Consider the following 288358-nt stretch of genomic DNA (forward strand, 5'->3'; position numbering starts at 1 on the left):
CTTGAGAAAATTTTATACTAGCCACAAGGGACACAAATACTTGCCCTTTAGGGAATACACCAATCATTATTTATGGATAAAAGTGGCATGCAGTGGTAAAGAATCCACCACACTGACCTGCTACCCTGCTCCAAAGATGCCTTTCTTACACTCCCTCCAACTTGCATTTGATTTTGTAGAATCAAAATCCTGCCAGACTCCAGTTTTCTTTGCCCTTCCCCCCAGTTTTTTTGGAGAGAATTACAAAATGATGGGGTTAATTGCAGAGCAGCTGCAATCCATTTGGATTTCACTGAAGGACTTGATACTGTCTCCTGAAATCTTATGCTCCAAATTAATTCAAGTTGGGTCAGGCAGGAAAACACTGTCATGCCGATTGAAAGCTGCCTGAGAAGACTGTAAACACAGGGAAATGACACGCGACAATTCTCTCGCTGTGGGCACCATGGGGCCGGAGAGCTGCCTGCTACGGTTTAACCTCATCGGCCATCCAGGGAAAAAAAGAAAGGGAATTCAAGGAACACTGACAAGAAGTCCCAGATGCAGTTGAAATTAAAGGGGGTTGCATCCATTTGAGCAGAGGGATAAAACCCAAGAGGTCGAGTGTGTTAATGAATGTTGATAAAACAAAACTTTTCGGAGGGAAGGGAAGGGAAGGGAAGGGAAGGGAAGGGAAGGGAAGGGAAGGGAAGGGAAGGGAAGGGAAGGGAAGGGAAGGGAAGGGAAGGGAAGGGAAGGGAAGGGAAGGGAAGGGAAGGGAAGGGAAGGGAAGGGAAGGGAAGGGAAGGGAAGGGGAGAGCAACCTGCGTAGCTGTGCAGAGATAAATGAGTGCATAACGTTTAACAGAAGGGAAAAATTCAGGAGACAGTGGTGTTAATAGAGATCTTTCTTTCTCAAAGGCAAGCATGATAATAACATTATTGGATTCATCATCTCGGAGCCACACAGCCATCCATAAAGCCAGAGGCTGCGTGTGCTGGGCGTGTTCCCACCCGTGCTGCAGCAGGGATTCACGCCTTGCCCACACCAGGAACTTGACCAGAATATCTATTGCAGAATAATCTATTCCACAGTCACCGTTCTGGAACAGCTCCCTGCTCAGACCACTGTCTTCCACAATAAGAATCATTTTAGGGTGGGATAATTAATGCTCTCTTCCAGAGCAAAATAACTTCTCTGGAATACCCTCCCTCAACAGGTTTCAGATGAGTAGCAGCTCCAGAGCAGCTCTTACAAAGTATGTCATTCTGGACAATTTTTCCTGGTAGTCAAGGCCCAAAATCTAAATATTCTTGATCCATAGGCAGAAAATCCATGCAGTGACCAGGGAAAAGAGTTTTGTAGCCAATGCAATCAGGAGTCTGTTACCCTTGTCGGCATCAAAATCTTGAGTGCCCATCACACTGCTCCTGAAATCCAGGAGAATTTCGCTGCTTTGATAGGAGAGGATTTGATTGCACCCATGATTTTCAAGGGGAAAAAATGGCTTTTTGCATTAAAATTTTTTAATTGCTTTCAGGTTTAGTTGGGGATTTATTTTTCCATTTAATTTCAATACAATGAAGGTGTTTCAGCTTTGGAAGGGAAGGAAATTTGGTTAAAAAGATAACTGAGAAGAGTGTGGGAAAATTTAGGGGAGGGGGACACATTTAAAGAAATACAGCCAGGGAAAGATAGCTTCCATTTTCCCAAACACTGTTGATCATTGGGGTCTTTTTGACAACCCTGCTTCTTCACATGCAGAGTTTCCCAATTCTCCAGCCAAAAAAAAAACCTGCAAGCCTGGCTTCTCCTGCCCAGCACTTTCCAGGCTGTGTACAAGGAGCTCACCTTTGGACTTTGTGGTATTTCAGTTTTACAGCATCCCATGTGAAACTCTTCATCTTCTTCCTCTCTGTCTTCTAGGAGAAAACCACTGCTGCTTTAGAGGAGCTGGTACCTTTTCCTGCTCCTGCTTTAAAATATTCACCCAATGCAGTGATGGGCATTTCCTGAAGCACCCAGGAGGCCGGGGAAGCTGATTGTTCAAAGTGCTTTAAAAACTGGTCTGGTTGTTCAGCTGTTGGTGTTATTCCAGTAATTCAGATTTTCCACCCAGAGCTTACAAGAGCAAACTAACTCTCAGCTCCATCACCTTCCTGGAGTGGGCTGCGTGTCCTGGGAGGGGTTTTGGGTACCTGGTACAGGAGACGGCTCTCATTGGTCCCTCAAAGCCTGGGCTCTAGCCTGATGTATTCACTGGAGGGGTGATTCCAGTTTTTCCTTCCAAATCCAGAAGGCTTCTTCGTGTTTCCGCCAATACCAAGGTTAGGAATTTGGACAAGGCACAGCAGGATTCAGGACAGGGTGGATCATCCCTGCACGCAACAGAATAGGGATCCTTCACAGGCAAGCTCCCTGTGCTGCACAATGCCCTGTCTCATCATTGGTATTCACCATCACTCAGCCCTCAATATATGGACATCTCCATGCTGAAAAAAAAAAACAAAAACAAAAAACCCAAAAAAAACCCAGAACCCCAAAACTTCAAAAAAAGCCTGATTTGTAGCTTAATGTAAACTCCATAAACAAGCAGTTGCTGGGGACATGAGATTCAGCCTTCTTCATCTCTCCATGCCTAATGTGAAGCCAATGTCTTCTATTAATGAACTAATGGCTAATTAGTAAGCACTTCATTTCGCTTCCGTCAGTTTTCTTCTCTAGCTCAGGCACAGAGAGGCCGCGCTGTGTAAATAAACCAGTCCCCATAGGAGTGTATTGCACACAGAGCAATTCAAAGACAGCAAAGGTAGAAGTCGAGAAAGACAGTGCCTCTTACCAGATGGGACACTTGACAGGGATGTGGGGACACTTCATTTGCCACTTCGCACGTCTGTTGACTTGCCAAGTTGCTTAACCCTCCTGTGTTTTGGTCTCAAACCCTTGTTCCTGCCTTTTCTATTCATATCATAAACACTAAACACAGGGCATGTCTCCGATTTCTGTGCTTAGCAGAAAGGGGATGTGGTATTTCCTACCACCCTGGGAGACTGTAACAGGGCAAAATTTTATAACAGTTTATTTTTGCTTGCTTGCAGTGGAGCAGACCTGAGTGATGTTAAGTCACAGTCAAATTCCCATCCCTAGCACAGATTCATACAAAGATGATGTGAACAGGCTTTGAAATGACAAGGGCAAAGCCAGACCTTGTGCTCTAAGCTACGAGGGCATGTGGGTTAAGCTGACATGGCATAAAACACTAGAACCTTTGTTAGCATAATTTTATCACAAAAATCATAATTGCATGTCTCCTTGGAGCCAGGTTCACAAAACTTCAAAAATATAGACCACCGAGGCCTTACTCCATCATCCCTATAGGACAGTGCATAGGGTATCATGACAGTAATACACGACTGACTTGGACAGCACAGTGACTGAGCACCATGTAAGTGTTCCAGACAGAGCGGCATCACTCCTGAAAGTGTGTCCTATCCCACGGATAGGACATGACCTCTGTTCTTTGTTCACCCTGAATTCCCACAGGAGACTCCAGTATTTAACCCAAAAGCTTTCCGTTAGAATTGCATCACCCTGAGCTGACACAGATACAATTCTGTAACTTCAGAACTACATGGTAAATACTCCATTCATGGTCCAGAGATGAAAAATTATTCACGGTAAACATCCTATTTTCCTGGTGGAGGTTGCAGTGCGTCTGCTACAACCATCAAAGCAAGAGGCTGCAGCTCTCTGACCTGCTTCTGGTGCAGCAGCCTCATCCCTTTGCTCCAGAGATGCTTGAGCAGAAGAGGTGAGCACCCAGCAGCTGGGACACACCACCTGGGACCTCTGAACTTGGGACCTCCGAATTCCAGTCCAGAATGTTACATCCTGGTTCAATCAAGAGAGATTATTTCCCTCTGGACTCTGTATTCAAAAATATAATATGATGAATCTTATGCATTATTTATAGAAAAGGGAAGACATTCAAACACTGCCTGGGTCCCAGCCACCACATTGCATCTAATGGTTTCCCAATAGAGACAGATTCCTGTTCTGGCTGCCTGACTCTCCTTTCCCCTTTCCCCCTGATACTAAGGGATCTTAAAAGCTTAGAAAGCTATAGCCATGCTAATTTTGTAATACACTGGAACTCTCCTTTTGCATTGTCCTAAGGGGGACTTACTCTAACTTGATTCTTGGAAATAATTTCTCCCCTCATAAACCACCCCAAACTGTAAACCTTCCAATGAACTCCTTCCATTAAGGCATTTTAAAGTTTTATTTTAGGAATCATCATAATAAACAACTCCAGTCTTTACAGAGATTTTCATCCCCAAGGATCCCAGAGCGCTTTCATCCATGGTGCACTGACTACAGACAGGGATGAATTCATTGCCCTGCAAAAAAGTCCAAACCCCTGTTCCCAGGGGCGGAGCTGGCTGTGCCGAGCAGGGTTCTGAGGGAGAGGCACTGGTGCAAGTGGAAAACAGCACCTCTGCAGCTCAGCCGGTACAGTCACACTATTATGATGCTCAAACCTGGCCAAAGCAGGAACGGTGCGTGTCCTCCACTTCTGCAGCATCACAAATTTATAGCACAGTAAGTTACCAAGAAACATGCTATTAACTGAGAGATTTATTAAGTCATAACTAACATAATTGATTGCATCACGATAGCAGAGAGGCACAAGTTGCAATACAGGAAGTTATAATTAAATATAAAGGAAAAAAATCACTATGAAGGTGCTCAAATATCACAAATAGGTTGTCCAGAGGGGTTGTGGCATCTCCATGAAGGGACTGAGTCCTTGAATTCAGCTGGACAAAGCCCTGAGCAACCTAGTCTGGTTGGGACCTGCTTTGTGCAGGACATTGGATGAGAGATGTACTGTGGTCCCATCCCAAATTCTTCTATGCCATAGTCTGGTGCAATAACTTAAAGCATGAGTGGTGTTGGTTTAAATTAACACATCAATTGCTGAGTTGCAGCAGCTGTCACAGCTGTTAGCTACGGGCCTAGCAACCTCCAGCCGACACCAGAAACTGCAATGCCTCAAGTTGCGCTAGTGAGAGTCTGCAGAAACCCCACTGTTCCGGTAATTTCACTGAAAATTAAGTTGATTGCTCTCGTCTCACCCCAGCAGCTGCAGAGAACAGAGCACTGGGCCCATGCAGGAAATGTTTCTGAACTTGGGTGTTCCCTGCCTTCAGTCCCGTGTTTTCTAGATTAAAGCCATGCAGTGCTGTTAACTGTTCCTCACAGCAACCAACTGCTTGTTATTCTCATTAATCTGGACCCACTCCAGTTCATCAGTATTAGTGGTGAAGAGCAATAACCAAACCTGGCTTCAATATACAGCGCTTCAGATCTCATTGACACCCGGTGTAGCCACCTCCCTTATCTCATATACAGCTTTCCTATGAAGCTGGCCCAGAAAGCTCTTACGAGGCAGACAAACGGCGTCACGCTGTCCCACTTGGATTAGAGTCTCCCATAGCTTCCAGATGTTTCTCCGTCGTGCTGCAGCCTCACCAGCTGTTGTCTACTCTTTAAGAATTTGTGCACTGAATCACACCTTCTTGCTTACGTCTCTGCTGAAATTTATCTTGCTGACAGCAGGTTTGTGGTTAACTCCTTCTGAAAAGTAGTTTTTCCCTTCCAAGGAGTGGTGCATCCTATGCAAAGAATGACAACTAGACCTTGGTTGGAAGACAGCAAGGCAGGGAGACTTCACCACTGCCTGGGGGTTTATCTCAATAGTTAACTTCCAGCTAACCACTTTTCAGCTCACACTCAGGAGGTTTCTATGCGGGCAAGGCTACAGCGTGATGTAAAAACTTGGTAGCTAGACAGCAGCTATAGGCAAAGACATTGCATAAACCAAGTCTTCTGGGGCTGGGAGCCAGAGAGTGTGAAACTCAATATGGAAGATATCACTGTATTTTTTGTTGATATCATTATATTTTACATTCTGTTTCATTGCACTCTGAGATTACTTTTTAACCCACTGCTTTCACAGCGATCTGCAGTCACCTGATTGCCCTGTGATGCTGATCCCAAAGGAATCCTCGCCTGGATTCAGGCTCTGCCTGGACTTAGAAACAGACAGTTCAGGGTTTTAATCTGTTTTTTTTATAACCCTTAGATACCATAGGGAAACAAACAACTGAACAGTCCCTATGTCTATGGAGCACTTTTTAGCAAACAGTAGCTCTGAACTATCGAGGCAGCATTTTAATCACTGCTGTAGGGCAGGGAGACCTGGGGCAAACAGCACAGATATCTATAGATCAAACAAAAACCCCGTAACCCATTGATTTTGGACAAAGGTCTAGTGAGTTCCAGCTCTGCTGCACAGCAGCTTCTAAACTGCCGTTACCAGCACTGTTAAATAAGTTGAAAAAAATCTTTACTGCTATAGTTCACATCTAGAAAACATGTAGGGCAGTAAACATGCAATTCAAAGGGGAATTGAAGAACAATTTTTTGTTTAAAGTTTTACCCCACATAGCATAAATAATGAACGGATCATTTACAAGTTGTAAGCCCAGTACATAGAAAAATCACATAAATTTTCAACTTACAACGTTTCACAGTGATAGGAATGCCATTATTCTCGTCATCGTAGCAACTGAACACACACCACTGCTTAACAGAAATGGGGAGAAGAAAAAACCAAAACTTCCCACCAGAAGTAATGAAAAGAAAGTTAATTACAGGACTTTAAAAAAATAGTAGTTGGACATCAGCCAGAAAGTTTTCTGTTTAGACCTGGTTAAGTCTTCCTAAGGGAAGCATTATTTTTTTTGATGCAGAGGCTCAAGTTTATTTTTAGAGCACATCATAGTCAATGAGTTTAGCACTTTCACGTTTGAAGCAACAGTCTATTAATATTTGTTTTCAGACCATCTATAACACCAGATAGTAGTTTGCTCACTTAATAATAATTGTGTAAATTGTCATAAATTCCATGTTTGGCATTAAAGTGGTTTTACTCCGAATAGCCTCTTGGATTTGTCAGGTGAGACTCAACTATTCCACACTGTGCCTTAATTGTGTGACCTCCTTGTTACCATTTCAACCCTTGTTGCTCATCATTGTGTTCATAGTGGTCCTTACACGGGAGGGGAGGGCTGCGTGCAGAGCTCAACAGGCTGGAGAAACTGACTGATGGGAATGTCATGAAGTGGTACAAAGGCAAATGCAAAGCCCTGCTCCCAGGAGGAATAACCCAATGCAGCAGTACAGGATGGTCATTGAGCAGCTGGACACCATCTCTGCAGAAAAGATCCTGGTGGAGAAGTTGACCATGAGCCCTGGCAGCAACGAAGAGCAAGAGCATCCTGGGCTGCATTAGGAAGGACATTGCCTGCAAGCCACGGGAGATGGTCCTTTCCCTCTGCTCAGCACTGGGTTCAGTTCTGGGCTGCTCAGCGCAAGACAGACACGAACATACTGGAATGGATCCATCAGAGGCCACCAGGATGGCCAGAGACAGGAGCACAAAGCGTAAGAGGAGAGGCTGAGCCAGCTGGGCCTGCTGAGACGGGAGAAGAGAAGGCTTCAGGGGGACCTTATTGCAATCTGCCACTACTTAATGGGAAGGTGTGGAGAAGATGGAGCCAAACTCTTCCTGGGGGTGCATAGCAATAGGGCAAGAGGCAGCAGACACTGGCTGCAACATAAGACGTACCCACCAGATTTTAGGAAAAAATCATCACCCATGAAGGGCCCAGGGATTTCTGTAATCTCCATCCCTCAAGACAAGCAAAACATGACTGGACAAGGCCAGGAGCAACCTGATCTAAATTTGGCCCAGCTTTGAGCAGAAGGTTGGATGACCCTGGGGGTCCCTTCCAGCCTGAATTATTCTGACTCTCTGATTCATACCTTTTCACCAAGCTACATTTTTTTGTAACGTGCCTGAGTCATTTGAAGCATTGCATCCAAACCGCTGAATCACATGTGCGTAACCCACTCTAACCTGACCTAGCATTTGATCCTCAAATTGCCTCATACTAAAGAAATGAGAGTGGACTTTCAGTTTTTGTTAACTATGTGTTTATAGCACTGAGTAATACATTTGTTGAGCCCTTGAGATGAGCCAAATCTGCCTTTCTTTGCACAGGAAAGCACAGCAGCACCACCGCTTTTATAGCAATGAGAAAGTGCTGGCCTCCATGGAAAGATGCAAGCCCAGATTAGTAATTTAAACCATCACAAAAGGACCATACCTTCAGGGGTGTTTGGATGTCACCTCTAAATGCAGAGTCAGACTGAATGCTCTGCAGTCCAGCTAGGCACAAAACCCACAAGGCACATTTGAATATCTTGATCACAGTGTCAATACTGAAGATTTAATAAGCAAATGCTACACGTCACCAGCCCGGAGAGAAGAGCTCTGGGTACGGCAGCACACAAGTCACTAACGAAAGAGTCAGGAAACTTCTGAAGGAGCTGTGCAGCTCCAGAGTTACCCATGTTTATCCAACCCGTAAGCAGCCCCACAAAGAAAACATTGTCGGGGGCTTCTCCACCGAGCCAACTGAAGTCAGATGAATAAAACCCAGCATTAGACAAATTCACTAGAGACAGTTTGGCTTTTTGTTGCTTGGTTTTCCAAGAGTGGGGAGTTACTTTATTTCTCTGTTTTTAAAGACTTTTTCCTCTCTCCCTTCCTCCGCAAGAAAACCCCCACAAACCACAGAGTGATAGCAATAAATGAGTACAAGAGCTCACCAAAGGATTGTGGTGGATTCTCTTTCACTGTCAACTCTTAAATCGTGATCAAAGAACTTCCTAGAAATGATGCTGTATTTTAGAGGGATTAATTTTGGGAAGTCCAGTGGCTGATTGAGCGGATAGCAGAGGTATATTCTGGTTTGCAAGCATTATTGCGTTGATAAGGAGGGAGGAGATGAAACATGGGAAGAGGGAGTATGCGGGGAGGGAGCCCTGAGCAGGGGGTGCACAAACACGACCTTGCTTTAACAGCATCTCAGTGGAAGAAAATCAAAATTTGAGCAGCAACAAGCTGGGAGAAAGCCCTTGCGAGTGCAAAGCAAGAAACAGGACATAAAGACAAGTTGGGGAAAACCAGGACCAGGATGAAATAAGGGAAGTGATGCGCTTTGCACCCGCTTGGGCCGGCGAGCGGTGGGCGGGGAGGGCACGCCATCTAGTGAGGGGCCACCGGGCAGGAGCCCTCCCGGGAGGGACCTGCGGCGGCGCGTTTAGATCCGCTGCCGGCACATGTTTGCGTGTTCAGGTGGTTTGGTTTGGGGTTGGGGATCTTTTTTTTTTTTTTTTTTTTTTGGGTGTGTGTGTGGCGCGGGGAGTGTCTTGTTTTGCAGCGTGGATGTCGTTCCTGGGGTGGAAACCACGGGGTGATGCTGGTCTCTGTGCTGGGACAGGGAAATTTACTTTCCCTCTAGTCTTCTGCAAAACGCAGGTGACCGTATCGGTTTTATCAGCTATTGGGTTATTGCTTAATTAAAACAAAACAAAAAACAACAGGTTTTAAAGGCTGTACCCCACTCCCTTGAAGTGCCCAAGTGCCAAGGACTTCAGTAAGAGTATCAAGCTTGGTGGTACAATATACTATATATCTCTTGACTGAGAGTATGTTCATATTCACAAAATTAAAATAAATACTATAGTACCCTGCTTACTCAAGGGAAATTACAGGGAAGAAAGCACAACCGAAATGCTAACATGATCAGATCTCCCCCCTCTATTTATTTCCATTCACTGCTACAGATCCTGTACGAGCCTGGCTAGTTGAGCTATTTTCAACATCAGATTTCTGTTGACCATAAATGTGTTAGGAGGTACAAATAAGGTTCTTCTGTTAATGCTTCCTCCCCCGTAATTTATTTTAATAGATTTTTTTGGGTTGACATCAGTCAATCCTTGAATTTGCAAGTCCAAAACCTAGATACCCAAAAGGATCTTATTTTCGGAGTGGGTACAAAGGATTTTCTGGGGAAAGAGATGACCCAAGCGGTTTAGGTACACCTCAAATTAAATCATAGTGAGTCACTAAGGAACCACAGTGTTATTTTAATCACAGAATTTGGATGGGTAACTCTGGTTGCAGAAGGTAAATCTAAAAATAGGGATGTGTGTGCTTTCCCCACAATGTCACTCTTGATTTTGAAGACTCACCCTAAGAACATGTTTTCTGCTGAAATGTGTCTTACAAAAGTGCATATGCAGTTCCCTGTGATAAGAGCACACAGGATTCAAAGGAGAGGATAAAAGTATTCTGCTTTTACAAGCATTGCATGCAGAGACTGTACAAGGACCATGGTGGAGCTGGTGTAATTATGACAGAGGAAGGTGAGAGCAGACCTTCATGAAGGCTACTAATGACTGAGTTTACGTAGCCTAAGCACAAAAAACCATCTAGTGAGGCGACGTTCATTGGAAAGATTAATGGTCGCTGTATTTCAACTCTACTTCCAGCAGTGCAAAGCAAGATACTGAAAAACTGGAGTGCAACAAGGACCCCATAAATCTTTCCTGTTTAGTCCTGCATATTAAGTAAGGGCTAGAGAAATGGGAAAGGTTGGGAGATAGGAAGGATGGAGAAGAAAAACCTGCTGATTTGCTTACTTCTTTGGGATATATTACCTGATTAAATCTGGGGAAAAAAAATCTTACAAGTCTGGAGTAGGCTGTAGAGGGATCCATGGGTTTTCTGCATAACAGGTTGTTAATTCCCATCTTAATTTAGCAAGACTCTTAAGACTTTTTTTAAAGAAAATTATTATTTTTGTTGCTCATCTCCCAGTTGTCCTTCAGCTCCTTGCAGAAGCTCTCCTTTGGATGGAGTGTGAAGGTCTCGCTTAACCAAGGATCTGAAAATGTGGTTAGAAAATACTAGGAAGGAACTTGGATGGCTCTCGGGCTGGAGCCAAGACAAAAGGAGGGGGAGGGAGAATCCGCAGCCACTCCCAACATGCACGGGAGACCTGACATCTTGAACTGCTGGCTGCAGCATTCACTGAGACATAAATCAGGCCATTCATGAAGGGGGCTGCTCTGCCAATATACATAAAGAGAAATACTAGACGGAAAGAGGCAAATCTGAATTAGATCCATCTCTTGCATAGCAGAAATCCTTTACGCCAGTTAGATGAGAGAAACTGATGTTTGAAAACCACAGAAGGTTTGGCAAGGGTAAAATTTTACATGCTAATGAGCCCCCAAAGAATTTTGACCTGTGAAGGATATTTAACTACTGAGAAAGATTTATATCCAATAATACACAAAAATGGAAGTCAGCACAGAATTCGGGGAATTAGAAACACACTACAAACATCCTCCTGCTCACATCAGAGTTGAGGAATAATTCAAGAAAATACCAGGAACGCTTTTCAATATATAAGCAGTGAGAAAAGCAAGATTCCTTAGCCAGGGAATCTGTACGGTATGATCTATCACTGTCTGCATTCAGTATGTATTTAAAAGCCTTATCACTACAGAATACTGTAATAGGTCCTTGCACAGAGAGACTGCTCTGGAGAACTTGTCATCTGCCCAGACACTGTCAAGTGTTTATGTGAGAGTGGCACAAGAGCCAAGCAATGCATTATTGAACGAGCACAGATTTCCAAAGCCTCAGGTTGATGAAACCACAAGATTATCCATCTGTTGCCCTACCGCTTTGCATATGTATTCACCCTTTAAATGACATTTCACCAAAATAGTTTGCAACAAAACTCCTATATTAATAATTTTAAGACCATGATTTCATTAAGTCAGAGGTTTTTCCAACCAGCTTTCTGCACACCTGTATTATCAGCTGATGTAAAAGAAGCTGAAGTTGTACCAATACATGTTGCCTATTATTTCTAATTAGTGAAGTCAGTTACCATTCCATCTGTGTATATTTGTGGACAATGCATACATTCACATCTGCAATAACAAATTATCACTACCTGTCACAAGGGAAACATAAGAAAAAAAACTTGAGAGTGAGAAAATGCTAGCAGAGATCACATAGAGATGCATCCAGAGAGGATGCAGAGGTGGAGGAGTCTCCATCCTTGGAGAAACTCCAACCCCGATGGGACATGGCCCTGGGAAAGTGATGCGGAGCAGGGGGCTGGACTACACGAGCTCCACAGGTACCTTTTCTGAAGTTTGAATTTGGCCTGTCCCTATGCCCTACACACCCACCAGACCGGCCAGGCACTCTGCTTGGTCATGGGCACCACTGTTTTGTTTCCCCTCTACATCAAGGCAAGAGAGTCCAAAAACCCCCATTTTTGTCTTTAGACTGTAAAAATAACTAGACATAATTAATCTAAATGTGTAATAAATATTTTTTAAAAGAGTGTCATTCCTGTTACATAACCAATTTATCTCAGCAGAACCAACACTGGATCCAGAAGTCAGTCCTTTGGGCAACCAGGACACGGGTAACTATGACCAAGTGCGCTTGCCAGCATCCACATTTAACATGCAAACTCAATGCCACAATTTTTCTGCTAGTTTGTTTTACCCCACTGCTGCACAACAGCCCTACTCACCCTAAATAAATCTATCTTTAAAGAAAATTTTTAAGGTAAAAGCTTAAAAGGAACAAGTTTGCTACATTTTAAGCCATTTATTTGATATTTGGCTTTAAGCAAAAAAAGGCAAAAGCTGCAACCCAACCTAGCTTATCTATTATTTTAAAAGCATCTCAAGGCAGGAGGTCGTTTCCAGCCATCTGTTGAAATACTTTGACACCAGAAAGTAGATCCAGTGTTTGCACATTCCCAAATCCTGTTTGAAAGCAGCCAGGAGACTACTTTAGTCAAGAGGCCGGTGCAACAGGACCTCCACATCTATTGGGTCTGGATCTTCTTTGCTATGCATTTCTGTAAGCGCCAGCCACAGCTGGGCCAAAACAAGCGCTGAAGCTTTCGAAAGAGCAGCAATACAAATTATGTTTGAGCTACACTGGTTATTTCCAAGGGACCAGACACGCACGGGACACCTTGCTGGTTCAGGCTCTGTCTGCCTTCCCACCTAGGCTGCCAAGGCTTCAGGAGGAGAGGTAACAATAAATCATTTAACAGCTTTTAATTGAAAAAGCATATTGTTGGGAAATGCCCAAGACTTAGAAGTCTGCTGTACGCTGAGACGGACTTTGTGAAGTATATCTGGATTGAAGAGGAATACGTACAGTTTTGCAAAATCAGGGGTGAAGGGCACAGCATGGCATAAAATAATCTCTGGAACCATTTCAGATGGATTTTCTTCCCTGACTTGGACAAAGCCCAAACACGGATCCTTCCTAAGGAGACTTATTTCTGATAGATGTCAACCTTTCCATTAGCTCCTTGTAGTAAGAGTACACTGTTCCCCACTTTCATACCTAATAGTTAGAAGGAATGGTTGAGCAGTTCATTGCACCAGGCAAGCAGTCAAGAGAATTTCTGCAAGAAAGAACATCTCTGAAACACCAGCCCCCAGTTTAAAGATTTGTCTGTCATTTGCCCTCTTCCACCCCAAACATTTCAGAACAGAACAGAATCATCTAGGTTGGAAAGGACCCTGGAGATCATCTAGTCCAACCGTTCTCCTAGTACAGTTCCTACCTACAGCATATCCTTAAGCTCCAAATCGACCCTACCCTTGAACCCCTCCAGGGATGGGGACTCCACCACCTCCCTGGGCAGCCCATTCCAATGCCCAACAGCCCCTTCTGGAAAGAAATGCTTCCTAATATCTAGTCTGAACTTTCCCTGGTGCAACTTGAGGCTGTTCCCTCTTGTCCTGTTGCTTTCTACTAGGCTAAAGAGACTCAAACCCAGCTCTCTGCAGCTTCCTTTCAGGCAGTTGTAGAGGGTGATGAGGTCTCCCCTCAGCCTCCTCTTCTCCAGACTAAACAATCCCAGTTCCCTTAGCCGCTCCTCATAGGACATGTGTTCCAGACCCTGCACCAGCTCCGTTGCCCTTCTCTGGACATGTTCGAGTAACTCAATGGCCTTTTTGTAGTGATGGGTCCAAAACCGAACACGGGAATCGAGGTGCGGCCTCACCAGCGCCAAGTACAGGGGCAAGATCCCTTCCCTGTCCCTGCTGGCCACACTGTTCCTGATACAAGCCAGGATGCCATGGGCCTTCTTGGCCACCTGAGTACACTGCTGGCTCCTGTTCAGTTACAATACTCAGCCTATCAGTGTCCAGCTCTGTGACTGGCATCTCATCTGAACAGTGACAAATTAACACTAAATAATCAAAAGCAACAGAAAAATAATGGGAGATATTAGATTTCAAAATGATACATTTATTTTAACTAAACGAAGGACACAAGCTCCAATTAACTTAAAACTTTATATGGCATTATGGCAAACACAGGACCAGTATGCTCAGAGCACAGACAAATATTTTTAGACTTAAATTTATAACAACACGGGCTGAAATTCTTCAACCGAAAAGCAGAACTTGGAATACATACAAAAACCAGAATATGGGATTCCTCTTAATGAAATATACCCAATAATTTGATATAAACAATTTAAAAATATTTAAATACATGCTGAAGTAGCTAAAGTTTAAATTATTAGCAAGGTACATAGATATAAAGTTACAAGAATTATTTTGGAGTTGTATAAAAGATGTTACTTTTTCTCCCAGACAAAGCCTACATAAGTGTAAGGTGTCATCCTGTCAAGAGAATATTCTCTACCTGCATGCAGTCCTGCTGACAAACTACCTCTTAAATCAGCATTCTGGTACATAAAACTTGCAAGCAGATTTATTCTCACAGCATGCAGTCAGTGATGAAAACCTCAGTAAAAACCATCTTTTGAGCTAATGTGAAATGGAAACAAATTTTTCAATAAAATAGCTCTTTTAACCTGCTTGTTTAGAAGGGGAAAAATGACATCCTGCTTTACTTCTCAACCCTACTGCTAAACTGTTTTTTTTAAAAGACTTTTTATATGTTTTACACTTTTTCCTCTGAATAGTTTATAATCAAAACCTGATCTTATTTGAATCTGAAACAACCGTAACGGTCTCACTGATTACCTAACTCTGAGCTTAAAGGCTTTGCCTGTGTAAGTCACAAGGTTACCAAGATCTCACACATCCTTTAATTATTTAAACAAATATTTTACATTTCCCGATTAAATATTCATTCAGGAATAAGTCTGACTGTACACTTGAAAGTCATCCTTTCTCTGAAAGTACTGCAGCTTCTGGGTTTTTTTGGTCAACATGGAAGACAACAAAGCATGTTATCTGAAGCTAGTCTGCAAGTCACCGAGGTGCTGGAGTTGTCTGTAGTGCCTGGACAGATCTGCTCAGGAAGGCTCAAACATGAGTAAATGTGAATCACCGAGGGCTTCCTTATCTTTTTAACCTTGCAGAACATGTGTTGTTCAAGTCCAGCTTCCTGGGTTTGCTTACTTTCAACATCAGAAGGAAGATATTACCCATTAAAATGCTTTGCTATGGTTGATGTGTACGTCCTTGAAACGCTTTACATGACAGGGGAAAAACTGACATTTGTGATTGCCATTTAAATGTATTTTATGGAATCTGTTAAAATTTCACAATATGCCAAATTTTAAACAAATCCAAGAGCTAAAAATGTTCAATAAATCTATTGATTATTTTAATCAGGACATTCTTCATTTAAAAAAATTAGCTTTTTTTGGCTCCCTTATTTAATCGACAGAAAATTTAAGTGAACAGTAAACACAGAAAAAGAACAGCAAAGTGTCTTAAACTCCCCAATAGTACAATCAGATAATTTACTGTAAGGACAGTTAAAGCTCTGTAAAACTTTAATCTTTGAAAATAAGCTTTTTCTGCTACTTCCATTTTAAAAATCACATGCATTCAAGTTTTCATATTCCATGGAAGGTGGCAGACAATTTTAGAGTATCTTTATCATGTTTCAGGAATGTCAAATAAGACACTCCTTTCAATCTGAAGAAATGCAATTGTAAAACATTATCATACTTCAAAGCCCATTAATTCTAATTGTAAATTACATAATGTAAAACAAGTTTTTAAATAGTTTTTTTTTAAAATTAGTTTCGCTGTTGCATTCTCATCCAAGATAAGTTTTGGACTAAAGAAGGACCTAGTGAAGTCCTGTCTTCAAAATCTACAAACTGACTTTCATGCTGAAATCTCCAAGTTAATTTCAATCTACAAGGAAGAGAACAGCCCCTTTGTTTAGGGACATATTAACTACAAAGATCATACTGATTTCAAATTTCAGCTTTGTCATAGCAATTTTACACTTCAGATACAATTACCGTAATTCTCAGGAGGATCTTACTGTAAGCAGCTTTCTTTGCAAACTGTACAGAATATGAACTCAATACTTGAATTACACACTGACCCTTTTTCTAGAATTGTACTGTACATCTTACTGTACATCTTGCTTTGGAAACAACTAAATACAATGGTCCATCATGCAAGCCATGAGATTGTCAAAACTTCTTTTGTTCCACTAACTTCAAATAAGTTTTTACAAATAATTTAGTCAATCTAGATAAATACTGAACATGGAATTATGTTGAAATATGCTTGGGAGTCAACATTTTCTACAAAAAATATGCAACTATGACTAAAAGCATTAAGTACTAACTGCCCACCTCTATCACTGTGTACAGCACCACTGTAAGATGTGCTCCCTATAGTGTACATAAGATCAAGAACGTTCATGTATTTTAGAATACTAGGTGCAAAATAAAATTAAAATAGAAAAACAAACCACAACCCTGCTGGTTCAAGTCACACTGTGTATTTCATAACAGATTTTAAGAGTGGAAAAGAGTGGAAAATTCAGGCTACCAGGAATTATGGAACATCCCAGTGTTGGCATTTTAATTTTTAAACTTAAAAAAATTACTATTGAGGACAGACGCTAATGAGTAAACCTTGGCCTACTGTCAGTATTTAATTACACAGTTAAAGACAGCAACTATAAGCAATTAATTAGAAAGCCACTGATGTAATCAAAGCACTGGCAATACCAGACATGACTTGCTGACTGCACAGTAAGCAAGGCTACGAGATGAAAGTATTTATGTACTTTGACTATACCTGGTTAGTGATTTTATACCTGAGATGAAAATTGAGAGGTAAGAGAACTAGTTATGGTGTAAATAATTACCAGATGAAACAAACATGCAAAAATAATTGCATTTGTAAAAAATATATGCAAAAAGATCACTCCCCTTACAGTTATTTTCATTTTGCTATTTAGACGAACACTTTAACTCACTTTACTGTGTGACAGATTGTGTTCTGAAACTGTTTTAAAGGCTCCTGTGATTCCAATGCTTTAGTAATTCATGGAATTTTGAGTAGAAGCAACATCATCTACTCCCTAGTCTTAAGAAATTTAAGGCACCCATAAGAAGCAAACTTCATGGCAAGTTTCCATTCTAGGGAAAAATAAACCTGATTCTCCCTTCAAAAGAAAAAAAAAAAATAATGAATTCATAAAAGTAATTAGAATGCCACATTCTCTGTCAGTGAGGCAACAGCTTAGTGATACTTAGGTTAAATAAAACTCAATTTAAGGAGCTACTACAGAAGCCACAGAATCTTCACTAACAGGTTACAAAATGTGTAATATTGTGACAGAAGGGAAAATTTGTATTAAATTCTGAAGAAGCTAAAAGGTAGAGGCAGAGCAAGGCTGGGCCTCACATAATGATGAAAGAAAATAAATGAGAAACATTTTTCCATGATAGATACACTTAATTTATACAGCAAACTTGCAGGTTTAATGGATCACTGTACCACAACAATGAGTGCAAATACATGATTTTGTGGGCAGAAGCACTGCTAAAGAAGCATATTTTGTTTTCATCTGTATGGAATGAGAGTAAATTACTTCTCTGATGAACGGAAATTTCATTCCATATTGTCAGAAAACATATCTACGATTTATTACTAGAATCAGCTCAAAACACTTCCCATAATCACAAAGCTCAAGTAATATGTAGCTATTAGACACAGAGAGATATACAAGGTTTTGGTTACAGTTAGAATTAGCTTCAGATTCTGAAGCTTAATTCTTTACTTCCACAGCTTCTTTATCATGCTTTTCCTTTGCTTTCTCTTTTTCTTCCAGTTTTTCTTCTTTTTGAAGCAGTGCCATAATCTCAGCAACCTGACTGGTGCCAATATCAACATCTTCTTTGTCAATCAGTTCTACTACCTACATAAAATGAAATTGAGACAGCATTTACTTTTTACACGATTCAGGCACTTTCATATAATAAATTTTGTTAAGACAAAAAAAAAAAGTTCTCACGTTTAAGAAAAACAGCATTTTTTCTTATACGAAACACAAATTCAAAGCACAATCAGTGCCTCAAACATATCCAGAGTATTAAAAAAAAGCTAAAACTTATGATCTACAACTTTTGACCTCAGAACAAAGATTCACATTTTAAAACATAAGTAAAACACACCCATTTATTATCTGTTCCAATGGAAAGCTCAGATTCGGTACTTGCTGAAATGGTATTTAAGACAATACTTAATTTATAGGCTTAATTTTATCAAAAAGACCTACTGTACTAAATAGGCACAAATTTACAAAAACTTCTAAATAGAGGGGAGGAAGCCTTTCAGAAAACAAAATAAAAAAATATTTTAGCAGGTGATTCCAAATTCCTTTATATAGCTTTTTGTACAAATGTATTCTTGGCATAGCTCCTCAAGTTTCTAGAATTATTCTGCATTATATGCAGAATTCAGAGGTACATTTTACCTGTGTTGCTAAATGTACAATGTCTGTTTAGAGCAACAGGGAAGGTAATCACCACTGGGACAACATCAGTAGAGAGGAAAAATGTGTTTCAAAAGGCTGATACCGTATTTTCAGCCATAGTTTAAGTGCTATTTCTGTACTAAGTAGGAAAATTACTTGCAAGGAAGTAAGTTTCAGGACATCTCTAAATTTACCAAGTAAAAAAGAAATAAGAAAATCAAGGAGCAATGCAGGGAAAACCTGAGAATGTTCTGCAAAATGAGAAAACAGGCCAAACTGGGCCAAGAACATAGGTCATTTACAATGGACCTAAGGGACAACTGATGGTCTGATGTCTTTCAAGCACAGGAAATACAGGTCTCAGTTAAATATCTAATGTATACAAGTAGACAAGAGAAGCCATTATCTTGTGTTAACATAAAGTGTATCTATACACATTATGTCAAGACTTTGGCTAATAATAATATTTCTAAAGTAGTTGTTCTAACGCTCCTTCCCATCCTCCCTCCCATTCATAAGCAGCACAACAAAATTACCATATTTTACAAAACTTGACATAGGCATACAGGAAAACCTACAACTCTAAAAGTCAACATGAGTAACAGACACAGGATAAAGACTTTTTCCCCCCCTCTGACAAAAACACCATACAAATTTTGAAGATGCTAATATGTATTATAAGATCTATTTGCAACACATTATCAAAAACCTCACTGGCTTCAAGTAAAGACTCTTGCAAAAGACAGAAATATGAATTTAACCTGAAACAGGTCTAACATTTGAAGGATGCCTAGCCTTATTTTCTTTAAGTAGTCTATAGACTTACCTTAACAACATTATCTATATCAATTTTGCCATCCTTGTTTTCATCTAGTGCCTCTGCAATCCTAGTTAGCTTCTCCTCTGGAATCTTCTGAATTTGTTTCATTGCATTAATTAGCTCAGCAATACTGATGAGATTCTCCCTGAAGAGGAAGCACAATCTGTGCATGGCAAGCAGTTACTCCAAAGGAGTACAGTTGACAAAATATAGTACTGAAAGTCACTACATTGCAGGTCATTTGTAAAAGCATTAAAAACTATTTATTTATAATCCTGAACAGAATGCAAAAAGCAGAAATGAGTTGTTGATCAGCAAGCAGATTTCAAATTAATATCTTACCATTGATTATCAAGCTTTTGGTTTTCATGTGCTTTATTTCACGAATACAGGTATCCAGTAGCATTTGAAATAAATTTTAACACAGTTTTTGTGCTTCCCAAACTGTGTATCTAATGCCCTTGGCCCCCCGGCCCAATTTGCCAAAGATGCAGTGCCATGCACCTGTCATCCTTTCAGATTTAGAGAGGCTGGCCTACACAAAATTAATAAAAGTCACAGGAAAACAAAAGCTGGGAACTAATTGCTTTAGCAATTTAGCTGTTTTGTTAAAACAGGCTTCACTGCAGATATCAAGGAAGAGGCTTTGTAGAAGTAAGGACTAAACTTGGCATTGTGACTAGCAGATTTCAGATGTTTCCACTGTCTGCTTACTGATCTCAAAGCTGAAGTTGTCTGTCTTTTGCAGCCTAAAGCCTCTGCTTGCCTATGTAGTTTTGTTAGTTTGAAGAACCATCTTCCAGCACAGGTCAAGCTGAAATGCAGGAGACAGTGAATCCAACAAATACTAAACAGAAGGGCTTTACCAGTGTAGTCCCAGCTCCACATCTGGCCCTAACCTCTGGGCAGACTGACTTTTATTCAAGGAGCATTTCTCAAGCTGCCACTACATGTCCTGGACTTGTGTTATTTCTATAACTCTTGATGCACCAACTTGAAAGTTAAAAAACAAGCCTTTGACAATTAAGCAATATTTAAACTAGTAACTTTCAGCCATACGTAATCACCCACAAAATTATCCACAAAACCATCCATTGCATAAAGCATAATTACATTCAGTACAAGCAGATTCTATATTGTATTTTTAATTTAGAAATCCGGATGGCTTTGATCAACAATTCTCTATAGCACCATTTGTATGGCCACCTTAATCTTATTACACAAAATTTGAAACAAATGACTGTTTGCCCTGGGGGCTGGAAAAACGAAGTTCAGAAGCAACAAAAGCAGAATCTTTATTTCTGTTTAGGTTATGCTCTATGGGAGCTGGGAAGTTCTCTTAATGAATCACACAAAATGGTGCAATCATAAACTACATTAATACAGCATTCATAACCAGAAACTGTGAGAATTACAGCCACAGTTTTTAGGTATTTCAGTGCCTGTAATATGCAACATATGGCAGTTCAACATACAATTGCCTGAAAGACTCTCCAGCAACATTAAGAGCTGGAGAAGCATTGATAAATTAATTTGCAAGGAAACTATCACGGAAGATCTTTTTTTTTAAAAAAATCTGCAATTGTCTTACAGTTGAAAAAAAGCAAATTTTCTGCAAGGGACCAGGTAAAATTATCTCCTTACTTCCATTAGACCATTTCTCTCCAGAGACAGAATAGACGTTATTGCAATTTTTTTCCTCACTGACACCTTCAGTACTAAAGAACAAGCACGAATATGCTTACCATGCTGTTGCACACCTTTTCAATCGATGACACAGGGTGAACCTACTGCGTGAGGAGCATGAGTAAAGGCCACAATTTCACCTGCACCATCGTTAGTGCTACAGGCTTGAATAAGATGGTAAGATACTGCTTTGACTTTCAGAACCCTACCAGGACTCCTCAGCATGTGGGAAATTATATAGGCTTTTCTCCTTCCTCATTTCAACCATATTTAACACACCTTAGAAGGAGAAAGTCTACAGACAATTCTGACAATTTTAAAAATAAATTATCTTAACATGCTAAACAACAATTTATTTGCTAAATCTTTTCTAATCACACATCAGACAAAACAAGACTGATGATGAACAGTTAGAGACACATTCAGTGCTCTCAAGTCACTTACCCAGCAGGACTATCACCACCATCCAGCTTTATATCCACTGCCTTTTGATTTGTCTCCAATTCATTAATAATTTTGTCTATCCGACCAATCATTCGGTTCACCCTCTTGGTCAACCGCTTGCTTGCCTTTGACTCTTCCACTGACTCTTCCTGGCCGGTTTTAGAGAGCTCTTTTATCTCTTGCAAATCCTAAAAGAAAAGGTCAAGAGAGAGAAAAGCTTTTGTCGGTGTGAATGCTCAACAACAGACAGTACTGATTTCAACTAGCATTTCAAGACAGGAGCATTAGCAAACAAAATTCAAATGTATAAACTTAAAAAGGCAAACTGGAATATAGAACAATAAATATTAACACTTCTGCCTTTTTCATGCACCCCTTAAATGTGATTTTCGACATCTTTCATAACATTGGTAAGATTCATTTGACTCAACTTGGAAGTATTTGCAACACTGACATCTATGCTTGGTAAGAATGAACTGCAGCATGGAGCAGTTAACACCTGTTAGTCTAGTCACCCTGGGAATAAGACCAGGATCAGGATTCACATCTGGTGGGAACTACTCCAATGATTTTAACTAGGCTTTATAGACACGTTACACAAATGAGGCTCTGCATTGTCCCATACAAAGTTGATTCACCCAACTACCAACTACAGGCTAACAGACATGCAAGCAAGATAATATTTAAATTTGTGGAACATCTGCTAAAATGAAACATGAACAGAAATAAAAAAAGAACTTCCATGCCCCATTCTTCACCTCACTATACTCCTGGATATCACCCTTCAACTCCTCGAGCTCCTCCTTCTCCTTTGTTAGTGATTTTTTCTGTTCCTGCAGCTTGGTGCAAGCATCACTCAGCATGTCAATCTCCTCCTTAGTGATTTCCTCGCCCTGTAACAGAAAATATATACAAATTAGTAAGACACATTTGTGATTTTCCTCAACAATTTTGTGTCTTTTACCAGACAAGACAGTTATTATTTTTCCACGTTCAGAGTTAATAATTGTCATAGCCATTTTGAGTCTAATGCAAAGATCTGAAATGCTAAGGCAATTAATTAGTCTGCTATGGTACGTATTTTTTAAGTCCACTAGTAAAGCTAAGATGATTCATTATACAGATTTTGGCTATTTGAAATTCTGTACTTAATTGTCTCATTGAATAATGTTTTACTTCCTTCTTTCCTGGGTGAAAAATCCAAACAACTGAGAAACACTATGTACAGGAAAGATAAAAATGCAGAGCAAATTTCAGGAAGTTGAGCTGGAGCAAAGTTATCTTCAACAACCTTGATGAGAATGAAGACGAACATCCACAGTTTGTGAAGTTTACCTGTCTCTTGAAAAGCTGAGCCTAAAAATCTAACTTCCAACTGAATACTTAAAGACTTCAAGATGGTTCACTAAAAATTCTGAAATCCCTTAATACTAGCTACAGTTAGTATATTAATCTTACCCAGACACCAGCTTTTATTTTTAATGGCTAAACTCTGAACAGCCACGTAAGTATAGTAGAGAAAGACATGTGCTGCAAACAAGGCTGCCAGAAACACAGAGCAGAACGATGATATACTTCCAAGAAACGACTACAGAGCAGTTCACCAACTAGGCATCGAGCCCCTTCACCGACTCTGAAAGAGTTTCAGAGTACTGTTAAAACATAGGTATCAACCTCACTTCTGATTTTAATACAGTATCTATAGTTCACCTTGGGGGAAAAAAAAAAAAAAGCAACTCAGTTTGAAAATAAATTCTTCTGCATCAAATAAAATCAGTCTTCTTCAAGAAACTGGCAGTCTTACATTTCTCCTCTAAGGGGCAAGAATGTTTTCCATGGTGTTTAAAATCTTTGGAAGCATCTTTAGTGGACAGGCCAGACTGTAACCTCAGTTAAGAAATGTCACGTTATTTTTACAACCTGTTTTCTCCTATCAGTTAGGGCTGTTGAAGAAGCAGCCTGTGGCACGGTGTCATACATTCTAGCGGTGCTGGTGGCATGGCAGGCCACAATGCAAATGCTGCGCCACATGTGGCCCTGTAGGCTAGCTGCAACATCACACATCCTTGGTGTTGCCAAAGGAGATCACCCCAGCCTTGCCTGCCTCCCTCCCACAGCATTCCTCACGGCTGCACTACCATGCACCCAGCTACGCAGTCAGCCGAGTCAGGTAGCTCATCACACAACAATGCATGATTTCAACGTGGATTAGTTCCATTTTGTTATTACCACTAAAACCTTCTTGGCAGCATTCTAAAGTAAACAATGTTATAATAATGGCAGGTAGATAATGATGCTGTCCAGGAAAATTTTTTCTACTTAAAACAGCCATTTTAAATTATTGTTGTTATTCTGCAAAGTAACACTGGGACTGAGAAAAATCCTGACATCAAATTTCAGGAATAAAGTGCTCAACTACAAAAAACCCCTCAAGGTACAACTGACACATGAAAAAGCAGCACACGAGAGATGAAAGCAGGGACAGGTGACCCAGGAGGAATACAGAGACACTGTCTCAGCAGACATGGATGTGTTCAGGATAGCCAAAGCCCACCTGGAGTTAAATCTGGTAAAGGGTGTGAAGGGCAGCAAGAAGGGCTTCTACAAGTACACCAGGAGCAAAAGGACAAGAGAAAATGTGGGTCTGCTGCTGAATGGGACAAGGAATCTGCTGGAAAAGGACATGGAAAAGGCAGAGGTGGTCAATGTCTTCCTCAGTCTTTACTGATAAGACTGACCTTCAGGAATCCCAGGTCTTTGAGACCAAGGGGGAAGTCTGGAGTAAGGAAGATCTCCCATGAATGGAGGAGGATCAGGTTAGAGAACACAAACAAACTGAACACACACAGTCCATGAGACTTAATGGGATACAACCACAAGTGCTGAGGTGATATCATTGAGAGGCCACTCTCCATTATCTTTGGAAGGACATGGTCATCAGGGAAGATTCTCGAGGACTGGAAAAAAGCAGATATCACTCCTATCTTCAATAAGGGCAAGGAAGAGAATCTAGAAGCTACAGGCCAGCCAGCTAGCAAATGATTAAAACCAGCACACTCTGACTGTAACAAAGCATGCTAATCCTAGAAATTAACCTATTACTTTAACGGTGGTATAAATTACATTCAACAACATACTGGAGAAATAGTGAAAGATGCTACAAAGTTTTTATAGTACATAAACTGCCCATATCAGTTTAGAAGAGGAAGTCAATACAAATCTAGTACAATCTAGTCCAAAGCCAGTTCCTTACTTAAGCCTTTGGTCTCCGCTACACCCCTCAAAAGAAGGGAACACTCATCTTTACCTACTTGTGCCTTCTCCCTCCCCATGTGTTAGTTATACACAGATTAACTAACACAGATCCATTATGACTACAGCCAGTGCAAATGCCTACTCAAAAATAGGCATATTAGTTTCAGTAACACAGATAGCTGAAGGTGATACTCACAGATGTTTTGTGTTGATTTCGATTTCTTCATTGGTGCTTAAGAATGTGCAATCTACTAATTAGCTGGTTTTAGTTTACAGAATGTGGTGAGAGGGTTAAAACTGAAGGACAGCCAGGCAACTTACCACCCTTACATGAACATTTTGAATCTTTACATTAAGAATTATAAAAATGTACAGTTATGCAGATTACCTTAATGCCTTCCAATACTGGTGCTGTATCTTTCAGTGTCTCTGAGTGAACAGCGATATCTGCCCTTGCCAGTTCTTGTTCAGTATCCATAGCCGCCTGACTTTTTTTAACTTGCAGAGCAGCTGCTTCAAGATCTACTGTTGATTCCACCTCCTAGATTTGAAGACCGATAAAGTTTTAATTAGAACAAAGATAACATTATCTGTATTAGCATTAGTAAAGAATGGCAACTGTTTCTATTTTGAGAAGTCAAAGTTGACACAGACATTTTTATGAGAAGATAATGTTAAAACACTGCAACATAATGAGTGGTTTCACATAAAAAGCCCACTTGCACTTAATGAACTATGCCCATGAGCTCCTGTGGCTTAATTCACCAGTAAAGCATGTCAGCAGCTTTTGATCAGCAGCTTTTATAGTCAAGTACTATACAGTGACATTATCAGGTTAATGACAAATAGAAAGAGCCAAAGATAAGAACATTTAAAGTACAGGGTTGGGAAAATCAAAAACCAATTAAAACCACCACCTTTGCTAGAGGAATAAAAGGCTTCTCTTATTGCTCTAATTAAGAGGAAAAAGAAATCAAAGATATGTAAGACTGAGACCATCTTTTTTGTTTCACACTTGAACCCTTCTGTGTTGCAGTCTATTTTAATATTCTCCCACATCTTCCACGTGTGGATTTAAAGTCAGTTTCTTACAGGCAACACTCAGAGCAGAGGCAGTAACCCATAACATGCTAATTTTTATATCACTGACATTTATTTCTCAGTAGTTGAGAGCAGAATTTACCGTGGCTGCAACTTGAAGGGTTTCTTTGGCTTTCTCTGCAGCTTCAGACAATCTTTCCATCTCTTTTTCTTCATTTTCTTTTCTGATGGCTTCCTCTTCCTGAAGTGTTGCTTCCAGTCGTGCTTTGTTATCTACTTTTTCACCTTCAACTTCAGCCACTTTGACTTGAGCCTCTTTGGCCTAAAAATAACGTAAGAAGTCTATTAAGGTCTACATATGTGCGTGCATATGTATGTCCACATAATGTAAGAAGTTTATATATCCTTATTGAGGTAGGTAGTACAGGTATGCTAATTAATATAGTTAAACCCCTATTTTTGCATTTCTCAGAAAGAGATGATAGTCTTTTTTTTGAAAGTGAGAACTTTGCACCCTGAAGTCATACTTTCTTCATGCTCTTTCTCTCAAGACCACCGATAATCTACTCATATTATTTCTCTCTCTACAACATCAACATTATCATGTATTAATGTTTTTATATTGCCCAGAGCATAGATTGTTTATATAAGTAAAAAGTGTTTTCCAAGTCTTCTTATGCTATTACTGTCTACCATCATACAATGAAATATTGCCTTTTTATTTGCTTTATTCTCAGACACCTCCACATATTAGCCAACTTCTGTGTTTGAAGGTCACTTAAATAAACCTATCCCTGGTTTAGCTTTTCAAGGAAAGAAAGGAACCATGAAGAACATCTACTTCTCTGAACTGATTTTCAGTGAAACTGAAAGCTGGTTACAGACTATGGATATCAATACTTACAACACTCTCTGGTAGTGTCTGAAGTGTTGTTTTGAGTTGATCAGCTGGAGAAAGGGTATCTGGAAGGTACATGGCTCTGGATAAAATAAGCAATGAAGTAGGGATTTCCTGGTTCAGGTGCAGATCTAACCACTATAAAATGCAATACATAAAACAAATTTTCAACTTTTGGATTTTTTTCTTTTTACAGATCAAGTCAAGCATAAACAGAAAAGTACATATTAATTTTTTTACCACTACTTATCAGTCAATATTGTAGCATAGGAACTACAAGCTATAAGCAGCTAAGAATTACAGCAGTTGCACTGAAATATATGAAGTAGTACTTTGTTTGAAGAAGTATTTCAAGAAGTAATTGAATGGGTATTTGCAAAAGTGTGTTTCACATGCACCTTCCTCTAAACTAGGCAACATCAAAAGATAAACTGACCTACTTGCAGAAAAGTTCTTTTCAGAGTAATACATATAATTAACAAGACGAACTGCCAAAATCACAAACATATTCTGGATATGTTTAAGTCTAAGTATCTATTTGCATCATCAGAACATCATGCTCAGTCAAAAGCAGGAAACCCACTGCTACTACATATTTTAAAAAGCTTGTTAAGAAGACTGCTTTAGCCAAGCCTTTAATGAGAACAGAAGCAAAATGACTTATCAGAATCATACAAAAATCAGAGCTAGCAACTGAAGTTAGGTTTGTGTATTCAGTCTTGCAAAAACATACCTGTTTAAGCTGTTCCTTGAGACGCTCTTCTGTCACACCAAGAGCTCTCATACCTCTGGCACGACAAGCTGCCTGCAGTTCTTTAACAGTCAGGCTATCAACTCCTTCTTCAGCGATCAGCTGCACAAAGCACAAAATAAACTTTAATATGCAACAGCTCAAAACTGAAGAAGCATCATCAATGCATACCCAAAGTCCTTATTTTTACAACAGCCACTAGAGGCTGCTGTGATAACACAAAACAGACTTTGCTTTTTAAACAGTGAACATCATACTGTAGTCTGAACAGTTTCATAATGGCAATGTCAATCTCTCTCTAAATTAATATTTCTATCGCCTCCCTTACAAATTACAGTTTCATAGAAATGCTTTTCTTTGCAACATAATTACTTTCATTGCAATTAACGGTAGATGAAAAAAGGTCAGCTTTTCTTTACAAATAAGGACATTTCTGATTCTAAGCTCTTCAAGCCTCTTCTAAGTTAGCTTAAAAATAATTTAAAAAATTGTAAACAAAATAATTTAAAAAATTGTAAACAAAATAATTTAAAAAATTGTAAACAAAATAATTTAAAAAATTGTAAACAAAATAATTTAAAAAATTGTAAACAAAATAATTTAAAAAATTGTAAACAAAATAATTTTAAAAATTGTAAACAAAATAATTTTAAAAATTGTAAACAAAATAATTTTAAAAATTGTAAACAAAATAATTTTAAAAATTGTAAACAAAATAATTTTAAAAATTGTAAACAAAATAATTTTAAAAATTGTAAACAAAATAATTTTAAAAATTGTAAACAAAATAATTTTAAAAATTGTAAACAAAATAATTTTAAAAATTGTAAACAAAATAATTTTAAAAATTTAAACAAAATAATTTTAAAAATTTAAACAAAATAATTTTAAAAATTTAAACAAAATAATTTTAAAAATTTAAACAAAATAGGAAGATGCCTGGAAAGACGCATATATATCCACACAGACTCATTACTCTTACATGTCAGAATTATTAACCTGTGTATATTTAGAATGACTCACTTTGTCATCTGCTTTTATGCTTCTCAACCTCATAGTCAGCTGGAAGCGGAGAAAGTTATTTGTCCCAATTGACTGAAGTTCCAATAATTTACAAAGTGCCACCAACTGAGGTCTGGTTAGATTGTCCAGAGTCAACTCATCTTCAAACAGTTTAGAGAACCTTAAGATCTCCTCATTACTAGGTCTTTCACCAGTTTCCCTTATCTGTAAGAAAAAACAAACACACATAAAGCTTTGCAAGGCAAATGTTATGGTGGGGCATTATTCTGAAGAAAAATATTCTTCTGATTTATCAAGTACTTTGCATCAATTCTGGGATAGGAACTAGGCCAAAAGGAAGATATGAAAGAAATTTAATAAAAAACAAGTTATTCACTATAAAAGGCAAGTGAATTGATGGTGTTGATAGTTTAATCTTAAGTATATTATGCAATGTTGTTGGAAACTAACAAAACTGGAACTTAGACCTGCTCATTAGTGTACAGATGCATCTGAGTTGGCACTGCCATGAGACACCTCAAAAAAACCAAACAACAGAGCAAATAAATAGTCGCTACAGAAGTCACACTGGCAAGTATTCTTTCTGGTACCACACTTACTAAACATAAAATCACATCAAAAGCATCACCCTGTGAAGATAAAGTGAGAAGTATGTCCAGTAACAAAAATCTTACAACAGTGGTGTCACTATGAAACACAGATTTGGACATTTACCTACCTACATGCTTTCTACAACTACATTTGTCACAATGATGTTTTGCTTCCAGTTCCTAGCTGTTCTGTGGCATCTCAATGCAAATGCACTTAAACTTGAAGCTATTACAAAGTATAAACCACTATTTGGGAAAGGACTCTGCATGCTCCTTGATGGAAGGTTTTATGTAACTGCTTTTACAAATGCAAAGCTAAGCTTTTAAGTTATGTGTTGCCAAATGGCACTTTATAGTAATTAAATCCAAATACTGGAAGCAGAATTAGCAGTTCAAAGTAGAAAAAAAATCACTCAGTCTCATCAGGTCATAGTAAAACATCACCTGTATAAATGTTGATTTTTCTATTTTAAGTGTATCATCAAGGGCTTATTAGTGATATTACTGAATCCAAACCCTACAGAATTTAACAATGAAGTACTCTCAGTCACTTGACACCTTCAGTCTAAACAGTAAGTACATAGATATCCAAAAAACACTTTTCCTAACCCCTCTACATGTTTTTAAGCCTTGTAAAGGAAACAAAGTGACATCAAGTACAGTCTGAAAACCTAACATTACCTATACAGCCTGATTTATTATGCCTACCTGTTTTACTTGTCAACTCAAACCTTTTAGTGAACAGTTACTGCATAGAGGAAAAGATAAAAATTTGGAATACAAGATGGTCTTGAGCCCATTAACCTCCAGGATACTTGGTTTCTTTGCAACATAACCCAGAGAAATAAAGTTCAAAGGCCTTACTGTTCCACTTCACCACCTCCTTCATTACAGGAGACAAACCAGAACTTTAAACAATCCAGAAAGTATTTTCTTCCTTGTTTCAAGTTGAATTTTGGCAGAGCCAAACATATGTTTCTTGAGTACAAGCTGAAACTTTCTAGTACATCACTAACTACAAAGCGACACAGATAAACTCTGTAATTTTGCAGCAAACATCTTAAGCCTATCATCAATGGTTCTTGCCGAATCACACTTCACTGCAGAAGCAGCTATAAAAGAACAGCAAAAAGGTGGGAAATATTTAAGCTGCTTCTTCCTCTGTTATTTATTATCTAGTACAGTGTCTCCATGGCACAAATGAGAAATATATAGCTGTAAAAAGCACACCCACACATAAGAAATGTCGGGCTTGAAACTTTTTAGTCATCAAAAGAACTTGGGACTTCCTCCAGCAAATGTGGAGTGATACGTCATTTGTTTCCACAGAAATTAACTGCCAATTGTAAATTCTCAGCAGCAGTTCTTTCAGAAGAAAATTAAATGTTCCAAGCATGAAGCATAGCAGTGGCATGCTCCCAGAGTCTGCAGCAATAGTGCTTCCGCTACTAACTGCTGTAACTAACCATTGAAAATATTCTGCAGATGAAAAAGAACAGAAACAGATGATTGCATATAAGCTTCAAAGTACACGGACTTTGCAAGCAGATACCAACTGGCAAAACTTGCCAGTCTCATTATCTGAGGTAACCTATGCAGCACTATCAACATGATCTTATTACCCCACCCTTTAAAACTTTATTCTCAGCTCTGACAAGCAGAAAACAGTCAAACTAGCTGACAGGACTTGTAGAGCCCAGGTCTGAAATCCCCAGGATTATGAGCCTTTTTCTGTGCAAATACATACTCTCACCAAAGGAGTGTACTACATGCTTACTTTCAACAAAGCACCTGGGGCTGGCTGATAGCTCAATCTCTTATTCAACAGTCCCACAATTAAAAGAAATCACAAATGTGAGCAGCCTGAGATAAATCCTATCCTGAGAAGATTTAAGAAGATATTTTCCATCCCTCCAGGGAATATCTTACAGCTTTACCTAGAACTTGGTGAAAGGAAACACCCTCAAACCTAAAGGCCATCAACATAGGAGGCAGATATTTGACACTTAGTCTCTATGTCAGCAATTGTTTGTGAATAGAAAAATTTTGCACCAAACACAGAACTCCCAAAGCCCCAGATTATACCACATTCTAGTCAGCATCCAAAAGGATTTCACCAGTATACCAACTGTGCATTTAAAAACTGTTTTTATAAGCAGGATTAAATTTGACAAAAAAAATTTTACTTTTCCCCCATGTTAGTCAATTAGGACAGAACTCTTTTCACCCATTTTTTATACCTGATGTTCAAAAGAAAGAGTTTGAAAACTACATGAATAATCGCTGAACACATAATTTGTTAGAATTAACTTATTAACAAAATCAGAGAACAAGAAGTGAATGAGCAGAAATATACTGCTTCTAGAATATGAGTGAAAGTACCAGCTAGAATACCAAAGCTAAGAACATTAAAACTTCAGCACACTTAAGTATTACTCACAAAAAATAAATTTATCCTAAAAAAACTATTACATCCTGCTTCTTCAAATCTAACAGAAAAGGTATCTGATCATTACCATAAACCAAACAAAATAAGCTATTTTTTCGGTTGAAAGAGAAAATTTTCTTTTTTTATTTTTTACCTTTTGAAAGAATGTTGAAAAATCTTTTGTAACATTTCCTTTGGCTGCTTTATTTTTTAAGGCCATCTCCTCAATTGTGTCTTGAAGGAATTTAGCCAATTCAAGCTTTACTCTCAATTCTTTCTTCAATCTTTCCTCCTGTTAAAAAAACACATTTGGTTTTAAAAGTTCTTTCCAGGAATATGCATGCTAAACACCACTGCTGCCCTCAGTCAAGTTATGTGGAGTACTTCTGAACTTATGCTGTAACACGCACATCGCAAGAGACATTCACTCTTACCAAAGATCCCTGAATCACACTGAAAAATAGGTTGATGGTCTCAAAGCTCCATGAAGCATGAGATGCAATGGCAACAGTGAAGTGGCCTCACCTGCCAAAACTAACATGCACCCCCTGAATTAGTAACAAAAAAAAAAACAAAAACAAACACCACCACGAAACCAGCTGGTTTGGGTAATGCCTAACTCCTGTATCCAGCACAGAAACCTTTACACTACATCTCATCCAAACAAAGAGGAATTTATCACGGAACTGGAAATTAATGGTTACTTAGATCCAAGTATACAGTCGTGATTGATTATATCTGTAACTGACTGGGAGCTCACCTCATGTAAATCTTTTGTGCTCTAAAAGTGAAAACTTGGGGGGCTTTTTGTTGTGTCTTTATAAAGCTCTAAACAATTCCAAGAAAATTTAACTAAAAGCTTTAAACAAAACAATGCATAAGAAGCTATTTTAAATATTAAGTATACATACAAAAAACCTTGCATCATGAGTAAGAACTACAAATGTTAAAACAAAGTGTGCCTATTTTAACAAACTAGAAAAATAAAGTTTCATTGCTTTAATTTTTGCTTTGTACAAGTCATGCAAATGAGATGAGAATAGCAAAAAAGACAAGAGAAGCTTGCAGCCCTCATAGCTAAGCACCTCAACATATAAAAAGGAAACCAGGATGGCACTGGTTCATTATTATATGTTAACAGTAAGATCATCAAAACAACACAAAGAAAGTAAAAGCATTCCCTTAATACTAAAAAAAAAGAAATCTGATTCTTTTTTCCAATTTCTTTCTTTACCAAGGAAAGTTCTAATTTTTTCAAAGCATATTATTGGATTATAAGTTCAGATCTGCTTACCTTTTTAGACTTTGTCTCAAATGTAGAGGGAAGCATATTAGGGAACAACTTAAGAGCTACTGGAAGCAAAAATTCCATAAATGGGACAACAAGAAAAACTAGGAAAGGGACCAAGCGGAAAAGATCGGCACATATTCGAAGAAACTGGAAAGAAAAAAATATTGATAAGCAAATTTTTTATTTACTTTAAAAAATACTTGCTATGATCATCCACATTATCACTTAAGCTCACATATATATATATATTTGCTACAAAGGAAATTTAAAATAACACAGAAAAGGATGTGACAAAGTCAGGTTTTAGTATCTTTTTCTTCAAGTTGCTATATACTAGAGTGCCAGAGTTTCACCAGTTTTCAACACTATAGAAAGTATTTCAAAAGCCTCACTGTGTCTCAATAGGATTATTCAACAAGTATCTCATTTAAACCTCTTAAAAGCACCTGAAAACAGGAGGTGGTCATTTGTTGTCGTTAAAGCTGCTTAACTTCTTTTATTCATCTTTATTTGTGCTCCACCACTTCTTACATGCATGAGCTCCTATGGACTAAGTAATCAAGAATAAAATGGAAGATCCCTCCCCCTCTGCCTTATAACAATTGTAATGTACATTTAAATCCAGGGTAATGAGCCCAGCTTGGTAGATTCTCTTTTTTTAAATCACTGCTTTTCTAGAAAAGTAATCCTCTGAAGCAGGCCGATGCATCAGTTACCAAATTTTGAACTGCATAAAATAAATAGTCCTTCTGATTTCTGCACACCCACAAATGTATATACTAGGCTGTACAGTCTACAATCAAATCCTTCAGTACTTGTAGGAAGCTTAATAATTTGGTTTATATTGGGGAGTGCAGATCTTGCTTGACTCTACTTCATTTTACAAAGCAAATAACCAGTTACCGGGAATACTGTCAGTTCCTAAACCAGGACTGAAGGTCAGATGTACACTAGGACTGCTTTGCTAGAATATAAAATGAGTAAAACTTCAACCATAATTTTCTTAGCATAAAATGAGCCAAAATCTTAAATACTGTTTGAGGAATGCACAAACTACACAAATCCAGAGTTTGACATTTTTCTTTGTATATAAAAAACTCAGTTTCTCAGAAGGTATGCTTTGGTCCATTGTTTACAGACTCAAAGATATTTCCATTCATTCCAACAATAGAAGATAAACGACTACCAGGGAGTTCAAAAAGATGTAAGAAAGTTTGAAAGAAAATTTTAAAAATCAGAAGAACATTTTCCCTAAAAAAACCCTCAAGAATTTCTATGGAGTGCAGTACAGAGTTCCTAGCCAAGGTCTATTTTTAGACAGCACATGCAAATATTTGTACAAGGCAGAATCCATATCTAAGGAAGCAGTTTTACAACTGGATTAAGCTAACCTAATGCTAACCTGAGATAATGTATAAAAAGTCATGAACATGCACCAGCAGTCACAATGGGAAAGTATGCCACTGATTCAGCTAAAACTAACCCATGAATACACGTATAGATGAGCAAAAAAGGCTCAATAACAAACCAAACAGGCGGGGGGAGGTGTTGGAAAACTTGATTTAAGCACCAAGCAGGACTGGCCTTTTCTGCAGCAGCACTGTCCTGAATCAGTTTACATAAATCACAAAACTGCACCCTCCACTAACTCGAGGAAAACAACTTTGCACAGGAACCTAATACAATGGTGCATGATTACACACGCATTATTTGGCAGCACAGCATGAAAAACTTGTGACTACTCCATATCTGCTGCTGCAGTTTAGGTATCCCGCTTATCCCTCCTCTGCGGGGCTGAAGAGTTCCCAAAGCTGATACACTTGCCACAAGCTCCATAGTGTTTGCCATCTCACTTTCATGTACCAGCAATTGTACAAGCAGAATTTCGGAAATGACTTTTGGTTTACATAAGCAATAGCTCCCTAGCATTAGCCGTGCTGCAATTGCTTGTTAATGTGGTTAGATTGCTTGGATATCTTTCCATTATTGCCTCCAAAGAGGAAGGAAAGGGCAGGCAGAAATAACTCATTTGTCAGCCTGCATGAAGATAAAATTTCTCTAGGACTGTCAGTTCATATGCACTTTAATACATCTAAAGCAGTATGTACTGTAATTTGATTTTTTTTTTTTAAAGTTCAGGAGTAATTTTTGCAAAACTGTAGTTAATCTGGCATCAAAGTTGTAAGACTTCTTTAAATCAGTCAGTATACTAGAATTTAAGGCTGAACTGATAAAAAGTTAACCATGCTGAAACAAATTTAAAGTAAGGTTTAAAAAAAAAAAGCACATGTAAAGGGTTTTGTCCAGCTGTAGGCTGGTTTGCTTTCCACTGACCCTGGGTTCCAAACCTACCATGACTCCATTCAAGAGACAGGACATCCCCTACTTCCATATAAAGAAAACACAAAACCTAGATTGAGAAAATAACATTAAATAGTTCTTAAAACTATTTTCTCTACATCTTCTACATGCATACAGACACACACCCTTCCATTAGGTAAGAGACAGGCTATTTCAATGTAAACGCTAATTTATACCTGCACAATAAATTTCTATTTTATTTTAAATAAAGGAATGGATACTGAAATCACACATCTGCACCAAAAAAAAAAAAAGGATTCAGGAAAGCCAAATGCCAGACCACTAAGTAAATATGAGAAAGACATCTCTGTCATCACTAGATGACGAAACTAAAGAGCAATCAAATGAATAAATCCATCTATTGATGAAGTAACGCATGTGTGTCCAAAGAACATACTATTTCTAAAGGTTCATGCCTTCTAGAATAGAGTCCTGATCTTTCAGCAGAAATATTTCCACACTATCCATATTTTCCTGTTGTTTGTAATTTCTCAGAAGTATGGCTCAGAGAACACAAAACAGGCAGGAAAACCAATGGTTCCAATCTTGCCCTCTGGAGAATTTCTGATTCTGTTTTAAACCATGAATTAATTTGTCTCACTTGGTTTTTCCAAGTTTCCCAAAGCTCTCAATAAACTAGCCCAAGCCAGAACTGCTACTTCAAGAAGTCCTGTCGTCCTCATTCCCCCCTATCCTCAGTTACTCTTTCTTGGCACTACATAATCCCCTCTCTTGCGTCAGCACGGGCTGTTATATTTATTGCTGAGCAATGTCTCAGCTGGATCAGCTGCCAAACGTACTCTTGTACCAGCATTAGGAAAAGGGCAAAGAAGTAGTGAAGATGCTGAGACCAAATATCATCCAATATCATCTGTTGTAGAAAGATACTAAACGTAATTGCTGACCAAAACTACTACATGTGCCTTTAACAATTTTATTTGTCTAACCTTACATATACAGGAAAAATACTTGCATACTGCATTAAGATGTTTTTTAGTTACACATGAATATGTTCAACTATGTACCTAATTGTATCAGGAAATGATTAAAGCAATGAGCAAATATTCATATTTTTCATCATTTAACACAATTTTTGAAGGCAGAGATGTGAACCTAACAAGCTGTGTGTACAGTGTACAAACTGCAGAGAACTGGACCATGATCACAAGCAGCACTATTCACTCCTGCTGCCATACTACATACACTTACTCTCCAACATTTCTTCCAGCACATTTTTTTCAGCAACAGCTGAAATGCCATTTTTTAAAAAAGAGAGACTTGAATATTTTATCTGTATAAACTGCTTAAATATCTTGTCTTTAGAAACAGTAAAATCAGAACTATTAAATCAGCATGTTTGATATATTGCTAATGAACTGAAGTTGAATACCAACGCATTCTTTCAAAATAAATTTTTTTAAACTACGCCAGTTTTAAACAACTTATTATTCTGCAGTCTTTCCATATATAAAAGCTCACATCAAAAGCTTTTAAATATCTGTATCTTTTAATTCCACTTGAAGGAGCATATTTACTTCATCCACAAACAAATTACTTCTGAATGCATTATCCTAATTTAAAAGCACTCTCATTTTGCACTCCAGATTTCATCTCCATCCTCTATTCCCTTTTCTTTAAAATTATCAGTTGCATTTTTACAGTTTCACAAATGTAAGCTACACACCATAAAGAAAAACAAAAGTATAAAGCAAAAACTTCCCTTGAATTAATCTTCTTTGGACTGAAGTTATCAAACAAATATATTTATAACTGAGATAGTACTAATATGGGACTATCAATCATGCTTTTCAGCCTGCAGCTTTTCTTCTGTTTAAAAAAAAAAAACAAAATCAACACAACAGAACTGGCACAAATCCAACCTTTACTAGAAGTGTTTTTCTTCTATTTATCCGGCTGGAATGAAAAAGCAGAGAAAGTGACCACGTACACACATGTGGCACATGGATTTGAACTTCAGAACAAACCAAAACTGCTGTCCTCGTGACAAAACAGAAGAATCCTCTGCTGCTCCAACTACAAAATATGAAATTTATCTTCAGTTATGGGGAACAACACTAAAATGTTTTGGAGTCATATCCAAAATGTTTAGTGTCCACATAGGGAGGAAGAGGGAAATATACCTAGCAATTTTAATTCTAGAACAGAAGACAACAGAAAGAACTAACTCAGTTCAAATAAAATGGAGCAATTGCTAAGGATACTCAAACAAAATTGGTATTTACTCAGTACCTGTCTCCGTTCTCGACGAGACAAAGTGTTTCCATTAAGTATTCGCCAGAGCATCCTTGCAGCTATTTTGGTGTCAATCCATAGTAATCGAAAACCATGGTAATAGTGCTTCAGTTCATCCACAATTCTCTGTCCAATAGATTTTTTCACAACTTCCACTTCTGTTGGACTATATACAGGACCTCCTTCTTCCAACTTCTTGTTTTTGTCCTTTAAGGACTTCAGTGACTTCTCAACTATGGAGTCATCTCGAAGGGGACGTGAAGAATGCCACCATCTAACCTGAAGATACGTGGGACCTAAAACACCCATGGTTGCTAGTGGAGTCCATGAGCCAGAAGTGAAGTGTATTTGTTCAGATCCTTTAGTCCAACAACAGTAGCGATCCTTTTTGGAGTATGCGTAAACAGGAGGGACACTAGTGCAATATCTAAAGCATACAGTCCTTCAAAAGAAAACGGCATTCAAGAATTAGCAATAGATCATAAGCTATTTATGTATTTATATAATATATATTTGTATACTTATATGATTTTATGTATTTATAAAATGCATTATTTGATAAATATTTACCACATATTTAAGAAAAAAAAAAAAATCAAACTTGTGACTCTCAAGATTGATGTCTATACCTGAAAAGAATGCTTGGCTTTACCTCATGACAAAGAAAAAACCCGCAGGGAATTTTCCATTAAACAGCTTTGAAAAGTAGCTTATTTCACTCCAGTTAAATAAAGAGTAGCAACCAGAAGTATTTTCCATTTAGAAAGCTACATTTGAAAAAAATAAATCTACAAATCCTAAGTCGGAAAGCCCTTTCTATTACTTCTCCTGTTTGAACAAAACACCTGAGGAAAAAAATAGAAGTTGTGGACTTGGGTTAGGCACTGAGTTAGAGGAAGAGAAATTAGTATCAGAGAAATCCAATTTCATTACAGTCCCTCTTTTCCCATCTCTAGTTTTCCTTTTTCAGCAGACGCTTTTGCACAAAATTCCATCATGATACTGACTTGGGAGACACAGAACCAACACTCCTCTACGTTATTCAGAATTTTTTTCTTTTCTTTAATTAAATGTAAACTGAAGTTATAAGGAAAACATTGCTCAAACACCCCAAAGTTTCATTATACACATAGAAGAACTACTCATTATATGCAAGTGGGATTGTACACACTTCTATAAAAGGATATGAGAAAGTTAAAATAGTAGATAAAATATATTTTATATAAATGAGCTCCATCAGGTGTCCCTCAAACTGAAATGCCAGCATAAAGTTGGCTACAAGACAAAAGTGACTGGGATGCTTCTTCACCAAGCCTTTGCACTACCAAAACAAAAACCAGAATGTGTATTTGTATTCAGTCAATGGACAGAAAATAGATGCAAGTGGATCTACAGTTCTGAGTAATGCTTTAAGGAGGAAAGTTTATTGAACACATAAAGCATTAGCCTCACTCAATTTTCAGCCAGAAGTACTTTTTAAAATTAAATCACATGTATCCTAGGAATTTTAAACTACTTTAATGGTTTTATCTATTTAATGTTATTCAAATAGAGCTCTGTACCAAAAAAAAAAACCAAACTGAATTATTACTTTTTAAAGACACATTATTATTTTCTAGCTTAAACCAAAATTATGGTTTAATGGTCAGACAACTGCTGAAACACACACACAGCTACACAAAACATTTCTTTTATTAGCTAGAAAACTACACACTTGCAGAGATATAAACTAATGAAAAATACTGTTCTTTTAAGAAAATAAAGCTCATATTCAAAACCGAATTAAAACGCTTGCCATAAATCAGTCCATCCTAAGCAGAGCTCCAGGCCTAGAGACCAAGTTCCACCTACATACATCTACATCCTTCTGCATGCAGAGAAGGGAGCGCTGCCTACAGAACTGGTTCTGACTCTTCAGGGAAAAAAAAAAATTCCCAAGAAATGTGCTTCTGATCACACCTTCACTAGCAGTATGTCAGACACGTAACTTCTATCCCAAGCTGTCCTCAGTACTTGTATCACTAGAATCCCTTGCTTTTGGATCTAGGTCATGTGGACACTAATTTGTTTTATTTTAAGCAGCAACATTACATTAGCAGAAGCTTTTGGTGAAAAAAAAATATTCTCAAAATAATAACAAGAATTTCTGTCCCAATATTCTGCTGCTCATATAACAGAATTAACACTGAAAATTTCCAATTTTCAAGAGAGGTCCCATATAACAATCTACTAAAAAGTAAACAGAGATTTGAAAATGCTTTATATATTAAAAAACCCTCTCATAACTAATACAGTAAGTGACATAGAACTAACACGACTAAAAGAAAGGAATTACTTTGTTTTGTATTAGAGGGTTACATCTAGAGACACATGCTTATGTTAAAATGGAACCTTAGGATATGGAAGAATAGTCACTCTTTCCGGAGCAGTTAGACTGTAAATAAACTAGAGAATATGTATTTTAACATTCCAAGGAAAGGCGTTAGGAAACTCATATCCACAAGTACGCCTTGTGAGCCAAGTCAGGAACAGCAAACGGATTCCAGCAACATCCGACTCACTAAGTGCTGTAAGAGCACACAGCAGCTGGATACGTTATTAGAAGAGGACATCTCCTTGGAGAGTCTCACCCAAGTGAAATTTGTACTGTAACATACAGTAAACTACTTTGGTTTAATAAAGATACAACTCAAATGATCTACATTCCTAACTGTCTACTATGTTTTCCAAACGAGTTGTGACTGAATGTTTATTCTATGGAATTCCACAGAGAAAGTATGCAAGAAGCCCATAATATCCCGTGAAGTCACCTGGAATCACTCAAGAACAAGATTAATACTTTATTGCTTTCACATCTCAAGTGAAACTAAAAGGGAGGAAGTGGGCAAAAAATAGATGATCTCACTTTCTTTCTCCCACACACAACCAAGCAGGTGAAGAGAGTAATACTCAGACCTCCTTTAATCTGTCAGTAACATAAACTGAAGCTAATATTTTCACACTTTGCCTAGAGGATTTAAACCTACATTCTATGACAGTATACTAACTGATGGTTTTGCACAATTTTGAGCTTAGGAAAAAAGTACATATTTACTCACATTTTGTTTGCCAGCCTCAAGGATGTACAGCTAAGACATGCTCGATCTCCCAAGTTACCTAAAAAAATACCAGTAATTAACACTAATTCTGAAATTCAGGAAGACATTTATCCATATAGTGAATTGTACATAAATACATGATTTAAAAGACCAACCTTTACTTAGGAATCACTATTACTAAAAGAACAAAAAAAGATGCTGCTTAACAGCAACTTCCTTACGGTGCACTGTTTTTAAGCACATTCACACTTTGGATGATTGTGCACCATAAACAGACAAGACTGAAATTTTTTTTTTTCTTTAACAATAATCATGTGAAGTACTGAAGCCCAAATACCTTATCCTATTCCAACACAAATCAAAGCACATGCCTTGATGCTCTTCTTTCTCTCAATCTGTAATCCCAATTTATAGGACAAAAAAAGAGAAAACAGGTGGGAAGCAATTCTGTAACACAGCTGACAACGCCGTAAGCATTCAAAGCAAACTGTCCACGTATACAGTCGAACTCTGTGGATGTGACAGGTGCTGCTTGCACTTGTTCAACTGCCGGAGGACAGGTTTCCAAGTCCTGAGACAAGCAACTATATTGCAGAAAAACTTCACTGAAAGCAAATGTCATTTTTGAATGGCTCCATGACAACGCAGTATTAGATGATCCAAATGGAGCACTTGCCAAGTGTCTGGGATGAAAATGTTTTTCTTGTTTTAAGCAGGACAACAAATAAAACGTGAACCTAAACATACTTCACTGGAGAGGTGGAACCACAATACCATTTCATTATGTTGCTGTCCATTTTGATTAGCACCTGGTAAAAATAGCTCTACCCCTGGATCTCTCTGCAAAGGATATAAATTGTCTTGAAGGGCAAGAGGCTGATCCAAAGAATATGAAAGGTTAGCTTTCCAGTAAATGCTGTGTCCCGCAAAATGAAAGCCTTATTTGAAAGGCTAAGTCAGAATTAGTCCTGATAATAACTAAAGTCCACAAGAAGGACTGACACCTATATGCGGGCATCCTCTATCCAGGTACAGAGACAAGCAGCATCCATTCTGGAAATAAACTGAGGAGACCATCAAATGATAAATTATCTAAGTCAGTTCATATGCTTCAACAAAGGGCCATGCCTGAAAGTCTTGCAACCATCCAACACCACAGAAGCACCATCAGCTACATAAAATGCTACCTAGTGGCTGTATGCAGTCTGCAGTCATTGAAAATCATCCCTGAGCCCACTAAAAAATGATCGATCTCCCTAAAGCAACTTTAAAAATATTCTAAAAAAATCTTGCCTCAATACTTAGCTGCGATCATGCAATAGCTAGCCAATACCCAGTGCAAAAAGACTCCTGGACAGAACAAAGGAAGATCACATAAGCAAGACTCCAAATGCCTTGACCCTCTTGGCCAATCTTTTCAGAATTACTTTAACCAAAACTAAAATGGAAGGTTAGATGGAGTAGGCATGCTGTGGTTTGTTTCTCCCATCTAGAACCTACTATTGCTGGCAGTAGGATAGAGCAGTCATTTTAGAGGTTAGCGGTCAACTTTTCCAGCATCAAAGCTAAGATACAACCTATGACAGAATCTGAAGTAGACAACTGTATCTGAGAAAACACAGGACCCAACACTGATCACCAAAAGTCTTCTCCAACAAAATATCCTAATTATTAGAGGAAAAGAGATAGCTCCACATTCAAGTGGGGCTATAAGAAGGTATGGAAAGGGGGAAGGGGGAGGGGGGGGCAATAAGTTAACTTATCAAAAAAAATCTCAATAATCAAGGCACATCGCATGCTAAGTGGGCTTTGATGTCATTACAGATAAAGCTGTGGCATTCTCAAGTCAAAGGAACAGGATTTACCCGTCTCAAGTTATATCAAACTCTAACAGGTACTCACTGCCACTGTAAATAGAGCCAGGGGAAAAAACTGTCTCTTTCGGGCTCCAAAATCAAGCCCTGAGAATCTGGGAAGGCATTCTGATAGTCTCCAATATTTACAGAAACATCAGTAGCTGAATTTCTTGACCCAAGAGGCTAGCCATCTCAGAAGGATGTCCCCGACTTGAAGAAACAGCTGAGCAAATCAGAGAAGTACTCAAAGTCTTAAGAAATAAGTCACAGCACAGTAGTCTGCTTCTCTCACCTGAGTGCCAGGAAGTACACAAAACCTTTGTGACAAAAATGAGAATCCTACTAGTAGAGGACATTACAATCTACAGACAGGTGTCCCTAGAACAAAGGGGGATGATCTGGAGATCAAAACTGGCTTGAAGTTTCTTAGATAAAACTTCATAACAGCAAGACACTTTCACTTTGTCATCTTTGTTTCTTTTTCAAACAGACTCATTAATGCTAAGGAAGGGGCCAAAGAACAAAATTCCAAGGTTACCGTAAGAAAACATGCCGACTCAAACACTTATTGCCATACAGCCATTTGGACTTGTGAATAGGTACACAGAAACATCACTTAACCAAAAGATTCTGCAGAATAACTTAATTTCAACTCTGCCAGTTCCAACAAGAGCTCTTTATGTTTTGCAGTGTCTGTTGTAACCATGTACCTAAGAGCAAGCTAGCCTTGAAATAAAATACATACTTTCTTCAAAAGGAGCAAAGACCATACTCCTTGCTTCTAGCATAATAGTGACATCCAGAAGCATCTGAACAAGGTGAATGTGGCTTACTGTACTCAACACTTAATTTAAGAAACATGCATTCAGATTACTTGGTTTGAAAGTAACAAAGGCGTAGTGCCAGGAAAACTGTATGTTAACATATTCCTCATGGAAAAGAAGTCATGAGAACTTTTATTTTTAAATTTAATGAACCATCAAACCCAAAGTTTTAAATTAGGACAGCCATGTACGGTTAATATGGTTAGTTTTTAAAAAGAAAAAGATAACTTCGTGAAGTAAGTCCCTATAGAAGCTTGCAGTACTTAACAAGCTGATCTTTATGGGAAGAACATTTAGGATTCTTAGAAGCACTTAGCTCTAACTTAATCTTAGACTACTTACACGAGCTAAGTAAAGCAAAACACTATACAAGATTACACCATACAATAATGTGTTAATATTAGATTAACACTCCAAATAAAAGCACTGGTTGCATAGTAAGCACAGTGCATCACAGTACAGAAGTGATCTGATTCTACCACAGTATTTCAACAAATGAGAATTTTCACATGGGTAAGATCTATAACATGCAAAACCGTAGCGATCATTAGCATTTCTTTTTGTGCTATGCTATGCCATAAGAGGAATCAAAACTCCTATTTAATTTGAAGGTACATGGATATATTTCTTCCCTGATTTAAATAAACTGGTTGGCTACGATATGCCAGGTTTTTGTTCAAGTCACTGTACAAGTTCAAACTAAATAAACGTCTGTTACAACAGTAACTAAAAAACCATCAACTAGAAGAAGCGACCATACTTGAGCAGTTACTAGTAATCAAGACACCTCGTTTATCAAAATGAACAAGCATCCATATGGTTGACCAGGTTTGCCAGAACCTGAACGTGCAGATACCCTATTCTCACTGCCAGCGCTTCAGTGACAAGTCAAGGCTCAAACGGCTGCCTGTTAAGCTTTCACTCATTCCTCACTAAACCCCTGCCATTCCAACTCATGGGATGTAAAAAGCAACTACAGGCCTCACGTACGTCACAAGTTATCAGCTGTTTCATGTCATTAAACTTCACCGCCCAAAGATACTTAAACTGCCAAATTATCCTGATTATTAATGGAAACAGTATCATGCACTGCCTTTCCTTTTTGTTTTCCCAAGCTTTCAAAGCCACTTGGAAAAAGGCAAATTCAGGTTTCCTTCCTAATATAGGCTAAGAAAACGACCTCTTGTACTTTCTGAAAGGGTACTGAGAAGCGTAGAACTATTGACAATACCACTTCACAGCCAAGCTATACCGAGATCAAGGCAGGCAGGACTGAAACGTAGTAACGTACTCCTGTACCTTAATAAAAAACACATGGGTTTTCCTTTCTCAGCCAGCTGGCGCTTCAGAGAGCATGTGTCCTAACTGCCGTTATGGGAAAGCATCCCCTCAAACCACCCTGGCCGGGAAGCAGAGGCGAGGAGACGAGCTGCCCATACCCGGCCAGAGCTGCCAGGGAGCGAGGGCAACACTGCCGAGCCGACAGCAGCTCCCCGCCGGGCGGGGCGGCGGCCGAGGGCGGCAGGAGAGAAGAGCCGTGCCCAGCCCCGGCTCACTGACGCCGGCTGCGGAGGACGGAGCGGTGGGGATTCTCCTTCCCTCTCGCAAAGACCTCTCCGCCCACACCGGGAGCCCCCAGACGTCGTCGCCGCCTCCGCCCGCCCTCCCTTCCCCCTCGCCCCCCCCCCGCCCCGGGCCTTCAGCGCCGCCGACAGCACAGGCCTCGTGGGCCGGGCGGCAGCGCGGCCGCACCGCACGCCAAGGGCCGGGCCGGCCTGGGCCGGGCAACGGGGCGGCTGCGTTTCCCTCCCCGCCGCCGGAGCCGCCTGACGGCCCGCGGGGAGCCTCACCCAGCTGGGGCCGGCGGCGCAGCGCTCGGGGCAGGCGGCAGGCCCGCCGGCCGCAGGTCTGTAGCAGCATGGACGCCATCTTGGCGCTCGCGCGCGGCTGGGCGGTGGCAGCGGGCTAACGGCGACGGCGGGCTGCCGGCCTGCTCATGTCCCGCCGCCCGGGCCCCGCGCCGCGATCGCCACCCGCCCAGGAGCGCCGAGCCGCGACCGCCGGCCGCATTTGCATCGCGCCGCCCCGCCGAGCGGGGCACGCCGGGAAGTGTAGTCCGCGGAGGCGCAGGGTAAGCCGCCCGCGGGCGCGGGGCGCGCGGCATGCCGGGAGATGTAGTCCGAGGCGGCGTAGCGTGACGCCGGCCGCGGTGCGGCGCGGTGCATGCCGGGAGCTGTAGTCCTCACGGCGCCCGCGGGGGCCGCTGCCGCCTCCGGTAGCTGAAGGAGGAGAGCGGCGGGCGGGCGAGCTGTCCCCCACCCGGCACCAGCGGCTGGGGCTGTACAAGGCCGTGTGAGCCGCCCCGCGGGCAGCGCCGGGGTTGTTTACCCGAGGGGACGGTGGAAGCGGCGTGCGGCGGGGCCGTGGCCGCGGCGCTCCATCAGGCCGTGTGCGCTGAGGGGCGGCCGCCCGGGGGGAGGGCGCTGCTGCCTCTCGAAGCCGTCCTGAGGCCCTGAGGCCAGTGTGGCCAACGAGCACTATGCCGTAGCCCTAAGTACAGTGCAGCGATGCCACAGGGTGTGTGCAACGACGGTCCCTCGCGTTTGGGGCCAAAAATCTGGCATTTGTGCTGGTGTTAAGTACTGATCAGCAGCAGCTGTTTCACCGCGTGCACGTGTATTGCTTGTGGATCTCAGGATGTGACAGAAAAAAATACCTTTCTTGTGGAGTTTAGATACTTCTGGTATAAAATAGTACATAAATTAATCAACAGATGTGCTTCGGTAGTGCTGGTTAATAGTTTGGCTACATGTAGCCCGTTATTCTTCAAATACCAGTCTACTGACCAGCATTAGAATAATGTATCAAATACTACATTGCTCAGTTAATACGGTATCAAATAGTACCATTAATTTTACTTAAGTTTTGAACTGTGTAGACAGATGCACGGAACAACCAGAAGCAAACTGCAGAAATTCTAATTTAAGAATAGTGAAATTTTAAAAGCTACGTATGTGAGGTTTGGGTGTTAATGCCTGCCTTGTTCTAAAAACTGGGAAAAGCTGCTGGAACTGTTTTTCAACAAGATGGCTGACACACCCTGTCAACAAGATGGCTGCCTCAAGGACAGGGCTCAAAAGTGACAAGGATACTGTGGTTTCAGACCTCTTATATTTCACAAGTTATTCATAATGCCAGGCATTTGTTCATCTGTACAACCACCTAAGCCCCAAAGAAAATAGGTGCCTTTTACCTATACGTAAAGGGTGGCAGAAGCTTCAGGTTTGACCCAAAACATGATTGAAACAGCATCTCATAGCAGCAAAAAGCAAATGTTTCTGCAGTCATCCTTTCATGCTTGAGACTTGGCAAATGCAGGAAATTAATTAGTAATATTTTAAAGATTTTTATGTATTTAAATCCCGAGGGTTTCTCCTAAGTATGAAAAATGTCGATTAAATTAATACTTATATTTTTAATTCAAAAGAATATGTGAAGACAGAATATTCAGTTGATGAAATCTTTAAAGAAATATCGAGACACCCTTTTCTCACATCTTTTGACTGTGTTGACTACGGAGACAGTAGTGTTGTTTAAATTTAGTGATTATTAAAATATTCATATTATTATTAATGTACTTATTATTAGAGCTACTTTTAAAATGTTAGGCTCCCAAATGCATTGCAAGATTTTTAGCCAGCTGTGTTTGCTTTATGACTATTTAAATATGTAGTGCATTTAAATGGTTAAAATTATTTAAAATGTGCAACTTAACAACAGTGCTTTATATCAAAAAAACCCCAAACAACAACAGAAACCCCCATCTTCCCAATCTACACATTTTTCTCACTAGACTGGGTTTATAGCCTTCTCTTGTTATTCTTTTTTCTTTCTGGTTGGCTGATGACAAAACCAAATGAAATGGGGCAACTAATGGCAGTTCCTCTAACAAAGCTGCTTAATTATGTAGAAACATTATATGAAGCCTATACAAGAAGAATAATATGCTCTGAAGTCATTAAACTATTGACAAGAGATTTCAGACAGCAAACAGATGATTACAGAGGTCTCAATACATTTATGTAGACAAGTAACCAGTCTTTCAATAGTTTCATTAAATTCATTAGTATTCAGGGTGGCAGACAATGTAGATGCATGAGCCTTTTCAGAGCTGAATCCGTTATGTTTTTGTACAGTCTTTTGTCCCAGATTTGTTTATACCTGGAAGTTACATGGTTTTCTACTGTATATGAAAAGGAATGATAATACACTCTCTGAAAATTTTCAAAACCGATAGTTTCAAAATACTAATTGATTTTGTGCATTTACCAAGCATTGTGAAATAACACTTAAGAAAAGGCAAAGTATTAGTAATTTTCAAGTAGTTGTATGAATTGCTCCCACATGAAAAGGCCTAGTGCCTGTAGGTGATACATGGGTCTACTGTACAAGCCAGTTTTTGTTTTAAAGAAAACCATCTTTTACTCCATCCAGACCAACAGGCTATGAGTTCACAAAGAAAACACCCATCCCCAGAATAAAACACGATACACGTAGTTACTAGGGGCTTATTTTTAAAAAAACTTAAGCTGCTGCGGCCATTTTAGACCTGGTTCTTAAAGCAACCATGTTGTTTGAAAAAGTTGTCAGCCATCTTGTTGAAAAATGTGTTTTCTAGCAGGAATAGAGTGAGAGCCTGAAAGGAAGAAATAACCCCCCCTTCTTTCTAGATGAATTTAATAAGGATCTGAGAATGATTAAAATAAGTGCAATATTTAAACAAAATTAAAATTATTATTTAATATTAAACATAAAAAAATTTTCCCCTGTTAAATAGAAGCACAAGCAACGTGAGAGTTGTCTAAACATTTAAAAAACAAACTCCAAATAACAGGAACTTGTGATGCCTGTTATAGGCTGTGGGAGTATCAAAACATGTATTTTACTGATACATGAGCACAGCTCAGTGATACGAAAAAAGCAAGAGTGTTTTACTTGTCTAAAAGACATATGTGTGTAAGACCTATAAAAGCACAAGAATATGCCTGCGCATCTGTGCCTTACTTGCACAGACATGAAAAAGGATTGGATGAACCTATAATTCTTGTTGAGGAAGTTTAGAGATCTGTCTAGAAATTTGGGGGGCAAATGTCAATATGAACAGGGAGTAAAACTGTAGAGTAACTAGCTATGTATGCAGTATTCTCTTTCAGAAAATCTTACTTCACAGCGCAACAGATTTCCCATAGTAAATCGATATATTCTTATCTGCTCTTGTCCCTTACTCCTTCCCTCTTCACCATCTAACGGGCTCTCATGAGTGGTGGGCGAATAGGGAGCAGGATTCCTTTGTGGCCTGCCAAAAATACCTGGGCAGTTGGAAGTAGCACCCCTCCATGCCCACCACAGTTGTCACCCCTTCCCTGAGGACGTGGCCCCGGAAGCACCTCCTAGATCCTGTTCCTTCTTTGGGAGGATGGATAACGAGACCCCCCACTTCCAACTTCAGACACGTGGTCTTTTGCCCTATAGCTTGTGAAACCAGCTGTGTGTAACAGCACCAAGTCTACGACACTCCTGCCAGAACCACTGCGTTCGTTACACAGGCACGGCCTGGGCTCCCCGTTACACCCAGAGGACAAGCTGAGCCGGCAGCAGAGGCAGCGAGGGACTGCGGAGATAAAATGCAGTGGGTGGAGGGGAAGGAGGTGCTGTGCTTGATGCTCTGGGCTGTAAATGAGAGGAGGTGGGAGCATAATTAGCATTTGATAAGACTGGAGACAGGTTTGCCATTTCTCTGCTGCAACATCATGTTTCTGTTCACAGTGTGATTCTGTAAGCTATGTAGTGGTACAGGTCCATATACAGTACTTAATAGTAGGATTACGCTTTTAGTCTGTAGAATCTGTTTCCATGGCAATCCCCAGGTTGTCTCCTTGAATAGGTTTAACAATATGGGATTAACCTCATCTTTATTCACCACTGTTCAGCATAAATCTGAAGAAAGGAAAAAAAAAAAAAAAAAAAAGACATTACTGTGTAGCCAGTTGCATTAAATTTCCACGTGAGGGAGAAAACCAACAGATTATTAGTAGTTTTTTAAAAAATACTCCCATTCATCGTCAGATTTTTAGGAGAGACTTGCAGGATACTGAAGCTTGTTGCTCTGTAAATGTTAGAGCCCAGAGGTAAAAGTTCAAGTGGTCTGTGGATTACAGACTTCTCTGTATGTACGTCCAGGTCACAAGTTCACTCCTGTCTGTCATGTGCCAAAAGCAAGCGGCAGTGGCTGCACATTAGCAGCAGCAGAGAAACAATCTGCCTTGGGTGCCTTTTCAAACAATACAGTGAAAAACTACTCAGAGATTTCCTTGACAGTAATAACGTGCTGTAAACAGTCACTCCAGATCCAAGGATAATTACCTGCTCAAATCCTAGTCAAAAAGTGGTATTTTAAAAGATTGCATAGGCTTGACCCAAATTAGCAATACAAAATAACATATTAGGTTGTCATTAATTAAATTTGACATGCAGGCAGACGAGGAGAACACAGCTGGGAGAGTACAAACATAATTTTGAAAACCTTTTCACGCTGAGGAAGAGGTAGCATTTCCAGTTCATAGTGAAAATAAAACAAATTCTAGTTTTAACCAGCAGATGGAGCTTATGTGAAACAAACAAAGCGGAAAGGATGCCTAATCGTTGCACAAAGCAGTGTTTTGGGGCGCTGCTGTCTACAGGACTGGAGGAGGACATAGGGGAAAAAGCTAGAAGGTTCTGGCCAAGGCAGGATCAAGCAGAGGCAGGAAGGCTGGCAGTGTTCAGGCTATACGTGTGGCAAAAAGGGAGGAACGTAGCTATAATGAGAAAACTGATTTAGACCTTGAGAAATACGGAGGGGGGAAAAAAAGGACAAAAGGAGTCTCCAGTGTTAAGAATGCACCTGTTAGTTCCAGCTGATATGAGAAGGTCTGAGATTTTGCTGCAAATTTACCAATCCTGTATTTAAGATAGCCTGCTATGCCTCTAAATGTGTCAGTTTGATTTTATGAATGACAAACTTTAAAAATATGCATTTAGAGTTTTTCTTTGCCTCCAGATTTTTTTTTTCCAGTCTGTAAGATTTGCAAGTTCCTATCTGCAATTAGAAACACAGAAAGATGACAATCTTATGCCATCATTTGCCTCTCAGACTTAGGCCTTTAAGGAAATACCAAATGTTGTGTTACTGTCAATAAAAGCTCTCAATCTGCCACCTCAGCTTTTATAAACCCATCAAGAAGCAAGACAAGAAGCACATGTGACCAGGGAAGCCCTCCCCCATCCTGGATTTTGTAGACCTGATCCTGCACTCCTGATATATCTCCAAATTCCTGGTGAAGTCAGCCAGTATTATAGGAGTGCTGGAAAAATAGGAGGTCCCTGCAAACCTTTCAGTTTGTGTCCATTAAAGAAACAGCAGAAGGTCAGCACACCATTTTAGGAGAATTTTTACCTTTGTATTCTAAAAAGGAGAAAAATGAGGTACATCCAAGGCAGTTTTGGTGGCAGTAACATAACTTTCTTCAGCAGTTTGGCAATGCTGATGCTGCTTGTGCTAAGTGTGGGTTTAGGGGGGGAGAGGATTACAGCCGGCACATGCACACAGCTGTATGATTTGGTAGCAGGCAAAATGCTATGTAGTTCCATTGTCCCTCAGGCATATTCGGGCTTTGTCTGCCTCTAAGGAGGGAAGCAGAACTGAGCATTTCTGTTAAAAGAACAAGTAAGAAAGATACTGAGGACGGATAGGTTGATTTGCTGAAGCCTGATGTTTAAAATTCCTTGTGCAGAATTTAGCCCTCTTGGGCCTCAGCTGTTGTTACCTCTTTCTTGCTGGTTTTGCTGATGATCTTATCAGTCCTGGCCCATATTTTTCCCTAACAATCAGCCTGAATGACCCTACCAGAATATGTCTTTCCAACCCCTGAATCGCTCTCTCTTGTTTACCTTTCAGCTTTAAACTTTCTACCTTACATAATCCAGACCAACCCTGTAACACAGATCTCACACTTTTTTATCCTGTTCTTCTTGACCTGACTAACACTCCCATCTTCCGAGCTGCCGTACAATGACCTCCCCATTCCAGCATGCAAGCCCACAGCCCCTCCTTTATTCAAGTCAAAGAGCTGCTTTTCTCAAGAGGCCTCCCCACAGAGATAATGAAAAGCAGATTAAGAGATTTAAAAAAGGAGTTGGTTCCTTTGGAATGGTCAGTGCTTTCCCTTTCTACAACCATCCTCTCTACTGTAAATTTTCTAAATCAGTGTTTGTCTGGATGTCTGTGCCTTGACCTCAGCAGGACCTAAGCTGTTGGGCCCCAATCCTACACATGCATATGCATGCCATGCCCCTTTGCTATCAGTGACATACACAGAGTGGTAAAGGAACAAGCACAGTTATGTATTTGTAAAATCAAATCCTGGTGCTTGCCAGATAGTATCATAAAAGTGTTGGAAAGGGCTAAAATTTAACGGTTTTATCTTTGTTATTGTGACACAGAAAGAATGGCAACCTCCAAGGCAAGTGAAGCAGCAGCTCTTGTTGACAACCCTTGGTTTGGACTGATTTGTAGGTATATGAGAATCTTGAGGAGAAAGACCTGGTAAAATGTGACGTGAAGCTATAGAAAAATAACAAAGAGCCATCAGCACTAGTACATCCCAGTGGTGCTTTGCCAGTATCCTGTCTTTTTCTTATGCGGCTGAATTTCAGGCATCAGAAACAGAAGACGCTTTGTCTGGGCTTTCCCATGTAATCAGCAACCTCGCTCCTGCCTGTCTTAGGCCGCTATTCACTTTATTACTATCATAGTATCCCCTAGAGACAGATGCAGGAGGCATTCACCCCCAAACGTCCTGTTACCTTAAAATGATCAGTTATTTTCCCAGTAATGCATTACATGCTTTAATCTTGCTTACATGAGTGTATGAAGTGTGGCTAGCAAGTTATATTCAGATAAAGCGAGAGGAACTTGTTGGGACTAATCTGAGCAACAGGTCAAAGTAAGCCATCCAGACTCCTCATCAGTCAGGGTGACAAGACTCACACTCATTCCAGTATAACATATATTGATGATTTTCTTTTTTACTCACTAATCCAACAGCTGAAAGAGGAAATACACCCAACATATCTCAACAAAAAGACTCCATTCCCCTTTGGCTCAGCCAGCAGTGCTTTCCTGTCGTGCCAAGGGAACAACCTCCTCCCCTTTCTGAGGCCTCTCCTCCCAAGGAACAGACATCTAACTCTCCCTGAGCGGGAAGCCTCTTTCAGCGTGCCAGCTGGGAATCAGGGCCCTGGGCTCAATCCCAGCACCTGTGCCTAGTTTTCTTAAAGAGCGCAGCCAGCTGCTCTTCCAGGTCTGCAAATGTCCTGTATACCCTCTTTCTTTTCCTTTCTGTGTATTGCTTTGGATAGGCAATGCAAATGTGTTGCTTATATTTGGATTTTTGCAAATACACTGTTTTACATTTACCTTTACCTGGTTTGTGTTAAGGATAATAGCAGGGTACTGACAAACGGAGCCATGCCATGTTTTCGGTAATCCTTAAACCAGGGTTGTTGAACCAGTAGTGCGCAGAACCCCAGTACTGTTTTTGAGGAAATTTGAAGGTGAGCAGGATATAACTGCAAGCCACTTTCAAAACTGGTGACATGGAGGGGAGGAAAAGCATTTTTGATGGCTGGTGTTTGTTAGTGAACTTTTCTGGCATTACACATGGTAGCAGAGAGTACAATTGACCCTGAGGATTCACAGTCATTAGATAATTGCTTTGGCTCTGACTTAGTTCACAGCACGTTAGACTAGTCATTTCTATCTGTGACACCGAACTATCAACTGCAAACTTCCTGTGTGGAAATAATTATGCATCTTTTCTGAGTTTGCATTATGTTCTTATTTATCCAACAGTTCTTAGGCAAAGAGGCAAGGTTAGAGTTAAGAGAAGACTGTTGTCACTGTTAATAGCTTGTCTCTGAAAAGCCTTCATATTCAAAAATCCTAGTATAAACAGGAGCCAGACTGGGGCTTGCATTCTGTACTGCAACAGGAAGGGGATACATAGAGATCTGGAAAATAATGAAGGTGGGAGGAAGGTGAATAGAAAATTGTTATTATCACTGCTCATAATACCATATTAATTCAACCAGTTTATCTGGGAGCAGGGTTTTAAAAAGAACAGAAGGAAATACATTTTCATATGAACTGGTTGCCACAGGATGTTCTAAACCCCCAAAATATAAATAAATAGGTTCAAAAAGAAAATAGACAGATTCAAGGGAGGTAGACTTAACGAAGTCTCTGACACATGCTCATGTAGATGCAATGTCTTGTTCAGAAGTTAGGAAGTCCCTAAACTACTGAATTTCAGAAGTAGGAATGACACAAGCGGGTAAGAACTAATTTTCCTATGCCCTGTTTCCAAATCTAAGCATCCATCACTACTTCCCTTCCTGGTTTCCTTTGAGGAAAGGACATGCCAGAGCCTGCTTTGAATTTTAAAAGCCTTCTCCATTCTGCACAAATAGAGGTGAGAATAAGAGACCATGAATGATTACCCATGGGCAGCTAATGAAAACCACAGGATGCAACTCCTAAATCGGAACCAAGGTGGTGTCTGAGGTAGACTGAAGGGTCACTGTAGGTGGGTCTCAAGGCAAGTGCCTCGAGGCATGCATGACTTGCCCCATGCTGGGAGGCTATGGCCCTTCAGTTAGTCCTAGACAAGCACGACACTCTTCCTGCCATCCTTACAACTCTGTCACCAACAGAACAACAAACAGGTTAATACAAGTGAGGATTTTTTGAATAGAAGTGTAATGAAAGCCAGGTCAGAAAGGGAAAGGATTTCAGTCCAGCTGGTAACTTACACAGAACTTTGCAGCACAAAACTCTACCAGGGTAGGGAACTCACACCTTCTCTGGCTTTCTTACCACATTCCTCTTTGGATTTTACAGTAAAGTCCAACTTCTGCCATAATCCACCTGGCAACAAGTTACAGTCTATCTCCCTCTAGTGGGTAATTATCCATGAAAGCCACGAGGAAACACAAATTAAAAATTTGCCTTGCACTTGCTTTCCATTTTCCTCTTTCTTCAGTTTGCTTTCTTCTTCTTTCCTCTGTGATCTTTCTCACAGATACATTCAACGTTTTCCTGATACCCTCTAAACATCATGTCTTCTCTTCCTTCATTCTTGTGCTGTGTGAGGAGCTGGGCTGTTTTAGGGTTTTCTGTTTGACTCTGATGTAAGTGGAAATGAAAGTGAAGAAGCTGCCCAAGAATGACTTTAAAATTAAATACTCTAGAGATTGCACAGAGGCACATGTGCAACCCCCAGTACGCTGGAGACTTAGAAATCTGGGAAAAAGAAAACATCAAGGCCTACCTTAAATGGGTTCCTCAGGTCTGTAATATATTTTTTCTATCTGGAGTTGGTCAAAAGAAATTTACAGTTGGGTTTTCTTATCCTTAAAGTTGATTTATTTGGGTGGAAAATTTTCTGCATTCTGCTTAGTAACTTGTTTGCTTTGCATTTGTTGTTCCATTAACAAAAATATTAACAGCAAAATACATAAGCCAGCTGTGTTACATCTAAAGTTAACTCTCCTAACAGCAACAGTTAACTACCAAAGAGTATTCCCAGAGCAGAGCTGACATTAATTGAGAAAGATAGTGCTCTCAAATATGTCAAGACAAGATGCTATAGAAATTGATTTAACCAGACCATGCCTTTTGTCTGTGGAACTGCGTTTCTCTCCTTTGCAAAGCATATAGGCTAGATACTATTGCTGTTAGTCCATTGAGATTAATGGAGATGTATCTGGGATGAATCTCAAAGGTGTTTCCTTTCTCTGACTACTCTGATTTTTTTGTCTGGTTAAGCACATTTCAAAAAAACAAGATGAACAAGCCAATATTGTCCAGAGGAAAAAATGACAGGTCTGGTTGAAAGAAATATTTAGGTCAGGCTTTGGTAATACTACATTTCTTGAGGGATAGATAGTAGGCTTTGTATTAATCATTATCTGTTATCTTTCTGTTTAAAACTTGGAATTATCTGAATAAACCAACAGCAAAGACATTTTGTTCCAGTCCAAGTATTTTCCAGGTTCCTTGAGGCACTGACCTTTTTCTCAATTCACTGTGGTAATGGTGTTCCTCAAAGTCACTAATTAGAATCCCAACAGAGTCTTTATTATGGCAAACCAGTGTCACAAGGAGAATGAATGAAATGAAGATAAACTGGAATGTAACTGAAACAAAGTAAGATCGTGGATTATTTGTTCTGACCAATTTCTGTTCCTACTAACACCTATGCAATACATACATTTACATTATTTTGTGAAACAGCATCATACAAAAATAATTTTGCTATATAGCATATTGGGATTATCAACAGAGTTATTTTACTTACATGGGTAAAAAATATTGTAGCTTTCGCTCCCTTTATAACTGAGATGTCAACATAACTAATTTCATTTCACTGTAATAAAGACAAAATGAATTCCAATCCTTCTCCTACATCAGTAACAACATATTTTTATTCAGCTGAGACATTGCATAAACCTGCTGAAGGTAAGAATTGCAGACGGTGCTGAGACAGGATGTGGAGGCAGGGAGAAGGTACTGCAGAAGAAATTTACAGATTTTTTTCTCGAGGGCTTTACTTGCATTGATGTACAGGACAAAAAGGATCCAGTGACTATCAGCTTTCAAGACCAGCTTGTAGAGCTGACAGTAAGAAAATGTTCTTCTGCTTCCAAATTGAGTACATTTGTTCTAGAATTTATTAAGACTCTGTAAACAAAGAAACTTACAGTGCCACATCCTGTTCTTTATTTAGGTTGGATGAGGGCTTCATTTGGCACTACGGAAACTAGAACGACTGCACTAAGCTAAACCAAAGGCCTGTTAGTTCCTTTATCCAATCTCTGGTCATAGTCAGAAACGAGTGCTTAGGGAAAGAGTATGAGAAATAGGGCATGCATAGAGTGTTGCTGCCATTAGCCTACTCTGCCTGCAGCAGTGACTGTTGTATTTCATTGCTGCTGATAAGGAAACACAGAAGGTAGTCTAGTGGTCTGAGCACAGAGCTGGGAGCGATGAATCTGCGTGTTTCAGTCTTGCCTCTGTCACCAAGGTTACTTGTATATTGCTGTGTCCCAGCTCATGTGCATGTGTGCTTGTGGCAAACCTGTCTTCAAGCCTCTGCACTGCAGAGGCACACACAACCCACGCTTCTGTACCCACACTCCTGCTCACGCTGTAGTTGGCCAGGTCTGCTGTTATGGTTTGAAGAGATTTGTTCCTCCCTAATGAGTTGCTTAACATCTGTGATTGTTTCCTGAAGAGCTGCATAATATCCTGGTGCACTTCTTATTGTGCCCCTTTATCTCTCCCACATTCCTTCTGGTTCCTCTATTTTTCACATGGTTATCATCACCTGTCTTTGTGGTCCTTGTGCTTTGTCTTACGCCTGTCATCTCTCAGTTCTTACACTCCAGAACAGCAGGCTCAGTGCAGTGTAAAAGCTCTGCAAATGTTTTCCCCGACTGCATAGCCTGAGTCAAGGTCAATCTATCAGGTAGCACAGAGAGGCTGACTCTTTCAGATGTCCCAACTGAAGCTGCCAATAGAAAGGTGATGCTGTTAGATTTCCAGTACGACCAAAAAGATGATGTTTAAGTCACCTCCTTAAAAATTTTGGTTAAAAACTATGCTTCACCTTGTTTCAGGACTACCCTGCAATTCCCAGCACCATAAGATCACTCCTGAATGGACCCTCAAAAACTGAATCCATCAGCTGCAGGCCCACTTCTAGTGAGCTCACAACTTCACCGTTACTCCTGAAAGATTGCCACCTCCTCCTCATCTGTCTCCTCCAGTGCAGCCGTTGTTCCTGCCTCCATTGGCCTACTGTTCTTCCAGAAACACGACATGGAGGACTGCAAGCTCCCTACTCAGGGCACTACTCAGAACATCACAATCCAGGCAAGTAGATGGGGAGTTGCCAGAACTCCTGTTTCCATCATTAACCTTGTAATGGAGAGCCTTTACCAGTTTGATGCATACTTGCCCTCTACAGCCGTTGGGCATGTCCTCATTTCTGCAAGCTGATTCAAGCTGCCTGGATCAAAGGGCAGATTTGAGGTATTTCTCCCCCAATCCTTGCACCTCAGGTTGAGCAGAACCCTGGAGAGCTCCTCCTCCTCCTCCTCCTCCTCCTCCTCCTCCTCCTCCCTGCGGCCTCTGCGCAGGGCAGGGGTGCGCAGAAACAGGAGTAAGCCACATGCAAATCAGGGCTGAGTGGTAACCAAATATGTCTGACCCAGGGGGAAACTGGTGGGAAGAGCAGAGTCAGTGAGAGGGAGGTAATCGAGCAAACAGGCAGGAATATACAGGCCCTGGTATATTGGCATGTCAGTGGAAGGCTGCATATAGTAAATAAATAAATACAGGTACACATGCTTTAGCTATTTCCCCAGGGTAAAGGGAGTAGCAGTGTGTTCTAAGAGTAATATTTGCTATACTATCCTGCGAGTGCAGGTTCAAAACATACATTGGGAAGTATTTATAGGTTGTACATGTGAATGATAAAGGATTTTAAACAACCTGAATAATCAACAGCATACACCAAATCCCATCAGTCTGATCCCAATCCCAAATTCCTTACTTCTCAGTGTTACAATTTCACAGACAATGAAAATGGCTACTTAGCTACATTATGTTATTATGAGCAACATCACTTGTCAAGTATTTTAAGTAAGAAAAGTGATGTTAATTGTTAGGCATTACTACCCAGGTAAAAATTACACCCCAGTGTTAAGAATGCACAACAGTATACCATTAACTTGTTTAATATGATAGCTTTGAAAGAGTGATATGTTTTGCTTTTACATTTCTACTACAAGACCTTTGCTATTACTTTGTTCATTAAAATTCCTTCTGCAATAAAGATGATTCAATGATTTTTCAAACCAACCTCATCCCTAGAATGTTATAATTTGACAATTTCAAGGCTTTTCAACACAGACCCTTGCATATATGTCATATATCGCATTGCAGATTTCATCCAATAGTGGAAAATGTACTCTGAATGTAATATCATCTTATCAGTATTCTAGCACCATAAGCTTTCTCACTGCGAGCAGGGTACTGTTCATTACAATGAAACTGAAAATGGAATAACTGAAGGATTGATTTATATGACCTTCACTCAGGAATGTTCTAATTCTGACATAATCTCTCCGACTGAAATCCTAAACACTGTATAATTTTGATTTATTACTCTTAAAAGAAGGAGCTTAGATCTATAGATCAACAGAATACCTAGCATGAAAAAGAGTGGTGCAACAGCTCAGGAAGATTGCAAGAAAATGCAGATTGATCATGTGACTCTACTCCAAACATTGTCTCAGCCAGCAAATCCAAGAACAGGGCTGAAAGCAAGTGGAAAAACATCATGCGGATGTTTTCACAAATCCACTCCATCACTCAGAAATCTCTCTTGATTATCTATATTTTTATAGCAAAGATAAGACCATATTAATAAGTTAAAGCATGAACCAATCTGTTTACTAAAAGTTGCGGGAAATGTTTATTAAAACAGCTAGTTTATGGCAAAACAGGGCCAGAGCTTGGTTCCCAATGTACTACAGCTCTGTTTTCCTCCCGCACCAGCAGTATAATCTATTCTGTGCTATTCTGTCCTAACATCCACTTGTCATGGGGGCCAGGAAAAGGCTTATCTATGGTGTGAGTGTGTGTTGGCCCTGTCTCTGACTGCTAGCAGGTGAAAGCTAGAGCCACCCTACAGTGCGCTGCTTAAAAATAATAGCTGGTATATTTAAAGCAAAGTAGCTGGATCTAAATCAATTGGAACCTTACTGAATTGAAAGGTGATTCAGATTGGTTGTCACTTCTTGGATTTTTTGGCGAGGTAAAGAGAGCAATTAGAAGAAAGGACAGATACAAACTATTCACAACAAACTGGTTGATAAATGTACATTAAAAGCCCAATGAACACAGTTTTAATACCTTTGAGAACTGAAAGCAACAGATCATTTAATTTTAAGCAGAATAAGAAACAGAAATCTGCCCCCCACCTGCACCTTTTTTCTGTTCTTAGTGTTGAATGAAATGAATGCTTGCCTCCTTCCCTCCCACACACTCAGCTCACAGTTCCCACTTAGCCACTTCCCAGTCTTATTTTGGACAAATCTTTATCTTATCACCCTTCTCTTGCAAATCCTTCTTCTCCAGAGCACTCAACATCCTCCTCTTTTGCAAAATCCACCTTTTACAAGCGGTACCTAATCAATCGTACTTTATCCTAGCTGGAAAATGGGGGGCTTATTTTATAAAAAATTCTTTTTATTCGGTGCATTTTGTGGCTGGTATGAATACTTTGTTTAATTCTAGCAGATGGTAGTCTCCTCTATGCAGGAACATTTGTCTGCTACACTGTATTGCACAATGCTAGTCCAAGCATATTATTCTCACCTATGAATAGGACTGTTCCTTATTACTCCCAAAGATCAAACATTACACAATTCCTCCAGTATTTTTCACTCACAGGCAGTCTGAGCTACAGCTACTGCAGCCACTGTAAAAGCACTACAGCCTCAGAGAGATTATTCCTTCCTTCCTGAATACATTAGATATACCAGGAACTAAGTCTGTGCTTAGGGATAGCAGGAAGTGCCTGATTCTTTTTATGTATCTGTAGAAAGGAAAAAAAACCAACAAACAAACCTAACTTGGGTGGAATAAAATTTAGGACATTTATTCCCTCAGCTATATGGACAGACTTTTCAAGAATAATAAATTATTTATATCAAAAACTGTTTTCTAGTAGAGTGACAAAGGCCTTTAACTGATGGACAAAAGAGAAAAGAAACAGTCCATATTATTTCTACAATCAGTTAGCACTGTAATCATATATGATTCATATCAACATACAAGACAGACAATATTGAATTATTTGGACTAGAAAACTTAATGTAAATCCCAGTTCTGCAAACCTATCCTGGCATGCTTGATTTTCAGCATGAGCTGTTTATTGAATTCTCAAATGGATGTATTTATCGGTAGGAAAATCAGAACAGCAGAGGAAGTAATATAGTCTTAGATTTCCCAATGGTGAATTCATTAGCAGAGTCAATTCTGGACTCAGCCTGATATCTCATCCACCAGACAACACTCTCTTCCCAATGTTAACGACAGATGATCATAAAAGCTTAACAGTGTTTTGCTATGCTGGTAAAGCAGATAGGGATGGGAGTGAAGAGCAGCATGGTATCTTCTTCGACCAATGACAAACCATTAAGTATGAGAGATTAAGAACTAGACTTTATTAGGATGATTATCATTACCATCAACAACAACTATAAAAAGCTCTAAGTCAAATGGTTCTGACTCACTTGTTGAAGGGTACTAGCATCTGTGGAGGAAATTCTGGGTATGGGCTGTCACCGGTGGCTAATCCCTCCAGAACAGGTGCACAGCAGTTTGCCAGCCCCACATCACAGCAGGGCTGGGAGCCAGAGGATCCAGCTCATAAAAGAGATGCCCATTTGGAAAAGAGGTGGAACAAAACAAGAAAGAGCACTGCCTGTCTTGGCATGTCTCCTGAGGGGCTTCCACTTGTAAAGTTTTGGTGCCTGGTAGAATTTGGAAGCCTTTCTCCAGGCAGTGCACATCAGTGGTAATATCCTACTTGTCCTTCCCCAAGATCAAGTTCTCCCAGGCCACAGCAGCAACTCTCAGGTGAAGTATTTCTGCAGCCAGTATGTTTGTAATTGTAAATTCAACAGATTCTCTACAAACTGGTGACTGTTAATATTTTAAAATATCACAATTAGAATGCATAAGTAGCAGATCAGTCTAACCTGACTAAGGTCAAAGAACATTTATTGAGCCCTTTCAGGACAGAGGGCAGAGATATTGCAAAATTGACTTTCAAATGAATGAGCAAGGAACACAGACTCAAAATCTCAACTCTGGCAGATGCTGAACCCAGTGTCATTTGATCTGCAGTAGCACTTGGGTGTCTGAGTAGGAAGGAAACCTTTCTCAGAGACTATTGCTCTTGTTCAACTAGTCCAAACTGGTGGCTTCCGAAGAAAAGCATTTTCTTACGTTGTAGGTAATATAAATAAAATAATATAAAGTATTTTCACTAATTCAGATACAGCTATTAAAAATTACATGTTATAGAGTTAGAGACCCTATTGTCAGATCTGCACTAGACAGACAGAAAGACTTCTTGAAGGGATTTTTAAAAAATCTGAACTACAACATAACTTTCAATATAATATTTCTGCCTGATTAAAGTAATTCCGTTGATAGTCTATCATAGTTTGGTTATGATTACAATTTATTGTAAACTTATTGTATTCAATATTAACCTGAGCTGTAAAAATATTAATACTAGTAATTATTAAACTTGAGAACAATGCAAAAAAAGATAAAGAAAAAAAAGGGAAATGAAGCTGATTAATTAATGTCTGGCTCCCATTGATTGCGAATAGCTGCTACTGTTAAATTAAGAGGTTATTTTATTGTCTGCAGCCAAGTTCAGTCATACTCCATTCAATAACCAATAATTTAGGTCTTTCATTTAAAAATAATTACAATAAAAGTATTCCCAACTTTCTGGCATGCTGTGTTTATTTTAGGATATTAACACAGCAATCCAAACACAACACGTAAGACTCCCTCAGGGCTTTCTGTCTCACATCCCAGACCTTCTGTTTCTTTATAAGCTTTAACAGCCACAGTTATAAGAGATATAAATAGTCCGAAGCACAAGAGAATCTCTCTTCCCTGACAGAATCTTTATTTACAAGCTGTACAAACCTAAGCAGGTCAAATAGTCCCTTGCTGGCAGGCTAATAAGGCCCACCTGCCAAATAAACCCACCAGTGAACTCCACAGGGCCCACATAAATCCAAAAAGCTTGGACAAGAGAAGATTTTCTCCCTAGGAATCATACTGAGATGCGATGCGTATAGTTCAAAAGGGGTTCATCTTTCAAACTCCAGAGTGCTTGTCTACCTGGCACATACTCATGAGTGTGCAAAAAGCTTGCAAAAAAACCATGGTTCTTACCTTCAGAAGACACCATTATTTAACATTCATATGTCGATATTGCGTATAGGACACCTGCATGCCAAGGGCTCCTATACTGGTGCCGTACAAACATGTAAGACTTTTTTAAGTCTCTGCCCTTGAAAGTTTTTAAAAGGCAAGTATAGTTGGGTCATAAATCAATTCTTTAAAATTATTTAAGACTTAACATACAATTAATTTGCCTACAATGCCATGAAAAGGAAACGGAAGAGTAGGATAACTGATTATTTAAGCCGACCTAGAAATTAATTCTCAGAAGCCACAGTGAATTTTTACATGAATATTGACTGCTGTCAAAGTGGAATTCTGTTCTGAGACCCGAACTGCTCAAACACTACTCTTGGGTAAATGTTTCCCACTGAATCAATGACTTCTTTATGTTCTTTCCTGAATCAGCTAGGCCCAGCAACTGTCCCGATGTGGGCATATCCATAGACCTTTCAAGAGGCCTAGTCACTATTTACATTGCATTGTAAAAAACATCTCCAAAGCATCCTTCAGATTTCGATTTGCTGTTCATATAGTCAGTAAACTGGTAAATTCTGAGAGCATGCCTCCTAATTTATTACACTTTAGGATGGCATCAGGCAGGTGAAGGCAGATGGCCATGCAGCCATGGTTGCAGCTGGGCAGCAGCAGCTCTCTGGCCCTGGACTCTGAAGCAGGAGCTAGCGATCCATTCATGAAGGGAGTTAGTTTGCCTTTGCACACCAGGCTGAGAACTGCAGCACTGCCTGAGCTGATTCACCAGCATCACACAATCAGATGTCCCAGCGTCAGAGGTGGCAAGAGTAATCAGGAGGGGTGATGTGTGGCTGGAGAGCTGGTGTGTGTATAGGGGGCAGGGATCACAGGTCCAATTTTAATGAGCCGGTGAAAGTCTGATGAAGTTCTCTAATGTATTGTGAGGGACATGTCCATACCAGGCCTACAGGCTGTCTGCTGCCTGCCTGTAAAAATCCAGGTTACAGGCCAATCATGGAGGACATAAAAAGGCTTGCAGCTATTCCTTCCTGCAGGTCTAGAGTGGGCTAGGCCAGACTCCCCACAGGCGGTGGGGATTACGGCTGTATTAAAACATACAGGACTGAGGCTGCAAAGAGACAACTCACATACCTAACGCTAAGTACATATATTTGCCAGAGTGTCTCTAAATAGAAGTCAACTGTAACAGTCTTACAAGTCAACTGTAACAGTTTTACAAGTCTACATGAAATAAGGAACACATGTAGAATGTGCATTTAAGATGGTATGCTGTGGCAAAGCATTTAGTCACACTTCGAAGGCCTCTACTTCTTCAGATCACCGTAGGGAATGCTGGGTTTTGGGATTCTGGTATTTTAGATGAGCTGCATGCTGGGAGTGGTGTACTTCTAGTCAGATGCAAAAGCATCTCTTCTAGCCCCTAGAAAGGACTTGTGGAGTGAGACAGAAGTTGAGGCTTTGAATCACAGGTTTGACTCCTGAACTCTGAGTGCTTGTCTCCTCCTTTGGACCACTGCAAACAGTTTATTCCTGCCTTGAAGAACCAGCTCAAACCCAGAAGATGCATGTAACCTCAGCCCTTCAGCAAATACCACATGCCCAGTTGCTGTAGCAATTGCAAAAGGAGGAGCGTCCAACGCATGGTGGCTTGTGTCCATGGGAATGATGCTATTATTAGCGCAATGGTACTACAACCATGCCCAGCTTCAGTGTGAGACAACGTAGAGTGGGTGAATCTTCATATAGGCTGTCTCCTACACGCTGGCAAAGCCCAACACCTCTTCTCTGCTGAGCACATTCTTCATTTGAATCACAGTTTAGTTCAGCTGCTGTAAATGCAGCTGAGACAGTCCAATGTTTTTCTACTGTACATAAAGTGGATGCAGATTTGGCGCTGGAGCCAGAACTGCTACAGTGGGATGACTCTTGCATATAGGGTCGAGCTGCTGACAGTGAACCACAGTGTAACTCCTGCAGGCAGCTCAGCAGCCACCTTCCACTCCCTGCTAGGGCTTGTTCACCAAGCCAGGGTGTCTCATAAAATGCCTGCACTGATTTGCAAAGTGTAAGCTCTGGCTCATTAACAATAACTGAAGCGAACAAATATAGCTTAGAGGAACAAGCATATCAAGCTCAAGAAGAGTGTAAGAACATGGTAAAATGTGCAAGAAACACGTCCTACTCTTTTCAGTTTTCACAGCACAAACAGCACAGGTGATAATTTAGCAGTTAGGCCTGCATTTGCAAACCTGCTCATCCTGTGCCTCAAATCCAGTTGTTTCAGCCCTCATTTGCCAAGTACATTGGCACATACTCAACACCAATATAAAACAAGTGCTAGGCATCTTATATAAAGTCTCCAAACAGTTCTCAAAATTAGTGGATATTTCTGAAAATGTCTGTCCATGAGCATTTTTCTCAAGGCATATATATTGAGTAAATGGGATATGATCACAGCTACAATTTTTCAGTACAGGAAATTGCCAGCCACCAACATAATTAGAAACAGTTCATATGATCAAATTAATCATTCAAAAAAGAGCAATTACTGTTAACAGAATAATGGCATGCCTTAAAAAAGAATGAAATTAACCTTTAGGACTGACATAGTTACCCTCACCATTCTGTACTGAGGCAGCAAAGATTAATATATGTGCAAAATAAAACACTGCATTAGCGTCTGCTGAAAACAGAAGTAGCATTATCTATCTGGCCTATTCAACCCTTAACAAACTTTATTCTTTGGCACTGGCATAGAGTGGAAATATCAATAGTCACTTCTCTGCCAAAATGAAAAAAACCCCTCAAACTTCAAGATTTCCATTGCTATATAACTTACCACATTGTGTTTGTCACTGAACAATAATTACATGAAGATTAAGCATAAATCAGTAAGTTGAAATGCAGTAGAATTAACATTCAAACCTACATTATGACTCCTCAAAAGCTAAGAGTTGTAGAGTTAAGCTTTAGCCTTTACGAGCTAAGATCTAGACATGCATACCAAACATATTGCAAAAAAACTGTAGTTTTGGTCCGTAGTGCTAAACATTAATTCTGATTATGAATGTATTTCAGTATTTGTACTTCTAAATTAAATTAATGTTTATAAACAGAGTAACATACTATGCTATCAATAGAAGAGTTAATGTGTTTTGAATCCTCAAGCTGTGCGTTTCTACATGGATTAGATTTATTTTATTCTGAATGTCAGCAATGTTTAAATGAAGTCATACTGATGTTGAAGATAATTAGAGACATATAACTTCTATAGATAAATTTATTAGTGCACTGAAGTTACTTATACCAGGCTGGAGCATGTTAGCTGCTTAGAACTGGTATACAGCTGGTTTCTATCATCCCAACACTGGGTAACAGCAGGGATATGCTCCTCAGTTTTCCTTTCTCCTGGCCTCTGCCTTCCCCAAAGCTGTATCCCACTCCCTCATGTCTTCAACTTTCGTCTTCCTTTTGCTCCTCAATGACACTTCCCCTTCTTCTGCTCAGCATAAATGATGCAAACAGAAATAGGTATTTGGGAGAAAAGTGACATTTACTCCATTCTTTTCCTAACTGAAAATGTATCTGGTAAACAGACTGGTGTACAACTCATAATATGAAGAAGATTCACATTTAACTGTATATTTTTATCAAGGTTATAATTTCTTACTCCGAACAGTACTTAAGCTATAAGCTATAGTTGCACTTAAGATGTCTCTCATTTGGACAGAGACTAATTGTGTTTGAAATTCTCTACACAGGTTATTTTCTTTTTCCCAAAGAATCAACTTGCAATTAAAAAATACCATGACTCCATTTTTATATGAGATTACACAAAAACATATGTAAAGTCTGAAAAGCCTGTACCTTTTCATTTCCAAGCTAATTTAAGAGTAAAAACAATTCTAATACACAATGCTGAAATTTTTAAATAGTCATTTTCAATGAACTTTCTTTCAAATTAATTAGCAAACGTATGTGTAGGTTCTCAAGAATGCATTTATTACTATGATTTCAGGACGACTATGCTACATTTAATATAAAGAAATGCTGATTTAAGTTTTATACTTCATTCTTTCTTAATTCTACATCAGCAGCTTGCTGTCTCTATATTAAACAGCATGCAGTATGTTGCATGGCCAAAGACATAAATGCATACACGCCAATAAAGATTTTTTTTAACAGTCATGATGACCCATGGACTGACATGCTGAAGGATCAGTGGCTCTGTCTAAGTTATGCCTAACATAGCTAAGGATAGGTTCAGGCAGGTGGGAAACAACGATTACTCACTGTTAATCTGAAGAAAAACCATGGACTGCTGGCCAAAGTCAGCGCTAAGGTGATGGGTTGCCAGCTGACAGCATGAAAGAGAGTAATGGTGATACAAGGGACAACGCTGGGAAGATACCTCTGCATCAGCACTACAACAAAACAGGAAATGGGCAGCATTAACTTTTCCAGTGTATTCACATTTTGAAGTAGGACTACGATGTCTTCAGTGTTTGGCCCTAATAGGTGGGAAGGTTTGTGAAACTCTAAGAAAAACCTCCACTTGTAGATTCTATAAGGCCTAGTACAATCCTTACCTCATTAAACACCTGTAGTACAATAAACACTGTGGACATGCTGTGCTGCTGTACAAACTAATTTGGGAATATCTGATTAACTCATCAACTGCTCTCACATAACTTCAGTTTACTGGTAGTTATGTTTACATTGCCGCCAAGATGATCTGCATTCAGGAAAATATTGACTAACCAGATGATTATATAAAATCCTGCAACAAAATTTAAAAAAAGATACGAGAAAGGAATTCAGAAAGAAGCAATCAGTCCTTAGGATCTGTACAGGAGAGAAATGTAAACACGAAGCTCCTGCCACAAAGATCTACAATGAGATTAAACTTGTTAACTACACCATCACTACGATTGGCCTTTGCCAGGAGAAAGGCAAAGCTTTAGCACAGGGACTGCTCATCTCCATTATTTCTAATAGCAAGAAGTACCCCAAAATGTGCCCCATGCCCTTGTTAACAGGGCTGACCAGACGCTCAGGGCAGAGACTTTTGTACTGTTGCATGGAGTAGTGTCACACACATAGAATTTGTTTCTGAGCTCTGCCTAACACAGTGAAACTACAGCAACTGCAACGTAGGCTTTAGGTTTTTTGGCACTGTCTGTCCCTGTGGTGGCAACAAAAACTATCTTCCTTCAGCTTCAGAATTTCAGCATATCCTAACATATGCCTAAGGTCAGAAGCACTGGCTATCATTATTGCTGAATAAATGATCTTGAAAAAGTGTTGTACGTTGTCTTTCAGCCTGATAACTAATTGATAATCTAAAATGTTTATTTCTAGAACAATATGCAACTGCTATATTTATTTAAATTCCTTTATTGAGTTGAACAGAGGGATATTGGTCTTGATACTATTTCTTAACACAATTATATCCATAAAAGTTGAACTATAAAATTTTAGATACCAAATGAAACAGGATTCATTAATAAATTAATAAATGCTCTAGTTGTACATCTTTTGGTTTCAATGACCTGCTTGGCTATCCAAGAAATATAAAAAGTTAAAGAAATACTGGCTAATTCAAAATCATAAGAAAATGTAATGAAAGAGAATGCAACCTCCAAGAGGTTCAGTCTGGACATTTGCAACTACTAGAAACAGATTACAGGACATTTACTTAAACTCTTTCAAAGCCATCACTCAGGTATAAGCCAGTGTGCCCGTTACTTGTTAGCACAAGTGCATTCTTGTTAAAACTTTTTTGAACCCAGTTTTCAGAAGTGTAATATAACTATATCCACTTTCAAAGAATCAACCTTTTTCTGTACTGCACTGGAAAAAATGACAGATTTTTATTATCATGATATGAGCTCAAGGAAGCAGACAGTTGGTTTTGAAATTAAAAAAAAACCTGCATGCACAGTTTCTGTTTAAAAGGGTTATCACATTGGAGAAGTTTGCACCAGTGTCTAGGTAGAGTATAAACTGGTGCTATTCTAGTTAAAGGTGTTAACTCCCAGCATAAGCTTTCCTGGAAATCTGCATGGTGGGTCTATCAGGTGGTAATTACATGGTTGCAAATCTTTGTAGCATAGACAAGGCCAGTGATCTACAGGAGTTGAAAGGACTGAGGAAGATTTGTTGTCACCTTGACTGTGATAGCAAAATCCTTCCATTTAAATCTTAAACAACAGACACAGAAGGCAAACATGAGAACTGCATTATCTGGAGGATCTTATATATTAGTAATAAGTGCAGAGTAAAAATCTTCTTCTCTTATTTAATCATACATAGAAATGGATTTACACCATTGAGCCTGAACACAGAATTTATTCTCAAGAGAAAATAGGTAACACATTTGTAGCATTTGATAACTAACCTGGTTTCTTACATAAGGTTTGGTGGTTTGTTTGGGGGTTTTTTTTTTGGGGGGGGGGAACGGGACGGGACACGACACACACAACACACCACACACAACAGCAAGCATCCCTGCAAACATGTCATGCTTTGTACTTTTTATACATTAGCATTATCGTTCTACTGTGGAAGAAAAGCACACCTCCTGTATACGCTGTTACGTAGCAAAACAACAGGATTAACATATTTGAACTTCTATTTATACTAGTGCCTCAATTTTTAATTAGAGAACATCTTTTTTTCTTCTGTAAATGCATATAACCGAACTTTAGAAAGGAAGTTGGAAGATAAAACTGTCATGACTCAATTCAAATGAGTGATTTGAAAATGTGATAGCAGTCTCTCTTTAATACTGTAAATACTGACATTCAGAAGCTCAATCTTTTGTCTAACACCTTAAAGGTAGTGTATTTTTTTTACAGAAGTGCTGTAAGACAAGGTACCTTTATCATACAGACAGATTTCCTTCAGCCACATTTAAAGTTTTAATCAGCCGATGATTTTTGTCATTACTATGTAACACTAAGTTGCCGCATCCACCATTAAACGCGCGTGCGAAAACATCCACAAACTTTTCTATGTAAAAGTAAATTAAGGATTACATTAAAAAAAATAATAGCCTCTTAACAGATGACGTAATTTCACCATTATCCAGAAAGTATGATGCTGGTGTGTTCCCCTCCTCCATTATCGTCTGTTTACCTTTCACGGGAGGTGCGTGAGGCCCTTAGCTACCAGGTTAATACAGCGTCTGTAGCACCGAAGAACTACGTTCTCCGCCCTGTACAGAAAACGCGGGTTCTCAGTGCTCCACAAATCCTTTATCAAGCCATCAAAAGCTTGGAAAAGCTGGCCTTTACCTGCTTTGCATTACCTGGTGCGACAGTTCATGAGAATATTTGTTCCTATTGTAACATGACAGATATTTAACAATCGGGCCTAAAAAAAATAGCTGTGCTTTCAATTGGCAAATTGCAAGCACATGTACTTATTTTGATGCAAGCTTTTAAAAAAAATAAACCAGGCTCTACTTCCAGAAAAGACAGCCCGGGTAATTCGCAGCCAGGCGCATTTGGGTTCTTACAACTATCTGACAGCCTCAAAATTGTGTGCAGTTGTACAGAAAGTCAAAACATTTGGCTTAAATCAGGATTTTCAGAGAGCGCACGTGTACGGTTGCCGAGGCCAGCGGGTGAGGAGGGCACGTTCACCAGGCGGTGCGGCCCATGGCAAGTGCCCAAGGGAGGGGAATTAATAATAGTAAAAAAAAAAAAAAAAAAAAAAAGCCCAACAACAAACAGTTTAGAAAAAAATTAAGCGTTTTCTACCGACCTCTGCGGGGTCTCGACGCGCTCTCGCCCACCTGGGGACGCCGCCGCGGCGAGCCAGCCCACGCCCCCCCCCCCGCCTTGAGCGGGCCGGGCCCCACACAGCTCCCGCCTTCGGCCCCACCTCGCCCCGTGGCCTTCCCTCCCCTGGCACCCGGCCCGCCCTCCTCTTCCTCCCCGCCGGCCCCGCCAGGGCGGGGGGCGGCCCCCGGCGCGCGCCGGGCGGCCCCGCGGGCGGCCCCGCTCCCGCCGTCCCCGCGCGCTCGCCGCGGCTGGCGCCGCTCCCGGCCGCCGCCGGGCCGCTGGGCCGCGCGTGCGGGCGGCTCCGTGCGGGGGGATTTGAAACAGCCGCTCCAGGGGCAGCGCAGCGGCGGCGCCCAATCAGCGGCCCGGATTTTTCGCGCTGGTTCTGGCCGGAGGAGGGGGCGGGGCCGCCGCGCAGGATCGCCGGAGCCGCCGCCGTTGCCGCCGCTGTTGCCGTGTCGCCTCGGCTCGCGCCGCTGCCGCTTCCCCGGCACCGAGCTACCGTCGCCGCCTCCGCCCGGCTCTCGGGGGAGAAGGATGCGCTAGGGCACAGGTCAGTAGGCCGGGAGCGCGGCTGGCTCTGCTTCCCCCCAACCCCCCCTCGCCCGCCTCCCTGGGGAAGGGAGGAGGCACCCGGGGCACGTTCCCGCAGGCCCCGGGCGGGAGGCGGGAGCGGCGGCGGCGAGGCTCCCTCGCTCGCGGGGATGCTGCCGCCCGGTCCCGCTCCTCGCCGCGCTCACCGGGAGCCCCCCCGCCCCCTTTCTCTGGGCTGGGACCGCGGGCTCTGCCCGGTGAAGCGCTGTGGGGGTCGAGGGTCCCGTCGCGGGGCATCCGCTCGCCCCCCGGCCCTTCCCCCGGGGACTCCTCATCCGCCGAGGCTCCGGCCCCCTCAAACTTACCGCCGGCGCCCCGCCGTCTCCATCGCCCGCCCCTGCCCGGGCAGCCCGTAGCTCCCGTTTCCCCCTTCCCTGGAGGAGGGTTTTTTTGTTCGCTCCCCCCCCCCCCCCTTCCTTCCCTCCCCCCCCCCCCCCCCCCCCCCCGCTACCTGGCCCTGGCTGAGGGGCCGCGGGCCCCCCCGCTGCTCCCGCCCGCCCCTGCTCGTCGTCCCCCGTTCCCCCCCCCCGAGGCTGCCGCAGGATTTCTGCTGCTGGCTGGGCCTGACTCTTGGGTGGCGGAGGAGCGGAAAGGAGCGATGCCGAGCCGGAGTCCCGGCTGTTGCAGCTTCATCCTTTTCCCCCCTGCCCTCCTCCTCCTCCTCGGCTCTGCGGGAGGTCGGGGGCAACATAAAGGGGTGTGTGAGAGGTGCCCACCCGTCCCACCTCCCTCCCTCGGGGCGGGGGGGCCGGGGGGGGAATCAATCAGTGCAAATCAGAAAGAAGACCGAAGGGGGGGGGGGTGGAGATGGGAAGAAAAAAAAAAAGCTTTCTCCAGGGTTTAAACCGCCTCCTTAAGGGGTGGAGTGGCTGCAAATGTACCCCGGTGGCGGTGAGGGTGTGGGGAGGTGGAGGCTGCTCCTGTCCCTTCCCTCTGGGTAGGACTGGGATTGTACGGCTGCAGGAGTGAATGTAACTCTGGAAATGTATGGAGGGGGAAGCCATGTTTGATTTATTCCTCCACTAAACACTGGTGTGATGATCCTTCTACTTACACCCTTCTGCAGTCCATCCTGGACCTGTATGGGAGGAGAGCCTTGTTAGGAAAACGGAAAGAAAACATTCCTGCGAAGGCATACGGGCTCGTTGGCTCAATCTTCATTAAGTATAAGAGGATAGGGCTCTTGTAACTTGAATTGATATTTGTGTGGTAAAAGAGCCTGGGGAACTTGTATTCCCAAGGCCATAGTTACAGCTCATCCGCTGTGGCTGTACCGCTCTGGGGGTGGAGAAGGGAATTTGCCACACTTCTTGAACATATTTATACTTGCATTTTGGTTTTGTTTTTTTTAAATATGTCGGCTGAAAGGAGGAGTAAATACTAGTAGAAGTACAGAGACAGTAAACACCGTATTTAAACAGATTTCAGAGAAAATGGGCCTCTTGCTAACAGGCATTAAAACAGGAGAGAGGCTGGTATCAGTCATTGCCCGTGTATTTTGTGTGCGTGAATAGTTTCCTTATTGGCATTTGCATTAAAATTGGTTTATAATGATTCTTAAATTTAGGAGCTAGTGCTGCCGGCACTGAGTAAGCGAAAGGAGGTCTGCTTTAAAAGAAAATAAAAAAAAAAAAACCCGCAAGGAAAATATGTTTGGTGTTTAGCCTTTTCAGACATCTAAGGAAGGTAACTGTAAACACTGTAGGGTGGCAATGAAGTTTGTAATAGATTTTGCAAAGAGTCCTTGCTGGTGGTTTATGCGGATGTATATGCTCACTAAAATTCTTTAAACATGGAATGTGTGGCTTCAGCTGCAGGAACAAATTGGTTCTTCACCAAAATGTTCGTATGTTAGTAGAATCTCTGTAAATTTGTTGCTGAAGCTATTATTTGATTGTTTTGCAGTGGGAATTTTGCTTAGGAAATGCAGTATATGAACCTTAATAAACTCCTCAATTTCACAGTGTGGTATTATTTGACTGTTGAATATAATCATTGAATAAAACCACTGTTTTGCAGGACGACTTGGGGCTCAGTACTTGCAGTATATGCAATTTTTGGTAGTTTCAGTAAGCATCTATATCCCATATATTAGAACATGCTGGGTTTTTCATCTAGTATGCGGCCATCAGAAAATATGACAGTTTTTTTCAGTATCTGAATATAAAAGCTCTGGATGTTCCTGGAGACTATATGGCTAATTCTTGTGAAGGTTATAGGAGTATTTACCCTCATACATATTCGGAAAAATTCAGATATTAAAAGTACAGTAAAACCTACTGATTTATCAAATATTATTTGAAAATGTCAGAAGAAACTAGGTCATTATACTTTAAGGGTGTAGATTTAAAGTAGCTTAGAAAATGGAAATTAAATGAAAAATATGTTTCTTTTTAGTCCTATACCAATCCAACAAATGGCTAGTAAGAATAAAAGAAATTGTGTTTTAATATCTGTAGGGCTGCGTGCTTTTTCTGAAGTCAGTGGTTGCTTTGCAGATGAGACTATTGCATTTAAATTACTGCCTGCATGCAATAGACTGGATATTGCCACAAAAACAACCCCACTTTGTTTTAGATTGGAAGAAAACATTATTATTGAGGGTGTTTTTTTCTAATATTTGGGCAGTGAAATTGATGGGTATGGGTGTATACATATATATGTGTGTGTGCGTTTATGTATATTTTATATATATATATATATGTTTGTGTCCAAAATATTGTGCTAACGATATAGCAAAGGAATGGCAAGAAGGGATTGTTTTTCAGTGTCCTATTGTTTGTGGCCCATTCACCTCTCACTTTTGCACCGAGCTTGCTTTTTGTTCCACCGGTGTCACGATGTTTCCCAAGCGAGGCCTTATTCCTACGGACTGATAAATGCGTGTCTTTCCTTGTGGTCGATCAAAGCCTATTGACTGCATTGGGACCCCATGTGTTTATAAAGGTTCACCTGCTCTGGTCAGATTACTGGATTAAGGATATAGTTTATGGTGAGGAGAAGATACAAGAACAGTTCTTGAAGTATTTTGGTCACCTCTGGTCGTTCCTGCTTACATAACTACAAGGCATCTCTTAGGTTTTAAGCATAGAAGATGGTTGAATGCATGAAAATTACAAGTTATTTTCTGTGTAGAACAAGGTAAAGCGCCTAGCCTTTTCTGGGAAGGAAATTTTCACCTCTCCTTGAGAGCACTGTGCTGCACAGGGGGAAGCATCCACTAAGTGGTATTGCTGAAAACAACAGATACCCTAACATTCAGGATACATTGACATCAATAAAGAAATGCTTGGTGCAACTAATAATAATGCAGGAGATGGTGATGACTCTGTGTTTTGATACTATGCTTGTGACTCTACTGTATGAGCCCTTTCATTACTTTTCTGCAAAGACAAATGGCCTTATGGTTGAGTAAATATGATAGATCTGGTATAATTCTTGAATCTAGCCTTTGGATGAAGGAAGAATGGAGATACTGAAGTGGGTCTAAGTGGATGAGTAAGTCCATGTTTCTAGGAAGCATCACTTTCCAGTTAGGGATGTAGCTTTGAGAAATGTTTTTGTCAGGGATGTGCTAGAATCTCCTCTGATGTAAATGAGAAGGTGGAGATGGAATATGGCCCCAGGATAAGCGGTCAGGTGATAAAGTGGACAGAGAAAATAGTTTCCCATCAGAGCTTGGCATGGGAGACCAAATTTCCTTTGGTGCATAATTGTGGAGGACTTTGGAGAAAGGGGATGGGTGAGGAGACCCTTGTTGACATGTCGGTAGTCACCCTGCAGCTTATAAATTCATGTAGCTGGTTGAATGGGTCAGTTACCTGTTTGATAAAATTAATGGTTACTTGGAAGGCTTTGGTTCTGAGTACAGTTTTGAAGGAAAACAGAGAAACTACTTAAATTCCCCCTTCACTGCACCTTCAAATTAGTTTCTCTATGACCTGCAGCCATTGGAGGTAGTAAGACAGCTGTATAAATGTATTGGCTTTTTTTCTTTTCACTTTACACTGATAGAAATTACAAAAGTGATATATCAAGTACTGGTTTTAATGTTTTTATCAAGTTGGTGGTGTCTAGCATAGTTATTTTATATCTTTCAGCATCAGCAGGAAGGGAAGTTCTTGGAATGTGTTCTAAAGGAAATTTAGACCATACTCTATTCTGCTGCCCTTCTGGTGAATAGCAAGCTACAAAAATATGCAAGATTTCTGGAGAACAGATCGTATATACTAATACCTTGTGTATGGTGATGATAGGTTAATGCATAGTCCATCATGCATTACTTTGCTCGCAAGCAACTCTAAACTTTAGCACCAGATAATCTATTGACTGTCTGGTACATTTGAAAAGCTGCTTCTGTCTGAAGCATAATAGGTTATACCATAACCTGAATTTTTTAAAACACATTTTGTGTGCAGTAAACAAATACCTGTTAATCATGGTTGAACCAAAAGCAAGGTTTCTACTATCCTTCTTGCTAATGTTAAGAAATAATACCATTACGTGGAAATTGTTCTGATAGTACATGTGTGATGGGCTACATGTGGAAAGTAGATGTTTGAAAATTTTTTTGAATGTTTCATAGCAATCAAATTAAATTTACTAAGTATGGAAAAGCGAAGTGCTAGCCTGTAGTACTTAAGAGTATTCTTATGTTGGGCTAAATTACTTTGCCCTGGGGCACCACTGGTGTAGGTTCTCGTATTTGACATAATTTGAAAGAATAAAAAAATAGAAGTGACTTAAAGCATGTGTTAAATTGCAAGGGCTACTCAACAGGTGATAGCTCAGTTTCTAGTTTTGTCCCCATCCTTTTAACCTGTCCTATTTTTATCTTAGTGCAAGATAGCAATTTGATCTTGTTTTGAACTTTGGTATTCAGCTCCCCAGCACAAATTGGAGCTATTTTATATTCATCCATATTTGGGTTAAGGATACATATGTGGCAAATGACTGGAAAACTATAGCTTGATGTGCTACTGAACTAGACTTTCATTGAAGCTTTCTTCTGCTGTCTGTGAGGAATACTGTCAGTGTTCCATGGGGCTCTTTGGAGAAGCACAGAGCGGTCTTGTTCAGTTGACTGACGGAGATGGCCATTTAACTGCCTTTGTGAAACCTATTCTGGCCTGTGCCTTGTATCAAAATACTAAAATAGTGACATCTCACATCTGTGCTAAAACATAACACATTAAAAAAAAAAAAACCAAAACTGTGTTTTAAAATAATAATAAACTTTAAAAATATTTGTCCTTGAGGGCTAATATCAGAATTCCACATTTTCTTCTCCATAGTCAAAAACATAATAGAGAGTGAATGTTGGCCTACTCTCTGAGTTCTGCCTTACTAAATAAGAGATAGACCAAGGAGCAGAACATGAAATATTCAGTGATAAAAAATATTTTCAAGAAAGAAGTCTGAGGTTAGGGAAGATTTTATTAGAGATGTGATCTAAATAAATGCCATTTGAAATAATTTGAAATGATACTGATAAAAGAAGCAGTGGGAAGGAAATGCAGTAATGCAGCCTCCTGTCATAATGTTTGGGACCCATTTCATTTATTTGTTCATTATAATAAGTTGAAGTGTAAATGTTCCTGCTATGGCATGGATTAGTCTGTGGAGGAGAGGTTCCCAAGATCGTGTATCAGATAAATCAATTGTGGAACTTGCCAGCCTTGGTGGGATGCCATCGGAGCAAAGAACCTGACTGCACTGGCACTCAGAAACATCTAAATTGGGGAGTTATCTCTGTAGTAAAGAATGCCCAGATTCTAGTCTGATAATAAAGCCAGAGGGATTAAAGCCAGCATATGAAGCTTGGAGAGCAGTGTAGGATGAAAGATATGAATATGGATCATCTTGCTATATGGAGGAGTTGCCCAGAACTTTCAATCAGATACTTCAGAATGAAATTAATGTTGTGATGTTTCTGTGGATGCAAAATGCAGACCATGAGAAGCTGTTCTATAGTAGCACTCCTGAACAAACTGGAAACAAATGCTGTGATTAAATGTGGAACATGACTGAAATTCAGCAATAGTGGGGAAAAAAAAAAAAAAAAAAAAAGTCGTAGTCTTAAAATGTAGTAGAAAGTGTATGTGCAGTATCTGTTCATCAGGTGAATGCTTGACTCAAAAGTAGTAGTGATAGTTCAGTCAGTCTTCAGAAACTCTGCAGGTAAGGACAGAACTACAGTTGCTTAACATGACTTATTTCTACAGTCAAGTCTTTTTTGATTTTTCTGATAAGAACTAGGTACAACAGAATTTGTCTAAAGAACTAAATTTGAAAAGGCAGTGAAGTAATCCACAAAATAGTGCTGCACTGAGAGAAAGGACAGCAAAAATGGCAAGAGATACCCATTGCAAACTGCTCAACACAGAAGTTTTGGAAAGTGGACAAGAAGGAATTGGTTTGTTGGACAAGAAAGTGTTTTATCATTCTGTCTCCAAGTTAAATGGGTAAGCTACACTATGTCTGCAGAAACCTAAAAACTTGGCCACAAATTCCAGACCTTTTACCTGTAACAGTTATGCCAATAGCTGTTTTGGAGAGATTCTTGATGTAGAAGTGGCAAAAGAAGTAGAGAAGGAATTAAGAACCATGCAAATGGTGGTAATGCATTTTGGCAAGAACATGTTAAAGCCTCAGCACAGAAAAATACAAGTAATGTCCGAACCAGAAAGGCCACTTAATAGCACGTATTTGGATTTGTTTGCAGAGTGTCTAGTGTTGCAAGTCTTGGGTATTGTTTGACTGTTCCTGGCATACATCTGCCAGTTGTCCGTGCGTGTTTTGCTTTGACGTAATACACTGATAGAATAATTAACAGTTGCATGTATATAGTTTCAGTCTATGTGTAAAGTAGACCAGAATTAGCACACTATGGCCAGGATTACATTGTAGACATAGTTATGTTGACCAGATATGGATATATACAGTTCTCGATGAAAGGTGCATGTTTTAAAGTAAAATTCCACAGTGCCATTGAGTTAGTATTAACTACCCCTGAACTCTACCTTCCAGTTCTTTACTTAAATGTTTTGGGATGTGAAGTTGAATGTACTGGATGAAAGAAATTGCATGTATTTTTACATGTTACCTGTCCACATTAGAGAGGTGCACTATCAGTGCAACATGTTACTGGTTTTATAAACAACAGAAGACATGGCCAAATGCTGCTCTGTGAGAAAGATTATGAGTCTCTCCTATGTGTACATATAGCTAGGCTTTTGGATTATTGGCAAGGCTTCATATATCACCACTTTCACAGTGTTGCTTTTTAGAATAATTCCAATAGACCAAGCATGCTTCTGGCATCTAAATCCACCCAATTAGGTGAACATGTTTTAACGCCATGATAGGCAAAGATAGCAGAGTTTTAAGGGTCTAGGCAAGATGGTTATATCCTCTGTATTAAAATTAGTTACTGTCTGGTCTCATCTGAGCAACATTGCTTATTTCTGTTAGAGGTGCAGTGGACAATGTTTTGTTAATACTACGATTTGTTTCATTGCTTATATTGATAACTTTGTGGTGTCATCCCAGATTTGATCTTCCCTTCTCAGAATTTGCACGATCAGAAATTTTCATGATGCTCTCAGTGAAGCTTCAGGCAATTGCTGTGCTGTCATGACTACGTGTGGGAATAAGGGCATAATTATTGGCCACGCTGAAGAGGAAGCAAACAGATAGTGTGTTTATCTACTGCAGTGAATATTATGTAGAACCAGAGGATCTGGGTCCTGAAGGTATGGTGCAAGGAGCAGAGGTAGGTTGCTGAAAAGAAAAAGGATTGGGATTAAAGAAGGGATTGGAAATGAAAGTAGGCTTGGACCAGGTGAAAAAGCAGTGTAAATAAGGAAGGAACTCAGTGCCTAAGTGCTGAGCTATTTGAGATTGCGTTTGGTTCTTTGTTCCCAAGCTAAGTAGAATCCAGATGCACAACTCTGGCCCATTGAGAGACATCATTTCATTGGTGAGGAAAGACCTAGACTGAATGAGTATTCTGTCTGTACTGAATTGTCGAGTGCTGGTTTGCTAGAGGTGCCATTCCTTTCAGCTGGACCATTTGGAACTCTCCAGGAGACAGAAAAGTCTCAAGCTTGCATTTGAAAACAAATTTTTTTTTTTTTAATACTTTTAACAATTTGTTAAGCAACTGTTGAGGGCTACCTTTTAGTATTTATTAAATGCTGGTGGTAAGTCTACTGTTCCAGGTACCAGAGTTCCTCTCTGCTTATCTGCAGAGGAGAAGGGGTTCTTTTCTGTTGGATTGTGGTTCCACCACAGTAGTATCTGTATTCTCTCTTCAGACAGAAATACAACATTTTGCAAGAACTTGAATTTACTCAAATCTGTCTTCTTCCTTCACCACCCAACTTCAGTGGTTGGAGTGGAACTGACTAAGTCTCTGCAGCAGTGGAAAAAGAATATTTCTTCTGATTTTTAAGAAAACTAATTAATGGGGAGGAGTCCTGTTACGGAATCTTCTAGCCTTATCCTCAGCAGCAAGGGTTGGTTGCAAAACATTTTCCTGAGGAACAAAAAGTCAAGTCCATCAGTTTTGTAAGCTTGCTTTCTGCACTGACAAGTAATATTTAAAGTGAAGAAATTCTTTGCTTGCCGTTCTACAGTTCTTAACTGTACAAGCTAACATTGCCTATTGCCTTTATGAGAAGGCAAGAAATACTTGTTTCAGTTGATGAAAATAGACTTAACAATTAAGTTCTAAAATTTTATCCATTAGGGGGGAAAAAAAAGGAACCCAAAACAAATTAGAAAAGATCAATAGTTTTGGGGTTTTTTTTAAAAAAAGATAGCAAATAGGTGTGAGTACTTTAACTTTTTTCACACAGTTTTTAAAATATGCTAAGATCTTTTTGTGCAATTGTATGTTATGTCTCTATATAAACATTATTATGTACTATAAGGAAATTTTCATGTAATCATTTAAAAATACTTTGTAGGTCAGCCTTGCCAGCTGGCTGGTTAACTGAAATCATTGTGTATCTACTGCAGGATTAATGCAGTCTTTACTTCAGGTGCTTTTAAACTCAAAATTGGCTCCTTTCGACTAAATTTACCTTTTTTTTTCTTTTTTTTTCCCCCCCTCCAAGTCTCTTCTAAGTAGTAGTAAATTTTTAGAAAGTTTTCGTATAATTATTTTCAGTTCTCTGTCAGCTACTACAGTAATGTCTTTATTTTTAATGACAGGTAATGCTTTAAATTTGCTGGATAGAGTTGGTTTGTAACAATTTTTGGCAAACCTACAATAAAATTTTTAGTTACTCATTTTCTTCTAAAAGTAAATTCTGTTTAGATCCTGTAGTAATTTTTCATTATTTTAACACATTGAAGAACCGTCGCAGTGTACTGCATGATAGTAAATATGTCTCTACTCCTATTTGATATTTTAAGGTTTTTTATACAAGATATTATCAAGAATGTGTTGCAACTTTACTAATCTCTTTTAAGTATTTTGTCTCATTCTGATCTGAAAATAGGAATAACCATGGGTCTTAAAATTGATGAGAGAATGGAGAAGACTTACCAGAAAGCTCTCTTTAAGAAAAAAGCAGCAGCTATCTATTAGCTTTTTCAGTGCTAGCCAAAAGCCTGATTTGTAGGTAATAAAATTAGCTTTTGTGGATAAAGTTCTCTTACTCTGAATATGTATTTAGGTGTGTCATCTTCCCCCTCTTCCCCCCTTGCCTGAGTAATTCACCTGAGAAATAGCTTTAAGAAAAGCCTTAGACAAAACAAAAGTGGTATTGATGTTGATTACTTACACTGTTCACTCCCTTTGGCAGAATTGAAAGGAATGGACTACTCCATTATTTCTGACACACAAGAAAAGCATCTCTGAAATTGCAGCAGATGTGGAAGAAATGAATAATAAATATCACATAAATGATAGTGGCCTGGACAGTGAAGGAGGAATCTGACATGCAGACTAACTGTATTTGGCTCATGACTCCTGTCAGATGATGGACCTTCAAGTAATTAATAACATTACTTAAAATGTCTGCAAAATAATTTGTCTTATGTAGAACCTGCTTTTTTAATATGAAAATGTGTACAAAGCTGTTACAAGGAGTGCCTGATGGTCATCGTCCGATTAAAATATCTAAAGACCTTTCCGATGATAAGTCAGATTTGCTTACTGAAAGCTAAAGTACCATGTTTATTCAGCAGATTCCTTGGCTATCATGTTTTTTCCTTTGTTAGTGAAAATGGTACTTAGTGGGTCACCAGACAGTCATTATGGGAGGATGCTAGCTTAAGCTTATTAGCTGATACTAGTGTGTGGTGCTTTTGTCTCCTTCCTTTCCCTATGCTCCCTCCAGTTTCCTTTCCTAAAGGTAGAGTCATCTAGAAAAAGATAAGGGATTGCTTTTGCTTCTGTGTGATATGGTGGTCCGGCATGAGTACACTTAATTTAACTACCAAATCTAATCATACACTCAGCTGCTTCAGGACCTTGCTCTTACAACTCTGATCAGCCAGATCTTGTCTGTGATTGATCTCACTTCATTCTTTCATGTCCTCTCTTCTAGATCTCCTTGTATTAATTCTAAACTCAGGTACTGCTTGGTTATCTATTGCTGATCATTTTTCTTCCTTGCCTCTTTTCTTCTTTTCTGATCTATTGTCCCCTTCTCATAAATAAACTAGTTTTTCTTGCTTATGTTATTGGGCTACCATGTATTTTAGATAGCAAAGGTTGTGCAGGATTTAATTAGCTTTATTTTTGCCCTTGTTTCTTGAAATCCTTTGTTATTCCCATCTGTAGATTTGCTAGCTTCTTCATTTTAATCAGACCCCACAACCTAGCTTATTTTTTACGAGGAGGACTGAGATGCTTATCTATGTTTTCCCTCCATTGCTTGTCCTGGAGATGGTAACTAACCTGCAGGTTGGTTTCTACAAGTCTCATCTCCTCAGTGAGACTATATTTGCTTATAGATACTCACATCTATTATCTTTGCGGGTTATTCTGCCTCTTACTTTAAGCCTCTTTTCATTCGGCTCCATTAAATCTTTGTATAAACATGGTCTATTTTCCATATTCTATAATCTGCATCTACTGGTTCAGATAATCTTACTGTCTCAAATTACTGCCTTTGTCTTACATCTTCCCATTTACTATTGGCCTGGTACAGCTGACTTCCTTTTACTGGTTACACTCCTGGATTTGTTGTCTCTCTAGGCTTCAGTGATTTGAGGGGCCTTTTCCAGGGCCTTTTTCACCTGTTTTTAGTGACCTGTATTAGTGAGAACCATTAACTGAACCTTTACTCACTGAAGTTCTAAAATCTGCATGTGGTGTATCTTCAGATGTATTAGGTAAATCTAGGTACCTCCTAAAATTTCAGGGTCTTTCATTGCGTGGCCTTACTGGTCTTAATATTTTTGCGATAGGTAATTACTACCCTTAGGTTTATTAGGTGGAAAGAGAGTAAAACTTCTGGATTTCTTTAAGCCATGTCTTTTCACTTAGTTGTTTGCTGGTTGTTGTCCAGACAAGGTCCTGAGCAGCTTGTTCTGTGTTGGCCCTGATTTAAGCAGGGGGTTGGAATAGATGATCTGAGGAAATCCCTCACAACCCAAATTATTCTTTGATTCTGTGATGATTTTTATATTTTGAAATTCTTAAGCTACTGCTTTTTTTTAATACATCCAGTGTTTTGAGATTGAATACACCGATAATGTAGTCTAATTTGATTATTTATGGCTTTTTTTGAGTTGTCCTGGTCTGCCTCAAGCTTGATGGCTTTTTAGCTTACAGAAATGTGATGAGAGTAAGAGTTATTCTTAAGCAGGACAAAAAAATACTTGTAGAATTATGGATTAAAACAGTTACAAAATGCAGATGTCTCAGTCCAGAAATCCAGACCCTGATAAGCAACTAATGGAGCCATATTAAAAAATGTTTTTCAATTTAACCATGTAGTTAATGGACAGGGGGAAGTCGCACGAGGCATTTTTGGTGCTGGTCCTCTTATGCAAAGCTGTGATGAGCAGCTGTCTGTCAGGCAGGGAGGTGGGGAGCTGCAGCGTTTGCTGCTCTGGCTGGTTCAGGCAACCACTGGAGGGCGTCTGCAGCTGCAGAAAAGCTGCTCACTTGCAGGCCTAGTTTTTTTTAGACAAGGAATTTAGATGCCCAAATCAAATCTCTGGTTTGCATTCTGGTTTACTCTGTTAAGAATCTGTGGGAAGGAAGTACAGATTTTGCAACAGTTCGGTGTTTTGTTTATTTTTAAGGAATTTTGCTGTCATCTCTGTAACCATAAGCGTCACATGTTCTGTAATGGGTTTGCCTTTTGCCTAGAGATTTATAGAATTTGTCATCAGTTGTTTCTTAAAATAAATATGATTTCAGTTAAATCTGCTGAATAACAGCTTGAAACATTGTCATATTATTAATTGAGTTCAGAGTCTGTCTCATGTTCCTGTTTTCAGAGAAGATCTTGTGAAAGTACGTGAGTTCTCCTTTGGTTTGAGTTCTTTGTTCTGTTCTGGTGGAGTTTTGAGTTTCCTTTTAACTCTGACTTCTCTTCAAAAGGGTTAATACAGATGGCTGGTTTCCACTCATTTTATCAGAGATTTTATTGGTAATTCAGACCTCATCTGGCTAAAGAAAGATTAGAACCTTTCCTGTCACAGATGTACTTAGAGTTCAAGTATACTTGTTTGTCTTGCCTTGTTTAATGCCAGCTTTTCAGGCTGCTCTTTGTCCCTGGAGAATGATTTTCATCTCTCAAATGAGCCTGTATAGCTTGTGTGGAGACATACCCTTTTATCTTGTAGGTACCTTAGGGCAGCATGGCAGGGAGATGGGAGCATTTGCTAAGGAGTGATGGAGTTATGATTTTTAGATTATTTTTTTTTTTCTGCATCTTTGTGAAAAGGTTTCATGTTGGCCAATTGCTTTGAGTTCAGGCCTGCCACTCATAAGAAGCTTTGCCAGACTAGAGTAATGCTCAGTTATATGCATGCTGCTGCTCCTGATGGAGAGGTAGCAAGTATGCAAGTTTCAGAAATATGCCAGTTGTAAGCATTATAACTGTATATTAATAAACAAAGTGGTGAGATTCAGAAGATATTTCTTCCACAGCAACTGACAATTCAGTAGTTATTCATCATGGTTTTTACTGCACTTTTTTGGAAGCATGTGAGACTAGATTTGATGAATTTTTGATTTGATGTGACAGCTCTTGGACTTAATCATATATCAAATTGCTTACCTTGAGCATGGATATGATGTTTATTGTGCTGAGCTTTCATAATATTTATGATGGTGTATTTCTTTATATCGTGTATACATTGGACCTGGTAATATGAAGCGACTATGCATATGTATTTTAAAAATGAAAATGATCATCTTGCCTGGTCTAGGAGCACAAAGGAGTCATTTTTCCAGATTAATTTGTCTGCTATGATAGTGTAATATTGAAATGGGCGGGGTAGCTTTTAGAACCGCAGAAAACCTCTGTAGGGCAGATAATAGTGCAGTTTTAGCTTGTTGGATGTTTTCAAACTTCTGTATGAAAAATGAGTGTTAGATGATGTTGTAATTAAAAAGATGAAACTCCAGCAGTTGCTCTGATCCTTTAAATTTTGTGGTGTGACCACTGGGCTTAAGGATCATCAGTTTCCCAGTGGGCTGGTGTTCATGATACAAAATGCTCCTCTTTTATTCATTCTCACAACCAGAACACTTTGGGATACATGTGAAGGCCGAGCTGTGTTGTTTCCTCCGGAGGTGTGCTCTGATGGAAAATTGAGGGCTTGTTTGTGGAGTGAGGAAGAGAAGCTTGTGATGCTGCTGTCCATGGTGTAGGTGCTACAGCAACACAGCCTGTGGGGTTTTTATGCTGGCACGACCTCTTAGAAATAAACTCATCTGTTGTTATTAATGATATTATCTTATGTCTAACTCTTACTTGTTTTAAACAGTGCAATACCTTTGAGTAATTAGTATGGGTAAGACTCATGCCATGGATTGTTAACAGATTGGTAAAAGGAAAGCTGTGATTTTGCTCTCTGCTTTTGCTTTAATAAAATTGATGATTCATCAGTCTTTTTTTTTAAGTTTTTCGTAATGCATGTTAAAAAATATTGAAGTATTTTGGTTATGAAGATTGTAAGCAACACTGATTAGTAAAACTTGAATGAAGTACATAGGGTGTTTATATTAGTGGGGATGTATTTATCTGAATACTTGGTAGGTTTTGACATTTCTGTATTAAAAATATTCTCTGTCTTTTTGTCTCAATATAGCAGTGTAAGACTGGAAACATCTGGGCTGAATGGACTTTAGCATCAAAAGAAGTTCTCAACTGTTAACTCGAAAAATTAACTACATCAGAATGAAGCAGGTACCAGAGATCCTTGGAAATACCAATGGGAAAACTCAGAATTGTGAAGTGAATCGTGAGTGTTCTGTCTACTTGGGCAAAGCACAACTTTCTGCCACTCTACAAGAAGGTGTCATGCAAAAATATAATGGTCATGAGGCTCTTCCATTTATTCCAGCTGATAAATTGAAAGATCTAACCTCACGTGTGTTTAATGGCGAGTCTGGGGCCCAGGATGCCAAGTTGCGCTTTGAACCCCAGGAAATAAAGGGAGTTGGAACACCACCCAACACTACTCCTATCAAGAACGGCTCTCCAGAAATTAAGCTGAAAATCACAAAAACCTACATGAATGGAAAGCCTCTTTTTGAATCTTCCATTTGTGGAGACAATGGTGCAGATGTGTCTCAGTCAGAGGAAAATGAACAAAAGCCAGCAAACAAGGAGAGGAGAAACAGAAAAAGAAGCATAAAATATGACTCCTTACTTGAGCAGGGTCTTGTTGAAGCAGCATTAGTATCAAAGACTTCAAGCCCCACTGAAAAGAAGGTAGTACTTTTTTTTACATTCTTTCTTTTGTTAGGTTTGTTAATCATACTGAGATTTCATTTGTTATATTCTAATCTTCATTTCAAGTATTTCAGCAGGTGCTTCCCACAAACAGGTCACTTTCTACAATACTCTCTCTTTGTCTCAAGGAAGGACAGATGCACTCTAGTTCTGGTCTGTGTGCTTGCCTAGGCTAGGACTACCCATAAATTCTGTTTCTATAAGTAAAATAAGACTCCAAAGCAAATCAGGGCATGTGTTAGTATGGGATGTATGAAACAGAAACTTCATCCAGACATGCAGCTAAGACCTAGCCAGGATGTGCACCTGGGCAAGGGAGCTGGGGAGGCCTCTAAATTTAGAGATTTTAACTGTTGGAGTATGAGATATTCTGGCTTCCTAATAATCAGATGTTTCAGGGAAGAAAAATAATTATTTCTATATTCCTGTTTCTGAATTAAAGAAAAATTTATTCAGCTGTCAGTTGGCTGATAAGATAGGTTCTTTACCTTCAGATTTTGGCAGCTGTAATATAGTCCCTACCCTTATTTGTCATCTGAAAAGAGCTGCTTTTTCTTGTTATAACCTAATGAATTGTATTCATTGAAAAGGTCTAGATACTTGTATTAATCAGTTAACTTTTGTGGTCAAGCTCATCTGGTTTTTGCTGCCTTTAAACATGGGCAGAAATGGAAGTTTCCTTTTTTTTTTTAATTTGCTTTACCAAGTTGTAAATAAGAATGCTACTGGGAGCCCTTTTACCCCTTTATTTAGTTTTTGTTGCTCGACTCCATTTAAAGGGATGTGGTTTGCAATCATTTTATTCGGAGGAAAAAACCTGCATAGCAGGGATACTTCCACGTGTATCACGTTTCTCAATGAGTAATTCAGAATAGTGTTGTATAACAATGGTAAACATTAATGAATGCTTTGGCTAGTGAACAGGTCCTGTTTTTACGAACCTTAAATGCAAAATGTATGGTACAGATTTCTGTTAACTGAAGGTTTACTAGGTAATGTTGGTTCTTATTTTCTCCCAAGGTCACACACGCAGAGAAGAACCACACACATAGATGCTGTATTTCTGATTTTATTTACCCTTATTTTTACTAAAACTTCTTAAAATGAGTTTACAGAACCGTGTAAACATTCTTCTCAGTATCAGAAATATTTATAATTTATTTATGATTTGAATATATTATCCTAAAATGATCAATACTGATGTTTTCAGGAATTTCATTAAAGAGTTTGTTTTCTTTAAGGAGACTGTTTTAACATTGGTTCAGGCTTTTCTGAGTCACCGCTCAGAGGTAAAAAGTATAGACACAGTCAGTAGCTGGAATAATTCTCTATCCTGTTCATTGTTAACAAGGATAAATTGGACTAAAAGCTGGTATATTTATTAGCGTCAACAGCTACCATATTTGTGTAGCTTTCTTTTTGTTGTTTTTAGAAAGAGGAGGCAATATTTAATATGTCCATCGACAGAGTTTACTCTGAGGCCTTTCACATTGGTTGTTGATTAAGGGTGACAATTTTTCCTGGTGAGCAGTTCATTTAAGATTAAAGGAAAGGTTGTTCTGGCTTCCCTTGAATTGTTTTTTTGGTGAGAAGTGGTCAGGAGAAAAGCATGTTACCACTGTTTCCCAGAGTGCTTGAGACTTGATGGCTGGAGAGTGATAGGGTTATTTGCTACTGTGGCAAACCAGTGAGCTACCAAACTACCAAATCAGGACAACCACCTGCTTGATCTCAGACTTCGCAGTATTAAAACCCTATTCTTCTCAGAGCACTTGAAAGAGAGGGTCGTGTTTCTGACTTTTTTTTTTTTTTTTTTTTTTCTTCTTGCGTAGTGCACTTTAAAGCTCAAAGGGCAAAAGGAAAAGCATTTGAAGGTCACGAGGTGTTGTTTTATGATATAAATCCTTGATGGTGAAAAGTCTGGGGCTTTTTTTTTTTCACAGGGAGGGTTTGCAACTGTGCAGGTTTAAAATAAAGGAAGAGGAATGTAATACTAGGCGACATGCTGAAATAGACTTCAAATGTTTGTCCACATGTAGACTAGTGATATACATGTGTTCTCCATGATCACAACTGTCATATCTTAATATCAGTGTTCTTTGGTTTCAGGACCCTGCTCTAGCTGTTATTTCATCACCAACATCCAAAGCCTTAATGTTAGTGCATCATACTGTGGTTTTCTGTAGCTGATTGTGGCTGCAAGGTGGAAGTCAGAGAAATATCCTTGGAGTAAAAGCTGATTAATTTTGCACTTAGGTATCTGTTTGTTGTAAGTTACAAGTTAATGTAAAACCTGTTTGTCTGGTTTTATTTCTGGGCTGGTTTCTCGCTCAATTTCTTGTTCAAGCTCTTACTCCTTTGATTTAGCAACAACCACCATGGTTCAAATACTACCTTTTGTGAAAGGTAATTATATCTCTGTTTGATGGACATAGCAGATTACTGTCTTGCTGAGGTGAGAGGCATATCATTTAACAAATGTTCTAGTGCTCTGTTGTTGCGTTTTCTTCTTGTTTGGGCATTTCTTGTTAACATAAAGGAAAGCTGCTTAAAACTTTATCTGCAAGTCAGTTTTCAGTTGGGAGTAAATGTGATCTGCCCAGTTCTGGCATGAATTAGATTTCTGTTGATAACTACTACCTTTTCCAGGCTTTCAAGAAACAGCTGTACTGCTTTCACTTTCCCAAGGTAAAGGAGAGGAAGTGGGATAAGCTGTGGCTCTTTCCACCCTCCCCTCCTGCCTTTCACCTTTCCTCACCCCACTCCTGATATCTCTCCACCTGAGTTTACTTTAAAATCCAGGCCTCTTCTGTTAAGGCCTGGTTTAGCAATTTTTATGCCAGGGCACTACACTGATAAGTGATCTGACATCACCTCTAAATGTTCTGTGTTACTGGTGATAGATAGCACATTAGATGTTTGAATCAACACCAAACCCATGGACTCTGATAGTTGCCCACTTGATAGTGCTGCTCATGAGAGTAGCAGTATGCTTCAGTACTAGGTTTTATGGTGGCTGCATTTTTAGTCATTGTTTTTGTTGGTTCTTGCAATGCTACCACATAGCAATGAGGACTTGTCTACATTTTTCTCACTTCACTGATTTTTGTTAGAAGTGAAGCAGTGCTGTTTGGAGGAGAATGGCAGAGTTTTAAGTCATATATTAATATGAAGTAATCCAAGTTTGATCCCTAGAGCAATCCAGAGTTTCTGTATGGGAAATAGAGCACATACATCTGCAGCTCTCATGCTGGTAGTCCCGAAGTAGGTCTGTGCTATCTAACCCTAAGAAGAACTCAGTATGTTATAGAGGCACATTTGAGCTTGTTCTGCATAAGCTGGTTTGGGCCTACAAGTGGCAGTTTGCCCTCTTGGCATGCCTCCCTGGCATGAGTCCGTAACACGGGTGCAGTAGCTCAGAAAAGCAGCAGCGCTGTGTCCAGAACAAACCTGGAAGTCCACACAGTGCTATACTTGCTAGTTTAGGGATTACAGCTGTGCAAGATACATAGGATCCAAAAGCTGGATCCACATAGCTTCCTATCCAGTTTTCTTGTAGCCCTCTTTTAGTATTATATCACAAACTTGGCAGTTTGTTATGCTTTCTGCTCAGTACAGTCTGTAATGACTTTGCAGCAGCTACATGGCAGGCAACTGCAAGTTCCTGGAGAAATTCCACTAGTCCTTGTCATGTGTTTATGTTGCCATTTCATCTTCACAGAGAAAAACTGTTCCAGCCAACTCTGTTGTATCTGATATCTACATAATGTTATAGTGCCTTTCCCAGTGAATGGCAAAGATTTAGAAACCCAGTAAGGGTAGAACAGAAGCAGTCTGAGGATTAGCTGCTGCTTTTTATGCTTCTGTGCTAACTAAATACAGGAGGATGGGGACCACTGAAGGTGGTGGTGTTTGCCTTGATGCCTGCATCAGTAGAGATGAGCAGAAACCAACAAGTTCCCTCTGTAAGATTGGAGAGCTGTGCTCATCAGCTGTTTGGTTATCCTGTAATAGCTGTTACAGCCAGATCCTGACATGACTTGTTTTAATTTCAAAAAAAGTAAAAAGAAAAAATAGTCAAATACGTATGTCTCTTTCTGAAGGACTCGCTTCACTCTTTTTCATCATCACTTATTAGGAATTCCTGGTCAAGTATCATTACTGAACGGTCATAAAATGTGCAGCTAAACTACCATGGGAGTCAGGGTCTGTAGTTGCAGGGTAAAATGAACACAACAACTTTATCTTTTTTTAATAGGCTGTTCCTGAGGTATCAGATTCTGTCTTCAGTCAAGTGGTAACACAGGCTGTCTGCTGATGTCATCAGAAACCCAAAGGAGTAGAAGTAACCCTAAAAAATCTCTTCTGGCTGATCCCTTCAGGAACAAAGAGGAATAATTTCTTCTTTTTGGAAGGGTTCCTGAGCTACTGTTTTGCGTTAGCCATTAGTAAAGGATTATGTTTAGCTAGGCCTTGAAAACTTGGTTGTGGTAAGCAGCTCACAATGTGCAGCAGTAATTGTTACTTAGGAACTTTAAATTGTTTGTTCTTAATGCCTCATTGGAAAAGTATCTTAAAGAACTACTTCTAGGTTAAGAAGCACCAAAAAGCATGCAATGTCAAGAGTATGCTGGTTTGGGGGGAGATTAGAAGCTATGAGTATTCTCAGAGTGGCTACAAAATTAATTACAGAAAACTTAAGTAATTATTCAAGGCTCTCCATACCAGACTTCCTGTTCTTCTATGTAAAAGTGGCTGAATTAAGTACACTTTCTGCGTAAAACTGTCATCTCAGTATGTAATATGTAAATATTTTTTTTTCTCGCTCAACACACTGGTGGAAGAATCCAAATCAAATATGAAATATCTTGAAGTGATGACCAAAATACTGTATAAGAATAGCTCTGCCAAATTGGATCAAGAAGCCATTTAATTCAGCACCTCAGCCTGGGGGTGAGGTTCAGTGGAGGATGCATAATGGAAAGTACAGACCTGGAAAATCATGGAGTGATGCTCTCCTTGAATATATTCAGCCTCCAGCAGTTTGTGACTCAGAGGTTTCATATCTAATAGCTGTAGATGGCTAAATTTGTGGAAGAAGACCTCAGTTTCTTTTTGAGCCAGTATGAATTTTTTGCATCCATGACATTAAGTAATAGAGCAGCTCTCTTTCCTTTTCCATTTGCTTGATTCTGTCATAGTACTAGAATTAGGGGTCATGGACAAACTTTTATCTATCTATTACTGATAGTTTTACAGGTTTCTCACAAACTGGCTCAGTTTTTAATTTCATCTTGAGCCCTAGTGTGTTGTTCCTCATACAGGAGCCATTCCAGAATGTTACTTCTTGTTACCATCCTTTTTCTGAACTGCAATGCCTGTTGGCTGCTTCTGGGTTGGTTTTTTTTTTTTTGTGAATGAGGGACCAGAACAGTGTCAGCAACTGTTGCATTGTTTCATATTCATCTTTAGTTTGTGCGTTACAGGACTTTATTTCATTTGGGTCTTTTAGGCACTGTGGTGAACATGATGGATCAAATAAAGTGGTGAGCCGTTCATCTTCTGGAAGAACTAACTTCCCTTTATGTTTCAACAGCAGATTTTGTGCTGTAACAGTTGAGAGGTTAATGACACATTTTGGTTTAATTGTTTACCAGACTTATTTTCAGTTGTTGCACTGGTAATGTCATGATTTAAATGAATACTGTCATCTCAGCATTTCCTCTTTACATTGTACTGACCATTATCAGTTTGTGTAGCAGGGAATTCACTTGTTTTCACTCCTTTTCTGTCCAAGATACGGTGAATCCTTTCTGTTGCTCTGCTCAGTGTTCGGCTTAACCAAAATAATGCATGTCTAACTTTGGTGTTTAGCTGAGAGTTAGATCTACGGTTCAGGGTTATGTTATTTGGATGGATTTACAGGCAGATCTTGGGAAACTTCAGTGATCTGTACCAGATGTCATTTCAGGCCCTTAAAGTCCCCTTTGGACAAGAAAGAAAGATACTTTGTAGTAACCCTTAGGCAAAGTAGCAAAAGCAAAATATTTTGTTCTGTCTTGGAACAGTGATATTAGCCTCCTTTACAAGTGTCCTTGTTCTGGAGTGGATTTCAGGGCACACAAACTTTAGGACCTTCAAAAGAGGTCTTTGTTCACAGACACTAGTTTTATGTTTGTATATTACCACGTTTTGTTATTTTCCTATTATAAATAGCTCCAACTGTGCTAACATTTATATTTCATTTTTTTGCAAATACCTGGTACCTACAGGAGTTGTTCTCTTACGCATCATAAAATGGGCAGTAGCTAAAAGTGTAAGTTGTCAGTAATAGGGAATTAATTTCCTTCTCGGAAAGACTGTTCATAAAAATGCTTTACTTTGTAAGCCGGGTACAAGAGGGAAAACTGAGGCTTGCACAGACCATTGTTAAACAAGCTGTGCTGCACTTGTATGAAGAAGCAAAATTAATCTGTAGCCTCAGAGCAGCAACTAGTGCTAGTAAAATGGTTTTGTTTATTTGTTGTTGGGTTTTTTTTGGTAAATAAACGTCAACTCTAGTGTATTTTGAGGATGCTTGTGATGTAAAATAATTTGTGATCTTAGTTCTTGTGGAACTGGTAGGACTTTGATCATGTCCTTCATGATGTTTTACTGCAGTGATTACCCTGTTTTAATATTCATATGGGGTCGGGGCATTTCTGGTTGGGGTTTCCCAGATTTTCTGTAGAACTTTATTGTGAAAATAGGAACGTGCTTCAGCATTGTTAAATCAAGGTAATGTCTGTTTGTTTAGTTTTTTGTTTTTTGTTTTTAACCCCCACTTGCCTTTAGGCTGGTTAACCACTGATACTGTTTCTTGCATTTCATCTCTAGAAGAGGAGGACCTACTAGGTACATGTAACACAACAACCTGGATAGAAACCTCTTGTGCCTACTTTTAGGTATAGGGATTCATTTTAAAGGTCTTATCTCAAAGGCAAAGTAGTACTTGGACTATGTCAGATTATTAGTTAACTAACAGAGCCCCTTTGTGCCAAATCAGCATTTGTTCTATTTAAGCCTAGACAGCTTCTTTCAGAAGTGTTCTTGTTGCAAAGAAGTGTAGAGATAAGTATCTGCTTTCACCAGAAAATGGTGTTCTGTAAATCTAGTTGCCTGTTGGCAGTATTATACGGGCTTGAGTTTCTTTGTTTTCTACCAATAATATTAGGATTCAGAATATCTGCCCATACTACCTTGGATGTTTGTGAGCTACCAAGAGGAGGATATCTGTTAAAAAAGTAGGAAAACTCCTTCCTGCTGAACTCTGTAAGGGCGTAGCAGAATGCTACGAGTAGGGTCCTGGTACAGATTCTGATTTTGAAAGTATGTGAAACCATTGTACATGCAGATAACAGAATACACATGGGTATGGCATTCTGAAAATCTATAGGTATGCTGAGATTATTTAGTTTTCATTCTGTTATCCTGTGTGAAATTCATATGGAAATTATTCAGAAATAACTGTCTCCCATGCCAAACTTCCTCATTGCTCTACGGTTAGGCGTTTCTAGACTTCTGTAACATCTCATACCCACTCTGTGTTATATACCCAGATACCGCATCAAAAGTTTAAACTTTTTAAGGTCAGTGGAGGTTAGAGAAGTTGGATGTAGGCAGAAATATTTTTCTATTACTCTGTATAAAAGAAGGTTTCGTTCATTCTGATCAAGCCTTATCTAATTTAAATTTCTGAAACATGGAACCTTTCAATAATAAACCAGTAACTTACAATTTAAGAGGTCATCTAAATGTAAATGCAGAAATTCAGTAGAACAGCTGAAAGAAACTGCTCTCCACATTTTTAAGAAAGATGGAGTGTTGGGAAGTGTTCCAGAGCTTGCATCTTACTGGATCTATTTGTGAATAATTGAATCTGTTTCTCTTCAGCTCTTTACTCTGAAAAAAGGGTTATATCCTAGTTATTAAAATACCGTGTTAAGTTTATTTCTGAAATACTTGCTCATATAGTGTTTGTGTAAAGGAAGAATGCTGATTTGGATAGACAGATTTGTTTTTAAATGTAAAAACATCTTTTAAAAAATCTCTCATCTGCTGGAGACTTGCTAATTAGGGAACCAAAGAACCAGGAAAAAGAATTGAGATGAAACCAGGAATTTAGTGGTTGATTTGAAATATAAATTTGAGCTTTTATCTTGTCCATAATGTACATTATTTATCCATGTCTAAACTTCAATGGGTTTTTATTGTCTTCTGCTTGCTTTCCCTCTTGGAGGGGAGGATCCTGCATGGTGATAATTCAACATGCTGTCTACAAACTGATTTAGATGAGTTAGTGGAAAGCAATGGAGGAAACAAACCTATTGCACAAAACTTCTATTTGTTTAAAGAGCCTCAGCCAGCACAGAAAAGTTTTCAGGGGATCTGAAAAGTTGAGCAGTGATTTTCTTCATCCTTTTTGTCCTGTTGTTTTGTAGCTTTACTGTCTAAGTACATTGAAGAAAAATAAGTCCTGATTGTGACAGGAAGATTCAAACTTTTGTCTTCTGCAAATGTAGTTCTTCACACTGCCAAATTTGACCCTCGGTTAGTAATAGAAGAAAAGATAACTTGAAGAAATAGATTTTATGTAATTGCTCTTGAAATTGAACTTGGATGGTTTTAGTTAAATCTCTGGCTTGTTTTTCAAATTTCTAATTGTTTTGTACCTAACAAACCAACGTCCAGTGTAGTTTATTCCTTTTTTTTGTTTGTTTTGATCTGGACTTTTCATGTCCTCTTCCCCCTTAGTCACTACACAATATAATGCATGTTTTTCAAGGCTGTTGCAGATTTAATTGTGCAGAGGTTGATGCATTGGCCTTTTGAGGGCTGCAGTCTTTGCTCTACTGAAGTGTCTCTTTCTGTTTTACTGAAGATGGAATACAAAACTTTTCCAACTCAGTGCTTCTTTCTTTGTTTCCTCATCCTTCTACATTTTCTAGGAATAATTCAGCATTTTCTCTTAATCTTCTTGCAAGGGTCTAGTTTACTCTTTAGTCTTCTGCATGAAACATTCTCTCTGTAGGCAGTAGGTTGCTGAATATGTAATTACACGGCATTCTTGCATTAGGTAATAAACAGAATATAAAAAGACAAAGTGGAAATACTTTTAATACATTCAGTTACTTGTGGTTTATTATCTATATTGCCCTACATCCCAGAAGGTGGAGCTATTTGGATAAACGTAGGACCTTTAAGGACTTGTCCTCAGGGATAAACAGATTTACTACTATGTGTGAATTATAATTAAAAAAAAAAAAAAAAAAAAGACAAAAACAAAAAACCCCAAACCCACAAAAAAACCTCCAAAACACAACTAAAGGCTAAGGCAGTTATGATTGAGGACACTGTATTTTTATAGACAGAATCATTTAGAATGAGCACTGGCCATTTCTTAACAGACTTAAATTGTCATCCTTTTCATTTGAAGCAATAGGGTATATTGAGGATTTTGCATAGATTTTAATGAGCTGTGGTTGTAATTTTTTGGTTTGAAGTGAGTTGACTTTGTGAGGTACCGTGAGAAGAAACCATTTCTCTGTCCTGAATGACGGGACATCACTCATTAGGAAAGTAGCTGCATCCCTCCATTCCTTTGCCTGAAGACTGAATGTTGTTTTGTCTTTTGTCAAATGAAATTCTGGAATTTTTCAGGAAGCAAGAGCTTTCCTCAGAACATAATTGTGATGGTGGTTTTTCAAGAAAGAAACATTTGGAATGGTTCTCCTATTATGTAGTTTGGTTTTTTGCTTTTTTGTAGTGTCCTTAATCATTGGTGAATTCAAGTGACACATTACAAAAATATTTTTTATTCTGTTGCATCCTTTTTTCCCCAGACAAACCTACCACCTCTCCTGAACCTCTGAAAGGAATGAAGTTTGTTCTACAGCCACTTCCTTAGTTCAGTATCTTTCCTGATAGCGAGGCAAGAAAAGACAAAACATTTTTACTTTCATATTTATTACACAAGTCCATGTAGAAAATCAGGAGTATTAGTGGATGAAACACATACAAATAGATAGCAGGACCAGAAAAATAAGTGATTTTGGTCAGCAAGCAATGTTATTTCTTCCATAGTAAAGAAACGCGTTTGACATAGAACAGACAAATTTTTTCTTTACTAACTTTGATTCAAAGTACATTTTAATTGCGTATATTCTGTTTAGGGATCTTGATTATTTTCTTTTCATTGCTTTGTAATGCTGGTAGATTGGTTTTTATTCTGGAGTGCAAGAGGACCTCCAGTAATCTGTGTTTGTAGTATAGCTTTCTATTATAGTGCAGTCCAGTGGAAGTTCTTTGATACAGGCTGGAACTGAATTGAGAATGAAAAACAGAAAGGGAGATACCAGATATCTGCACGTTGTCCAATATGTACTTCCCTGTTATGTTACACGGAGGAGAGCATTTACTGTCTTCACTTGTCTTAGTTGTTTTTTGGGTGTTTTTTGTCCTGTGCTAAGTTCTGTTGGTGTATTCTTCACCAATTCTCAAGGTTGTTCTTTGTCGAATCCCTTTTTGACAATTTACAGTTAGATGACGTTTTTAATGTTTTCTGTAGCTTTCCAAGTTTGCATAGTGAAATAGTAGCTTTTTGATGGTTAATTTGCAATAAATTTCAGGGGCTCTAATTCCTTGCACATGTATGCACACATGCATATATACACAAAATAAATAATAAAATAAATAATATTAGTATCTCTACCACTGATCACTTTAAAAGGAATAAATCTCAATCTGACACCACCTAGTAAGCCTTCTGGGTGTGTTGTTTTGTTGTTTGGTTTTTTTTAAGTTACCTTTGTCCATTGTTTGCTAAACATTCACAGTGGTGTTTTCATAACACAGTCTACAAACAAACCCAAAGCTCTCAGTACACTGAAGATGCATTTCAATGCATTTTTCTTTCATCTTTTTAAGATAGTTTTAGGCTTTGAAATTACCCATCATTCGTGGTATGTTCTTGCCTCATCATATTCATTAGTCAGACCAGAACAAAATGGAAGCTGATATGGATTCTTTTGATCAGATGTAGGCAAAGTTGTTAACTAAATAACAATGTTTTCTAGGGCCAAGGCATTTCTTTGGGCTGGTAGAATGCTGACAGCAGTGTCTTAAATTCTTTGTCAATCTGCCTGTCACTCATCACTGAGTGCTGAGAGAAATGACAAACAAATCTTTGAAATGTTAACGGAGAAGGAAACGCAAGTTAAATTTTATTTTCTTTTTAGGTTCTACTCACCCTATTGCAGCTGCTGGCTCAGATGAGTTTTCAAGGATGCTGGTACTCTTCAAGGCATAATTTCTCACAGAAAAGATCAGTTGCAATAAGGGAATTACTCCATTCCACACTCCATGCCCCCTAGACAAAATAAACATAACATCCATCTAGCTGCCTCTCAGACCATGTTTTAGGTATACTAATCCAGAAAGTCAGGAATTTCGATGTCTGCCATACTGAGTAGTGCAGAGCCTGTCAAATGGCCTGGGTATTCAGTGTTAGGACTGATACGTGTGGGAGTCATCACCTGCTCACCCAGGCTTTGACTGCCTATTTAAGTAACTTCTCTGCAGTCTTGTTTTTGAAAGGGGAAAAAAACCCTCTGGAATTACTTCCCAAAGTAGAAAAGAAATATGTTCACAAGCTGTTTCCTTCTGTTTAGCATAACTGTTTTAAAGTTTCAGGCTAAGGTGATTGAGGTGGTAGTTATCTCAGAGGCTGCAGTTTGCCTATAATTAAAGAAGGAGAGGGAGGGGAAATTCTGTGACTAAATGTGTATGTGTTTACCTCTGTCAAAACTGCAGGAAAAGGTAATGGGAGGGGACATACACAGAGCAGTCCAGACTTCCTTAGCAATGATGGCAAGCAAGGACTGTTCTGTGCTCTTCTGCAGCACAGAAAGCCTCACAGGCTTGACTTTGTTGACATTTATGGATAGGAGATCTAATTAGAAATGAGAACAATGTCAAGAAATGAAAAGTTGTCAAAAAGGCACAAAGAGTGAAAAACTGAGGGGGAAGGTATTTTAGAATAGTTTGATTTTTGTGTGACCTTCCCTTGCGTTAAGTATCATCACAGAAAGAATTGAATCAGCTATTGCAGGAGGAGATGTTCCCTGTCTTCTGTGCATTCACCCAGACCACCAAAAATGCACTTCCAGTCCTGCCTCTCCATCTTCCACAACAATGTTCTGTCTGACTAAATACCTGTTATTAGGAATCAAAATTTGCCTAAACAATTTCTGTTTTATTCTGGAGGGAAAAAACCCTGTAAGCCAAATTACTTTTTTCTATACCACTTTGCAATTTGAATGGTGATTTCCTGTTCTTAAAAATTGCAGTGTATCAGTGTCTTATAAAGAAGCTCCTGCTCTAAGCATATGAGAACACAGTTGCCATCAGGGGACTGTGTGGCAAATTTGCTTAGAAATGCTCTCTTCCTCCTATCCCATCTTATCCCATCAATAATTAAAAAACCCCAAGCTGGATCCTGAAGTAAAATTATGCATGACTGCCTTCTAGTATCTAGCATTTTCTGATGTTTTAAAACGATTTAAATACTTAAGCATTCAGTACCATGGTGGCAGTTTGCAAAAATATTTTTGAGAGCAAGTATTGAAGAGACTCTTGATGTCCTACAGCTGCTTGTCTCAGAAGTACGTGCCAGGAATTTCACCTCACTGTTTACTGTTGATATACCTGTTGAATAGATATGGGTTAATTCCCCAAATGAGAAAATCAAACTAAACCAGAATGATGTGGGAAAGTGAGATGGAAGTGAGCGAGTTCATGGTGGTATTTTCTATAGGTTTGTAAATAACATCCTATGAGAGCTGTTAAAAGAATTATGTATACAGAATTCTGTGCTGTATTTTGCTGTTCTTTTAAAGTGTGCACATTTTATCAATAAAAGAAGACATAAAGACAGCAAACATGGTATAGATAAACCTTGCAGGTTTTATCAGAGCCTGTGATTTTCAAGTTTATCATAATCCAGTATAGTAAAAGAATTCAGGGTATTTTTAAAATTTGTGAAGTGCTTGTGGGTATATTGAAATGTGATATTCACCCTGTACTGCCACCCCTTTTAGATTATTCTGCAACAAGAAGCACTGCTAGAGCCTTTTCATTATTCCAGCCAGCGCCCTCAGACTGTAGTCGTAAATCTTTGCAGTCTAGTTGCACTTTCTGAAAAATACAGGGACTTGTAAATTAAAAATGAGATTCAGGATCCTGAATAACTTTTAAATTTCTGAAAAGTTAACTCCTTGAAAAATATTTTCATCCCACCTATTTAAGTTAAATGCTGGAGTCGGTTTTTGTGTGTTAGAATTAATGTTTTTCCAGATCTGTTCTTAGCATAGTATTTCTTAATTTGTAGCTTTTAAGCATAACTTTTCATGTCATGTTTAACTGCTAGAAGGAGCATTTGATTTTTCACATCTGCTTGGAATATTTTAGGTCTATTGAGAGTGCTGGACTTGAGGCAAACTCAGCGGGAGGGGTTTTCTGAGAGTCTTACGGAATCCTTAGAGAGCCAAAAACCTTGAGACATGGGAACATGTAGCTGGAGGCACATGAACCAAGTCTGAATTCATCAGAAAAGCTGAATCACTGGATGAGTAACTGTCCCTAACAATCAGATGACATAGCATCATGTGTGTTTACTAGGCTTAGCTTTAAAAGCTTTGAGGAAAGGAATTTCTGAGTACATCAAGCTTTAGATTTTTTTGATTGGATGTACCTCTACATTTCAGTTGCAAAAAAAAATATATGCTGTGGCAGCACATCAAAGATTTTTGTTTGTGTTTGGAAAATAACGTGTAAATAGTTATGGTAGTATGGTCTGGATCTGTACAAGGTAACCTGATCTACGCCGATTTCAACATAATGCCCCAAATACTTGTTTCGACATCATAGATTTCTGGTTTCTTAACAGTGTTCTTTCTTTCCTCTTGCCACTTCTAATTAAAACAGAATTTTGCTCCAGCTCTAACATTAAATCCACTGAAAGCCTGAAGCTCCTGTCTGCTTTCTGTATGTTGAGCTGGTATTATGCAAGATGAACAATATATACGTGTTGTACATATAGTACTAGAAAAATGAAGAAGCAAATTAAAAATGTGTATTTTTTTACAGATAAGTGTAGCGAGATGTTCTGTGCTTTCTTACATGCAGAGTTAGTGCTTACCTAGATAAAGGTGTTCATTATTTATGTCAAATAGAACAGATGAGGCCAGAAAGTCAAAATGTAACTAACTTTGTTCAGTGTTTTTAGTTGGTGAATAAATGTCTCTGTTGCCGAACTTCGTTACAATGCAGTAAAAATGTGTGTCTATCACAGGGGAACACAAAACTCCCTTGTAGTTAAATCTATCCCTTGAAGTAGAAATAGTTCTGTAATTGTTTTCCAATAGCTAAAATAGCTTCAGAGCACCAGCTGAGCACTCACAAACTTTTACTGCTAAAACTGGAAGGGGGGGGGGGGGGGGGGGCGGGGGGAAGGGGAAAAAAAAAAAATCTTGCGAAAGGGTGTGGGCAAAGGTTCATGTCACAAATCTCAGTATGTAGAAAGACAGCTGAAAGATGCCGAGTTTGGGTTTTTTTATGTAGTTATGTATTTTCTATTCAGACAGAAAGAGAGTATTTCAGTTTATTCTAGTATGGGATTTTAAAAAATCTTAGACATTTGTGTGTCTAGCAGTTAACTTGGTTAAAAATATTCAATGCAGAAGGAGGTTGGCTCTTCTACATACAGGGCTCAGTTAATGTGTTTGAAATTAAAGTAAGCCTTCCTGATGGTCTCTCAGCAGTTACTTGAAAAGATAAAGGCAAACCACAGATTACTTGCCAATACTTCTAACTAAAAACAAAACCATAAATGGAACTTGGAACTTTTTTGCTGTGAGAGAACAAAAAGTTATCTTAAAGTTTTTATTACACATGAAATATAATTGTTGTTTGTTAGCAAACATGATAGCTCTTTATTCTGGTGAACTATTTATTTCCCTCCTTCCGTTACTACTCTTTTTTTACATATAAAGAGAATGTTTAAAGAGAATGCAAACTGTAGTTTGATATTTATTTTTGTGTGCTATTTAGTAATTGTAGTGCATATCTGAAGAAATATGGTAATAGGTGGTTTTTTTTTCTTACGTTTTAAGGCTCCTGCTAAGAGAGATCCAACTCAAAGTACCATCAAAGAAGACAAAGTCCATGTGTTGAAGTATAATATAGGAGATCTAGTGTGGTCAAAAGTGTCTGGTTTTCCATGGTGGCCGTGTATGGTTTCTGCTGATCCTGTTCTCCATTCCTACACTAAACTAAAAGGTATGTCAGTGATGCTACAAACATCCAGATTTATTCATGTATATATAAACATTATTTGAGGAACATTCTATTCTTCATTGTATCTACTTCAGTTACATTGTATCTATCAGTAACTGAATCATCTCCTTGTTGCAAGAGGAATGTTAAAATCATGTAAACACTATTCTTGAGCATATAGCAGATGGAGGTTTTTTTCCCACCATGTCTTTTTAACTCTGAACATTCTCCAAAAGACATCACAATTGTGCTGTATGAAACTGTGGAGTCTTACTAAAAAAATTATCTGATGATACTTTCCATTGTTTTTATGGAGATGCTTGGAGAAGTGTTATAGGCTAAAAACTTTATTGAAAGCTAATGGTAATTAAATACTCTTGTTTGTTATGCTTTACTAAAAGCAATCTGTAATTCAGGCAGCTAAATTTTCTGTGATTCATAGAATCAATACTGTTATCTACAAACGACATCAGTTAATTTGAAGTGCAGGAACTACCAAGTGTTAATGAAATTTTAAAGTATGAATCCTGTACGATCTCTTATCTAATTTGCAGCTTTGTTTTCTGTTCTGATACCTGAAACTTTTGAGGCTTATCTGTGCTGGCTGTGGAATGATAAAGTAATATAGGTTGAAAAGGAACTCTACAAGTTAGAGCAGGTTGCTTGGGGCCTTGTCCAGTCAAATATTTAATGTCTTCAGGGATGGAGACTTTACAGTTTTCCTGGGCAACTTGTTCCAGTGACTGGCAGCCATTATGGCAATAAGATTTATCCCTTTATCTAGTTGAAATTTCCTTTATTTCAACCTGTGTCCGTGGCCTTTTATATTAGCACTGTGTGAATCACATTGATTAGGCACAGTTTGTCCTGGGTGAGTCTGTGCTGGCTATTTCCAGACACCTTCTTGTTGTTCATGTGCTTGGACATGTCTTAGGAGAATTTCCCCCATAATCTTGTAGTCATTGAGAGCAAACTCATCATCTTAGCTTGTAGTTCCCCATATTGTTCTTGTTTTTCCTGAAGATAGGTGTGATGTTTGCTTTATTCCAGTCATTGGGTATCTCCCCTGATGGTTGTGACCTTTCAAAAATTAAAGAGATCACCCTCGTAATCACGTTGGCCAACACCTTCAGCTCCTTCTGAGGCATCTCATCTGGTCCATAATCTCATAGGAGTCCAATTTGATGAAGTGCTCCCTGACTTTTTCTTAATACTTTGTGGGTAGTGCCTCAAGTCTTGCAGCCTTTATCACTAGCCTAAGGGACCTGAAGGCTTGGGGGCAGGTGTTATGTTTAAAAAAACAACCAACCAACCAAAGCTCTGAGACAGATAAGGTATAGAGTAAGCCAGGCTATGTCCTTTGTCACTCAGTCTCCTGCCCCATTGAGCATTCCTTAGCCTTCTGTTTGCTACTGTTGTATTTACAGAAAATCATCTTGCTGCACATTGCATCCCTCATTAGTTTTAACTCCAGCTGAGCACTATAAACTATTTTTTTGCTATGTTTATGACAAACTGTACTGAAAGTTTAGAAAACCTGAAAACAGAATTCAGAAATCTTGCAGATTGAGGAGAAAAGCAAGATGTTTACAGGAATATCAAACCAAAGTAGGAGCACATAACTTTATTTTGATATTTATGCTTCTAAGTACTTTAATGTATTCTATTAGATCAAGCAAAAGTATTGGCTTCCGTTGTTATGAACAGAGTAGGGCACTATTTGTCACTAGAGGTTTCAGTGACTTTGAATCTATTTCCAAGACTGGGAAAGGGGTGTTTCTGTGGTTTTGATTTTGTGTAGTTTTCGAGGGTCGCATTGAGAACTTGGAAAATGGATTAGAACATACATCTAAAATTTGCATTGGAATTACACAAATTTCCAATGTGGAGGGACTGTTAACATGTAGGATTGGAAATCAGAATAATCTTGACACTTGTGAGGTGTGATCTGAAAAAAAATGCAGTTCAGTAGGAGTAAGTGTTGGATTATTACAGTGGTAGGTGATCAAACTGGGAAATGAGTGGAAGGCTGCATTTTTGCAGAAAGGAATCTGATAGTCATAATAACCCATTGTGGTTTTCTCTACAGAAAGACTGAAATCACACTGACGTAAATTAATAGTGCTGTTTATAAAAAGCATGAAGTAGATCCTTTGCTTTTCTGATGGTAGCATGACCTCAGCAGGAGTACTTTGTTCATTTTATCCTGTTTGGACCATCTAATTTCAAGAATCAGACCAAACAGAGAAGGTTCTGAGGACAGCATGAACAGAAATCTAGGAGTCTACCTACATGGGCAGACTGAAAGAACTGGGGCTGTTTAATCTAGCAAGGGGTAGCTAATGGAGAACCCAGTAACTCACCTTAAATTAATTTACATACAAAGAAGAAAAGGTGCAAACTCTTCTTACTCTGGAAAGGAGAGCTTACTAGCAATGAATATTTACACTACATATTAAGAAGAACTTGGAAGGGATAAAGATAGTGAAGCATTGAGATGGATTGCCTGGGGCGAAGGTGTGATCTCATTCATAGGGGGTTTTTAAGAATGAATTGAACGAGGATCTCTAGGATTATACCTAGACAGTGTTGGTAGTAAACTAAATGGCTTCTTAAGAACTCTTTTAGCATTCATACAATTGCTAGAATGATTATATTATAGACAAATTTTTCTTGTAGCAGTCTTCCAGAGTTTTGATCAGGCAGTCCTTGTGATTTTAGTCTTTGGATTATTAGGTCTGTTATGAGACTAAGAGCTGGATTTTGAGAGAAACAAAGTTGGGGTTTTGTCCCTAACTGAATTACTCTGTTTCTTGATAGACGCAAGGTCTATGCTTCATTATCAAGAATCTCTGTGCTAGTTTTTTATAGGAAACTATAGAAATAGGTATAGCAAAAACTAATGTCATATGTCTGAATACAACCTGTGAAGTACTAACAGAAAGAAGGGCCCACATACTTTGAGATGTTAATTTCCATCTCTTTGAGGTAATATGGATGATCAGAAATATAATTTCTGGTATTTGTTCTGGAGTTGGCTTGGGGCCTGCCTTTTCCTTCAGGAGATTTGACTAGGTCTGAGCAGCCATCATAACTGATAAATGCACACTGATGTGCGTATTGCTATCAGCATGTATTTCCAGTCTTGTATTATGTTCCACCTACTGTTTACTATTGAGGCACTACCCAAAGTTAGCCTGTTCCAAACAATAGAGTTCTTTTATCTGGGAGTTGTAGAAATACTCAGTTAGGTCTCTCATTTTTAGGATTAGGGTGTGTTTATAACAATCTGAATTTCTGCATGCTAATACTCGATTTCATCATTCCAGCTGGTTAGGCTTGAAAAAGGCTTATAACTTGCAGGACGTACAGTTTCTTATAATAAGGCCCATACTGAGTCAAAATAAAGCTTCATCTCATTCACTATACTGTCTGTAACTGTGGTCAACCACAGATGCTAGGATACAGAAAAACACAAGTACTAGCAGTGAGTCCCCAGAACACTCTCGCAAGCCTTCAATAACTAGTGATTCCAGGATTGTGTGAGCCAAAAATTATGTCTTTATATATAATAACCTTTAATTAATTCCATTATTTTATCCAAGAGCATTGATATAAATTTAGCCCACAAAAGATATCTGAAGATTCACAAATAGGTTCAATGATTCTAGTGGTAGGCACTATTATCTAGACTCCTTAATTATGCAGTTACAGCTGTCCAGCATTATATTGTAAAAGGAATAGAGTGCCTGTGTCTACTTAGAACTGGGCTGTTAGCTGCTCTGAGGCAGATCTTTGCAGGTGGTTGTAAATGTAGTCCGTGCCAGCTCTCAGTCTGCAGCTAGGACATCCTGCTAAAATACAAAAATTATCCTTTATTTCATCATAGACAGATTAAGTCGACAGAGCTCAGTAGTCCCTAGTTAAACAACATTTTCTTGATGAGTACAAAATAATTACTGTGCAAGAAAATTGTTCCTGACTGTGCATTATGGGAACATGTATTAAGACTACCAGATTGGATGTTTGATACGTACAGTCTCAAGACCTTTCCTGATGCCAGTCCTCTAGATTCGTATAATTGATCTCAAATGAGTCGTTACTGTTCTTGTAGCTCTCATGTGGTTTTTACATATATATATATATATATATATATATAGTATGCACATCCATTAATTAGGGTGATATCATATTATCATTCCAGATGCCCCATCTTGAGATCAAGCCCCTTTAAAAAGTAACTTTTGACTAAGTAATTACAAGTTCTTTCTGAGCCTGGAAATCCCGGTAATAATAGTGCATGAAGCAAACTAGATGTGTTTGCTGATTAAGGTAGAAGACATGCAGTGTATGAATAACCCAGCAAAATCTAGACTTAGTTTGAAGGCATCTGTAATGGAGGACTGTGGCTGTTATTTGTTCTTAGTGCGTAGAAATCCCTACTTGGTTTCCTCTTCCTCCCAGACTATGTTAGACGTAATAGTGTGGTGACACCTGGAAGAACCATAGATACTGTAGCAGGGGTAACTGATACTTTTCTAGCAGGTTTGAATTTACAAACACAAAAGTGTAGGTCATCACAGTTAAAATATTTTCTATTTGTAAATGTGAACCTAATTTGAACTTCAGCTTGGACAAGAGATCATCAGGTTTTAATGAAGGAGATGCTAGAGAATGTCTTAAGTCTGATTCTCTTACCTCTGCCTTTTAGAAGTTCATTGTTAACTGTGAACTGTGGTAAATTCTTAGGATGGTGTCTTCCCCATTCACTGTAGAATTGTTGAGATCTTTAGGAGGGGAAGGTTGTATGCCTACATGTTGTTACAGTGATACGGTATTCCTCTTCACAATCTTAGAAGAATGAATGCTTCTTCTCAAGGCTTCAGAATTGTTCTCTTATCTCTCTCCCACCACCCAAATCCTTTTCATTTCTTGCTTTGATTCATTAAAAGCTTGGTTAAGATGAAGTTTTGATTGCAAACCAGCTGAAGTATGTGTTTCTGTTCAAGAATATTGAAACTTTAGGCCAATCAGAGATGAGGCTGAGTGTGTGGGCTATCCAAGCTTTGGAAACTTTTTCAAATGTAGTATTTTCCAAAACTAGACATGTTAATATAGGTGGAAAGCACTGACAGATGATCGTAACCTTAAGTTAATTAAGCAAAGCATATTCTTGTTTAGAATTAAACAACTGGGCTTTTGTGTTAGACTTCATAGATTATAGCTCAGACACTTTCAAGCCAGTTAAGTGGGTTTTTGAAAGGTTAACCAGTTGTACTGTGCTTTTGTCATGGTAACTATAATAACAGCTTACAAAAGACTTCAAGTCTGAAAGTGCTGAGAAGAAACTAAGTTGTATATTAAATACATTCATTTTTAATTTTCAGGACAGAAAAAGAGTTTTCGTCAATATCATGTTCAGTTTTTTGGAGATGCCCCAGAGCGAGCCTGGATATTTGAGAAGAGCCTTGTGCCCTTCAAAGAAAAAGACCAGTTTGAACAATTATGCCAGGAAAGTGCAAAACAGGCCCTCACTAAAGCAGACAAAATAAAGGTAAGAGGCTACCGAGTCAGACAAGATTTGCAGCTTTTTATTTTACTGTGACAGGTATGTACAGATATAAACAGATATTCTGGAAGGCTTTAAAGACAGCTTGTTTTACAGAGACTTGTAGTCTTTTATTTCACTTGCCAGATGCGAAGACTGGGATGATTTGCCAGTTTGTTACCTATTAAAAATACTCTTCTGCTTTTGTCATTGATTCATGCATGGTATCAGTACTATCAAATACAATTCCATTTGAATGTCTGAATTATAATCATACATTACGCTTAGTCTCTTGGAATTGTTTTGTGTTAATGTTGGCATTTTTGAAATCAGAAGTGGGCAAATTTCTCACACTGTCATTTTCTCTTGCAGATGTTAAAGCCTGTTTCAGGGAAGCTGCGGCCACAGTGGGAGATGGGTGTTAAGCAAGCAAGTGAAGCAGTAGGCATGACAGTGGAAGAACGGAAGGCCAAGTACACCTTCATCTATGTTAGGGACAGACCTCATCTTAATCCTCGAGTGGCAAAGGAAGTTGGCATTGCTGTGGAACCGGTAGAGGAGATAGATGAGTCATCTTACTCAAACGAAGAAACCACTCAAAATCTGAAATTGATGAAAGAGTCTGGCATTCCTAACAAGAGGAGGAGAAGGACATCAAAACTGTCTGCCACTGATGATACGCAAGAATGCAGTCAGTCGGGGACTAAGAATACTACTCCTCAAAAGTCATCTGAACAGGCAGAATCCAAAAGAGGGATAGGCTCCCCTCTCAATAGAAAGAAAACTCCAGCATCTACTCCACGAAGCAGAAAGGGCGATGCAGTATCTCAGTTTTTGGTCTTTTGTCAGAAGCACAGAGATGAGGTTAGTCTCTTTTAGCTGTTACTGTTGCTGAGTGCCTCTTCTCATTTCTGTACTGAAAGAACTTCTTTACTTTAGTTGACAAAAACTAGTTGTTACTGTAGAACCCGTAATACTCTGGGCTTGATAAGGTATGCCTGCATCAAATTTTGGTCTAGACAGGAATGGAGAAAGAAGGGCATGTAGATGAGCAGTAGAAACATGATAGTGATAATGCTATCGTACTTCAAGCATAAGTTGTGTTAATATCTTCCTACATAATCCAGTAATCTTTTGTATTAGCCATAATTTTTTAAATTGATATAAAATATAGTAGATATGCATACATATGCTCAGGCAAATATAACAAAGGTTATGCTGTTTATGGCAATTTACTTGTAGTTAGCATGTACATTCTTCCTGAAGATGTGGCTCAATTCATTTAGTGTGTTCCCTTTTCTTTGAACTGCTCAGAGAAACTCCATTTACCTACCTAGAATCTTCTGTTGAGTTTCAAAAGAAACTTCTTACCAAAGCTTGTGAAAATCACTGTCACGGTGCAATCTGCTGGGACAGAAACTTGGTCCTCTTGAGAGGATTATGCTTCAGTACAAGATAGAATAAATAAACACCTTAATATCAATATTTCTTAGGAAGACTGTTAGAAGTCTAAAAACACTACTGCTGTTCTAGCTCATTACTTTAAAATAATGACCATCATTTTTCTTCCTTACAACCCTCTGCTCCATTTGCAGTACAGTTTCATGCACTGAAAGAAGCCTGAGTTCTCATATTTTACTGTAGTTGTACTATTCCATAATACCCACAGAAGGACCAGAAAGTTAGTGGTGACTTTGTCACACTCTTTAACTAGAGTGATTGACTTTGTTACAGGATATTTGTGTTAGAAAACTTTTAATAGGTATGAACTTTATAAAGAAAAATTGGAAAACAGATTCTGTTGTATGGAAGTCAATTAGTTGTGATCCAACTTAGGATCTTTTTAGTTCCATTGCAACTTAAGCTAATATTAAGAATTAAAATGAACTCACCATTACATATACCTTTTAGTGTCTGGTTAAATCGAGAAAAGCGTTGGGAGTTCAGTTTGGCTCCAGAAAGGAAAGGGTTTTGCAGTCAGACTACTAAATACAGATTTTTTACATACTCATTATGAAAACTGTATGGGTAAATAATCTGTCTCATGTTTGAGACACCAGAGTTCTATTTCCAGTTCTTCTGTAAGTAACCTTGTGTCACATGCAGGCAAGGGGGAACTTCCTTGGCCTTTAACATAGGTAGCAAGAAGTGTTGTGCAATATTGAAGGACATGAAATTACTTCTCTGAAAGAAATGAGATGATTATGACTGGTTTTATGGACTCTTAGCCAAACATATCTTACCACAGAAGAGACATGCTGAGTCTCTGATGTTACATTTCTATTTTCTGTGCCAGTTATCAAGCTTCATTCCCTACTGTGGTTATACTGTAATTCTCAAATTAATAGATGAAAAATATGAAGACCATTACAATATTTGACACTGAGGAATTGCTTTGTCTTCAGTGTCATTTCGGGAAACTGAAGAATGTGAATAAACTGAAAAGCACACTGATGATGGTGACTAATGTGGAGTTTTTAGATAGAGGGCCTCCTACTACTTCTGCCTAGAATACATTTTAATAAGATCAGTCATGAAAGCCTAAATCCACCTGATTGTGTGACCCATTCTGATAGGTACAGAAGCACTTCTGTGCATAAAACAGAACTAGGTTATGAAAACTGCAGATACCAGTCCCTCTAACCAATCAGGGCAGTAAAACCTCTCTTTTCCTTTCTCTTGGTTCAAAGATAACTGGCAAAGTGGGGAAGTACTATTTTAGATATTCATGCTTCTTGCACAGAACCAAAGTTACCTGAGTTTAGTTAACCTTCCAGACTGTCATGTTGCCTTTAAAATGGCAGTTTTGTGCCTTCAGTGGAAGGTGGAGATTGTATCCGTCCAAACGAGTATTCAGAGTTTCCCCATCATTAGGCTTATCTGGTTCAACTTGCATGGTTTGCTTTCCATCCAAGAGTTTGTTTTGTTGCTGTTGTAGATGTTCTCACGCTTTAGGAGTGATAACGTAGGCTAAAAAACAGACCTGATTTTGAGCTACTTGTATTGGTGGCATCTGAAGGTTTAGTGTATGGCTAATTTAGTATTTGCATGTAGAAACTTAGAAGAAAGGTAAGCTATGGATCCAGAAGAGGCTTCCTGGACCTTAGACTTGGAAAGGGATGGAAGTGAATGGGAAGGACTGACTGAACACTTGTCTTTTGGGGCCTTCAGTAATCACAAACTCTCTTAGAAGTAGAGCCGTTTCTGCTGTGTCTTGCTTGGACTTCAGTTTTCTACACTAGTAGGATTCATATATCGGTTTTGTTTTATTAATTACTACTTTTTGTGTTATTTTTTTCTGGGAATGGGAGGGTGAGCAATAGTTGAGATTTTTAGAAATGAATGATGGCTGCTGGAAGACTGGATGAAGTGCTGGAAAATGTGTCTAATAATTTAAGAGGCATGCTTCCCTGAGGGAAGTGTTGAAAGCTTGGAGCACTTTCATGGCTGCAGTGACGCATTATTTTGTGCTGTTACCAAAGGAGCAAAGATATATTTTGTACTGCTGGCATTCTGACGTGCTTCCTCTGTGAAATATAACCATAGTAATCGTTAGAAGGGAGTGTCTGACTTAAGATAAAGGCATCGTTCAGTGAGAGACAAACAGCTATACTGTTATATATGAATTCATTGATTTGGGCCTTGAGTCTGTTTTGAGGTAAATTAAGAATTTATTTTACTAATAGGGTTTACAATTGAAGATTTCTGCATGTGTAAAAAGTTGTTGAATATCGAGACAAATAAGAGCGAAGGTAATATGCTTTGCTTGGATGAGCTAGGACGTGCTTGCTCTAATTACCATGTTTTCCACACCTATAGTGATATTAATTGCCAGCTCCAAGGAAAGACCTTCTATGTGTTCTGTAGCATAGTTAGAATAAGTACTGGGGAGAAGTGCATGGTTTTCATGTACATCAAGATACTCAACACATCACTCCCAGTATGTATGCTGGGATTGATTAATACAGTGTGAAGACTTTGGAGAAGACTGCTGGGTGGCCTTGGAGACTCCTTGGAGGCCTTCTTTGCAAGGATCCCTTAATCATTAAGGACTGTGAATATCTTTTGCTTGTTACTTCAGAGCATTCCTAGTCAGCTGAAAGGTATTTTAATTCATATTTTGGTGGGACTGGAGGTGATGTCCAACTATCTCATTGTGCAAACAAAGCTAGTTATTTCTTAGAGGATTAAATAACTGTGCCCTAGTCAAGCACAATGGTCAAAATAGATGTTAGTTTCTTTTCGTAAAGAAGTGAGATTTGTGGGATGGATATATTGTGGGTCTGTGTTCTCCCCTCTCAATAACTCTCTTGACAATCAAACTTTGAGTAGAGGCCTCCAAAGGTGGTTGTATTCTCCAGGCTTTATGCAGATGACTTATGCCAGATAGAAGCAAGAGAACTCTTAGTACTCCACTAGGGGAAAAATTAGAGCATGAATTTCCCTACTAGACTGAATAATCCCAGTGGAAGGAAGGTACTACAACTATTCTAACCCCTGGAGATGCTTCAGTCACACTTGTATCCTGACAACAGGAAATACTATTCTAAGATACTCAGTTCTCCGAAATCAGGTTTAATCGTTTCCACTTATCACAGAAGAATTGTATTTCTGTTCTGTTGGATGGTGTTATTGTTTGAACGCTTGGCTTTGTTGGCCTAGTTTTTATTTTGCTCCATGATTTTGGGGTATTGGTTACATCACTCCAGTAGTAGGATTTTGGAGAATGCTGGGTAGTGAGATGAGAGGGGTTGTTTTTAAAGCTACTGTTTAATTTCTGTGGATCATATACAATCTTAGAGCTTTCTGACTTCTCTGTTAATCAAATCTGTTTTTACTTAAGTAGAGATATAGGAATACTGAATGAGTTTGGGAGGATTTTTTCATTAATACTGGATTTTCTGTTTGTGTTGAATAAACTTCTAGAAACTCTCTTAAATTCCATGTTGATGGCTATTATGTGTCATGCTCATATTATTAAGAAAAGATGCACAGCTTTTCAAGTTCCTAATATTCATATACATAGTGTAAAATGATGAATTAATGCAGGAAAATGTTGTATCAGATGCTAGTTTGTGTAAATCTCTGCTAAGATAGGTGCAATGAGTTCTATGTTCAATGAGTTCTCCTGTGAATTGATGGATGTCTATGTAGGCAAGCATATATTCCAATATTCTTGTCTGTCTTTTGTTACACAGATTTAAACTTCATCAAGGAATAATACAAATTTTTTGAATGACCACAAGATTTACTCTTAATCCTTTTTTTGAATATTAAAAGGCAAATAGAGATTTCCAAAATGATTCTTGATATTTCTACGTATGCTAATAGAGATATGTTTTTTAGAGAAACAGAGAGAAAGGTGGTTGTTCAAAGAAACAATGGATACAGAAGGGTTTGGATGAGTTGTTCGTATCCAATTTTCCAAAGCAATAGAAGTGTATACGCCATTCTTTTCAATAGTCACCTTTTTTTTAATACAACCCTATTTCTGCGTGTATAGGTGGTTGCTGAACATCCAGATGCTTCAAGTGAGGAGATTGAAGAATTGCTTGAATCGCAGTGGAACATGCTTAGTGAAAAACAGAAAGCTCGCTATAACACAAAGTTTGCCATAGTGACCTCTCCCAAATCTGAAGAAGACTCTGGTAAACGTAAAACTGTGCTAGTGTACTCTAACTAAATTTGATATACATAGTGGTGTTAAACTAAGCACATATTTGAGACCTGTAGGGAAAACAGCTTTCACTGTTTTCCAGTTTTAATTCTTGGTGTTTGTGCCAATAGCAAAGGAATGCCAATGGTTACAATAAACGCAACCCATGAAGTCTACATTTCTTGCTCATTGTTCTGAAAAGTTGTTATATGTAAACCTTTTACTGTTTAGAGATTGCCGATTTCTCATTCTTCTTCTGCCCATAAGCAGCTGCCATTGCATCCACTGCCTGTTATGAGTGGATGGTGGGAAGGGAAGACAAAAGTGTTACTACTAGTAAAATTTGAGTTGTTTTTCTATGGAATAGTTAGGAAATGCTTTAAAAACTTTAATCAGTGCTACACCTTTTCTTCATATATACCTAAAGTCTATTACCTCATATCATCATCAACTCAGGAAGAAGTATTCCAATCTTTATTCTGAAATTCTCATCTGTTTGGCATTTTATTATGCTACTCAAAGTTTTTAGGACATTGTACAAGATTGCAAATAGGGTTTTTTTTCTCATTTTATTTTTTGTTGCTGTTGTCTAGTGTTTGGTTTTGATGAACAGTCTCAAGTATTTTGCAAAATATTTGAGGGGTTTTGGAGTCACTTGAGAAAGAAGGAGGAAGATAGTTTGGCATTTGCATGAACTTTATCAAATTTAACTCGCTATCATTTTTCAAATTTAAATAGCTTTACAGCACTGTAAGAAGACTTACGGAAGTATTAGAAGCCATCAGGTGCTGCTTTGGGCAATGACAAGAATGAGAGGGAGTGTTTGAAAGTTTGTGAGACTTGGAAAAACTTGTATAAACATGGCAGTCAGTTTTGTTAACTATCTGTGTGTGTGTGAAATAACATCATTTTGTGGAAAATTGAAAAGTTTTTAACTTTAAATTTTAAGTGTCAAATATTTGGATATCAGTTTAAAAAAAAACCACATTCTGTATCTCTCAAGGTTCATCATTGAAGAATATTGGAGAGGCCAAACGTAAAGTGTTTCAAGACTCACCTAAAAGGAGATCAAGATCCAGAAGTAATTGAAATTTGTGTTGTGTGCAAATAGTTCATCATTATAAGTAGCTATTGAGTGTATTTTTTTATGTAATCGCCCACATATCATAATATCTTCATTTTATCTCAGATGTTGTCTTCCTTGACGTTAGAATTTTAATGGATCCCAAATTAAATATCTAAACACTGTAGTACTGAATTTTGTTCACCTTCCTCAGTGTCATATTGCAAGAAATGTAATTGAAATTGTACCTGTACCAGGTGTTTCTAGTACATATATTGTGTACATTTATAGTTATCTACAGATGAAATCATGTCAGTTGAATCCTTCCCCTACCCAAATCCTCTTATCTTAAACTTGGAAGAATATTGTGGGATTTCTTTTGCTGGCTTTTTATAAGTGGCAGGTTCTCCTGGAGCCATTTCAGTCTGCTTTGTGGTTTCAGAGTCTGATAATAGAATATGTCCTAGATTGTTTAGATAAGAACATTAATTTGAAAATTATCCATATTTTCAAGTTGCTTTATTTTTTAATATTTACAACTATTTGTTCCCACTGGAATAGAGTGCTTGTAGCTGTAGGGCAATTTTCAGTTAACATATTTGTGCCCCTGGAGCTTGCAATCTTCATACTAATAATACTCTGTAGCTTCATGAACTAGAGAGTACTGGAGAGTGTAATAATGTTGTCATTTCATCCTGAAGAAACAGACCACTTCTTAAAACCTTCATCTATCTTTTTGAGGTAGAGTGAGTGCGAACAGTAGCTGAACCTGTGGAAGGAGTATGTAGCTTAGTCGCTGACCTTTTGTAATTTAGCAGCTGCTTGAACTTTATAATGAACAGTCATCTAAATATATAAGTCCCTTGGTTTAAAATGACCAATGTGATTCTGTTCTTAGGATTCTGTTCTTAGGATTTTGGTTCACAAAGGAAGGGGATCTTACGGTCTCCTGTAAAATATAAGTAAGCTTGTTAGAGTCTGGAACTGCCATACCAGAAAGAGAGAATTAATCTCTGCAGTTGGTGATATCTTGTCTTTTCCAGAGGCGCCTTAATAGATGTCACCAGTATCTTCATCTGTATCGTTTGGAGAACTTAAAGGAGACTTAAAAATTCAGTTCAGTGATAAGACACTGTTAAAGTGACAGGAGACGAGTTAAAAGCTGTATAGATCAGTCATACAGTCTGACGATATGAAACAAGTGTTGGGCAGTAATATTCAGATCTTAAACCAGTGCATATACAGGTAGAATCATCATTCTAAAATAACTTAAGTGTGAAGCAGTTGATTTGGATGTGTTCTAGAGTTAGTCTTCAGCACCAGAAACCAGACCTTAAGCATTAAGAGGTCATCAAACTGTGTTAATGTTTAACCATGTTTTAAAAATAATGACTGAAAGAAAAGTAACTTAAATAACTAGATCAGTTCAAAATAATTTGAAAGTGGGTTTTAGATTATTTTTCATGTAAGTTTCCCCCATCCCCCATCCCAAGGTAACTTACATGGAAATAAAAGAAACCAAAAAAAGAGGACAAAGGAACCTACAGAAGATTTTGAAGTTCAGGAAGCACCTAGGAAAAGACTCAGGATGGATAAACAGAATAATCGGAAGGTAATTATGTCATTGGTTTGTTTGGGTTGATTTATAGCAGCACCAATCACATTGCTGTAGTTAAGTTTGTCAGCATTTCCATTTTCAGGATTAAAAAAATAACATCTGTATGTCAAACCAAACTGTTGTAAATATTCAGAGATACATGTGAGCTTATCACTGTGGGGTTTTTTTTTCCTTTGGTTTCGAGGATGGAGGTATGACAAGTAGCACTTAAACTGTGGCAAAAATGTATGTTGAGAAAATCTGTTTCCCAAAGGAATGTGCAGAGGCATGACCTTTCCGTGTTGTCATGCTTTATAGTTCATTTTCTTTCCTCCTGAATTGGAGTTCGGAGATGTATAAAAGAATGAAAAAAGAAATAATCTTTATAGTTAATACTTAATTTAGACAAAAGTCAGGGTAGAGAGGAAAGCAAGTAAAGCAAACCAGAAAAGCTACTTTTCAAGAACTGGAAGCCTATAGAACACTTCAGTGGCATGCTGACCCATTTCTTAAGTTAGGAAACTGCAGTAAATACTACAATATATTTATTGCACAAATCACAGGCTCCTTTTCAGTTTAGCTTGCTTGTGAGAATGAGTTTCAGTGACCTACATAAAGAAAATTCTATGTTGGATACAGCCCAAATCCTGTAGAGATTTAAGCGTAGGTTTATTTAGTAATGCTTGTAGACCAGGGAACTTAATGGGTTTTACTTGTGTGAAAAGCTTAGTTCACAAGTGTTTTCAGATACGTTATTACAGTATTATACTGTAGTATATTGCAGAACTCATCTCAGGACTTTAATGGTACAGTGATTAAGTGAAACAACCTAATACAAGGAAAGGCAGTGGATTTATTTTTTAAATTAATTGTGGAGGTATCATTTGTAGATTATCTGTTTGGTAGGCTGGTTATATTACTACCTCTGTATATATTGTGGATATTCAAACAACTTGTCTAGAATTCAATATAAAAAATAAATGGAATTTCAGATAGCCAGACTTAACAAGCTTATTAGCAAGAGACAAAGATAATTCATATAGAAATGTTACCTTTGCAGGAAGAAGGGCAAAAACTGGTTTTTGCACTTTTTGCTCTAATGGGTTAGTCATTGAATATTTGTCTTACATTCTAGGAAAAGTTTTTGGACCCTTTTCAGGTTTGTCTAAATCCATAGAATGGGCATGTCTAGATCTATCAAATAATTAAGTTTACTTACTGTAATTAATTCCTGCTATGAAATCCGTGTTTTGACTGTCCCTGAAGTTACTTCTTTACTTCCCCACCAGCATTCATACACTACAGTTAGCCTACATTATCACAAGCAGAATGAAAGGTAGTTGCAGTATAGTTCATGCAAAGGAGGTTCTGCTATCTTTGATGCTGTGATACAGATGTGAATATTAACAGGAAAATAAATAAATAAGAATTATTCCTATGAGATACATACCACTAATAACACTGACTTTGTAATATGCATTTAGGAAGTGTCCTCTATCTGATTCATTTATCAGAACTAGTTAAGAGAATCTGGGGGGTGTAAACATTAGGTAATTTGGAAGCTCTAAACACATATAGCAGTGTTTGTGCTTCTATCCACAGAAGGGTCAGATATCATAGAATGGTTGCTTTGCAGTTTCTTTTATGAATTATCTCTTAGTCTTTTTCCTGCTTTCACCAGCCCAAGAGCACTTCTAGCTGTATGTGCTGCTGCTTAGTAAAACATCTAGTGAATGACAGTGAAAACATCTATGTAGCGATACAAAAAAGCAAACATTAACCATACACCTTCCTCGTGCTATTCCAAGTTTACCTGCAGGCTTTTGTTACAGTTGTCTTGGATAGGAGGAGTTTTAATGACTTTTTTAAAATAACGTTTTACTTATTGCATGAGAGTTGTGCATTATCCTCTCCTTTTTGTCTTTAATTTTTATTTACAATTCTGAATGTTTTCACACAAAGTAACTAAGTTACCTATGTGGAAGTTTTGAAAAACTGATTTATTCATTGGTGCTTTCATGATGTATATAAAATGCACATTAACAAAATGAGGGTTTTGTAAAGTATGCTTTAAATATGAGTGAACTATACTGTACATTTTCTTTCATTGTAACAGTAATCTTACAAAACTGATATTGGGCGCCTCTGGTGGTATCAGTCATAGGGTGTCTTAGTCTCCTGAGAAGTCAGTAAAAACACAGTGTAGCACATCTGTAGTACAGTAGCTATTTGTATATATTTTTACAAAGGAAACCAGTTCTCTGGCCTTTGAGGTGTTCACCCGTACATCTTTTGTAAAACTGAATGTCAGGTGAAAAATGAAAAAAAAGTATGTAAAACCTTCTGTTCAGTAGAATTGTTCTTACTGATTAGGTGAGCATTAGTCAGAGTTAAGCATTCTTGGCTACAATTTTAGTGACTTATTACTTGTATGAATTTGTAACATACAAAAAGAAGAAAAATGGTGTCTTGCGTAAGGAACAGTGTCTAATTTTGACAAAGCTTTGATAAAAACTTCCCTGGTTTTTGGCCTAAACTTTTAACAATAAATTCTCAATCTGGAGCAAGTTTGTTGTTTATGCTCCCCTGAAAATAGAGTTTTTATTTTGGAAATGCTGAAACAATCTTAACGATAGTAATTTTAAAAATGGCACTGCTATAAGTTGTGGAGTTGAAAGCAAGCCTCTCTAAGACTTAAAATTCTGCACAGGGTTTATTCTCAAATTTATATACTAATTCTGCAGTTTACCTTTAATAATGAAAGGTTTCAATTTGACCAGTTTAGACAAAGAGTAGTAAGGATAATTTACATGTTTTATGTTCATTTAGAGCTCCCCTTTTTGATATGCTGAATTTGGGATGGATAAGTGGGATGCTGGAATACTGTGTTCTTTAATTTTTCTCATTTGTTTATGGGTTTGTACCCTGTGCTGTAGATGAGTTTTTAAAATCACTTAAATGGGGCTAGCTTAACTACATTACCATTCAGATATTTGTAAAGACACTTTCTTTTTAATAACATAAATCCAGAAGTAATTGCCAGTTTTATCCAACCACTCATAAATTAGGAGTTTTTTTATTTTTTCATATTTTTTTTTGTGACAGAGGGAGACAAGCAATGACAAAACAGCAAAAACAAACTCTTCTAAGGTCACAGAAACCTCCTCTTCACAAAAGAACCAGTCAGGTAATGTGGTCAGAATAAGTTTTAATGTAACTTTTTCAATTAAATAATTTTAAAATAAACAGGTTGTCTGAGGCAGCCGGCTAAATTTTGCTGATGCAATAACCAGTTACAGCCACTATGCCACAGATGGGGGGGGGAGCATGCCCTCTTCCTTCACTACCACCATTTTGCAACATTATACTTGACTGAAATTGTGTATTGCTGATTTAGAGCAGCAGTTCGCAAGTTCACCATTTGATGGCACCAAATTAAAGCTATTGCCCTGTGATCTTGGCAAGCAGTGATACAAAACCTACTGCTCCAATTTGTCATTGTGCATTAGCCCCATAAAACAAGTGCAGTGACCGTCAATGTAATCAGTTACTATGTGATTTTAGCCCTTTCAAATGATGCTTGATGGGAGGCAGTGTGGAGTGGGAGAGGGAATTCTAAATAACCTTGGACCAAAATCCAAAAGTCAGACTTGTTAATGATGCTCAAGTTTAAGGTAAATTCTGTAACAGCATGTCTCTAGGTGTTATAATGATTTGCCAAAGATGAGTAAGCTTCAGCAAGTTCTGCGCAACGTAGAAGTGGTGATGTGCCATAGATAATGTCTGGTACCTGGCTCCTGTATATAAACTTTCTTTTAACAAAGTGTTAGTGGTACTCAGTGATGAAATCACGTAGGCCTTCTAATGTTTATCTGAGGAGATAACTGTTAACCTCTGCTTTAAAGAGGTCCTAAATCACAAGATATTTTAATAGAAATGAGCCAAAAAAAAAATAATTGGGAAAACATTTTCTAGCCATTTGTAGTACATATTTGATTAACAGAAACCTCTTGATTTTTAAAATCAAGCCAAAACACATGGTTTCAGAAACTTACTTCATGTTCTCTCAGCCCTATATAGGTGCCCAGAAGACCTACCTAAATCATTCCTTCCTTTGTCTGAAGGAATATTTTAAATGGCTTCAGGGAGATAACGTTTTAAAGTTCCAAACTTCACTTTGTAAACCAAAATTATTTTACAGCAACGAAAAATCTGTCTGATGCATGTAAACCTCTGAAGAAGCGAAATCGGGCTTCAGCAGCAGAATCTTCAACTCTTGCTTTTAACAAGAGTTCATCTCCTTCAGCTTCCTTAACTGAGAATGAGGTAAAAAAAAAGTGGTGTTTGCACACAGCCATTTAATTACAGAAATTTTCAGGTGTGAATCTTGTTTAAAAACAAAAATCAAAGGCGAATCCTCTAACGTTGGTGCTCTAGACAAGTTACAGTTTTGGCCTCTGTGAAACCTGTTAATGTGTGCATTGCAAATTCATTTATTGTAATACGAACGTCTGATTTGGGGACGTCGAGATATTATTGTGGTTTTTAATGTATTTACCAACGAAGTTTTAGAATTGTAACCTTCTATTAGAGGCAAAGTAAAATGCCAGTGTGTTCTGTATTTTCTTCTACAGACTTTATGTAAGTGTACTACATTAGTTACATAATGTAACTCAATATTGTCATGTTGCCATAGCTTTTATATTGAAGCAAGTTTCCTAATCCTCTCTTTGATCTAGAACTGGACAGTTTTCTGAGCAGAGCCCCTTTAAGCTCAAATTAGTTTTCAGGCTGTTTAAGTGCTATTTCTCTGTGATGCAAATAGCTTCATCCCCAGTAGAGTTAAACAGGCAGCAAAGGATGTATCTTTTTGATACTTACTAATCATAGTCGTAGCTCTGCATATTTGGAACTGTAATTCTTCTCGATTGACATACAATAAATTAAATGTATGTACTAAAAGTGTATTCATACAATCCATTAAACCATCCCCAAGTAATCTACACTATTAAAACCAATCAGCCAAAGAGTGGCAGCATGAGGGTGAAGTATGCATGCTGTTTTGCAGGTGGATTCAGAAATGTAGCTGGTAGGATTTAGTAAAATATCCATAGACAAACAGCTTCAAGCAGTTTGTATTACAAAAGCTGTAGAGAAAATACTTGCCTGCTAACAAGGGAGTAGGGCTTCCAGCTATCCTAGAGGACTCTCTCATCTCCCCTAACAAACGCATGAGGTGCTTAGACAGTGAATGCAGTTAAAATATCTAGACAGTGTTCATTAAATGGTTTACCTTTGGGTGGGGAAAAAAGATTGCATGTTAATGGCTGTATATCTTACTGTAAGTGGAAAAATATATTAACAAAAAAAAACCCAACCAAAATTCTCTCTCCTGTACCCCAATAAAACAAGCAAAGGAAGTCCCACAGGAAATAATGTCCATAGCAGCAGTCAAGTAAAGTAATACTTGTTCCCATTTTGTTCTCTCAATTGAGAGACTCCCATCTATTGGTTTAACAGCTTGTGCTGTTTTGGGTTTACTGCTGGGACTTGCTGTATAATGGTTGGTTGTATTTGGGACCATCTATTCAGTGAGACCATTTTAAGGAGCATACTGTCTGTTTGGCTCTAAATATGCATCTCTAAATACTGTCATTTCAGGAGAAAGAATCCTCTATTTCTAGATACTGTGTTTATAAAATGAAATCTCCAGAAATCTTTCCCAACAAAAGGCTCATTTTTGCAGGTTTTTTGGGTTGTGACTCAGCAGTTCACATGTAAAGAAGGATATGGTTATATATAGGTTGAGATGGAAATTTTAAAACTTAGCTCTTATTTACTCAGCTACTGCTAAACAGCAAAAGATGTGAGAAAAATTGACATCATGCACTGCTCACAGAACACAGATACACAAACTAGAAAGTTAATTAATTGTTTTTGAGGGTTAAAAGGTTTTAAAATACGAAAACAATCCCAGTCAACATAACAGAAAATACACCCTGTCAAATAAGAGATTTTGAGGGGCTGGGTGCAGGGGGGAGTAGGTTGGTGGGCTAGATCCTTAGATGGTTTAAAGCTACACTGACTTGGACTTGTACCAACTAAGGATTGGACCCAGTTTGTTTTCTATGATACTAGATATATTTTGCCTTTAAATAAAACAAAGATGTCAGTCATGTGTTTCTGAACTTACTATTGATCTATTCTACAAAACAAGGAAAGATACACATTTTGGATTGTGGGTGGCTTCTTTCCCTTTTGTATTATTATTTAGCACTTGTCTAAATGGCTAAATATGTGTGTGCCCTGAGAGCATTCATCCAGAGAGAAACCCTCTTCAGAGTATTAAGGGAAAGAGTTTAAAAAAAACCCCAAACAATCATGTTTGAAAAATAAAAACAATCAAAGCAATGATGAAAGCCTTGCACAGCTAGTTGAATAGGATGTAATTCTTCTCAACATTAAATACATTTCCTGATTAACTTTTCTATTTCTGTGTTCACTATAGTACTTCTAAACGTTGGCTTACATGCTCTCTTAACAAAGATAGAAAAAATTCTGCTTACTCCACAAGCACATACACCTCTGCAAGCAATACTAAGTGGATTCTAGTCTTTTTTTCTCCTTTCTTTTGCCCCCACACTATTTGTGGACAGCTGGTTCTAGATTGGAACCTGGATACGACTGTTATTTGTCAAGTACTGTTGCTAGCTGCACACCTCTTAAATGTCAGTCCATTGCAACTAAGTTATAGGATGGGTGTGCTCAGTTTTTTCTTGTTTGAAAGTTGCATCTTATTTGACATTTTAAAAAAATATTTTGGATGCTTTTTGTTGTTACTGGGGGTATTTTTTTTAATGGGGTTTTCTTGAAATATTAACTATTTAGTTGAGGCCAAATTTTCAATTGATAAGTTATTTTGGGTATGTAATTTACAGGGAGAGAGACAGGGGTGGGGGTGTGGACTTCTGCCTTAAGAACAAACAGTAGACCTGACCTGTCAGAGATTAAAAGGTAGGCTTTCACTCCCTTCAAAAAATTGGGCTTTGAAGTTGTTTAAAGGTGAATGGACAGAAGCAGTAAGGTGTTCATACATGAATAAATAAATTTCATACCTGCATTTAATCTTGAAACAAAATACTTAACTTTACTTCTAGGCACTTGACATCAGTAGTCATTTCCTCCAGTACTTCATGTGAAATATGATTTTGTTTAAAATCAAATTCTTAATGAGCAACTGATAGACCAGATGTGAGAAACATACTCAACACTTCAGAGACTGCAAAAGCTCGTGGTAGTTTTTTACTGCCTATGTAAGACTTGGTGTAACAATCCAAAAGCTCATGATATTTGCACAAAAAGACACAGGTGGTGTATTCTCATTTCCTTTTTTACCTTGGCCCTCCACCCCCAATAATGTAGTAGGTGCCAGTAGAGTGTAATCAGTATGTTTTTTAATAAATAAAAAAGGCTTTACGTTACCATTACTGCTGGATTGTTGGCACACTTTGTGTGTTTGCGTGAAACATAGCTTTTCAATTTCTGTGGTTATTGGCTGGCTTCATTAAATTGGATGGATTTATTGACAGCAGATAAGTGTCATAGTATCTTGCAGAGTCTAGATACTACTTCTGAACTTTGTCAAAGAAACTGTAATTTTTTTTTTTCTAAGAGAGGACAAAATAAAGACCATGTAATACTCTAGATTCGTAGCTAGCCAGTCATTCGTCCTATCCTCATGAAGTATGAGCTGACCAGCAGATGGCAGTTTAAAGAAGCCTGTGAAGGATTTTGAAGGTGTTGCTTTTATCGTAAGTTCCTTGTATCTTCCCTAGAGGGAATTCTTTCTTCTTTCTGTAACATCCAGTGTCAAAACAAGTTCAGTTGCTGGTTATAACTACAACTTCTTGTGTTTATAAGGCATAATAATGCAAGCCTTAAGCTTTGCTCTTTTTCTGCATATTAAACAGTATGGTTTTTTTCCTCATTTCCAATTTGACGCAGATTTTTTACCTGCATTTTTTAATGGGTATTAGCATGTATACACAATGGAGAAAACACATACCGTTCTTAAAAGGTAAGGTATTTGATTGAGAAGGCAGTCATGAGACATGTACAACTTGGAACTAAAAAAGTACATCAGCTCCATTTATCGACCCTGGAGTTTAGTTGTCCTACAGTCTACAACTAAAATATTCTAGGCACACTTACTGCAGGTAAAAATAACTGTCTTTGAGATCCTAAGAACAGGAAGGAAGAAAGGGATTCATGTTATGTTTAAAATAACAAAGTACTGCCCTAAAACAAAAAACAAATAAACAAACCAACTCCCAAACAAACAAAACAGTTGAAGCTAACCTTGCAGGTTGTTAAAGAAAATCAGTGTGCTTCTAGCATTTCATTCTAGCTTCTTTCAAAGATAATTTTCAAAACAATACTTAAGGATAATTTAATATATAGTGCCACTTGAAATCCTCTTCCTTAGCAGACAGTTGTTTCCTGTGTTTGTTTCTGTATGCCTATAGACTATTTTTTTTCTTGTTTCAAAGCACCAGTAAGCAGTCAGGGGTACGTTTTTGTGGAACACGCAAGTAATTGGACTTTTTTCTTGCTAAACCTCTGCTAAAGCCTCTAACAATTGAAATGACCTGCATCACCCACCAGATCTTACAGTTTTGTTATGATGCTTCTATTTTCACACGAAAAAAAGTTCTAGGCTTGACTCTTGTTCTTTGGCAGCACATTCTGTGTAGAAAATTTAAGTTTCTTATGTAATATTCTCATCTTGTGTATTACTTAGGCTTCAGAGTGCAGAGAATCTGTTTACTGAATGTTTACATGATGTAGATTTTTATTCCACATCCCCTACCAAAGTATCATGAGTATCTGTAGGCAATTTTATAATGTTTTAAAATGTTCTCACAGAGTTTTAATTAACTTTCAAGGCAAATTCAGAAATGCGTAATATCCTTATCTGAAACGTCTAACTCCTGCTAATAATAAAAATGAAACTTGTCCCAGGCCGTCTTTTTTGCTATTATAGTACTGTGTACACTTGTGGCACCGCATACTTAAAGAATTTATCTAGTCTAGCAGTATGGGCCAAAATATCATTCTTCATTCAGTTCAGGAATTCTTATACTGAAATAAAGGAAATGTTAACTGTAACTCAATTGGCTCTGTCAGTTTTTCTGTCTCCGTGTGGGTGCACGATAGATTGTCTTTTGAATACAATCTGATCTGTTGTTTGTATGTTGCTTATTGACTTACTCTTGTATGAGTTGTGCTTAGATTAAAAAAAACCCAACCCTCTAGCCGCTGAGGTTTTGTTAATAAGAAACAAAAACAAAAAAAAAAGTAGTTGGGGGTTGTCTGTGGAAAGATGAAAAGAGTTTTCTTATCAGAACATGCATACTCCAAGCTTTCTAGAGAAAGATCTTAAGAGCCAGACCAGACCACTTCCTCCTGGATGACTGTGGTATAGCAATCACTGAATCGAAAGTCATGTCAGGAAGTCTGAGCTTGTAGCAGTGTCCTTAGTTTTAAGTGAAGTGGAACTGAATAGCCATCAGCATTTAGAAGTCATGGAAACATGCTTCTACAATGCAATGTATCTGTTAAAGATAGCAGGTGACCTGAGAGGATGCCACTTAAGCCCGCGAGTGTCTTAAGACAACTCTGAAAGAGTGGTAGGTCACTCTTTGTGGGGGCCCTTTCTTTTATGGATCCTGCTGTGGAGGTGACTTGCCTGCCAAACAAAAAAGCAGAAGGAAATAATTTTCTGCCATGCTTTGTTTTCCTTTTATATACCCCTAGCTTTAAAATAAGTATACATAGTGGATTTTTCCATTTGATGTTCTGTAGCCAGAATTACAAAACAAGAGATGCTTAAGGAAAACAAGGGGAAGCAGGAGGGTTAACTTTTTTGGCTCTGGAAAAATTTGCCCTTTAGTTGCTTTTATAACCGCTTAAGCACAACATGACAGAAGAACACCATTGTCTTGAATGTGACTAAGACCAAAGCTTGTATTGTTAATGTGTCAGAAGTGCTGTTAAGCAAGTATATATGAGTAATATAAGAAGTGTTTTTTATAAGACTGAGTTGTTGAGTTTTCTGAGGAAGAAATTTTTTTCATTAAAATTGCACTTTGTTAGCTAGAAAAGCCTGAAAAGTTGTGCGAATGGTGGAGTAGTAACTGTTGGAGATCATTCCAGCGTGGGCACCATAGATGCATAAATGTTAGCAACTTTTTTACTCAGTATTTCCAAATTTGTTTTGAAACTTCAAACACTGAGCAGGGAAAGCTTGTCTGAATTGGACCTAGGAGGGGAGAAGTCCTAGTGAAGCTGATAAGCACAGAACTGTGAGTGTTCTTCACTTTGCAATTGCTAACACACAGTGAATAGTGTTTGAAATTTGCTTCTGCTCCATGAGGCATAAGTTTTTGCCTTAACAAATTCTGATGCTCTAGTCCTTTAGGACATCCTTTAGCCAGGAGGGAAAAAAACAAGACACCCACCCACCCCCGATAACATTGAGCCAGCAAAGATGCTTTTAGAGATCATCTCTTAAAAATGAAGACTTAATCCTAAGCCTAAAACAAAAAGCACATTTAATAGCCAGGCCAACAGCTGATCGATGGCCATTCTTGACAAGGAGTACAGTTGCATTTTTATGTTCTTACTGTGGTAACTTCTTAAATTCTCAGGCTGCAGATTGGATGAGTACAGCCATTTATTTTCAGACCTAGATTTTCTGAACCTCTTTTTCCTTGGAATTACGATGTAATGGTTTTACTGGCTCTGATATTTACTGTTTGATTTTGGAGCTGTCTGAAAGGAAGTAGGAAATTTTAAATGGAAAAAACCCTGTTTTCCTCGAGTGGGTGAATGGATGGAGCGAATGTCCACATAAGTATCTCACTTCCTCCTCACCAGCTTCTCTGAAACACAACATCATTAGAATTTTTAAATTCCAGGCTATCCTTTCTTGTATCATGTATCAGTATGATTGGGTGCCAACTGAGAATATGCCAGTACCTATCTTTTTTGGTTTGGTTTGGTTTGGTTTTTTTAATGAGTGAATTTTGAACCATCCAGATGTGGAACTGATACCTTTTGTAAAGTTCATCCACGTGATTCTAGAAATATGCAAGCTGAGTGCATACGAGCTTACATCCAACTTTTTTTTTTTTTTTCCTTAAAAAAATGCCAGAGGGAATGAAGAATTGGCTCGCATTTCTGCTGAGGTGCGTGGCTGAGACTGGAATCAGGTACCTGGTTGCAAAAACTGCTTAAAAAGTTGTCGTAGAATTTAATTCAACGTGTAGATGTACTGAATGGTGAGAAATGTTTCTGTATGCTAGTGCTTATCCTTTCACCTTTGAATGCTATAATTGATGGTGCGGTGAACTGTGCAGTTAACTGAAACCCAGTGTTGCAGCTGAGGAAAATATTGCAGTAGGAAAAACATTTGAGAAATTATTTTTGTACGCAATGCTTCTGTCAAATCATCTTCCTGCCCCCCCTTAATCTTTTTAGAGAGTTCCAGTCAAAAGGCAAAATCAAGAATGTAAACATGTAAACTCACAGAATGAACATAACTGAGTCGATCTAATTTGATTTAATACTCTGGTGTCTTAAGTCTTATTTTAAATGTACGAAGTTGCACACATTTCCTCCTCTTTTCTTAGCCGGCCTAGCAGTCTCCATCAAAAATAAGTTCTTATTTACTCGATGTAATCATGAGAGGGAAACTCCATTATTCCACAAACTGTCCTTGCATCTGTATGCACATTGTATATCCCTTTTGCACAGAACCAGGAAAAGTAGTTCAGGAAGAAGTTAAAAAAAATAATTCTCATCCTTATATTTAGCAATTAAAGAATTACCCAGTATTCAGTGGTAGTTGCTGCTGTAATCTGGCTTTATACATCAAATATTGCAGTATGCAAAGCATCTTCATTCAGTTAAGAATTAATGCTGAACATTGCTTTTTATGAGCATTCTTATATAGTCATTCTAAAAATAGGTTAGTATTTGTCTGAAAGAATCCATTAAATACTTCTTTTGGTTATTATGAACAGGAAATTCTAGCATATTACAAAAGGCTCAGTTCAAAAGACAATTAAAAATTCTTTGACGATACAAGGTCTTGATATGCTGATTCCTGTACCGTTGTGGGTCTGAGTAACTATTGCCAAAAAAAGCTAAAGTAGTATAAAATGCATGATCAAAATACCTTGAGATGAGTAGATCCAATTCTTAAACTAATGACACGTTGCCACAATTTGTATTTTGTCACAGGTAAAAATGAAATAGAAAGTCCAAAGAATTTGTAGAGATGCCAAAATTTTGTCCGAGTTTGACTCAGTAACAAGTATTTTTTCCAATAACAAAGCTGTAGAGAACTTGGAAAAATGCAGTCACGTGTCCTTACATGCTGCCTTCGAGTCTTGCATGTGTGAGTACTGAATAATAACTGATAACATGTGGGAAAGGAAGGATTGTCTTGGGAATCTGACTGTGTGTCGCTTCTGGCCCAGCCCAAATGAAGAGCAAAGCTCCTTGTGATTTGTTTTTTAGGCCATTTTTTTCCACTTTTCACTTATGTACACAGTTTCCAGTAAAAAGAGCTGATTTTGACTTCTGAAATACCATCTGATTGCTCAGTGTTCAGGCAGTGCAGAGTGAAGGCCTCTACAGGCAAGTCCTTGCAAAACAATGTTGACATTCAATAATTGAAGGAAATAGGAAGGAAAGCCTGACTGATGTGCAAAATGTAAAGTTTGATGGTACTTGTGATGATACTGACTTCAGCAGAAGGGTATCTTCTGTGTTGCAGCACTGGTAATTGCTAATGAAAAGTGGAGGTGATTATAGAGTTTGGGTATAATTTCATTGCAGAAGTTTGTCACTTGCTATACATCTGAAGTGAACAGCCTTGCCTTTTTTTCCCCCTAAATTTGCACTCTTAAAAATAGTACTTTGTCTTTACAAGAAAGAATTTACTCAAGATGTAAAACAGAATAAAATAGCAAACCAACAATCACTACAAATTGCAGATTAGTTTTGCCACCAATCTAAATGTTGATTGCTTTGAACCTTGGCCTGAATATCAGAAGAGTTAATTACATGCAATTTAGTTTGCTAAGGAGATTATATTACAAAATTAAGGACAAGACAAGCTCTGGCATGATCACAAGGGAAAGATTATGTTTGTAATAACAATTAAAGAAAAAAGCCCCCCAAAACCTATGCTGATTTTTATTGAGTGCTGTGATTTGGGCACTTGTATGTGAACTATTAGACCTTCCATTATGGAAAGTTGTGGTTACAAACCACAGAAGCATTATGTTTAATTTTAGAGGTGGCTGTGTTTGACGTCAGCACAAACTGATTTCCAGCAATCATCTCGTAAATCATCTTTAGTTAGTGACTGTTTCAATCTAAAGGTATTTTTATTGTGAAACTGTCCCTCTGATGAATCAGAACCCGTTAGTGCTGCTGCAGCTTGCTTGGGGTACAAATATAGTTTTCTCAACCATCTCGTGCTTGACTTGTCGTTAGGTTGTAAGCCCTCTCTGAGAAATGTTATACAAAGGTTGTCTCAGCTGCTTCTACACAGGCCTGAAGGGACAGACTCATTTTACTTCCCTGATAGTTCCATTGGCTATTCTGGGATAACTTCAGGAGCTGAGGTGTTGAATTCTTTCTCTCTTTATAGAAAGAGCTTTCCTAAAAGATCGTTATATAGAACAGGGATTATTTGCAAAGGGAGATGGCTGGTAGAGAGTATTTCACCGTGTGCAAGATACAAATAAAATTAGATTATGTGAAACTCTTGAATTATCCTGAAGAAATGCTTCCCTCTCTTATAAGAGGCAATCTGCTAGTCTCCCCCTAAATTAGCCAATATGAAAACTCAAGATGATGGCAGAGTGGATGCAAGCTGTGCATGAGTTACATGTAACGTGGCTGTTGGATGTGATGGCTAAACCTTTGGTCGTGCTAGCAGGGATCAAGAGATGCGTTCTGCAGCAGCAGCCTGCATCAGGCAATAATAGTATATCGCTGAGCTGCTTGTGAACGTGTTGATTCTTAGGAGTTGCAACAGCCATGAGCAGGTATCCAGGCCTGTCTGTGTAGTGCAAATCTGATTGCTAATAGGGCATTTGATTTGTGAAGTGTGTAAGGCTCCTGACAGCCATGAAGGAGAGATCTTGAAAGATACTCTCAGTCTGGTAGCCATATTTTTCAAGGTATTTTGTTCATGCTATGTGTATTGGTATTCATGCTTGAAATCCAGCATTAATCTATAGGCGGGTGTAAATTGCCAAGTTTGATCTTGAATGAGCTGATAGAATTTGGGTTTTGTGGTTGCATTTCTGATGCAGAATTTGATTCTTGCCAGCTCTGCTCCTTTTTGGCTCAGTAACTGCTTAATTTAAACGAAGGGCTGGTGCATTAATTCTGAGGCAGTAAAATCTCTGTGCTGTTGGAAAATGGCTGTCAGCCTGTGGTTCCCAAGTGGCTGGGATTTTGTGACCTATATCTCGGGGATTTCTGAAAAACTGTCATCTGGCAATAGGGTTACCTTTCTGTATAGAGGTCTACATCCTTCCTTTGAACGTTTTACAAGTACATAAGCCAAAGAGAAGCTCGGAAACCGTTGCTTTGAAACAAATCTTATTCTCTTGTGACTGAATATAATTGTCACTGGATGTGTTCTGTTTCTCTGCTCTGCCTTCAAAAGTGGTGAGCTGGGGGAAGAGGAGTGCTTTCCTCATGGGCAAGACTGTATAGCTTTTGCCACTGGAAAGAAGACTATCTTAACTCTTAAGGTGTGCTGCACAAATGTTTTTTCTCAGGGTTTAGGTGTATTTTATGGTGTGGGGAGAAGATGGGGGACAATTGTAGTGTCAAGTTAACATAAGACTGCTTGTTTTGTTTACAACTTAAAAGAAATACAGATCTAAGATCTTCCAGCTTGTTTTTTTCTTTTTTTTTTTTTTCTTTTCTAAATGTGACTAATTTTGGCTAGTTGAAACAGGAACATAATGAGGTACTAAAAATGTTAGAGTGGTGCACTGTTTATACTAATTAATGTTTCTGTGGGAATAGTTTAAACAGGAATAAGCATGAGTGTAAGTTTATTTAAACTGTAAGAGAAAATGGTTTTGTGTTTTTGCTGGACTCCCATGCTACCTTTATCTGCCCCTTCTCAGCAAGAACTGGCTGCTTCTGGCCGTGCACTCAGGTTGCGTTTGCAGTTTACTATTTCACAGCTCCTTCCAGGGGACAGAGATCCTGGTGCCTGAACAAAGCAATGATTTTACACACAGTGTCTTCTAACCACTTCTAAATTGGTTGGGCAGAATGTCCAAATCACTCCAGTTGTAGAAATATTCATAGGTGAAGTGTAGGTACCAATCACCTTGATAGTATGCATTTGCACAGAGGAAATGTATTTATACCCTTGCAAGTAATCTGGGGAGAAAAAAACCAAAAACAAAAACAAAAACAACCAACCAGCAACTGTCAATCTGATCCAATTTAAAAAATATTTTTAGACACGGTCAAGGAAAGCAAATGTTAAATGAAGGAATGCAAGTTAGCTGGCAACAGTGGTAAGAAGTAATAGCTCTAAAACAGTGTTTCTAAAGGGATTTTATAAAGATAAACGCTAGGCCTGGTTTGGCTTTACATTTTTCTGATTTCAAAATAAATCACTTCTAATAAATTTGCACATTACAAGAAGATTAGCTGATAGGGAGGTTGCAGGTAGCTGTCTCCATTACTTGATAAGCGGGGCCATTTTTAATAAATTGTGTTTTATTATAGAAAAATACATGATCGTGTGTCTGAAAACAGAAGGCAAATCCTTCATGTAAAGCGGGGTATCTTCATCCTGGCAAATGGCTCTTGGCAAAATGATCCCTTGAGTACTGACCGCAGCAATTTACAGTGACTGTCAGCACTGTATTGAAAAGACTTAGGGAGATCCTTACACAGCAGAACAGAAGTGGTGAAGAAGAGTAGCATGTTGGTTTGCTTTGGATATTGTACTTATGAGACTTGTAATGCGCTGTTGTCTCCAGTTCTCACACCCGATTTTTCAACAGCCTTTTTAAAATACAGATACGGTTTAGAGAAAACCCACCAAAATTCTATAGATAGAGGAAAAAGTTCCTTAGGGAGAAAACTAGAGAGCATTCTGCCTTACCAAAAAGGATTGAAACAGGCTTAATTGTAGCATGCCTCCGCAGAAGGAAAGTGTCTAGTTCCAGAGAACTCCTAATATAGCTGAAATATCTGGAGAAAGCATCATCAACTGTGAGTTACAGTTAGACAACTCAAAAGGGCCACGAGGCAGTATTTTTAATGGTATGTGTGAGTAACCATTAGAACAAGCTTGAAGAGAAGTGTTAGGTTTCTTTTACAGTTCCAAATTGTGATGCTCTCCTGGAGAATGTACTTAGTGAAATACATGCCACTGAGTACCATGTTGGGGTAACAGTATGAAATTTGCATCTTCTGGTAGAACGTGAGATAAGAGAAATGACTCAGTTGTCCATTCCCTCCCTAAATTCTATTGAACTGAAAACTGCCCTATGTTTTCTTTTAGATGTGTTACTTGGGTTGGGTTTCTTTAAAGTAAATTACAAATATTTTTTTAAATCCTCCATCTTTAATACATCTAGATATAAGATTTATTCATAACAGGTCTATCTTTTGAAGTATTTTGAATTTATTGTTGGCTATAACATTCCTTAAGCATATTCAGAGAGCCACTTTTTTCTTTCTCCTTCTCTTGTACATACTGTTCCCACTTTCTTGGAGAATATTTGGGTCAGCTTGAAGTTTACTAAGTTTCTCTCTAAAATTAACTTGTTACTCGCTCATAAAACACATATTCAAACTTTAAACAAGGGAATTGTGTTAATGTCTAGGTGCTTCTATCTAACTGTATTACAGAACTGAGTATAAATAAAATAAATAAAATAACTGAGTATAAATAAAATGCCATATTACAAAGTTTTGGTGTTTTGTTTTGGCTGCTGTTGAGTTGTCAAGGATGATTGTTATATAGTCCTTCTGATGAGACTTCCACAAATGTGGTTCTAATCAAGTTTTTTTTTTAAAGGTGGGGGAAACAAAACCGAAAGAGTGTGCCTAAATCTGCTAGTCTGAATTGCAGTCTGTTTGCTTCCTTCAGTTGATATTCTATACAAAATTGACCATACATGACTGCTTTCTCTAACATGTATGTTTAATCTTCAGATCTTCGATGGCCAAGGAGATGAGCGGTCAGAATCTCCCTATGAAAGTGCTGATGAAACTCAGACTGAAGTGTCTATATCATCAAAAAAATCTGAGCGAGGAACAGGAACAAAAAAAGAATATGTGTGTCAGGTGAGAGATGTTAGCTGGGGCAGCAAGCCGTGTTTTCTGAGGTTTCCTAGAAGAATTTTTTTTCAGTATGAAAATTACAGTATTAGACCAGAAACAGGTTTATCATGTGTCTGAGATGTCTGTTAGTGATGAGGGTGCCGTGCCAGTAAATTTCTTTTTTTTTTTTTCTTGACCTCCAATAAGTGACTTAGCCTTTCAGCTTGAGTTTCCAGATTGCTAAGATAAGCATAATTTGTACTTCAGAATAAGTGCATAAATGTTGCCAGGTAACTAGTTAAATGATTGAGAAGAGCTGCTCGCTTATCTGTTAATAAAGAGGAGAAAGTAAAACCCGGTGGGTTTTGCGCTTCTGTGTGCAGCAGAGATTGTAGTGACATGGTGTGTGCGTGTGTGGCATGTGAATTGAAAGCAAAAAGCTTTCTCAAACTATTCTAGAAGACTTCTTAGATGATGAAATGGTAACACAATACAAATGGACAGATCAAATTTGTTTCCACAAGACTGGGCAAGCAGTTATATTACCATTTCTTGTACACAGTGATGATGAGGTTATACCTATCTTTAAATGTTGGCTAATCCCTTAAATTCTGCCAGGTTATTGTTCAGTTCATTTTTAGTTATGCATGTGTCATTGCTAACCACTTGGACGTAGAAGTATTGTTGTGCCACCTAAATTAATTTCCTTTTGCCAAGAAGAAGGAGAATAAGGATGCTTTTTAACCCTACTCAGATGCATCAGTGTGCTCAGGGAAAATTTCTTAAAGCTTTTTTTCTTCTCCTTTTTTCTATCAAATTGTATTTGCTCAAGAACCATGGCTCTATGAGTGATATTTCTAATGGTTTAATGACTCTATTATCTGTTTTGACTGGAAGCCAGGGCATGTGATGATGCTTGTAAAATTATCTTTCACTTGTTAAATGTTATTTCAACAATGTGAAAAGAGGATCAATATATGAAAAGGAATAAAGAAAAAACTTTTTTCCACATATGAACTTTTCTTTAACATTCAATGCCTTTGTGTTGTAAAAGCTGTGTGAAAAAACAGGTGATCTCCTACTGTGCGAAGGACTTTGCTATCGAGCTTTTCATGTAAGCTGCCTTGGGCTCTCTGGAAGACCAGCAGGAAAATTCATTTGTAGTGAATGTACATCAGGCAAGTTTGTCCCTTTCTATTAATAAAAAAAAAAAAAAGTAGTTTTCCCATACATTGTTCTAGAAAATCCTCCTGGACAAAGTATATATCTTTGGAGAAACCATATTTATCCTTTGGTGCTTGACTGGGTGGTAGTTCATATAGTACCATTAAGTGTGCCATGTTTTAGAAAGCTCACTCTATTTTCAGTGAGAACTCTCTTGCATCTTGGCTGAATTCCTTTGCCTTAGTAATTGCAGAGTATTTGCTCTCTGAGTACAATTACAGATTAGATTTAAAGTCTGTCACAAAGTCTTAAGAAATCCTAGGAAAAAAAGCAAGTGAAACGTTTTTAAGTCCTTTTTCAGTCATTAGTGTGTCTATATCAGTCTTGCTTTTCCTATTAAAAGACTACCTTACTGCTATTAATTTCATTTGCTTTTAATCCTATAATAACTGCTTGGAAGTTCTTAATCTTAAAACTTTACATAAAAGATTTGCGTTCTTGCTTGTAAGTTCAGTTCAGTACACGTGGTAAACCTTGTTGGAACAAGGCTGCTTCAAAATAAACCAATTTCAGGCCATCCAGAGAGAAGACTTGAGGATGCTTGTCTCTGGTTTGTGGACCTACTTCAAATTTCACAGGGCCACAGACAACCCATCATCCTATTTCACTGCTTTGAAAATAAAAAATCCACAGTCATCCTGGCATACTGAGGTTTATAAGTAAGAACGTAAAAGCAGATTGGTGAGGCTTTGGGTGTTATTGTGTACACTTTAATTGCAGTGGTGTTGCATTGTAACTTTATTTTATCTGTATCTGAGCAGATTAGTATTTAACACTAAAAACTTAAATAAAGCGCTTCATCAAATAATAGAATGCTGTTTAAGGAAAAAAAAAACAACGTAACAAAAGCAACTCCCCCATGCATAACAGAAACTCAGAGCAAAAGCATTTTAAATTCCCGTGTATGGATGAAAAATTAGTTACGTTATTTTTATTACTTTTGCACTAGGTGTGCATACCTGTTTTGTATGTAAAGAGAGGAAGGCAGATGTGAAACGCTGTGTCGTATCCCACTGCGGAAAATTCTACCATGAAGCTTGTGTGAAAAAATTTCATCTTACGGTGTTTGAGAACAGGGGGTTTCGATGTCCTCTCCACAGCTGCCTAAGCTGTCATGTTAGTAACCCTTCACATCCACGAATTTCAAAAGGTAGTTTCATTTTACGTTTTTATGACTGGTGAATTAAGTCTATTTATGGTATGTTAATATAAGGAATCTGCCCATTTAATAGCTGCTAACTGCAGTTTTTCAGGTGTTCATGGACTGTTGATTGATACCAAATTTTTTTAAAATAATAATTGAATAATTTTTAGTGAACGTTAATATTTAACTTGTTTATGTTCCATTTTTTTAACTAACTTTCAATTACCTATAGTTAACAATGCTTTCAAGAGAGAATGAAATCTAGAGGGCATATATGATGAGGAGAGGCAGGCTGAGTAGAGTGAGGGCAAGACCCGTGACTGCACAAATACAGCAGCAAGGCTTGCTGAACGTGGGGACATTTGATTCTGTGAATATTTTTAGCTTTGAGCAGCATCTGTAGACAAAATTGCATGACTGAGGAAAGCTTGTCTGCCCTGGTGTGCACAGTTAAAACATTCACATTTAAATATTGTAGTGCTTTAAACTCAGTGTAGGGCTCTTTAAAAACCTTGGTTAATTCAGTATTGTTGCTAAATGCAAATATGCTGACTTTAAAAATATAAATGATGTATGTGTATAGGCTAGCTCAGGCAGTACTACAATTTCTTAGCTCAAATAATAAATCCGTTTTGTTCAAAAATAATATGGCAGTATTCTGCTTTGCTAGGAAAGATGATGCGTTGTGTTCGCTGTCCTGTTGCATACCATGCTGGAGACGTTTGCATTGCTGCGGGATGTGCAGTCATCGCTTCCAACAGCATTGTTTGTACGAATCATTTCACTGCCATGAAAGGAAAAAGTCATCATGCGCATGTCAATGTGAGCTGGTGCTTTGTGTGTTCAAAAGGTAAACTGCTGTAAAACTCTTTCATAAATGCAGCATCAAAACATTTTATTCTTCAATTTAATTTTACTAATCTGTTTATAGAAAATTATTAGAAATGCAGCATATTAAGTTAGGCTCTGTTAGGTATTGAAATAACTTCAGGCTGTCTTGTGCTTCTTCAAGTTTTTGAGTATCCTTTTTTTGCAGATATAATTTATTAAGGAATGTTTTTATTTGGAGTTCGTCCAGCAACCAGAAGCCTGATTTAATTCTCTACCAGAGACACATAATGAGAAGTATTTCTCTGTTCTTTCCCCTGTGTTCAATGTACTGAAGCTTTTTGTGTTTCTTTATTGGTAATACAAAAGATTAAAACATAAATATTTTAAGAGTTTCTTTTAGTTTAGCAGCAGACAGCAAATTGAATCAGTATTATTTGTTGCTGGGAGTGCCACTAATTAAGGGTGTTTTGGTTTATGCTGTACAATAAATTTATTTCTCATTGAGAACTACAAAATGCATAGTGCTGTTTAAACCGTAGGAGTGAAAGTTTACCTGATTTGTTAACAAATTAAGATGCAGCATAGCAGCTTTTAAGCTGCAGCTAACTCTCCGCTTGATAGTTCATGAAACAAACAAGCAACTTCATTCCCTCTCCCCCTCAGGGGAAAAAAAAAAAAAAAAGATAGAAATATGTTGTTGAAATTTTTCATAAAGTGAAATATTAATATATATTAAACTGTGTTAAATATATTGTAGTCATTAAGGTAAAGTAATTATAATTTGCACTGCATTATTCTGGCTTTTTTATCACTAGCTTGCTTGTTATTTTGTATGTATTACTAATCCTAGTCTGCCAGGCATTCAAATTAGTAAGGACCTTTTGGCTTTGTACACAACTGAATGATATGTATTTGTTGCAGGCCAGCATGTTTCAACCATTTATTTTCTGACTGAACGTACCACATGTGTATCACCCCGCTTTGAACCTGGTTGGAATGCAAAATTTTATTTTTGTCTTGATGTTTTTCAACCTTTTTTTTCTTTTTCTCTGAAGGAGGAAGCTTGTTGTGCTGCGAGTCATGTCCTGCAGCCTTTCACCCAGACTGTTTAAACATTGAAATGCCAGATGGGAGCTGGTACTGCAATGACTGCAGGGCGGGGAAGAAGCTCCATTTCCAGGATATTATTTGGGTTAAACTGGGAAATTACAGGTCTGATGAACGGATTTATTTTGTCTTACAGTACTGGCATGTTTAATGAAGGATCATACAGGTTGCTTCTGTAGGCCAGCCTTGCTGCACACAGATTTCACATTCCCCTGTGAGCTCGGGACCCCATCTCCTTGTAAACTTCAAGTTCAGAGACCTGTAGCTTGGCTGTTGCTCTCAGCCAAGACATATGCATACAGGACTTGTAGTATTCTGACATCTGCTTCTACTGTATAGCTTTCCACCCCTTTTGTTTAAGAGATCTCTTCAAATAATTAAGCTGGTATAACTTGTAATTGGCTAAATTGCTACCTTGCAGGATGGGACATAAGTCACTCAGGTTGTCAGTGGTTTACACCTCATTGAGATTTGAGTAAGATAGAGGTGGGTGGGGTTTATCCTATGAAGTGTTAATAGCTATTATCAGATCTCTCTTGATCTTTGACAATTACAGTGATTTGTAGGCCTTGTTAAAGATTATGTTTTTGCTAACCAGATGCAAGGAGCTTTATGTGTTTGCTTATCTTGCAGGTGAGCAAAAGTTCCACAGATATGAGTGTCAGGCTTTCCTTGTCTAGTCCTATCTTCTCTGATTGCCTGCTGAGTGGGGGGAGGAAAGGATTTTAAATCCACTTGGTTCTTGGAAATAACAATCCATTACTTCTGTTCAGGGTGATTTTGTGAAACTATTTCTTGCAGAAAGAGCTTGACTAAAATGCTGTATTTTTTTATTTGTACTTCTGTGCTAGATGGTGGCCTGCAGAAGTTTGCCATCCGAAAAATGTTCCCCCAAATATCCAGAAAATGAAGCATGAAATTGGAGAATTTCCTGTGTTTTTCTTTGGTTCTAAGGATTACTATTGGACGCACCAAGCACGGGTGTTCCCTTATATGGAGGGAGACAGAGGGAGTAGATACCAGGGAATCAAAGGAATTGGAAAAGTCTTCAAAAATGGTACATAGCTAAAAGTAACAGAAATAACCTTGTGATATGCATGCTTTACTTTCTTCACACATAGCCTTGGGTCTGGTTTTGTACATTTGTTTTACAATATTGAATTTTAAAAATTTTATTGGTGTCTTGGGCAGCAGTCATTATTACTATGAATGAAAGCATTATTTTCATGGCCTGTAAAAGACTAGCATCTACTTGGACCAATTTCTGATGATTTTTACTTTCCGGAAAGGAAATGATCAGTGTAACCAGGAGACAGAAAGAGTAGAATTAATACATCTGTTAAGAGCATTAACACTCCAGAAGTATTGTTTGCAAGAGAATTGAATGATGAGACTAGGAAGTGAAGATGATTCTTTGTTTAACACACATGGGAATGAGCAAGTCAACTTGGGAGGAGTAATCCTCTTTCTAGCATTTCTGTTGATACAACAATCTTTTTTAGCTTTGCGAGAAGCTGAAGCTCGATTTCGAGAAATAAAGCTACAGCGAGAAGCCAAAGAAACCCAAGAAAGTGAACGTAAACCTCCACCATACAAGCATATTAAGGTAAACTTTGAGGAAATTACACTGAATACTCAAAGGTCTAAGCCAGCATTGGAGAGAAAGAGCCGAGTGGTGAGATGGGGAGGAGAGGTTGCGATGATGTGCTGGCATTTGTCATGAGATTATGAAATTTTGCTTCCGTTGAACATCTAGTGTTGCAAAACCAAATTAGTAACCACTGTAATAAGTCTTACAATAGATTCAAATGTTTTAAAGTGATGTTTGAACTATTTTAATGTATTATTCAGGTGAATAAACCTTGTGGTAAAGTGCAGATATATACTGCTGACATTTCTGAGATTCCCAAGTGCAACTGCAAACCCACAGATGAAAACCCTTGTGGCTTTGATTCTGAGTGCCTAAATCGGATGCTGATGTATGAATGCCATCCACAAGTTTGTCCAGCGGGAGAACGGTGCCAAAACCAGTGCTTTACAAAACGTCAATACCCTGAGACAGAGATCATCAAAACCGATGGGAAAGGGTGGGGTCTGGTCGCTAAGAGAGACATTAAAAAGGTATGAATCGTTCTTGCCTAGCAAAGAATTGGTGACTTGTGATGTTGTTTGTGAGTTTGGTATATACTTTACTAGTGATACTTGGTATCTTTCAGGGAGAGTTTGTGAATGAGTATGTTGGTGAGCTGATTGACGAAGAGGAATGTATGGCAAGAATCAAATATGCACATGAAAATGACATTACCCACTTCTATATGCTTACTATTGATAAGGTAGAGTATTTTACATTTTTTCCTGTTATTTAATTATAACATTATTTTGATCTGTTTTCCTCCTGTTGATTACCTTGGTAGGGCACTCTGCTACCTCTGATGTTCTACAGTTTCATATATGTGCAATATTATTTCTTCTGTTCCTGTGCCCTGGTTTAACCCCAGCTGGCAACTAAGACCCACACAGCTGCTCGCTCACTCCCCCTGGGTGAGATGGGGGAGAGAATGAGAGGGGTAAAAGTGAGAAAACTCATAGGTTGAGTTAAAGGCGGTTTAATAGGTAAAGCAAAAGTGTGTGCAAGCAAAGCAAGGAATTCATTCACCATTTCCCATCGGCCCGCAGGGGTTCAGCCATCTGCAGGCGTGCTGGGCTCCATCCCATGTAACGGTGACTTGGGAATACAAACACCATTGCTCCAAATGTCCCCCCCTTCCTCCAGGTTTATATGCTGAGCATGATGTCATGGGGTGTGGGATACCCCTTGGGTCAGTTGGGGTCAGCTGTCCCAGCTTGTCCCCTCCCAGCTCCCTCTGCACCCCCAGCCCACTCGAGGTGAGAGGCAGAAAAGGCCTTGACTCTGTGTCAGCACTACTCAACAGTAACTAAAACATCCCTGTGTTATCAACACTGCTTCCAGCACAAATCCAAACCATAGCCCCATACCAACTACTATGAAGAAAATTAACTCTATCCCAACCAAAACCAGCACAGCCTCCTTGCTCCATTCTATATATATAATACATCTCATTAGTTCTAACTGCTTAGTGTGATAAAGTATATATTAAGGTCTATAAATTATACTTTGTTGCTTGAAATAAAGTGCAGCAAAAGTATTTTATCTGCCTAGTCTTAAAAAGAAGTATGAAGTTTTGGAAAATAGTAATGATACAGTTGAAAGAACTACTGTTAGAAGTCCTTATACTAAAATTTCAACAGCAACAAAGAAAAACATTCTCACTTGAAAGGAGTGTGGAATATAATTGTGAGCCTGTGTCCTATATTGGGCATTTATTTTTTTTTACAACTATCTGTCCCTTTCTTTGTTTATAGCAAAACTAGGCTTGTGCTTTTGTGGAAACTTCTCTGAAAGTATTATCTACATTAGTAGCCAGCCAGCACTTGATAAATTGATTCTGCAGCAAAGTAATCTAGCAGATTAATTAGCAAAGCAAATTCATCCAGCATCTGTGGTTCTCTGTGCACATCTCTGAGTATTTTGTTCCTGAGAAGGGAAAGAAAGTGGAGAACCCGGATAGCAGGGGGTATTGGTTATATATATTCAGTCTCAAAGCAGCTGCTTAAGAGGAAAACAAGAGTTGGCTGTCAATCCTGCATGTTTTTTCAGTCCTAATCACCTTTCTTTTGCCTGAGACTATTCTGCTCTGTATTACCAGAGCCACTGTTTTCATTAGTCCTGTAACTGAGGAGCTGGAGTTATCACTGAAGAATAATGAAACCATGTTTCCCTGAACACTTAAGTTTCTCACTGCTCTACTAAACTGATGTACAACGTCAGTGTGTTAAACTGAACTGAACGTGTGTTTGACTCTTGCTGTAGTTGAATAAATCCTCACTGTGGTTCTGTCCTGCAAAAATGCCCCTTCCATTATAAGACTGAGCTGCACATGCAGTTGGAGTGGCTGCATGTACGTGCATATAGTCATGGCAGTCATATGTGTGCAGAAGGAAGCTATAATAATATTTCATAAATAAGCAAAACTTTCTTAAGCAGCTCTTCAAAGAAACACAGTTCTGGCTATTTCAAGACTTTATTTTGTTAATGTCTGGTATGTTTGGTGCGGATGGAAATTAAAAGGCATGTAGGAGTGGGATTTTTTTGTTTATCAAGAGCTAATTTTTGTTTAAACCAAGCTGATTAAGCTAAAGAAAGATGGTGAGAAACTGATAATCACTGCAAGTAATCATGCAGTGACTTGATAAATACCATAAGGCACAGTATTTGTAAATGCATCACAGCTTTGTGAATGCAAAGTAAAAGGTAAGTGGGCTGATTTTGAGTACTGAGGCTTTCTGGAGGGAGGGGTTTCTTTAACATGACCACTACAGTGCTCACAAGAACACTTGTCCTGCCATGTGGCTGTGATGGGTTCTGGGAAGATGTGAGCTAGAGCATGAGTATTGCTTTGGGAGTGTCACATTCCAGCCACATGAGACACTACAGTTTTCAATACAACACGTACCATCATTTTGCTTGTGTGCTTCTGGCTAGCAACCATGTCCGTTTTGAATGCAACTACTGAAATAATTTACAGATTTGATTTTATTTGGGGTGGGAGAGTAAAAGCATTAATTCTGTTGCTGATTTGATCTCCAGGACCGTATTATTGATGCTGGCCCCAAAGGAAACTATTCTCGGTTTATGAATCACAGCTGCCAACCAAATTGTGAAACTCTAAAATGGACAGTAAATGGAGACACTCGTGTCGGCCTGTTTGCTGTGTGTGATATTCCTGCAGGTATATCAGCTTCTGTTGGTTTTGGTTTAATTTCCTAAGTTAAATCTTTTGTGCAATTATGAATGGATGGTCATGGTTTAACTGATTCAGTGCAAATATTTTTGTAGAGAACTCCTCACACAGAAGAGATGCTTTGTGATCTGCCTTTTCCTTTAATGTTTTTTAATAGTGAGTCCCATCGTTGCTTTTTGTTGCTTGCTTCTAAGGGAACATCAAAGAGCCCCTAGTTAGTATCCTTGCATTCACTTTCTGTTGTAGAGCACATTGTTTTAGAAATCTCAGAGTACTTCTGCAGCTTTTCAAGTGAAGATAAGCTTAAGCAGTGGATGCAGGAGTGTGTTTAAAAGTGTGTATGTTCTGGTTTGTGTTACACACATGCACTTACACACATCTATCTATAGCTGTACCTAGCTGTATGGATATATAGATCTATATAATTGTGTGTGTAGACCAGACTCATGCACAATTTTGTGAAGTCAAACTGTTTTGTTTTAAAAAGTAATTGCATAAGACATCTAGTTAATCATTGTCAGTGCTTATGAACAGTAAAGAGGGGGGAAATCCTACAGTGATAGATCAGCAAGAAAGTACAAAACCAGAAGAGAGATAATGAAACCTTTATTTGTTTGTAACAGTTTTGGTAGACTTAGTTACTTCGTCCTTCATAATGAAAGATTATGTCTTATCTCACTCAGGAACAGAGCTGACTTTTAATTACAACCTTGACTGTCTGGGCAATGAAAAAACAGTCTGCAAATGTGGTGCCCCAAACTGCAGTGGTTTTCTTGGGGACAGACCAAAGGCAAGTAATAGATCAAAAGATTTTGATGGTATCTTGTCTACCAGCCATGTTTTTTCTTTTGGGGTATGCATTGCTGGACAAGTTTTATGTTATGATAAGGGTTAATACCGCTTGAACAGATGTTAGCTGTTCTTTGAGGAAAAAGCTTACTGTTTCCATAGCTGGGAAGATGGAAATATTATTTTGCTAAACATAACTTTGGTGTTAAAGAATACATTTTTATGCTGTGATAGTACAATAGGCAATACCGCTTTTGGGAACACCCTAAATATTTTCTCCCCCTTTCTCCTATGAGAAATTAATTACTTTGTGTCCTGAATAAGAAATATTGCTACCTACTGGCACTAGCTTCTGGAATCAAAAGCATATGAAAAAGGGGTTCTAGAAGGAATAACCTTCTGAGTCCTGTTTGAAGTATGGAGAGGAGAAGGGTTTTAGGAGCTAGGAACCGACTAAGAATGAGCCTCACTACAATCAGTGAGATGATTATTCTGACATTGCAGTTTATATTGCCCCATCTAAACCTTACAATATGATTATTTTGTTAAGATTTGTTAAAAAAAAAATAGTTGAACTGAAGAATAAAAAAATGTCACTTTTGAATGAGAAAAAAATGATACCATATTACATTAAGAAATGACCTGTATGATTTGTGTCAGGTTAATTTAAAACCTGTAATCCAGCAGAAGTTGATGGGGCTTCCTGAAGGGCTGTCATAGGAGTGCGAGGGAAGGCACAAGTACATTCCCAAGGGAAAAAAAATCTCACCTGTGGATGTGGAAAGTCTGCACGCACCTTCGTGTGGTCCTTCACACTGCTCAGTATCAGGCACTTCAGAGGGCGGACTTAAAATCTCCAGAATTCACATAGCTGATTTTTTGTTAAGGGATAGGCTTAAGCGAGGTTGCACGTAAGCTTGTGATCAATTTACACAGACAGCTATGAAAAAATGAAATGTTACATTTTGGTTTTGCAGGGCTGTCTGCATTGATAAAATGGGCTAGTTTTAAAGAAAGTAGGTAATGATTACTGGGGTGAGGGGGAGGGAATGATGGTAGAGATGTTGCAAAACCATCCAGAATGAATTTTCTATGATTTGGTGAAGGAGAATTGAAGTGCAAGCAGCAGAATGTCAGCTTGAAACAGGGATAAGTTTTAGTGTATTCTTTCTAGCATTATGGACACAGCTACAGCTCCTGAGATTCTGCTGTCCATTCCATGCAGGGTCTAGTAATTCCAGCATGAGTTTACACAACTGGAAGAGAAAAATGGATATTGAGGTGAAGTGATTGGTGATACAAGAACAAAATGGGGGTAAATTAGCCACAAGTAGATGAGACTGGAAATTGGAATACCTTTTTTCAGTGATAAGAAAGTGGAAGAGCTTTCTAGTAGGAAGGGATTGTAGGGACAAGATCTGGTTTCAAGATGACTTTTCACAAGGGTCAGTGTGGGTTTTTTTGTCAACACAGATAGGTACAGTGGGGCACTGGACAGGTCTGCACCAAGTCAAATTTTTGCCTGTGTGCTCAGTCTGCCAGGCATGCCAACAGTTTTGCTAGGCTGTGTAATATTTTTCCTTTGCAAAACTGGCATCTACTGATTTGCATCTTACTCTTTTAGAATTCTTCCACTAATGCCTCAGAAGAGAAAGGCAAAAAGACCAAAAAGAGAACACGGAGACGCAGAACGAAAAATGAAGGGAAGAAAGAATCTGAAGATGATTGTTTCCGTTGTGGTGATGGAGGCCAGCTGGTATTGTGCGACAGGAAATCTTGTACTAAAGCTTATCATCTCTCCTGCCTTGGTTTGGTGAAACGTCCTTTTGGTGAGTCAGCTTGTCTCTTATGTAAATAAATAAATTGTGCCGGTACCTCATTTATTGCACTGAAACCTTGGCAAGAGTGTCATCTTGAAAACATTTTCTCATAGTGAGAACTTGGTGCATCATGCAGGAACTCTTCTTGAGTATGGAGACAAAATGATAGCCTTCCTCCTACCTCTTTGGCAAAATGAGCCTTTTGTTATGAACGTAGGTAGAGTACATCATTCTGTAGGAGCACTGTGGCACTGTCACAGGAAAGTTTATTATATCTAAGAAATGCATGAAGCCAGCTGAGTTCAAGCCAAAAGAATAGCAACAGCATCTGGAACGAGGCAAGTAGGAAAATGTTAAGGGCAGCAGACATCAGGTTGCAGTTCCAGATACCACAGGAGTTACCTGATTCCAGTCAGCCATGTCAGGTGGGATATGAAGAAATGAAGCTATTATCCCAGAAACAAGTAAAACAATGACTGGTAAAATATGCTGGGACAGAAGAGCATCTGTAGGTCAAGCACACCAGCTGTCCTGAGCAAAACTTGAAACAAGTGAGAATTGTAATGGTAAGCAGCAGTTGACTGGATGTTTGGATACTCTACCAGGCTGTAGAACTACTACCTGCAAGTTCTGTAGAATGCTATTGAGTAAATCCTGAATAATTTCTTCTAGCTGGAGTTGACTGCTGTATTTAAATGAGAGGATGTCACGTCTGCTACTTACTGCTGTCAGCTGAGCTTTAGAAGTAATATTTTGATTTTTGAGATGGGCCGTGGTAGTTGCTGTCTTACCTTGTTTTGTCAGGAAAGTCGTGTGTTCAGCTGCTAAAACACAAAACTTCTTTAAAAGATGATGACGCGTTTTACTTTCCGCTTACACACTATTTGGTTTTGATCACAGGAAAGTGGGAGTGTCCTTGGCACCACTGTGATGTTTGTGGCAAACCTTCTGTTTCTTTCTGCCACTTCTGCCCAAATTCTTTCTGCAAGGAACATCAAGATGGGACAGTACTAAATTCTATGTTGAATGGACAGTTATGCTGCTCTGAACATGTTCTTGGGGTGGATTCTGTTGAAACTCAGAAGACTGAGAAACCCCGCAAAAAACTGAACAAGTTGAAGCCTAAGAGAAAGCAGAGGAACAACAGATGGATGAGAGCTGAATGCAAATAGTCATGGACTGCAGTTTCTACTGCCAACACTATCTTGTAGATAAGTTGTGAATATGACCAGGGAAGGACACAATTTTACATATATTCTGTAAAGGTTACATGGGGGGGGGGAATTTTTGTTTTGTTTTGTTTTTATAAATCCACTGAGCCAACCACAGCAGTCTTCTGCTGCTTCTGCACTGATAACGAACTGCATAGTTCAGAAAATTTCAGGACAAACCAAACTTATTACTCAGCATTACAGTTACACTTGAATTGTTACGAATGTAAAAGGTTCCCTCCAAAATACTTTCAGATTGGAGGTAGGTTAAAATCAAACCATGTAGGCGTAAACATAGGTTTTTGAGATAGTATTTGTCAACCAACAGATGTTTAAAATAGTATATCCTTGAAAGAAGTTATTAGCTCTCAAGTCCTTTTAAGTAAGAAATGGCTTGGTCTGTGGTCCCAATGAGATTTGCTTGCCTTGTGTGTTTTTGAGCAAGTGCTTGAATGCCATTCATGATCCAGGTGCGTATCTCACTACAACCACACACATCATTTGTTTGTGCTCTTATAAAGTAGCTCTCCAGTGATTCTTAAACAAAAGTGTTTTTAAATATCCTTCCACCAAGAAATACAGTGTGTGGTGGGAAAGGCATACCCTGTACCAGTGAGGGGAAATCTTACACTGTAAGAGATTTTTTTCTATACTGTTTTTTCCTGTATTTTATTCCAGTGAATTAGAAGTGACTTGATCTTGCAGAGCTGTACAAGTCTGGATTTAAAGGGATATTGTCTTGCAATCTAGGCCCAATACTCTAGGATTTTTATGTCTTAATAAAAATAAATCTTACAAAACCTATTATGTGAAAAAATTACTCAATTTTTTTTTTTTTTTTTTTAATGTCAAGTAAAACGCAGAGGCAAACATTTCTTTGGAATGCTTGGAGTTCAAGCATTACAACTTTGTGATAATGCAAAAAATGCCCAACAAAGAACAAAAAAACCCCCCTGAATTAAACAGAAGGTGAAACTTGACTAAAGTGCAAAAATTAAATTCAAAACAATAAGTTTAAAAAATTATAGATTTTTGAAGAAGCACCTAAGGAACAATTTTAATATGAAATTTAGTCTGACTGTTCCTTTTGATAAAGTTTTTATAAAACTGGCTACTTGACTTGGCAGACTGAAATTATTCTTTGCATTTTTAGGAGCTCTGCTCTTGACTATCTTATCGCCACTTTGTTGTGTCAGCAAAGCTGTTTTGAATTCTTTGCTCCCATTAGGTTCTCACACTTGCAGTGAGATAAATATACAAGATTTAGTATTGATGGAAATAATATTAGAACTAGGAAAAAACGGTAAAGAAAAATGTCTTTACCTGTTTTCTTCCCAGTGCATGTCATTGGTGTGTGATTAGGCAGTGTTACAAGTAAGTTTTGACTTGTGCCAGTTACCTAGCCTATGTAAACACAATGTGCACCTCCATGTCCATTTAGTAATTTGTGTACATTCTAGCTTAGTTTGCCTTTAATAGTGCAGAAACTCTGTGTAGCCCTTTTGAAAACGAAGCCTTGCTATTTCATGAAAGTGTATGTTTTTTTTCCCAAAGTATTTCCCGAGGATTTGATTGCAGATTTAGTTTTTGGAGTTATCAAAATCCTCATTTGTTCCCAGCACATCAAAACTTTGGTTTTATTAGAAGATATTAATTGAAAGAGGTTTAAAATGTAGCATTGTTCTATCCTGAACTCTTTCATTTCTATTTTGTGACCAAACTGTTTTGTTCTTTTAATCAATTTTTATAAACACTCTTGTAAGATGAATTTTTTTCAAATAATTTTGAAAAAGTAGCACAGTTCAAAACACAGGGAAGTGTTACATGTTTGCATTTTTTAAAGTGGTACGCCAAGCCTTGCACTCAAGCTAAAAATCAAGATTTTTTTCTTAATTGACTTTGAGGGAAACTTTCCCTCTGCTATAGATATTTGTTATACCAGGACTGAAGCATAGGCCTGTGCCTAAAAGCAAAACCAAAAAATGGTATTATGTATGTTTCTCTAATATTGGTTTTCAAGGAAAGTGAGATCAGGTAGTAAAGCAGAAAGATTTTCCTCACTGCTTTTAGACAAAATGAAGGAATTTGATGTCATTGGGACCATTCTTTGAATACTATACCATGTAAGGAAGGCTTTATAAGAATACCTTTAAATAAGTTATTATAAAATTTTACCTTTACATTCCATTGCTTTTATAATTTGTTATTTTTTTAGTTGTTTCGTTGCTTTTTCCTCTTCATATATAGGTGTAACAGCTCTGGCACCTGGAATGGTTATGCCCCAGGTCCTAAGAGGCAGATACCTACTTCCAGAAGCCACCATCTCAAATAGTTACTGTTTGGCACTGCTGCAGTAACACCATCTGTTTTAAGATCGGTCATGGAGCCTACAACTCCCTGCCTGCCTCTCAGGTGGGCTCACAAGCACATTTAGTATGGCAGGATGCAGGACAGCCACCCATTTTGTATCTGTCTGTGGGTAAATAAAGACTTTGGCATTCAAAGCAATCCCTCTCAGCGCTCTTTTCGTAACGTTAAATTTACTCAAACAGATCTTAGCAAGTGGCTGTTTGACTTTCTGCTTCCTTCTACCTCTTCTCGGCTCTTTACTAGTCAACTCTGGGCCAACGAAGGCTTGCGTCACTGAGACTGCAAACTAGGAGTTTGCTTTTGAGTTGCTAGGAATTCATTCCTTCTGCTGATCACATACTTTGGAGATTGATCTTTAAAATAAATGTGGATCATGTTCTCCCTTAATGTGTACTGACCATGTAACCCCATGAGCTCAGCTAAGTCACTCAGGTGGTGATCTGGTAGAATTTTAGTTTCTGAATCAGGAAAGGTGGTTTTTAGGTGTCTTTTAATGAAGGCTTCTGTACCTTACTCTGCAGCACTGGGAAAATAGACTGAAGTTTTGTTAAAAAAATAAGACAAAAGAAAAGTTGTTTCACTCTTTTCCTCCTCCCACTGTTCAAATACAAGGGAAAACAATCTTGAAAAATTAAGCTTTCTCATGATGCAACTCAATACATTTTAGCATTCAGCAACTTAAAATATTTTTTATTATAAATTAATCTAAATAACATCTAAGTATGGTATATTACATGGCATTAAATTATGTACTTAGTGTCTTGCCCATCAAAAGTAGAAAGATGTCTTTCCTTTTCCAGCAGACTCTTCAAAGCTGGTACATGATAGCCAAATTCAGAATTTGTTGTTCTTTTATCACATGAGCAAGCATGGAAACAATTTTCAGTTGAATATGTTAGATGTATTTTCATACAATCTAGGAAGAATAATCAAATTAAATGTCTGTTTTGTTCAATAGTTTGTGTTCATGGTCAGTTTTTAGGATTTTTATTTTAATTACTTGGAAAAACAAAATATCTTGAAAGACGTATTAATGGGATTTTTTCCACATTGTTGAGTCACATTATTCCATGTCTGACTGCTTGAGAAACTTCAGTGTCTTATTAAATATTAAAATTTATTCCTAGTTATTTAAGAAGTTGCTAATTCTTTTTTTTTCGTAAAACAGCTCTGTATAGAAGAAAAAAATTGTTTTAGAAGAAAAATAGTTTGTTCTTTAAAGAAAAAAAGTGAGATGATACATACTAAGCAAGCATGGTTTTCACAGTGAGGGAAGTGAATGTTCTTTCATAGTGAAACCTTACACTCCAAGACTTTCTAAGAGACTCCATGGTAATAATGTTTTAAGCTTATATGGAGGTGATAATGATTGTGTTTTGGCTTGTTTTCACAGTGTTGCTTATCACATAAATATCGACCTTTTTTTCAGTGCACATTTTCCTGTTACAGTGCTGTTTTCTGTTGGTTATAATTTTACAGACTTTAATGACTTTGAGCTGGAGTCATGCAGTCCTACCAGTTCTGTTCCCTTGAGTTTGTTTAGCTGTCACTGGTGCTTTTCCTGCTTGGTCAGGTCTGAAGTTGACTGTGATTTGCTTTTCCAGCTGGGTTTTTCTTTGGGTCTGATTTGACTTCATGGGTGGAATCTCCCATGTCTAACAGCAGCTACTTTTTTTTTTTTTAAGAGTGTTTCAGAAAATTGCTTTGATAGTAATGAATTACTGTTCTACTGAGACCCTCTGGTGCTGTGCATCAGGATTGTGTCCTTTTGCTGCTCCTGTGAAAAGCCAGGTTTTTGCCTGTTGAGAAAACTTAATGTCTGCTAAATCAACAGCATGATGGACACTGTTGGGGGGGATGAGGGGAGCTCTGCCCATGCTGTGCAGTGGAGTTTGAGGAATGGTGCTATCCCCACGTTGCTGCTGCTCCCCGTTAAAATCACAGAATGGTTTGGGTTGGAAGGGACCTTAAACATCATCCAGTTCCAGCCCCCTGCCCTGGGCAGGGACACCTTCCACTAGACCAGGTTGCTCAAAGCCCCGTCCAACCTGGCCTTGAGCACTGCCAGGGAGGGGGCAGCCACAGCTTCTCTGGGCAACTTGACTGACCGCAAATGATGATGTATCTCTCTTCCCATCCATTTTTTCATCTGAGATAAATCAGTTCTCTGATCTCTCTCATCTTTTTTTTTTTTTTTATTAAACATTAACACCTCCCCTGGGGAGAAGAGAATGAGCATCTGAGGGCAGTAACCACTTAACCCCCCCACCAGCTGGGTTACTTCAGCTGAGTCTGCTGCTGCACTAGCCCAGTGAAGAGATGAATATGAAAAGTAACACCTGCTTCCACCTCAGTGCACATTCATTTAAAAGCACAAATCTTTTAATAGTAGATAACTGGTTTTACTAGTGCTTGTAGATGTGGTGAAGCACAGGTGCTGTGACAAAGGGTAACAGCTGGCTCATCTGTCTGGGGTTATGCAGCACACGTACTATGTGTATGAATTTTGCTTGTTAGGAGACTGGAGGCAACAAGGTGGGAAGGTTAAGAGACTCCAGGCACTGATTTCATGGAGCAGTTGAAGCTGGGTCTGTTACAGTCAGTGGGCATTTCTGAGTGCCTGCTATGCTGGTGAGACCTCAAATGGCCATGAGGAACAGGTGCAGAAAGCTAAACATCACCAAGAAAAAGCCTGCTAGGGAAAATGTAGCAAACAACAATTTTAAAAAGAGAAGAGGTAACCAGCCACACAAACAACTAGACAATTTGAAATCAGCCCTGTAAAACATTAATTGCATCAGTTTAACCAGATTGTTGAACTGGGCCAACTGCAGAGAAGAAAGCTTGGAGTGCCACAGCTCCATGCAGAGAGAACAGGTACAAATCACACATCCTGCTCTCGTGGGTGGGGGACAAATCAAGTGTCAGGGATTAGGGCAAGAACTCTGCACAGGAATTCAAGCAATGGGTCTAGTACTGGCACATCTAGGCATGCAAAAATGGGCAAGCTGTCTTCTGTGGCTGCAGCATGCTGCTCTGTTTGGGTCCAAAGTTTCACTGGCACAGTTTCATGCCTTACCAGTGTGGTGTGGTAAAGAAAGAAACAATTCCTGTGAAGTGTGGCGGAAGTTCTGAGTTGCTTTTGTAGCTCTAGTATGAAGGACATCATACAGCAGGAAACAAAAGGGATATATTTGTCCAGAAATCAACCACTGTTTTAGTAGCACCTGTTTTCCCACAGCTGAGAGGAAGAGGAGGGCTTTGGCCTCCCTTTCCTTGACTTGCTCTTGTTTAGACTAATAGTAAAGTTTTGAGAATGAAAAAAAAATTTGCATATTCCTTGAAGCATATTCATGTTAGTTCCTGCTCAGGTGGAAGTGATTATTGTATCACAGGAACCTTAATAACTGGAGCAGTTGATTCCTACTCAGTTTGTTCAGCTAGCTGGAGAGAGACAGACACGCAATTGGTTTTTTTTCACTGAGGAAAGCAGAAAAGTATTTACTTCTGAATGAAGCCAGGACTTGCAGGGGTAGACTTTTCCCCTCAATCCATTTCAGTACAGCAGCACAGCTGGGTTGATCAGCACAAGTAGCCACAACTCAAAAATTGAGGTTTAATTTCTCTGCACTTATTTTAGCTCTACAGAAACAGGTTGCTCATAGTTAACCATTTTCCCCATATGCACCATCTGTATTGCCGCATGGAAAAAAGAGGTTGCTTGCTGATAGCGTGTCCTAGGCTACCAGCCAGCGTAGACTGGTTCTGTGTGCTCAGTCCCCCCGTAAGTTGTGTGTTGTCCTGAGCCTTGGGGTAGCAACAGAGACTTTAACGATTTCTTGCTATATTGTTGCCTTCTTCTCAGAATTATTAGAAAGACAGCAAGGATTCCACCTGGAAGGTAAGGAATGGCAGTTATTTTCAGATGGAAAGTATCAGGTGACATTTGCTCTAGGGCTTCTCAGGTATTCTTTTCTGGTAAATTGAGGGGTTTTTTTCTCCTACATTCGGCTAACTCTAATAATAAATACTCAACCATGGCATTTCAGATATACTCTGGAAGCTGCAGAGAATAACAGCAGGTTTTAATGAAATAATTCAGTAACTTTCTTTCCTACTCTCATTTGCTCTCTACTCTGTGGCTCTATTGTTTTCCACTTGATGTCTTACCCATTGCTGATCCCACCAAAGGATCTTGTTGAGAAATGTTTGCTCTGTGCAACGTTTACACTAAAGCACAAGAAGGAACTGACCTAGTTAACTTTGAGTCTAGACTGAGATCAGGGCTGTCAGGAAAAATTACTTTTAGATTGGGCATAGACATGGAAATAATTGGCAAATATCAAGTACTGTGACATTCTGTTTGTTTGTTTCTGGCAGAAGCATAATCAGGGAAAATTGATCTTAACAGAAGAGCACAAATCTGTCACTGTGATGCAATATGGCCAGACAAATATGTCCAAATTTAGGTTGTGTGAGCAGACAGTCTCACGGTAAACAATTGATCTGTTAGACTGGCCATGAAATACTCACAGGTTCCTGTGTGGGCTGTTTCCTTTATCCCTCTTCATAGCAAGCTCTCTGACAGGACTTCAGTGAGGAAAGCTGTTTGGTGACCCTCAGACTTGTTTATCAGAAAAGCTAGTTAATGGGCTGTTGTCCCTGTGTGGGCAGGCTTTTCATACACTTCAATTTAATCTACTTTTTCTAATTAATACTTCATATGGCATCTGTTTTGGCAGATTTTTGGACTACAGCCTGGCACAAGGGGATATGGGCCAGTGGAGGAGCTTTCACGCAGTTCCAAGCCACAGCTTGTGAGAACAACCCTTGTCAGCTCCCACCAGGACACTGCAGCCCTCTGGAGATGAGCAGTCAGTCAGGCAGTGCTGCTAGAGCTATAGCTTTCTCCAGACCCTGCTGCACCTTTCTCCTCCCGTGCATCCAGGCAGTCCTCTCCTCAGGTACCAAGAGAGGAGTTTGATGAGAACAACTAGTACTGCTTTGTCGTTGAAGAAGCAGATTTGCTCTCTGTTGTTCATTGTGGTAATAACACTTCTATTTTATCTCCCCCCTGCCTTTTAGCAACAATGAGCTGGAGTAGAGAATGGGTCTTCAGGAGACACATAACTGTTGTGCTTGGAACACAAAAAACCATGGATATGAGGCTGTAATTCTTTATCCACTGATGGCTTAGTCATCTCTATGATTTGAGATGAAAATTTTGTGTCAAGAGAGCTGGTAGCATTAGTGGCACTTACAGTGGGGTTTCTGTTCATCTGCCTGTGCACAGGAGACAAGTCCCTCTTTCCAGCTTGTTTGTCTGCCCTTTTTTCAATCCACAGCAGTAACAGTTGCTCACCTGCATCATAACTTGTCTTTGATTAAACCTCCCCCAAAACTTGATTAAAACCTACAGAACCCTTATTTTTCCCCTTTGCTAAGACTACAACTACTACTACTATTCTTTGTTTTGGAAGGAGTATTCATAGTGTAGCTTCAGGGTGAAAAAGCTAATCCCCCTGTTGGCTTGCCCTAATGAGCTAGTTACAGCAGGTGGCAGGAGGGGTGCTTCACACACTCGGTGGGTGCTGGTTGTCTTTCATTCTGTTGGTTACAAGGCACACAACAGCACAGATACAACCACCACTGCAGCAGGTGACTGCACCTTGTCCTGCTGGCTGCTGCAGCAAGAGTTATAGGGGCAGGGAATGCTTTTAGGAAACCAAGTCTCATACCAAAAGTAAATTGTCCTTTTTCCTACTTTTGGGGCAGCTGAGAAACTCCTGGTTTGGAGTCCATACACACCTTCTTCCCAAGGACAAACAACAAACAGCATTATGCTGGCCTTCCTTCAGAGCAAATACAGCAATATCCCTACTTACAAATGGGGAAAGGATTATCATTTGCATTTAAAACAGACAGAAAGACCTTTATTAGAAATCCAGGTTTCCAGAAATGTAAAACTACACCATCCAGAGAACACTGTTGGTATAACATGAAGGCACCCAGCTGCAGAGGAGTGTCTAATTTTACCAGAGACAGAGAAGACCAACACTTACCTGCTGAGAAGATGGCCAGGAGAATGACCATCAGTGGGGTCAGCTGGCAGGAGTCCCCTGCCTTGTAAAGGAAGAGCTCCATGCAGTACGCTGGCTCAGCGCTGCCTGCGGGGCAGAAGGCGTCGGGAGGACACTTCACTGGGTTCACGTCTGGGCTCTGCCCAAGAGAAAAAGTAACTCAGCACCAGCAAACAGGGAAAACTGCAGAACGTTAACTAATGTGAAGGGAGGTGACACTTCATCATTGGAAAAGAAAAATAACCAAGAAATGAACGTGCTATCATTAAATGCCCCTGTGGTGGTACTCAGAGTAGTGTAAAGAGCTGACGGTGTCATTATACAGCATGTCCATACATCATCCCCCCTCGTTAATGGGCATACTATCCTCTGAGGTTCCCCTGTGAGACTGGGCAGCGCCAAGGGTGGCACAAAGCCAGACTCCTGGTGTTGTAACTAACCATCTCTGTCAGAGCTCTATGTTTAAAAAAAAATGGCATTAATTGAAGTGTATTTAGCTTGTCACAGGACAGCTGTATTTGTTAATCCAGACTCTCAAACCAGCTGATGGGGACTCACAGGGCAGTAGTGATTTTCTGGGCACAGGTCACAGCTCTCCTTGCCCCACTGTAATTGGTATTCTCCTGTCCTGCAGAGCTTGCATTTGTTGTCGCTGGGACCTTTGAATGTACCTGAAATGCCAAATAAGCACAAAATTAAGATCTGGGACTAGACCCCGGGGCCTTTGCAATTACATATGGATGATTCAGCTTTCAAAGCCATAAGGAGAAAGACCATTAAATACTTCATGTGCATAACAAAAGCTGAGCCTGGACTTCCGTACTTGCTTGGTGGCAAAGGGCCAGGACAGACAAAAAACACAGGGACAGAGGAACTAAAGGATATCTGGGGTCAGATCTTGGCAAACAGTGAGTCAGAGTACGGTGGGAGATGGGTTTAGTAGTGAGCTTTGGCTTTAAAGGAAAGGAAGGTTGGACCTGGAGGTCAGCAGTGTTTCATCCTCTCTAATTCTGAATTCAAACACCTTTTCCAGCTGTTTGAAACTTGCTGTGCAAAGTTTAAAAGCATGTCTCAGTTTCTTAGGCTTTGTAGGAATGAGGGGTCACAGAAGTCCTGGATCTCAAAGTGCTAGACATTCTTCTGTGTGTTTAAAATGCGACCACTACGAGAAATCCCTGGTGCTGTCTCCAGAGCAGAGGCTGGCCCTCGGTGGCTGCAGAGGCAGCTGGACCGTGCTGCCTGCTCACCCGCCTCACCCGCTGCGGTTTGATGTTATTTAAGATGGTGATGCAAGGAGCAGAGTCATCGCCTCACTTCCCCTCATCGACTGCCTCAGGCTAATTCTTGCTGGGTGCAGAGCATCCCCCCACCCCACTACCAAGTCTGTGTTTTCATCAGCAAAGCAACCACCACTGATGAAGATCCTTCTTTGCTAGAACCATATCTAGCTGCTGCTCTCGGCAGCCCGGGAGTGCAGGTGACCAGCCTTCCTCTGAGCCACTAGCCATGCTGGCAGGGAGGTGTGGCATAGGCACAGCCTCCAACAGCAAGTTCTAGGCAAACTAGGAAGGGCCAAAAACCCCCAGCACCTTCCCCTCCCTCTTAGGGCAACGGTTTGGTCAGCTGAGGCATTCGTGATGGCAGGGGCCGTGTCCTCTGGGTCAGATGAGATGAGTCTCGGGAATGAATCGCTCCTGGTGCAGAGGCCGTGTGTTCCCAGCTGGGCTAGCGCAGCCCCCCCCCTCCTGCTGCAGAAGTTACCTGGTGAGCAAGGCATGCAGTCCCCCGCCGCAGCCTGAAGAGCCTCTTGCCCACCGGGACAAGGCGGACACACCGTGCAGCTGGTGGTGCTGGGGAGGAGAGAGGAGGCAGACAGTGCTGGAGGACAAGCACTTCCAAGCCCACACCACCAAAGCCAGTTCTCTTATTTATGCCCAGACTGAAGTCTCCAGGGTCTATCAGGAACTAAGCTTTTGTCATTCTGTAAGTATTCACAGTGTCTCTCTCCAGTGTGGTTTCTCACATGTCTTAATTACAGTTGTGCACATGATGGCACTTCTGCTCTCTCTGTCATCGCTTATTGACATGAAACTTGTAGGAAGTTGCTATCCCAGAAGGTTGCTATTCCTTAGCAAACTTGTCTAGGACTGGTCATTGGGTACCAAAGGGCATTGGAGACGGACCTGAGATACAGCCAGGTAAGCCCTGGGTCCAGTCTTGTGGCAATTTAATCAAGGTTCAGCAGAGATCTGCTGCATAACATGAGACAAGCAAGCTCAAGGTGAGGTCAGAAGGAAGGTAAGTATTCATGTGCCAATTCACCTGCTTTGGATATAAACCCCCCCAACCTCCATGCAGGCATTCCTACACGGCAGGGTGCGGAGCCCATCACAAGGTACCCCACCAGCACCTCTCCCCCACCCCGGAGGTAACAGCTCAGCAGGGTAGTTTAGCTACTGCCGTCTGCACATCTCGACTCAGGATAAACAAACCATCAGATCAGCTTAAATCTGCAAAATTCAGAGCGATGCTCAGCTCGATCCCTGTGCCAGCATGTGTTTGTTTATCAGTGGTGTGCAATGCCCACGCAATGCAGCCGTGTTGGCAAGAGGGGATGGCAGAGGTGGGCTGCAAGCTGATGCTCTACCACCTCATTCCAGGGTACCGCCACACCCAGCTGAGACCCTCCCCTCCACTGTACCATCCCTCTCTCACCAGGGCTCAGCACCAGTGTCCCTACAGCTGAAGTGACAGGTGACTTCAGCCACTACACTGGGTCTTCAAGCCCAGTGGCTAGAAGAAAACCACCCCTCCCTGTCCACCTGACAGCCAGCATCACAAACAGACTTCTTACTTGCAAAATGATCCAGGCAGACAAGGCAGACAAAAAGCTGCATTTTCCTTGGAGCTAAAATAGCCTGAAAGAGAGAAGAGTAAGGCTTCAGGATATTTCCTCACCCATCACTGCCCCAACACTGTTGTACCTTTGCTCGTCTCCATTTTACAAGCAACCAAATCAACCCCCCACAACACACTTCCAGTGGCATTTCATGGGCTAATTCAGGATGTTTGGTGTTCGATCTGTCAAAAGCCCTGAGAGAGCGATAAGTTTCCTAATGACCTCTGCCATGCTGAAGGAAGCATGGGGGGCTCAGGCAGATTTCCATGGTGTCACTCTGGCACCTGAAACCCCACCAGAGACACCCATCGACCTTCCCAGCGTGACAGGTTGAACTGGAATGAAGCTGAAATAGGCGATCCCAGTCCTGACTCCTGCGTTATTCAGCTGGAGCAGGTCTTTGGCCATGGGAAACCCTTCCAGTCACCCCAGCCCCTCCACAGGTTCCCCCACCCTGGGAAGTCTGGGGGTGCATCTCCTTCCCCCCTGAAGGGAAGGACACAAGACTCACTGACCAGGACGGCTCTGCTCAACACAGCAATCTGCTGTTCGCTCTCCCTCCCTGCACCACCAGGACCACCAAGGGCAGGAGGACATGTCCTGCACTTGGGCCACTACCACTCCATGCATCGCTACAAGCTCGGGGAGGTGTGGCTGGAGAGCTGGGTGGAAGAGAAGGATCTGGGGGTTCTAACTGACAAACAGCTGAATATGAGCTGCCAGTGTGCCCAGGTGGCCAAGAAAGCCAACAGCATCCTGGCTTGTATTAGAAATAGTGTGACCAGCAGAAGTAGGGAGGTGACAGTCCCCCTGTGCTCTGCTCTGGTGAGGCCACATCTGGAGTGTTGTGTCCAGCTTTGGGCACTTCAATACAAGAGAGATATCGAGGTGTTGGAGCGAGTGCAGAGGAGGGCAACGAAGCTGGTGAAGGGCCTGGAGAACAGATCCTGTGAGGAGTGACTGAAGGAGCTGGGAGTGTTTAGTTTGAGGAGGAGAAGGCTGAGGGGAGCCCTCATCACTCTCTGCAGCTCCCTGAAAGGACGTTGTAGAGAGGTTAGTGCTGGTCTCTTCTCACGGGTGATTAGTGATAGAACAGGAGGGGATGGCTTTAAACTCCAACAGGGGAGGTTCAAACTGGACATTAGGAAAAAATTTTTCACAGAAAGAGTGGTCAGAGTGGAATAGGCTGCCCAGGGAGGGGGTGGAGTCACCATCCCTGGATGTGGTTAAGGGTCGTTTAGATGAGATGTTGGGGGTTATGGTGTAGGGGAGAACTTTGTAGAGTCAGGCTGATGGTTGGACTCGATGATCCCAAGGGTCTTTTCCAGCCTGTATAATTCTGTGATTCTGATTCTGTGCAGACCCTGCCCCAGAGCACAACAAGGAGTGAAATGCCCTGAAACGCCCATGGCCTGGGCACGTCTGTGAGTCCCTGCCACACCAACAGGAACCTCTAAAGGCAGGAGAGCAACACTTGAGAGTTCAGGTGGTTTTGGAAAGATGCCTGATGATGCACAACACTGATCACTGCCATGGGTCCACAGGGGACAGAATTAAGGTGCCTGTGTTCAGAGAGGAACACAGATGTGCCTTACACCCTTCAAACCCACCCAGGTTTGCAACAAGCAGCAGAGGCTGCGGCAGAGCACGCTGAAAACAAAACAACCTCCCTCTCCCTGCACGAAAAAAGGAACTTTTAAAATTTATAATTTAATGATTTATGGACCACCCCCCCCAAACTCCTCTGTGGTCTAACACAGCATTCAAATTCCCTGCGTAAAGGGCGTGACGTACTGCAGCGCTGTCACCCGTCAGACTTTTTTCCTCCCAGATTTAGCAAGTGATAGCCAAGGTTTAGGTACCAGCCAAACAGCTTGGTGGGCAGATTTTCAAAAGAACAGTTGTGCATATATGAGGAGCACTTAATTTGTGTACAGAATAGCTGCTGCATTGCATGTGTTGATTAGGCTTTTACATAAGTGAATGCTAGTCTGTTTTGAACATGTTGTTACACTGTCTGTGAACACATTGTACCAGGCTCGGATTGCAGGTACAGAGTAGGTCACTGAAAACCCTGGGTTTAATGTCTGGGGAATAAGGAGAGTATTACACTTAATATTCAGACTGCAGAAGATTGCCTAACTGAAAACAAAGCCAGTTTAGACTAATTTTTGCCATTAAAAATAGGGGAATACTTTGTTTTCCTGTCACCCTCCACCCCCTTGTGTTATAACCGAATTTCATAATCTTCTTTCCTGACTTTCTGGAAAAGGCTTTCATTGCAGTGTTAGTATTAGCTTGTTGCAAACAAAAGCATGACTCTCGAGATCTGTTCTTTTCATTTTAATAAAAATGTCAATAACAGAATGGGAAGAGAACTGCTATTCTATTTTTAGCCTGAACAAAATAACCTATTTACTCTTCAGTGCTTTTAAGTTACCTGGTAATTGCATCTGGCCACGGGAAAAAGCATTGCATAGCCTGATGAAAATGCATTTGGGTTGAATACAAATCCAAGCGTACCTTTCTCACATGCTCTGCAGGCTGCAGCCCCAGACTCATTAGCGTAATGGCCAGGCGGGCAGGGAAGGCATGTGGTGCTCCTTGTGAAGCTAGGAGAGAAGGGAGCAGAGGTGAGTGCTACTTTAGTCACCCGAGCCTCTACCCACTTTTAAGAGGAGAGAGCAGAGCACAACTCTTTGTTTCTCTGACAAGTCTAGAAATAGGGTAATTATAATGAAGGCGTTCAGGCAGAAAAACAACAACTTGAACTCGCCTGAATGTTAAAGGTTTGGTGAAATTTCTGTATTATTAGAGAAGTCTGGTGGGCTTGGCAGCGTTAGGCTTATGGTTGGACTCCATGATCTTAAAGGTCTTTTCCAACCTAAATGATTCTGTGATTAACCCTAAAGACATCCTCTGCCTGTGGACTATATGGAAAAGGACAGAGTCTGAAATCTGGGTCTTGAAAAATGTGTTGTAGCCAGGCTTAAAAACCCTGGTTTAAAGTCAGGCTCTTAAATCCACGCTTGGCAATTGAATTGAATTGGAAAGATACTTGATGTTCAGCATCCATCAGCAATTTTAAAAGAAGCTGCTCCATTGTTGAAAGTCAGGTCACTTAGGAGTTGAAAAAAAAAAAGAGCTAAACCATAGGCAGTGATGTGTGAGAGTCCTGACCTTAAATAACAGGGACTGTGGGAAAGGGGATGTAATATGTTAGACCTCCGGGAGGAGGGGGGAGGAAAAGAGGGAAAGGCAGAGAAAGAAAAGCTATTGCATTCATCGCCGACAGAGCCAAATCCCCAACAACAAGCATGTGGGCATAAGAATTTGTTAACATACTCGGGAATGCTTTGGAGTAAAACAAGGACACTAATTCCTTCAGAAACCCCAGGGCTGAGCAAGATTTGTGGAAAAAAATTAAAATCAATTGGAAAAGTAGCAAATGCGTTGCTTAAAACAAAGCAATACAGGGCCTGCGCCAGCCAGAGCTGCTCAAAGCGCAGGGGATGTTGGATTCTCCAAATACCACAAAAATGTTAAACGATCCCATCGGAGCCCTGAGGCCTGGGCAGCTGCCATGGAAATGGCCCTCTGCCCACTGGGTGCCCTCCCCTCCGCATCCCCTCCCCCCCCTTCTGCTGGTCCCCCCTCCAGCGGGCGTAAGCTGTTTGCTGACCCTTTCTGGTTCCCGTCTCTGCGTTGCCCTCTCTGACATCCCAACAGCAGCATTTGTGTGGTGCCCTGGGGACCGCTCCTGATTTTTTTTTAAAAGCACTTGGGGGGGGTAAATATATTAAGGTAGGACCTCACAGCACAAACAGCAAGGGGGGAGCACGGAGGGGAGGATGGAGGAGGAAGCTGGCAGCCCCTCAAACCCAGGGGGTGCCGCAAACACACCGCATGGTCAGGTCACCCTTCCCGCAGCCAGGTTTTGTTTCCTCTCCCCAGGGCTGATCTGAACGGCCATTCCGTGAGGGTTACAGTCCTGGGAAGCACTCACCGCCCCTCCTGTCTCTGCAGCCACCCAAGGGACAAAGTCCACCGTTTTCTTGAAAGGGACATTGGATACAGCAAGGGAAAACGCGATAGGAAGTGGTGAGAGCAGCAAAGCGTGTGTCCCCGCACTTGGAGGACACTTGCACGGCAGCCCCTGGACAAGGCAGCCTGCTGGAATTGCAAGGCTGGGCTCTGGCTGGGATGTCTTAGCTTTTCCACACTGTATCAGCTAAACACACTGCTTTAGATGCCAGTGACTTAAAAGTAATGAGATCCCTTGGAGCAACAAAATAAGGATTGAGAAAGTAATTGAGCAAAGCACAGAGATGAAGCCAGTTGGCCAGAGGTATCCCAGAGAAAAACTGAGGAGATGAACCCACACATCACTCCCAAGTGTCTCCCTATCATAAAAAAACACCCAAACACATTCCCTCCTAATACATACAAAATGCTATGGGGGGGCGGGGGGGAGGGAAAGGGCAACCTGTAGAGAGTTGGAGCTGCCCCTGGGAAGCCCTTGGCACAAGGATATCCACACTAGGGTTTCCTGGTGAGGAGAATTCAGCAGTGCTGAAGAGACACACACCTTCCCACCTCCACCTGCCCCATGGGGAGCGCGTTTGAAGCACAGACCTAAAGCAGACTGGGGCTTTCTCCAGAGGTTGGACAGTCTGTAGGTTAGTTTAACAGACACGTAACTATTTCAGCTTTGCAGTGAATGAGATCCCTGGCCCAGTTTGCCACAAAGTCCTGCAAGAAGCTAAGGAGCACACAGCCTCTCGCTGCTGCCACCAAGTGCTTTGCACCACGCGTGGGTGCTGGGGCAGTAAGCCCTGAGCCGATATTTCTCTCAAGGGTGCAAAACCCTGTGCTTCCCCCTGAGAAACAACCCTGGCAGCACTTTTCCTACAGACCAAAGGAGGAGATTTTGCCAGGTGGGAAGTGTTTTGAGAAAGCGCATCCACCACCCCATGTCCAGGAGCTCAGTCACTTACTTGGTGTAATGGCCCTGCGGACAAGGCAGGCACGACAGTTGCCCACTTTCAGGCTGGTAGTGGCCCAGCGGGCAGGAGGTGCAGGCACTGGGGTCTATGCATGAGCCCCCTGCGCAGCACGAGCAGCTCAAGGTGCCTAAATTGGAACAAAAAAGTCAGGATCAGGATTGCGAGACTTGACTTACATCCCTGTGCTCATCAGGACAGGTCACTGCCAGGAATGCCGAAGTGCTGGGCTGCAAACCTGTCAGCAAGAGAGTCCTACAGGGTAGAAATTATTAATATTAATACTAATTATGATGCTGTGCATCATTAGCAAGCTGAAGAACAGCCATAAAAAGATCTAAGGTCTCAAGTCTGTCAATGTGGATTTGCGGTAATTACAATGACTACTTTTTTCTCTTTTGAGGGGCCAGGAGGATTTTCCTTGTTTCCTCTCCAACACACAAACAAAAAAGAAAAAAACCCCAACATAGACCTTTGGATTATTGGTATTTTAGGCTTACAGGAAGCAGAACTGAAGAGCAGAGGATCTGCCTTAAGCAGCAACAGCTTTTCTTTGAGCACAGGTACCACAGCATTCCCACTAGACACAAGCTTTTAGCCCACTCTGCTCCACAAAACAAATCCAAGCTACACAGAGTGATGACGTGGGATTTGCTGTAACTGCACACATCAGACCTGTCATCCCACTCTGCAGGATCCAGTCCTTGGTGCTGCAGCGGCCAGGATGGGTAGGAGGAAAAGACCCTGTGGATGAACATCCTGCGCAGAAGGGAGGTGGGAATTACCTCCTGTCCTCTGAAGATCTACCCTAAAGATCGGAGCTGCTTTTTCCTCTTTTTAAAAGTGCCCTGCAGTGAGGGAAGTAAGCAAAAAGTACATGGCTCATATTTTAGGGATTTTTTTCCTATTTGGGATTTTTTTGGGGGGTGGTGGTGGTTTTTTTTTTTAAAAAAAAAGACACTGCAAAAAAAACCCATGTTACAACATAAATAACTTCTGGAAAAAGCAATATTATGCACTCCTGACCACAACAGAGGTTGATGGGGTAGTTTCTCAAGCTCAAGTGAAATATATTTGGCACTGTTCATTACAATGATGCCCTTTAGCCAATAAACCAGGTTGCACTTGTGTTACACTTTGTGCCACAACACAACTGCTTCTTCATCCTACTGTGAGACCAATACACAGCACAAGGCCAGCAAAGGCCAAGTTCAGAAAGGTGCAATGAATTAACTCCCACTCCTGCTGCCCGTCCAAGCCTCCAACACAAGAACACGTGCTGGTTTCACCTCCCTTGGCCAGTCACTTTTTCACCTAATGCAAGAGCCAGGGTGAGCAGAGACTCTTACCTTCGTTGGGAAACGTCCCTGGGGAGCAGCGGGCACAGGCTGTCACGTTCACACCGCTGCAGCTTGAGGGCTTGGCAGTGGTGAGGAACGGAGCTGCTGACAGGACTCCAGGAGATGTTGTCACACCTGGAGGGGACACTGGGGTGCTGGTGGATGCGGCCATCGGTCCTGTAGATGCTTGAGAGGTGGCCGTGCTGCCAGAGGTGAGGACGGTCACACCCGTGGTGGCGAGCAGTGTCTGAGCAGGCTTTTTTGTGCTTGGATCAGCAGATGGCACTGCTGTGGACACAAGGTTTGCAGGGGCTGACACCACGCCAGCTGACAACGCTGCAGTGGCAGTTGGGGGAGCAGAGGCCGTGGTAGCGGCTGCACTGGGAGGTACTGGGCTTGATGCAATGGGGACCTGGGTGGTGGTTTCACTGGCGGGTGCTGGGGTCGATGCAGTAGGGACCTGGGTGGTGGTGGTCTGGCCTAAAGCAATACCTAAGAGAGGGAAAAACATCATTAGTGGCCAAATTACTGTTGTTTCTTCAATGGAGGTTTCACATTAGATCTTTATCAACTGCTTAACCCGTGTGTCCTTGTTTGATGTCCAGAAACTCCCTTCTGCTATGTTCCATTACAGAAAAATACAGAATCAAGGAAGCAAACATTGGCAGCATCTGAGCATCCCTGGCACATGGCAGGCTTGTCAAGCAAATAAATTAGTGGGTCCACGAGGCCACAACTCAGTAGATGCCAATGTCCAGGAGGTCTGACTCTCCTAGATAAAAGGTTGTGAGAATTGCCTGAAACACTCAATTTTGTCAGTGACAGCTCCTTAAGACAGTTTACCCCGAGATCTCATGACAATATAATTTAAGATGCTTGTCAAGTAGGTGGCTGTTTTATCCCATCTCCGTTAAAGGAATCAGCAAAGAAAAGTCATGGGTTTAGGATTTTGTTTTAAGCTGTTCTGGAGATACATCCAATAATCAGAAGGGAACCCGCAGGCCAAGACTTGCTTGGATTCTGAAATACCCTTTCAGAGCAGGGACAGCTGTAATCTTCAGAGAAAAAGGGTATTACTGCAGTTCCAGTTGTTTTGCCATAATACATAGTGGACTGAAATATTGTCTGTTGATTGAAAGCCATCTCTCAGCACACAAGCAGGGGAGAGTTCTTCCACTCTCTGAACACAGGAGAGACCTATAAAACTAAACATGGACAGTAGCAAGTTGGTTTTAATTTAGCAGTGTGGTACTAAGCAAAGGAAGCAAAGCAAACCCAAAGTAGCCAGCTTCTGCTACAGCTGCTGTCACATCAGCTTGGGTCAGAAACGCAGAGAAGGGATTTACTCTAAAATAACTGCAGCTTCTGAAAACATCCAACTTAATACAGCAACAGAATACAACTGTGGCTGGTAACATGGCATTTACATGCTCTTCCAACCAGCACACATCTGCTAAGCCACGATAGCAAGAGAGCCTGCTGAAATCAAGTGGCCATTGGCATGGAAAGTAAAAGGACTATTTTAAGAAACTGCTTTATGGGTTTTAAGAAGCCCAAAGAGCGCAGCTGACACCCAAGAGTGGGATGTGGATGAGGAAGGACAGGAACAGGATGAAAAGCTGGGGACACAGAGGGGCAGCACCATCAAGTGGCTGCAGAGCCACGGATCCCTGCAGGCTTTTCCCAAGCCCACTTCTCCCCCAGCCTTTGACTCCTCTCCCAATTTTGGCTACACCGTGAGAAGCTGGGCACCATGGGTACCAGTGGTATGAACAACAACAATTTGCAGACCAAGCTGACTAGTAACTCTAGTTAAATTTCTACAACAAGATCAGGACACCAAATAAAAGAGTCCTTACAAAGTTGCGATCACATGGAGAGAGCTCGTTGGGAGTGCTCCCTCCTGTTGCATACTGCCTGCTTTGTACTCTACTGAGAGTGAAAAACACATCTTTCTGTGACTATTGAGCAAAGCAGCAGATGAGCACCCAGCTGTCTGGGCCACTGCCCACATTTTCTTGCTGTGGCCCCCAAAACAGAGACGCTGAATTTAACAGTGATTATTTTGTGGCGTTTGTTTTTCCCAAGCCCAAATCCAAGTGACCTAGAGACGCCAGCACCAGCCCTAGGCAGGGAGAGCAGCTCTGCAGCACCCACAGAGGACACTGGTGCCTCAGCTGTGCCTCGACCCAGCACAGAGATGCCCAATTTCCCTCATCTGCCTCACTTGCCTGAAGGGCTGAAGTCAGTCTGCTCTTTCCTTGTGTCTGGCAATGAGCCGAGTCAGTCCCGGTTTTTATTAAACTAATCTCAAAATAAACACTAGCAGTAAGTCAAGAGCACCTTCAAGTTCTCCTGGGAAAAGCTCTCAGAAGGACCACTGGGATCAGTCTGATCTCCCACACAGCAGCCTCATCCCCACGTTTGCTCAGCTCTGCCAGCCAGAGACACCACAGTGGATTTAGTCACCTTGGACTAATTTTTGTTGGGTTTTTAGTTGAATATTGCCTTTTCCTAAGCTTTCCTTGGTTGGCTGGTTCTAGTGTTAAGTGGTGGTACTGTTAAGATGGAGGGGTTTTTTTAAAAAAAAAATTAATACCTTTTCATAACATTTGTTAAAATAGCCATTAAACAGTTGCTTGCAAAACTTAAGTAGCTATCAGTAGCTTTCAGCTGCCAGTACTTTATAAATTGATTTAAACAACTTATAGAGAAAAAAAGTGAAGCTGGAAAAACCAGTTTTGAGCAACTAGTAAAAATAGGTGATATTTTCTTTACCAGTTATAGTATCACAGGTGTGAAAAAACAATATTCAGACAACCTTAGCTGCATCAGACCATTTTCTCTCCTGCACTTACACTAGCTACACCAGGAGGCAGTGACTTTGCTTTCGAGACACTTTTTTTTTTTAGGAGCACTATGAGTCAATAAAAGTATCTCCAGTGACATTTCAAGGATGGGTCATTTTGTGTGACACCTTGGCACGATGTTTCACTTCAATAGCCTTGAGGATGTCAGGGAAGGTTCCCGAACTCTTAACTACAAAGCTAGCCCTTCCTGATTTAGAAGGCAGGCAGCCCTGCAGACTTGCGAGGCACATAGACTCACAAAATGCAGAAATAGGGTGGACGCGCCTTTATTTTTTTTTCTTCTGTCTTGCACAACTGCACAGCCTGCCATTCTGGAAAAACTAATCACTCAAGCCAAATAAAATACAACTAAATCAACATCATCTCTGGTGAATTCAACAGGTGAATAATTGGCTCCTGAAATGTAGATTTCCCCAAAGTGTTTAATTTCATGAGAGTGCCAGACTACAGGTAGTACCTTGCTCAGTGCCCAGGCTGCTCTGGATGCACACAGTTAAGATTAGGCTCAGCAGGTAATTGCTCTGAGCAGTTTTACCCCGTGTCAAGGAACTCTGTAAAGTGCAAACTGTTCTAGCAGAGCTGATGGGTTCATAGCCCAAAAAGGGAGATGACCGCAGAGCCCCCCGAAGCCTCTGACCCCCCCAAATGCAGGTGGTCTGCAGTGAGAAGGGATCAGGGCAGCACCTCACCTCGAGGAGCTTCCAGTTGCATGGGGCCAGACTTGCCCTAGAAGGTCCATAATCTGAAGTGCAACAAGTTTTGCAAATCCCACATAGCAAAAATATTAGCTATAAGAACATAGATTTTTTTTTTTTTTTTGGATAGGTAAACAGTACAAAGGGCTGAGAAGAACAAGGAGAGGAGTGGAGTCATGATTACAAAAATATTCAGGCATTTTTATTTGGTCTTTCTCTTACAAAGACCCATTTACCAAAACACCCCAAGGAAGTACACATACTGGGGCATCCTGTTCCTTGGAGTTTAAGATAAAGCCATGAAGAGGCCACTGCAAATCCTCAATATACAAAGTAATAGGGCTCTGTTTTTCCTCTTTTTTTCTCTCTTTGTAAAAGCAAGTTTTTATATTTACCATATTCAGCCCACTTCCAACACTGCATATCTTTCAACACTTATTTCCTTTCCTGCCTTCCCTCTCCTCTTGCCCTGCCCTTCTGCAGCACCCTGAGATGCTAAAGCCCAGTGCTTTCAAAAGCCCATTATGGCTTTACCCACCTTTGTACTCAGCCAGAAAAAAGAAATGCTGCTTCAGGAGGACTTACCTGTTAAACACGCCGTGGTTAAGCTCCAAATCAGAGGAGAAGGCCAGGCACTCATTTTTCCCTGAGGAGTAGCACAGCTTGTCAAAAGGCAAGTCAGCAGCTAATCTCCTACACCCAACTGTTTATTCTCCGGTTTTGTGCCCAAAAATTGTCACCTGACTCTGATCATGCGGCTCAGTCAAGTCAACCTCCCCCCAACAAAGGGGGTTTTATATTCAGAGACTGCAACAGGTCTTAAGACATTACTGGCCTTCTCAAAGTGTAGAGCAAACTAAATATGGAGCGTAAGAGCAAATCTAAGCCTCTCCTTGCAGTGTGCAGAAGTACATGCAAGAGAAGCATCCTGGAGGAAGTGATAGGCTCGTAGACAGGAACAGGCAGAGCCAAGCAGGAGCCCTGTGCCTGGCTGCTGGCCAGCCCCCCGTGACCTTGTCAAGTGAAAGGATTTCATTTTTTCGACACCCAGGATTTCCTGCAAGAAGAAAAACAAGAAGAAAAATAACCCCAGAAGCGTCCATAGTTCAAAACAGCTCCCATTTTAACTGAGACCAGTCATGCCATAACCAAAACTCACCCTCTGGTGAGTGTAGAACTTTCCCAATCAGTGTTTAATTCCCTCCTTGCTGCCCCCAAGGTGTCAAACTTGATGCATCAAGTTGTTGTGGTCAGGATCAAATTCAACAACCTTGATGATGATGATTCTGAAGGGAGGGCATTAAGTGTAGTGAGGCCCCATCCCATTTTCCACGTACTGGTGACTATCCTGCTTGCTCTTCACACCCTGAGGCTGTGTCCTCCTGCCTGTGCTGCCCAAGGACACAAATGTCCCCGTGGTTTCCTCACCTTGCAGCCCTGCTTTGAAAGATTCCCCCCCAATTGCCCCATCTGTTAGCAATCAGCACTGCTGAGCCTCCACAGCAACAGAGGATTCCCTTCTGCATACAGCTGAATGCCCCATCTCACACACATCACATCTCCCCCCAAATTCAGGGAGCACCTGGCTGCTCACATAGGATGGAGGATGCTCAGCACGCAGAGCCCCCCAGAGCCACATGCTCGGTGAGCAGATCGGGCACTGTCACGTGCTGCCCCTGTCTTTTGTGCTCCAAGATCCTCCACGGTGAGCCAACAGTTCGTGTGCTCCAACCCAAGCCCCCAGGCTTTCCTCGTCGTGCCCCAGGTGGGGTCAGTTTGGCATCACACATGAGGCCCTGACAGCACTATGCTGCACCTGTGGTTGCTCCCCTGCTTTCTGTAGTTTCCCCCCACATTGCACAACTGCTGCATGGGCCAGGAGCTTGCATGAGGTTTCTCACACAATCCCTGCCTGTGCAGCCCAGCAGCGCTTCCTGCACAAGCTGCAGAGAGACACAGGCCCCGCTACGGGAGATACAAGGACCCACCAGCCCTGCTCAAGGACCTTCTCCAGTACCTGCAGCTCTGCCAGGGACACTCTTGTCCTCCTGTCTCCAGCAGCAACACTGTTGATGCCAATATGACTCATGGTAGCTGCAGGGAGACAGGGCAGCCTCAGTGTCACCTGTTTGGGTGGGTATAGGTCAGTCACTGACCAGCTGCCTTCCATTGTCAAATATAAACTTAACCTGAATTGCTTACTGCTAGTAAGCAAAATATCAGACTTAAGGACACAGGCCCAGGCCCAGCACGACACACAGTAGCCCAGCCAGTGGGCTCAGGATCTGTGGTGGTGGACAATTTCTGCGTAAGTGTTGTTGCAGGATGAAGCAGACCTGTGCACTGATAAAACACTGCCAGCAACTCTCCAATGAGATTACTGTTAAAGGAGCTGATGGGAGATCAGTCCACTCCATACCACGAACTGCACCCTCATTTGTGAGCAGCCTTCCCTACACCCCTCACATCCCAGGAGCAAGTCACACATTTCCTGAGCAGCTGGAGGACACATGTACACACACAAACTGGAAAAGCACTTAAGAACTGGATGTTGACACACCACTGTGACAGTACTTTCACTTGCAAGTTTCAGCCTAACACATGGAAGAGAAAGGGAAATTGCATCTTAAACCCCTGCCCATGCCTCGAAGCCCCCTTTTTGGATAAGCTACCAGAGCACAGCTGGGAGCTGAGGCAGGCTCCTTTCCTCAATTGTTTCAGCAACAGGGCAAGTTGGAAATGCTCTTCTGACAGGAAAAGTCTGATGCCACTTCAGGGCAGAGAAGTACACATCAGTTCACTTGTAAACTCCTAACCTGCCCTGGCTTGTCTCACTTGAGATTAAATGCTTTTGCTAGTTGGTTCACAGAGAATAAAAACCAGTGTGATGGCTGATCACAAATGATGTCCTAGGTTGGCACAGGGCCCTCTTCTTGTCAGTTCAGTTGCTCTTCCACAGGTGGTGAACCCTGTGTCCACAAATAAACCAGACACTGCCTTGCACCCACAAAACTTGGCTGGCTCCTTACAGGGCAGAGGCAGCAGTGGTGACGTTCTTCCCAAGAAGATGGCATCCCGCTCAACCACACCAGCAGTTTGAGCTCCCATGCGCTGTCTAGCCTGGAGAGGACAGCTGTTTCCCAAGGCTGCCCAGAACCACACCTCCACACCAACTGGGCAAGGAAGTCCCATTAGAAGTTTCATCTGCTGAGGACAGACTTGGATTTGAGCTACCCAGGCATTACCAACCTGAGGGCCACCACAGGACCCTGCATGGATTGGCTGCAAGTCACCTGGGTGTTAGATATCCAAGTGACCTGTCTGTTTACAAGGAGAGCTACTTATAAGAACACTGAGCAGGAAGAGCCTTAAACACCAGCCCTCTTTGCAACGACAAGAACGAGCTGCCATCACCTCAGCTTTTGTAATTGGGATTCAACAGTAAGTGCTGTGGGGGTGAAAATCCCCAGGTGAGGTCCCACCTGCAGTGAGGACGGTGAAAAGGAGAGGAATGCATGAGCTGAGAGTCAATGGACACACTCATCAGCTGGAAAAGGGTAACAGTCACAGGGTGAGCCTCTAAGGTCAGAAAGTCCCTATTAACTGCCCAGCAGATGAGAGCAGAAAGATCCCTTCATTCTTGTATCCTTCCCATGCTCTTCTCACGATTATCCGTGACTCCACTGTCACTGCTGGGTTCCTGGATGTAACGGACACTTGTTCTAGTGCCAAGTGACTGTCATCACCAAGCTGAGCAAGCTACTGCAAAGCTGTCTTGTTCCCATTATGCCAGGGGAAATGATGGTCCTTGGTGTACCGTGCATCCCACCATTTGACAGGACTATGGCCCTTTGGCAGCTTTTGCACCCTATTGCTGAGGTAGTACCTGGGGGGCTGGGCCGCAGCAAGGCTGCATCTATGGCTCAGCAAAGAGGAAGATACTCAAACTGAGCTGGCTCCAACTGATACTTTTCTTTGAAAACAACTTTTCTTCCAGCAATGCAGCTTGCAAGTCATACGAAAACCTGGCTGCATATAGAAGAGGTGCCAGCCAGCAGGTAAAGAAAAAAAAAAAAGGCACTGAAGCATTCCTGACAGCCATGGGGTGCACTGCTCCATGGGCTGGGTTGAGAAGTAACTGGGAATCCAGAAATCCAGAACCCCCTTTCAGATGTGAGGTTCTTCCAAGTCCCTGGTATGTAAATCAGGTCATTAGCACGGGAGCTCAGACCTCAGGAACACAGGTCCAAGGGCCGCCCAGCAGTCTGAAGTCAGCAGTGTAAAGCACAGCTTATCCTCTGAAGGCTCTTCAGTAGCTCACCTGCAACAGCGTGATGAGCACATGCAGTGGGTGCACCTCCCAGGCAGGAGGACCTCGGCTACAGAATTATGGCCAGACTCCTTAACAGTTCTAGGCAGATCTTGAACTTAATGATCAGGAAGGAGGCACCAGGCGTTTCCTTCATTTCAGGGAAGGAGAGTAGTTCTGCCATACTGTGCTGCTCCAGAATGATACTGAAACCAGCTTTGTGCCCAAGACACTCCTACACAGGTAAGAAAAAAGCAAGGCAAATCCATCAGCGCTCCTGAAGAAACACACACACTGTGGTGCTCTGAACAGACATTAAAACTTGCACATGACCAAACGGCCACATGATGGCACCACAGCTTTGGGGAGCGACGACGATCACTACACTTCAGAGTCAAGACTAAAACCCTCTTAACCAAAAAACCGTAGTTGCTGCTCTTCCCAGACTGCACCAGTAGAAACCTCCATCATCGGTGTTGTGTAGATGGAATAACAAAACTCACATAAAGGGAGCTGAGGGAATTTAAGTAATAAAAAGAGTTATAGTCACTCTGAAACAAATAACACAAACTTTTTTTATAAATTTGTTTCTTCCATGCTTGGATTTATAAGGAAGAATTAAAAAAAAAAGCCAAAAGAAAGGTGCTGCAGCAGAAATCTGATGGTTTATCGAACCATGATTATATATAAGCTGAGTACAGAAATTCTATTGTCTCACAAGCAGGACTGAACATTTAATTCTTAATTAGTCCCCATCAGTTAAAGAAAAGGCCTTAACAGATGAAGAATTCCAAAAAGGACCAGCATGTCTTGGATGTAGTCAGTGCTAAGGATGCAGGTCAAACCCATTTAGTGCTCTAGGCAGAAAAGTTATACAAATTGGCCAGCTGCCTTTAGAGCAGAATATGCAGAAGTATGATTTAATGAAACAAAGCTAAAAGGGAGTAAGTGCAGTTATCTGAAATGCAACTCTCTAGGATCAGAGACAGCTGAGACACCAAGAGCATTACCAAGTCACGAAGGGCACTCAGCAGCAGCTGGAGACTCTCTAGCACATTGCTCATATTCTTGTCCTGCAGGGATTTAAACCCCTGAACTTCCAAACTGAAGATGTTTTCAAGTGGCAACTCCCAGGGCTGGCCAACAACCCGCCTCCTTCCTGAAAAAACAGCACATATAAAAGGATGGGGCTTTCCAACAGTGATCCAGCTCTGCGGGATTCAAACCATGATCCAGAAAAACTGACTCTGTGGAAAGGGAGATGCATTTGTCAATACACAGCTCCAAGAATCTCAAGGTAAGGTGCCTTGCCTTTTCCTTCAAGTCAGTGCTCATAGACACACATTCATACTGTGGGCAGCTTTCAGCCATCAAAAAGTACCCGGCAGAGCAGCATGAAGTGCTCTCTGTTGTAATGCTTCTTATATTTAACAGGTCTACAGCTCCAACTGTGAGCTCGCCAGGCCTCAAACTTTGGGAATGCTGACAGGACAGCTGGTGGTTGGTGCCAGAGTAAAACAAGGGAGGGATTTCACAGGCACTGTATCATAGAAGACACAGAAAACAATCTGTTTAACTCAGTGGAACAGCTTTTAATGGACATCACCAAGGTCTTTGCAGAAGAGACCAAAATGTTTTCCAAGTTATGTTCTACCCAAAAGAGAGGCAAAACATCTAAAATCCAGTGCCAGGTAGCATTGCTTCTGCTGTTGGTGCCTATAGCATCTAGGGGGAGGGAAGAAGGAAACAAGGTTATCTTCCCTTTAGATACAGCTTGGGTCCCATCCAACAGCTCTGGATCAACGCAAGGGCCACAGAATTTTAGCCCAAGCAAGATCAGTTATGAGAGCTTGTGTCTCCAACTCTCCTACATGAATAATTTTTATTGAAAGAGGAAAAAAAGAGAGATACTATGGACTTTGTTAACACAAAATTATGGATCAGACACTAGAACCAAACTTACATGCTACTGAGGGTTTGAATCAGCCACTCTTAGAGAAACAGATTGTTTCTGTTGTCTGTGACATTTCTACCAGGATGGAGTAAGTAAATTTTAATACCAAATGCTACTCAGGAACCATGTTCTGAGAGCCAGATGAAGGAATCTCAAGTTCCTCAGGAGAAGGTCTAGTACCATGCACATGTCCTGAAACACAGCAAGTTCTGAAAACAAAGTTTCAATGATGAAAACATCGCTATTTTGCTTCTTGCCTTATTTTTCCTTTCCTGCTCTCAGGAGAGCCTGTACGCGCACACCTGTGTGCACAGGGGCAGGAAGCAGAGTGAAGTCCGAGATGTTGTAGGTTCTGTTTAAAGGCGTTAGGAATACAGGACAGCATCCTACACTAGTCTGGCCCAGCCCTAGAGGTCAATGTTCAGTCAATCATCAGTGACAAGAGTTAGTATTAAAGCTAAACATGAAAAAACCCTACATGCTTGTACCAGCTAAGCTTGTCCAAAACGTCTAGTGACACAGAGATCACTAAAAATAGGAGTCTGTCTGTGCAGAGGCCATTCTCAGAAGGCACAGTGGCACATAACATGTATCAGTGACTCACTCATTTGGGCACCAGGAAGCCTCTTTGACAGAGCAAGTGCCCTATGAAATAACAAACAAAATGTGCAATCTCAAACAGCTCTCGAAGCTTTGTCCCCAGCGTTCTACCAGAGCAGGTGACCTGGAACTGAATTCCCTTCCCTGCTATTTGATAAGGTCGATCCAAAGCAGAAAAGAAAAACCTCAGACTATTGCTGGCACTGCACCAGCACAGGCAAGTAACAGAGCCATGTCACACAGCTGTACATAAGAAAATTGGAATGAGGCCAGCCATACATCCATGTAACTCAGCCTTCATGTTTATCACAGGATAAACTAGGCCATAGAAACAGTTTCTCTGGACATGAAAACAGTTTCTAAAAAAAGAAAACAAACAAACCCCAACAAAACCAACAAACCCAACCAAACCACCAAACCCAAATCAAAGAACACCCACCTTCTGCAGCACTCTAAAATTGAGAGAAGCCACTGTTGCTGTAATTCAGCTAAAGGTATTTAAAAGGAAAAGGTTTATTCCACACTTTCATAGCACATGGGCCATCCACAGAACCTGTGCATGGCATACCTTCCTCCTACCATCAGGTCTAGGCTGGGGCTTAAGTGCCTGAGCACATGCACACCCGCACACTGTGGAGACACATCACCCAGGGTTAATCAGCTTTCAGTGAATCCTCCCAGAAAGCAAGAACAGGTATTTTGGTAAACCACCTACTCACAAATACCCTAACCAACAAAATTAGCATATGTCAACTTTGAAATGCATCTACAGAAGCAATGTGACTTAAATCTAAAATGGATACACATTATCATGCAATTTGGTTGTTTGGTCTCAGGCTAGTGGTACTGCAGCAGTACTCATCACCAACTGTTAGTACAATACACAACTTGATTATTAAAAATAGTATCAGTCCATTTCCTTAGAAAATCTAAATTTTTATTATACATACTGTATTACACTGAAAATACGTACCCAAAGACAGAATATTTTGAATTTACAACTGTACAAAAAACCAATAGAAAACATACGGGCTATGCTATAGATGTAACATTTTACAAAATGACAGTTCTTGTTAAAGGCACCAGATTCCCAGAGGGCTCTGGCTTAACATTTTTTAGTCTTTTTTTTTTTTTCCAGTCAGATCTTTCTATGAAAATGTGATTCACTCTTAACTGTATAATGTCAAAGTCTCAAGCATTTTTCATCTATACAAGTGGTCTGCACTTTGACACAACTTGGTGAGAGAAGTGAACAATTTCACATGGAGATGTCAAGCAACTACCAAAGGCTCCTCCCCATCGTATCCAGCATCCTATGGTATTTAACCCAAAGATTAAATGGCAAAGCTACCAGTGAAAATCAAGTTAACCCACAAATACTGGCCTAATACAAGAGTGTTTACCATACTAAGCCTAGACTGTTTTGTGTGAAGATAACTACAGAGTGTGAGAGTATGAAAAAAAAAAAAAAGGTCTGTCAAAAAGGAAGATGGAATCTATGATCAGAACTCTTGCTCAGCACCCTCCTCATTACACTAATTTCACTCTTCCTGGTCCTGATGGCACTTATGAAAAAAGAAAACGGAGCCTAAAGAAACCCAGTACTTTGCTGTAGGACAAATTGTTAAAGAAGCCTGGGTATGCATGTATGTGCTTTTTCTCCCCAAAGAATAAAAGTTGGGACAGGACAGGGTAAAACACAAGCTACTTTAATTTCTCCTTTCTCCAGTATTCCACACTCAAATCCAACAAGCTAATTCATATCATGCCTAGGTTTGCACAGATGGGTGCTTCTTTACAAGCAAGGACAAGAGAAGCTGGGACATCCTGCCTTGCTGAGGTGCAGTAATACACTTTGGAAGTTTGGGCCTGCCATTTCCTAAAACTTCATGCTTGGATAAAGGGAAAGTGGAAAGGATACAAACAAAGCTTTAAAAAAACCCTCTATTCTCTGGTCAATCTGTCAGTACATCTGCAAGTCATTCTAGAGTCAACAAATGTTTTTGTTTAATCTTACAGCACACACTGAGCCTCACTAAATGGTATCCAGCTAACATCGAAGTGACTGAAGATTCAAGACAAAAAATATTAAGTTCCAGGGCCAGATTTTGTTCCGTATGCAACAATTCCATTATACTGGAATTTAAATGTTAATGTTGCTCTTTTTGAATTGTCTGGCATTATCCCTACTTTCAGGCCACCAGTTCAATGATTTCATTCTCTGGACCACAGAACTCCATGTAGTCTAACTTCTTACTATATCATTTTAACAACATTGCAAAAACTTCCCTTTCTTTAGGCATTTAAAAAAAACTTTCTAGATTCACAGATCAAGCTGAAGTAATGCTCTGGTATTGAGGGTCATAAAGTCACTTTAAAAATAAATTATTTTTGCAGTGTTAAATTGTCTCATCCTAATGACTTAACGGAATTAAAAATATACTATGCTTCTATTTAAAATTTCACTTTATTGCATATGACTGACTTCAGACAAACAGGCCTGGAGACCAACTTCATTATGCAGCAAATACAAATAGGTAGCAGCATGGTTAAGCTTCCTGCACAGTACTGCACTCAAATTACTCCACTGCATTCTAGAGAGGCTTCTTGAAGAGGAGAAGGACAGCTGTCCCACCACAACAGCACAGGTCTAAAATGCAGACTTCTGCAGACTATGGAAGTTTAGCAAGGGGCCCCCATTAATCTCAAGTAAGCCAAAAGAGCCATCACACAGCAGCTCCTGATCACTACTGAATAGCACAGAATCTTGCATCAACAATTTACAGTTACAGTACATGCTGCTCAAGTCAGCTGATTTTCTAGAAGTTCTTTCTTTAAAATTTTATTTGGTACTTGCAGCTTATCTAGCAAGCAGGAACAGTTAAGACAGAAGTTTACAGAAAACTGGTCATCACAAGAAAAACTTTAAAAATCCAAATGCAGACAGGAAAAGGAATGTCACTTTTCTTTAAACCTTTCTTTTAAAAGATGAATACTTTCATATTCTATTGTTAGCCCTTACTGTGTAACATACTATAATCAAATAAGTTATAACCATGAAAACACATTCTACTGAACTCCTAAAAACTAAAACCCACTACTCATTCTCACTTGTCAGGCTGGCTTCTAGCTGTTTAAAGAAAAATTGCAATCAGAATCACAACCTACATTCTTCTGAGATGGGGTTATGTGGAGGAGAGCCCCCAGTGTGACAGTTATATGCAAGTAACTTTCACACTAATACATGCACAACACTCCATAAAGGTAGTAGGTACCACCAAATAACTTGCCCACTAAAGGAACTAGAACATTCTGTATATTTGCTAGAGGTTAATAAATCTGTACTTTTGGTCACATCTTATAACACTGTAGAATACAGATTTTCTTATTATTTATACCTGCTCTGTCATGTTGGATAATTTTTTTTAAAAACTAAAAGTAAAATGCAATAAAAATGCCCCAATACAAAAAGACTCTAATCAACCATCTAAACGTCTTTGTTAGTATATAAGTGTACTTATGGGATTTTGGTCTGCTTTCTTTTCAGAAAAAGATTAAAAGCGCCTCATTTTGTCCTAAGAGCTCCACATTAACATGAACCTCCAGTCAGTCTAAGGTACCTCCTCAGCACCAAGCCACCCCTGTGCTACTCATCTTTGTATTTCTTCCTTCTAAGCACCATTCCCCACCAAGCACAGCTCCACATACAAGTACTGGCAGAAAACAGATGCTTAATTCAAGCCCCTTTCAAATGATGAAACCAAGTCTCCAAAGGATGAATTCTGAACTATGTACATAAGCCTTCTCAGTTAATGCAAGCTTATTTGTACTATTAAAGCCAAGCTATACCAGTGGTGTGAACACAGTTATAAAGATAAAAGTGTGCTTCTACTAGAAGGACAAGTATAAGGCACATTTATATAACAGTATAATTGTGGCCACATGATATAACTACACTGGTAAGAACCACAGCTACAGTCATTCAAAACTTTTTGGATCAGGGCTTGGCAATCAAACACATTATGACCGCTCAACCAAACATAAATTAACACTGCTTCAAGACAACAGATATTCTCAATATCTATATTCAGATGTGTGTCACAACCATCTCTAGGGCCATTTTACAATTAATCTGCAATTGGTCTTGAGATGTAATAGTTTCACTTCCTCCCAGGTAAGTTATGCTGTTCAAAGGGCTTGCTATGGAAGAGCCATAGATCAACTTCTATGCTAAGACTTCCATGGCAAAGAGCCATCACCTCCAGGCAGTGACAAGCCACCATTACTTTTTTCTTAATTTCGATGGTTTTTTAATTCAGAAAGTTACAATACTCAGTTTCTCTCAAATAATGCCAAATACAGATTAACTCATACTGGGCATGGGCACTGACAATATAGCAAGTTAAAGCGGCTCAATCTCATCCTAGGACCCAAGGATAAGCAGGCTAAACATAGAGTGGGTACCATTAGACACTGGACATCTACCCCTGCAATATTTAGTGATACTGCAGCTGAATTACTAAATAATCAAGCATCAACCTCTGGTGCTTTGAATGTCCATTCTTACAATAGAACCCATGTAGCCAAAGAAAATATTTTTACAATAAAGATCTGTGCCCTCATTTAAAGGTAAACCGTGAATGACTGTGCAGTAGTCTTCTCTTCTGGTACTCAGAAGTAAACTGCTCCCATCTGTAATCTTTCAGTTGTGATCTCTTTTTACAGGCATCTTGAACTGTAGCAAAACAAAAACACACCAACAACTTTGCCTCCCCTCCCCTCTCCCCCGCCCCCCCCCCAACACCTTTCCCTCTCCCGAGATTTAAAAAAAAAAAAAAAAAGTGAGTTTGACACCATCTTCTTTTGTGTTCACTGAGCCCAGTTAGATTGAAGAGCCACAACTTCTGCTCTGGAGGGTAATAAATGTACATACAAATGCCATTTTGTACAGTTGACATACTCTATGAGCTGGTTGACTCTAAGCTTGATTTGGTCCAGTCTGCTGTTGCTGCATCTCTTAGGAAACATTAGTTATAGGTTTGTACTTCTTGAATCTGGTCCATTCACCAGTAGCATAGTTCATTTCAAAGACCGTATCAACCAACATAGTGGTGCTGCCAGTGCCATCTGCCTTTGGTAAATCTTCTGTATGCTCACTAAGTTTAATTTGGATGATGTCACCTTGCTCTTGGCAAGGATTCTCTGTGAACACAAGAACAGGAACAAATTACATATTTCAACATTATATTAGAAAAGGTAGAGAGCACTTGACGGGGCTTCCCATCTTATGCTGAAAAAACCAAAATCCAACAAACCCACCCCAAACCAAGCAAGTAATGTCCCTAATACACAAAGTTCATCCTCCCTCCACACATCACAGACGGAGTTTTAAAGATAACAAAATCAGATGCCAAAAGATGAACCCTAAGGCTAAAGTAACTGAAGCAACAACAAAAGGGGGAGTAAAGCAGGCCAGTGTCATTTCTGTCTGCCTCAAGAGTCATAAGAGAAGCTTGTATTTAAATGTGAGTTTGTAAACTCAAACTACCAGAGTTGCTTTATTTGAGACACATTTTGTAGCTAAAAGCCTCAATAATTTTCAGCTGTTCTGGAAGCCCCAACAGCTTCACTAAAATCATTCAGTCAAGACTCAGTTCCATGCCAGTAGAAGTATTATATGTTACATTTCAAGGTACTGGAATTGGCACTCAAGAAACTCAAGAATATCTTAGTTGGCAATTATTTACCCAGCCTTCAGAAGATGCTGACATTATTACTGAAGGAACTCATATTGTTATATACTTCTCTATATATGTATACGTGAATATACACAACACACACATGTGCACACTTCCAAAATAGTATTTTACCTTGCATTACAAAAATGGTCCACACAGATATTGAAGTACACCCTTCTACTGCAATCTGAAATAGCACCTAGTACTAAGAGTACCATCATTAATGCAAGATACACAAAACTTTCTTAAAGCCCAAGGACCATCACAGTAACTCTACCCTGATCATTTTCAACAATGTACTGCATTAATCAAAATGCATGAGCCACATTTAGGCTCCAGCACTCCAGTGGTAAGAGCCCTCAAATACCAAATAAGAAACCAGAGCTAGTGTAGAGTTCACTTAAGGACTCTTAAGCCCCTTCTCATCTTACATCTCTTAGTCTTCTGGGTAAAACAGCCTTAGTCTACCAAGGCCAATATATGGCAGGATCTAGCTATGAGACAGCTTATCTCTCTGGGATTCACAGCACCTGTGGTTACCTAAAGTCTCCAAGACAACAGTTGCTACATTTCTAACGTTAAGGAATCAGCAAGGAGGCCCAACTTGTAACTCAACTTGCCACAAAAGAACTTACATTCATTGGTCTTCTATAAGACTACTAGGACCCAACCAGCTTGTTCACTGTTCTGACCAACTGCCTTGTTTCTCTTCAACCCCTAAGCCATGATATTACATGTGTTCAGTTATGTGTATAGTATAGTGTTTAGCAACTACTCTGACATACGGTTTGACTTACTGGAAATAGATCCTAAAGACCCATTTCCAGGTAGTCAGAACTACAATCCATAAAACTACATACAGTCCAAAGTAAAGCAGAGTCCAGTACTCACAGAGCAAAGCTAAAGCAAGAGTCTTGCACTCACATATGCACATTTAGAAATGCTAGGCTGTATTTCAGATTTAGGTATTCAAAAGAAAGCTAAGTTAGCCTCAATACATGCCTCTGGATCCTGCCATGAATCCAAGTATAAGAGCCTTTTCTGGCCTTGTAACTTTGTTTGCAGTCTTGAACATTTCCTGTGCAGCATACATTTGCTCCCTCTGCAACAGATACAACAAGTATGAATTCCAGTGGAGAAAACACTGCCAACAGATACCGTATTAATACACACAGACAAGTGTAAAAGAGTACAGGAAGTTTGTAGACCTACAAAAAGTTTAAAAAAAAAAAGCAGCACCTTAAATTCAAGGCTTTCCCTCTTTAATGCTTATACCTAACACAGCAGTGACAACTGAATTCTGAAACTGGAAAAAACCCACCTTTAAATAGTTATGGAAACATGTGCTAAGACTTAATGTTTACATTATCGATTTTGTGATCTTTATGACATCAGGGAAAAAAAGGAAAAAACCCAATACTTCCTCTATAGTCCAACAAATCCAGGCTTGCAATAACTTCAGAGGAATTGGGGTTTTTCTTTAATAACAAATAGAGGTACTGAAAAGAAAGTCACCCAGCTTCCTAAAGTTCAGATCTTGCAAGCCAGGCTTACAGATGTGCTTAGCAAAGTCTTCAAATCAGTTGCATCTTCAATTAGTTACCTGCTTTGAAATTAATTTATTATGTGCATGCACATAATAAATACTAACACACCAGAAATAAGAAGTTTCAGGACAAAAAAATTATAATTGCTGTTTAGTTTCCTCCTCACTCTCAGGCTTGAAGAGCTGCACAATGAGGGACTAAGGGGATCAAGAAATAAAGGCCTTCATCTTAAAATAATCTATTGATATCTTTTCTCCTACCATGGCAGTGACAGGATGCTTTTTAGCATTTATATAATATATGCAATTGGCTAGGCAACAGCTCTGCTGGAAATATACCTTTCTTCCAAAATTCACTGTAATAAGTAATACAGCATTGTTCTATGTAACAAATAGCAGTAAATAAACATACTTTACCATGACCCTGACACCGCACCACTAAAAATGTGATTAATGTTATAACAGCAGTGGTAACAAAGCCATAAAATATTTTCATTATCTCTGGTTAATAAAAAGCAACCTTAACCACTCCATGATCCAAAGGCCAGGAACTGTCCACATACTAAATGAGAGCAATAATAAAAATTTGCATTTTCCAGTCAACATCCAAAGCAGCAGTCAAAAAGAACTTGGTTTTACTTACTGTAAGAGAGAGGCTTTTTTTCGGTGGTGGCTGTTGCTGAGTTTGGGGGGCCACTTGTGGTGCTTGTGCCGCAGGGGAAATGGCAGGAGGTGTGGTAGGTGTTAGGGGTGAGGTAGGTGTAGCTGCAGGTGGATTAGAGTTACTATTGTACATGGGTGTTCTTTGTTTGAATTGCGCAGGAAGAGTTGTAGTAGCATTTGGAGCAGCAGGCTCTTCAGTCTGTCTGTTAGTCTGCAAGGCCTCTCGTGCAGAGCCAGCTGCAAAAAACAATCAGGTTAATTAAAAACATTATAATCCACAAACAGGGACTGGCATCAACAACAGCCTTTAAAGAAACTAAAAATTCTGATTATTCCATTTTAGCACCACAATTCAACATGCCATCTAATATCTATATGGAAAATTGAAGAGCTAATGCTCTTTCCACTCAATTACCTTTAGCAATAATTAGACAACTGAGTGACTAGCTGTCCAATATTGATTATACTGTATTTAGCATCAAATTTTATGTTTAATGGATATCAGATTTATTATATTGAAATAGCTTTATTTACTTTTTAGCTTATATTGCTATAACAACTGTACTCTGACCCTACCAGGATTATTGCCATACTGTTACGTAGAAGCCAAAACCATAAAAACATTTAATCAGATTTTACCTAATGTAGCAACAGCTTCCAAAGGAAATGGCAATTAAGTCTCTGCCAGTAACAAATACTGAAAATACACAAATACTCTAACAGATGACAGAATTAAATGTAGTGTTTAAATAATGAATGATTTGTGAAGACTAACTGCTAAGATGGTTAAAACCTCACAGTGCTGTTTCTCAAAGTTGATCCATTTACCTGCACTTAAGGGAGTTACTATTCCGAACCAGGCTGCAGGTGGAGGTGATTTATACAATCAACTTACTGTGATTTCATAAGCTACTATCTGTCCAGCAAATGGTAATTACCCAGAACGTAACTCCAGCCAGTTACGGTCTTTTGCAGCTCTCAGACACAGGCACAGTTGCTTAAGCACCTTTCACAAATCTCATGAGGTTTAAGCTAACCTATTCATGTTGTGTTCACAGCAGACTAAAAGGCAGATACAGACCAGAGCTACACTAATGCCTTTCAAATTGGATTTTAAAGAACGAGATGCCTACCACTCTTCATCTAGGCACAGACACAGCACTGGTTAACAATACGGCTATTATCTAGTAATATGTGGAACAGGACAGGGAACACTTGAGAGGACAAACATTTGTAACAATTAGTAAGCACTTAAAAGATTTGTACAAAATTAAGTTTTATTACTGGCTTCCTCTCATGTCAGAATAACTGACTTGCATAAAGTAACATGTATTAATTATGTAACCTCAGAGTATATGAGACCAAATCTGTGGATCTTCTGTGTGCATTTTATATCAAGGAAATAGTTTTATATTCCTTGTCTATAAGAAAAGCTAGATATCCCATCCTCCAAAAGGAAGAAATAAGTTAGAAAAAAAAGAGAACAAAGACAATAGAGAATTTGAAACTAGGCTTTTCCTGCTGTTGAATACAATGCCAAGGCTCTGGAAAAATAATACTAGCTGCTGACAACACTGGTGTGCTCTTGGCTGTGTTCCTTCTGGAGATGCCAAATTTCTGCCAGAGAAAGATTTTCATGGACCTTCAGAGATTCTGAACTATTTCAGGGCCAAGTGATCAGGTTTTGCATATGCGTTTTTCTATAGTGACCAACATGCCACAGCTCACAAAGACAAACATTACAGTACCAAATCACAACAAGCAAGAGGAAGAATAATGCCTTAAAAAGAAATGGTTCTGTTAAGTATAAGGTCTGGTAATGAATCCCAGTCATACACATCTGTTAGTGCAAACTGGTGCATTCCTTAAGACTTTACATACAGCAGGGAAAGAAAAGTAAAACCGAGTGTGTTAAAATAAAAGGTGTAGAAATAAAGGATTTGTACAAACACTATTTTTTACTGTAGGCAATTTTCTAGAATTGAAAACAGTTTATCACTTTTCAAAACATGCGGGAGCCCAGCTATTATCTATCAGTCTGTAATAAAAAAAGTAAAAGGAAGATGGATGGCTTGATCCCAGCCTGTGTGAAAGCTAATATGTACCTACCTCTAGAAAGCAACAGTTTTGTACATACATGCATATGGATGCATGTATGGAGTATATACTCTATGCTTGTGTATTACTGGCGTCTCTTCAGGGATTTTAAAAGTGCTAGATTTTCTATTAGTAAGAAAATAACCAAAGCAAATTGCTTTGCTTGCTTGACTTAATTAGCAGCCATTTTAAGACTTCAACAAGAATTTTCTTTATTTAGGTTAAATGACATGTCTGGTTACCCCAAACCCAAAGGCTAGGTTCCTGCAATGGATTTTTATGCTGCTGAGGTTAAGTTTCACTAGAGTTGAGGGATAGTAGGTTTGTAAGTTAGAGAAGAGCTGGACAGTAAAACTGTATAGAGTTGGAGATATTAGGCCCCAAAAGCATAGAAGTGTCCTTTACCTGGCTGTGTTTCAGAGCTTGGGATATATGAGGAGGACGGCACCACACTGGGGGTAGCAGGTAAGTAACTCGTAGAAGGTAGTGCAGGCTCATTGTTCAATGAGCCAAGTTTCTGTAAAACAGAAAAGAAAGTGTTACAACCACACTCCATGTGTTCATGCACTGTTTCTGCATTTAAACACAATTTCAACATTAGTTCTGCTATGATATTACTTTTGGGAAGTTAATTATGGACTCGTCTGTTAGGGCAAGTTTGCCATTTCAACCCTAACTTCAGACATCAGAATTAGCCTAGGAGAGAAAAAGCAGCTGTTATTTCCCCTAATTCAGATCAAAGTTGCTTCCGAAAGCACAGTCTGAGCCAGGAAAAAAATACTACTGTGGAGACTGCACTTCTGCAAAGAGTCAAGCTGCTGTTCTTTTGTCCCACTCCTCAGCTGGTAGTGTGGAGACCAGATGATGAAATTTGTGCAGATGGTACTCTCTGAAGAATTACACTATAGAAATGTGATCTTCTGCTTGAGCTACTCTTCACTACTAGCGAGCAAAAATCTGTGTCCATCCATGAGCAAAAGGCCTACTAAAATATCACCCAGAGGAAGGGAATGCAAAGGCCTCTGGGAAATAAGCAAGCAGAAGGCATCAGTAAAAGCACAGGTAAAACCCTCTTTCCACTGAAACATGCAAACACCAACATGATGGATGTCATCTAGGATCAAGACAAAGAAAATACCACATTTTGTACTTAACTATAAATGATACCGCACACACAGCACAAAGACAACACCATGGTATCTATGAAGATCCTCACTTCAGTCCAATCCTGCCTTACAAACATAAGGGGTTGACAGAAGAAAGAAGTTTTGGGGGAGTAAGTCTAGCAGACAAATCATTTAAGGTAGCCTTACTAGACAGAAGATGGATATTCTGTAAAATATAGAGCTTGCCAAAAAGACACTCTTTGCGTGTCTTTCTACAGAATGCTATGAACTTCACTCCTGACACAGGCCTACCAGTATCTGCCTATATGCTGGTTTTGGCATGTGTGCTATTGATTGCTACCCCTATAACCATGAGACCAATGCTGCATGTCCTTACCATTAGGGTCAAGAGGAAGAAACGCCTGGCTCACCAACCAAACCACAGGTCTTTATTTTTAAATAGAGAGCTCTCCAAAGGCAAGCATTGCATGGATTTAAAGAGGCAGAGGTAATCATGACCACTTTAAATTTGGAACGAGAAGACACTTAAGATATAAGATTGATTTCTACCATCCCAAGATGCTTCCAAACACTGGGCGCAGCCGCCTCAAGTTATCTATTATTGTCTAAAGAACGCGGTTGTACAAATTAATTCCAGGCCAATGCTTGCTGGAATAGAAGAGACAGTTTCTAACTCAGAACAGGGGGAGGACCTAACATTCTTGTAAAAGTTAGGTCATGACTGAGAAAGTATAAAGCTGCACCACAGTTTTTCCAGTGCACCATATCTGAAATAATAATAAAACACCCCTACACAGAACTCCTCCCCCCACCTCTCACCCTTCGATTGAACTACTTCTAGCACAGGTTAGCTTTTTTAGTAGATCCTAAACAACGTTTGGATTAGGAAAAAAGAAAAGACGGTTAAGAGGAGTGGCCACCTCTGAGCTTTATGGGTTTTAAGAAGCACAAATTTATAAGCTGTAGGTAATTTGGACAGAGATCAATTTCAGTTTGTCCTCCCCTTTCAGCAGTAATGGGACTGGCTAAGCCTAGTTATAGACAGCTTTGGAGACCTCAGAAAAAGCTGCTTTGTGGATTAAGCACCAATTCTCAAAGATTACAAAATAAAAATGGAGAAAACATCCACAGGAGGATACTGATGAGTAGGTTCTTTTCTCAAGCCAGAAGACAGATGAGCTGCAAAGACTTCTTACTTGGCTGCTTATATTCAGCTATCTCTCCTGGGCACAGGCCAATGACAAGTGCTCCTCAGACTTCTGTGGACACTGTTCCACCAGGGTCACAAAGGATGCACAGGCACTGAGTGAAACCTGCAGGAACTCCTGAAAATTATTTTCTCTCTCCACAGTCATAAGGGTCCTCCTATTCCCTTCATCTCTGACAGAAGACTACAATCCTTGGTTACAAAAATGTCATTCCCATCACAAACTTAAAATAGCACTATGAAAACAATCACAAACTTTACCTTCATCCTGCTTTGAATTTTTTATCTAGTTTGGTGAAAGTACAATGGAATTTTGAAATAATTATATAAAGATTTTTACATTAAGAGGCACATTTCAACAAGTTAATAAAATATTATTACAGTGTTTAAGCATTTTAGAACAACATGCACCATGCCTTACTCATCCTTTTTTCTGGCTTCTGTTTCTTTTGGTTTTGTGTTTTACCTGTGTAGACACAAGGCCAGCAGCATAGTCTGGGGTAGCATTTTCTACTACTGTTTCTTCTTTGGCTTGCTTTTCTACAACTTCTGTATCTATTGCATAAAAATAGAAATCAGTTCAAGGAAGTTTTCTGAAATACTGAATTATACTTTTTTAAACAAAAACATAAAAATGAGTTTTTCGAAGTCTGCTAAAATATGCTTAAAGAGGTATATGCTAAAAGGTTGGTAGGTATAGTAATCTTCATACACAATTTTATAATCAACCCAATTATGAACAGAAGCACAATGTATATCCATCAAGATACAGTATCTGTGTAATTAGGCAGAACTGGCTAATTTTAAGATGTTAGAAAGCATAAAAACCCAAGCAAAAATTTAACTGCGATTATGATTTTGTTCTGAGACAGTACTCGCATTTTTGGTGACAAATACAAAAAGGTTGTTTTGGGACAAATATGCTGCCCAAATATACCTATCTTCCTGATACGGTTAAGTAGAGCATTCTCTGCCACTTAAAAGCAGTATAACAGATATTATTCACTTGTTAAGACCTCTCAGCCAGAATTTTGCAGCACTGTACTTTTTTCAATGTTACTTTCAATTAAATTTACTTGGCCACACAGCCAGTAGAAATAAACATACCAAAATATCTCAGAACAATTCTAGTACTGAAGCCACTCACAGACTTATGTGCTGCCCGAAAAATAACTAAGTAGTTCAACCCTTTCATGCAACTGAGTCAAGCTGGCACATGGCAATATGATTACGAGCAGGGGGGGGGGCGGGGGGGGGGGGGTGTTGGCTGGAGAAAAAATAAAAACCTCCTTTAAAGAATTATTTTGTTTGTTTGGTTGTGGGGTTTTTTCCCTCCCCTTTTTTAAAGTTTAGCTGAAGATAAGTTTCAACAAACAAAGAACAAATGATACTACAAATCTGTGTCCTATTTGCAGGTATATTAACAGCCTTCATAAGTAGCATGTTATACCAACCTAATGTCTTTCTTCTTCTCTTTGCTTCACGGCCAGCACCTACCATATCCAGCTCAGAAATATCTAGAAGCTAAAAAGAAAGACAATAGAAAACTTAGTAACTATTGTTAAAATTATGTAATTTATCTCTAAATATTGTATTTTACTTTTTTTTTTAATATATTGAAACTTGATTCAAAACAGCATCAGAAATTCACTGTAGATCAAGGAGGAGAACTGTACAGGAAATACTAAGAAAGAGTGCATCTACCTTTACTCCTCTTTCTTTGCGCAAAGGTGTTCTTGAAGGAGGAATGGGAGTTCTGTTTCCAGAAGGACTAAATACACTAGGTGCTGAAGTACTCCGGAATGGAGCTTGTTTTGGTATTCCTTTGAGTGGTGCTTAGGGAAGATCAAAAAAAGGCAACAATTGTAACGGGTTTAATTAGTCATGAAAAACAACAATAAAGAGTTCTTTGGTTTCTCTCCTTCTTAACACACAGATCCTTCCCATCAAATGTTTATAGTGTGGAACTATCTATAATATACCACACTTCTCTCAAAGGTCAGATTAGGTTTTATCCTTCACACAAGGGGCAAGAGCCAACCTCAAGGCTAATGCTTGCAACCCCATTCTACATGAAGTAATCAAACAGGTGCACTGCTATTAAAATATACTTTTCCTGCATACATTGATGTTCTCCTTACTTAAATAAACTTCGAACACATAAAAAGCCATTGGGCATGAATGTTCTGAATCCAATTACTGCCAAAGTCACTCTTTGAACTTTAAGAGCTAGTTACTTGGTAAAAATGTATTTAATCAAAGATCCTTAGCCATGCTTCTCCAGGGCTAAGGGCTTGCAATCTAGTGGAAAGGTAAGTTACTGTTTCACACAGGGGTCTGAAATTCTGGAGCTGCTGTTCGCACAAGAATGACAACCCAATTTGGGACCACACTGCAAACAGTAAACCTGCTGTTTCAATACCCAGCAGAAACTGCTACACCTATAAGAAGCTGTTTTCCCAAAACTTTATACTGTTACCCTTATAACTCATGCTTAATATAAGCCTGAAAACAGTATCCTTTCACTAACTGATAGAAAATTTGGGATACATATATATATCCATTAGGTCTTTGAGCCTGCTCACAATCTCATCATACCCTACAATTTGATGATAAACACAGAATTTTAGTTTGAGGTTAGATACACCGTATCCCTCTATACATTGTACTGAAAACCTTTTCACCATAGGACAATCCTCTCTGACCAGTGTAAGTTTCAGCAGAGTAAACTGGTCCCGTAACTCATTTCTAGAGACCACCTGGCTCTAAAGGCCAAGTCTAAAAAAAATAGGTTTATTAGTTCAACAGCTAAAAAGAATTAGAAGAATTAATGGTCAATTTCAATACTGGGACAATTTTTAGTTCAAATTAAAACAACAATTTTTGCATTTACTGCATGAACACACAGTCAAACTTTGGTGTTCAAAACCACATCTTAAATAACATCGACAAAGTACTTCACAGCTTCTAGCCACCACACCAAGAAATCACTCAAGTTTTACAGCTCAGCATCATATTGGTGATCAGAAAAAAGTTATACCTGTGCAGTGATTTAAAGTATGCAACTAATTTTGAACCCTCCTCTTGCTCCTAGTCAAAAACTTATTTGAAAAATTCAATCAGTTCAGGAGCTTCAGCAACAGCTGAAATCTATTAATGCAAAGTTGAAGAATGATTGTAACATCTTTGTCATGTCCATTAAATAGAAGCCACTGCAAGCTTTGGCTGCAGAAAGCACACCGTCCTTTCTTCTTTCTCCATGCAGAATTACACAAACACAAGATACTTTCAGTCTACTTCATAGTATTGCAAAGAGCACAGCAGATTACTGTGATCCACTCTGCTCCCTTTTGGAGCACCATGGCTTAGTCAGGAGTTATTCCTGGAGTGATGTAAATTAAAATCTTACCAAAGTCTATAGGCATGATCTAGCTGTTACATTTTAGAAGCATGGCAGATATGTTTGCCATTTAAGAAAAACCCCACACTCTTGTTCTTTCTGACAAGACATGTCAGAAACATTTAAATATCAGGACAGAGGGAGGCAGAAATGGAGAAATCCTTTGCTTCAAAAGTAATTAAGTTTTAGTGAAAACTTGACAGTAATTTTATTCTTCATCAAGGCTATTTTATCAGATTTCCTTTCTGGGAAGTGATGAAAGTCAGCCATACTTGTTGTATCTATCTTTTTGACCAGTCCCCTGCCTTTGGCATGGAAAGGCACTCCTGCAGTCTTCTTGAGCTGTTGTGCAGTTTCTGTTGCTACAAAGAAAAAGGGCTTTAGTTATTAAAGAATTTGTGCTGAAAAAATACAATACATTGCTTCTTATATAAAGTGTTATTAACTAATACGTAAAAAGATGGGAATAGCAACAAAGGTAGATTTATATTTTAATTAAAACCCAGGATTATGTGAGGTAAACATGGTATTTGAAAAAAATGCAAAATCAGTATGATTATGCAACCAACAAGATGGTCTAAGCTAAAAGAAATTATCAGAGTAGACAATTTACTCAGTAGAGATTGAAATAATTAAATCTCTATAACATCATAAAAAGTTACAAATCCTGTATTTAACAAGACCAATTACTCAAGTCACACACAAGAAAGAAGCAAGCTGCTGCAACAGAACAGCAAGTACAGTAAACTATATACATGTTGCCTTTTGTTAGCAAAAACCCTCTTGGTTTTCACACCCTATATAGATAGCCATACTGAGCAAAAGAAAGCATTAATTAGCAGCTCTTGCTCCCTCTTGCAAAAACATATGGCAAAATAAAACTAGGTTCTCATTTCAGTTTTGTTTCAGGAGCTTTAACCAAAACTGTCCCTCACAAGTCTTCAAAATTGACTGTTAAATATACCCATGAGAGAATATATCTATGCTTTAAAAAGCCACAGTTTTTGTATGCCTCGAAATCTGAAGAGCATTTAAATCAAGATTAGCGTTTTAATATAATCATGGCCAGAATGACTTGCACCTGCTCTTCCACACATATTGGTCTATCAAAGAATAACAGCCAGCAAAGCTCTTATAACAGAAAAATTTAATGTATATCCCCATACTGGAAAATAAGTAATATAATTTTTTATATAAATATTTATTTATAATAGAAAATATTCCCTTCACCATTTACTCATTACTCAATCTTATCAACTAGGGTAATACTACTTACACTTCTGCAAGAGTTCAGCTCTGAGTGTGGCACTTTTAGGTTTCCTTTTCAGCTGGAAATGTTTCACTGGGGGTGTTAGTGGCCCAGCTAGTGTTGTCAAGGCATTTTTGTTTAAATATTGGCATTCCAACGGCAACATAGCTGAAGTTTCACATTCACTTACTGCATAAAGAGTTAACACAGTGCACATGGTATTAGCACCTCTTCCATAGTTAATTACAAAACATTTCACCATTAGACTGTACAGGTGTTTTTAAATTTTAGATTACTTATTTAAACACCAGGAGTAATTCAGTTCTAATGATTACAGAGTATATAACCAGTCATTAGGATGTTTGTTTTTTACATTACCTTCATAAGAGCTTCCAAGTTAATTATACCTAGTCAAATTACAGGAATCTTAAATATGCTATTATTGTCAGAGTGAAAGATAAAAATTACTGAATTCTCAGATTCCTTAAAAATTACGCATAGAAAGGAAACTACTAAACAAAAGTCCAAACAAGAAGTGTGAACAGACCATTTGTTTATAGGAAGAAAATAAAATGCTTCCACCTCCAAGTAATTTGATTTTTGGTCTGCTGCAATCCTAACTCCAAGAGGCCATGTCTGCCCGTTGATGCCGCAGGGCTTTTTCTAGGCAGTGTGCTAAATCAAACCCACTGAAGTAGCAGTAGCTTTGCATCACCATTTACTACACTGTTTGAAGCAGCAACTGTACAAGTGCCTGAGCCAGTATTTTCAGCTGCTAGGCAATCCGTAGCTAGTCATACAGCAGCAGCACAACTTCTTGTGACCAGTCTCCCCCACAGCCCCCGTCGTTTGTTGCCTAGAGGAGGCCTTCCAGCAGAGACGCACCCCACGTGCCCAACAGAGTTGTGGTGCTTCCACACACACCAGGCTGCCCACACAAGTACTACAGAAACAGAGCCTTACTGCCGCCTTTGCTACCAAAACATACAAGACAAAGCAATATATGAAAAACCTCAACTTACCAAGCTGCAGTAAGTTAGTTATTACCCATCACATACAGCCTATCTGCTATCCTAATGAATCCAACATTATTGTGTGTTGCCCTTCACAAACGCTTGGGGTAACCTGACATGCAAGTTCTGATGATGTGTGAAAAGATAATTTAAGAAGTTACCATTCCTCAAATATCACAGTCTCAATCCAATAACATGCCAGGTCACGAACTGTGGCAGTTAGGAGGCAAGACATACTGCTTGTCCTGATACCAATACTGTTAAGATAGCAAGACTGTCTGAAATGACAGGTTATTTCTGAAAAAAAGACATTTCTGTAATTTTCAGCAACAGAAAAGGCTTACCTTTTTCTCTAAGCTCTCCTAAAATATCTTGAACATTGGGATTCTGTTCTTCAAGATCAAGGTTAAGGGAGCCAGTATCTGGAAAGGATTTTAAAATATCAGCTACCATTAAGACCCAGGGGTCTGAATCCAAGGTAGCGAGCTGGATAATTTCAGTCAGTGCCCCTTTCATCTAACAAAAAAAGAAAAAGAAAATCAGCCAATTGGAAACAGTTTTAAACAGGTTATAGTTGGATTTTTTTATTTTAAAAAGACACTAACATGCACAGTTTTACTACTGGGGAGGGAAGAGGGAGACTGCTTCAACACAGTTATACATTAACTCCAGAACTAAATAAAGAATGGACCAAAGTAATTTTTTTATATCACTTTCGGTCAATCTAACCCAAGTTTGTTTTGAGCTTTTGGCAGCTTGAAGCTTTGTTTAGCACTGAACATTTTTACTAAAAGCAATGGGCCAGATTCTTACATTACTGTATCCTTACATTCCACACTTACACTCCCAGTGTACCCACAACTTATATTCAGTGATAAGCATATGCAACTAGAATACGACGAGTTATTTAGAACAGGCATCCAAATTAAGACGTGTCCCTTCCTAGGTTACAGAATAACTGAGCAGACTGACCATATCTGCATTATATGAACATAGTAAGTCCTCAAAATTTTACTTAAGCTTAGGCCAAAATAATGTGTTTCGTGCTAATCAAAACTGTACTGTTTGACAAAACATATTACAGAAGTAGACCAAGCCCTCTAATATGCCGCAAATAACAGGATTTTCCATCTACCCAAAGTTTCTATAGTAAGAAAAAAGTTATTTTTCTTTAAGCACCTATCTTGAAAAAGGGGAAATAATGCATAAGATTATAAAAATGTCATTGTCGCAGTATTTTTTTTTTTATTACTGATCAACATGTCTGTTGGCACTATGAAATGAAATAAAAAGGCAACTACAGTCAGGGGTTACACAATGAATCTCTTAAAGAGTTGGTGTACTTCAATCACAGGTAAGCTTAAACCTTCTCCCAAAAGGCTGAACACTTTTTCCCTAAGTAAACTTTCACGTAAGCATTAAAACATTAGCTTCACAGAACTAAGATGTTTGAGATGTACTATGCATCTATCAAGCCACAAAACGTAACAGTAAAATTACATATTTGGACATACTCTATGGCATTAACACTGAAGAATTTACAAGCAAAGTGTAAGGAAATACTTGAATTGTGATTTTTTTACAACCCACCGTGGCATATATAGCTTAGTTACAGTCTACATGTTTCTGAACACAGGGAGGCAAGCAAGAGATTCATCTTCACCTATATACTGTATTTCTTTCCCTTTATTTAGAACCAGCCTTTTATGAAAAAGTTTAACAGAACTCATGCAACTCTAAGAAATAAGTTAAATTTCTGCTCTCCATTTTCCCCCCCAAGCCCTTTTAAAGCTCAGAGGCAAACATTGACATTTCTCAATTCCTTTCACCCACACAGTGTTTGTGTGGGTGAACCCACAGAAAGGTTTATGAGTGCACTATAGGGTCAGTTTGTCCTTTACCCCTTGCATGTTTTAGCACTCATACAATTTACCTGTGAAATGAACCTGATCAGTTCATCTGACCAAAACCTAACATCTCTCTCTATAGCTTTAAGCCTGATCAGGCCCTTGGTGTGGCTGACTACAGTCACACAAACACTAGAACCATGAAGAGTGGAGCAGAAAGGAGACACCATTGACAGTCAGTTACCAACTTCAGCAGCACTACTGATGTGCTTTGGATTAGACTGCCCATACAACCATGATCACACACAGTTTAAAGTGTTGTCATATTTAACCAACGTTTACCAATGGAGAGAATCAATTTCTAAGGTTCTAGCTTTTCTTGTCCTCCATTGCTCATTTCTTTCCCAGTAAACATAAACCCACCTTGACTCCACACAGACTTGTCAAGCTCTCTATTCTAACCCTAAAGTGCTCAGAAGTCACTTCCACTACAATGGATGAGGATAAGCATGAATACTATCAAAACAAAGTCTTTTATTCTCCTGTCCTATAGAAATTACAGTACTGATTTATGCAAAATACCTGAAAATTTAAAACATGCCATGAGAGCTGATAAAGCTATGGTTTATTTACAGCTTTTACAAGCTTTTAACTGGATACCACTAATGCAGGTAAATGCATAGAATGTAATTGCCTCCATCAAAGCAAACTCAGGCAATAGCTGGGAGCAAAGATGCCTCCTGTATCCTCTCAATTTACCCTTCATATCTGCTGCAAAGAACTCCTATTGGTACCAAAAATTTGCAGAGCTGCATGTCTATACTATGCATGCTGCTACTGAGCTCTTTTCTGGGCACATTACACCCACACTGCTCTCAGGGCACCTGAAGTCCAGGCTACTTATGCCACGACCCACCGCTTCACATGACTTTGGTTCCTTCAAGAAAGAAGCCCACAACCAACTTGTTTGCCTAGCACTGGGCAAATAACGTTATCACGATGCCCCATGGCAGAAAGAGCACGATGAAAGAAGAGTCACTGTCACACACAGGGAAGAGAAGCATTGCTAACGTGTACTGTGAGCTCTGTGAGCTAACCAGAGACCTTGCCTGAATAGGGGTTTGCATTTAACAAGCCTGGATTTGAGTTTTGACTCATGTTTGTCTTCAAATAGCAATTTAAATATATGCTTCCTGCTCACTTTTGAACTCTTGGCGGAAAAAAAATTTTCAACTGTGGTTTGAGAATGCATGAAATGCAACTCAAAATAAGATAGAATCCTATGTACAGTTTTTCTATTACTTTACAGAGCAGAGCCATAATCCCAAACTCAATTGTAGAAGATTGCAACACTGGGTCAGTAAGAGTCCCATCAGCTCCAACCAGCATCTTGTTAAGCATGAATGTCAAGATCTGATGCAACATGTTCTGGCATTTCTCTCATATAAAACTTAAGGATCTAAAGTATTTTTCTCAGCCTGCTGGCACAAAAAAAAAAAAAGCATAGGGTATGACTAGAAAAGTCTAACAAGAAAGGATCAGGCAGGATGGAAAAAGTCTGGGAACAGAGACAAAGGGAGATTAATAATGGCTATGCAGGAAGAACACACAAACAGCATCGTGGGAAGGTGTAAATAACAGAAATGTTACTAGAAACACAAAAAGCGATAGCTCCAAGATGACTTCTCACAAAAGATTCCCATTCATTTGCTTTATATTATGCCTAAATATGTATGACTACACCTTCAGACAATTGCATCAACAGTTGGCTAATAAACTCAATCAAGTTTTAATCTTTTGGGGGCCACAGATAAGGTGATATTTAATAGGTACCTGTATTATTATAGAGTATTTTCATTAAGTTAAAGCACTGGATTGAAGGTATTAATATTTACACAATACAAAACTAGGATGGATCAAATATCACTACCGTGGTTTTTTTGTATTTTAATCATGAAAAAGAGTAGAAGTGGCCAAGAGTAATGTTAGATTAAAATATACCATATTACATCACAGAAAAAAATAAGAACACTAAATGCAGGACAGAAGGATGCACAGCAGCCTGACTGTTCTGAACTCAGATGGAAAGGCAAGTGCCATGCGCCCTCTTACTCCTTTGCGCTAGTACTCCACTACTCCCACCTGCATGAATAGAGGAGTCCTGATCCATGTAAGCAAGCAAGAAGAAACAGTATTAACTTCTGCTCTCTTGCAGCTGCTGTAATAAAAGGGCAGACCACTGCCGGGACAGGCTGCATCTCCCTCTCAAGATAATTCAAGAGAGCACAGCAGCACAGTCCTCATTCCAGACTTGGCTGTAACATCACAGTCTAACCCCGAACAAACAAATTAAATATTAGCACAAAAAGAAAACTTGCACTTGCCATTGTGAATCAGGTTAACAAGAATATAATATACAAAATAAACAAAAGTAACTGTTCTGCCAAATTCACAATTGAAACTCTGGTCAGCAATACAATGAGTTTTAGGCATCATTTCAAATAAGTGCGATTATCTAGAAAAAAAATTAGCAGATGAAAAGCTGGGGGGCAGGGAGATTCAAGAGTTAGCAAGTTCTGCCTGGAGAATTACAGCAGGAAAGGATATTTTTGATAGCTGCCTACAAAACACAATTAACTTAAAATGAAAACAGGAGCCAATTATTCTTATTAGTCAGCAGGAACAAACAAGCAGTAATGAGGTTCACAGCATGATAAAAAATTAGGTTTATTACCTATCCCACAGGATTATTATGAGGATTAAGTTACTTATAGATATACAGTATTTGGAGTGTTGAATGAAAACATTATGAAAAATTGAAGGATATTACATTTGAGAAAAAAAACACTTAAGGACTGAGTTTTCAAGAGAGCTCATTCAAGAGTCACTTGTCTAGACTTAAGCTTTCACAGAGATTTAGAAAGGACCAGCAGCTAATTAAACCCCTACTAAACCAAATACCACCACTTTAGTTGATTCCCACATAACTTTTTACTTAAGATCCCGCTCCCAAATGGTTTCCATGCTATTCTGTGCCTCAGTGAAAATGCTACAACACAGAAAACATGAAAAAAAAAAATTTTGAAAATAGCTGAACCCAAACTGTTATCTAGAGTGGGGAATATAATTTAACACATTATGTAACAAACCAGTAGCACATCCTGCATCCACTATCAAGATTCCCAAAGCTTTGCAAAGCTGATGCAATATATTTTCCAATACTATTAAGTTTCCAAATGCCAGCTCAGTGCCTCTCACACATGATTGATCCAGACTAGCACATGGCATGGATAACACACATAAGACCTTCCAAAGAGACTAATGAAGTACTTTCACAGTTAAGTTCAATCATTTTCAAATACAGGAGTGATTTCCAAATGACAAATTTCACTTCCAGGCAGCTACAGGCATCCTGTACTGGTATATTTCTGCTAGCAAAACGACACCATGCTCAGCACTCCACAGTACACTGAGCACTGAATACTGCAGAGAAGTACACAGCACAGTGCACATATACTGAACACAAGCATACATATATATGTCTTCTGGGTATCATGTAAGATACCCAATGTCAGTTAAAATATCAAAAATCTGGACAGCAAGTTCTGTAACAAATCTTCGCAAATACAACCTATTTTAGCAAACTCACCACAAATTAAGAGCATCTGATAAGACAATATCCCTTTCTGTTTGGTTACACCAGCTATTTTTACCATTTACAGAAGGAAGTCTGTAATGATAATACCAGACCTACTAGCAACATTAAGGGTTTCTGCCTTAGGAGTTTTTAATTTTTAACAATTTTAAGCCCTTCCTCTCAGTTAAAAAAAAAATTAATCACACGTCCCTGAAATAATTAAGGCATTACAGGTACTGTGCAAAGGACTGAAAATATGCTTGATCCCTAGATCTTTATGAACTGTGCCGTTTACAATGAAAGATTAAGTTTATGATTGCATTCACAAACTCTGCCAAAGAAGTGAAAAGCCCCACAATATTTTTTGTTACAGCAGTAACGAGAGCTTTATATTTGGAACACAACTGATCAATTTAACAATATACTAAAAGGCACAGCAACTGACTTGCTCCTTTTTTTACACACACTTTATCTCATGGCTAAAGCACAGATCAAGTAAAGGTGCTGGCTACCATCTTCCTCAGAATCTGTTAAAAAAGTTTTTACCTGCCCAGTGCACACTCTTGCAGCATTTCAACAAATTATTTCACCTGGCCTGAATTCTGCTCCCTCAAAGAGCTGGCTTGAGTGTTATTTATGAAGATCCCTAAGCTTTTTCAAGCTCCTTTCAATCTAAAACCACCACTGTTGTGTTAGCTTTTCCTAAACATTGCAATACTCATTTCTTCCAGGCTACCTGTATTTTTACACTACTTCAGAAGAATTCTGCATACTCAAGAGTTCACAGCTCCCAATCGCCCTTTCAGGCCTTGGTTATTTGTTTGTCCAAAACAACTGCATTTGTCACACACAAGGAAGATTTCCTGTGCAAAGGACAGGCACTAAACATGAATAGTTTAAAAATTAAACATGCTGAACGAGAATTATTTTAATTTTTTAAAATAACACCAATTACATGAAACACAGTGAACGATCATACAGATGCATGTGGCAAGACAGACACCAACATGCGCTAAACTACTGCTTAAATGTGATCCTTGTGCATTTTCAGCTTAGAAGTATACAAAAGCTGAGCCCACAATAAACCAAGTCACACATTGCTTCCCCACACCCTGCCTAGTATATATGTATAATAAGCCTAAGCAGCAGCTGCATCCTAGCCAAGAAAGAGACTGGTGCAAGCACTGCTGACGATACTCTTCACAAGAAAGTGAGGATTAACTACACACCACCTCCATGATAGTTACGAGGAACCAATACCATACATGGTGGAAGTAGGAAAGGAATTCCTCAAACCTGGCTGAAGAAACTTAAATGTTTCCTAATCATTCTCCAACTATTGCCCCAAACATCAGTAGCTGCCTACTGGTAAGAATAAGCCAGCTACAGATGAGGTATGGTCCAGGGCCAAGTGAATAAGCTTGCAGAGCCAGCTCAGACTCGAGCCACCCAGCTTATTAGCTGGGGTAGAACAGTAAAGGAAAGAACCAGCTGTTCCCAGAAAGGTAAAGAGAAGCAAAAATAGGCATGGAATTTTCCTCAAGCATGGCCTGACTGCAGAAAGGTGGGGAAAAACAATGTTGAGTGCAGACCCCAGATTTTCTATTCCCAAAGTTTCAGCACTTGCTGCTGTCCTTCCTAAAGCTGAGATGTTCGACTTGGGACACCTACACAGCTGCCAGTATTAATTAAGGCAGGAGAGTGACGGAAGCCTAACACACACGACAGTTCCTAAACGATCCTGCCTCTCTGTCCTAATCCTAGAACCACTACCTCAGAAAATCCCTCCTCCCCAAAGGCACCCAAACTGTATCAAAACACAGCCCTACAAGTCCATGTGGAGACATAAAATGGGTTTCACGTCACAACTGCTTTCAAAAGATCAGTGTCAACCAAAGACTCCCCGAAGAGCAGGAGGAGGAGCAGCAGCAAAGCTTCCACTCCACTCCTTATCACAGGGAATCTGGGCGCTTTTCCTCACAACAAGGACCGAGTCCTCCGAGCTGGGCCTCAACGGACCGCTCTGCTAGCCGAGATCACCTTCCCCCCCCTCCCTGCCCAAGAAAGGCTACAAGGAAGAAGCGGGGAGGTCTGTGGGGTCCAGCCTTCCCATACACGCCACCCCCCGCCGCCGAGTGCGGGCGGGCACCTGCCCTTGAGGGGCTGCCGCTGCTCGGCTTCCCCCCTCCGCCTGCCGCGGGCAGCCGCCCGCTCCAGCCGCCCGCCGCGCGGGAAGGGGCAGCGCGAGGCCGCCTGAGGCGGCACCGCGCCGCGGCCCGGGGTCTGCCCTCGCCACAGGCTTCCTGCGAAGGGGGGGAGGTGGTACTGGCGCTGCCCTCCCTTCTCCCCTCACGCCATCTCCGACCGACCTCTCCTCCTCACACACACGCTCCCCCTTCGGTTAAGCTTCCCGCGCAAGCTCCTACCCAGCTCTCACCTCATCCACCGCCCGGCGGGGCAGGTGCAGCATCCCCAGGAGTAGCTTGAGCTTGACGGCCGAGGAGAGGCCGTGGAAACAGAGGCGGATGTTGTCGATCACCGAAGCCGTGAGCAGCGAGGCAATGCTCGGCGGCGCCCACAGCTCGTCCGTGGAGCCCAGTTTGTTATGCAGCCACAGGCCAGTGTCGCTCTCCCGCATCGACGCCATCTTGGGAGCGGGGCGAAAAAAGAGAGGATTCTCCACGGGCATTTTATGAAGACACCTAAAGGGAGGAAGGGAGGGGTGAGGACCCCTGCGGGTCGCTGACTTGTTCGTACGCCAAAATGGCGGCGCCCTACGCGGTTGCACTTGGAATAGGCGGAGATTCTGCCGTAACCTAAAATGGCGGCGCCCAAGCGGTGAAAAATAGGGAGGCTCTTCCCCTCTATCGTTCAGATGCAAAATGGCGCCCGCCACAGTTTTTCTTCCGTATTGCAAGATGGCGCCGCCTCGCTGCAGAGAAGCTTCTCTGTCACCCCCGACTCATTTGTTCCTCACAGTTCGCCCTAACTTCTCCGGGACTCTCCTAGGCAGAAAAGGGCCGCAACCGGGGGTGGGATGCCGAGCCACCGTGGGGCCGAGTGGCACAGCTCGGAGGTAGGCCGGAGCCCGCCCTTCCCCTCGGAGAACGCTGGCCTTCCCCCAGCTGGCGGCTCCCGCCTCCCCTCGCTGCTCGGGAGCCGCCTCACTGGCTCGGCGCGTCGAGTGGCTGCCGCCGAAGGCGGGAGAATGGCTGAAGCCCCCGCTGCCAGCCCGCCCTTCCTTCCCGGGGGCTGAGCCGGCCGCCGGGCTTGTGGATACAGCGTTCGGCAGAGCACCACGTCTCCTTCCCTTAAGCCCTCATGTCCGCGGAGGGGTGGGTAGCCCGCTCCCTCAGCGGCGCCCGCTTGGGCACACCACACCTTTACCAGGAGCCCTTTTGCGCTCTCTCTGCTCGGCCTACCTTGTAAAGGCAGTCCATTTTCCCCACCTGCCATCGTGGGGAAGCTTGTTAGAGCTAATAGCGCCTTAAAGTGCACCCACCTCCGCAGTTTCCTCAGGTCCTTTCAGCCCTTAGTTTTCTTCTCGTCCAAACCAGCTAGGGCAGCTCGCCGACGCGGTGCTAGGTGGTGAACCCCCCCGGTGGTGCTACGATTTGACACGAGTGTCTTTTTCGTAATTTTCCCTGGAGATTTTTGTGCTGGGTGCTTCAGAGGTGTGGGAGGCTGCATCAGTGTCTGTAACACTAGCGGTAGGCGCTCAGAAATTGGGGGTTGGTATGCATACATTCATATTCCCTTATGATTCAGCTCATTGTTATTTAAATATGAAAAATTAATCAATTGTCTAAATCCCAGAAGACTCAAGAGTTTTTAAAGTGCGGCATAAACGGTTCATTTTAGTGGCTTTCTAATTGAAATTAAAGCACGGGAGTTGTAGGAGTGCATAGCAAATTCACCTTCTCTCAAGGTTTTTAATTAAAATTTATTTTTACAACATTCTTCCTTTAAAGGAGGTTATTTACAACTTGATTTATCTAAGAGAGCAGAGTGATTCTTGCTGAAGTGCTTTATATTTTCTTAATATTGTATTGTGGAGTGTTACATTTTGTTCTTGTTCCCAGCTTACTACTAATACCCAAAATGGTGTGTGTCTGCAGATGTTATGTGCTATGAAAGACTGGCTTTTATCAGTGTGGAAAGTTTTAGAGGAAATAAATTATATATTAGGACATTGTTTTGTTTTGTTTTTTCCACAGCTATTCATTTAAAATGTGTGTGCAAATACACATGCATTTTGTACATACTATCAATGTATACTCTAATGTGGTTTAAGACAAAACTTGTGTATACAGTCAGCTGATATTTTAGAACAGCAAAAGCAGAGTTCAGACAGTTTATCTAGCACATAAATTGTTCTGTCCAGAATTTCAGTTGATCTCTATCTCAGTATGCTAGTTCAGTACATAGCTGTGGGAGAATTATTTATCCACAAGTAACTATTTATCTGTTAGTTTGTACAGAAAAAAAAATGTAAATAAGAGACTGGGATAAATGATTAAATTGAAAACAGAATAGGAAATGGATTAAAGTAAAAGGTTTAAAAAACAGTTTTAAAGGAATAGTTTTAATTTAGACATATAATTAACATCAATATTATTAAGACTTAGGTACATGCTTAGTCCTGGTTTCAGTTGGGATAAAGTTAATCTTCCTAGTAGCTGCTACAGTGCTGTGTTTTGAATTTAATGCAAGATGATGTTGATAACATACTGATGTTTTAGTTGTTGCTCAGTAGGGCTTATCCTAAATTCAGTTTTTTTCAGTTTCCCATGCTCTGCTAGCAAGCAGGTATGCAAGAAGCTTGGAGGGAGCACAGCCAGGACAGCTGACCCGAACTAGCCAAGGGGACTTCCAATACCATAGAATGTCAATGCTCAGTATATAAACTGGGAGGGTTGGCTGGGGGGTGGATTGCTGCTGGGGTGTTGGTCAGCAAGTGGTGAGCAATTACATTGTGTGTCACTTGTCCTGGATTTCATTTCTCTCTTTTTTTAAAATTCATTTTCATTACAATTATTATTATTACATGCTTATTATTGTTGTTCTTATTATATTTTATTTTAGTTATTATACCATTCTTAACCAATTAGGGTTTTTTGGGGTTTTTTTTGATCCTTCTCCCCATCCTACTAGTGAGTGAGCAGCTGCATGGTGCTTAGTTGCTGGCTGGGGTTAAACCACAACACTGTAGCATGAGATCCAATCAAGTTCACTGGAACTATTTGTTTCATGGCAAGAGAGTAAGCTTTGGATTGCAGGTAACCTGGGGTAGAGAGCATGTGTTCCTGCACCTTAAGTATCCCCTGATAGATTTAGGTCTGATTTTCCTTAAGGGTATGGACTCCGCTATGAGAAAGTGTTCTGAAAATAAAAAAGTGCAATGTGTCACAGTTGTGACAAAATTTCCCAAACTTGTGGGTGATGCATAGCTTAATATTTCACCCTAACTCTGCTTTCTACTGTCAGCTGCTTTTGAAAATGTATGATCCATGAGATTACAAAACACTACCAAAAAATCTAGTTAAGCAAGGAAAGCTAGAAGTGTTCTCACCTTCAAATGTGAGAAGAAAAGCAACCAACTCTTTTTAAAGGTCAGGTGAAGGAAGTATATCAGATAACATGCAATGTGTTGTGCAGCTGGTTGTCTTCAAGCAGTAGCTAATGCAGAGAGTTAACCTTGTTCCGTGAGATGGCACAAATGGTTTTTAAGCATCAGACCTGATAAATGCTCTACAACTCCATAGTGTGAAGTGTGCAGTTGTACAGCCTTGCTCTGCCAGTTCACATGGACTGAGCATTTTTTGAAAGGGTTAACTTTGTTCTGGTTAAACTTTGTGTGGGATTAGGCTTTCTCAGGCAATGCTGAAGTGCACACTGATGGAAGCTAAGGGAGTATTATTCTTTGTTCCTGTCCTTTCCTCAAGGCATCTATTTTTGGACATTGTCAAGTATTAAAGCACTGAGCTGCATGGCCTTCTAATCTGAGGTACTGTAATCACTTCATGTTCTTATCTGAAGTGTGGCTTGAAAAGGGAGCTATTCTGTGATATGTAACTGAAATATAAGGTTTTGTATAGTCAGTTTGGCTGCAGTCCTATCACCTGCAAATTTGTCCCTATCAGCTGTTAACTGAATGGGCATCCAGACGCTCTGGAGATTAAGACAAAGTGCCAGCTAGCTGTGAGAGCATGCTTTTGTCTTGTCTAGTTACTGATACCTTAATTTTCTGGTTTTTAATTTATTTTGTTTAGCTTGAGTAGTGATTTTCAGAGTAATATGGCAAATATAAAAGTACTCATTCCTCAGGGATTCCTGGAGTTAGAAAGGGATAAAAGTACTCATTCCTCAGGGATTCCTGGAGTTAGAAAGGGTGTACTTGACTTCTCTGGAAGTGCTTTATATCCCACGTGATGTGGCATTACAGAGTTAACTGTCTGCAAAAGTTTTTTCCTCTAAGTTGAAAGTCCCTTTTTTCAAAGTTGGTGGTTTGAATATCAAATTGTTGAGAAGAGTTGGAGTATGCTACAAGATAGACTAGGGGAAGGCACCCTAGATTCACTTGCCTGGTTGTGAGAGTATTCAAATTAAAACCAGACACTGTCAAGGATTCATCTCTTTGAATTTACTTTATAATTGTTTTAAGAGAGATACAACTTTATTACACACCAAAACTCATGCTCCGGGAATTTCCCAACCAGAAGTTTGTCTCATTACCTGTTGAAATACATATATATGCTGGGGTGCATTAGTCCTGCACTACTGAAGGCAGAGTGCTGTGTTACCTGTCACACTCAGAATAATTGTATACTCTGAAAGACGTTATAGAGGGAGATCCTGGAGTTTCCCTGGTTCGGAGGAAAGCAGCACTGCATGTCAGCTGGTCAGGGAGTCTGCATTGACAGGGATTTCAGACTGGTGTTGGCATTGAGCTCTCAGTGAACAAGAAGCTGTTTTTACTGTGTTTTTAGGAAGCACTGAAGCATGTGCAATAAACACAACATTAGCATTAGCAGTGGCACTAAATTCCCACTGGCATCTCATCCTGCAATGACAAGTATGGCAGTTTCTGAGCCAACAAGGCTTTAGGCTGTGATTCATGCCATGATGACGGGGACCAGCCCAAGAAGATAGACAAAGCAGTAGATTGTGTATTACCATATAATACACCCTCCCACCCCCCCAACATTTCCATTAAGGTTGAATAACTGAGATTTACTGAAGTTTTAATTTTACTTTCACGTTTGTAACTGGAGTTCTACACACTACAGCTTTTTAGTGCATTCAGTATTTCAGTATGTTTTAAAAAAGTGTGGTTTCCTAGGTTTTTGAAGCAACAAATTTAATCCTGTGGTATCAGGTAGACACATAAATTATCTACAAGGTTAAATCTTTAGAGCTCTCAGGGACACTAATGGAGTAACTGGTAGTAGTAACAGGCTAATATTCTCTATGTTAACTGGCAACAGAGGTTTGTCAATGGATCTAAGGTGCACGTAATTTTAAGGAAAATCCATTTCACTACGTTTACATACACAATTAAATTACCATTAAACAGGAATTGATTTTATAAAATGGTATTTACTGTCAGTTTTAATACTTGTCAATACATTTTTATACTGATTCAGTTAATAAAATGCTGCTTATTATGAGTTTATGCATTTTCATTTTGTGTGGGAGTTCATTTGACCCGTCTTAAAACTTTGCTATAGTGATGGGATCTGAAAGGAAACAGTCTGAGAATTTACTCAAACAGAACGAGATTATCTAACTTCCTCAAGTCAGATGGGAAGCTTGCTCATGGTAACCGCTGTGTCAGCTGTGACAGCCTGCTGCCTTCCCTGGCAAACAAAGTTTCTTGAAACTGTTATAACTCTGTTCTGGCAGAAATAAAGATAAAAGTTATGAGCATCGCCCTGGATATAGCTCCTGTGAATTGGCATGGCATGATGGGCAGTAATTATTGCAGTGGTGGTCCATCTGGCTACCTGTGTGCAGGATTATGCTTATATTGCCATCATACCCTCTTACACTTCAGCGACACGATTCTGTGATTATTTTTTTCCCCCAATAAACTTTGAAATAGTGTAGTGACTTCATACCTAAGATGATCAGTCCCATGAAGAGTGAGAGGTAGAACTGAAAACAGCCTTTTCTATCTTGCTCTAGAGCAGTTTCATTTGATACACTGCCACTCTTGGGCTCTGACATCTAGCAGTGACTAATGGGGCCTGAAAACTGAAGGTTATCAATCAGCAGTGATGAAACAATTTCCTTGAAGTCTCTGTGGACAGTCATACCTATGTGAAAGGTCCCATTCTTGCAGAAACAGCCATCTGTTTGGAAGCTCCTTTTCTACTTTCCCCCATCTCCATGTGTCACTTGGCAGCAGCTAATCAGGTTAGTGGTGGTGCATCATCCTTCATGAGCAGGCACTGCTTTGAAGAAGGTGCTGCCCTCCTAGTTAGTGGGGCATATGGGGTGGTTAATGGGACTTCCCAATTTCACTATAGTCTTATTTGCTTCCCATGTTTGACCTCGTGGTCATCAAAAGTGTGTTTGTTCTCGGGGCTGGCTGAAGTGTATTCCTTTAGCTTTTTTTGGACATCTCTGCCTACAGCCATAGCTGCTGCTTCCACTGACATAGCAATGCTTGCCTTTGCCACCTCTTACACTGCCTTTCTTCTGCTCTTGATTTTACTAAATTTTTTAATGTATTATTGTAACAAAAGGAGACATTTAAATAGTTACTTAAAACATAAAACTATGAATGCAGAGCTCAATTACCTTCTCAATTTTTAATGAACAACAATGCAGTTGCAGCGAGCAGTACAAATATCATTAATGAGCATAACAATGTGCAAAATTAAAAACCATTAAGGGTTTTAAAAAACCACTAGGACCTAAAATGCAAAGTGCTACACACAAATAAACTTGTTCTTTCGAAGTTATATATTTGTTCATGCGTGGTGCCTCAAATTGTTTCTGCTTATGATGATATGACTAAAGGCTAAAAAGGCCTTGCTTTTTAGATAAGGGATTCAAGGGAATCATTCTGGATTGTCTGTTACATGATGACCCGTGGCATATGCTGTATAAAATGTTGTATTGCTGTTTTGCTAGGAGCAGTATTGCTTCCCTCTTTGTTACCTCCAGGGACTTTGTTTGCCAACATACATATGTTTCTCTCTCCTCTTTTCTCTCCCTCTTTATTATGTTTCAGAAACTATTCTTTATCTTCTTTCAGTTGTTATCACTCTTTATATGCAGCATTCAAGAATATGGGTCTGGATGAGACCTCCTGCATCACCAGTTGCTGCCACGTGCAACGTTATTACATCATTCTTTTCGTAAACTACTTCCATTTTACAACTATCTTGATTGGTTTACCCTGCTACTGAAGGCAGAAAACTATGCCAGGAACCCACTGCTCTGGCAAGGATTGCTACTTTCTAATTTCCCAGCTAGATTATGCCCATTTTTATGAAAAGGTGGTCTTTTTCTTTCTATGCATACTGGATAAACATTTAGTTAAAGCAGAATTTGTAAGGCTCTGTGAAATTTTTTGCTCCTAATTTCTCTGTTTTAATGAGTGTGGAATAATAACTTCCCCGCCACACTTCTCTCGATGGAGTCCAGGGTGCAGTTTGCTTTATTTGCAGGGTGAGTGCACTGTTGGCTTAAATGGACTCATGCTCAGCCAGACATCACCATGATCCCCTGGTCCTTTTCCTGGGCTGATGCTCAGCCAGTTTACCGCCTGTCCTGATGCTTGGGGTTATTCTCTGTTGAGCCTGAGGTATCTGCTTACCTTATCCTCAAATTTATGAAGATCTCTCTGGATTAGGTTCTGCCAGTCCTCATGTCAGACACTTCTTAATTTGGCATTCATAAATTTGCTCGGTGTGCATTCTGTGTCATCATCTGGGCCTCTGATCAAGATGCTGAACACGGTTCTTCACTAGCTGCATGTCAACCAGTTGAGCCTGGTGGTCCAGCCAATTTTTAAACCATCTGACAGACTGGTGGCCTAGCCTGTGCTTTCTCAAAAAAGACCATTTTTGTGTCACTGTCTAAATTAAAGTAGAAGAGAACTGAAAATTTGCAAATTTTTTGGCATAGATCCCAAACTGAGCACTTGGGGAAGATTTAAAAGCCCAGGAAGCATAGAAAGGACACACTAAAATATCCAGACAGGAATTATGGTATGTAAGTCTTAGCATAAAATTGTATTGTATAGTATGTACCTTATTCCACTCTTTGAGAGACTCTATGTGTGATACAGCTGGATGTTCTAGGTGTGATTTAGGAGATTTAGCTATCTGGGCCTGAAACTCCTTCTATGTTTATGAGTCAATGGAAACCCTGGATTTCATAGTCCATCTTTGCGTGCTCTGGATCCTGGTCAGTATCAACATTGGTAGCAACACAAAGTAGAAGTATTTGAATTTAGAAGTTGATAACTCCCACAGAAATTTCCTGCTTTTAATGGTAGCTCCTGACCCAGTGAGCTTTCCAGAGTTACTGCTGATGTATTTCTTATTTTTATAATTAAAAGATTCCTTATGGCAGTATTTGCTTATGTTCTGATTGTTTCCTTAATTTGTTGATATTTGCTTCTGTATTTGTGCAGCTTGCTGGGCAGAATTCCAGTGGGACGGCATGTACTGCTTTTCTGAGGACAATGAAATCAGGAGCTAAGTACCAGACTACACTGACGCTTCAGGCTTGGCTGTACAGACACAGGTCTGCTGGTATGGGAATGTGTCAGAAGCTGAAGTACCAGTAGTTCAGGCTGTAGAGGCAATCGGTAAGTGCAATAGAAAGGACAATCTGGGTAGCCAGCAAAATCATGTTTTTTTTATCAGTGGAACCACTTAGCTATTGCAGAATGATGGCTTCAGGATAGTGTTTCAGTAGGACATGCTTGGGCTAATGGGCATTATTTGAGTAATACTTTTTCCAAAGGAGTTCTAATAGTAGATCATATAAAGCCAGAGAATTCATACACACACACACACACACAAATATAATTTGATACAAATCATTAATCATAAAATAATACAAATTTACCCACAATAAATTTCAAATGTGTACACGGTTTCCAGCTTGTCTGCATAAAGAGTAAATGTCAGTTAGTGTCTGGCAGTTAAGATCTCTAGTGTTAGTTCAGATACTGCTTTTAGAACTGGAGTCTTTTTGAAAACCACAGATTATAGTGGAAAAAAATATGGAGACCTCCAAAGAGCATGACAAGATACGCATAACTGATGAGTCTGGCTGCAGTCAAAACATCTCTCATAGTTTAAGGAACACTGTGAACTTGAACTATAGTCATTTAAAGATAAAATGAACTAAAAGCTTTTAAAGTTTTTTCATGCCAGTGAACTTTCTCCACCCATTTTTATGTTTTTACAATGACTCTTCAAAGTTTTTAATTTTTGTTCTTTTCATTGCTATGAGAAAAATCCAATTAAGCAGGGGAGAATTAATAGCTTTACACAGTTTTAGAGCTGTGTAGAGAGCAGTGAAAATTATTATAAATCTTCTAATCTTTTTCATTTATAAGCTATCTTAGGCTTTACTGGCAAAGGAAGTGTTCCAAATGGACATGTTTTATTATGTCATTTTCCTATGTCCATTTGTTTGTTAATATTTATCAACCACAGTAAAGTGTTTCTTTGCTATGCTTTACTTTAAAGTAATGCTTCTGTAACCTATAAGAAAGGTTAGGCTTATAGGAAAATATATTTTATCAGATGTAACGGGAAAAATAAACAAGCTTTGAGGCTTATGGTCCTTATATTTGTCTAATAAAACATATTCTGTCTCCTTACAAACTTTTTTTTCAGCACAGATTTTCTTAGCATGGCTGGATTTCCTCCAGAACTGCAATAATAACTTACAAGATTGCATTTTTTGCAGACAAACTTACAGTACTTAGTATGTGATTTGTTATGTATTGTTGAGACATGGCTACTCTCAGTACAAACTGATATTGCATGTCCATTGCAGACCCATCCATTGCAGACCCAGTAAATTAACTTTTAAAACAATTTTACTTCTCCATGGATTTTGGATTAGTATGATTTGTTTCACTCTGATGTGATGAGAATTTTCTTGCTTTTAAAAAAATTATTATTATAACTTTAGCAAGACTTTTGTTGTATTTTAGTAACTGAGGTGATGTCCTGATGGACACATTTACAGAATGTTTCAGAAGGCATGAATTTGTTTTACATGTACTATTTATATCTGTTGGTATGGTTCTAATTGCCATTGGACTTTACTGACTCATTCCCTGATAAAAAGTTTTCTCAGAATTTTGTGAGATTCGTACATGTATTATCCTGTTTAACAAAGATGCAGCTAAGGACTAGGATAGATGAAATTATATGATTAGGGCCAGGTAAGAAAACTAGATGGGGCAGGTCTTTAGCTCAGTTCTACAGCATCTGATTAGTGATTTTTTTTTCACATTTTTCCTCTTCCAAAATTTAACTGAGCTAAACCAAGGAGGAGAAAGCTGGAGTTAAAAATAATGTTGCACTCTTCCCAATTTTCAGTTGTTCAGGGGGACGTTTAAATTCAGATTAATTGGTTAATCCCTTTTTTACTGTTAGGTGATGTAAATTACCTTGAAAAAAGATGTTTTGAAATGTATTGTATTGACACTTACATAGAAGAGTTTTTTATCTACAGCTCTCAAAGCCCTTTTCAAAGGTGACATTATGGACGTAGGTTTTCAAACTGATGGAGGTAGGGAGTGAGAATAGCAAAAGAGGGAAGAGGAAAACAAGGAGGAAATTAAAAAAACACAATAATTGCAAAAAATATTTATTATTTCAGTAAATGTTGTGGAAGAAAATAATTATAGCAATTTTCACATTATTCTTAAAATCTCTTCAAATCCTACTTTTTTTAACTCAGTAGGTGACCAGCATTGAGTTTAATGGCAAGACAATCAGGCATAAGAGGAAGACACTGGACACAGAGCCATCTGACCGTCAGGTATAATTGACTCACTGGTACTATGCTGTTTCATAGGACAATGATGAGTGTGTAATTTACTGTGACTAAATGGAACAGATTGTACACTGGCATGCGGAAAGTCCAGTACTGCAATTGTATCTTAATGACATATCAAGTGATATAGAACAAGGAAAGTAACGACACCATTGAAACAGGTACCCAGCTTCTTTGCAAACTGCCAAATGCAAAGCTGCCAGATATGTTGTAAAGCTCTCTGTTTAATCCTAGCCCTTATAATTCAAGCCTTGAAATTGAAATAGAAATATCACAGTCCTAACCTGCAGGCTGCACAAAACCTTTCCACAGTAATTGGGGGCATAACATGGTAAAATGCTGATGTTGGTGGGGCAGGGATAAATCGGTTCTTTGCACATTTGACAACATGGCAGGAAAATGCAGAACAGGGAATGAGCAAGCAAAGGGAAAGCTGATTCCAAGCCAAGCATGGGGTGGTGATGAACATGAAAACAATGGTGGATTTAAGGTTTTTTTGTTTTACTGTCATTTGCTATTTGCCTTTTCACTGTTAAAATGTTCACAGATGAAATGCTAAAGGTCCTGATGATTCACATACAAACCTTTACAAAATTGATTCCAGAACCAGCTTTTCAGAACAGCTTGCAGGAATCCAGGGAGGAAGCTCAGAGGAGGGCAGTTCAGTCATATGTGCAGAAATGACAGGATTGTTGCATCTTTGAGCAAATTCAGATAAAGGTCTTTAGAAAACATAATTCTGGCAGCTATGTGAGGTAGAGATGAACGTGGCCCTAGAGAGAGGTCTTCTGTGTACAGCCATAAACATGAAAATCCTTAGTGTTCTAATAGCTGATTTACAAGTGTGGTCCTATCTTCTTGGCTGATGTATTGAGATTGTGTTATACCTCCTACAGTTTGAATTTAAGAGGCAGAATATGTTATTAACAGCTCAAACAACATATACTGATGAAGATAACAAGAGAAGGAGCTGTAAGACCAACCTACTACAGTGCCACTGACCCAGGGCCAACTTTATGCACCGAAGCAATGGGACACAGATGCTCAAATATGTTAGCTATAGGCATAATTTAATCAGTGTAGTGTTCCAAAGGGAATAATTAGCTAAAATACAAAAAATACTTTATATTAATTTGCACTTTCCCTGTCTCTTTAAATGTTTCTCATATTATTGTCTTAACTCTGTTTATACACAGAGTTGCACTGCCTCATTACTGTTTGCTTAGTTCAGCTAGTTCAAAACACTGTGGACCTTTTTGAAATTCTAATATTATGGTAAAGCTTGCTCTGATAAATGTATAGTTTTAAACTAATCCACAATAATCAGGGTTAAAGTCTCAAAAATGTCGGTCAATGCACTTTTAATCTACAGGGAGTCCTTAATGCTTTGTTTTACATAATATATCGTTAAATTCCACACAAAAATCACATAAAACCTTTTAAGGCTGAAAAGTCAAGCATTCTGAAGTTAGAAAATGAAGAATTAATAGAAGCCATAATTCATATTGTTTGGAGAACTTTGATTTGCCTCCCCTTTCATTTGATTGCAAAGTCATTAATGACATGAGCCCGTTCAGCACATGGAAAGGATGGTAGTCATTTAATGAACAACTATTCAATATTTTGTTCTCTCTTTGATGCTCGATGTGGTACCCTATGCCTTACTACTTACTATTCAAATCCTGCTCTGAAGACAGAGTTAGTAATTTTGTTACAGACTTTTCACTGCTGTTCAATGGTGTAGGAGCTTAGAGTTTCACAAAGTATTCAATGTATTTTGATGACATCCTCATAAAGTAAGGAGAAGATAGCATTACAGCTAATTACATTACATTCCAGCTACATTTTTAGCCATAAAAGCACAAGGTTAGAATTTTGGCTTTCAACAAAACCCTGCACCCAGTTCTTGGCCACCTATGAAAAATGAGTTTTAAGTGGCTAATTTAGTAGTATGTGCTAAAGTCAAAAATAGAATGCAGTCCTTCTGAGCAGCATACAATTTTTTTCTTCCTGCGGTGATTGTGTTCACTTTCTGCAACAAAAGAGCCAGGATCCTCTGGACAAGATCTGATTCATTACACAATCCTGACTCATCTCCACACTCTGGTCCATTCTGTGCACTGAATAGCTATTTACAGCTCTATACCAACAAGCTAGATATGCTTCCCTAAAAATGATAGAAAAGTTGCAGAGGGAGAGAAAACTAAGAAGAAAAAAAAAAAAAAAAGGCCATCCCTGCGAGTATTTCTAGCAGGCCTGATGGTTTAGGTGTTTCCCTGCCTCTCTAACCTGATGGGGCTTTAGTGACTGCTTTGGCCAACAGCGTGTCTGTGCTGGTGCTGAGCTTGTGGGTGAATGGATAAAAATCCCACCCTTGGAAGATGGGTAAAAACCAATTCATGAGCAGTGTGGAAGATGAGTGCTGAGATGGGAAGAAGGAATTCTGTTTGCCAGGAGGCTTAGGGGAATTCACTGGTAGGAAAAGGAAGTCTCATTTACCTCTGGAAGGATGTGTCTGGCTGCTTCCCACCACTGACCCAGACTGCTAATGACATGATCCTGACCTGTGAAAGATACCTGGCACCCTGAGAGGTTAAGCATGGCACTGCACCACAAATCAGTGCACCACTTCCCTCCTTAAAAAGAGCAAGATAAAATCAATTCCTCCCTTCCTTTTCCTGGTGGATGATGGAGCTAAACCCCCCAAAGAAGTGATAACACATAGGTGGGGGTTGTTCTGCTTCAAAATTCCTACCAACAGCCTTCTTGTAGGTCTCCTTCTGCTTCTTGATATTTATATGACAGTGTCTGTGAAGCTGTTGAGTGCCTCTGCGGGGACTGTCAGTAAGAGATCAGTGCATAAACAAGATAATTCCTAGAGGCTTTCTCATGTCTGTGGTCCTCTGGATACTCTTCCAAATGGCAGGAGAGCCTAGAACTCCTTGAGGTACAAGGGTGTGCTCTAACTCCTAGCTTTTGGAGTGTGGTGCAGCAGTGTAGGGTGGCACCATTAGTATATTAAAAGTCTGGAAGTCTTTCATGAGACAGGGACATTTTGCATAAGCACCCATGTGTGAAGCGTAACAATGGCATGATGTGGCATAAAGACCTAGTTCAGGTCTGTTGCACAGCTTTGCTCACGGCTGAGTGACTGGGGCTACTCCAGGTGGGAAGTGCACCAGAGTGCAGTCTGCACAGATTGCATGGGCAGTGTTCTGTAAGGTGATCTCATAGCCAGACACCCTTAGGGCATATTGTCCTGGTGTTCCACCTGAGGGACCCTCAGCACCCTGTCAAGTACTCCCAGAGCTAGACCTTGCTGACTGTCAAGGGCTTCGGATCTCAAGGACCAATGTGTCACTGGTATAGGGCGTTGCAGGCCTAACAACACTGCCTCGATGGTGGTTGGAGAATTCCTGTCCCTTCTGCAGTACAGGCAGACAGGATTCCCCTTTACATTATCCATATGCCAGGAGAAGAGATTGAGAATTCAGTGTCAGCACTGAGAAACACAAAATCAAGTGACGGATTTTTGTGCCCCAGGATGGGGCACGCTCAGTGAATATGTATGCACAGTAAATGTAAAGAGCCTCTGGCACATGGAAGCTGAGAGTAACAGCATTCATGGACTTGAACTCACAAGCTCCCTTAAGTCTTTGCAGAACATATTTGAACTGAGATTTTCAAAGGCTTATCACTTGGCCCAAATTTGTGCAGTGACTCATAGGAGTAGTGAGAAGCACATTCCTGATACAGATAGCTTCTGTGTTAAATTTTGAGGCTCTGCATCAAACTAGAAGGTGCACAAACTTTTTAACAGAACAGTCTTGCATTTCTTTTATTAAGATGGGCGTTCTTCCATCTTTTATTATCATACACAGCTGAACCAACATTTCAATAAACAGGCAAGCAAAATACTGTTCAGGTCCTGAGCAGTCAAGCCAGCACAGAAAATCTGTCTTGAAGAGGTAAAGTTAAAAGTTGTAACATACTGATCATACTGGTAATGAACCTAGTGATGAAAATGTCAGGCTGTCTTACTATGTGTGTCCATGCAAATAGCCCAATGGGAGTTATGACATGCAGTAACTCAATTTTACAAGCTACTAATTAATGAGATCTTGTACCTTCTATTTCTGCAGCTACGTTCCTCAGATCAGATTAGTGATGCAAAGCATTAGTTTTAGGTGAGTGAACCCAACCCTATGTGTTTTAAATGAGATAGATTATTAATTATTGATTGATAATTATTAATTAGCCCAAACAAGATTGAACAAATGTGAAATATGTGAGTTAAGCTCATAGCAACAGTTTAGAACATGAAGGGATGCATCTCACACTATATGGACTTTCAGATTGTTTTATTACAGAAAACAAGCATGGATATATTTTAATTTCCACTAGATAGATCTGCCAGATAATACCTGTTCTCTTTTCTATAACCAAAAGGTGGCAGCATATTGTCTACTTTCCCTTTCCACCCATCCTAGCTCTAAGCTCCTAAATAACCTTACTTGCTCAGTTTGTGGGAATGCCAGGCAGTCCATAACAATCATGCTGACTAAGGAACGCTGATGAGATCTTATGTGAAATCAACTGTTTGTCACCTTTAAATAGAAACAGGAATAGATCAAGGACTGGTGATTTTATTCTGTTGTTTCAATGACAGCCTGATTGACTTTTGGAAATGTGAAGAAGGGTTAAATTTCAGCACAGTGGTGTAACTTCAGAAGGGACACCTATCTATAGAGCTTAACACTTTTATTAACAGTAATGGTTGATAAGAAGCCTGAGCCAATAGTATCTGGCAGATGTTATTGATCTGTCAGACTTTAACTCAGTTTTGTTCCTGTTTAGGTACTTCCTGCTTTGGTAAATAGACAAAAGGCCAGTGGACATCCAAAGGAGAAGCAAAGGTAAGGCAAATACTTTATGTGGTGCAAATACCAAGGTGAAAGGGACATGAACATTCCAGTTGAGTTTTGCTGCATGAGTGCATCATTTCACAGGCTTCTGGAAAGATGCCCAGAGACACCCATTTCCCATTTTGGCTGGTAAAGAGATCTGGAGGCAGAGGAAAGCATTCTGAAACATAACCTGCTCTCAGATCTGCAGGAGTACTGTATACTTGGCACGATGACACAAGTCCTCAGGAAACACGAGTGCTACAGAACACTGCAGCGTGTGTCCTTAACAACTCAAAACACCCACACACATATCAAACTGATTCCTGCTCTCTGCACTGCCTTCTCATACTCAAACTAAGGATCTCAGTCATGATTTCTCAGCTGCTCCGTGGCCTGTCCTGGGAACTGTAAATGACACTGCTCTGGGATGTTGGCAAGGGTTAACAGAACTGTTTGTGAGGCAGTATGAAGCTTTTTACCGCAAGGGTAAATAAAGCCTTTCAACTTGAGAGAGTTGAGAACTTCAGTGAGCCCCATTTGCCAGCTGGAGAATAGATGCACCAAAAGGATAAGAATATGTCTGATAATTACAGAAAACTTTAGGGTCGCTTTCAGGCCCCAACTTCATAGATGCTTATAAAGAAATGCCCTAACTACAAGCCTCAGCAGCCATCCAATCTAAGTCCAGAAGCGTTTCTGAAATTATGAGAGTATATTTAGTTCATCTGGATGCTGCAGGTTGCAAGTATGGGTAGGGTTGAGCAGCAATCCCTCATGGCACTATACCTCCTGTCTTTGCTGTCCATAGGTCAGACAATGCGGAAAGACAATTTGTAGACAGGGCTGGATGGAGAATTAAGGAGAATGGCATGGAAGCTGGTGCTGACAAGCAAGATACAGATGCAGGGAAGGTTGCTTAGGTGGCTGAGAGCATGTCTCAGTTTCAATCATAACTGCTAGTGCTTTTTGGGGATTGGCTCACAGATTTAAGGATCATCTTAAATTATTACTCATCCCTCCAAACAGAAGAGCGAGTTTTTGGTCTGCTGTCTCTGACACAGAAACATCATACACTTAACTAAAAAAGCTCCCCAAATATCACATTCTCTCTCATAAGAGTGGAAGAGGAACAAGAATACTTATATGAAAATTTACATAATGTTAGTCCAGCACATGAATGCAAAGTATGAAAATATACATAGCAATGAGGCCATGTAAAAGCCCATATGGAGGAGGATTTTCAGGCTTTAGTCTGGGTCTCTCATAAATAAAGATGCCTTTGAGGGAGTCTTCAGGATTTTGATGTGGTGATTGTATCAAGATGGTCCTCGGCACCACAGCACCAGGTGGGTGGTTTACTGTGCAGTATTTCTGTTGCTCTCCATTGTGTGAGTGGCTGCTCCTGACCTGTCAGTGCCTTCAACTTGCCTTCCTATTTAATCTGTCCTCAGTTCAGTCACCTTTCCCCAGTGTCAACACTGGCTTCTGAAGGAGATGATAACCAAAAAAAGGTGGCACACATGGTGGGCTCCAGCCACTGCAAATCCATTACTCAGAATGAAGGATGCCCCTCACCAGTTGTACTTGCTTTAATGTCTATCACTGCAGAGACAGCAAAAAGGGACTATAATTTTCTTCTGTGTACTTACAAATACACAGGTGGGAAAATCCTCTGTGAATTGTCTTGTATTTTACATGCTGTCAGCCAAGGGATGAGTTAATAGAATCCAACCATGCCAATATGAGCAGATTTCAAAGCTGCTTGTCTGTTGCTCCCTCCATTTCCCACCTCTCATTGAACAGCTGGTCTCTAGAAACAGAGGAAATATTTCTGTTCGGAGACTTCAAACCAGCTTGAAAGATAAAGGGCAGAGAGCACCTCAGCATGTTTTCTCCCTTCCTCAGTGTTAGTGCAGCTGGAAAATTGTCTGTATGACTAGTAAATCTCAGACCTTTTTAGACCTGGAATAGACATTGAGCACAGGTTCTATTTTGAATGGGAATCTATTTTCCTCTATCCCTTATTTTAAAAGCATCTGTAGTTCACAGCTACGCTCAAAACTGACAAGTCTGCGTGTCAAATGGAAATGCCAACATAGTATGGTGTGACATGAACAGCGCCCAAACATTTTCTTATGGCTTTTTTTTGCTGGTGCAACAAAGGTATTTTTTTAACATTTGTCTGTCTCAGATGAAGGTGGGGTCTTAAGACTGTATTTTCTTTATTCTGGAGAGTTACCATTTCTGCTGCCGTTATACTCTCCTCTTTTTCTCCAGTGACATTTACAATTTAACACTGGTTAGAAGATAGAAAATCCAGAATTCACTGATTCAGAAACATCCCTCACCACAATATCCAGTCTCTTTTCCACCTAGATAAAAAGTACTAGCAAAAAAAGTGCAACCTGCATCAGATTTAAATGACTCATGGCATAATCAATCTTCAAAGCCCATTTTTATGTGAAATGTGACAGTATAATCCTCTGTTAATTTTGGTGTTGGAAAGAGGCAATTTTCAACTCCAGCTTGGAAGGATCTAATTGCTGTGTATAGCATTATATAGCATGAAGATGGGATCTCTAAGTATAGTGTGTGCCTTTGCCCTCCAAGATACACTTAGAGCTAGGCCTAGTCCATAAAAACCCACCTTCTTTTGGTAGTTGCTATTAGTTAATGGGAAGCAGCAGGCTTTTGGAATAATCTAATGGCTCCTGACTGTGCTTAATTACAGCCTTTAAAAGAAAATACATCTGACACTTCCTCCAATAAATAAAATAGTTGAGTAAGTAGAAACAGTTCCACTAATAAAATAATTGATAGTAAAACTGCAAATATTTTCCTCTCAGAGTTTTAAAATTTCAGAATATATATAGGCTTTTTATTTATTTATTTATTTATTTATTTATTTATTACGCATGTCTGGAGCAGAAAAGCAGCTTTGGAGGTCTAAGTGATAATAATGAGGAGAGGCATTCCTGAGGTTCGTGTTAAAGAGGGCTACAGTGCTGATCTCAGAGTGCTTCATTTTTGTCTCCTTGGAAGGAGGCTATGTATTCCTGCAGAAACGTGGCTGGAACCAGGCGATCTGCCTTTCAAGGAAACAAGGTCCTGGAGCTGGTTGGTTATGGGAGGTACTTTGCCTCTTTGAAAGGCAACAGCTCTTGCTAAGCTCAGAACTCAGTTTGAACCAGGAGCTGACAGCTACTGCCTCTCACAAATGCCTCTGTAAAGAAGCTGTGCCTCCTGGCCCTGCACCAGCCCAACAGCATGCTGTCTGCCCACTTGCCATCTTGGGTGTCCTGAATTGCTCATCTGTCTTCTAAACCGTGTGTGAAGCCCCTCTAGTAACATCAGTATAACAGGGCAGTGAATCAAATTGTGCACATCAAGGGAAAAATGTTAAATACTTCTAGCTTTAAAATTGCTGAACAGATGTTCTTTGTTTTTGACTCAAACCCATTCAAGTTTAAATACAAAACCAGCTGAGCCAAGTGGGAGTGCTTCAGGCTCCACTGGAACCAAAGAGGAATGGTAGGCTTGTTTTGTTTTCACACCAGTGCATCAATTCTGTTTAAAGTGATTTCCCTAAATTAACTTCTGTTCCGGGACAGTGTATGAAAAAATTAGCAATTGGAGAGGTTAAGTGAGGATCACAATAAAAGTTGTAATTCAGCTTTAACAGCCCAGTACGCTGTAGCCACATTTATCTGCCATGCATATTGTATGCTTTTTCATACACTGTAGAGCCCTGATGCCTCTTTGTCAAAAGGATGCTTCATCTAACATTACTTGAAAACCTTTCTTTGCCTCAACTACATTGCAAAGTTGACATAAATCCACTACAATGTATTTTTTTTAAAGCCTGAAAAATATTTGTTTCAAATTGCTTATTGAAAAATCTCCCCATATGACAACCACATGCCCTAGATGAGAACCCATGGCTCCATAGTGATTCATGGTCATATTAGATTAGACAGGAACTCTTGAGAGGTGGCTGCTCATGTTAGCAAAATTAACATATCACAAGTGCATTATTAGCATAGACATTGCAGGAATTTATGCTTTGAAAAATTGGATCTTTTAACCCTCACATAATCTTTTTTTTTTTCTCCCTCCTGATGCAGTTTCCAGAATGTAGTGGGAAACTAAGTTAAAAATACCTGCTTTCTGAGGAAAGGATGCTGCTCTCTGGGATAAAAATGCAGGATGCTTGCCCAGAGAAGATTCCTTGGCAAGAGGAAAGTATTTATGCAACTGAGAGCTCTGTTCTTTTCTTTCCTTCTTTGAGACATGGAGATGAGAAGTCGTTTGTGAATTATCACAGATTCAAACATAGCACTTAAAATAATGCAGGATGCTGCAGTGGGCTGCCCACATTCTTGGGGACAGGGCAGTCTTCCCTGTTACAGACTCCTCATCCAGAAGGAATGAAGAGGAATAACCAAGTGGTTACTGCCTCATCTTTCCCATATCCCTAAAAATAAGTAGAAAGTCCTGGAAAAAGCAAAATGTGCCTCAGTGTGGAAAAGGTGAAGAACCTCTAGTGAAGGCCTGTTTTAGCACCTTAGGGCCTCCTGCTAATAGCTGAGGGTTCAACTTGGAGCCAGCTGTTATTTTGGGGAGGATGGATTGGGCAGATTTTTCTCCCAACCCCCTCCTGCCTATAACATTCCTTTTTAAAAAATGTATGTTTGTGTCTTACTGTCCCCAAATAGCTGATACACACTGATTCAGCACAATCCCAGTACCCATATTGATTTATTGGCTGATCTCAGGGAACCTATGCCACTGACTATTTCCACAATATTTTGAGAGACTTCCATGCATATTTGAAGTTCTCAGGGTGGTTACATGACTTTTAAAAGCAGGAGTCTCTCATTGTTTTGCATTCCTCTACATTTTTGTTTACAGTCTGCACTGCTTGGAGCTAGCCATGTTAGGAGCAGAAAGCCAGCTGAGCTGATGCTAATTCTGGCAGATGGGACAAGGGTGTAGTCATTCAGTGACACTCCACGTTGCCCTTTACAAAGAACTCTATGATCTGTTCTGGCATAGTATGCCAGACTATCAACTACAGGGGGATGAGAAGCCAATGTGTTTGCTCCAGTCATCCTTCTAGAGAACAATAACATTTTGTCAGAGGGATAAGGCAGTGGAGAGGTGCACAAGCTACTGTTTCTTTGGAGGGTCACTAACATGCACTCCATCAGCTGAGGGCCCAAACCAGGAGTCAGTGTTCACACACTGCAGCTGAGCATCAGATTGCAGAAGAATATCAGGGGCTGAGAGAACAAAGAATGTGAAATGGGGGACAAAGAACTAAGAGGAAGAGATAATGAATAATTACAGCAGAAGTTGTATAAGAGACAAGAGGAATATATGAAAGGAGCAGAAGCAAAGGGAGGAAGAGCTTAGCTGGCAGACACCTCTTTCCTTTTCTCTCAGCTGCCATACTGTCCTGTTCGCATCTTTAAGCACCCAGTAAAATATCTTCTGTGATTTCTCTTCCTCCTCACCTTGAAAATTTGGCTGCACTGTAAATAACCTCTCCCTGCTCTTAAACATAAACACTGTTTCAAGCTATTAAAATTGTGTAAGTACCTGTCCAGCTCCTGCTCAGGCAGTGCTGAGCTTTGGAAGAAGTATTCAGCTGGTTTGGCAGGCAGATTCACTTATTAGACCGACACGTTTATGGCTTTCTGATAGTTCTGGGTTCCAGCATAACTGTGAAAATCCTGTTTTTCTTGATTTGTTGAGGTTTAAATTTCTAAAAACAATAATCAACATAAGTCACGGTAATGGGACATATCTGGAGAGTAACCCATACAACAAAGTTACACGGTGACATCCCATTCCTTATCATGTGTCACCCTGATGTCTACATCCCTTGAGCAACACTTTGTAGTTTATGCATCAGTTCTAGACCTTCAAAGTCAGGATATCTGTTTCTTCCTTAGAGTGCTTTATATCACTATTGACATTTTTGAGAGGGTCTAGAAAAAAAAATATTTGTTGTTCACCTCCAAACTTAAAGCTTTCTTGTCCATCACAATTATACCAATCTCCTCTGAGGACTTGAAAGATTTAAGAAAATGGATCTTTCCTCCACTGTTCCAGCTAAACTAGCCCTTTTTTTTCCTCTCTCCTACCCAACCTACTTTCTTATCTCATATCACTTTTGCTTTGTGGCTATGCTAACTTCAGCTCCCCCTTTTGTCTCCATCCTGCATGACCATGCTTGCTTTTTGCTGCACAAAAAGAAATCTCCCTTCAATCTGACCTGTATGTGGGGCTGCTCCTCACACGTCCTTCAGCCTGACTAAATTAAATTTATCATTACCTCCTTCTCTTGTCAGTAAATGAGTTATAGATGAATCTTTGCCCTTCTGTGGAGAGGGCTGGGAGTACAAAGAGTTTTCTTTGTATGGATGGGCAGCTTCTTAATTTTTGTCCATAAGAGAAAAATATTCCTTTCCCTGGCTTTTCATTTTTCTAAGATTTTCTGCCATCTATTAAACATAGAATCATAGGATGGTTTGGGTTGGAAGGGACCTTTAAAGATCATCTAGTCCAGCCCCTTTGCCGTGGTCAGGGACATCTCTCAAAGATCAATCCAGCATGACCTTAATATATATTCATTTGTTTTAGAGTTTTTTAATAGACCTATCATTATGTCATATTTGTTTCGCTTCTACATCCTCATCCCCTTAGAATACACGTTTTTGCCCACGGTAGGCATTTTTGTTGCTCTTTTAAGGGAGTAGATGTGAAGATTAGAAAGAGTTCAGGAGAAAAAGAAGCATTTTGGTGGAGCATTTCAGCATCTCACCCTCATGGGAAGTTGCTGGTTATTGAAAGGCTTTTACTGAGAGGAATATTTTGCAGCATTTTCTGATTCTGATCAGACTCTGGATTCACCATATTTCTTCTGAAGCTACTTGTGCAGACAAATGCCCTCAACAAGATTGATTTGTTCTCAGCTCTCTTAAAGTGCATTCTGCATAGTCTCAGAGCTGCTGAACTGCTGCTGTGTTTTGTAAGACAAGTTTGATATTGCTGGGGCATGAAATACTTACTGCCTTGTGTATTCTAACAGTAGTCAGCAAATGAACAGTCTTAAAGCAGAGCTGCCATGGATTTGGCTGCCTAAAACTGGATGGGGATCTAGTACTAGCTAGAGCCCAGATGCTGTCTTTCTGTGTACATTCATGTGATTTACAACAGTGTGCAACAAAAGCCAATAACATAACCAGGACGACAAGTGTAGAATAAAGCAAAGACACTTCCCAGGATGATAGAAATGAAAGAATGCATTGCTTAGAAACCACGTCTGATGACAGAGCATATGAAGGCAATCGCCTCCAATGTGGGAAGTGCCCTGCAGTGCATTTGGACAGCCCGTTTGGCACTGAGGATGCTAACACAGGTTGACATTTGTAGCTACTACTAACAGTAACTTAGTAAATGAGAAGACCAGCGTAGGATTCTTCATGCTTTTTTGTTCAGAAGAAGAATGCAGTCTGTTGGTTTGAGGGTTGGAGACCTACCTTTTTTTTTTTTTTTTCCAAGTTAGAGGAAGGTCTCCAAGGAACAATAACCCATTCTGCCCTGGTGGTCACTGTGTCTCCCTTCTAGAATGATAACCAGGTGAGCTTGAGGACTTGGGGAGTGTAATCGATTAATGAGTGTGTGTTAGAACTTGATCCCTGCCTAGACTGAGTTCTAGACCTCATGAAGATGGAGTCTGTCTCAGATCTGAACACTGATTCTTGACTCAGTTGCTTATCTGTAACTAGCCATGTTTTTAGCAGAGGGGGTTCTGGTCTGTTTTCTAGCATATCAGCCAAGATTGTGACCACTGTAATGATACTTAAGGAACATTAATTGCTCATTTGTTAGTAGCTAGTGTCTAAGAACATCCCTGGATCACAGATGAGGAATTTGTTCATGGCATTTTGAAGGCAGACATGAATAAGCTCTTAGCTGGAAATTGTGCAGTCACAGCTAGTGCAACGTCAGGATAGTACTGCACAAACCAGCTTGCAATTTGTAGCACTGTCACTGTAGAAAGGAGAAAAAAAATATAAAAAGGAGAAGCCACATGCAAATATCTTGTAAACACGAACTCAGGTGGAAGATACTGTTTTCAAACATAGATGCGTGAAGATACACCCATCTTTAAGCTATTAAATCATAGAGATATTAATGTCAAAATTATTATCAATGAGATCCAAGTATTGCTGTCAGAAAAGTCATCCTGGATCAGTCTCAGGTAACTGACTGCAAAGCAGTTGATTCCTCGAGCATGGAATGGATCTGGAGCCCCCTGACTATGGCTCTTCCAGATTCTGAAGTTTGAGAATCCTTATGCAAACTTTGGATAATAAACATCTTTTGGGGAAAAAAGATAAGCTTTCAATTTTAGCTGTTTCATTTCCTTTAATTTCCTCAGCTGCTGGTTTTCAAGGCAGCCTTTGCAAGGAAACTGACTAATGGTGCACTACTTCTCAGCTAAGAGATCTTCTCTTTTCTAGGCCGCCCATGTTAGAAGAGGTCCCTGGACTCTGAAGTCTCATTCTAGAATAGAAAACCTGGAAAGATAGCAGTTTGTTCCCCTCCAGTCCAAAGCCCATTGATACACATGCATATTTGTGTAGTTTCTGTAAAGTACTGAAGACATCCCTGTGGACTTAGCAAACTAGTTGAAGTTGCAACTATTATGTATCTAGAAATAGCTCAAGCTCAGCTTGGAGCACGGCTTATTTCCCCAAAGATGTGTGTGCAGGAGGGTGGATAGGGACAGTGCAAGCCAAGGATAGCTCAGCTAACGCTAACCCTTCCTGAATATTGCCATGGGATTTTTAAATGCTTCTCAACTCCCAGAGATATGCTGAAAGATTTGACCTCATCTCATCTAAAAAGCAGTAAGTACTTCTGACAGTGCAGGTCTCCCTTAAGAGCTGTGTGGAAAAGTCAGACTTGGACGTGAGCCCAGCCTTAGTGTTGCAATGAAACTCAAGACTTTTAGGGCCTAGAATGATTTCAGATGAGCCATACAGATACAGACTGCAGGAATCAGAGTTACTTACAAGGAAATTATTCCTAAAATTACTGGTGGGGAAAACGGAAGGAGGAACAATTGCAGTTATTTGCTGCTACCAAGATACATGAGAGTTGTTCAGGCAACAAAGGAAGGCTTCATTTCTGAATCTGGTCACTCTGACCCTTCCCAAGAGCTTTAAATTGGAGGGAAAAGAATAAGAGGCTTGCTCTATGAATAGCTCATATATCAGAGTGTGGGACAATGCGATCAGCTTTAGGTGGTTTGACATTATTATTCATCACATCCGCCTGAAGGCCTCAATCAACACTCCAGCCTTGTGGTGCTGCACCAACAAGTGCAAACACAGCCCCTGCCCTTGAGCTATTGCAGCCGGGGATTGTGGCGGGATGACAAGGGGGGACTCAGCGAGAGGTGTGAGGCAGTGAGATATTGGTATAACGAGTACATTTGCATACCATCAGCAGTCACAGCCAGCTTCCTCCCCAGGCTCTGCCAGGCAGCAGCGCTTTGTAGGATTCATGGCAGAGGTAAAGCTTAAAAGAGGATTTGATGGAAGACAAGATGGTACCTTGTGGGGAGATTTTTACCATGATTTAGAGGGCAGGCTGTGAGAAGGCATAAAAGTGTCTGCAGGAGAAGTGACAGAATCTGTTAGTGAAGGAAGAAAATTTTCTGCTGTGACAGAGTATTAGATTTAAGAGCCAAGGAGAGACCAAGCAGTGAAGAGGCTTAGAGGTAAAGGCTTGAGCTTTTCTCCCAATCCCACAGAAATATTTATAGTATCAAAACACATGCTATCAAGATAAAAAATTGAAATCTCAGAAACAGTGCGTTGATGCTTTTTAGCTGGTGGGGATCTCAGAAGAAACCCCTTTGTGTTTGACTTCATTATAAAAAGAAAGTATACATTCTCTCTGCTTACCTCACGAATGATCTCCCGGGGCAGCTGGAGAGTCAGGGTGTTTCAGCTGTCACCCAAATGTTGCTTTTCACATTCAGCCCAAGGTGCCACATGACTTTGGGCACACCAGTGAAATCATCACTGAGGGCTATTGTACAGGTACCATGTGTATAGTCCCAGTTCTGGTCTGTACTTCCAGTTTTGGGGTGCCCTTGGGCTAGCATCTGTAGCACCCGTGGTTTGTGCATGAGAGAAATAAGAGAAGGAGAGATTTTATTGAGGTTGTAATGTTCTGATGGGGACATGCCCCAATACCCTTAACATAAGAGTGCTACTCCCACTCTGCAGTTCCATGAACTAAGCATGAAATATATTTTTAGTCTGTTAAGCTTAGGTTTAACAGGAAATAATTTTGAAGCAGAAAGCCAGAAATTATCAATTTGAAAATTGTCAAAATAATTTTTTTCAAAGCATCCTCTGTGGAAGATCTCCTTGGTGAACTGATATTTTCCAGTTGAGAAAATATTAGCTTCAATGAAGATAAAAGCTTGTGCTTAACACAGTACAGAGTGGAGAGAAGTGAAGAAAGAGGAAATGTGTTTAAAATGTTAACAAGGAAGTTCTTTGCAGGACAAGTAGATTTAGGACAAGGCTAAAGAAGGTAGGTCACCATATTTATCAGGAAGAGATGTCAAGATTTGAGATTAGATGGCTGAGAACGATCATGAATACAGTTCTGCATTTGTAATTTGTGTATAGGCAGATACCTAATCAGACCAAATCCCATATGCTTACCTCTGCAAGAACGTTAAATCTTGTTTGCCCAAAAGAAGTCTCTAAAAATTATTTTCCCCTTTCTGTTTTTGTGATGTATAAGGATGACAGTACTATAATTAATCCCCTCTTGGCTGCTCATGGATGCTGTAACTTCATATAGCAGCACAGTTACACACTGAACAACCTGAAATTTTAGTATCTTGCTTAAAAAGCTGAATTAATAGGAGCAAACCATTCCCCTGGGGCTGTACAGGAGAGACAAGTTATAAAGCATGTTGAAAAGAAATGTTAGCCAGTTAGTCGTAATTCTGAGGAGGAGTTTCTGTTCATTAAAAAAAAAAAAAAAAAAGTTGTGTCCCTGACCTTTCTGGATACTAAATGCCCCAGCTTTCACCATGAAAACATTTAAGATTGAGTCCCTATTGAACTGGCTAAAGCAAACACAGAGCACGATCCCTTTGAAGTTCTGTGCATGGTTCTCAGTGCTGTGCCTGCCCTCAGCTGTGCTCATTCTCTCTGGAACAAGAACTGCTCATGTCTAATTTGTGATGGGAAGTGTGTTTTGGGGGGAAGATGTGACCCCTGAACTTAGCTTTGCTTTGAGAAAAGCACTTTTATCATCTGCACTCCATTACTGTATTGCATTCAGCACAAGTGCCATCAGTGTTGTTCTGTACTATAGCTCATGAGGCATGGACACAGAGGGGAGCAGAGCTGCCCTGGGCTGCCCTGGCTCTGGCTGGACAAGGCGGGTGAAGTTTAGACTCAAGTGCCACTCAAGTGGCCCTGAGACTGGGATCACAGGAACCCCCGGGAAAGCAGGCATGAGTGGCTATGATCCCTGTAACACAGAACCATTCAAATGACAGACTGCGGGCTGAACAATTCCTGGCCTTCACCAAAGTCTCACCTGTGATGTGTCCTGCAGTTCCTGAGCATGATCCCATGGTTTTTCCTGGTTTCCCATAGAGCAGATGTAATTTGTCATGGTCATTTTCAGGCACTAGGGAAGCAAATTGCTTCAATCAGGTACCGCATCCAGCTGAGCAGACTTCGGGAAAACCATTTGGCAGACTTCTAGAGAGATGAATCAAACGGCCTGGCTTTAAAAACCTTACCTGGAGCAGGTAAGTTGCTGCTGGAACTCACATGTCAAAGCAGAATCATCCTTCCCCAGACCTTCGAGACACAGCCTGTTCCTCTTTAAATCTGTGCTGTGTGCTGCAGTGCTCTGCATTGTTGCCATGGCAGAAATCTCCCCATAGTAATAACCTCTTTCAGAGAAGGTTAAAAAGAGACAGTGCACATGCTCAGAAATGCTGCACTTGTTCTGTTAGCAGTTTGCAGCGGCCATTTCAAAGAGACCATCACAAAGACGAGAGAGAGATCAGGTACTGATTTTTTTTTCCTTTGTTAGAGGGGGTGACTTTTCTCTTTCACAGAAGTCCATGCACAGATCTGTCTCTGTTCCCAGTTGCACTGCAGAGAGAGACCACCCTTGAAGCCCGTCATGATTATTCCTTGCATATAGCAAATTCCCACAGAATAACTAAGAGGCAGTAGTTAGATGTGATCCAAGGTGATTGCTGCACTCAGGGAGCAATTGTTTTTCAGCGGGGCTCACATATGAAGCTGAGCTGACACTGAGGTGGGTGATGTGTAAGGTATCCTGAAAAAGTTTAACAGTTTATCTGCTCTGTTTTGTTGAACCTTTGTAGCACTCATAGTCAACTATGAGAACAGCCTCTGCTCCTGCTGACCAGGAGGCTTCTGCATTAGGTACTTTCAAAGGAGGCTGGTATCATCCTAATTTACTGTTACTTGGAGACACTCTGCTGCATCCTGTTGCAAAGCCTGGTGTCTTTGATTGTACTTGCTTTGATTGCAGATCACCATTAATTAAAACAGAAAATCCAAGCTGCTTATTATGATTTTAATTCCTTTATTTTAAGGACTGTAAAAATAAGAAAAAGGATCACGTCAGATCACTTCTAAATAGCAGATAGGGAACCCAGTTCTGAGGTTATAGGAATTACATTACCAGATCATTTTTGTTGGTGTGGGCCCAAATATATCTGTGACTCTACATGTACATTTGTGTCTCTTGCTTCTGAACCATCCCCTACTCTTATGTTTAGGTGAGGTGCACAGAAAGGGGATGGGTATAATGCTGCTCCTTTCCTGGATGAATTGCTGATTTGCACATGCTGCAAGCGTTCATGCAGAATTTGCAGCTTCAGATTAGCTGTGTCTGAAACAGTGGATCGCATATATTGAAGAGCAAGCTTGTTTGGTTCTGTGTTTGTGGCAAGATGGGGAAAAACCTTTCCTTTCTTGCCTCCCTCTATTGCCCTCTGAAATATGAAATACAAGCTGTTTTGGGGAGTGCTGTACTCTTGCATTCAGTACATGTATATTTGATGTTCTTATGCAATATCGTTTGCTTAGTATGCACCAACTTAAAAATCAGGAAGAGACAGAACATTGTCCTACTTTCCTGGGTTTAGCTAAAGAGATTTTTCAAGTGGATTTTATTGTGTTGCAACAACTTAACCTTATTTGATTCTTTCTTTTCTTCTTCCATTTGAACATACAGGAATGGAAGGTAAACTTGGCTGAACAAAGGACCACCCTAAGGGTTTGCCAGGATTCTTGAGACTTGGATTGAAATCTCTAATAGACAGTTGCAGCTTGACCCAGTCCAAGTTTCCCGTGTTCCCTCTTGATCTGGACAGTTTACCTGTTGGACCAAGAAAATACTTCATTTGAAACCCGTGTACTTATAAAAAAATTTACCTCTGTGTAAGGGGAGTTGTTGCTGGACCAGGCTGTGCCTATCTTCCTATGAGGAACAGAAGGGTGGTTTCAAATGAAGGTCTGAAGCCCAAATTAGGAGGGGAAGCAGAAGATCAAAGAGTTTTGATGTATTTACCTATGAACTTGTAGAGATTTAACAAAAGTCTTTTCCTTCAGCTACTTTTATAAAGGAGTAAGTTTTTACGATCAGTGTGATGTGTAGTTGATGATAATGGTTACCTTTAGTTATACTTGTGGAAAGGTGGTGCATCAGTAAAGCAAGCTAGAGGGTAAAAACCTCATTTCTAGGTTCAGGTTTATTTCAGCCAGCTCTATAATCCCTGCAGTTTTGATCTCAAAGTCTAACAGTGAACCAGCTATCCAGATTCATGTGCTAGTCGGGACCGTGTAGTTAGAAAAAGGATTGGAGTCACAGAGCAGGCAAAGTTGCTGGTATCCTGGCTTGCAAATGAAATCAAAAACTGTCTAGGGATTTCTGATCTTCTCCTTCATGTCTAGGGACATTCTCTCCCAGTTGGGTTTTATGTGCACTGCTGGAAAAGTACAGAGAACTTTTGTCCATGCTCTAGATCTTCTGATTTTTTTTTTTTTTTTCTTTCAGTGGAAGACTGCCAATGCTTTAGCCATCAGGAACATTAAGTTCTTTGTAACAAAACCCTTGTACCTGTAATGTTCCTCACTAACTTGTTTATGTCTCTTGATAAACAGAGAAGCACCCGTTCCCAAGATGCTGGCACCCTGCCTTCTGAGAAGAGCTGTCCTTACAGTTCCTTTAGTTTTTGTGGTTGCACTGCTTCTTGCAGAGCCTGTTAGATCTGATCAAGAAGCGGGAACAGCCATACCAGCTGAAAGTACGTACCACCCTACAGTCCCCTCATACAGCTTGTACTGTACTTTTAATGTTGCAGGACTTCACATCACTGAAGCTTGTCCAAATAATTCAAACTATTTTGGACATGTCTTGCTTATGTTGTTTTAAAACCACAACTTGGTAGCATACCAGTGCTGTTTTTCTCCTGCATCCAAGGATCTCCACTCTCTTACCCTTGTCTCCTGCCTGTTGCTGTCTTACTTGTACCTGAAATCTGCAACTGTTTTGCACCTTTTCTTCTGTATAGCCCTTTCATTCTGTTAGCCCCTTCTATGCCAGGAATCACCCTGTTTGCTTTTCAGAGACATTACCGAGACTTGCTTTTTTCAACTGACATTGACTGTTCATTACATCTTTCATTCTTGATAATGTCTACTGTATTAGAGTCAGTAGTTTTTATTAAAAATTTCACAATGAAGATGCCAAGAAAGCACATTTTGTCAACCCCTAGTCTTGCAGCCTTCAACCACCTAATTCTCCTTTGCTGATCTGTGTTGAGTTTATTTCACGTCATAAACGTAATGACAGGTCCTTGCAGCAAGTTGTTGATGTGGATATGCTGTCCTCTCCTTTTGTCTGGTGCAAATATAATAACAGTAAGGTTGGGTGGTGGTACAGCAATGAGGGAGGGGAGGTCTTTAATACCGCTCAATATTTATATTTTATATCTTTTTTTTTTTTCTTAGCCAGTTAAAGAGTTTGGCAGACTCTGCTCCAGCAGGCAGGATTCCTGTCTGCTGGTTAGCACACAGATCATGAGCTGGAAGCTCATACTCCAGCTTATCAGAGGCATGTAGTAATCAGTGAAATATCAAGTGTTTGCAAAATAGGCTGACAGACACTGCAGAATTTTCCAACATCACTCTAGGTTTCATCCTTTCTTCCTTACCAGACCTCAAAGAGCAAACTAAACCTGTGTCAGAATTTCTCACTTGCGCAATATTTCCTATGAAGTTGTCAGAGAGGCACAGGCACTGAGAAGCAAATAAGAGCATATGTAGAGCCTGATGATTCAAAGACATTTCATCATGTCTATATTTGTTCTGTCTCAGTACTGCTATCTGTTAGGGCAGAGCTTTGTGTTAAATGACGATCAAGGCAAAGCAAGCCTTGTGACCTTCAGTCTGGATATCTAGATGGGGGAATACTATCTTAAATGCTGCAATTAGTCCAGAATACGGCAGTTCTGCTTATCAGCAATGCCCACTAATGACAGTACATTGTGTTTATCTGCTGCTTGCTTCACTAGCTTTGGACAAAGCTGTATCATGATCAAAGTTAGTGGCTAAGTGATCTGTCTTTGTGATATTGTAGTAAATTTTATTCTGTTAGCTTTCTATTTATAGCTCAAGTTTGTGAGATAAGGAGACAATATTTTCCAGGAAACAGGTTCATGATTTCAGAGGTAATTTCTGCAAAATCTGAAAAATCTGAAGATGAGGTTGAAAATGTGCTCAGTGTTGGTGGAGCAGAAGGAAAGACTCCAGTTATGGGTTTAGTGTTTCCACACTACGAACTGTGACAAAAGAAGGATGAGGGGAACAGCAATAAAGGAGCAAGAAAATTTTTATAGCAGATTTGTTGAAGTAATTATTTTGTCATTGAGAGACTGGGTGGACCATCATGATGGACTGTTTAAAATAACCTGCATTGTTCAAGAGTACATACGTCAGTACTTACTCTGTGGACTTTTTCTGTAGCTCTTCCTCATAGTCAAAATCCCTGTTCATTCCCTCTGCTTAACACTTCATGCCATATAGTCACGATTCTCTACTAAATGCTCTACTAAATGCTCTCCTAGGTCGTCCCTGTGTTGACTGCCATGCATTTGAGTTCATGCAGAGGGCTCTGCAGGATTTAAAGAAGACAGCATATAATCTAGACACACGGGTGAGGAAACATTGTTGTGTGGTTTGGTTTTTTTTTTTATATGGAAGAAAATGCTGGGGATAAAAGTAGATGAGGTGGATGGATTTTGTACAAGACGCTGCCAACTGTACTGTCCTATCTTCTAAGGCAAGGCTGGGTAATTATATTCCACCTCTCTATGCAATAATCTGTGGAATACTTCTGCCCTGAGGTATCAGGGACACTAGGAAGTTTAGGAAAGAGTGAAGTGACAGTCCTCAGCCCTCTATCCCTTTCTTACATAGTTACAGCCATTAGCATTGCTATTCTCATTCCAAACGCTGAGCTCACCTTTGTTTTTTACGTTAGGGGGAGTAAGGTGACAGCGTCATTTATATTTATTACCCAAAAGGAGAGAGCCAGCTCAAACAAAAAGCCTACTAAAATAAAACACTCCCCTGCACATGCTTTTACCCCTGGGGAGAGGCTAAGGGAGGAAACATCGTCTCATTGATACTTCTTACATTGCTCTGAGTCCATAACGATGAAGAATGCCACAAAGTAGAACAGCACAGGGAACGAAACTTTTTGGCTTGCAGTCAGTGTGAAGAATTTGCCAAGGTTGATATCTTCCTTCTGTGAGGAAAGTTGAATCTCTCTTGCTACTGCAACCTGCAATCTGTGACTAGCTGTATCCCAGCTGCTGTCAGATAGTGGTGCCTCAGGAGAGTAGCTTTTTCCCTACCTCCTGTGTACCCTTTAGCTGACGTGCTGTATCTACACTCTTGCACAGATTTTTCAACAGAAGGCACTCAAACTTTTTTGCTCTTCTAATCTATGGTCAAGGTTGTTCAGTTGCCTGTGAACTGGCATCTTTGAAGAATGGTTTGAGATAACTCCAAGCAGGGTCCATGATGTTTAGGTGAAAATGCAGGTGCAGGAATGAAGATGCCTTGAGTTATGACTTACTACAAAAAAACAAACAAACATTCCAGCAGAACCAGATTGGTATGTAGCACATTTACAGTTAAACAAAATCTGTTCAATAATTGCAGGTCACATGTATTTTGGGCTTCTTCATGAAGAAATCTCATTAATTAATACCTCTGCTGAGCACTGTATACATCCCAAACAAGATGTTCAGATTGTGATGTAAAGTGATTCTAGCCCACCTTTTCTTTCTTTTACAAACCTTTGAACTTTTTACCAGAATTTCTAAGCCTTGATTCAAAAATATCTCAACTACTAAAATCTTCTCTGGTTGTCTGGTGATGGCAGTGACCTTTATGACACCTGCAGCTTGCAGACCAAGAGAGAAGCTTTTTAAAATACAGATATCCAAAGCTAGAGTAGCAATAAGAGCCTCAAAGCTATCAACTATATTTTAATACTTTTTACAGAATAAAAATAAAAGACAGCCAAGGAAAGGAAATGAGGACACAGAAAAGGTTTGGTTGAGAGGAATGTCCTATTATTGACTTTCACAGTTATAGATTTAACAGCAAGCCTGAAAATGTGGCTCCATGATATATTCTCATCAAAACAAACCTATTGCTTCCTTATCACTTTAAAATCTAAATAATTAAATCCATATTGAGATCTTTCAGTGCCTCTGGACTAGGACAAACCTATTCCACTCATTAAGCTAGGAGTGCTGTCTACATCTTCAAAAGACATGGAAATATTTAATAGTTGAGGACTTCTTGGAACTGCCTTCTACACTGTTTCAATTCTTAGTTTTATTATTCAACTGTGGCCTAATTTGAAGCAAACTGGGAGTTTTAAGACAATTGCTTTAATCCACTTATATATTTTACATTTGACTATTTTAGTTTTGTTGCTTAGTAGGGCAAATGTTTCTGTCCCCAAAAATACAATTGCCTTTGTTAATATTCCCACTGGAGCCACAATTTCTGTGAAAAACTCTTTTGTTTGCAGTCAAGATATTTAGATTATGACTAAGCAGCTTTGAAGTATGTTGGAGGTGGAGGGATTCCCAAAAGCTTATAGAGAAAATTCCCATTTAATTCGTCCTGCAAATCTCACCTGCAGTTCTGTACAGGGGAAACCATATAGTTTTATTGCACGACTCAAGAGTTTTCACACTTAATTTGGCCCCGTGTTGATCTGCATGGTGTCTCACAAAGCAAACTGGCTCTAGTATTGGTCACATAATCTTTTATGGGGGCCATAGCCTGTATCTCCTTTCATTTACAAGACTAGACATGTTTGTAACCTACAGGGATGTGTTGATCACTTACTGATTGACAGGCTGGCTGCATTTTACTCATGCGGTAAGAGAAGGGACACAGACTACCTCTGAGAGGCTGGCTACTACCCATGCTTGTACTAGACCTGTTTGCCCCCCTGCATACTGTTTTCTACCCTTTTGTCTCTGCTGGCCCCTTGGAGCAGGCTGCAGGCTGGTTTAGTTGTTTTAACATCAGTAACCAACTGTGGGCAATCTCTCTGGGGGTATCTGTGATTCACTCAGCCAAACTGCAGTATGTGGCAGGTGCAGCTCTGATCATGAACTAGGGAGAGGGTTCTTGTACTGCTGGGAGGGAGCTTCTATCATCAAAACCATTCAGCCAGTTCACAGCCAGCTCCCTACTGCATCTAAAAGCTGCTCAAGACAGAGACCAGCAGGGAGCAGGCCATAAAACAAATCCTGTAAAATAAATCCAGACTGTGGGCTACACAGTCCACTGTAAGTCCACACTATAGACACTTATTTTCAAAATTCCAGCCCATTTTTTCAGTTAACCAGTGGACATTGTATTACAACTTTAAAGAGCTCAGAAATTGCATTTTTAACTCGAACTTATCAGCTTTTTTGTAGGTTCAGAATCTGTACTCTGCTCTGTTTGTTTTTTTTGGTTTGGGTTTGTTGTTTTTTTAAAAAATATGCTTTAACCCACCGGGGGATAATAATAAATCTCTGTGCAAATGGTTTTGTGATCATTTTTACAAAACAGTCATATCTAGTGCCATTCATTCTGTTCTTTATTCCTTTCTAAACTGTCAATGGTTATTTGGAAAGTTCAAAGCACATTAAGTTAGATGTGCCCATGAAAGTAAAAGCACAGGGTTGAAAATGTTATTAAAGATATGTAAGATGGTAAGCAGCCTTGGGGCTTAGCTCCAAAGCTGCTGGCATTGTGTCAGCCTCCCTTATTCAAGCCATTGCAGATGATGTCAATGAGATGGTGACTGAGTGTCTTTTAGGTGATTAGCAAAGTCTGATCACATCTTTCCAGTTTTGCATGGTAACCAAAACAATCAAAAGTGAAACCTGATTTGATACAAGGCTGTGTCTAGTGATTTAACATCTGGGAAAAAAATCTGACCAATAGATAGGTTGTCCTGTACTAAGAAGGCAGGTAGTAAGCAGGGTGTTTCAGCCCAGCTCTGCTCAAAGTGCCTTTAGCTGATGTGGGTCAATGAATAACACAGCTTTTAGAACACAGCCTTTAATCACATGGCAGTTCCATCTCATACAGCAATCACAAGACAGCCAGATTAAGGATGGATTTCACTGACTAAATTTAGAGCTGGTAGTCTTCATAATGCCATTTTTTTTGTGTGTGTGTAGCTGGTCACACCAGTGGGGATTAATTTGGTGAGTGGACTTCCCCAGCTAGTGTGTCCCATGACAATAAGGAGGAAGTCCAGGAAGCCCATGTAGACTGATTCTGAGATACAGCTTCAGCTCATGATAGACAACCTGAGATGATGATGTTGATGTCAAACACCTCTGTGCTCCATCGTGCATCTACTGGAGCCTCAAGTGTTCCAGACAGCCAGGGAAACCAAAGAGTGTGTGTGCTAGAGAGGAAAGGATTCCCCGATTTCCCTTATGCAGTCCTGCTGTCCCTTCCCTGGTCCTCGGCCCCTTCTCGCCCTCTCACTGAGAGGGGCAGGCCTTTCTGATCGTACCAGCTCCAGCTCTGAGAAGTTCCCAATCTGCCCTCATGGCTCCAGAAAATCCCTGTGGACAGCAATGATCTCCTGGGGAACTTCTGCTTCCACCAGTTTGGGATTCCTTTCATTAAAGGAGCCAGCAATCTCAGCACATGTTTGAACTGTGATGTCTATACCAGCTCAGCACCTATTGTCTATTTTAGGCTCCAACAGCATATTGACAATAGCAACAGTGAGGCAGGAGAAAAAAGAGAAGTAAATTTCGTCACTGAGAGGGTGGTCAGTCACTGGAACAGGCTTCCCAGGAGGTGGTCATGGCACCAAGCCTGTCAGAGTTCAAGGAGTGCCTGAACGACGCTCTTAGTCATATGGTTTAGTTTTAGGTAGTCCTAAGAGGAGTGGGGAGTTGGACTTGATGATCCTTATGGGTGTCTTTCAACTTGAGATATTCTATGATTAAATTATGCCTTGCTTTCTCTGTATAGCTTTCAACAGTGAATCCAGGTTGTAATACTCCAAATTTAATTTTTTTAGTTTGTTGTTAAGTACAAAGAAAATTTCTGACAGGTTTATGGGGTGGTTTTTAAGCCTCTCATGGATTTGAGAGCTTATGCTCCAGTTTGTGCAGTTGAAGTAAGACTGTAAGAAAGATAAATAACTTTAAACAAAAATAACAGCACCACACACATACTGAATGTACTAATGTGAAAAACATGAGTGTGTACCAGGCTGAATTTCTCTGTGTCACAGGAAGTATTGCCATGTTGGAATGCCAAGTAATCACGCAAAGGCTAATTTATTGCAGAGCAGTAAGCAATAACTTTGATTTTTATCGCAAGCCTCACGTCATACAACCAATTCCAAATCTTGGAACAAAAGTGAAGTGGACTTTTCTTTGGGACCAAGTTAGTTTCACATTGCTGACACTTGTTTTTTGATGTTGCTTTTGTTTCCCCCTCTTATAGACAGAAACTCTGCTTCTTCAGGTGGAAAAGAGAAATCTGTGCGACTGTGTAACTGCAAATCTGCTGAACTGAATCCTGGAGGCCACCTAAGGAGTGTCACCTGTTCAGCGGTTTTTAAAATGCAGCTGTATAAAATACAGCTTTATGGAGTTCATGTTGCAAGCATGTATGCCCCAGTGTATGGAGGGAATGGTGGGGGCTGTGTCTTATGTATTTGTCTGTTCTGTTTGGTTTTTTTTAAAGATACCCCATTTTCACATCCACTGGGTTGCCAGTAAGGGCTCAATTCAGTAAATCTGTTACTTAGTATTACAGTGGAGAAAAAATTTACCTGCTTTGATTTTTAAATCAGAGTTGGCCAAGTGTAACCCACAAGATAAATATGGCCAGCAGTGCTCTAGAGACTCTTGCAGCTGTGTTTTGTCTCTAATATGAACATATCTCTGTGGCAACTTACCCAGTTGTATTAAGACAGAGAATTGTGGTCTCTGTAGGCTTTGCCTGTGTATTAAAGATGATGGAATTCCTTTCTGTTTGTTGTCTGCACTGTGACCACATTCAGGCGTGTTGTAGTTCTGTCAGCTGTATTGAGGTATATGTCACGAGAAGTTATATGTGTGCTGTACTTGGACCAAAACAGTTTATATCTTAGTGCTGAGTTTTCTGATATCCTGCGTGAGAGTATTGTCTTCTTTAATTAAAACCTTTAGTTTCTTCCCCTCCTTCCCTGGACACTCCATTCTTAGACCTCTGTATCTCTGAATAGCTTTATCTTAGCAGGTTAAATGGATAGAGTAGAAAAAGGAGAATAAGGGTATAACTAGGCAGCCTTGCTAGCCTTGCCAGTTCCAGCTGTACCAAATGCTACCAATCAGCAACTGCTCAGCATGACACTGGAGGAAAGCTCCATGCAGTGCCAAGAGGTTTTTTTGTGAGAGTTCTCCTTATTTTACTTCAGGTGAAACACAGTGGTTAGGTCACGCATATTTAATCCTTTCTATGATGGACTGAACTCTGAACGTTTTGGTCTTTCCTTGTAGTTGCCTTTGAAAGCTGCTCTTTCTGTTTCAGCCATGAAGAAAGACTTGTGTACCTGAAAGCTGTTTTTTATCCTCTACCACTTTATTCTAAGATACTGTGTCTGCTCACATGTCTGTATTAGGCGGAGCAGTTTGATTGGATGCTCTGTTTGTTTGACGCAATTTCAAGCTGTCTCAAACCACTTCAACAGTGGGACTGTGGGGTGCTAACACAGCTTGGGGAGTGGATAGGAGGTGGACATCTGAAGGACAAAATCTCCCCAGCTGAATTTGGAAGAAAGTGCCTGCCTATGGCCTTACTTCTCTAACTAAACTGATGGGACTTTTCTGTAAGTAGATAAGAGAGAAAACACAACTACTGCTCTGCCAGTGCAGCTGCAGGTATGGTAACCAACAGCTCGGGGAGTAGGGGAACATGATAGACAGCCTCAGCGGCTTGCCAAACCTGTCCAGGGCTTGGAACACCAATTCCTGCACACTGAGAAGTGCAGCATGCCCTTCTGCATGGGACCAGGACCCGCAGAGGGGATTCTGATGTTATTTTTCCAAATTCCCTCAAGGAGCACCTGTGCTGTGTATTTTTCACTAAACCTGTTCACACAGCGTAGGAACATTGGCACGGCTCATATCTGGCTGCTTGGCAAAATAAGAGCAACTGCAAGCTTCACCTGCAGCTCCACTCCCAGAGTGGGAAGGGGCAGAAGTCCTCACTCATGCATGGCAGAGCATTTTCTGGATTTCCTGGAGCAAAGCCTCCTTTGGAGAGCTTCAGCTGATCCTGACTGTAGCAAAATGGCTTATCAGAGCTTCTCTTTTGCTGCACATGGGTCATCCCCATATAGTTCTAGCTTTTGTTCCTCTGCTTTGCTCTGGACCTCCCTTGGCTCTCCTCTCCAGTGCAATCTCCGTTCCCCCTTCTGGTCTGGCATTGCCCTCTCTCTAGGCCCAGGGGTTTGTCAGTGAAGCCCTGGCCCCTCACCCTGACGACTGTATGTAGTCACTGCAGGTGTGGGCAGTGGGGCTGATACTTCTCAGGACAGCAGTCCCTTTAGATCCAGCTATCAGCACTGCAGGAGCAATGACTGGCACTCCAATTTACCATGGAGTGAATGAACACGGTGCTGAGCAACACTGGTATCCCATTCCCTATCCAGAGGAGATGTTGTGGGGAAGTACCTCTTTTTACCTGGGAAGCCAACATTCCCATTGTAGAACTTGGAGGAAATCCCAGAAGAGTTCAGGTGCTGAAAACTCTGCTCCCAATACTAAATTAATCCATGGACTGTCCACCAGGATGTTGTAATCTCACTGGTTTGTTATAGGTGTGGACAGGAACCCAGCCATGGTCAGCCACTGGTTTTGCCAGGTGTTGAGTAATAAAATGTTCTGGCACAACTGGAAACACCTGTAGATCTTGATGAACTTTTCCCTTGGTGTCTGCACAGGCATCAACTTGAACAAAAGAGGTCTGACCACATAGAAATATTTTCCTTCAGTCATTTTGCTACCCCTCTACCTTCTGATTCACATGATCAAAACTGGGGTAGCGAAACACAGAACATAATAGCTGTTGCCCCAAGAGAAAGCAGCCGGGAGGGGAATAGATAGGGAAGGGGAAAAAACTTTCTGTTCTTTTCCTCAGAATCTGAAACATTAAAGATTCCTTTCAGTCTGCAGAAGATCTATCAGAACTAGAAATTTCCTAGTGGAAATTGCTGTATGCTCCTTTAAAGCCCACCTTACCTATTTCCCTTTAGTTGAATGACTGTTCTGTATTACCTCTTGTTCAACACCACCAAAATAACAGGAGAGCAGAAGACAAGTAAAATGCCACCAGTTCTAAAAAGGATTGGCAGGGAGGTCTGGGAATTGCACTCAGCAACCAGAATATCTGTTCTGGACAAGTGAACAGAAACTTGTGAAAGATTTGAATATATAAACTCAGGTTTAATATGACACAGTGACAAGAGTCAAGACCATTTTTATAGAGCAAAATAGTACAGCAGAACCAGATAAACTGCTGACAAAAGCAGCTAGGGTAATCCGAATCAAGGTACAGACTTGGAGTTTTCAGTCTAGACAAGAGATGAAGAAGGAGATGATAGTTTATAAAACCATGAATGATCAGAGTGACTGTTTGCTGTCCCTTCACAAGCAAGAAGAGGGGTGCACTGAACGGAACCAGCTGGAGGCAGAGTCAGAGCAGATGAGAGGATGATGGCTCTTGACCTACTGCATGTTTCAGTTGTGGCAGTCCTCACTGCAGGATGTTGCTAATGCTAAAAATTTACATAGGTTTAAAAAGCAGGTGTTCAGACTCGTGCCTGAAAATCCTGTTGCAAACTGTTAAATATAAAAATGCCAAAGTCCCTGAACTACAAGTTGTTGCAAGATAACAGTGTTGCAGAAAGCCATTGTAGTCAACCTGGTTTTATATTTTCCCTACACATTTCTTACTGTTCAGTGGCAAGGATGAGATACTGGGCCTCAGAACAATCTTTGGTGTGATCTGGTGGAGTTGTTCTTATGTGTAGAAATGAGCCTCTTCTCAAATTCATAAAGCAAACGTCCCTGTGCTCCAGAGAGCCACTCCTTTTTAGCCCTTAGAAACAAACACTACTGGAAAGTCTTAAAGTTCTGGGTTTCCCCATTGCCTGAGGACAGGGCACCATTAAGCAGGCCAGTGGCCCTGCTTCTGCAGCCCAGTACATTGCAAAGACCACTCCAAAGGGAGGAGTAAAGACTCCTTCTGAAAGGAAAGAAATGGTACTGCAAAACATTTGCCTACATCCAGGAAGGAGCTGTATAATTACGTGGATATTAGGGTCTCCTACATATTGTACAAGCCCAGGCCTGCCTAGCTTTCACTCCTTGCCCTGTGGCCTTCCTCTGCTTCTATCTTGGCTTTTTGCTCAAGCCACTCTCCTACCTATGCTTTGTGCTGACCACTGGATATGCAGAGCATCTTTCCTGTACCATAAAGAAATCTTGCAGCAATTCACTCGTGAGTAGCAACACATGTACACGTGAAAAATGTCTGAAAGTGATTGTATGTTGTTGTGGTTACGCTGCTGAGCTGGGAAATCTTTTTCAGACTTACGGTCCTGTGTCTTTGATGGCTCTGCCATTGTTTTGCCTCTTGTCCCTCTTCATCCACACGTACAGTATTTTCTCTGCCCTCTGAAAGCCTGAAATTTTAAACATGAAAAATGGGAAGCATTAATACAAACAGACTTTCTCTTCCCATCATACTTAAAACTGCCGCTGTGCCTCCTACAATAAGTGCATTTTTTCTTCTCAAAATCCAAAGGTCCCTGTTAAATCCAAACTGTGTTTTCATATATATTTAATAGAGCCCTCAGAACATGCATGCATTCTTGCTGTACACCTTGTCCTGTTCTATTCCCTGTACTACATTATATAGTCTCTTGCTTTGTGACTGCGCTGAAAACTGTCTGGTGCAAAGTTGTCATGTCAATAGCGCTGGAAGGGGGCCATCACACCTTCAAGTGTTTTGAACTTATTAAATAAAAATCACAATGTAAAATATGCTGTCCTGTTGTTCTAGTTTCAAGCATAGTATTTGTTTTTATGCATGGATCTGCAGTTTTAATCTCCATGTGGATATTCCTTAACCTTCTGATTCCAGCTGTAACTTTGTAGAGATGGGGAGTGTCAGAGATGGTATTTTCAAGGCCTCTAATCTCCTGAATTTTAAAAAGTGGCTTAAAACAAGAGTTCCAGTCATGGGTGCCATGAGAAATGCAAATATCTGCACATACTCTATGTTTTACATTGGTCTGCCTACACTTTTTTTCCTGGTAGTCAAGGCTGTCATCATTTGATTTCTGCCCTGAACCATGCACCTGCTGAAAACCTACTAACATATCAGCTTGTCTTCATTAGCCTTGAGCGCCTTTTGCTGTTTAAATCAAAGTAAATGATACTATACTTTTCTGGTCATTTAAGTGATGAAACTATAGCTTGTTCTCTTTGTCAACAGCCTGAAAATGGAACAGGACTGGCAACTCATTATTCTTTATATAGCTTCACTCTTCTCTGAGAGCCCAAATCAGCTGGAAAGACTGCTGACTGATGGTGCAAGTTAGACTGTTCCATAGGGTAAGCAGGACACAGCTTTCAAGGGAGGCCTCTGTTCAAGTTCTTGTTTTGAGGTGGGAGGATCTGAATATTCTGTGTGCACGCATTAATAGCTGCACTTGAGGGCAGCCCCAGCCCGGAACTACACGTAAATATTGTATGTTTTCTAAGCATTGCTATTTTTTTTTTTTTAAGCTTAGAACTTTATTTTTATCCTATTTGTTTATTTTATTCCTAAACTCCATAAAAGATTTGGCTATGCAAAGCCAGTAGGTACCACTGACAGAGAAATGAAGGAATTGCATCATTGGGAGTTTTCTACTGGAAGTATCAGGTTTTGCATTACAACAGTTAGGGACTTGTCTCAACTGTTAGAGGAAATAGAGACAAAATACAGCTGCTATTTAGCTTTAAGTGCAAAGAACATTTATTGCATGACATTTTGATATCCATAAGGATATCTATCTAAGGAGATTCTCTACAAAACAGAAAGTGTAGGAGCTTTTCTGCATAACTGAATTGATGGAAAGATCTACTAACGCAAAGTACATATTAATGTCAAATCTGGACTAACTTTTGAGCAAACCAATGTTCATTTAGGCAAACAATACTGTCAAAATCTGTCATTTTTTGTGGTTTCTGCACCTGAGTCTGGTGAAACTTAGCCTTTTCTTTTGCATAAATCCCAACAGACTTTAAAGTTTCCTGTGATACCAGGTTTAGTGAGGTTATATCTATTCAACTCTTGACCACAGTCTAAAAAGATGACCATGGTTTCACTCTGAAACTTTTCAGTTTAATATAGGGGCTGGGGAGAGACATAGACTTTGGGACCAAAATCAAAGTCGCCAGCATTTGTGAATGCTTATAGTAAAGGCTTTCATTGGAGGTCATCTTTAGTGCTGTAAGTTTACTTTCAAAGCTCTGAGCATTGTGGGTTATTTCTCTTCCCCATTTAAAAAGCAGAACTTCATCCATGCAGTAAATTAGATACATAGAGTTTCTTGCCTAAGCAGCTCTTTGCATTCATCCCGGACTATATATACACTGTAATAAAGCACCCAGCTTGTGAAAAGTATCTGGTTTCAGCCAACAGCACTGAATATAACTAATGCACAATTCAGTCTTGCATTGAAGTGGGAACTGAGCAGCGTTTAAATGCCTTTTGACAGCTGGTATATTGCACACTTAAAGTATTGTTTGTTTTAAATACAATGTAAAATCAAACCCTATTTTACCCATGGAAGGTTGAACCATGTCCTAGAAGTCAATAGCTTTTCTAAAATAAAATGAGATCTCCCCACCTCCCTTTTCTGTATGCACGTACAGGCTGTGCAGAGAACTGCCTGTGCCTTTTGTTACTCTGGTTTTGGTAGCCACAGAATGATGTGCCCAAATCCCAGCACTTCAAAAAACAACCATCAGAACACATGAATTCAGAAAGGATTTTTATACACAGTTCTCTAGCAAGTAAAAAATGACATGCTTGTATCTTCCTAGACAGGGATAAGACTGGCAGTAGCAAGGTAAATAACTCAGCTTTACTGTCAGTGTCATTCAGACTGAGAGTACACAAATAGTACACAACCCCTGCCTAGGCTGTAAATCTACCCCATGTCCAGCACAGTAATCAGTTGCTGGATTTCCAGCCATCCAATTCAAACTTCAAATATAGACTAGGAAAACGGGTATTTTGCCAGTGGTTCTTACATTTTCTTGGAACCAAAAGTCTGAACTGACCTTCATTACACAATAGCTTGACAGCAGCCCCTCCTGTGTGGCAGAAAGCATTCTACAATTTAGAAGGTGTTTAAACATGCTTGTCACACTTGGCTTCAGTTGATTTTTGGAGAACTGATCAAGCCTGGGTACTTTCCCACATATTACACTGTGGTGAAAAGGATTCTTAGAGTTGACTGGTTCCTGCATTAAAGGATCTTGGTGCTAAGTTTCTATCACACTCCCTATTTGCAGCCACGTCCCTGATTTGCAGTGTTGTGTGGGCTTCACTAGGAAAGCTGCAATGCCTCATAAGCCTCATAGTCTGACCAAAGCTCAGCTTGTGGTTGGATTTTTGAAGGGTTTTCCAGGAAGCTCTGAGATGGAAAACTTGTCAAGCAATGATGCTCTTTGTCATTCCATGAGGGAGACTTTTTTTTCCCACCAAACCTCTGACCTAGTGTTTAAAGAAGATACTGATACATCAAGCAAAGGTGAATCATTATCTCATGCCATGAGGGACAAGCTAAGTATAGGGTGCTTTCTTTTCAGTCCTTCTCAGGACCTGAGATGGCTGCCAGAAAAAAAGACAATAAAATTTATTCTGTTTATGGGCTGAAACATCTACGGTGCACCAGCCTCTCACCTCTCAATTCATCTGAAAGACTGTCAAATAATTATTTAAAGGAGGATTAAGAAGGTGTGGGCCCTGGCAGCTGCCCTGCAGTCAAATGTCTCCAAATTCCTTTATCAGTGACCCATCCCAAAATGGGAATATTCTCTAGCCATCAAACTTGCTTAAACCGGAGAAACATTGCCTTTGCTCTGCTAACTGAGGGAGGAGAAATAGTTAGTCTGAACTGCAGATGCTATACAAGGGCAATGCGTTTCTCCCAGGGGTGTCTGTGTTTATGCTGTAATTACAACACAGAGAGCTGGGAAGTAACTGCCTGGGAAGCAAAATGATTCTCATAATCAAAGAATCACAAACAGGAAGGGAAAAGTATTCATAAGAAATCATCCAGTCCATCCCTTGTCTTTATGCAGGGTCAACTATCACTAATTCCCAAATGATGTCTAATTTATACCTAAAGGTTTAAATATCCCCTGTCTTTCACAGGCAATCCTTCCCAGTGCCATCCCTATTATGAAGAAGTTTTCCAAGGTCTTTGGTGGTGCCTCCTTGATGCAATTTGAAACTCTGGTTGTTTCTGCTGCTGTTGGTGTCTCTCCTAGTTCCTATTATTGCAGTGACCAAACCAGATGCAGTACTACAGCTCAGACCTTCTGCTGAAGGCAGTCTAAGCTCTTGCACTTTTGTGGGTATATACCAGGATAGTTGCATTTTTTTTGGCAAAGACAGAATATTGTAGACTGATTTCAGCTTGTGACTCCCTAGCTCCACTGTAAAGTGCCACTTAACCTGCTGTTCCCCATTCTAAATATGAGCTGTTGATTATTCCTGATGAAGTGTAGCACCTTGTTCTCATCCTTATAAAATTTTATTTTGTTTTTAGACCTTTTTTTCCAACTTGTCTGTATGATTTAGAATTCTAGTCCCGTCCCCCAGCATTGCTTATAACCTTCAGGCCGATGTTAAATCTTGAATAGCCACTTTGCTTATTCATTATCCAGCTGACTAATGAAATGGTGAATAACTCTTGAACTAAGTGAGTCTCTGCAGACCCAACGTGATATATCTTTCCATGGCAACAGTGACCCATTGCTAACTCTCAGCAGTGACCCAGCCAGTTTTGCTGGCCTCAGAGCAGTTTTTTTGGTTTGGTTCTGACAATGCTGTGTTACACAGCATCAGAAATCTTCCTGAAGTTGATAAATTTGGCTTTACCTACCTGCAAGGCCTGTTAACCATGTCACAGAAGGAAACTAAGCTGGTTTGACTTGATTCTTGACAAATACCTCTTATTTGCAACTCCAGTTCTTGTTTTCTGAATGCTTACAAACTGTGGTGGGATTATTGCTTCTAAAACACTCTCAGGGTTTGACAGTAAACTGTTTTGTGTGTCATTTTTCCAGTTTCTCTTCCCCCTTTTAAAGACAGTCACTGCATTTACCCTTTTCCATGGCTGGCATAACACACATTTTCCTTGAGTTCTTAGCAGTAATTGCTGATGGTGGTTGCTTTAGTTTCTTCTTTAAATATCCTGAGGTAGGTCTAGTGACAGCCCTGAGTTAAAAGAGATCTCTAGGCAGATTGAAACCCAGAAAAGTGACCTGGCACAAATTTACAAGCATATGTAACTAAAGCAAATTTCTGCTGGATGTTCTTACCTAAAACATGTTCACTGGTATTAGTTGTGTTAGCCTCCTGCTCACTAGTTCACCTTATTTTGCTTGGTTGATAAAATAGATGCTGAGCCCTGTAGGCATCAACTTGATTAACTTTCCCCTTCTGCTGAACAGAGAACCAAATCTTGGGTTTTGTCTTCCTTACTCCCTATGTGTTTAATGACATGTTTCTTGCTATTCTTCATGTTTCTCACTATTTGCATCTGGTTTTGCTTCTTGGCCTTTCTGGGGTTATGCCTGTATTCTCTTGCCACTCTATTATTCAAGTAATAGCAACCAGACACAGATTCTTCTGTCTCTGTGCTTTCTTATTCTGACTGAGTTCAACACAGGGCTTATAGCCATGTTAGCCAGCAATGATTTAGCACTTCATATTAGACTGGGATTAACAACCCTATTTGCCATGTGTACCCACAACTATAATAATGAAGTTCTAAAATTAGACCCTTTGCCTGCACCTTCCTTTCATGCACACATATTTTACTCAGGCCTTTAATGTTAGTGATTTTAACTAGGTATATATATTTTCTTCCTCCAGTGCAAGGATGTAACTTTCAATATCTGCAACACTTAGGCAGCAATAAGATGAGGGAGCTATCAGATGTCTATCCTCACTAATCATCTTTCCAATAAATGTCTGGGTGTTTCTGATTATTTTGGAGGAAACTCTTCTCTTGTTAGCAAATGATAATTAGGTATGGATCCTCTGTAGAAAGTGAAAGCGAAATATAAATATTTCTGACAGGACTCTGGGATTCACTATGACATTCTTCATACAGCAAATGGACTCCTATGAATCTCTTGGAATTTTCTCATTCTTCAGAGTAAATTTAGTACTGGTATCCCTTAGTCATAGTGGTAGGCAATAGTGAATGTAATATCAAAGCAAGTCATGCAAGTGCTTTCATGCTTCTGTCTTCTTCAGCTTTGCTGGAGGTGATAGAACAACACAGATTTCTGGAACTTTTCCACGTAGCCTGACTCCTGTTCCCTGTCAGTTGAGAACTGCATCTTGGACCACGTGGTTCTGTTAGCAAGAGGAGTTAGGAACCATTTTCATGCTGCTTAAAAATCATGGCATTTGACACAAAAAATGTCCTGAATTTGCAAGTGCAATGTCTGATTGTTTTACATTGATGCCAAGCAATTAAAAAAAAGGGCATTATTTTAAGTCTAGTGTTGTGCTGTAACAGAGAAATAACATCTTCCACCCCATTAAATGGTGGCTAGAGAGTGCCCTACTGTAAATCCCGCCCCACTGTCACAAGTGAGAGCAGGTTCAATTGTGTTGTACTGTCTGGATGGCAGTGGTCCAAATCAGCAAGCCCTCCTCCTGTGATGCTATCTATCATAGTGTTAAGTTTGGATAGTGGGTGACTGAGCAGTCAGAAACCAAGAGAAAGACAGTCCATCCTCTCACAGGGAAGTTTTATGGGATGCTTATACAACTATGCAAAAACTTTGCTGTGATATATAGATCCTAATAACAAAGCATCACCCAACCATGTGTAGGCATCCTTGGAGTCTTGTCATCCTGGGAATGACATTTCAGGACCTTCAGTTTCTCTTTATTCCAAGTTATCCCAAGTTCTCTGCTCTGATCCCCTTTTATACTTTCTCCATTTTTGTAAGATGGGTAACACTTCTGCTTACCTTTGTGGTTGCCCTTCCTCCCTGAGGTGTCAAATTCCTTTCCTTACCTCGCTGTGGGTTGTTCTGCTTGTTCTACCTGCCTACTGAAAAGACCAAGCAGTTATGAAAAAGATTTTACAGAATAGTCACAATTTTAGAAAAGACTATATTGATAATTTGAAAAAATAGTAGAACAAATGGTGTTTTCCACCTTATCAAAGGTTATTGCATCTGAGGGCAATTCCTTTCTATCCTTTTCTTGAAGATCATGTATGAAAAGTATGATATGGCCATGGGACCATAATGAGGGTATGCAGAAGAAACACATATGCCAGGGTGAATAGAAGTGTGAGGTTTGGATTTTATGCCAGAATTTCCATTTGGTGTTATTTAAAACTGCAGATCAGGGCTAGACTATGTGACCAACTCTAGATGAGTCTATAGTCAAATTGTAGAATGTTGTTCCATCGTATCCTGGCTCTTACGGAGCTGCTCCTTTAACAGGCATCTGAGGGTTGTGAAGAGACAAACAATATTAAACCAGGCCATCTCACACCACTTCAGGCATCCAACTTCAGAGCTTGGATTAGGAGTCTCAGCTTCTCATAAAGTGCCATTTTAGTGCACACATGTGCCCTGACTTACCTTAGGAAGACCCCATTGACTGAAACCTTCATTTGGACCTTCCACACCAGGGAAGTTGAGCTGCACTTTGGGCTAAGAGTTTTGCTTAATGTGTCATTCTTGGAGGAATTGCTTCCACAGCTCTGGGTTGTGCCTCTGCAAAGGTCTCTTTTGCATGCACAAGGCAATTCCACTTTGCCAGAAAGTGGTCAAGAACATGGAGTCCTTTGAGATGACTTTTAAACTAACCTGGCCCAAAAGCATAAGCATTGAAATTAGGGATGTAAGAAGTAATTCTGAGGAAGCCACAGGAACAAGTAATATAGAAGCAGAGTACTTTGCTGGTGACAGTCCTTAGGGCTTGAAGAAAGCCAGGGATAAATTGTGTCTCAGCCTGGGAAGGCTGATACCTCCACAGCCTGGAGGTTGGTTATTCTGTACAGACTGGGAAGGCTGGAGCCTGCTCCCTGGTGAGAAGAGGACAAAGCCATGAACTGAACATTTGAAAGATGAGTCTTTAACCATGCTCTGGGGCAAACAGGTATTGAAAGCATTTCCTCTCTCTTTTCAAAAAGGTCTCCATTTTCTGAATGATTGTTTTCAGCCAGGTACTTAGAGATCCCCTATCTGGAAGGGCTCATGCTTGAGCTTTGTCAGGACACACGTAGTTAAGTGTAGTTAAAGGAAGCCCATATGGAATCTTCCTCAGAGCACAGGGTCCCATCAACAGGCCCTTTATTATTGTTATTTTTCAAAGCAAACTTCTGAGTTTTCATCTCATCTGAACCTCCCGGAACAAAATCTCACTTTGAGTTACAGCTAAAGCAAGGGATGGGAGCTGCGTATTTCAGCAGAGTCCTTTTGGGAATAAAAGCAACAAATGCAAAAATTGCCTAACACCCTCTTATGTGGGTGGCAGCAGCCAGTGTTTGCCAAGGAGAGGACATGGCCTTGGAGGAGCAGAGGCAGAGCAGGAGTACAGCAGTGACCATCCACCACATTGTGGTCCCTTTAAATCTTCTTCTGCACTTGGCAGCTCCAATTTTTCAGTGTTGCTATAGCAAATCTCCATGGCAATGACCCTAATCAGGGAAGGGGGGATGCAGAGGGGACGCATGCTCAGAGTGGCTGCTGGAGCCTCGCCTGTTCGCTACAGCTGCTTCAAGGGTCTGGCACACAGGCGAAGAGAAAGATCAGGTACTTGGCAAACTGGTCCTTGGGGTGCATCGCAAGCCCATGGCATGTTGCTGCAGTGATGTGTGCATGTGTGTTTGCGTGTGCATGCGGGTCTGTGCTTATCATATCTCATCCAGTTCTTTGTGGGGAGTGTGCTGGGAGCAAACTGCTGATTTTCACTATTTCTCCTTGTTTCAGGCAGGGAAGATAGCCTGAATTATTGATGAGAGTAATGGCGTTGCCATCTGTCTGGAGTGTGATGCGTGTGGCGATCCCGTTCATCTCGGTGGTTGGCCTGCTAAGCGTGAGGCTTGTGGGGGCCAGCCAGGACTCTGGGAGTGTCATTCCTGCAGAAAGTACGTACCTGCTGAGCGCACTCATACCCTCCCGCTGCACCGCGTCCTGCTTGCTTCCCTCCACTTACCCACAGCAGCCACACAGACCTTAAGTTCCAGGGAAATGTTGCATTGCCTGATTAACAAGGGAGAAAAGATGAATTTGTAACATGTGAGCAAAGCAAACAAGCAAAAAACCATCAAGCAAGCAAAGGATTAGTAGCTATTTAGGAAAAAAATACTAACTACATACTATACTTTTCATTGGAGCTTGTTTTAAAGCTCTTTGGTTGTAGGTCTTTAGATCTGCTTCTCGAGAGTTTTGTTTCCAGATTTGCCAGAATACATACGATGTCTTTGCCAGTCTGGATACTGTTAGAAGAAAATGTGTGTTTATTTCTGCTAGGGCATTACATTTTGCTTAGTTTAGTATTTGGTTGGAACAATAGGTCAAGTTCAACTTTCTTGTAACTACTACAGATTGACACGGGGGAGGTTTACCCAAACAGTGTATTCGTAAAACTTATATAGATTTCTGAAATCCTGCTGCTATTCTGTAAATCTAAATAAATAAATAAATATGACAGACTGGTTTAAGCACACCATGGAGCTGGGACCTCTTGAATCTGGATCACAGCTCCATAGTAGCTTCCTCTGTCATTCTGAGAAAATCTGTAGTTAAACTTTCTCAGCCCCAAAATGAGTCAATAGTTCAAAAATATTAGGGAAAGGAGTCAATGTCCTGTGTTGCGGTGACAGCAAGTGGGAAGTAGCCACTCATTAGAAGCTTAAAATATCCTCTGGGAGGAAAAAAAAAGGTAGGTAATTATATACAAATCAATCTCTAGTTCTTAGTCATGCTTACATTGCATCACAGCTATCTTTTTACGTGACTACCAAAATATTTAATACAAGACCTGATTTAGTGACTGCATTTTATTCTCCTATAATTCCATTACTAGTTTTCAAATACACCTATGTGTGTTTGTGTCTAAAGGACTTACATGCTAAATTCCCTTGTTTTTCTATTCTTTTTTTATTAGTGCTAAGTTTTTGTCTGTTCTAAAACAGACCTCATCTCTATTTTGTGTGTCTGTTTTCTAGGCATTAATTTTAATAAGTTTTGTGACAAGTAGTTCATTTTGCCTCCTCAAGAAGAAAATCATGCTTGAAAAATAAAATTTATGTGCCCTTTATGTGTCAATGTTAAGCAGAGGCAAGTCGAATTGTTTTTGGGAAAAAGTATATAGTGGTTCCTTGTTCTGCTTGCATCGTGGAAACTCCTATTTTATCTGTAGAACAAAACTCTTGGCCAGGGTCTCTGACTGCAGTCTTATGGACTTATCTTTTTGATATGCTCTGGCCAGGTTACTGAGTCCCCTGAAGAGCCCTTGAGGAAGATTCCTTGTCTTATCTTACGAGAGTGAGGAATGAAGGGCAGGTCAGAGTGTTTCTGTGGCCAGTGTTTCTGCAGAGACATGCTCTGTCCTGAGTAATGGAGGCTGGTAGCATTGCTACGAATGCATAACTCTATTTATGCCTGAGGCCAGGCCAGGAGGAAGACTCTCAGCTGATCATGAATTGTAAATTGTTTTGTGCTGCTGCAGGGACAGAGTTTTAAAGCCACAAGGAATTCGGGATGCTCGTAATCAGCCAGTTGTTGAGGGAGTGCTGCATAGCTGCTAATTACTCCAAGTACTTTCCTTTGCCCATCTGAGCTTTTCCTGATAGTTAGCCTGTCGAACTCCTCCCTTAGGACACTGTGGATGATAAAAGTTTGCATGAAATTGCAGAACTGATCAGATAAATTTAAGGAAAAATATCTTAGAAAGGGCTGTTTGATGCAGCAGCAATTCTTTTGGCTCAGGAGCTGCTTCAGCATATTCCTGAGGTCTGAGACTGTCTTTGGGGACACATCCCTTCATGCCTGCCCTGTTCTTATGCTCTTTCATGGGCATCCACTGTTGGCCATGAGAGTCACGTCTATAACCAGTCCCCATGGATGTTCCCTAGCATGGGGACATGACTGTTCTAGTAACCTGATAGGGTGGTTCCATGCACACATTTGTCCATGACATGTGGCCAGTTGCCTATCTGGGAGACAGAGTTTACTCTTCCAGAGATAAGCTATCCTATGCCAGCTGCTCTCAAAGCTTGGGAATGCTCCTAGACACATTTAATATACTACAAGAGATGTAGCTCATGGGAGACAGACAGGACACTGGGCCAGGCAGACCTTTGATGTGATCTAGTACAGACATTCCTGGACCTCTTCCTGCTTGCTGTCAGCTCCACTGGCTATTTCTCATCAAGGAGTCGATCCTCCTGGGCACTGACCCATTCTGGGGACAGTGCTACTGGAGCATATACACACACCTTCCCTATTGCTGGCACTAGAAGTCCATACTGTCAGCCCAGGTAAACTGGTGGCTGTGGGATCCTGAATGACTCAGGGAGAAAAAGGGGGCTCTAGAAGATGTTCTTGACAGGGATATAAGACATACATAGACCATACTAAGTGCCCTTCTGCAGGGCAGACCAGTGTGGTGCTCGATGCTTTTCTCTGTTCCCAGGTGAGCAACATGGGACTGGGAACATGTCCTTTGCAGGAACAATCCCTCATGGACCACACAGCACTACCAGACTCTCTCTCCCACTTGGTGGGAGAAATGTGTCCCTCCTGCAGCACCACAAGCAGGAGAGGGGCAGTAGTGTTCTCCTGCAAGTATGGGAGGTGCAGGAGTCACAGGAAAGAAGCATGAGGCAGAGTTCTTAGCACTGCAGAGAGATCCTGCCCGGTGTGTGGCACTGGTATCTGGCTTGGGGTACCATCATCTGCTCTCTCCTTGGCATACTTTCTGCCAGCCAGAGCGCCAGGCCCAGCTTTTTATGAATAATGCTAATTAGCAGTGATTAATCATGTCCTTATACTTGACACAGCACTTTGCATATGCAAAAGACTGTTCAAGTATGAAGTGGTGTTACTAGTGTTTGCAGATAATTTTCCTTAAAGTTCAGTGCAATCCACTGAAAAAAAAAAAATTAAATTGGTTTCCCCAACCTCCCATTGCATTGATAGCCCAAATCACCCACTGTGAAAGCTTAAATGTGGAATTTGAAGAACAGAAGCTGGCCAGTCTGTTTTCATTAGTCAAGGTGCATGAAATACGAAGTACACGCCATGTGCATGCAAGGGAAAGTGAAATAGACTTCCACAGTGCTTTCAGTTCAATTTTTTTACCAAGAAGAAGCCAAGAAGCATATTTTAAGTTCTCCTCCTCCACTTCTCCCCAAACACACAAAGACACATACGGTCTTGGTGCTGACAGGACCCATTTAAGGAATTATAGCTGACTCCTGATAATTCTCATTATGTTAATCCACAAACCTGTTAAATCTCCCTATGAATGATAGTCTGTTCCCAGCTGTCAGCAAGGAACTAATAGCACTCTGCTGTACTTTGCTATGATGTGACCTAGGGTTTGGTTTCATGATTGCTTTAAGCTGATGTAAGCCTATGCTGCCTCTGCCCTTCTCCTCCTTACAACCTGGCCTCCTGTTCTTGCCCTATTTCTTGTTCTGGCCTCAGAACTTGGGCATTCAGGATCTGATCTGGAGGAAAAAAATCAGTGATCTAGCTGACCAAGCCACTGCATGGTCACTCCTGCTGTGAGCAAGGAAAGGTGTGGGAACATGTAACCAAGGACAGAAAGCAGGGTGGGTTTGCTCCTACTGGCAGCAGCACATATTCAGATTTGTTTGAAACCTTTGTGAAGACAGACCCTTAGACATCATTGGTTTGGGGAAATGTCCACGGGCATCCTACTGAAAATCTTGTGAGCATAAAGAGGGATTAAGTCCAGCTGTATAGGCCAGTTTACCAGCTCAGCTCTTCTGTCTGGAAAGGAGACACCAAGGCAGGGAATGATGGAGAGCACCAAAGTCATAAGTGGGACAAAGATGGTGAATATTTAATAACTGTCTCTTCCAGTGCAAAAATTAGAGTCAGGAAATTAAAAGCAGCAGATGGTAACTTCAGAGCAGACAGGAATGGTATTTTTTTCAATGAACAGCTGAGCTGCGGAACTCATTGCCACAGGATGCTGTAGATGCCAAAATTTACATGGATTCAGGAAGCAACATAGCAAATCAATGTGAGATAATTTCATGGAGGGCCTAGCAGATGTAGAAACACCAGCCAGACTCAGGGTATTCTCCAGTCCCTTGGTAGGCTAGAACAACATTGCTAGAGACATATTCCTATGTCTTCCTCAGAGTATCTACTATTGGCTCCTGCAGGAGTCTGGCTTATATAGTAGATTAAAAGCCCAGCTAGAGTCAAGACTTGGGCAGATCTGCTGGTAAAAGTCCATCTGTAGCTATAGACTTTCCAGGTAGTGGCTTATTGCCCCTATTTATTCCCTATGGGGAACCACATTCAAGTTGCATGGTGGAAGAGTTTATAGCCAGCCACCTCCCCAGCTGCTTGCCACCTCTTCCCAGGTTCAGCTGTCCTCTCATCTGCCAGTGGTGCTGCATCAGTGAGCCCTCTCTCCTCTTCTGTAAGTCAAAATGATGTGTCCCATCCTGGGATAGAGCTGGTTGGAGGAACCACAGGAGCTCTCCCACTGCCAGTGCTGCTGGCTCCCAGCAGGCAGGGGTGCTAACCTGACCCAGAGACAGCTGTGCCTGGAGAAGGACCCCCCACCAAGGAGGACAGCCCAGGAAACTATGTTAGAGAGTAAATATCCCGTTATGTGGTGAAACCACCTGCATCTCCACTGTGGCTTTGAAGAGCAGTGCTGTGTTAGGAGCTTCATATGTGCTGATCCAGGGCACACAGAGCTGCACAGGCAGGTGTCCTCAGTGCCACCAACTTTTTCTTGCAGAAGCTGCTTTGATGCTAGGGAAGCTGCTTTCGCAGGGGTGGCAGAAGTGAAATAACCACTTGGCATGCTTGTGCCATTCACTAGTACCTCCCTGCCCACAGAGCAGCACTTGGCTGCCCTAAATAGCAGTGAATGATCCCACACAGCCACGGCCTTCATGAGGGCCTGGGAAGACTTCCCAGGTGGAAGGCAGTGACTGACTACAGAATTCATGGCTCCCCTCAGAGATGCTTTCTTCACACTGCAGGAACAGGATACATTCACTTCTGACCCAAAGTCTGTTTTTTCTCCATTAACTTCTGATTTTGAGAACACTTTAGTGACAAGCACTCGAGGGTATGCAGCACTTCACCGAAGTGGAGACAGGGCAGGGTGCTTTCTGAGAAGACCACAGAAAGGGGAGGGAGCAGGCCACGGCACCAAGTGAATGATGGAGTTCACAGCAGACTGAGGAAGCAGGTTCTTTCTAAAGGCTCTGTTCCATGATCTGAAGTGAAAACAATTACATTGTGTAAATACTGAAAACAGGAGGGGGTTGAGTGTCTTTAAAATGTGCTCAAAACCATCCTGTCACCACTTCTCTCAGGCCTGGAGAGAGACTTTGTGAGTGATGCTGTTCTTACAGAGGTGGGGACTTTGCATCTCCCCACATCCCTGGAATTAAATCCCTGGCTAGATCCCTGGGTCTCCCTGAGATGTCAGCTGCGCAGAGGGGAGATGGAGGAGTATGGGTGGGAGAGAAACACCTCCTGAACAGGTCAAAGCCCTTAAGAGGCTTGCTGGGGACCAAGAAGCACTCTGTCCGCTCCCTTCATCAGGCCAAAGTCAGAAGTCCATGTTGGCAGCAGGGTGCCAGCTGTGGGGTACTGCTGTGCTGCATGGCAGCTCTCTGGCTCCAGGCAGCTCCCCAGCTATCTATCTTAGCAGCAGCTTTGCACCTGAATTGCTTTGTCAGAGCAGCACAAGCCTGTGGACCAGGATTTCAGCATGCACACCAACATGGGGGCTCTGTGATCAGTGTAAAATGTCCTCTCTCCCCATTCCCCCTGAATCTCCTCTAGCATCTGCAATTTCTTCTTCTGAAAATGCACACTGCATTAAGTCTGTGACTGAATGAAAGGGCCTGAGATTAGTGCAGGGTGAATCCTGGCAGAGCAGAAATGCCCAGGTCCACAAGTGAGCCATTTTAGTTGTTGTCAAGTCCCTTCCTCCTCATCTTCTCTGCCTTTTCCCTGCCCTGCCCCTCTGCGCACACACACTGGCACCAGCTGCAGAACCAGTGGGATGCTTTGCATTCCTGGCAGAGAAAAAATACAGCAGCAGGTGAAAGGAAGCAAATACAGATCTGGCTCTGTCCCTTGCCAAGCCAGTCTGTAAGAGCTCCTGTAAAAACAGACCTGCCTGTCTGATTTCTGAACCACTGCAAACTGCTATTTTCAGCCTATCAGCTGAGAATTAACCCATGTCTGAGAAGGGTTGAGGATTTCAGTTTTAAGGGGAGAGGCTGGGGACTGAAGGCACACAGCGCCAGTCAGAATGAAGCCTGGGCGATGTTCAGAAAAAAAGCAGCAAAATGTTCTTGTGTTTTTTGCTGGTCCTCACATATTTGCAGATACATACAGCCCTGTCCACAGGCAGCCCTAACTTTGTACACATGCAGGTGTGGGTGCCTGGTAAAATGGGGTTTCTCCTGGCGTTACACGGTCTCTGAGTATTCCCCCTCTGTACTGCTACACCCCAAGTTTCATGCTGTGACAGTGATGTCTCTGTACCTTTTTTTCAGGTCGTCCCTGTGTTGACTGCCATGCGTTTGAGTTCATGCAGAGGGCGTTGCAGGATTTAAAGAAGACGGCATATAATCTAGACACACGGGTATGTATTTCTATAGAAATGCTTTTAGTTAGCCTTTATCTCCAAGTGGCCAGGTCTGCCTGTCTGTGTACAGCAGACACGACATCTCTGCTGACTCACTTCCATTTCAGCAAATAGGATTGTACCAAGTACAGATTACTTTTCACAGGCTGGAGAGGTTCATTAAAGGTAATCTAGTCTGACTTCTTGCATAACAGGCTGAAGAATTACCCCAGATGGTCCCTGTATCAAATAGAGAAGGAAAGAAGATGTAGGAAGGGAGATAAAAACAAGAAAGACGACGTACTTTTTATCTCACAACATTGCTTCTGAGCTGTGGACTGACTATTCACCGGGCAGGAGCAGAAAGTGAACTGGAGAACACGAAGGTGGCAGGCAGGGCTGGCAGAGAGGAAAGGGAAGCGTGTGTATTCCTTGCTTATGGATTGATGCTCTGTGAAAAAGGGGGAAGCACATTTTCTCGGGTAGTTATCACAGCACACAGGGCATTTTGCAACTTCACATGCTGGTCTTGTGCTGCAGAGGTCCCAGTGAACCAAAAAAGGATGTGTTAAATGCCTGATTTTAGCAATGCATACATATGTGGGCTCATAAATATGCACAAACACTGACAGGTAGGATTTACCACAATGGTTCCCATGCTGTCTGAAGTTTGCAAGAGGCAGGAGGTCTCTCACCTCTAATAAAGCCCCACCAAGTATGTCTTGTCCTACCTCTCCTTCCCTAACAGCTCCATTAACTGGCAACATGGCAGTAAAGCAACTTGTGGTGAGTGAAACCAGTTTGCAGCCACACCTCCCAGTTCCTTTAGGTGCCTGCTCAGTGCCTGTGGCCAGTTCCATCTTTGTTGGCAGGTGAGAAGGGCTCCTTGTTCCTCTAAAGTCACGCTCCACTCAAATTGTCATTCACAGCAGAGTCAACCAAAGAGATGTAAATCAATTATGTGTCTCAAACTATAACACAAAAGGGCAATTATGTTCCTTCGCCTTTGGTTTCTTGTGACCTTGGGCAATCATGTAGGGCCCTACACAATAAGGTTAGAGTGACTTCAGCTTTCTTGAGCTATCAATAGCAAACTGATTAGGGCAGAGCTCTGAGAGCAGTACGGTTACATCGCAAAAGTTTCCCATGCACTAGTGTAATACTAAATAACTGTTAAGTGTCAGACTGTGAATAGAGGGGCTTTACCTCCAGCAGCTGTGCTGCACTGTTCTGGTGGATAGCAGGGTTTCACCTGTTTGGATTAGGTTCAGCTGAAATGTTTTGTACCTGTACACATGACATGGCAAGACCATGTGCAATTGCAGCTATGTTGGTTCTCATACTGTCACCAGGCTGTACATGGGAAGTTAAAGGAGGTACTAAATTTCTGTCTAAGCTGCACTGGGAAGATTTTTTTGAACGCAATAGAAGCAGCACAATTCCTTAATCCCACTTACAGAGATATTCAGACATGTCTGTTTTGGCTATTCTATTTGGAGAGCGGGGAGAGAATACAACCCATCAGAGACCAATGCTTTCTTGTAAGAGATGAGGCAGAATATAAAGGGAGAAGCTGGTCCCAGAGTGCTACAAGATAAGCTTCTGTTTCTGTGAGGACCTGGACAGGCCCGAGATGCCAAGGCACTGATTCAGATAGCTCTCAGCATTACAGAACAAGGGGCATAGGAACAATGCATCACCAAAACAAATGTAAAGAGTTAAATAAGATTAGTAAAGAAAGGATATATTACCATCCATCTTTTCCAGCCTTTGGACTGAGATTCCAAAGGCCTTTCTGGAAGAGAGGCTTTAGTTAAATACAGATTACTGAATGATGCAGAGATACTAAAGTGAAATGCCCTACCAATGGCACACTGTGGCCTCTGCTCTCTGAAAGGTGCAGCTCCATATCCTTACTCAACCGCTGGTGTTTCGCTCATGCTGACCAACTATAATTTCTCAAGTTCTACACACACATAACTTCATTCACCAGCTCCTGAGTTTTGAAAGTTGTTGTTACAAGGGCAAGCCCCATGCAGGATTGTTCCTATCAATGACTTCCTAATGACAATGACAACAGGGTCACAATTAATTTTTGTAATTGAGGCTTCTCTTTCAAAGTCTTTCAGTTTACAACTGAGTGATCCCAGAGTGGCTCCTCCTGCCTGTAAATAGTCATGAGTGACATCTAGGCAGGGTTTGTGGTAACAGTGACAGCCTGTTGGCATTGCAGTGAAATCCAATAAGCCTGTTTGATGTTAAGATGATTCTCTGGTTTCTACTGGGCTCCCAACAATGAGAGTATTCACTCATCCAAGATTTCACTGTACAAGCAAGGAGCAGTGTTTAATAACGCCTGCCACTGCACTAAGCTGATAAGTGAAAGCAGACAGGGAAAGGGAACAAGTCCTCTTTAATGCAAGGGTGGATGTCAAAAGTTTGAGCTGAAAAGGATAGAGGGCTGTGGAGGGGAGGGAAGAGCAGTTCTGAAACAGCCTCTCCCTGCAAAAGCCTGAAGTCTGAGAACAAGAAATGAGTAGTAGAGAGTGGTACTGCTGGGGACAGAGGTGCTGCTGTCCAAGAAAGCCTAAGCTTGGTGGAGCAGGTCCCCAGGTAGAAGTGCCCACTTACTCCTCTGGAAACGTGTATCTTTGTTAATTAGCTCTTGGCTGTTTCTAATTTGTCAGGAGATATCATGTCAGAGGAACACCAGCAGACTGAAGACTTTGTTGCTTCACAATGCTTTGAGATAATCTGTTAACAAGTGGTTTTCAACCTTTAATGTTTTTTTCCAGTGCAGATGGAAAATCCATTCATGGTGAATTTGTTTCCGGTAACTTTTTTTTTTCCCTCAAGAAACTCTTCAAAGTCAATCTACAAACTACTTAAGGGACCAAAAACCACCAGATAGGCTCAGGAAGAATTTTCTCTTCAGTCACAACTGCACTTGCTAATGTGAGTGGCTTGCACCAACAATATTATTTTGAGTCTTGCAAGAGACTCAGCTTTGGAAACGATGGTACCATTTGAGAAATTCAGCCTTTGTTTCTCAAAAAGTGAGACCAGAACCCACAAAATATTTAAGTTATTTGATCACAAATAAATGATACTTAAATATCTTTGAGGATCTGAAGTTATTTTTCTTTTCCTGGATACAGAGAAAAAAAGCTTGGAAATGTTTTTCCACTAAGGTGCTCCAAAAACAAGAGCAAGTAATTTTAATTTATGTATATAGAAAATAATTTTTAAGCTTCTGATGGAGTTCTGGGGGCATGGCTCCAAATAGATTTGATAAGGCGGCAACTGTCAGTAAATTAACTCGGGTTAAAATAGGAGCCACAAACTCAAGTCTCGATCTGCCCTGAAAGATTATGAGTTTCAGACAACAAGGTTAGAGTGACAGCCAGATTGAACTCAGAGTTATTCCTGAGAAACAGCACTGTAACTGAGAGCACAACTGGCTCCTCAGCACATGCTATCTGGTGCAATTAAATTATACAGTACTGAAGACATCATCAACAGGAAGCCATCAATCTCTGCGAAGGAATTAAGAGCAGTGCAGTTGAAAGTGGAATTTTTCTCAGTATTTGTAAAAGACACTTTAGTAATTTTGACAGACTACTCTCTAGAAGTTAACTGTGGAAATGAAACATTTAAACTATAAAAATACTTTCCATGCATCTCAGTTCTGAATATACTTATTTCATCACTTTTTCTGGATGAAAACCAGCACTAATAACTATGATTTTTCACTCAGCAAAGCACCTTGGCTGCAGCTGTGTGGAGGGATTAGGTCTAATCAATTATGTACTCTTTTAAAGTGATATATTCAGTTCTTTGATTACTTTTTTTTTTTTTTCCAGACAGAAACCCTCCTCCTGAGAGCAGAAAAAAGAGGCCTGTGTGATTGTTTTCGTGCAGTACACTAAAATGAGCACTAGGATTTGGCCAATGGACGTTTATTCATTTTTAAAATGCTCTTCGATAAATTACAGGAATATACAGAGTGCAAGTTGTGCCACAATGCAAGGAAAACAATTTTTATCCAAACAGGTACAGCTCAGTTAGATCACTTTTGCTTTGATGTGTTTTATCATTACTGTATTTGATACTGCAACTGCTGAAATGTCAACAGAAGAAACAGTGCCAAAGTCTTGCTCATGGGTTTATGCAAGGATAGCATCTTCCTTTTCTGGTATTTCTACTCAAAAATTGTCTTTGGAGTCTCAGGTCAGTCCCTCAGCACATGTGAATTGCCATAGATCAGTGAAAATTTGTGGAGTCACATTCTTTAAAATATTTATGGTAGAATGTATCCCTAACATGGAAAGGAAGCCACTTTGCATTGATGCATAGCTAAATATTTACAAACAAGCAGTCATCGCTTTATATAGAAATTAATAGTTGTCACTGACTGCTTGGCAGTCCAAGGAAGGTATTTGTTCCCAGCTGTATCAATAGTCCAGTGCACAGCAAACACTGTAATCTGTATCACAATTTTAATTTCTTCAGAGCCACGCACTAGCTGTGATCTTTTTGGAGAGATTTATTAAGTATCTAATGTGATCAGTAACATTTGTAATCACATGAATACTGCCTGGCAATTGAACTGATTGCATCTGCCAAAATCTTCTGGAGAAGTGTCTTTCATTAAGCAAATCACATACTGGATTGAACCACTCAAACTGGCCTCTACAGACAGTTTTGGCAGAAAGCCTACAAAATGCCTGCATGCCCAGGAGTCCCCTGCAAACTGTATGTTGAGAAACATTTAAGTTCTTCCAAAATGAGCCATAGCTCTTGCATGGACTTTACAGTCCATAGCGGTGGGTTACAGTGCTGATACTATTAATACTCCTGCTGCAGTCAGTGTGAGACAAGAGAACAAAACAATTTAGGCAGTGTAGTACTAGTAGTAGACAAGATTGTGTCTTGTTACTCTTTGAAAAAGAATAGCAAATCCTTTCTTATTGTTTTCTTTTTTTTCCTTTGTTTTGGGGAGGAGAGCAGAAAATGGGCCCAGTAGAAAATTCTTGTGGATATTAACAGATTTTTCACAGGGCTTAAAATATCATCCCCGAAGTATAATTAATAGAGATTTTTCTACCAGCTAGAGCATCTATGTACAGGCTAGAAACTTTTAAACAAACAAGAGTATGGGAGCAGTATCAACAGCAGTGGTTTTCAAAGTCATTTCACCAATTCTTATTAAAGTCTGTCTTCCAATAAGTGGCTGATACTTTGCTGTCAGGCTGCTCAGTAAGTTATGATGGTAGCTATCTGTATGTTTCCAAACTTCTCTCCCATTTTATCTACCACATTAGGCACAGGGAAATAGGGAACTGTGACCCACTGCCAACTTACTATTTTGTGTGCAATCACACTCAGTAACACTCAGTGCCAAAGTTGTTTGAAAGGCATGTGATTCTCAGAAAGGAAAAATCTTCCTTGCACCTGCATTTCAAGTAAGAAATGTGCTTTGTCCTTTGTAGTATTCTAGAAAAACCCTTTATAGGTCATCAAGACCTAGTCTGTATGAAAGAGAAGCAGCATGACACAGCAGCACATTGCTTCTAGTAGCATTACAATCCACTGTAGCACTGGTAACTGACTGATAGATCATATTTTATTTTACAGATAAAACAATAAGTTTAACACAACTTCTTTACCAAATACCAACCTTAGGTTACTTTACTTCCACTTAGATTTGAATCAAAGTAATGCACAGATTTTGAGTTGGCTTTTTGCAGGAGATGGAGTTCCAGCACTGAACCTGTGAATTTTCCAGCACAGCTCACCTTTGCAGGGGGCAGCATGTCTATGGTTTTGTATTGCTATTGTGCATGCTTATTCTGCTGGTACCTTAAAGAATCTTGCAAAGTCCTGTTAGCAAGCACTGGTTTTTTGCCTGTCTTTATTTAGAAAAATGGTTGAGTTTTGATATATGCAGCTTGTTATGACAAAGAGGTGGAATGAATGACAAGTGGATGTTCTCTGACTCCCAAAGGGATCAGAGTGACACTGCAACTTTACGGTTGTGATGGCAGTGATTATTCTGTATGTAATTCTCTTTGTCTATAATATGATACAATAAAAGGGCAAGATGCATTATAATATTTGCTGTGCTTTGTTACTGATTAGAAAAATGGTAGTGCTTATGCATTAATAAATATCTGGTGGAAATTAGGTGGAAAATACACAGAGAAAAAATGCTATTTTGAATACAAAAATAAAGAAATCTTGTATTGGGGCTAAATTTATGACAGTATTCTTATTTTCTGAAGTATAAAATCGAACTCACTTTTACTTGAAATTAAAAGTACTGCAATGATTTTTGTGAGCTTTTTAAAGGACTCCATACTCTGTACTTGGTGGTTGTGATAAAGCTCCTTATAATTGCTGGATGTCATGAAGAAAAAAATTGAGCTAAATAAATAGTTTTAATTTATTATTGCTCATGAAGTTAATTTAAATTCAAAATCACCTTGAGTTTCCACTTACTGGAAGAAACTGTATATTTTACAAAAGGACTTCATTGCAGGAGGCAAAAAGCAAAGTCTGTTTTCCCACACAACACTTGCAGCACTGTTTTGCTGCAGAGCCAAGGCCATTCTCATGACCTCTTGAAATAAAGCTGTGTCTTATTTTCTTTCAGTGCAATGTTACTGCAGGTAGCCCTGAGCACATGGAATTTGTACACAAGGTGGAGTGCAAGTGGGAGGCTGTAAAGATGAGCAGCCGAGTCCTCTCTGTAAGAGAAACTATACAATCATGTCAGCGTGGTGCTCTATCTGTGTAGACAAGGTGATGGATAAATCCTGGTAATGATCTCCACATCTCCAGAGCTTCTCATACCTGAGCTAATGAGCTTTGGGTGTAATTCTGTGTGTATTCGAATTTAGTAAGTTTGAGCTGAGTCTCAGGACAACTCTCTGAGGACGTGACTCTGGATTTCATTCTGAAAAACGGGAACACAGTTTTTCTTGTTTATAATGAAGATTCCTGCTAGGTATCATCAAAGCTAAGTAGTATTATTGCTAACTGAATGTGGCTAGTGTATGGGCTGGTGTTCCTTGTCCATATTTTTGTGTGGAATACTCTGAAAGCCCCATGGAATATCCTCTCCAGATGGAAATCTCAGATTCAGAAACCAGTTATTTCTTTGTACCCAGAACTAGTCTGCAGGTAACTCCTGGGTGATCTGAGCATCCGATACACATTCCCAATTTTCCGAGCAATAGTTATTGCTTAGAAAATTAGTGTGTAGGTAGTTCCCTTAAGAGTAGCCATGTGGATTCTGTGCTCCCTCCTTCACCTGCCCCAGGCTGGTACCCAGAGACAACACCTCCTCCTGTAGTGGGACATGTGGAGGGGCCTGATGCTTGTCTGCTGCCAGAAGACAGATCTCACCCTGCTGAGAGAAAGCACTTGCTGTGCTGAAGAAGGCTAGCAGGAATTCCAGTTTAGTTCAAAGATAACTGAAAAGAAGAAAGTCTCTGAGATTGTTATGCCTTTCCAGAGGCAAAGAAGCATAAAGGATGTTTTTGATTTGGAACTGGCACAAAGTTTGCCTTTGCCTCCTGGCAGACAGGAAAGAGACCTCCTTGCCTAAAACAATGTTCTTCCCTGGCCAGGACTCAGTGAGTGAGAGAAAAGGGGAGCAAGTGTGGAAGAGAAAAGAGATACCTGCTTTCTGCAGCCTGGCTGAGTTCCTGGCAAATAAGGGCTCCTGACTGAGAAACCAGAACTGCAGCCTCCTAAGGATTTATATGCTGTGCATGGCAAGTGGAGGCTGCAATCATTTTGAATGAGGGCAGGGCTGCAGATGGACAGCACAGTGGTATCAGGAACGGGATTTGAAATGGGGAGCGCAGAGACGATGTGTGCACTGATGCAAAGGAAGGGATTATTTCCCCATTCTCATCAAGCATGGCATGTGAATTTTCTAGGCTTTCTGGAACCTGCTTTTGAGAGCTGTGCAGTGAAATGCACATGGAGGAGGTGGTTGTGAATAATCCCTGTGCTCCTCAGCTGGAGCTGTGCAGAACATGGAAAGCCTCATGGAGACTTTGGGCTGTGCTTGTTCCCAAAGAAAATACAGAATAGCTGGAAGCACTTTTTGCAAACTGGTACTTGCCGATTTTAAAATTAAGGGGAGAATAATTTGCAGGTGCTTTTACTAGCCAAGGAGAAAGGCAGAACTCATTTAGAGTGTTCTTGGCAGCAAACATTAAATAGAGGTAGAAGACTAATATCAATTGCAAATATATATACGTATGTATAATATGTATATAGGTATAAAATATTTAGCCTCATTTTTGCTCCAGTAAACATTTTGAATAAATAATTTCTGGCAGCAATAGATGAAGCTGGGTGGGTCTGTCTGTTAAACTTCTGAAAAGACACTGGATATTCCAATTTCTGATTTTGGTTCTGCCTTGAACAGGCCTTGGGGCTCTGTTCAGAACATGCACTCAACATTTCTGCATCTCCACATGGGCAAAGAAAGAATTTTTCCCCGTATACTCATGATCATTTGTTAACTGCTGAGAAGGATCCCATCACACTAGAAGTGTCTTTGGTCTAACCCAGTGCGGAGAAGCTTATGTGCTTACATTATGTTCTCTATGTATATGGCTAGACGAGAAGTTGAAGTTATTAACTTCCTTCCCTGAACTCCAGAGAGAAGGAATGAGAGACACAAGGAGGCTGTTAGAAAACCATTTCATCATTCTCATCACTGAGGAGACTGAAGCACATGGTGAACTTTACTAGAGCTCACATGCCTCAAACCTGTCTCACCTGTTCCATCTCTGAGCTGGATGGCAAAGGGGACACAACCACATCCCTGAAACATGTAGTTCTAGTTGGCCATTGATCTCAAAGATAATGGAGAGGAACAGCAAAAAGAAAAGGACCAGTTGCAAGACAGAGCATCCATCCATTACGCAGCTTTATACAGTGAGGAACCCCAAATATCTGCTTGCTCTGACTGTGTGTAAACACAGCTCCGCCCCTAGCAGATAAAAAAGAATTAACATTGATGATGTTCGTTAATGTCCATTATTAAATCTTTAGTTCACTACATCCATCATAACGTTTCCCATGCAATAGCTCTTTCCAGAAAAGCCTCCAGTAAATGATGGACCTTTTGTTCAGCCTGGCTTGTTTGAATGCATTCGTTGAACTCCATATGTTTCTGTTCATGCTGAAATAATTATCAGAGCTGTTTTCTCAACACTGTGGCCCAAATTCTACCCTTATATGCACACATGGGATTCTTCATGAACTCACTGGAAACCACAAGAGGTGACTCAGGCCTGTTTCACACTAACACAGTGCTTTGTTTACTCTGTGTGTGTCTAAAATAACTGCATTTTGGAATTCCTACAGTTCCCTTACTGTATTGTAGATGCTTTCCTGGGGAGAGCAAAACCCCTGTGCCCTATCCCTTGAAATGCAGAACAGTGGACTGAGGGCTAAAGAAATTTGATCCTATAAATTGTGTTTTTCAAGCTGATCACAAGTTGGCTTCAAGATTAAATGTTATCCATAGTTTAAGTACTGACCATGTGAAATAACAAACATAAACCTAGCCTTTTTGTAGTGGTGCAGAAGATATTTCATCATCTTAAAAGCATTAAGGTACTAAAGATAGATGGTGTCTGCAGCACCAACTACTGAATATATCTGTTTTTTCTAACTGCTGATACACCAACCTGCTGTTATTGGTTTGTATGTTACAGATGGGGACAGAATGATACATCTTAAGAGGATGGATTGTCTTTATGTCAGATTTCATTCCATATAAATAAATGGAAAAGGTGAGGTAAAAGTATGGATCTGTACATATTTTTTCAAAGATACAGTAATGATGTTATTATGAGTCTATCTTCTCTGATGTTTAATTCCTTTTCTTTTTAATTGCTTAAGAAATGTGTCTGTATCTCACTACTCAGGTGTGCGTGGGAGTTGAATATATAGCAGACTGTAAAGTATGTAAAGCTCATCAGTAGCAGTTAAGTATAGTATAAGCCTGAAGAGGAATTTGGAAACTGGGAATTCTTGAGCTGTGATACAACTTTGACACTCAGGCGCTTTGGGGTACAGGCCATGTTTCCTTTGCCATCTCTGGCCTCCAGATTCATCAGTGAGGAGTACTCTTTTCATAAGAAGAACAGAGACCAGCGTGTTTCACTTGTGGATGTATTAAAAGCAAACATGTCATTTATATATGAAAATAACAAAATCCTCCATTTACAATTGTTTTAAGGTGGAATCTGTAGACATCTAGGTATATATGACTTCTAGTGTCAAAGATAATACAAATAATTAGTGTCTGTCTACCTATTGCCTGCTTAGCTAACATTTGGATAATTTATACAGGAAATAAAGAGGTGAGTGTTACACATTTAAGCAATTTTATAAAATCACTGATTTTCCTACTTGGAAATCAATGTAAAAACTTTACTTCAAATTCTGGTCCACATTTCTGATGCATCTTCCTGAACTATGCTTCTTATATTTCTTTTCCCTGAACAAATACATCGATAACTTTCAATAAGAAGATGGGCAACAGCAAGGAAATACCAAGGTTATTCAATGAAGATTCATAAAAGTGTACTAAGGAATAGGTTATAAATTTCTGTTCAGAGACTAGATTTAATATGTGACTCGCAAGACCCATAATAACATGACCTTCTATATCTAAACAGACTGCTATATATTGCCTTCAAATTACTCTGTGCCAAATAATGCATTGAATAACTGTGATTTTTAATTCACAAAATAATTCTGAAGAACGGATTGTAGGGACTCCAGAATGCTTCATTGTTGTGCAAAACCAAAAAAACCCCATCAACAAGTAGAAGTTGTAAAATTTAAAACCTACTCAGTTACAAATAATTAGGTGTTTCCCATACTTAGTTATCTAACAGAAACAAACAATTTCATTGTGATGGAGTTTGAGTTAGTCTCATTTAAACATTTGTTGAGAGGATCTGGACCTGGAAGTGAAAGAAGCCCTTCAGTGGAGTTATTGAGTAGTGGACCCTGGCCAGCTCTCTAAGAACAAGTGCAAAAATGCAACACTGGAGAAAAAAAAAAAAAAATCAAACTAGTAGATCTAGTAGATAAAGGCTGGGAAGATAAATTCAGTAAACTTCAGGAAAATGCATTTAGCTGCTTTCCATTTGACATGAGGTCTGATTTATACCATGTCCATTAAAAATTTTCATTGTGCGTGTCATGTGAGCAAGATTTTTGTATTGCCTCCTTAAGATTAGTTGCCATTTAGATGCGCAGTTTATTTATGGAAGGCCACCAGATACCTTAGGTACATCAAGCCAAGAACTTTATCACCAAATTAATAGTCTGGAATTAGCAAGTGTGAGGTTTTCTGACGGCGACTGGAAAACACTTGACCATTTGGATGCCCATATACTACTTCCAGTCACTGTCAGCCTGGAAAAAGCATCCAGGCACTTCTGCCGTAGTGACTGAGGGCTCTGTGGAGAACAGCCCACTGACAAAGTGCTCTCGCACACAACGGCTGGGAGCGTGAGCCGCTTGAGGAGCCCAGTGGCATGGATGCTTGTCATCCTTGCCAGGGAGAAGTTTTGCAGCCTGACTAACATGGCCCGGCTGAGCATTGAGCATGGATGGCAGAATGCTGCACACTGCAATGTGTGCTGCAGCCACTGTAGTGCACAGAAGCATGTCAAGGTATACAGGAATCCGTTAAGAAAAACTCAGAAACCTAAATCTCAGTTTTGTGTTTGATACCGCCTGTATTCTGAACATCTTTGATACACATAAACATGCCCGAGATGTGGCATGTCCCAGAAGTTTCCTAAAGCACAAGATGAAAAGGGATACCCAGTGAAGACAACCAGCTTTCCAGGATGCTGTATTCGGACGTCCAGAGTTTACAGCGCCATTTTGTGTGCCCTAGACCAGGCGCCATTTTGTATGCCCTTAGAATGGCACCTGTGAGAGGGGTGGACAAAATGGCCACCAGTGGGCAGAGTCTCAGGGCAGAGGACAGCCCTGCTGTCACCACACTGAGGAATCTGGCCTTCTACCCCAGACAATAAGGTTGCTGGCACTGGTGAGAACTTCTATTTCTTCCTCTGGGCATGAAAACACTCACTCTGGAGCACTGACCCATAAGGGACATTTGGGAACTGGGGGGCAAAATGGCGGATGTTTGTCACCAGCCATTTTCCTGGACATGGCACTTTCCCAAGTGTTCAGCAGGCTGGGCCTGGGGACTAGGACTGCCCTTGGGCCCATCCTTCCTAAAGCAAATGCAAAGCTCAAGAAGAAGGGCAAGGATTTGTACATACCTTAAGGTAAAGAAAGAAATTAACACCTGTGCCTATCTCTGTTGGCTGTGTGAGCCAGCACAGGTGTGTTAATGGGAGGAAAGCATAGGCAGCCTTCATATTCTGTGGGGATGGACACCCCCGATTGCTTTTTGCCTGAGGTGCTTGGGTTTGGCCCTTAAGGAGCATTCTCCTGACCTGTGCTGGCTTCCAGCAGCCTTGTAGTATTTGACAGCCATTGCTCAAAGCCGCCACTTCATCCTGAGACAGCCATATTGCAGAATTTGGGATGATTCCAGCCTAATGCTGGCATATTGTTTTTTTGCAAGGAAAATGCAGTTTGCTACTGTATTATCTCAGTAGCATAACTGTGATTAAATTACATGGGAACCACAGTGTTACAACCTACTAGCCACAGAATCTGCCAGGATATTTGCACTGCCAAATCCAGGAGTCAAGAATCACAAGCACTGCAGGAGAAATCATGGGATGTTTATGAAAAGCACAAGATTAAATTAATACATCTATTTTGGTTCTCTTAATTTTGTGCCAGTTTTCAAACTTCAAGTCACGCCAGCTGAAAATTACAGCAAGAAATAATGCAGAAATTGTATTCAATCTGGAAAGATGATAACTCCAGAGAGTTGAGATTTTTAATACATTGCCTTTGGTTGTTACAGTAGACAGAGCATGAAAGCTCTTATGTTACCGCAAGGACCCCTGCAGCCAGCCTGTAGTCAAAGAACTCCACCAACTTTCTCAGAGTTCAGCTACTGATGAATTTAGTCTGGTGAATCAGGCAAAGGTTGCTGCCACATCATGTCATTCATTATATTTTGACGTAGGCTTGAATGCAGTTTGTTGAATTGCCTTTTGTTGTGCCTCATAAAGCAAAAGCAGATACTGGGTTTGCACACACAGATGGCTTCTCAAATGTTTCCTGAGCAGGTGACTGTGGAGCTCAAGGGACTTAGGTGTGATCTTAGAATCAATTTGATTTTGAGATGATTTAAGAAGTTTTGCTTGAAAAGTGAGAAAAGATAGCTGAGCATGGGATATTGATAAACAAAGATAAGAGAGATTGCGTAGATGAACTGGATGGAACAGTGAGCCAAGATACAATACTCCAGATCTAAATCTCTAGATATACTTTCTGTAACAATTGTTTCAGTTCTGCACTTCCCAGGAATCAATATGTGGCTTCAGAGTATAAACAATAGATCTTGCAAGGTGTTACAATAGCAGCTTGCTTAAAACAACATACATTCATGCTTAACAGCTTTGCAAAATTGGACCTCGAGGGCTCAGTGCTCTTTGGGATTCATCACTTAGTGAGTTTTGCTCTCTGTTTGATGGTACCATTATTCAAGCCATGACAGTTTTTTCCATTATGTATCCATGTGTTTGGAACTGCTGAAAAAAAGACCCACTCCAGATGGAAATGGAGCATGCAAACTATCCAAATGCTATTTTTGCAAACAGCATTTCAAGAACAATTGTTTGAGACTTTACAATACGAACACTAACAAGAACAGGAAAGGCGATTTGAATGTGGCTTCCAGCAGCTTTTTCCCACTTAGAGGCAGTGTCATGGGACACTTCATTTCACACTGTCACTGAGCTGCAGTTAGGGCAGCTAAAGCCAGGGAACAGCTCCAGTAGGTCCTCTTTCACAGGGTGTCCCACAGGACAAGAGCCAGAACATAAAAGGTGGCTCAGCCCTCCTGTGCAGTGAGGTGAGAACTCCAACAGGACTGCTTTAGGAAACCCCACTTGCAAGTCAGAGGGATCTGTATTGGTAAGTCTGTTTAGCTATCCTCTATGCCCTGCTTGGCTAGGAAAGTTTGAAGGAAACAGAAAAACTCCAACCCATTTCTTGGGGACAATTCTTTCAAAAAATATTTTAAAAAACAGGGTTGGAGGTCTAACTTGGAGAAATTTGGGTGTGAAGCATTTAAAGAAAAAAAAAAAAAAGGATAAAAAAAAGCATTTTAATAAGTGAGGAGATAAGCTGATGTTACCTATACTCAGCAGCTCAGATTTATCCATCAGGACTGTCTGAGGAAGTGTGAAGGGGCAGTGCTTCAGGCTGATTCCCATCAAACTCGGCATGCAGTGCTGGAAACTGAGTCTGGGAAAGTTGTGATGAGGAGCTGAACGAGCCAATAGCTGTCTTAGCCTGCAGATTTCATAGATGGAAGGGGCATTCCTTACGATGTCCTTAAAAGGGCACTGAAAAGACCATGGATGAGGAAAAGAGGGTCCAAGCAGATTGCAGTGGGATTTAAGGTGTGTTAAGCTGATACATTTTATTGGAAAACAAGTGTTGTTTACATTATTGCAAGTTAAAATGCTGGCATTTTCAGCTTTGCTAGAATTTAAACCATTTGTTTTCTTTATTGTCTGGAAAAGCATGACTAGATTATTGCCATTTTAGGCTCTGTTTTGGGATATGCTGGGAGTGGTCTTCTGGGATGGATTAAACTGTATTGTGAATCAATATCTTCACCTTGCCTTTAAAATAATTGTAAGGGAGTAAGCTCCCTAGTGGAACTAGATACTTGAAATAGTAGGAGCCTCGAGCCAAAGCATGTGACTGCCCCAAATTAAAGCACATGTAAGATCACTCAAGAATTTGAACTATGTGAGAAGGGCTCAAGGCTGTGAATATATAAATTACGCTGTCAGTTATAGACTGGTTTATTTTTGTTTTGCAATGATTTGTTTTGTCAATGTCTTGAGTACATCCGGACCTCCAAGTCTTTCTGGTACCTGCTGGCTCTTTGCCTACCACATACATATGTGTAGACAACATGGCTGAAATTTCACATTTGCTGACAATTATTCCATTTCCATGCATCTGTTAACTTTATGCAGTTCCACATTTCCCTCTGAGTTTTTACAACAATAAAGTTAGAATTCGCCTCTCATAGGGAGTTTGAAAACCCAGTTTTTGCTAACTTCTAACAGAAAACAGGCAATGAAATATTTTATCTGTCTTTCCCTTTCCCATCCATCTAACTGCTTTACAGAGGCTCATCACTGTGTGAAACCTGTGAATTGTCGTCTTTCATTGATTTCAGCTTCTTGATCAATTCTCCACATCAGATTTCAACAGAAATGTAAGCACTGAGGCTGGAAGCCCCTGTCACAGTTGTTCAAGGCTAGCTAGTTCTTCCCTTTGGGTATTTTCTAGAATATGTTCTTATACATAATGTATCTCTTTCTCCATAGGCTTCTGTTTCATAGTCCTCCAAAGCCTTGGTGCTTCCTTGTCAATAAATCTTGGCACACTTTCAATCACAGTGCTTTGGAGCTTTATTCTTTTGTGGCTGAAAGAGTCATTGCTAGAAAATGCCTGAGGAAAGCACAGCTATATGTGATAATGAAGGTTTATGTCATTAGAAAGGGAAGCTTATCTTAAATAGTTTTTTTCCACAATTTTAATAATTTGGTTTTATTAGGTTTTGATGTTTCTTCCCAGGAAGAGTCTAATGGTGGTAAGGACTGAATTGGAGAGCACAGATGGAGGTGCAGCAAGGAAGTGGCATGGGTCTGCTCAGCTTACTGGCAGGTGTGTCTAGAAAACTTGGTCAATGTTTTCAGCTTTAGTAACAATTTATGTTTTCATCTAGGAACACGATTTTTCAAGTTGACAATGTTCTATTGAGTTTCTGCATAAATAATAGTTAATGATCCGAGTAACAGACTCATTAATGATCCAATGTAGTCGAGAGGGAATAGAAATGTCAGTGGAGGAATGTGTTGCAAGCAATTGCATCCAGGTAACCCAGGTGCCACCTTGTTCCTGGGATAGTTCGTGAGTTCAGGAGACAAAATACCAGGAGGTAGCGAAAGTGCTAGAAATTACTAAGAACATATGCTGTTGCTGGGGAACAGAACAGCAGCAATGGGGCTAGTGAAGTCTAGTCCTTCAAGACATTATGCAGGTATGATTTATCAACCACATTGTTTATATATGTAACTGTGGTATCTTAGAGGCTTCAGCTGAAGTGGGATACCCACTGCCCGGGGGCAGTGCCAGCCTGGAACACATAAAAATCCAGGGGCAGGGAAGTGGGAAAGAAAAGAATACAGAGATCACCAGTGCATTGTCCCCATGCTGCCAGTGCTCCCAGCACTGGAAGGTCAGGGAGGCAGAGGGCCACTCCAAGAGCTGTGGGGCTGCCACCAGGGTACTCTGGATTCTCCATCCTGCCCCTTCCATGGCCAACACTGTCCTTACAAAAGCAGAAGAAAGGAAGAGTTCAGCAGTCCAGAGCATCTTTACCCCTGAGCTGTTGCTTTGTAGAGACCTGAGAAAGAGAAGGGACCCACTTGTACAGTGTTAGGAGAGGGATTTGTTCCTGTTGACAGCGGGGAGGGACAGCATCTTAGCGTTAGTAGGTTGGGTTGTTACAGTGCCTCCCTACTGTTTATTACCATTGCAGAAAATGCACATCAGTGAAGAATTGCTCCTTCTGTTGCTGTCTGAGAATTGAACTACTTTTATGACACTAGCATCCAAAAATGTGGGGTCTTACAGACCCATAGGGTACAACTGCAGGACTCAGTTCAGACCTCGGTATCTCAGTTCTGCTGAAGCAAGGATGGCCAACAATCAGGCTTAGCGTCTCAAGGCAGAACAAGGGGGTAGAAAGAGCAAAAATTGGATCCCTTTGGTCAACAGTGACCTCTGTGGACTTCTGAGAAGCCAGGTGCATTGGATGCCTCTGTGCTCAGCCTCAGCCAGCCAGCCAGCCTAAACTGGTGGATAGCTAGGAGGTGGATAGGAGGAGGTGACACCCCTCTGGGTGCTTTTGGATTTGGCAAGTATCTTCATATAAATATCATTCAGCTGGTAGAGATTTGCAGGGCAATATTTTTAAACCTATTATCCCCTTTGCTTTTAGTATCTATTTATGTTTTTCTGCAGAAGGCATGGGTGCTTTCTCATGCACTTAGTCTCTGCTTCAGGGCCATTAACACGCTTGATACAATTATAAATGTGCTGAGCCACAATTCAGATTCTATGATGAGCTGCTTATTTCTTTCTCTCTGGGGACCTTTCCGACATGGAAGAGCAGTATTCAGCCCCACATCTGAACTCCTGAAGTAATCACTTTTTTTCCTAGCTGGAATGACACTTTCAGCAGTCTCTCTGTCTCCGTGAGCAAAGCAAACAAATTAATGGGCCAATAGCTCTCAGATTTACAAATCTTACACTTCTGTGTTTATTTTAAGGAAGAGAACTGCACAAACATGTTTCTCAGCCAATTATTCACACCCCACTGTACTGGTATAGGGTGTTATCTCTAAGTCAGCAATTGGAGGTAATTAGATTTTGGCTTATAGGAAAATGTCTGATTTGATCTTTGAATTTCTACTTCTGACTTGCCAGTATTTGAAGCCTTTGGGCTTTTTGCCCCCTGAAGTGGAAAAATGGATGGCCAAGGTCAGGCTTTTCTTGGATGCAGTCCTTTTTACTTACAAAAACTGTATTTAATGTCCTTTCTCACTGAGCACTGCAACACTGTGATAATTCAAGGGCTCTTCTCTACTGCTGTCTTTGAGCACCAGCTCCACAGCTGCCTGTTCCCTGGAAAAGGAGATCTGCTCATCTGTGAAGTCGGTGAGTAGTAAAAGCCATTTGGTGGGTCGCTGAACCCGTAGAAAAAACTGCACTTCAGATCTGCTGTTTACATAACTTTAATTCTAGGAGGGCTACAGGAAGGCTGCAGCAGAAGGCAGGAATGGGAAAGATAATACTGTTGACAATTCAGAAGCAAAATTCACCACTACAAAAGATCCTCATGCGTTATTTATAGGGCAGGCTGGCACTACTGCTTTGAAATCACTCTGCTCTCATGTTTTGGCTGCTCTTCTGTGAGTGTACAGAGAAGTGGGAGACAAGATGATGCAGCAGAGGGAATGTGTGAGGACCTAGGCAGAAGGCCATTTAGATGGGTTACGTGAATCAAAATAAATAAACCTTGGATGTTCCTTGTGCACTTCACTGAGAGGTTTTTCTCAAGGTTTAGATGAGGTTAGTTAGAAATCTTCTTGTCCCTGCAAATGAGAATACAGCAGAGCTGGAAACCTGCTTTCTTCTTTTGAGCAGTGAGGAGCTATGCCTAGCCTCATAAATTCATCTCATAAATTTTTTATACAAGAAGGCAAATGCTTCTCACTTGCTAACCTAAAGCTCTCTTTCCATGCTATGAGTTAAATACTTGCCGAACTCCCTGTTCATCAGCATTTTCACTGAGCTTGGTACATTTGCATGTACGTGTGTTAGGAACTTGCTTTATAGTTCACTTGCTGAGAGATGCATAGCCTTTAGCTCTCTTGCTAGAAGCATGTACCTGCCATATACAGTCCTTTAATTTGCCCCCGTTTGATTTCTGTGTTGAACTCCTGGTGTTGTTGACTTGTAGCAATTACAGAGTTCTCTGCCAATTAGACAGTGGAGATGAGCAGCAATGGGCTCCCAAACTGGCATTCAGATGCTCTGGCTGCTCAGTGCACTGCTGAGCTGCCGCAGGCTATCACAGAGCTGTTGGCACTAGCATTTTTCTTCTGCTTGCTGAGGGCTTTTGGGTCAGCCTGCAGCCTCACAAAATCTATTCAAGGAAAAATGAGAGTTGAAGTTCTTGCATAAGAGAGAAAAAGGGTCCCGAAAAATTCTCTGTCTAGCAATTGGTAGGAAGTAAAATTTTTCTCTCTGTATTAAAATCACCATCGCAGTTCACTGGGGAATACCACATGATGTTCTTCACAAAGGTAAAGCTCACAGATACAGCTTCAAGGCTCATCAGAAGCCAACTGAGCTTCCAGAACAGTTTTGGGAAGCCCTGTAATCTCTTTGTGCCCCACTTCCCAATCAGTTGAATGAAACTCACGTTCCCTTTTTCTAACGTCTGCTCTGTTTCACTGGAAGTAATCTGGGTTAACAGCTGGCCCATCATATGCAGTGGTCTGCAGGAGGAGGACGCCTGATTTCAGCTGGTGGTCAAGGCTTTTGGTTTTCCTTAATAATACAAAGATAGTCCTGGTGCAAAAACCAGTATAGAACAGTTGCCCCTTATCTAAACACCTGCAGCAGCATTCAGCACACAGTCAGGACCAGAATACAAGGGCTTACAGCAGCTCTCACAGTTACTATCAGTATTTCGTGCCAGCCCTGCGCCATCCTGCCTGTTGTAGAAAGTGGATGTTAATGGTGTGTATTTATGCTGCCTTCTAGTGATCTTCAGTTCTGTAGAGCCATCTCTCTTTAGCTTGACTTGTTGGTCATGCCTTTGTTTTTTGCTTTTCTTCTTGTTTGTTCTTCCTTTTGGCCACTGCTGGCAGTTCATCTGGTAGAGTAAAGCAGATGTTGCACCATTCTACATATATTGTTCTGCCGTTTCCTGCTGGAGGTATCTCTCCTAGATATTAACTGGGTTTTGTGTTACAAAATTCTCATTTACCCATGCTCACTTAACTGCAATGAAATCTGTAGAGAAGGTTTGTTTTATCTACTGATAACTTTTGTCCTGAGACTTCCCTGCAAGAACTATGTGAAGCACAAATAAGGGCTGGATTTCCTAGAAAATAGCCCCTCTCTTGTAGCTGGCCGTGTATTGCACTACAGTTATGACCATGATGTCTTTTGTCAAGGAAGGGGTGTGTCAGTTACCACATATTGAAACTGCTAACTTCCCAACAATGCAGATAAAACAGAAATTCTCCCCAGTATCAGGATGTGGGGAAAGGAATAGAAGCTATAGAGCAAAAGAAGGTATGGTGAGCATTGCAAACCTGTTGACAAATGTTACTGAACAAGCCAGAAGCTAAACTCTTTCTGGAGAGGCTAGGCATAGCCTAGATAGCCCTGCAGTATCGAGACTCACCATTACACATCCTTCACTCAGAGCAGGGGCTCAGACTTCCTGCTGGCATCATTTGGGCTGATTAACTGTGTCCTCAGTTGGCAAACTCCATCAACAAAAGGTGCAGCTCAGAAATCATCCCAAACGCCTCTCTGGATGCCTTCCCCAGCCAGTCAACATCACTCCAAACTTACCAGGTGCCATCTCAGTCACCTTGCCATCACTGATCAGGCTCTGTGGTCCTGAGTAACCAAGGGGCCAAGCCAGGGAGACCAGAAAAAATGGAGTGATAAAACTGTGTGTTGGGGCACTGTGACAAAGGCCCATAAATGAGAGTGTGTGCTTAGCATGGTGAGAACCTTCTAACACTGTTAGAACCGCTAATGCGAAGACTTAAGGAAAAAGAACATGTAACCGGCATCATCCTCTGGGAGATCAGTGATGTAAAAGTGAGAATAAATAAAAATAAGGTCTCTGTCACTTTGTAACCTCCTCTAGTTTGATTCCTTTGAGACTGGGAAGGAGAAAGTCCCTCCTAAAATCTCCTGTCTTCTTATAGGCCATTTGCTGATCGATCCTGAACAAGAAGTAAATGTAAAGACCTTCTTGATTTCAGTGCTCCCTTGTGGATTTTTATCACTGACATGAATTTCAGTGCCATTGCACCCTCTGAGGATATATGCCTTTCTGGGCTCCATGATACAGGATGTATCTGCTAGATCTTCTGGAGACCTTGCTCTGATTGGGGTTGGTCCTTCATCTCACTTATCTCCATACCAACTCATACTACCTTTGATTACTTAAGGCCAAAGCCAGGAAAGTTGGTCCAGACAATCCCCATCTAATGACACTTCTATGACTTTTTTTTTTTCCCCAGTTCAGTTGGTACTTCTCTATTCTGTGCCAAAGCCTGCCAAAGATCAGTACACTCTACAGGCAAGCTTTTCTCATATCCATGCACTTCAATCCAGCATAAGGTTCTTTGCTAGAAGGGTTTGTAGCTCATTCCATGCTTAAATGATGACTGAGCTCTCCTGGAGTCAGTGTAAATTATCAAGGATAAAGCACATTTGTTACATGTAAACACTCCTTGCAAATAAATGTTTCTGTTTACAAGAGCTCTTAGCCTTCTCCCCTACATAGATAGTTTAATTTCACTCCTGAAGAAACAACAGTGAAACATGATACTGTGTTTTTAAGCTTTTATTAATTTTAATTTTCCACAAATGGTTTTCACTGTAACAATCTCAACAGGAACCAATAACACATATAATCACAAGGCCCTTGATAATGATGAAAGTAGATCTGCTGCCAGTGACTATTATGCTCGTCCTGGGACTGTGAAAAACATTGTACACTCTTTTGTTCAGGGGGAGATAAAGGGCAGTTTTACCCTGAAAAATGGCTGTCAGGATGGCATTTTCTTATTCAGTGGCTTTGCTCCCTGCTCATGTCAGATCTGCTGATGTTAGGAGAGACAAGTAAAATTGTACTACCTCAGGGTGTTAACTGCTCACTACCTAACAGTGTCAGATATGCTCAGTGGTTCATTATCATCCAAATTGATTCAATACCACTCTCTGCATGGTTCCTTAGACCAGCATCTCAGCCCCCCAGGAGAAGTGCAGTGGATGAGAAGAGCCGTGAAACTACTTGAAGCAAGTTGGTGTCCAGTCAGGCAGCTTTCCCGTGCAACCAGCAGCCTACATCCAGAGCTCTCAAGGGTGAACTGGGTTGTCCCATCTCTGCACTGTCACCAGAATGAGTGACTGTCCCCATGCATGTGAGCCAGGACAAGGGAGAGCAGCACTGCTTCCCTGAAAAGCAGTAAATGTGACCCACTCCACCATCATGTGCTATTTGGAGTAACTTCTTGGAGGTAGATTAAGTTGATCAACTAATGGTTCTCGCTGTTTATCTGAGCACCAACATGGCCCTTGTCATCCCCACCATTAAGCAGCTCTCTGAGCATAAAACTTGCAGCATCCCAGAGCAACAGGGCAGAGCAGCTATGCCATCACAAAGGTGCTGTCTGGCTCAGAGAATTGAGGGATGAAATGTGAAGTGCACTGTGACTTCCAGCTCCAGGTGAGATATGAGGGATGAGGGATGAGAGATATGTGGCATGAGTCAGATGTACAAGACTACAGAAGAGCTGAGTGCTAAGACTAGGATTCACTATGACTCCTAAACCAGCCAGTGTGCCAGTGCCAGGGATGTATCTTAAGTCTCTTGGCACTCACCTGGATTTGGAGACTTTTTCCATGGCTGCCATTAAGCACCCTAGTGAAGCTGGGATTCAGTCTGAAACATTTCCCTAAGCTGTGATGGGTTTCAGAGCCACCTGCTGTTTTTCATCCTAAAACATGGACACTGGTGGAAGAGCTGGTACTTATGTGAGAAGATTCATCTAAGGTGGTTGACAGAAGAACTGAAAAGTGATTCTAGTCCCAACATTCTGTCTTCATCTTGAAATCCATCCTTGTAGGCCTTTAAAATTAATCTGGAATGTAAATATAACTATACCGTATTTACTTGTCTGTAGTGCTCATAGGGTAAAGATGTGTTAGGAATAAGATCTAAATGGAATGTCAAAACATTAGAAAACTTAGAGAAACACATCTTTTCAAGTAAGTTTTTCAAGTCTTCATGAATACATCCAAACAACATTAATTCTATCATCAGCCACAAGCAAATGTACTTATTAACCACAAAATCACCCCTAGTAATTCATGATCTGATTTTTTTACACTTTAAATTCCCTTTGAATTCAGTGGGAGTTTAGAAAATTCAGAGTTTTAGAAAACTCAGAATATCAGATGTTAAACATCTTCATGTGTATTTATCTTCTTCTAGTCTAGCTTTCACTATATAAGCAGCTGATTCTATTAATTCAAAATCCATTCAAGTCTGGAACACCAGATCATCAGTAAGGACAAAGTTACATCTAAATTCATGTCATTTAAAAAAAAAAAAAAAGCTCATTTGAAAATTAAAACTTAAGTGAATATACAGTTTGTGACATATAATTTCAGCCAAGAAGGCAGACAAAATTTCACTGTTTTTTTGATGTGGAGAAACTCCCCAAAATTGTATGAAACCTTTTCCCCTTCCTGCATGTGTTCAAAACAACCCTGAAAATCAATCTGCCTTAGCGACATAATGGATCGCAATTAGAAAAAATTGGCAGAGACAGTTACTTAATAATAACATAATATAAAAGCAGACATTTAGAAAAAAATCTGCAGCATAACAAATGCTGTATATGTATTTGTTTTGATAAACTTCACCCTGCTATTTCACATATGATGACCTAGAAGCAGTGCCCACTTCCATGTATATTCGCCAAGCCTTTATGTTCAAGAGAGCCTTAAAATTATCCTCACTTGTAAACATATGAGAGCTCTGAAAAACATCCCAGCTCAGAGTATTTTAGAGTCTGATTTCAGGGTCACTAGCATTTATTTTTGAATGGAAAACAGGTATTTGCTTGAAATATATAATCTTGAATGATACTGCAGTTAGAGATGCCCAGCTTATCAAACCACCTTTGCATCAGGAAGACCCTAAAAAAGGTCTGGGTTTTCCAGAGTGCTTGAAATCCTGAGGTTGCTGATATGACAACTCTTGTAGCAACATTTTGTCTGAGCTCCTGGAGATGTGGCTGTTCACTCTGGTGTCTAAAGGAGTACTGAGAATATAACCACAGGCTGTAGGTCTGGAGCATGTCTCAGGATTCTGGATGGAGGGTAGATTTATGATGAATCTGGGAGCAGGACCTGAACAGGCTGTGAAATGCTTTCCAACAGGCGTGTGGCAGCAGAGATATGGCTAAGCAAGCCTAGAGCAAGCTCGTGAGTATTAGGAGTCTATGTGACTGGTTAGGATAGGGTACAAGCACAGAAGCAGGCAGGAGTCCCTGTAAGAGGCAAAGCATGCTACTCATCTGCAAAGATAAGGAGCCCCTGGAAGTCATGTTTGGAGATACATGCCCAAGTAAGGGCAGGAAGAGGTGAAAAACTAAGTCTGTTTATCCCAGGTTCTCCTCAGCACTATACACACTGTCCAAGCTAGTGTAAAAGACCCAGAGCGTTGCCTATTGCAACCTCCTGCCCCACAATTCTGGAAATTACTCTATACTATCTGTGCTGTTTAGCAGCAACTGCAAATCATCATTGTCAGCTGGGGTACATGAATAAAACACCTTGGTACTGATCTGGGAAATATCTCTGTACAACTTACAAATTCTGTTTGATATTGAGAACTTGCTGTATGTGTAAGTTGCTGGAATTACAGGCTCTCTCTTGAACATAGAGCTGATCTTACTCTTCTGTCTCTTTACATCTATTTTTTGGACAAAATAATGTTCAGAGGGCATGACATAGTTCCAGAATTTGGTAGTCATTGAACCTTGGCAATCTTCTGTTTGTATGGTAGTGGTCAGACCAAGCAATGTAGTCAGTGCAGGCAGGTTGGCAACTAAGCAGTGTTACCTGGTCCTGAGTTCTTGTTCTTGTTGGCTCATGGGCCTGTTAGTGGGTTTGCTGAAAAAGGAACAGTGGAAGTTGTCATCCGACCCCGGCCCAGGGAGTAATTCAGTCAGGGAATCAAGGAAGGATGTTTAGGTGATTACTGTTCTGCCCCTTTGGCTCCTTGATTTTCCTATAGTAGCAAGTGATATTTGAGCAGTCTGAGTGTTGTGTTTACTTACATGCCATCCACCTTGAAAGCATAATAACTTAACCAGAATGCTAACAGGGGAGCTTGCAAGCACTTGCGGGATCTGGACAAGCTGGCTGTAACCTCAGGGCCCAAGGTAACAGAGACAGAGGATTCACTATGGAGAGTGAATGGAGAGCACAACGATGCTGCATCTTTGCTCGGGTCTGAGGCCAAATACACAGGTCCAGCACAGAAGTCTGATGCCTGTGTGGCAGCAAGAGCTTTGTCAGGGCACTGACAGGCAGCTACAAAAGAAATGAGGCACGAGAATCATCAGTCCAGATGCAGCTGGCCCACGCACTGAGACATCTCAGCTTTGTGCTTTTGTTTCAGCTAACAGCAGCAGGCTGTTGTGTAGCTGGAAGCACAGACTGCTCAAGGCAGGGTCACCAGGACCTCTCTCAGCTGTCATGCCCACGCAATATTAGGTAGCACTTTCTGCTGATGGCTGAAAATTGCCATGAATGCCAAGCTAGTATGCCCATCACAGGGCTCAGTGCAGGATGGAGCCTCTCTCTTCTTCCTATGATCCAAAGCAACAACAAAAAGCAGCTGCTTTGCTTCAGAGGTGGCTCCAAATACCCAGCTTCAGACAGCTCCAGAAATGTAAGATGATTTGGGATCAGCTTCCTAGTGAGAACATCCCTCATTCAGTGATGCCAAGAATCAAACCAGCACGTCTGCAATAAAACAGATCTAACAAAGACTGCTCCTGGCAATGCTCTGCTGTCATACCAACACCAAATTTCTCTTTCATTATGTTCAAATCAGTCTCATTAGTTCAGTCAGACTTCATTTTTTCAATGCTTGAGGCCTTCTTGATGTTAGACACATTAAGTTCATCTTGATTTATAGTCCATGGGTTGGTTTCACTGGTTTGTAAACTGAACTCCTACACATTTTTCCTCCCTTATGGCTGTATTTTCTGTCCTCTTCCTTCCCAGAGCTGCCTGTCTGATCAGTCCATGTGCTGTGTAGGCTAGTTAAAGATTAACACAGCCAAATTGTGGCAGTGCAAATCTTGAACATGCATGGAAACATAGAAAACAATTTTGCAAAACAAGTTACACAAGCACTTTATGAAAAAGGTTTGCTCATAGTATTTCTTTTTTGTTTGGTTTTATCAGTCAGTGCACAAAATCTAGGGCTGTTTGCAGTTCCACCTTCTTGTAATGAGTGTTAAACCTAAAACCTATGTTGAGACAAGATTCAGTAATTTTGCAGGAGATTAAGGGTCGGGAACTTGTGTTACTGCCCAGGCTCCCATATGACCTTGGTAATTCACTTAACTTTGTTCTCTTTCAGAAGTGATGGAGATGCTTGGGGTTTTCATGTTTTGTCATAGCAGATTGAGAGTTCCCGGGTGCCATCATCTCATGAAAGGAATATAGCCAGACTCTGGTGGAGAGGTCCATGGATGTCATGGGTGGAGTTCCCTGGGGCCCATGATCCTTGTGGCCATGCTGCTGCCCATGACGGTTTCTCCCTTGCATTCATGGATCCAGCACCATCCTCAGGGCTGGCCAAACTCCAGAAGACTTGCCTATACCATAATCTCTTTCTACAGCTGACCCGGGGCTTGGAAGGATGCTGTGGCCTCATGATGTAGCAGCAATGATGCCTCAGTATGAGGTTAGAGACAGAGTATGTCTATAAGCGTGTTTATAAATATGGATTCAGGATGAAGAAATTAAAACAAAATAGAGTTTAATAATTCAGAGCCTCATAGAGCAGTCAGACAGATGACTGGCCGTGCTTTCTCCAGACATGCCCTGTACAGGGAGGGAATAGGTCAATATCTTTAGAAACTTGCTTTCCCTGTTTGCCTTCCTAGAGTCAAGCCTCAGCACTTATCATTTAACAGCCCAGTTCTCAAAACAGTTTTTGCATCCCATAGGAGGAGGGTCAGCATTTGTTCCTCTGGGCATTAGAGAATCAATCCCAAGTGTTCAGAGCAAAATTCCCCTGGGAAAAGACAAGGTACCTGATGAGGGTCCCACATTTTCTGGTGGGATACAAGTCTGTAATGATCGTTAACTACAGCACTTGGGCAGCACTTTTGCACAGCCTGGGAAAAATCTATGCCTTTTCTGTGTTAAACCTGTACAGCAGGAGATACTTGCATCTGCCTCAGCAGGAATCCCTGCTTTATACCAGTACAGACATTAGAAAGCTTGGCTGGAAATGTCAAGGATGTTTAAAATCCCATTCTTTTAGGTATTCTGTGTTTCATTGTCCTGCCATAATAACATGCCTCAGTTTTTTCCTCTGCGATTTTCTCTTCCAATTATAAATACTTTTCATAGGCATTCCTAGACTAAAATGATATTACTTGGATAATGTCTTTGTGCTACTAACCTCATGTCCTGATAGGATGTCATGATGAGTCATAAGAGTCTTTTTCAAGACAGCCTCACAAGTATTCAGTCTCTATGTGTTTTACTTCTGTCTGCCTGCTCAAATATCTGTGTCAAGAATTCCTACTAATACCATCATCCAAATCCCAATTTTTTTCTCCACACTGGTGATTTGTCTAAAGAGCACCTGTACTTCTGGGCTTTCAGCTCATAAACACTAAAAGTCTTTCTTCCTTCCCCACAGAGAAACTGGAGCACTTGGGGATGAGATGAGTCCTATGGCTTTATGTCCTACAATGGCACTGCTGAAGCTGGGAGGAGCACCCTTGGGAGGGGAGTTGGCATCCTATCACCTTTCACAGTCAGGGCTGGGAGGATGGAGGGAGCTAGTGGTACAACACACTGGTCAAGGGAAGTGAGGGGACAAATGCCCAACATGAAGGGCATCTGCTACAGTGATGGGTCATGGTTTGGACCATTTGGACTGGGTTTGCACTGTGCTGTTAGTTAGCTTCAACTACTCCAACAAATGTAGGAAAATTGCACAACTGCAGATCCAACATAAAAGTACCTCTGTTTCTAGCACCTCCAGCATCACTTCAGCTTCCTTGGAAGAGGTTGTAGTGGGCACAAATCAAAAGAAAAGGCAGAAAAAGGAGTGAACCAACCAACATCTTCCCCCTCCCAGATCTGGGATCTACTTACCCTGGATGCACTTGCCCTTCTGGCCGTCTTGCCCCTCATGGAATCTTCACCACAGTCTCTCTGGGACCCCACCTGAATGTCTGCTGCAAAGCCAGGCAGTTTTACTGGTGCCGTATGTTCAATGTAGGAATCTTCTGCATGTTCCCAGTCTATTATACCAGAAGGGAGGATGCCAGAAGATGTCATCTTCATTGCAGTGGGGATGAGCATTGCACTACCATACACTGCGGAAAAGGAGGGAGGGACTGGGCAGGGATTTCAATTCCCAAGGGCATAGACTGCCTCAAGACAAGGGTAAAATAGCAATGTACAGAGATGCTAAGTCTCTTCAGCACTCAGTTGGGGACCAGGTGAATTGATTTTTCATAATTTTGGGCACTGTCAGCTACAAACAAAAAGGCACAAATGCCAAAATGCTGGTGGAAACCTGCAGCTTTCCAAAAAAAAAGCCCACAGCCATTTCTCTGACAGTGGCAGCACAAATACGAGTAGTTTTACTGCATGCCAGTTTCTTCTTAAATCTCTTCCCTCAGGGAGCTGAGTGCTTAGAAAATATTTAGGGGGATTGGAAGCTTGCCAGCTGCTCAGCTAATGTAGGTCTCGAAATCTCTGATCATGCTCCAAAGGATGTCGGGCTGCATTGATGGGCCAAGTTCCTTTAGATCAGGCAGAAGATGATGTTTTGGAAAGAAAAATAGAAATCCAACCAGGTGCCTCTAGAGAAGGAGGGTTTTATATTTATACTGTGTGTCACACAAATCTGGATGTGGCCATCTCCAGGACTGTGTAAATATTAAATTCAGCCTAAAAGCTGAAACAAGTAGTAAGTGCCTGCAGAGTGGGCAACTCTCCAGGAGGAGACAATGGCTGGCTTTTAACACATCCTGCTTTTTTATTTCCTTAAACAACTCAACTTGTGTAACCCTGCAGTGTGTTGCCAGTGGCTCATATTCAGCTCCCAGTTTATACCCATGCATCCACTGAGTCTTTCCATTCCCATGGGTGGGATGTAGCCCAGGTGGTTTTCCTGTCTCTCCTGCTCTGCTGCATATGTGGGTAAACTGAGATAGTTAATGATGTTGAATCTTCTCAGCTGATGCTGTGGGTCTTTCCCTTCACAAAGCCACTCGTGCTTTTCAGTGCAAAATTTAAGTAGGGTTGGTTTGATTTTTACTTTGCAGTTTGCTAAGATATAGAAAGGAGTGAGCTTCAGCAAGGGTGTGACGCCCTGGTGTGGCAGAAAAATTTATTTCCAGTGTCATACTTGATAAGACTTGCTGTCCCTATCATATGGTAGAGGTTGGTACCCTTTGACCTTGCACAGCTTTTACATAGGAAGTTTGTTCCTGGCTTGTAAATATGCAAGATTGTTTCCATGGTTATTCCCAACAGTTCTGTTCAAAATATTCTCTGGTTGTTTTGCAGAAGTGATAGAGAGTTGGTGGTGATAGATGGTCCAACTGCCACTGTCCTGAGTCAAAGAGCTGCTCTGATTACAGGAACAAAGAGATACATGGATTTGGTTGCATTTACATCTTTGTGTCAGGGTATTTGTCATTTTCATTGCTGAGAGTGCTGTGGTGGACAAGCCTAGTAGTAGGCGACCAGCAGATTTAGAGAATGAAATTTGGGCTTTTCAGTAAGCAAAACATGAGATTTTGATGCCATCCAAGAAAACTGAAGAGCTGCCTATCTGTTAGCACTCACCCTCTGCACAAGGTGGATTTTGTCAGAGTGAGAACACTTTAACTTATCTGACTGGTGACAGAAAATCAACGCCCTGGTGATAAACTTTGTGGACTGTCCTTTGCAGGTATCTGTATGGTCCCTGTTCCTGTGTTATCTGTCAACATTTTCCTGCTTCTAGCAGGCTAGGTGTGTTGTTTTTTTGCAGTTAGAAAAACAAAGACCTGTCTAAATCCACAAAGTCACTGAGAAGTCTGATCATTTTTTTGTGTGTGGCTGGAGCTCTGAATGCCTTACTTGTAGTTATGAAAGAAATATGCTGTACATGGAGCAACAGCAAGTGCAACACTTTCTCCTGTGAGCATCCCTCTTCCCTAGCCATGAAGCTTCCCATTTCCTGTCCACCCCAGATAGTGTCTGTAGCTCCCAGAGCAAGTAAAATACCAATACAGACAAAATTAAATTCAAGCATTTTCTGGGCAGTGTTTTGCTTTTTCCACTGCCTCCTATATCTCTGAAGTTCAAGGACATCTTGTAGTTTATGTGTCAATATTCATTTTAAACTATCTACTCTTCTGACACACTTTGCACTTTACCCACTTAACGCTGCCCTGCTGGCCTGCGATCACTGCACATGGCTTCCCTCTCCTCGTTGCCACCTTTGATAAGGGAAACCATTTTCAGTGTTTCAGCACTTCTGCTTACCTCTAAAAGGACAGTGTCACCTTAGATTTAAAGGGATTGCATAACCACAAATTATTTCCACAGTTAACAACAAAAACGGAAATACCCATTTTTCAGAGAAATGCCCTGTATTGTGTTGAGGATCTGAAAGTGAGATGAGCTAGAATCAAAAATGAACCTGACTCATTGATTTTTATTCTCTAAATAAAGAGGAAATCAAAACCCAGTCTAGGATGTAAACATTTGCTGTCACTACACTGTTTGGAAACTTAAATGGGACTGTAGAAAATCTGGGCTGGGAAGTGCTTCCCGTGGTGCACAGTGGCCTTAAGTCTGGGGTTTAGGGATAAGCCCGTTTCCACCAGGGTCCTCTCAACGGCCGGGTGGCTACCTCTCGTGATACACTCTCATTACTTACAGCTGAGATAGTTAAATGACAATAAACAACCGCTGCGCCCGAGTGCTGCTCTGACGCACTGCGCCACCTGGTGGCACTGCGCCACCTGGTGGCACTGCGCCGCGCCGGCCCCTGCCCGCAGCCCCTGCCCGCAGCCCCTGCCCGCGGAGCTGGGCCTTGCCTGCGCGCTGCCGAGGGGACCGAGCGTCGCCCACTGACCTCCGGGGGTAGTTATTCACCCGTCATTCACTGTTTCTAAGGGCAGGTTCTGTCTCTCTGAGGTGGGATTTTCCCTTCAACTCGGCCCGCGGTTTCATCTCTTTGCAAGCCCAAAGACCTGCTGGGCTTCAGTTATCAACCACACTGTGAATTTTTAATCTCATGGCCATTTTACAGAGAGTCAGCTTAATTAGTCCTAACAGTCAGTCTCATCTCTAGACTGCACTTGTAATAGTGAGAGTCCTCAGGACTGGATCACTTAAGCGCTTCCTGATGTCACCCCAAGTCTTTGCTCCATACATTTCTGATGAGGCTTGAAGCCTGCTGGCTCCTCTCTGTTCTGATCTATCTTTAATTAGGAGTTTGTGGCATGTGCTTTTACAGCCATGGAAGGTGATCTCTGTGGCACAGTCTCGTTTGTCTATATATATGGGTGTTGATGCCTGTGCAGAGAGCTGTAACATGTTGTCCAGGCAACAGTATCCTTGAGAGCAAGGAGCAGGAGCATACGGGCAGTTCTTGGGAAGACATTTGCTGGATGCTCCAGGACAAGATGCCAGGATACCTAACTAGAATGCCAGAATGCCTACAGAAAGAGGACAGGGAGCCAGTGATGGAAAACTTGCAACTTTTTGATGAATTAACTCCAGATCATGCCAGAAGGACAGCTGTTTTCACTGTCCACAAAATCTGCGCAAAGCAGTCAGGAGAACTGCAAGCTCTCAGAATAAGCCCTCTCAAAATGAACTGCTTCATGGCATGGCATGTATAATTTCTTTCATCTTACTGGAGGGACAATTTAGCATCCACAACTTAGTAACAGATTTATCTTTCTTGATCATGACAGTTCCAATGCATCAGGGCCAAATCCTGCAAGGGACTGAGTATCTTTTGAAACCTGCTGAGTGCCTTTGGCTATACCCTTGTCATTAAGAGGAGACAGGCAGGCTCAGCACTTCCTGCCAGCATTTTAGCAAGGGCTGGGACAAAGTCGTGGAGTCCTTTGGCACTGTGCAGCCCAGAAGGGCACAGAAGAGGACTACGGGGATTGTTCAACCCAGCCAAAATCTGTGCAAAGTCTGGCACTTCTGCTTACTGTGTTTACAAGGGATATTGTCATTATTTATTGATCAGTTATTTATGTTGCAGCAGCATTTTGGATGGGAATGTTTAGGCCACATGCATCAGGGGGTGTACAAAAACAGAACAGAAAGGCAATCCTTGCTCCAAAGGAGCTCATAGTCAGAAAGTGAGACAAGTGACAACAAATGAGTACTACAGACAGTGGTACGAGAAGGCAACAAGGGGCCAATATTATTAAGTATGAAAAAGAATGAATACACAGTCAGCTATTGTTGCTAAAAAATCACAAAAATTGTCGACTCTCCTGCCTGTTTTCCCTTCCTAGCTAGATTTTCTGTGAAGCCAGAAATGTGTCTGTCGCTTTCAATGTGCTAGATTTGTTACACATCTTCCTCAGAAAGTTCCTGACCTAAAACACATGGAAAAAGATGGAAGTGTTTTTGCTGGCTTCA

The 288358-nt window shown here is 40.4% G+C and overlaps 5 protein-coding genes and 1 non-coding gene across 11 annotated transcripts; 3 read left to right on the top strand and 3 right to left on the bottom strand.

The window, feature by feature from the left end:
• Positions 1 to 14298: 14298 nt before the first annotated feature.
• On the bottom strand, positions 14299 to 45327 carry LETM1 (leucine zipper and EF-hand containing transmembrane protein 1). 2 transcript variants are annotated; one of them, XM_074904390.1, is made up of 14 exons: positions 45204 to 45327; positions 40674 to 40731; positions 37573 to 38017; positions 32965 to 33108; positions 31825 to 31962; positions 28653 to 28856; positions 27612 to 27731; positions 26885 to 27016; positions 26123 to 26302; positions 25328 to 25480; positions 22443 to 22577; positions 21685 to 21872; positions 19561 to 19699; positions 14299 to 18176 (listed from the first exon to the last, which is right to left on the bottom strand). In XM_074904390.1, the coding sequence occupies exons 1-14, from the start codon at positions 45280 to 45282 to the stop codon at positions 18027 to 18029; spliced, it is 2265 nt and encodes a 754-aa protein (XP_074760491.1). In that variant the 5' UTR covers positions 45283 to 45327; the 3' UTR covers positions 14299 to 18026. The 2 variants fall into 2 exon arrangements, with proteins under 2 accessions (XP_074760491.1, XP_074760490.1); XM_074904389.1 differs by having other exon boundaries at positions 19561 to 19717.
• A 69-nt stretch (positions 45328 to 45396) lies between these two features.
• NSD2 (nuclear receptor binding SET domain protein 2) lies at positions 45397 to 149827 on the top strand. Of its 5 annotated transcripts, none has more exons than XM_074904384.1 (23): positions 45397 to 45484; positions 85189 to 85814; positions 101045 to 101210; positions 106595 to 106761; positions 107128 to 107619; positions 112259 to 112403; positions 113415 to 113492; positions 114968 to 115086; positions 118177 to 118258; positions 119273 to 119397; positions 132355 to 132486; positions 133517 to 133640; positions 134636 to 134836; positions 135501 to 135680; positions 136717 to 136873; positions 137620 to 137825; positions 138271 to 138374; positions 138620 to 138889; positions 138985 to 139101; positions 141438 to 141579; positions 142275 to 142381; positions 144005 to 144209; positions 145101 to 149827. In XM_074904384.1, the coding sequence occupies exons 2-23, from the start codon at positions 85218 to 85220 to the stop codon at positions 145370 to 145372; spliced, it is 4188 nt and encodes a 1395-aa protein (XP_074760485.1). In that variant the 5' UTR covers positions 45397 to 45484; positions 85189 to 85217; the 3' UTR covers positions 145373 to 149827. The 5 variants fall into 5 exon arrangements, with proteins under 5 accessions (XP_074760485.1, XP_074760484.1, XP_074760486.1 ...); XM_074904383.1 differs by lacking the exon at positions 45397 to 45484 and adding an exon at positions 70734 to 70858; XM_074904385.1 differs by lacking the exon at positions 45397 to 45484 and adding an exon at positions 70734 to 70858 and having other exon boundaries at positions 85192 to 85814.
• LOC141960461 (small Cajal body-specific RNA 23) lies at positions 141169 to 141298 on the top strand. Its single transcript, XR_012633630.1, has one exon.
• Positions 149828 to 150989: 1162 nt separating the features above from the next.
• Positions 150990 to 167588, bottom strand: LOC141959568 (uncharacterized). The gene is made up of 9 exons (XM_074903728.1): positions 167254 to 167588; positions 163113 to 163595; positions 161758 to 161893; positions 159284 to 159372; positions 156716 to 156779; positions 155623 to 155711; positions 154420 to 154532; positions 153844 to 154000; positions 150990 to 151675 (listed from the first exon to the last, which is right to left on the bottom strand). The coding sequence occupies exons 1-9, from the start codon at positions 167306 to 167308 to the stop codon at positions 151524 to 151526; spliced, it is 1338 nt and encodes a 445-aa protein (XP_074759829.1). The 5' UTR covers positions 167309 to 167588; the 3' UTR covers positions 150990 to 151523.
• Positions 167589 to 178378: 10790 nt separating this feature from the next.
• NELFA (negative elongation factor complex member A) lies at positions 178379 to 201032 on the bottom strand. Its single transcript, XM_074904392.1, has 12 exons — positions 200558 to 201032; positions 199493 to 199757; positions 191916 to 192087; positions 190586 to 190747; positions 189582 to 189671; positions 187614 to 187744; positions 187364 to 187433; positions 186376 to 186464; positions 183981 to 184092; positions 181459 to 181715; positions 180272 to 180371; positions 178379 to 178733 (listed from the first exon to the last, which is right to left on the bottom strand). The coding sequence occupies exons 2-12, from the start codon at positions 199742 to 199744 to the stop codon at positions 178549 to 178551; spliced, it is 1620 nt and encodes a 539-aa protein (XP_074760493.1). The 5' UTR covers positions 199745 to 199757; positions 200558 to 201032; the 3' UTR covers positions 178379 to 178548.
• A 47662-nt stretch (positions 201033 to 248694) lies between these two features.
• Positions 248695 to 262273, top strand: LOC141959569 (NELL2-interacting cell ontogeny regulator 1). Its single transcript, XM_074903729.1, has 4 exons — positions 248695 to 248796; positions 248974 to 249131; positions 255783 to 255871; positions 259717 to 262273. Exons 2-4 carry the CDS (start codon positions 248999 to 249001, stop codon positions 259780 to 259782), a joined length of 288 nt encoding a protein of 95 aa, XP_074759830.1. The 5' UTR covers positions 248695 to 248796; positions 248974 to 248998; the 3' UTR covers positions 259783 to 262273.
• The last annotated feature ends 26085 nt before the right edge of the window (positions 262274 to 288358 follow it).

Source organism: Athene noctua, chromosome 4 (genome assembly GCF_965140245.1).
Source record: "Athene noctua chromosome 4, bAthNoc1.hap1.1, whole genome shotgun sequence".
NCBI classification, from domain to species: domain Eukaryota; kingdom Metazoa; phylum Chordata; class Aves; order Strigiformes; family Strigidae; genus Athene; species Athene noctua.

Bases quoted from the DNA above. Each gene is read 5' to 3' on its own strand.
- LETM1 (XM_074904389.1), bottom strand. From the start codon at position 45,282: ATGGCGTCCATGCTGCTACAGACCTGCGGCCGGCGGGCCTGCCGCCTG. The intron at 26,303-26,884 runs GTAAGTATTGAT...CGTTATTTTTAG, and splicing joins AGACACTACCAGAGAGTGTT to GCCAAAGAGGCTCAAGTCAA. The intron at 18,177-19,560 runs GTAAGTCTATAG...CATTTTATGTAG, and splicing joins ATATAGATAATGTTGTTAAG to GTAGTAGAACTGATTGACAA.
- NSD2 (XM_074904384.1), top strand. From the start codon at position 85,218: ATGGACTTTAGCATCAAAAGAAGTTCTCAACTGTTAACTCGAAAAATT. The intron at 106,762-107,127 runs GTAAGAGGCTAC...TTTCTCTTGCAG, and splicing joins CTAAAGCAGACAAAATAAAG to ATGTTAAAGCCTGTTTCAGG. The intron at 137,826-138,270 runs GTACATAGCTAA...AATCTTTTTTAG, and splicing joins TGGAAAAGTCTTCAAAAATG to CTTTGCGAGAAGCTGAAGCT.
- LOC141959568 (XM_074903728.1), bottom strand. From the start codon at position 167,308: ATGAGTGCCTGGCCTTCTCCTCTGATTTGGAGCTTAACCACGGCGTGT. The intron at 159,373-161,757 runs GTAAGTGACTGA...CTTCTCTCCTAG, and splicing joins CCGCAGGGCCATTACACCAA to CTTCACAAGGAGCACCACAT. The intron at 155,712-156,715 runs GTAAGAAGTCTG...TCTCCTCCCCAG, and splicing joins CTGCCTGGATCATTTTGCAA to CACCACCAGCTGCACGGTGT.
- NELFA (XM_074904392.1), bottom strand. From the start codon at position 199,744: ATGCCCGTGGAGAATCCTCTCTTTTTTCGCCCCGCTCCCAAGATGGCG. The intron at 192,088-199,492 runs GTGAGAGCTGGG...TTTTTTTGTTAG, and splicing joins CCCGCCGGGCGGTGGATGAG to ATGAAAGGGGCACTGACTGA. The intron at 180,372-181,458 runs GTAAGTAAAACC...TATCTGTTGCAG, and splicing joins AAAAAAGCCTCTCTCTTACA to AGGGAGCAAATGTATGCTGC.
- LOC141959569 (XM_074903729.1), top strand. From the start codon at position 248,999: ATGAGAGTAATGGCGTTGCCATCTGTCTGGAGTGTGATGCGTGTGGCG. The intron at 249,132-255,782 runs GTACGTACCTGC...CCTTTTTTTCAG, and splicing joins GAGTGTCATTCCTGCAGAAA to GTCGTCCCTGTGTTGACTGC. The intron at 255,872-259,716 runs GTATGTATTTCT...TTTTTTTTCCAG, and splicing joins CATATAATCTAGACACACGG to ACAGAAACCCTCCTCCTGAG.